Source organism: Ailuropoda melanoleuca, chromosome 1 (assembly GCF_002007445.2).
Source record: "Ailuropoda melanoleuca isolate Jingjing chromosome 1, ASM200744v2, whole genome shotgun sequence".
NCBI lineage: Eukaryota > Metazoa > Chordata > Mammalia > Carnivora > Ursidae > Ailuropoda > Ailuropoda melanoleuca.
In genome coordinates this window covers 140,498,247-140,786,604 of record NC_048218.1, presented here as the reverse complement: position 1 = coordinate 140,786,604, position 288,358 = coordinate 140,498,247, and the positions used below count along the sequence as shown (strand labels likewise).

The 288,358-nt window shown below is 37.0% G+C and overlaps 4 protein-coding genes and 2 long non-coding RNA genes across 14 annotated transcripts; 2 read left to right on the top strand and 4 right to left on the bottom strand.

Moving 5' to 3' along the window:
* Window positions 1–104,818: 104,818 nt before the first annotated feature.
* CLDN12 (claudin 12) lies at window positions 104,819–118,573 on the bottom strand. The gene is made up of 3 exons (XM_011226204.3): window positions 115,325–118,573; window positions 113,977–114,066; window positions 104,819–108,187 (listed from the first exon to the last, which is right to left on the bottom strand). Exon 3 carries the CDS (start codon window positions 108,152–108,154, stop codon window positions 107,420–107,422), a length of 735 nt encoding a protein of 244 aa, XP_011224506.1. The 5' UTR covers window positions 108,155–108,187; window positions 113,977–114,066; window positions 115,325–118,573; the 3' UTR covers window positions 104,819–107,419.
* A 7,089-nt stretch (window positions 118,574–125,662) lies between these two features.
* Window positions 125,663–152,818, bottom strand: GTPBP10 (GTP binding protein 10). Of its 2 annotated transcripts, none has more exons than XM_002920230.4 (10): window positions 152,725–152,818; window positions 149,279–149,472; window positions 140,886–140,977; window positions 139,978–140,122; window positions 135,546–135,619; window positions 133,831–133,883; window positions 131,689–131,796; window positions 131,055–131,132; window positions 128,194–128,317; window positions 125,663–126,151 (listed from the first exon to the last, which is right to left on the bottom strand). In XM_002920230.4, the coding sequence occupies exons 1-10, from the start codon at window positions 152,755–152,757 to the stop codon at window positions 125,901–125,903; spliced, it is 1,152 nt and encodes a 383-aa protein (XP_002920276.1). In that variant the 5' UTR covers window positions 152,758–152,818; the 3' UTR covers window positions 125,663–125,900. The 2 variants fall into 2 exon arrangements, with proteins under 2 accessions (XP_002920276.1, XP_034523482.1); XM_034667591.1 differs by lacking the exon at window positions 152,725–152,818 and adding an exon at window positions 151,693–152,699.
* Window positions 152,819–152,869: 51 nt separating this feature from the next.
* LOC105238063 lies at window positions 152,870–197,974 on the top strand. Of its 5 annotated transcripts, XR_004627484.1 has the most exons (13): window positions 152,870–152,943; window positions 156,097–156,301; window positions 157,607–157,699; window positions 187,289–187,497; window positions 187,581–187,660; window positions 187,926–187,962; window positions 189,455–189,848; window positions 190,273–190,338; window positions 192,861–192,955; window positions 195,204–195,300; window positions 195,447–195,547; window positions 196,640–196,696; window positions 197,648–197,974. It is a non-coding gene; the product is annotated as an uncharacterized LOC105238063 (long non-coding RNA). The 5 variants fall into 5 exon arrangements; XR_004627485.1 differs by lacking the exon at window positions 187,926–187,962 and having other exon boundaries at window positions 195,204–195,547; XR_002142900.2 differs by lacking the exons at window positions 187,289–187,497; window positions 187,581–187,660; window positions 187,926–187,962; ... (5 more) ...; window positions 196,640–196,696; window positions 197,648–197,974 and adding an exon at window positions 164,758–167,111.
* CFAP69 (cilia and flagella associated protein 69) lies at window positions 196,205–246,912 on the bottom strand. Of its 3 annotated transcripts, XM_011226202.3 has the most exons (23): window positions 246,577–246,912; window positions 236,675–236,734; window positions 235,074–235,139; window positions 232,246–232,355; window positions 229,870–229,946; window positions 227,403–227,501; window positions 226,523–226,672; window positions 226,229–226,406; window positions 224,357–224,480; window positions 221,772–221,820; window positions 221,559–221,680; window positions 219,383–219,599; window positions 216,655–216,819; window positions 213,488–213,606; window positions 211,423–211,541; window positions 207,339–207,420; window positions 204,330–204,522; window positions 202,886–203,023; window positions 202,285–202,361; window positions 200,769–200,966; window positions 198,760–198,846; window positions 197,341–197,445; window positions 196,205–197,013 (listed from the first exon to the last, which is right to left on the bottom strand). In XM_011226202.3, exons 1-23 carry the CDS (start codon window positions 246,694–246,696, stop codon window positions 196,843–196,845), a joined length of 2,826 nt encoding a protein of 941 aa, XP_011224504.1. In that variant the 5' UTR covers window positions 246,697–246,912; the 3' UTR covers window positions 196,205–196,842. The 3 variants fall into 3 exon arrangements, with proteins under 3 accessions (XP_011224504.1, XP_034523458.1, XP_034523462.1); XM_034667567.1 differs by lacking the exon at window positions 200,769–200,966; XM_034667571.1 differs by lacking the exons at window positions 229,870–229,946; window positions 232,246–232,355; window positions 235,074–235,139; window positions 246,577–246,912.
* Window positions 200,431–215,834, top strand: LOC117803517. Its single transcript, XR_004627494.1, has 3 exons — window positions 200,431–200,491; window positions 212,043–212,142; window positions 215,444–215,834. It is a non-coding gene; the product is annotated as an uncharacterized LOC117803517 (long non-coding RNA).
* A 9,235-nt stretch (window positions 246,913–256,147) lies between the features above and the next one.
* STEAP2 (STEAP2 metalloreductase) lies at window positions 256,148–273,510 on the bottom strand. Of its 2 annotated transcripts, none has more exons than XM_011226201.3 (5): window positions 273,338–273,510; window positions 266,747–267,271; window positions 263,197–263,724; window positions 260,704–260,868; window positions 256,148–258,563 (listed from the first exon to the last, which is right to left on the bottom strand). In XM_011226201.3, exons 2-5 carry the CDS (start codon window positions 267,236–267,238, stop codon window positions 258,276–258,278), a joined length of 1,473 nt encoding a protein of 490 aa, XP_011224503.1. In that variant the 5' UTR covers window positions 267,239–267,271; window positions 273,338–273,510; the 3' UTR covers window positions 256,148–258,275. The 2 variants fall into 2 exon arrangements, with proteins under 2 accessions (XP_011224503.1, XP_034523451.1); XM_034667560.1 differs by lacking the exon at window positions 273,338–273,510 and adding an exon at window positions 273,057–273,331.
* Between the last annotated feature and the right edge of the window lie 14,848 nt (window positions 273,511–288,358).

Genomic DNA, 288,358 nt, shown 5'->3' with positions numbered 1-288,358 from the left:
AGCTTGGTAATGATGGGGTTGCAGACTTTCTCTAGCTCTTTCTGCTGACGTTCAACTTCTTCCTTCTCTGTGGTCTGGTTCTTATCAAGCCAGTTGATGATTTCATTACACTTGTCAAGAATCTCATGTTTGCCCTCGTTGATTTTGCCCTAAGGTTTTTCATCTTCAGCAGTTGTTTCAAGTTGAATACATAAGATTCAAGCAAGTTTGAACTCACACGCATACCTTCTGCCCCCCCCCCACTCCCACCCCCGTGGCTTTTGATGATGCTAATGGCATCTTCAATGTCTCCGCTCTAGATAAGAGTACAGAAAAAGAGAACAAGATTACCATCACTAGCCACAAGGGCCACTTGAGCGAGTAAGACATTGAGCACATGCTCCAAGAAGCTGAGAACTACAAAGCTGAAGATGAGAAGCAGCAGGACAAGGTGTCTTCCAAGAATTCACTTGAATCTTACAGAGTTCTTTATTGTTCATTATAAATAAATGATGCCTGGACAAATGGTAGGTACTGAATTTTGTTTGTTGAATGAAGTCACGAGTGCTATAACTTAAAACATCTGACAAGATTCCACCTCCAAGGCTCTTAAAAGTCAGAACAACAGCTAAAACAATCCAGTTACTAGGGAGACGTAATTTTTGTGGAGAGAGAGGTGAATAATAACAAGAATCACAGCCACTTGGTAAATGCTCTTATTCTGGCAGAATCAATCATTGTGGTGACTGTCCAGCATGAGTGGATAATACCAACATTATTTAGTATGTCTACTTAAAAAAGAGTGCAAGGTAAAAGTACAACAAAATGCACATAGATTCCATAAAACTCTGTGAGAAGGCAGGACATTTGCAATGTGCAGAAGCATGGAACAGTGAATCCCTAAGGGAGAGACAGAGAAATACCCTCAAGTAATATACTCAAGACCTAGAAAAGGGGTAAAGGAGTCACTATAAATTCAAGATATTGGTAAATGTTGGCCATAATTGATGAAGAAGGTTGAAAGGAACAGATTGGTCCTTTCTTTGAGGTTTTCTTACATCACATTAGCAAAGACTGTCTTCTACCATCTCTCCTCAATATTTGTTTCAACATTGATAGTATTTTTTTCTTTTTTCTTTTCTTAAACAGCTTTGAGATACAACTCTCACATACCACGTAATTCATTAATAGTGTACAGTTCAATGGGTTTTAGTATATTCAGATTGTGCAACCGCTAGCACCATTTAATTCCAGAACATTTTCATCACACCTCAAGAAAGCTCCTAATTGTTAGCAGTTGCTCCTCATTCTTCTCCTCCCTGCAAGACAACCATTAATTTACTTCCTACCTCTATAAATTTGTCTATTCTGGACATTTCACAAAAAAAGACTCATACTATATGTGATCTTTTGTGATTGGCTTCTTTCACTAGCATAACATTTTCAAGATTCCTCCTGCTGTAGCATGTGTCAGTATTTCATTTCTTTTTATCGCTGAGCAATATTCTGTTGTATGGACATACCACATTTTATATATCCTTCTATAAGTTGATATAAGTTGGTAAGTAGACACTTGGGTTATTTTACTATTATAAATGCTGCTGCCATGAACATTTATGTACACGTTTTTGAATGGAGATATGTTTCCATTTCTTTTAGTCATATACCTAGGAGTAGAATGACTGGGTCATATAGTAACTCTATGTCAACTTCTTCTTCCCTTTTTTTTTTTTTTTAAGACTTAAGGGGCTGAAGGAAAGGGAGGGAGAGAGAGTCCTAAGAAGACTCCGAGCTGAGTGCAGAGCCTGACATAGGGCTCCATCTCATGACCCTGAGAGCATGACATGAGTCAAAACCAAAAGTCAGATGCTTAACCAACTGAGCCACCCAGGTGCCCCTCTGTGTCAACTTTTAGAAAAAAACTTTTTAAAAATTGAGATTGTAACTCACATACCATAAAATTCACCATTTAAAGTGTGTACTTTACTGGGTTTTCGTATATTCATAAGGTATGCAAACCATCATCAACATCTAATTCTAGAAAAAATTTCACCACCCAAAATGGAAACCTTGCACCCATTATCCTTGAATTAATGTTGGAGCAATAAGCCTAGAGTCCTCTGCTCTTTCTTCTGCCCTGGAAATGATTTAAAACACACTGTTCTTTTATTTAAATTAAAATATCACTTGCATACTTGAAAAATAAGCACAATGACTTTTAAAAATAATGAATTTATTGAGATAAAAATCACATACCATAAAATTCACTCATTAAAAGTGTACAATTTTGTGGGGTTTAGTACATTCACAAAATTGTGCAATCATTACCACTATCTAATTCCAGAATATTTTCATCATTCCAAAAAGCAGTCCTGTACTGTTTAGTAGTTACCCCCATTTTCTCCTCACCCTAGCTTCTGGCAATCACTAATGTATTCTCTGTCTCTATGGATTTTCCTATTCTGGACTATGTTTAACTTTTTGACGAGGAAAAGAGGATTTTTATACCATGTTCCTTGACCACTTCGTTGAAGCATAAATCGTTTGATTATACACACATGTACATGCACACACATATACATACCTATTGCTTTTGTTATTACCAACATTTTCATACCTTCATGCCACTTTCCTGTACTCACAGATGACATCAATACTTGTGAAAATACCAAAGTGGGGAAAATACTGACAGCATATGGCAAATTATTGGTATCCTCAATAGAGGGATTTATTGCATCATTTCCCTAGTGATCATATAATTACAAACTAAAATAACATAATTTTTTCAATCAAAAATATTTTTTCAAAGGAGAATTTAAACACTGCAACACTCAGCATTGCTGAGGATGTAAGGAAAGAGGCACTCTCATGCACTCTCAGTTGGAATTTAAAGTGTTACATTCCTGAAGGCCAATTTGGCCAAATGTATCAAAAATAAAGTAGCATAATTTTTGATCCAGAAATTCCAGTTTAAGGAATTTATTCTAAAGAAATTTTCTTAGGAATGTTTAAAGATATATGTATAGGATTGCTCGTTATTTTATTGGTATTTAAAATAACAGAAAAGAAGAAACAATCTAAATATTGTTTAAAAGAAAGACGTTAATTAACTTACCAAACTGTCATATGATCAAGTACAATGCTGCTGTTAAAAATTATATTGAGGGCCAGCAATGAACAATGGAATTTAAAATTAAAAGCACAGCACCATTTATGGTAGTATCCCAAAAATGAAATACTTAGATATAAATCTAGCAAAATATGTAGAAGATCTGTATGAGGAAAACTACAAAACTCTGATGAATGAACTCAAAGAACTAAATAAATGGAGGCATATTCTGTGTTCATGGATAGGAAGACTCAATATTGCCAAGACGTCAGGTCTTCCCAATTTGATCTACAGATTTGATGCAATCCCAATCAAAATCCCAAGAAGTTATTTAGTGGATATCAACAAACTGATTCCAAAGATGATATGCAGAGGGAAAAGACCAGAATGGCCAATACAATATTGAAGGAGAAGACAAAGTTGAAGGACTAACATCAGACAACTTCAAGTCTTATTATAAAGCTGTAGCAATTAACACAGTGTGATATTGGCAAAAGAACAAATAGATCAGTGGAACAGAATAGAGAGCTTGGAAATAGACTCACATAAAGGTAATTAAACTGATCTTTGACGAAGGTGCAAAGATAACACAATGGAGCAAAGATAGTTTTTTCAACAAATGATACATGAAAAAACTACACATCCACATGCAAAGTAATGAATGTAGACACACTTTACACCCTTCAGAAAAATTAATGCAAAATAGATCACAGACCTAAAATGCAAAATTATAAAACTCCTAGAAGATCACACAGGCGAAAACCTAGATGATGTTGGGTGTGGTGATGACTTCTTAGATACAACACCAAAGGCACAATTCATGAAAGAAATAATTGATAAGCTGGATTCCACTAACATTAAAAACTTCCATTCTGTGAACAATGACATTAAGAGCATGAGAAGACAAGCCACAAAAAGACACAACTGATAAGAGACTGCTATTCGAAAATATACAAAGAACTCTTAAAACACAATAGAAAAACAAACAACCCAATTTTTAAAAATGGGCCAAAGAATTTAACAGATACCTCATCAAAGAAGATATACAGATGACAAATAAGAATATGAAAAGATGCTTCACATCATATGTTATCAGGAAAATGCAAATTAAAACAACAATGAAATATTACTATATATCTATTAGAATGGCCAAAATTTAGAATACTGACAACACCAAATGCTGACAAACATGTGGAGCAACAAGAAATCTCATTCTTTGCTAGTGGGAATGCAAAATGGTGCAGCCACTTTGGAAGACAGTTTGGCATTTTCTTCCAAAACTAAACCTATTCTGACTATCCTATCCAGCAACCATGCTTTTTGGTATTTACCTAAAGAAGTTGAAAACATACGTCCACACAAAAACCTGCATATGGATGTTTATAGCATCTTTATTCATAATTGCCCAAATTTGGAAGCAATCAAGATGTCCTTCAGTAGGTAAATAGATTAAAAAAAACTGCGGTCCATCCAGACAATAAAATATTACTCAGTGCTAAAAAGTAGTGAGCTACCAAGCCATGAAAAGATGGTGGAGGAACCTTAAATGCATCTTACCACGTTAAAGAAGCCAATGTGAAAAGGCCACATATTGTATAATTCCAACCATGTGACCTGGAAAAGGCAAAACTATGGATACAGTAAGAAGATCAGGGGTTGCCAGGGGTTGAGCTGCAGGGAGAGATGAATAGGTGGAGCACAGGACTTTTAGGGTAGTGAAAATATTCTGTATAGTACTATAGTGACGGATACACGTCATTATACATTTGTCCAAAGCCATAGAATGCACAATATCAAGAGTGAACCCTAAGATAAACTATTGATTTTAGGTGATTATGAGCTGTCAATGTATATCCATCAATTGTAACAAATATGCCGCTCTGGTGGGAGGATGTTGATAACAGGGCTCTGCATGTGTGGGGGAAAGGAGGTTATAGGAAAGCCCCTCCACTCAATTTTGCTGCGAACCTAAAGTTACCCTAAAAAACTAAGTCTTTAAAAAAATTATACGAAGGAAAAATATTTGGTAACTTGAAAAAACATTCACAATTCTTGACTAAGCGAAAAAAAGAACTGGTTACAGTTAAATGTTAACCTAACATTATAAAAATCTAGTGTTATGCATAGCAAAGAAAGAAAAGATAGTAAAAGTAAACATATACTATTCTTCTGCAAGTGAGAGAACTTGGGATAAGTTTTTTGTAGGTGCTATAAAATTCAATTACATCTCCGTTATATAGAAATATTACTTTATTACTTTAGACTGAGTTCAACTTGCTGTGAGATCCCATTTCCAATGACAGTGAAAACACTTAATCTTATCAATTATAGGGAGCTTAGTTACTTTCAGCATAAAATTGAGTGACTTTTGGCAGATATTCAGTCAGAGTTGGCTTACTATTTTATCACTACAAAGTGTGAACTCTTGTCCACATTTCTCAAGATTTCTTCCATTCCCTCCCTTCTCAGGATCTCTGGAGGATGGGGCAGTTTTCAGAATGTAATGGCATTGGGGGCAGGATGCTGGCTCCCACGGACCACAGGTGAGGGGTGTCTTGTTGTCCCACCCTCACTGCAGGTTCTCTTTGAGTACCTGGACAATGGGACTTATGGTCTCCTCTCTGGGCAAACACTGTTAAGGACCCGTGATTGTCCTTTCTCTTCCCCAATCCCTGGCCCTCCTTTCCTACCCCACCACTCCATCATGCCCTTGACTTGCCTCCCTTAAGCCCTCTTGGGGAGGTTGATGTCCTTCTGCCACCTAGCCCCCAGTTCTAGGTGATCCCCTTACAGTGACTTCTGGCAGACCACTGGCTCAATCCTTAGCATCCCCAAGCCTCAGGATATGGAAATTTGTATCTTCTTTCAGCCTCATGTAGGTATTGAAGAACTTGCAGGGGAGGGCGGGTATTTTCTTCAGCCTCTCTTTTTGGCTAAAAACAAGACCCTGACAGTTTACCTTGGCTGCCTCATGCTGTGTTTGGGCTCTCTGAATGGTATCTTCCTCCCAGATATCTAGATGGGAGGAAGAAAAGCCTCTGCTGTTGATGGATGCCAAAAATTTCTAGAAGTCTCTATCCTTTTCACAGTTTTTAAGGAGGAGAGGTAGAAAGTAAACTCTACAAAAATACCCAATCTCTCTATACCCTCTCCCCTCTTCTCCATTTCCTTCCCTTTTCTTCCCTTTCCTTTCCTCCTCACTACAGGTAGAAAGTGGCTGTGGATCATCCAGGTAGATACAAAAGTCCGAAGTTTTGGGTTAACAGCCAGGGCTTAATGTACAAATTTGTAAGGCATCAGCATAGAGATGATGGTTAAGGCTGTGGGGCTTATAAGTGAGAAGAGATCATGGTCCAGGGCAGAGTCTTAAGATTCATATTTTATTATTAAGAAGCCACAAGAGTGACAATGAATTTTCTTCAGAAACTCTGACACATTACAAGATAAATAACATAAATCCTGTAAAAAAAGGAAAGGCTTCATCTTTTACTTTGTCAAAAGGTAGTTCTCAACCAGCAACCAGAGCTTTAGGGAGGGAAACAGCATAATGAGCCCATGTGCACTCTCACCATGGAACTGGCCAACAAGAAGGAAAGCTGTCAGTCTTTTAAAAATGAGGCTGCCATGATTGTAAAGATTCCTCAAGCAATTTTATTGTATTCTAGAAGGAAGATCTTTGAACTGGGAATTCTTCACTGAGAAGGTTTCTTTTTCAATTACCAAGGAGAAAGGAATCCTCTCTGAAGATTCTCTTTGAGGGTTAGATGTCTGTGTGGATGGATGGATAGATGGATGGATGGATGGATGGATAGATGGATGGATGGATGGATGAATAGGTGTGTGGATGGGTAGACAGAGGTATTGTTGTTGGCTGCATGAAAACATGGAATAGTCTCCAGAAATGTTAGTCCCTCAAGAATTTACAGTTAATTAGTTAATTGGAACAACAAATAATTATTGAAAGCCAACCTCCTAGCTACTGTACTTGGCAAGGTCCTTAAAGTACATGTCCTTGACCTGATGGAGTATTCAACAAGAGGTAGAGACAAAAAGCAAACAGCTGCATACATCAATTATTTAAAATTATGAAAAGTACTTAAAAGAGAATCATCATTATCATCTTAATTTTCATCATTGATTCCATTAAATTAGAAAGAAACAAATTAGTGGTGTCAATGACTTCTTTCTTAGGAAAAGCATTGGCTACCATGGGGAGGAAAAACTAAGATCACATTTAAAAAATTTTAATATTGGCCAAGTGGCCTGACCTCCTGGCCAATTTAGCTGCTGCCAAAGAAATGGGGGAAGGGGATTTTAATTCACATTCATGTTTGAAGATCAACTAAAAAGTACACAGAATATAGAATATACAAATATGCTAAATTCATAAACATCTGTTATAATTGAAATTTTAAAATATTTTATTAAATGTGTCTTTTGTTACTTTCTTTCCTCTGTATCTATCATATTTAACTTACTGGAATTACCTTAAAAATACTACCACACTCTTTAAAGTATCCGTCACTTTTGTCTTAAGCTGCCCTCTGGTGGTTTTCAATTTAGTCACTAGCTTTACGTTAGTATCGGACGTGTAGGATATTTGTGTTACTGTACTTTGTTTACTACTATATTAATTCCTACTTTCTTTATGAACTTATTTGACAGGGCCTTTGAAATATTCATGTGATAAGAATGGAGACTGGCTACTGTCCAGAACAGGGAAAAACCATTACCAAATTCATGAAGCCGAGTTTCTACATCCAGTGTAATGAATCATCACTTATTAGCAATATTTCTGTTATTGTTATTATAATACAGGACTGACTGATATGAACCTCAGTCATCAAGTACAGAATGTAACCACTGAAAACCAAAAATACATTTATTTCGCGACAGTCCCTCATACATATTAAAAGCTCTCACATCACATAATACAACTAACTTCTGCAATGGAAGTATAAAACATTCTCATTAATGAATAACTAAATGTTTGTCACTGCCCCAAATAATCTGAAATATAGAGCTATCTTTTAACTTCCTACCAAAGATAAGCAGGACATGCCTATTGTAAACAGATACTTCTAATCAAACCAGTCTCTTCTCTTTTGATAATAAGGAGGAAATTCTCAATCACTTTTGTTTTATTTTGTAGAACTTTCTCTAGTATAATGATTGTAATGTATAAAATAACCTTGGTTATGAAAACAATATATTTTTTTACCATAAGAGTTTAAAAGTTAAAGTATCATTCAAATTTTCCTATAATTATTCTTTTTAGTTAAGGCAAGATCTATTTGGACACGTTTAAATTATTTATCTTCTTATGTGTATACTCTGAGTTCAGGGGAAGGAAATCCACATTATATGAGATTAAACTTTTTTTTAGTTCATGTATTTATTTAGGCACTTGAGTACCTTCTGTGTGGCTAAACCTGTGTGGCCTACATTCTAGAAAAGGAGGTCATGCCAGAAACAAAGCTCCAGGTATATTTTAAGCTGTTTCATCTTCGTGGGAATTAGTACTAGAGAGAAAATGCTTCCCTAGTTTAGGAAAGAACTGAGAGCTATGTTAGCTGTAGGAGGAAAAACAGCTTCACAGAGGAAATGGCACTTGGACTGGGCTGTGATGCATTGGGGGGGGATTTTGGTAGCAAGAGACAACATGTTGAAGACATTTCATATCAGAAGATAAAGATAAATAAAACACATAAGGGGGTCACACATTGGTGAAAAGCATTGAAGAGAGTGAGTTGAAAACCCGTCATTTTCTTTCTTTTTCTTTCTTTCTTTTTCTTTCTTTCTTTCTTTCTTTCTTTCTTTCTTTCTTTCTTTCTTTCTTTCTTTCTTTCTTTTCCTTTCTTTCTTCCTTTCTTTCTTTTTCCTTCTTTAAGATCTTATGTATTTGAGAGAGAGAGAGAGAGAGAGCAGGAGAAGGGCAGAGGGAGAGGGACAAACAGACTCCCCACTGAGCAGGGATCCCAATGCAGGACTTGATCCCAGGATCCTGGGATCATGACCCAAGCGAAGGCAGGCACCTAACAGACTGAGCTACCCAGGCACCCCAAAAACCCGTCATTTTCTAAAACAAATTTACAGTATGTTATAGTTGAATACATAAGTTAAAATAAATCTGCAGCAATGCTTAGCAAAATTTAGACAATTCATAGCAACATAGTTTTACCTGACTAGACAACACATATAAACTGCTATCCATCACCACCATTGAGTAGTTGACCATTGGCAGAATTGTGTGAGACAAAACACACAAGAGATAGAATGTTCTAGCATTGCAGAAAGTTCTCTCAGCCCATTCCCAGTCATTCCCACCCCTCCACCCCCAAGCAACTACTGTTCCAATTTCTGTAACCATAGGTTATTTTTACCTGTCCTTGAACTTCATGTAAGTGAAATCATACAGTATGCACTCTTTTGAGTCTGACTTCTTTTACTAAGGCATAACGCTGTGAGATTGATCCTTGCTGTTGCATCAATTGTTAGTTTTATTACTCAGTTGTATTCTACTCTATGACTATATCCCACTTTGTTTACCCATTCTCCTGTTTATGGATAACTGTGGTGGTTCCAATCTAGCGCTACCAGGAGCAAAGCTGCTATGAACATTTGCATGTACATGTCTGGGCAGTCATCCTTTCATTTCACTGGGGTGTACATTTAGAAATGGGATTGCTAGATGTATGGTAAGGGTATGTTTAACTTTATAAGCAACTGCCAAACGATTTTCCAGAGTGGTTACATCATTTATACTCCCACTAGCAATATACGAGAGTTTAGAGTTTTTATTCTCTTTACTTTTAGCCATTCTAGCTAGTGGGTGTGTAGTATCTCATTGTGCTTTAAAATTGTACGGAACATGATGTCCAGCATCTTTCCAGTGTCTACTGGCCATTTATATATATATTTTTTATGAAGTGTTTGTTCAAATCTTTTGGTCTATTTTTAAGATTGGGGTTTTTTAATACCCATCACCAGCCTATACCATTCCCCCACTCCCCTCCCCATTAAAGCCCTCAATTTGTTTCCCAGATAGGTCGGTGATGGGTATTAAGGAGGGCACGTATTGCATGGTGCACTGGGTGTTATACGCAAGTAATGAATCATGGAACTTTACAACAAGAACTTGGGATGTACTGTATGGTGACTAACATAACATAATAAAAAATTATTATTAAAAAATTGGGGTTTTTAAAAGTTATTATTAAGTTGTAGGTATTCTTTATATATTTTGGGTGCAAGTGTTTGGTCAGATGTATGTGTTGCAAACATATTCTCCCAGTCTGTGGCTTGTCTGTTTATTCTCTCCAACAGTGTCTTTTGAACGTGTTTAACTTTCATGAACTCTGATTTACCAATTCTTCTTTTCTTTTTTGCGGTTAGTGCTTTCTGTGCTTTCCTTGGGAAATCTTTGCCTACCCAAGATTGCAACGATATTTTCCTATGATTTCTTCTAGAAACTTTATAGTTGTCCATTTTATGTGTAGGTTTATAATCCATCTTGAATTAATTTTTGTGTATGGTGTGAGGCATAAGCTGAGCTTCATCTTTCCCCCACTGAATATCTGTTTGTTCCTTCACTGCCTGATGAAAAGACTTTGTTCAAGTTTAATTTCACTGAAATTATGTCAAGAAGCAGGAAACTTTTGAAAGATACTGAAAAAGGGAAATGAGGAGTAAAAAGGGGCATTTGACTCAATGTTGAGTCATTCTTTGTACTCGTACAGCACGCACGCACAAATGACCGCCAATATTGTTTAAAAGTACAGCCATCACACATGTGACTTTCTGACAGCGGGATCTATCACCTGAATGAATGAACAAAACTATTTTATGTGGAAAGAGTGCTCTATCTGCAGCCAGAATTTTAGCGTTTTTGAAACTCTGCAGCATTTTTCCATTTCACTGAGTGCCTCTGAATGCAAGTAAGTTTGTGGGGTGAGGGGAGTGGTGATTAGAAATCTCCCGTGGACCTTTTGACTACGCAAAGATAAAGCCAAAATCTCTTCTAGATTGGAGTGTTTCAAGAACTCCAAGGAGCGAGACTGAAAATGACACCACGGAGTGGGGTAGACTTTGCACCAGGACAAGAGGGGAAAACTAGATTTTTCTCTGTCTTTGTGTTCTGGGTAGGTGGTAATTTGGAGGAGGCATCAACATGGAGCAGAAGGCAGGGGTTGAGGGTGGGGCAGGTGAAGTACATTTTAGCGACATGTCAAGGAATAAAGTCAAAGGTCAGAATATTCCTTGGGAAGAGGTAGCTGTGGACTCCTAAAGCACTTGTATGCAGTGGCTGGTTTTCTGCAAGTGTTTCCATTCCATAGATTCCCCGAGTCTTTGGTAAAGTTGTAGCCAGCTCTTGCTTTGGGAAATTAACAGAGGGGTTAATTCTTGGTTTCAGCTCAGTTTGTGATCTCAGGGTTGTGATTTCAGGGTCATGAAATCGAGTCCCACATTGGTCTCTGTATTCAGCATGGAGTCTGCTTGAGACTCTCTCTCTTTTTAAAAAAATAAATAAATCTTAAAAAAAAAAAAAGCAACCTGTGAAAAACCTAACAAATCGACTGAAAAACTTCGCAAGCAGAGCACAAACCAGAGAGAATACCAAGTGTTTGGTTTATGTGAAGCACTGTGTATTTATTGTTAGGGTTTCTACGTTTTCAAGAAGGAAATTTAGACCCAGAGGAGGATTAATTAATGAGGCAAAGAGTAGGGCCACACACATGATTTGACCCCTTTTTTCTAAAAACAGGTTTGAAGGATGAAAGTTACATGAAGTTATGACAATAATTCTATAGCACAAAGCCAAATTCACAGAGTGAACATGAAATTGTCTGACTTACACAAGACCATCTAAATGAGAGCTTTAATGGTTCTCAACCTTTAATGTTCATCCCAAAAGTAATATAATGTTGTATGCCAATTGTACCTCAATAAAAAAGCTTCAATGTTCATACAAATAACGTGAGGATTTTTTTAAAAACGTAGATTCTGATTTGGTAGTACTAGGATGGGACCTTAGAGTCTGTATTTCAACAAGACCAGAGCAGTAGTTCTCAAAGTGTGGTCCCAAGATTAGCAGCATCAGGACCATTTGGGAACTGGTTAGAATTCAGATTCTCAGGCTCATAGGCTAGAATGCAGATTCTCAGGCCCCACTTCAGAATTACTGTATTGGAAATTCTAGAGGTGAGGCCCCAAAATTTGTGATTTCACAGGCCCTCCAGGTAATTCTGATGTACGTGCAAGTTTGTGGGCCACTGCTCCAGAGCTGCACTGTTGATATCCACTAGTCACAAGTATAAATTTAAAATGTATACAATTAAGGGGCGCCTGGGTGGCTCAGTTGGTTAAGTGGCTGACTCTTGATTTCAGCTCAGGTCATGATCTCGGGGTTGTGAGATCAAGCCTCACGTTGGTGTGGAGCCTGCTTAGGATTCTTTCTCTCCCTCTGCCCCTCCCCCTGCTTGCACACATGCGCTCTCTCTCTCTCTAAATAAAATAAATAAAGTCTTTTAAAAATTAAAGAAAACAATAACATGTATAGAATTAAATAAAAGTAAAAGTGTACGTTCAGTTCTTCAGAAGCACTAGCCACATTTCAAAACTCACTAGCTACATGGGGTTAATGGCTACCCTATTGGACAAAGAAGACAGACAAAGCAGACATTTCCATCATTGCAAGAAGTTCTGTTGGACAGAGCTGCTGTAGAGTACTATTTGCAACCCTGGCTTTACATTAGAATCACACAGTGAGATTTTATTAGGTACCATTGCTTGGACTTTCACCAGAACAATTGAGTCAGAATCTCTGGGGATGAAATAATCCTCAGGTAAGTAATTATAAATAATACAGAGAAGCAAGAGGTATGATATGAAATGTACTGTGAGCTTTAGGAACCTACAGGAGAGGAATCTAGGGGTCAGGTAAAATCTCTCTGGACATTTAAATTGAGAATGATGAATAGGAGTTTTTCAGAAGAATGGGAGGGTTGAGAAGTTTCCCAGGCAAACAGAACAATATGTCCCAAAGCTCATAAGTTAGAGAGATTATGGTGAGTTCAAGGAACTGAATGAAGCTCAGAATGGCTAGTGTGTGGTAGCACAGGAGATAGGTTTCAGAGGTTGTTGGAGACCAGATCTTACAAGGCATTATAAATAAGATAAACTTACATCCCATTCTCCCAGATGTTCTCAGTTTACACACCTGTTCCTTCATAATTATTAACAGTACTCCCTTTCACTCTCCAAAGTGCCCTATTTGGATGATAAATTAAATGGTCACACTACCCATAAGCTCTGACATAAAACTGACTTTATCCTAGGGCAATGGGAAGACATTGAAGAATTTTAAGCAGGGAACGGACATTTTTAAAGTATTTTGAAACAATTCCTTAGACTGCAGAAAGTACAATGAATTGGAAACCAATACAACAGTTAATTATAGTGTCCTGGCCATGGTTGCGGCATTGTGAATGGAGAGAAGTGGACAGAATTGTAAACTATGAAGAAAAGAGAAAGATAACAATTGCATATACAGACAGATGGAAGTCAAGCTGACTACTTTTCTAGTTTAGGCAAGAATGGCCAGATAGTAATATCATCTGCTAGGGTAGAAGAAAAAAAAGGAGGCTGGAGGTAGTACTTAAGGACAAGTTTAGTTCTGTATTTGCTGAGAAAAGCCATTGGATATATGTGTTTCGAGCTCAAAAAAGAGCTGGGGATATCAATTTGGGATTCATTAGGAAATAAGATTGCCCAAATGGTGTGTATAGAGAAGTGCAGACTATCTGGGGCTGAGCCCCCAAAAGCACAAGTTTCAGGGCAGACTAAGAAGGAGCCTGCAAAAGAGGCTGAAATGGAATATTCCGAAAGATAGGAGGAAAAACAGGGAGTCCGGTATAATTGATAGGAAGGAAGGAAAACATTTTTCAGAGGAATGGGTGAACTGAATGTCAAGCAAAATAAGGTCTGAAAATTCTCATTGGATACACTGGAGACATGGGGAAGAGAAGTTTCTGTGGAATTCATGGGGCTAAAGACTACATTGCAGTGGAATGAATAGGGGGTGAATGGAATGGAAAGAAAATGAATGTGGATAACTCAAGAAATTTGGCCCTAAGAGGAAGGGAGAAATATAGCTGTACCAGGAAGGGGAATTGGAATTGATGATTTATTTTAAAAAAATCATTTTAGCATGTGTAATTGCTAATTAGAAGGAGTGGGTAGAGAGGGAAGATTTGAAGATATGGAAAAAAGAAGCAAGTGAGAAGTACCCAGAGCATAGATCAAGGTTGTATTAGGTATCTGTTGCTACATAATAAATTACTCCCAAATTTAGCAGCATAAAACAGCAAATATTTATTATCTCACAGTTCCTGTAGGTCAGAAATCAGGGCATAGCTTAACTGGGTGTACCTTGCTCAAGATCTCTCATGGAGTTGCTATGAGGCTACTTGCTTGGACTGTGGTCTCATCTGATGACTCAACAGTGGGGGGAAGGGAGAGGATCTGTTTCTAAACTTGCTCATGTGGTTATTATGAGCATTCACTTCCTCACAGGCTCTTGGACTAAGAGCCTCTATTCCTTGCTGGCTGTCAGCCAGAGGCCTCGCTAGGCACATGAACTTCTCCACAGGGCAGCTCACAACATAGCAGCTGGCTTCCTTCAGGGTCAGTAAGTGAAAAAGCAAAAGAGAACTAGAGAATACCAAAACAGAAGTTATAACATTTTAAACAAGAAGTAACATTCTATTACTTTCACTGTGTTCTATTTGTTGGAATAAGACCTATTTCCAACCTTCTTTGGAGGGGCAGGGATACCACAAGGGCATGAATATCAATAAGTGGGGATGCTTGGGAGCCATCTTACAGACCCCCTGTCACAGAGTGATGAACTTTAAGCAGAAAAGGGAGACCTCTTCTATGGTAATAGAAAGAAAGGGGGAAGAGTTGGATCTAGATTAGTTTTGTATAACTGTAGTTAGTATGGAGAGAGTGTGTTTCAGATGGCTTTTATTTTCTATGCCAAGTAAGTCATACAGTCTTCTCCTGAGAATAAAGAAAGAATTGGATTGTTGGTAGTAGAGGTTTGAAAAAGTCGTTGTTGAGAATAAGAGAAAGAAGTGAATTCAGAAACAGAAGATTGACAGGGAATGCTGTGAGCCCAGCTGAAGTGGGTATCCACAAATTTATGGAGAAATCAATCTGCACAATATGGTGATTTTTCTCCAGCAGCACTTAGTAATAGGCAAGAGGAAGTTCTCCATGGCTGCTTTCTGATGATTGCCTACTTTCTCTTAGGGGGACATGGAAAGCATGAAAAATTGCTGAGGCAGATAACAAAATTTATATAACCATAAAACTGAACAAAATAGCTGCCAGTTTCAGAGTCTAAAAAAGAAACCTGTCACACAGAGTTTCATTTGCCACAAAATTCAGAGTCAAGTTAGTACAAAACAGGCCAGGCTGGAGAGTTACTTGTCATAAAGTTGTCTATTTATCTGCCTTCAGTGGAATTCATCCTTGCTAAAGATAGTTAAACCCATCAACCACCGGAGAGTGTTAGAAGTTTGTCATTGATTATTTTGGAAAAGACTATCTTATGAAAAATCCCCCAAAATGAATTTTTGAGAAATAGGTGCATCTGTTTACTCTGCCATCTGGATAAAATCTAACTAAAGCTCTACTCGGATGCTTTCATTTCTTACACATAAAATTTAGCCCTATCCCAGGAAGAATGAAACACTTCCCCAGACTAGAGGCCTGGCTGGTGTTACCCTTTTCTGTTGGTTCTCAGCCAAGTGAGTGAATCATATGTCAGCTGCCTGGATGATGTTTGGCCACTGCGGTAGAGGGAAGGCTCCAAAAAAACCTAACATATCAGAGTACTGTCTCCCACCCTTGCGTGTGTGTGTGTGTTGTTGGATTGGGAAGGTGAAAACATTTGGGCTCCAAAGCTTGACGTCACAAAGCCTTGCCTCTCCTCTTCCATTATATTTAAGCTCCTAGTGAACAAGGGACATCCAAAGACTGGAACATAAAAAGGCAATCTAAAGCAAAAGGAGATAAAATTTTGTTCCTCTGAAGACAGCTTAAAGCCAAGACACTAACATGGAGAAGATAAGCAGTTGGATTTCTCTATAGTTGAGATTTTCTCAGAGAGTCTGAAAGATAGAGAAAAAGAAGCTTAGGATTAACCACTCAGGGTGGTTGGCTTCTTGGTCATGTTAGGGTAGCACACAAAGCCAGGAGGGGCTGAGAGTCTTTTTTTTTTTTTTAAGATTTTATTTATTTATTTGACAGAGAGAGAGACAGCCAGTGAGAAAGGGAACACAAGCAGGGCGAGTGGGCGAGGAAGAAGCAGGCTCCCAGCGGAGCAGGGAGCCTGATGCAGGGCTCAATCCCAGAACACTGGGATCACGCCCTGAGCTGAAGGCAGACGTTTAACGACTGAACCACCCAGGTGCCCCTGAGAGTCTTGAACAGAGTAGAATTGTGGCTGGATGGGTGGCGCTCATAAGGCAAAACAGAGGTGCTAAGAGTCACTGAACACTGAGCTAGGAGGAGAGGTGGTTGTAGCCCTAAAACAGGCTTTGAGTTCACAATCTCTGGGAGTTCTAGAGTGTTATCATGGTAAAGCGGGTTTTGGCTACCTAATTGCTACACATGACATGATTTATCCGGGAGAAGGCTTTACAAATTCCTATGCTTTTGCTGACACTGAATTCACAATTTTTTTTTTTTCTGTTGAGTGGAGACTCCTACCTATCATTTAAAGGGAATACAACAGCCAAAATAGTCCTGGATAATCACTAGATACAGCAATTGGGAGAGCTTAAGTTATATAACAGGTGAACTCCCTCCTGACACAAGATTGCCCTTGAAGCAACATATTCTTTCCAAAAGCTTTTCTTTACAATAAAAGGGAAGATGCTCACTGTAGAAAACTCAGAAAATTGATTTGTTCATTTATCCATTAATTCAGTGAAAACACAGTGAGCCTTAGTGGCTTTGTTGGAGTCACAGGGGTACAACAATGAATGTGACAGATAATGTTTCTGCTTTTGTGAGCCCTGCTTTCTAGTGAGGTAGACTGCTAAGTAAAAAGCACAATAATTTTAGTTAAGGAAAAAATGAGCAGGGTAACGAGATGGAGAATGACTGCTGGGTGGGGTGGGGAATGGAGACACAGTAGATGAGGTGCTCAGAGAAAGGCCTTTTAAAGGAGGTGACATCTGATCTGAGATCTGAGTAATGAGAAGTGGTCAGTCAGGATCTGGGAGAAGGGCATGTTAAGCAAAAGTAATAATTGCCAAGCCCTCAAGGTAGGAGAATGTTAGCCTAGCCTAGGAATTGTCCAAAGCCCAGTGAGATTGGAGTTGAATGAGCCAAGCAAAGAGCCATCAGAGATCAAGGCAAAGGCAGGACCATGAAGGACTTTGCAGACTATGGGAAGGGTTTGGATTTTGTTCCAGGTGCATTGGAAAGCCATACTGGGATTTTAAGCAAGGAAGATACATGGTCTGGTCCACATTTTTAAAAGATGATTTCGGTTGCTTTGTGAAGAATGAATAAGGAAGGGTATAAGGATATATAAAAAGAAAGTCAAATCACATATGTTTCCAAAATCATAATTCTAATGCAGATACAATTTTGTGTCTACTTTTTCATTATATATCATGAGGACACAACCATGTCATTAAAGGTCATTTGAAATAAATTTTTAAATGAATGCATGCCAGTTGTGTCTGTGTCTTACCTCAGTCTCTTTCCCCTGGTCCTGGAAATTAACTTATTTCTAATTTTGTCTGTTTTAAATATGACAGCCATTTTATATTTTTATTTAATCTTTGGCTACATTTTCCACTTCATTAGGATCCATTCCTAAATGTAGAATGGGACCACAGGATCAAAAGATATGAGTGCTAGGTTTTTCTATTGTCAACTTGGTTACTCTGGAAACTATATTATCCAGAATTCCCTACCTTGCACACTAAGAGGTAGAATTGGCCAAAAGAGGAACTCATATGAAGTGTGGACAGAAGTGAGCTAGCAGCGTGACTTACCCTTTGAAGATCTTTGTTGTCAGAAACTGAGCTGCTCGGCAGGTTCCTGGTTGTCCCCACTCTTCTCCTGGCACCTTGACACCCAGCCCTTCTTCCTGTCCCTTGGCCCTGCTGATGGATAGTGGCCCACGATCAGTCACCCTGTCTGACTGGGGATCCTCAAAGGCAATGGCCTCCCAGAGATATCGCCACAAACCCCCTTTTGCATGTTTCTCAGATTTACTCTGCCTCGTCCACTCACCCCAGTGCTTGAGTATTGGTTAGTGACTCCTTCTCTGATTCTCAAACCCCCATCTGAGCTTTTCTCACAACTAACAGCTCTATTCATATAATAAATCCCATATTCTGTAACCCTCATAATGGTTCTACCTGCCTGACTCGCACAATTTATGAGCATTTTATGGTTCTTCTTGCATATTGCTACATTGCTTTCCTGAAAACTTATAGCCAGTTATACATCCACCAGAAGTTTATGAAAACGCTTATCTCACCAGCTCTTCAAAGTACTGATGTTTTGAATCACTTTCAATTTTATGAGGAAAAGTTGGTATCTAGTTTTAATTTATTTTTCTTTGAATACTGATGAAGTTGAACTATTTTTTCTATGATACTCTGATACTTCCTCCCCCCTCTTTTTTTTTCTGTTGGGGACAATTACCATGTTTGTAAAGATCTTTGAAAACTTTGAGAAAACTCTGTAACAACTTTATTTACGCTTCCTTTCTTTCTCCATCTTTCCATTTGTTGGTACTTCCTGCCTAAATTCTTTCATAGGTTGTAAGGTTGTCGTTTGGTGGTGGTGGTGGTGGTGTGTGTGTGTGTGTGTGTGTGTGTGTGTGTCTAGTTTTGATATCATAGCTCAATGTGGTCAATTTATAAATCAGTAGATAGAAGATGAATCAGAACCTTTAGATAGAAAACAACAACTGCTGAATATAAGGACAATGAAATTATATGAAAAATCATAGAATTTATGCAAATCTTTGGAGGCCTATGCCTAGGTTCAGTGAGCAAATTGCCAGTGCAGGAATAGGTAAATCCTATCAACGTTAGTTTCATTTTTACTCTATATAAGACTTAAATGCCCAGGCATTAGCTATCAGTTGACCTAGCTTACATTAAGTGCTGGCCCCCAGCTCCAATCTGGTCATAGAATCCAAAGGCCCCTTTCTCACCCATAGTGGCAGGGAAAAGACCTTAATATACTAGTTAAGTATACCAGGAGTATTTTCAAAGCAGAAGGAATAATTTCTCAGAGGAAATTGGGTGCTGCTAAGAAGGGGGTATGAAAGTTGGGTGGCCAAAGTCCAAGAACCCATGAGCAAAATCTAGCTGTCTCAGGAGCATTTTCACTGACATTGATTACAGAGTAAACAAATTTTGGAATCTCAGATTTATTTTTACCCAGAAATATTTATGGACTACTATCTAGAAACCTATCTAGGAAATAAAGTACATCAATTTCCCTTTAAACTTTTATACGATCATCTGAGCTTTGTAGCTTTCAATAACCACTATTAGATCAAAACTTTTGGTTGAAATATTTTGCAAGCATTTACCATACCATAAAAAAACCTTATTTCTAAAAAACTACAATTCTGTGGTAACAATTTCTATTTCTTGTGGCACCTTTTCTAAAAGGACTACTTCTTTATTTTTTTTTAAAGATATTATTTATTTATTTGAGAGAGAAAGAGCACGAGCAAGGGGTATGGTCAGAGGGAGAGGGAAGAAGACTCCTCGCTGAGTAGAGATCCCGACTCGGGGCTCGATCCCAGGACTCCAGGATCATGACCCGAGCCGAAGGCAGGTGCTTAACCAACTGAGCCACTCAGGTGCCCCTGAGGACTATTTCTTTAAAAGGACATTTTACTTAAAATATAGAAGGGTTTAACAGCGTTAGCAAGCCCTGCCAATACTTTCAGCCTCTTTTATACCTTTCTTCTTTTTTAAAAAAAAATACATGCCTTCTTTTGTGGTTACATAGTTAAAATATCAGTGTATATTATCAAACAACTGTGAAGCTTTTTTCCTACTTGTTATTACGGCAATTACTTTTCAGTTAGAATGAATAATAAGACCTAGTTTTCTCAATTGTTGGTTGGAAGCAAGCACTTGTCTGGCAGGTAAGTGGGCATTATTAATAGAAAAGTCACTCTGAAAGGAAACTAAAACTGGAATTTATAATCAACTTAGAATTAAAAAATAAGGGCTAAGAGCTCATGAGGGGTTAGAATTGGGATCTAAAAAGCTCTGGAAACCCAGGCAACTTCCTTCTTATTTGCCCTCTCTCTGGTCTTTGGTCTCTAGTTTATACCTTTCTGTGCATCTCTGTCTTTTTCCATCTCTTTCTTATGCCAGCCTTGGCTGCTTCTGTACCCAGTACCCCTTTCGCACTCACTACATTACATAAAGTCTTTGCCTGTTTATGGCCTCTCTCCCCATTAATTGTCCCCTAATATCCATTTGCTCTTTTATCCACAGGGAATCGTGTTCTAGCTAGGCCCAGTACTACTTAGATACGGACTTTTTTTTTTCAGCCTTCCTTGAAGCCACCAGTGGATTTATGACTGCCTTTTGACCAGAGATAATAAGTATAACTTCCAGGTCATGCCCTTAAAAGGAGTGTGCATTTCCCTTTCCTCCCTCCTGCTGGCTATGATGGGGAGGTGCTGGTGAGAACCAGAGGAGCCACGTGTGCAGAGAGAAAGCCAGTGGTAGGGGAGCACAGCCATCCACATGGCCTGGGCTGCTCAGCTTGGAACTCCAACATGGGAGAGGAATTCCTTAAAATAGTTCATATTAGGTACTCAAAAAAATATTGATTAAGTGTTGCTATGGGCTGCATTGTCCTCCCACCCACACCCCAAATTAGGATGTTGACGTCCTAAGTCTCAAGTACCTTGGAACATGACTGTATTTGGAGACAGAGTATTTTAAAGAGATGATTAAGGTTAAACGAGGTCATTAGGCTGGCCCTCATCCAATATGACTGGTGTCCCTGTAAGAAAAGGAGATTTGGACACAGGCACAGAGCAAAGACCATGTGGAGACACAGGGAGAAACACAGCCATCTATAAGCCAAAGAGAGAGGCCTCAGGAGAAACCAACCCTGCCAACACCTCGATTTTGGACTTCTAGCCTCCAGAACTGTGAGAAAATAAATTCCTCTTGTTTAAGCCACCCAGTCTGTGGTATTTTGTTATGGAGGCCCTACCAAACTAATACAAATGTTTAAATGATAAGGCGGTTTTTATAGAAGTTTGTTTTTGTTTTTTACTTTAAATAAAAGAAGGTGTGGGGAATAAATCAAGGTTAAAAAAAAAGGGCAGATAGAAAAGTTATTTTCTTTTACTCACTTCATTGTGTGCTAGAATCACTGAAATATAGAGTGTGTAGAGACCATTAAAACCAAGAAGTGAAGGTCAATATCCTCAAGTTTGCTGATGATTTGAGTCACTATGGACTTTAAGCAATTGATTAGAGATCTAATTATTGCTGAGAAATTCAGGGGAAAGATCTTTATTTTAAAGTTCCATGAACATTGCAAACTACACTACTCACATTATCCACAGTAAAAATGACTGCTTTAAATTGGGCTTCCTTGTTCTTGCTATTCAAGAGCAAATTCTTGTGTAAGTGACAATAATTGCAGAATTTCGGGATATGCTCAGACCAAAACAAGTCACTCTTGAGATTTTCTTTAAAGTTTAATGAGCTGAAAATCCATGACTGTACACAAATTAGAAGACGAACTTTTTTTTTTTTTAAGATTTTATTTATTTATTTGACAGAGAGACAGCCAGCGAGAGAGGGAACACAAGCAGGGGGAGTGGGAGAGGAAGAAGTAGACTCATAGCGGAGGAGCCTGATGTGGGGCTCGATCGCATAACGCTGGGATCACTCCCTGAGCCGAAGGCAGACGCTTAACAACTGTGCCACCCAGGCGCCCCAGAAGACTAACTTTTATGAAGCATATGTTTGTTAAGAATTTCCGTTTGAAATAGCAAAAACCTACTAGACCTAGCCTAAAAAGGGGAAAAAAGACATTTTCTTGGAAGTCTATGGGGAATTTCTCAGAGCTAATAGGCAGGAATTGAAGGTGGACCTCAGATGAGAGTAGAACCAGGAACTGAAATCTGTCAAGATCCTTGGCCATCACTCTTGCTTTGTGTATGCAAGTCTCTTTGTGGTCTCATCTTGGTCTGTCATCTTTGTTTCTTTGCTCATCAACTTTATTCCTGCTCCCATCCCCTTCTTCTCTATGGCCTAAGGTGAATGCAGTGGTAAGGAGGCATGTGTATGAATAGAGCAGACATACCCTCCATCTATGGGAGCAGAGAACATTGTTTCTTAAATAAGTAGGGATTCCTTGTAGTTGGGTTGATACCCTGAAAATTTATGTTGTGATATTCATTTTTAAAAATATACATGTATGACCCCATCCTCAATATTTTTCTTGGTTAAAAAAATTACACACTTCACTGAGGCATGATTTCAGAGGGAAAATAGTGATGTATCAATTGAAATTGATAAAGTATTTTCATTCATTCATTCATTCATTCATTCATTCATTCATTATCATGTAGTGTTCTATATGACCTCAAGAAGTCAATTTCTAGGGTTTAGAGTCTCTGCTAGGGGGCTAGAATTCTGAGCTGAGCTTTTATTAACTGGGGCTAACATCTGGAGATGTGAACTAGGAAACAAAACTTTGTACACAAATACACATCTTCTTAAACTATGAATGTAACCTTTCAGTAAACAGAAGGACCAGTTTTCAAATTGGGGGAATTAATTTCCTTTCTACATGTTCGGACTGTCCTTACCGAGGATGCTGATAATGAAGAATTGATGCTTTTTCAAGACTATAGTGTTCATTAGGTTGTTTGAGTCTTTTTTTTGTGGTTTATCACACTGAAGCCTATTTTCAGTTGGCTCAACTGTTGGGTGTTATAAATTTAGCAATACTTTAATGAGTGAATTATTGTTTGGCAGTTGAAATCTCCTTCCATTTACAAACTAGGAGAATGTAGGTATGAGGCAGGCTGGTCCCTAGGCAAATAGGCCTGACAAAGAAGAAACTGTCAAGACATTGGCCATGGAACCCCCTCCCCACAAGGGTATATGGGAGGAGGTAGGGGAACTCCCTCATTTGCAGAGATTGGTTAGATCAAGGTTAACCCCAGAGTCTTAGGAAGCAGAGCAGCCCAGACATGAGTCATTCACACACCACCATTAAGAAGCCTATCAGACATGATTCTTTCAGTTGGCAAGTGACAGAAATCTCACCCCAAATTGGCTTAAGCAAAAAAAACAAAACAACAACAACAAAAAACAATAACAAATGAATCAGCTCATAAAATGGATAGACCCAGGATAGGCTAGCTTCAGGTGTGGCTTATATGGAGTCTCATGTGATAAAACCATAACCCAGTTACCTCCATCTCTTGGTTTGGCTCATTCCTCTCTGTTATGTTAGATTTATTCTAAGCTAGGTCCTACCCTCATGATTGTAAGATAGTTTCCTGCATTTAAGTGCTACCCTTAGATCCAGGCAAAAGGATCCCCTCCCCTGGACTTTGCACTATAGAGAGCTCTTCTCTGGCTCTCCTCCAGCCATGCCCCCTCCCCATGCTGCAAAGAGCTCTGGAGTCAAAGGCATGTACTCTCCTAGAATCTTCTCATATCCCTCTAGATTATATTCTGGGTACCACAGACCCAAGAATTCTCTGCCAAAAATTTCCAAGCTAATTCTCAGCCCTGTGTAGGCCTCTTCCTTGAGTTTGTCCACCTAAGGGTGAACTAAATTGCCAGTTTGCCTACCTTTAGGTCCAAGAGTTAGTTGTTTGCAGAAGATGTGTTAGAGTTTGAATAAACAGCCTGAGGTATTCATACATGGCTTATTAGTCTTCTTGTGGTACAGAATTGAGGCAGGAGTGAGAAGAGGAGATGAGCCAAACTATGTGTGACCTTTTCATGTTCCAAATTAGAAATCTAGATCTGAGAATTTGAACCTGAACTTACAGATCATTATGAAAATATATTCATCCAGATAGAAAAGAACAATTCGTACTTAACATTGTGTTTATTTTATAATTTTTACATATTTGGGCATATGTTTCTATGTTTAGAACATAGAACTCTATTTGTTCTATTGTTCTGTGACCTGCAAATATTAAGGTCAAACTTGCTTCAGTTATAACCTTTCAGGTTTAAATTTAACCAAAGAAGAAAAGGCAACTGTCCTAAAACTTCTAGGGGAAGTCGTATCATTTTCTCTGCTTGGGTCATTTTAGGTCACATTCCCACCTCTGAATCAATCACTGTGGGAATAGGCTTTCTTGGGTCCCAAACTTCATCTTCTAGGGCTTATAACAGAGGCTTACCCTGTCTATTTGTCTAAAATGGGGGAAAGGTGGATTAAACAAAAGTTGGGACTGCTTGTGAAAGGAGGAGGAATAGTGTTTAAGCCAGGAGGCCAGCCATAATACTGGAAAATAATATCTGGTGCTCAGTTCTAAGATACCGATGACTTGTTCTGTAGGATGGCCTGGCAGGACCTGTAAGAGAGGCATTACTCTTAGCTAAGGAAGATGAGAAGGCAAACAACAGGGTGACCAAGGCAGATGCTGTATCCATGGACAAGCCAACCAGGGGAAGGGGGAGAGGAGAAAGAACGTTTGTTCTAGTTCAGGAGAGCCCAGGCATCCAAGGCACAGCAGAGACTCCAGGCCTGTTGAAGAGAGATGTCTGAGGGAACAGCTCAGGGATTCAGGTCTGGTGTGATGAGCTAACTCTGAAAAGCTTGCAGAGAGCCTGTGGAATTTATGACTAAACAGAATTATGGGTGGAATTATGCCTGTGATAGAGGGCATCCTTGGAAAAGACAAAGGAGAGGAAATGAGGCAGGGGGATGAAAATGCACTGGCTTTGCCTAACATTACTTCCAAAGAAGACTCTTGTCAGAGAAAAGCTGGGGTTTTGACAGTGCTATTTGCAATGTTAGAACTATTATGATCAAAAGAGAGTTTGAACACTTTTTAAAAAATATTCGGTGAGAATATCATTAGTTTTAAGATTCCCAAGTTTATATTTGCTCTGCAATAATTCATAACATTTTAAGTCCTTTATAAACAGGTAGCTTTTATTAATAGTCAAAAGCATTCAATGTACTATCAATATATAGATAGGGAACTAAGATACAATTTAATTTAAGCCACAAATTGCAGGATTTACTACCTGCCCCTTCCCTCCACTAGCTCTATCACTTGCTTTCTTCGTCCAAGGTTTCTAAGGTGATGTCTACATTTCTATTGGCTTAATTGTCTGGCTATAGCGCTTTAACTTTTGCATAAAATAAAAGCATAGTACCTTGTACATTACAGGTTAACTGCCTTATGCAGGCATTTCAAGCACAGATGCTGGACTAATAAGAACATCCCAAGACACCTGAAAATCACCACTTCTTTGCCTACACATAAGGCAGGCTTTAGATGGATTAAGACTTAAAAACTTCCATTTCTATCAATAACTTGGAAACACTCATAGCTGTTCTTGAAAATAGAAAAAAATTCCATTGGGGAAAATGTTTATTTCTCAGGGATTCCCAAGAGTGGGATAGGCCTTGCATTTCATTTAGCTTAAAACTCCATTGGATGTAAAATCCTCTTTTCTTTTCTTTTCCTTTTATTTATTTACTTTTTGCCTTGAAAATAATAACAGTAAATTCTTGAAAGGTCAGGCAATTCTGAAACATGAACACACCTAGACCAAGAGGAAATGGCTTTGAAACATCGGATATTAGTTAACAGGTAGTAGCAGCAACACCACAGAAAGCAAAAGAGATAGAATAGTCCTTGTGACCTCCTGGTGCAAAAGACAATTCCATTTCATCTCATCTAAGCTGAAATTTCAAAACTGTAAAGTCAGAGTAGCGTGAAAGTCACCAAGTTACAAAAGACCTTAATACGGAGGTCTAATGGCCCAAAGAAAAATGGGTGAGGTGAGATTGCCTGGCTAAACCCAACACTTTTTTTATATTGTGATCAATATAACAACAGGAATGTTGGGAGCTCCAGTCTAGGTTCTGCTACTCAGCACTTACTTGAGCTTCTTACCAATTATTTCTTCCATTATGCCAACACTGAGCATGCACCAGCTTTTGATATTTGAAGTGCCTGGAAATCTTTTAATAGCTTGGCCCTAGGCAACTTTTAAAACTCGTGTTCCTAGAAATTACCCTGAAAAAATCATGTTAGAGTTTACTGTTGTTTGCATTCCCTGGGTTATATGTTTTCACCAGCCAGAAGAGTTCAGTAACTTCAGTGAAATGGTTTATGAGTTGCGAGAACCATGGGATGATAATGGAGCTGAAGGTCCCAGTTGGGTCAAGTCAAAAGTTCATCTTCCTCATTTTATAATTGAGGAAACTGAGGCCCAGATCAATCCTCAAGATCATTTGGCTGGTTAGTAGCAACCCCAGGGCTGGATAATTTAGTGCTCGATGACATCATCAAGGGCCTAGTTTCTTTCCAATTTTCAGTTTTGCTCTTCTCTAGGTATCAACTTTTCTAAACTTGTTTGTCTCATGATAGGAAAGAAGTGGAAGCAGCTCTGGGAATCATATTTAGATATAATATTGCCCAAATAAAGAAGAGGAAGGTGCATCTTTTTTGTGTCTTATCTAAGAGTGAGAAATCCTTTCCTAGAAACTTCCCCAGATTTCTCATTTCTGATTGGTCAGAATTGGGTCATGTGTCCTTTCTGAAACAATTACTGGCAAGGAAAATAAGAATGTCCTAGACTAATTAGGATTTACCCTCTGGGGCTGGGAATGGGACCAGACTCTGAGTAGATGGCCACATGGAGGACAGCTATTTGAACAAAATCAGGGTCATTTTAATATATGTATATAAAGAAGTAGATATTGAATAGGCAACCCATAGAATCGTCTACACTCTGTAAGTAGCTCAGACCCTCAAGTAACAGCTGAAGATCACTAAAAATGATTTATTTTAGAAACCAACAGAACATTTCTCTGCTGTTTCTTGCTCTACTATGCTTATTTTTCCCTTCTTCCCTATCTGCCTTACTACCTTCTCCCTTTCTGCTTCCCCTAAACTAGCTATGAATCTAAATTAGTCTATGCCACTTTGATAGCCTACTGTATGCAAAGCATCATATTAATATAACTTAATCTTTAAGGAGTGTTTATTAAAATGCTATAAGTCATATTACTTAAAAGTCAGTTTATTATTTTATAATATTAATCAATTTCTACACAAAATTGCTACTTAATATCAAAGATTTATTTGTTTGTTTCTTTTTACCCTGGTAATAGAAAAAAAAAAATCTTCCACGGAGAAAAGATTTTCACTGAGTTGCTGGCAGCAAAATACATAAAAATCCATATCAATGCATGGATTTTTTTCTTCTTAAGTGTTCACTGTATCTCAAAATGCTGATAAGTATATTACTACCTTCCACTGGTCATTTCACTCTATCTTCAGTATTATATTCTCCACTAGTGGGAGGTCTTTTGTTTTCTTAAAATCCTTTTCTATTACAGCTTCTTGTCCCAAAGACCATATGGGTACCACTGAATTAATAGATAAGAGTCAGTTGCTTTGTGCCCCAAACCTTGCTGGAATATTGAAATGAATATTATCCTTTGGCTCTGAATGAATCTAATGTGAATGATCATGTATTATGACATAAATATATGAGGGGTGATCATAAATAAGATGATTGTTTGTTAACATAATAATCCTTCATTAAAGAGAGACCAGTTCTTTCACTGGCCTGAAAAGCAAAGGAAAGCACATAGATTTTTCAGGAAAGAAACAACTAGCTGAAGTCTCCATGGAAATATTTACTATTTTTGTGGCATTTTGCAAGCTGTTTGTAAGTCTTAATTTTCTTTTCTCTAGAATTAAAAAAATAAAAATACAAAGGATAGGGTCATCCTTTAATTTACAGTTCAACTGGAACATTTTCTGCGCGTTTCCCTCGGGGAATCTTTCAGGCTTTTTTTTGCGGGGGGCGGTGTTTTGATTGAAATATAACATATATGTAGAAAAGTACACATATTGTAAGGGGATTTTCACAAACTGAATAAATCTATGAAACCAATACCCTACTTAAAAACCTATGAAATCAGCACCCAGATTAAGAAAGAATATTACCAACAATCGAGCTGAAATACCTTTGAGAATGAAAGATGGCATTTTTAAAAATGTGTAATTGAGGTATAATTGATATATAATAAACTTCACCTATTTAAATTTGCACTTTGGTAAGTTTTGGCATATACTTGTGAAACTCTTGCCACAGTCAAGATGATAAACAGATTCACCATCCCAAAAAGTTTCTTTGTGTCACTTGGTAATCTCTCCTTTCATCCCCCCTTTCTATCCCCAGGCAAACACTGATCTCATTTTGGTTACAAGTTCGCTTTTTTAGAATTTTATATAAACAAAACCATATACTATGTCCTCTTTTGTTTGACTTCTTTTACATAGAGATTCTTATATGTTATGTGTATCCATAGTTTTTTTCCCATTTGTTTCTAAATAGTGTTCCTCTGTATGGCTATACTATAATTTGTTTGTCCATTCTCCTATCGATGAAAATTTGGGTTTCCAGTTTAGAGTTATTACAAAGAAAGCTGCTATGAACATTCATGTAACAGTCTTGGTATGGACATATGTATTCATTTTTCACATGTAAATATCTAGGCATAAAATGGCTGGGTGTTACGGTAGGTGTACTTAAGTTTTTAAGAAACTATCAAATAATTTTCCAAAGTGGTTGCACCATTTGACATTCTTTACAGCAATATATTAAAAGTATAGTTTCTCCACATCTTCAACTTCAGCAATAATTGGTATGGTCAGTGTTTATAATGTGAGCCGCTGTAGTGAGTGTGTAGTGGTATCTCATTTTGGCTTTAATTTGCACTCTCCGAATGACTAACCATTGTGAACATGTTTTCATGTGCGTATTTGAGGGGTTTCTATTTTTAATGACCCCAAAACAACAGGTATAAAGCAGGATGGTCCTGGGAAAATTGGGACATATGGTGACTTAAACAAACATAAATGAGGGCCTTATTTGCAAATATTGAAACATCCTTGCATCCCTGGAATAAATCCCACTTGATCATAATGTACATGATATTAACAAAAGGAAGGATAAAAATCATATGATCATTTCAAAAGGGTGCAAAAACAGCATTTGACAAAATTTAATATCCATTCATGATAAAAAAAACTCTTTCAGAAAACTAGGTATAGAAGGAATGTACCTCACCATAATAAAGGCCATACATGTCAAGCCCTCAGCTAACACCATGTTCAACAATGGTAAGCTGGAAGCTTTTCCTTTAAGATCAGGAACACAAGGATGTCCATTTGCCACTTTTATTCACCATATTACTGGAAGTCCTAGGCAGAGCAATCAGGCAAAAAGGAGGGAAGAAGGGGGCACTTGGGTGACTCAGTTGGTTAAGCATCTATCTTTGGTTCAGGATATGATCCCAGGGTCCAGGGATGGAGTCTTGTGTCAGGCTCCCCACTCAGGGGAGTCTGCTTCTCCCTTTCTCTCTGCCCCTCCCCTGCTCATGTTCTCTCTTGCTTGCTCTCTCTCTCTCAAATAAATAAATTTTAAAAATCTTTTAAAAAAGGAGGGAGGAAAGAAAGAAAGAAAGAAAGAAAGAAAGAAAGAAAGAAAGAAAGAAAGAAAGGATAAAGGGCGTCCAAATTAGAAAAGACGAAGTAGACTGTTTCTATCTGTAGATGACATGATATTATATACAGAAAACCCTAAAGATTCCACCAAAAGCTGTTAGAACTAATAAATGAATTCAGTAAAGCTGCAGGACACAAAATCAATATATAAGAATCAGTTGTATTCCTACATACAAATAAACTATCAGAAAGAAAAATTAAGAAAACAATCCCATTGACAACTGTATCATAAAGAATAAAATACCTATGATTTAAACAAGGAGGTGAAAAGACCCACAGAATAAAAACTATAAAACAATGATGAAAGAAATTGAAGATATAAATAAACTGAAAACTACTCCAAGCTCACAGATTGGAAGAATTAATATTGTTAAAATGCTTGTACTACCCAAAGCAATGTACAGATTCAGTGCAATTCCTGTCAAAATTCCAATGACATTTTTTCACCAAAATAGAACAAACAATCCTGAAATGTGTGTGGAACCACAAAGGACTGAATAGCCAAAGCAATGTTGAGAAAGCACAAAGCTGGAGGCATCACACTTCCTGATTTCAACCTATATTACAAGCTGTAGTCATCAAAACACTATGATATTGGCATAAAAACAGAAACACAGAACAATGGAGGCATCTGGGTGGCACAGCAGTTAAGCGTCTGCCTTCGGCTCAGGGCGTGATCCCAGCGTTCTGGGATGGAGCCCCACATCAGGCTCCTCCTCTATGAGCCTGCTTCTTCCTCTCCCACTCCCCCTGCTTGTGTTCCCTCTCTCGCTAGCTGTCTCTAAATAATAAATAAATAAATAAAATCTTTAAAAAAATTAATAAAAATTTTAAAAAAATTAAAAAAATAATAAAAAGAAACACAGATCAATGGAACAGAATAGAGAGCCCCAAAATAAATCCACACATACATGGCCAATTAATTTATGACAGAGTAGCCAAGAATATACAGTCGGGAAAGGACAGTTTCTTCAATAAATGGTGTTGGGAAAACTGGACAGTCACATGCAAAGGATAAAGGTGGACCCCTATCTTATACCATTCATGAAAATCAATTTAAAATGGATTAAAGATTTGAATGTATGACCTGAAACCATAAAACTCCTAGAAGAAAACACAGCTCTTTGATTTTGGTCTTGGTGACGATTTTTTTTTTTTAATTTGACACCAAAAGCAAAGGCAAAAAATAAATTAAAAAGTGGAACCACATTAAACTAAAAAGATTCTGGACAGCAAAAGAAATCATCAACGAAAAGAAAATGCAACCTGCAGAATGGGATAGCATAATTGCAAATCATATATCGAATAAGGGATTAATACCTAAAACTCAGTAGCAAAAGATGAACAATCTAATAATAAATGAGCTGAGGAACTGAATATACTTTTTCCCAAGGAAGACATACAGATGTCCACCAGGTAAATGAAAAGGTGTTCAACATTACAAATTACCAGGGATACACAAACCAAAACCACAGTGAACTATCACCTCACACCTGTTAAAATGGCTATTATCCAAAAGATAGGAAATAACAAGGGTGTGGAGGAAAGGGGAACCGTTATGCACTGTTACTAGGAAAGTAAAAATGCAGCTGCTATGGAAAACAGTATGAAGGTTCCTCAAAAAATTAAAGACAGAAAAAATTGTAACTGTGTGAGGTGGTGGATGCTAACTAAATTTATTGTGGCAATCATTTTGCAATATGTACATATATAAAATCATTACGTTGTATACTAAAACTAAAGGTCATAAGTCAATTATATCTCAATAAAACTGAGGGAAAAACAAGAAAAATGAAGAAGGTAAAGAGAGAAGAATATGGGGAAAGAAGAAAAAAGCCTCTCGTTGGGTTATAAGATTGTGACAATGCTTTGTTATCATAAAGCTATACAAAATTTTACCCTTGTTATTACATAAGTTAATAATAATAATAATTAAATTGATTCATTTTCTTGCAAAGGAGAAGTATGACAAAATTATGTTCTTGATTAAGGGATCTGAGGGTCAGTATTTTTATAAGTTAGCAAAATGCTCTGTTTAAAATGTATATATATACACACATTATTATATACGTTTATATATAAATACGTATATATCAAATGACATATACTGTAACACTTCAAAAAGTATATACTAAACAGTAGAATACGGTAATCATCTCATAACATTGTACTTAATGTGGCTCAGTGTCATAGAACATTGTAAGTGGTTCTAATTCTCCTAAAGCAATCTAGCCTTTCTTTTTCCCTTAGTATAAATCAAATGTGTAAGATTATAGAATGCTGAGGGCTCTTTTGGAGAAACTTTGCCAGGCACCTTTGAGAAGACAATTGGAGAGAATGAGAGACATTTGATTAAGCATTTTGAAACATGGATGTTTTGTTCTTCTGCCCTCTTCTTGTAAAAAAGAAAAAAAGAAAGAAAATCATACTGGCAATTGCAGATGTTTATAAACACTTGATATTTTTTTGGTTGCAATTATCTTTTCAAATGAAATAACCTCCGTGTATAGGGTTGAGCAGTGAGTTTATGCAAGAGGATATGAAAATCTCCTTTAGTTACAATCTGTATCTACAGTGCATGATATCCAGGGCATTATGTAATATTTTTGTACACAGTGTTGCTATTGAAATTATTCTGGACGACCTATAATGCTTTGTGCCTAGTAGGGTCTCAAATGTTGGGATTAAAAACTCTACATAAATTCATTCCTAAATACAGAACTTGATTCCTTATGGCTTTAGTATTTGATTTTCAGATGACTAGAAGACTGCCTTTAATATATTAATCCTATATGCTTTGGGATTTTCACAGTGATGAACAAAGAAAACATTTGAGGTGGAAGTCACTGGAAGTGTTTGAACCAAATAAAAGGGTAATAAAAAGTAAACCTATCCTTAACTTTATAACCAAGCATGGATTTTTCTGGTTTATTATTGTACAGTTGAGAAAGCATTTCCTCCAGAATTGTTCAGTTTCATGGACAGGAAGTTTTTTCTAACACAATAACCTCCTTCTTGTGTGACTTCAGGCAAACTTAAAGGAAATTTTTTAGCTATAACTTCAAAGAGAAGCAGTTTTCTTTTTTTAAAAAATGATTTATTTATTTTTGAGAGAGACAGAGAGAGAGGGAGGAGGGGCAAAGAGAGGAGTTGGAATCTCAAGCATACTCCCTGTTGAGTGCAGAGCCCAATGGGCTCCATCTCGCAACCCCAAGATCATGACCTGAGCCAAACTTAAGAGTCTTGACACTAAACCGACTGACCACTCACATGTGAGAAGCAGCTTCCTATGAGATGAAAGCTATGTCTTTTCAAGCTTAGCTCTACTTCTTAAAGCCAAATTATCTTGGGCAATTCATTCTACTGAGGCGAGCTTGTTTTTCAAATTCCTTATCTATACAATTGCGGCACTAGTACCTGTCTGTCGCAAAGGATTCATTAGAAAATGAGAAAACCACCCTTTCCTTGAAATCTGTCAGGATCACAAATAATTTAGGGTCAGACTTGGTCTCCAAGTCTAAAACTTGGTCTCCTCTCCCAGGCATAACATTCAGTCTCATGAGGTTAAGACAAAGAAGTTTGGATAATGAGTATGAAATTTCAGTTGACAACTGTTAGTAAGTTGATCTTTTTTCTTAAAGATTTTATTTATCTTAGAGTGAGAGAGAGAGAGTGCACATACACTGGGGGTGGGGCAGAAGGGAGAGGGAGAGGATCTCAAGCATACTCCACACTGAGCATAGAGTCCAAAGTGGGCTCAATTTCATGACCCTGAGATCATGTCCTGAGTGGAAACCAAGAATCGGAGGCTTAACCAGCTGAGCCATCCAGGGGCCCCTAACTTGATCTTTTTTTATCTCTCTCCAGATTGTAGCTTCCTAAGTTGAAAACCACCCAAAGTTCTAGTTAGAATAGTGACTCTCTCTGATAGGCACCTTTCCCTCTTTTCTAAAATTTGCTTCACTCTTTTTGTCCAAAGCTGATATTTTCTAGAACCATCTTGATTCAGCATTATCTATGCAAATCAAGAGGTTTCTGAAACTCAACAAAACTGAGAAGATGTCTCCTTAGTAAGAATCACACAGGATGCTACAAAAGGGAGAGTAAGGTTTTTGGTCAGAATAATGCCAGATGGGTGGAAGAGCCTTAGGAAGAACTAATCAGAGGCCATTTTAATTTATAGGCTGTTCACTTTAAATCCCAATGTGGATATAATGAGCTCAGAATTATAAACGAAAATCATTTAAAACCTCAGTGCTTCATGGGCTGCCGGTACTTCCAAATGATTGCATTCTTTCAAAGTAGTCACCATGGAAAATGCAAAGCTTTTTTCAACTGCTGAAACCATTTTGGATTTTTCTTTACAAATGGCTATCATAGTTAGTTCGGGCCCTCCTTTTTCCTCCCTGCTTTTTCATTTTTTCTTTTTCCATGCACACAAGTTCTTTATAGTCTAAACCTGACTGTGACCAAAAATGGGTTTTCTGCAACAGTTACCTGTTCATCACATATGGCTCTGAATGCCTGCCTTTTCAAAAACAAATTCTTTGTTCCCATTCTCAGCCATCCTCAAAGAATGATGACCTGCCACTACTAAAGATATATTTTAAATGTTTTGCAGGTTTTTAAGGACATTTCAAAGGAAGACTGTCCAAAGACATTTTAAGTAATATCAACAGCACTGAAATAAGTGAATAATTTCTAACGGTAAATACTCTTATGGGAGAAAATTAAGTTTGGTACTTAATTTTAGTGTTTGTTAAAAAATGAGTCAAAAAATCAGTCAAATTTAAATTTTTGTTATACTTTATATATGGATATACACTATGCATGTACATGTATATATATAATCTTAAAATCTCTTGCATATTTTTAAAAGAAGAGATAGAATTGAAAGCAGCAGCAGAAAAGCCAGCGTGTAAAATGCCATGGGAGGGCATACCTGCTGAGAAAATATAAATGTAAAATAGATCTGGCAGACTACCTTCATAATTTTACCCAGGAAAGCAGTAATAGGAATAAAAATGTTGTTAAAAAAAAAGCAATAGCACTTCAATATTTTGAACACATTTAAAGGCTCTGGTTCCATAGTCAACCTGTCAGGGATCTAAAAACCTTTAAGAACCCTCCGTTTTTTCAACAATCAATTTCAACATGCATTTTATTCTATGATTTTGCTTGTTTGTTTTAATTAGTAAAGTGTTTGGGATAAGTTTTATCAACTTTAAATTTTATGTCTTTTTGATATACTTGTAAAGACTGCATTTACATATTATCTAGGGGTTTCATTTGTTACGTACTATTGAAAATTCAGTAATCATAAATGCAAAACCTTTCACTCCTATAGCACACACACAGGGTCTTTTTAATAATTCAAAGAGCTTTCTACAATGATGAAGTCATACTGATGAACTCAATAGGAAAATTCTAATACTATTAAATATAACTTAAATAATTCACTGTAGAAGCCAGGTGTAATAGAGCAAGAAAAATAAATTCTAAGTGCTCAAAATATTTTGCTTTTTCTTATGCCAAGGCATATTTCTTTTTTTTTTTTTTTAAAGATTTTATTTATTTATTCATTCGACAGGGATAGAGACAGCCAGCGAGAGAGGGAACACAAGCAGGGGGAGTGGGAGAGGAAGAAGCAGGCTCATAGTGGAGGAGCCTGATGTGGGGCTCGATCCCATAACGCCGGGATCACGCCCTGAGCCGAAGGCAGACGCTTAACTGCTGTGCCACCCAGGCGCCCCTCCAAGGCATATTTCTTAAATCATAGTGACAATTTTTCCTCTCTTTTGTTGGAGTACATGACAGCTACTCATATACTGGAGCAGGTGCCAAAGATAAATGCTTTCCTATTAAAGTCAAGAATGTCAGCATTCTGTGTGCAATGATGGGCAGCCCTCTATCATTTTGCATAAGATATCTCCTGGGAAACCTATCACCAGACCTTATTACCACACTATCAACTTACTCTCATCTCAAATTGTTATTCTTCAAAGACAGCCAGCTGAGTTGCACTTTACTTTTTTAGATTCCCTGATAGGCAATGAAAGAAAAAAGTCAAATAGAGCACAAAAGAATAAGGTTATTCATAATTTCATTTAACACCAAACAAATCCAAAATCACTAATTCTTTAAATATAGTATTTTATGATATATTGATAATTATTTAACCTGATTATGTAAAGTAAGAGAGTAAGAAAAAAATTAAAACATCAGTATATAATTTTTTAAAATATAGAATTATACTAGATTCTAGAATGAATTAATTAGGGCCAGTAATCAAGAAATTAATTAAAAATTCTACCAAAATTACAATAAAATAAATAAAACATGGCTTAATATTTTTTATTTCCTTTGGTGTTTATTTATAGAAGTCTTTTTTCAGGTGATTATAAATCAAGAGCCATACTCAGGTTGTGTGATTAAAGGATGATTTTTTTTCACAATTTACCAAAGGTGACATGACATTCTACAGAAAACAATGGTCCATACTGAATTGTATTGAACTGAGAAATGAAATTGAAATTTGTTATGGTGAAAGAAGAAAAAGATGAAACTCCCCCAAAGACATCAATTAATGAGATTTTGAAAAGTTTGTGAAAACAGCCATATGTAGAGAATTAACACAAAATGGATATATTTTTATTTTTTTTTAATTTTATTTATTTATTTGACAGAGAGAGAGAGACAGCCAGCGAGAGAGGGAACACAAGCAGGGGGAGTGGGAGAGGAAGAAGCAGGCTCCCAGCGGAGGAGCCTGATGTGGGGCTCGATCCCAGAACGCTGGGATCACGCCCTGAGCCGAAGGCAGACGCTTAACGACTGAGCCACCCAGGCGCCCCGGATATATTTTTAACATTCTGAAAGTTAGTATGCTTTTGATATATGAATCTTTCTAATAAAAAATATATATTTAAACCAGNATAGTTTTAACATTCTGAAAGTTAGTATGCTTTTGATATATGAATCTTTCTAATAAAAAATATATATTTAAACCAGGCAAATGGCAATCTTATAAACAGGAAAACAAGGATTCCTGGTTTTTCTTCAAATTTTTTCTACACCTTTACCTAGAATTATAAGAATAAAGCTTCAGTCTGTAACAAGTTTAATAAAACTTGAATTTCCTGGACCCCATCTGTCTGCTCATTATCTTAGTACCAGCACTGCGTTTACAACTGAAGAATGAGGCTGATTGGGTTCGCATTGCATATATAAGCCCCAAGAAAGCTACTGAAAAACATATTACCAAAAAAAAAAAAAAAAAAAAAAAAAAAAACCCCAAAAANAAAAAAAAAAAAAAGCCCCAGAAAGGCAAACTGAGATTTCTATAGGACTATATTCCTTTCACAGTGAGGTTCATTATTCACCCTAAGGTGTGTCTGTGTGTGTGTGTGTCTGTGTGTGTGTGTGATAACGGAGTACTATTCAGCCATAAAGAAGAAAATCTTGCTATTTGCAACAATACGGGTGAACCTGGAAGATACTATGCTAAGTGAAATAAACCTCCCAGAGAAGTACCAAATACTATACTATATCACTTATAAGTGGGATCTGGAAAAAAGAAAGAAAAAAGAAAAGAAAAGAAAAGAAAAAGAAAAAGAAAAAAGAAAGAAAGAAAGAAAGAAAGAAAGAAAGAAAGAAAGAAAGAAAGGCCAAACGCACAGAAACAGAGAATAAAATGGTGGTTACCAGGCTCATGGGTGGGGGAAATGGGGAGAAGATGGTCAAAGGGTGCAAGTTTTCAGGCATAAGATGAATAAATTCTGGAGATGTGATGTACAGCATGGTGAGTATAGTTAATAATATCGTATTTCATACTTGAACTTTGCTAGGAGAGTAGTCTTAAACATTCTTATCACACACACACAAAGGTAACTATGTGAGGTGATGGATGTATTAACTAAACTGTGATAATCATTTCACAATGTATATGTAGGTTAAATTGTCACTTTAAATATATATTATTTTACTTGTCAATTATACCTCAATAAGGCTGAGGAGAAATTAAAATAAGGACAAAGGCCAGGAAATGAACTGAAGTGGAAAGACATTACCTGAGACAGGAGAGAGCCTCGATTAACTAAATGGTCTACCACTTCATGGGGGAGAAAGACAGAGGAAGTTCTTGGGTTTTGGTGGAACAAGACAAATTACTTATTTCTATATTACTGTTTCAGTGCTTCAACCAAAGTCAAATTTTCTGCCAAACATAGAAATCAATCTTTGATCCAGTGCAAGATCTATTTTGCTGGGTGTTACAGCCACATCAACTTAGACAAATTTGGTTTCTCCTAGCTCTAGTAATTCCAGTCTTGATGTCTTGGGGGGGGTGTCTAAATATATAGAATCGAGCTTTATTCACCCCCATTATGACAATGGATCATTTTCTTCACAATTTTTGGTATCAGATGATCCTCCCTCCCCTGTCAAATTTAACTAAAGCCACATTAGTTTTATATCAAAGTACTGCAAATAGCAACAATATCAAATATAAGTTTATGCTTCATCTTCCAAATTTTTCCTAAAAGGCAAAAGTTTAAAAAAAGCTGGTGAAACACACTTATTAATTAATGTATCAAAACATTACTGAATTTTAATGAAGAAACTACCTGGTATTGAAACAAGCCTGGCATAATTTTGCTCTATTAAAAAAATCCTCTAGTATTTTCCTTAAATTGTTTAGTCTTCACCTCTTTTAAGTATCTATAGCATTAAAAGTGTGTTGTCATTAATCTACCCAAAATGTCATCAACACAGATACTAATGATATCAATCATTACCTCAGATTTGCTATTCTAGGGAAGATTTTGAATAGTGGAGCAGGTTTTGTTTTGTTTTGTTTTTGTTTTTTTTTTATTTTTGTTTTGGTAATAAATATAAACAAAATTAGAATTCGAGTGTTTATTGTCTGGTAACACTGATTAGAAAACAAGAATGTCATACATAATCTTGACTGTAGCCTTCAATCCCTACGCCATATTTAAATTTACATTTTAGATGCTTTAACATTCTATATTTATACCACTTTATGTTCCAAGGAAAGAACATTAAGATTGTAAAACTAGCTAGGAAGGAGATTACTCAGAAGTTTTAAAAAGTTTTAAATTAACCATAAAATCTTGTCTCAAGAGCTTTTTCAACCCTTATGATCTCAAATTACTGAACAAGTCATAATGTAAAAGTAATGAAATACTCTACAAAAATGTTCAATAGAATTTAAAATTTTAACTTAAGGGAATTTGAAAGTTCAATCATTTTCAAAGAGGCCGTAAGGATGATTAAAATCCTGAAGGAAGCCTGAAAGAAAAAGGACACAGTCATTATTGAAAATGTAATACAATGTTAACTCTCAGGTTTCGTGTTTAGACTAGAAAGCTTAAATTCAAGGCCTTTACACCAATTTTTACAGAAATGTAATGTTTTCTGACTCATGGTCCGTCCACTGAAAAGCTGTACATGGTTAATAATGACTATCAACTCAAGTTAGTCACACACACAGGGGTAAATTGGAAATGAAAAGCTTCTTCAATTACCAAAACTAACAGAAATGATTTATTTCCTTCTGCTGACATGAAAGGAAAAGAGTTGAATGCTCCTGAAGGATAGCATTTATGCACCCTGCCCAAAGGGCACAGAGCTCACTCAGCACAAATATTCCCAGAAAAGGTTCAACTTCTCAGAAAAGAACCCATCTATTCCAAAAGGTCACCACGTCAGCTTGACTTTTCGTCTGCTATGAGAAAAGTCCTGTCGAAGTTGGTTACCGTAAGGCAGCTGCTGTGCCAGAGCATGATACCCTCCCAGAGAGAACCGGTTCCCATATGCAGCAGTGCAGCTCCTCCACCTCAGACTATTTCTTGCTTTCCCTGACGCCATTCTTAGTCACAATCTCATGACTTTGCTCTTCCATCTCAAATACCCACTCCTCTATATTTAACACAGGCTTATTAAACCCAGCTGAAAATCGCACCCTCTCAGTCAAGTTTAGTGCAACTCAAACTCCTTCTAATGGCGTATAAATGCCCACACTATCTGATCCTTGCTTCTGTCTCGAGCTCAACCCTTTGCTCACTCCAGCCACATGGAATTTCAGTTTCTCTAAAACCCCAGGCTCTGTCTCATCCCAGTCTCCACCTGGAAATGTTCCTTCCCCTACCTTGCTCCTGACTAACTCCCTATCATATTTTGGTCTTTGCTTAAACCCTACTTCCTCAAGGTGGCCCTTCTTATTTATCTCAAGCAGTTTCCTCACCTTCCCCCCCATCCCAATTTCAGTCCCTTCTTTTCTTCCGAGCAGTATAATTATATTCCTTTGCTCCTCACTTTTTTTGTATGTACGCTGGGATGACTGTCTTTCTTTCTTTTTTCTTTTTTTCCAGCGTTACTGAGATATAATTGACATATAACATTGTGTAAATTTAAGGTGGGCAATGTGTTGATTTGGTACTTATATATTGCAAAATGATTACCACGAGAGCCTTAGCTAACACGTCCATCAGCTCACATAGTTACCATTTCTTTTTGTGTGACATTTTAGTTCTATTCTCTTAGCAACTTTCAAGTATACAATACAGTATTATTAGCTATAATCACCATGTCATACATTAGATCCCCAGAACTTATTCATTTATTTTTTTAAAAAAGATTTTATTTATTTATTTATTTGAGAGAGAGAGAGAGATTGAGAAAGAGAGGGCGTGCTTGTGCATGAGAGGGAGGGAGGGGCAGAGAAAGTGGAGGAAGCAGACTCCCGGCTGAGCAGGGAGCCTGATGCTGGGCTCCATCCCACAGCCCTGAGATCACGACCTGAGCAGAAGTTAGATGCTTAACCGCTTACCCAACTGAGCCACCCAGGTGCTCCAGAACGTACTCATTTCTTAACAGAAAGTTTGTACCCTTTGACCAACATCTCCTTTTCTCCCCACAATATTGTCTGTTTTGTACACAACATATCCCCAATGCCTGGCACAAAGCAAAATGCAATAAATACTTATTCAATCAGATCCATCCTACCTCAACCTTTTTTCTAACTCTTTTGTTCTTGTCAGAATTAGAGCAAAATGAACTCATCATTTAGTATTTTTTCTGTCACTCGAGTCACGCCAGGAACTGTAAGGTGCTGCCATACAACTATTATTTACTGAGGGTTTATTAGTGCCAGGCACTGCTAGAAGCACTTTACATATGCTATCTCATGTCATCACAACCATGTAATCAAGTAACTATTTCTATCCCTATTTTAAAGACGAGGAAACTGAACTATAGATAGGTTTTAACGTGCCCACGACATCCTAAACAACAAGTGGCAGAGCTGACATTCTGTACTCTATTGAAAAAGCATAATTTCCATCTAACGATGAGTACCAGGGGAGAGGGGAGAGGAAAGTGATATGAAGATTCAAGGCAGAGAGGTAACATCTGCTGAAGGGAGACCAGGAAAATGTGGTCGAAGGTGACAGTAAGGTGAGATTTGAAAAAAAGTTTTGACATATGAATACCAGGAATTGGTGCAAGAGGCCCTTATCAGAAAGAAAACAGAACAACGATAAAGGGAAAAGGGAAACTAAGTGTGCACAGGAAATAGAGATAGTAGAGTTTTTACATGTTGTCCCATCTCTTGAGCCCAAATAGGAAAAGTCCTCGCCTTATCACTGAGAATTTATCTGTGGTCAAAAAAAGAATGAAACTATAATCAAGATTTTAAAATAATAATTACTTCCGACCTATTCTCTAAGTTTTTGGTAATCTCCCCAGTTCATTATCTATTTCTGGTGGCTATTCTCTCAGCAAGTGGATTTTAAGTTTTTTGAGGGCGGGCACCATGTATTACACTTTTATAGGAGGGGTTGAAAATATCAGTGGACACAAGGAAAGGTCAGAGAAGACTAGAGAGCGGCTAGGCACTACCCACAAGTGATATCAATGGTTTGGTGATAAAATAGCACCCTTGCCTTCAAGGGGTTTATATTCTGACACAGAGATGAAATGATTGGTATAAACTCTTACAACACACTAAATATGTTAGAAGAAATACAAAAGGCTATAGAGCACTAAAATTCTGCAAAGCAAATCTTTTTAAAATTAATTCTAGTAGGTATTTAAATTATAATGATATTTTCCAAGGGTGTTTATGCACAACCTTTTCAAGACTGAGAACAGTAAATTTTAGCGATGATAGGCACAGCACAGGAAATACAACCAACGGTACTGTAATAGCCTCATATGATGACAGAGGGAGGCTACCCTTAGGGTGAGCACAGCACAATGTATGGAGTCATCAAATCACTGTGTGGCACACCCGAAACTAATGTCACATTGTGTGTCAACCATACTTCAATAAAAAATGTTTTAGGGGCGCCTGGGTGGCTCAGTTGGTTGGGGGACTGGCTTCGGCTCAGGTCATGATCTTGGATGGACCCTGCCTGGTGGCGGGGGGGGGGGGGGGGGGGGGGTGCTGTCCCTGCTCAGTAGGGAGTCTGCTTCTCCCTTTCCCTCTGCTGCTCCCCCTGCTTGTGCTCTCTCACTTGTGCTCTCTCTCTCAAATAAATAAAATCTTAAAAAAATAAAGTTTTAATTAAGAAAAAATAAAATGAATTAATCTATTCCATATTTGGGTTATTAAAATAAAGTTAACCTAGTGAGTCATTAAAAAAAGACAGTGAATTTCTTTGATAAGGTGTACTTATAAACTAAAAGTTTCTCTGCATCAGTTATTTACATAGAACAGTAGAGAGTCTCATCTAAAACTTCATTAATGTGGTTACCATAAATTCCCCTCAGTGAATAATTCAACTCAGCATTTGCTCTTTAAGTTCCCTGCCTGTGGCTTTCTATAATCAAAGTTCTTGACTGGATAAATTTAAATAACCTTTTTTTCCCCTCTTACGGTAAAAAGCAATTACTTTCAATTCCCTTTACATGGTGCCACCCTTTTCCCATTAAAACATTTATCTAAAGTCCCAAACAACTGAATACACACAGACACACACCCACGCTTCACACTTGTGTTAGGTAGCTAAAAGCTGAGTCGAAGGTGTGTGGTCATTCTCTTTATATATTCTGTTGAATGCACCTAATTTTTTTTTGTTTGTTTCATTTATTCACTCTAGAAAGCCCAACATCCAGCTTCATTTTACAAGTTCTAGCGCTGGAAAACTGTGCTACAAAATCACGAACAGTCATTTGCCTTTTTTTTTTTTTTTTGAGTTGATGTGTTTGGTAAATGGCATTCTGAAAACCATAGAAATTTAGAGTTTTCACAATACCTTAGAAAGCATCTAATCAGGGGAAGACCAACTTAGACACAGGATTCCTTACCCCTTCCCGAGTGGAGTTGTTGGTAATAGAGCCCTGTTCTTTCCCACTGAGCCTAGGCATTCCTCAGATTCCTTCTCTGCAAGATACTCCAGGCAACCTCTATCCTGTCAGATAAACCATTTATTGTGCATGATCCTTCCTATAAGATAGAAAATGTATCCTGCAATTGAAGGCACTTTAGAAAGCTATCATCTGTTCTCAGCTACCATAGTGCCTAGTACTCAGCAAAGTGCTCTTTAGTATCCTGAAACATCTTAATAGGATAAAAACATGACTGCAATTTACGAAACAAACGATGTGTATGGACAACTCCTGTCTGTGGTATGCGTGTGGTGCTCCTGACCACCCTTATCCTGCCCCTTGGCATTACTACCTCCTGGTTCGCTCACTGTGTGAGTTGCTCCTCCATTTTCTTGCCACATCCTAGATTAAGGCCGTCCTGGAAGAGCCATCCTTGCCCTTCTGTTCTTCCCTTGACACCCTCTACAGTATTTTCACCCATACCTGTGGCTTCATATACACTGTTTCCTCATTTAGGTTTCCAGCTCAAATTTCCCCCATGCCACACCCATGTTCCCAACTCTCTCTCTCTTTTTTTTAAGTTTTATTTAAGTAATCTGTACACCCAACATGGGGCTCGAACTCATGACCCTGACATCAAGAATCACATGCTCCTTCAACTGAGCCAGGCAGGCGCTCCCCCCTGCCCTCCCGACCACGCTCTCAACTCTGGAGTTTCTAGGTGCTGGTCTTGCTGTACTACAAATTCAACAGGAAAACTTTGTCCTTCTCACCAAAACTCACATATAATCTGTGCTTTTTCACTTTCGTGAACTTCATTGCACATTCTGCTTCCTCTTCCAAAAATTCTCTCCTCTAACAGCTCCAATCTCTGCCTGTAGATATGCTGTCCATCCTCAAACTCAGTTGAGATGCTGCAATGGTCACCAGGTAGTACTACTTGATCCTGCAAACACAGGTTCTCTAGACTTTAACTCAACTCTCAGGCTCCTATGGACCCCTATTATGGCACCTACTTTATTTTATACTATGGAAACTTATACTTATCTCAAGGTCCTACATTCCTTAAAAGATTTTAAAGGGTCTCAATTTACCCTCTAAGGCTCCTCTATACGTTCCCAAGTGCCTACACAACTATAGTGACATTATAGGCAATAATAGAACCATTTACTGAGTAGTTATTATGTGCCAGCTACTATAAAATAGCACTTTACATACAGCATTTAAGTTGCTTCTCATACCTCTTATAGTGTTATTATTTCCATGTTATATAGGAACACTTAATATTTAAATAATTTGCTCAGTATTAACTAGCTAACAGGTGATGGGCAGAGTGGAACCCAGGAACTTGCTGATTTGGGGACTGGACTCTTTCTACCTGATGGTGGATCTTGTCTGGCTCTTTCGCCTGCTCTTGAGCTACCATTTGTTGATTATATATTATATTCCAGGAGCTTTTCCTACATATTCCTAAGCTTCCTTGCAAAATGATTATTATTATTCCTGTATGCATGAGGAAATCAAAGCTCAGAGATGTTAAGCTATTTACCTTAGATCTCACAGCTAATAAATTCCAGATGCAACTTTTAAACCTGATTGCCTAACTCCCCTGACCCCCACCCCACCAAAAAAAGACTTGTCATATTTTAGGAGGAGTCCCTTAAGAAAAAAAAATATTACTGCCTTTATAATTAAATAATAATTATTATTACTTTATTAGTCACAGGGTTTCATTTATGTGGTTCTATTTCATTTAGATATCTTTTTGATAGAAACATCCTGTATACATTTATAGAAAAAATGTTATTCCTGCATTTTATTTTGTCAACTTCTTTCTTTACAAATTGACTCCATAATCCTACACAATCTTATAAATAACTTGGGGGGGAAAAAGCTTGTTTTTCCAAGAATTTGATGAAGTTTTACATTAAAATGATCTTGATATCAGAAAGATAAAAGTTATTAATATAAAATGATTGCTTATATGAATAACACTAGGTCAGGAATATGCTGAGGAATGTATATTTAGTACTTGTTTTTATTAATTTCACCAGATCATTATGTTGTGCCTGGTACTTCTATTGCATTCAGCTTGGAAGGTTGAGATAAAATACTACACCTGAAGAAATAAGAAGGTACTGCTATAAATGCCAAAATGAATCTGAACTAAATGCCGTGCACAGAGAGAAAGAGAGGGAAAAGGAAAGATGCAGGATCAGAATCAACCATTAGATTTTAAAGGAATACAACAATATAATTGTGAAAAGGAAAAATTAGGGGATGGTGATTTTACTAGAAATTGCCTGCCTTATTTATGAGAAAACAATACTCAATACTGAATTATCATGCATGCAGTAACTAAGATAATTAAAAGGTACTTAAAATACAGATATTATTTATGTTACATGACTTGAGTGTCATTATTCAATTTTGCCAATGCTGCTATTTGGGAAAATCCTTCTGGTTTTGAGGGGGGAAACTGCAGGTGAACGTTGAAAATTAATAAAAACAAAATCTTCGTAAGCAAAGAAATAACTCCAAAAGAGTATCCCTCCATTATAAAAGTACTAGTTTCTAGAGCTCCTGGAGGATTCTGAGTAAAACTAGACACACTTGCAATGCATTATAAATGTGTAATTACCATTTAAATGGAGGGAGAAAAGCTGGTGAGTGAAAGGAGAAAAAGGTATTTTCTTACAGCCAACCAGATGCTGCCATTTCAGGCAATGATCATCTAATCTACAGAGGCAGGTTAGCAAAGCTATTGTCATTCTGCCACTCACCCTTAGCCTTTTAACTGTCGCTCTCCTCCACCAGAAGGAAACACAGGTAAAGTCTTTCTCCTTGACTATCAGTCACAATTTGCTCATTAGGCTCTGGTATGCCTAATATGTAATTCAACAGCGTATGTTTCCCAAAAGACAGCTAAGAGACATAAAGACTTCTCTTGAGTCTCCCTTTTTAATTACTTGGGCACCCAAATTATGAGAGTGAATGAAATTCTGCAGCAAATCTCTCTACTGGCTGTACAATTGTGACTCTTAGGATCATCTCTTCTCTCCCACAGCCCAACAAAGGCTTTCCTTAATAACATTCCTGTTCGTGGGTTTGGCCAGGTTGGCAACTTAGGTGTGAAAAATACTGCCTTGCTCCAAAAAGGCATTGAACATCCTTTTCAAATGAGTTTAAAATGTGCCACATAGATTTCAAAACTCTGGAAAAGTACCAAATGTGTTTTTATCAGATAGCTGCATAATAAAGTATAGGAGGGTAAAAGATTTGTCAAAAATCACACAAATTAAGTGGAAAGATCCCTTCTCTATCACATGTGATTCCAGAAGTCTAACCTACTCCTTTGGGTTGCTGCTACATTTCTTATCATGAGATTAGCTAGTTCTTATGATGTGTTTGTCAAAACCCATTTGGATTTATCAGGGTGGCACATGTTGGTTGAATTAATCATTGCTTCTATCTCAAAAAACCGATTATTTCCAAAGCAAGCATATAAATGTGAAGCATGAAGAACTTAGGAAATCATGAAGTGAAAGGCTGTGCATAATCAACCATGTGACAGAAGTGATGGGATTATGAGTTACATGTGGCTACTTTACTCTAGCTTTCCCTTTATATCTTCCTTTGGCTATTTTATTTGGTATCATTAACAAAGTTGTCACAGTGGTGCCTGGGTGGTTCAGTCGGTTAAGCATCTGACTCTTGATTTTGGCTCAGGTCATGATCTCATCTCAGGGTCCTGAAATGGAGCATCCCCCGTTGGGCTCCATGTTAAGCGTGGACCCCACTAAAAATTATCTCTCTCCCTCTCCCCCCACTAGTGTGCACACACTCTCTCTCTAAAAAAAAAAAAAAGTCACAATCAGTGTGATTAAGTTAGTCAAACACAGCCATTCAGTGGTCTTTTTTGTCATCTAAACCAGGAGTCCACAAACAATGACTCAGACGAAATCTGGCCCTCTGCATGTTTTTGTAAACAAAATTTTATTGGGACACAGTCATGTACATTCATTTATGTATTGTCTATGGCTGATTTTGCACAATGACAGCAAAACTGAGTGGAAGATAAGGCCCCCAAAGCCTAAAATATTTACTATCTGGCCCTTTATAGAAAATGTTTGCTATTCTGTGATCTAAACTGTTGCATCTCTCAATGTTCTAGAAGGAAATAATACTCTCTGGCCATAGTCTACTCCCCCAGTCTCTATCCCTATAGATCTACTTGTCTCTACTTCGCCAAGACAACCCATTTTTCAATTACCTTCTTTTTTGAGTAAACCTCCCATCATGAGTTTACATATCTCTCCCTTCTCAGTCACTATCACAACTAATTCCATTCCAAAATTTATTTGACCTGAAAATAAAGCTGATCACATTGACCCAGTCTCTGCATTAGGTCAAATCACCATCATCATCATCATCATCATCATAATCATCATCATCATCAATTCAATAACAATGGAAAGATAGAATTAAAAGAAATGTAAATATTACCTAGCTTGTAAAGAAAGCATTAAAGTGGTGAAGGGGGATTGTGCCCTTAATGAGCAGTAGAACATTTTAAAATCCTGTCTTCCAGCATCACTACTCTTAGTATCCCCCAAATCAATGACAGCTGCTACGGTGCACTGCCCAGGCCACCCTTTCAGGATCAAGGCATTCATTCCTCCAGCTGCCAGGCTCTTTTTGGGAATTGCCTTTAAACAGAGTCACCTCACTCAACATCAAGCCTCCTTTTAGAGAGTGTCCCATATCTAATGATGGTTGATATAGGCGTTTGGGCTCCTGTGCCTCAATTAGGGAGGCCATCCAGGTTCCAGAGCTCCCCAAGAGATTGTTTCAGGGCTCTGTAGTGACTGTATGATGATTCAACTGTTTCCCCTCTCTAAGTGTTATTCTTAAAAGCATTCCCCAATAAAGTCCTACAGGCCAATCTCTGTCTTGGAGCCTATTTACCAGGGAACGCAGTTTAAGACAGCTGCTTTCTTCAAATGCTTTCTCATCCCCTTCTCATTACCCAAATTAAAGCTTCCCCAGTCCCAGTTTTACCCTTTATGTCTCTCTCATCACAGGCCTGTGTCCTAACAAGCCTGGTCAATTCCTTTTCTCTCAAAAGAATTCACTATCTTTTCTTTATGTTTAGTAATTAGATATGAAAAAAGAATTTGTAAGTAGTTCTATATTTTGTGCTAGTATGTTTTTAATGTCTTATTCTAAGATTTTAAGGTGTTGCCATATTGAAATTTTGGACTGGAATATCAGGTCTAATTTTTTAAATGTTTCATTGTTTTATTTTTAACAGAATATCTAACCAAAAAGCATTAAAAATTGTGTCTTTTACGTTATACACTTATAAGTTTTTATGTGATTATTATAGGATCAACTGTATAGGGAAAGCTCTTCTGCAATAATTTTCCCCCTGCAATAGCATTTTGATTCAAAGTGAAATGCTCTGCTACAAAAGTTAGACAACTACACAGAATGAGAAGACATAAAACATTTTAAAACAATCCTATTATCATCAAGTTCTTCTTTGATGAGTCTGCTTCTGAAAGGAAGGAAGGAAGGAAGGAAGGAAGGAAGGAAGGAAGGAAAGAGAAAGGAAAGAAAGAAAAAAAGAAAAAGAAGAAAGGGAAAGAGGGAGAAAGACAAAAGAAGGAAGGGGAGGGGCAGGGAGGGAAAGGGAGAGGAGGGGAAAACTAAGTTGAAAGAAAATTAAGAGGAAATCATTGTAAATTCATGAATTACTTTGCATGCCGTACACACACACACACCAAACCAAATTAGTCACTGTTTCCATCCATGTGACAGTCTCAAGCTGTTCATCATCCAACATACTGGAGATGTTGATAAGAGGGTCCTAGCACTGAATGAGGGTTTGGGCAGGATGACCTTTATACACGGAAAGATTCTGTGACTACTCGAGTAACATTGGTGGTAACAGTAGTAACAATGTCGGGGATAATTCTAAAAATTTTACCTGTAAAATCTCATTTTGTCCTCAGAGCCACCCAATGATTTAGTCACTATTATTAGCTAATATTAACAAATGAGTAAACTAAAGGAGAGGCAGATTTAGTTAGTTGTCCAATATGACATTCTTAGTCAACGAAGCCCATATTTCAACTAAGGCAGGCTGACTGAGGAGCTGTTATAGCTCCCTTTTTCTGATGCCTTCTATTACATGTTTTCAGGCAGTGAAAATCATTTACATTTTACAGATTTGGTTTCCGCTTACTCTCTTAATAATTCTGATTACGTTTCTTAAAAGTTGTTTAATAGGAGGAGGGAAAAGGCATGCAGACAATTCATGCAATACAATTGGGAAGCTTACCATTGAAGAAACCCTCTTTCTCTCTGGAAATCTATCTTTTCCAGTTATCTATTCATCATATCCTATGAAAAAAGAAAATCAATTTACCTTTTCAAAGTCTTTCTGGAAAGTCAACGATGACTTACCTAACTTTTAAAACGCTAAACACAAAATATATGTGAATAACAATATGGTCTCTTTTAACTTTAACATTTTGGTATTTTAATTTTAATAATTTAATTTTAATATTACTGTGATTTTAATATTTTAAATTTTAATATTACTGTGATTTTAACATTTAGGGCTCCAAGTGACTTATGGTCTTAACTGACTTGGGTATGAATTTAACAAAGAGGAAAGGGTCAAATATTTTGTGGTGACCACAAGACTAGTTGTCTCCAGTGACAGAAAACCTGTGGATGCTTAATGAATCCATAATCCCAGCATAATCTGAATTCACTTGCTAGAGAAGCACAGACCAAAGACTGAGAGGGGGGATATTACCACCACTCCTGGAACAACTGTGGGTGAGGAGCATCATGGTCAAATAACAGAGTGTATAATGTTTTCAGGTTCCTTATTTTCCTCTTCCATTGTCAGAAGTATACTTATTCTATGTCTCAAATAAGTGATCATTAGACTACCACATGCAAAGAGGTTACCAGTAACTCCCCAATTTGTAAATCCAAAGGACACCCATGAGTCTCTCTCCCTCCATATTCAGACCCTCCTTTTTTGATCTCTATGACATCACTATCTCCCATTTTTCCATCTTCAATTCCTTTTGAAGAATCCTGTCTCCTTTACTCAATCCTTTAATACAAGCATTCCCCCTGGGTTTGCAGTTTATTCATTTGGGTGGAAAATAATCCTGCCTTGTGAATTTGATTACATTGTATTCCCTACAATGAATCTAGTGTAACTAATTGTTCTCAATCTGTGAATAGATAACTGTTTCTACCACAATAAATAAATACACAACCTTGTGCTCTTTTCAAAGCATTTCTCCTAGCCCAGTTTGCTGTGAAGTTTTAAATGGGGGGAGAAAAACTGAAACACAGAACTGTTCTCTGCAGTGCTCCGGTTTGATTTCAACCCCAGGAAACAGCAATCACCCTGCACTTCAGCTCCCCAACTCAAATAGCTTTTTGGAACAGCTCACGATCCTGTTACCACCAAAACACTTTCTACATAAGAAGACCTAGGTGTTGGCAATGGAGTGTGTATGTGTTTGACATTTCATCCTTACCCCTACAAGGTTCACCCCACTTCTTGTTCAAATTTAGTATTATGTCCTAGAGGGCCAGAGCAGCACAATAACCTGGACGCCCCCCAAAGTCTTTTTTAATAGTAATTATAATGCACTTTGTAGTTGTCCTATTTCGATTATAAAGCACTTTCCTCAGTCATATTCTGATCTAAAATTTTTTTATGGTCAAATTATCCAGGTGAAAGGAGGTGGGGAGGGTGGAGTTCTGACTCCAGTTGGGATTCTAGGATCCAGCGCTGGGTAGCAAGGGAGTGGGAGGACCTGCCCAGTGGCTATGCATGATAAGCCGAAGGAAGCCAAGATTTGAATTTTGTAAGTAAGGGAAAATTTAAATAATCAAGTTGAGAAGAGTGGATAGAGGGTCAGCCAACTAGGTAGATGAAGTAAATTAATTCCTTAAGGCAAAGGTCATCTTTTGTTGAATTGCTTTAGTGGAGTGGGAGTTGGGGGAACTGGGAAATCTATTAATATCCCATTTGGATTGGAAATTCTGACCTCTTCTCTATGAACATTGTGGTTTTACCCATCCTAGACTAACTATTGAGGTCATAGGATTGTGTCTTAGAAATTAGAACAAAGAAATCTGCTGTTGTGTTTCCTACCCATACTTTAATTTTGATGCCTGGAAAAAAGTAAGGGCAAGACTTCCATCTGTGGGTTACTGAGGGTCTGGGACATCCAATCAAGTAAATGAATGAAGTAAACACTTGCCAGCAGTAGGCCCACGGTGAATATTAAATGTGTGTGGTCTTCCAGCAATACAGACTTGAGCTCTGTTCAAAATGATGATGAACTTAGAATTAATGAGGTTTATGTTCAGAATAGTTAAGGTTATAATTGAGATTACAGTTGACCCTTGAGCAGCATGGGAATTAGGGGTGTCAACCACCTGGTTGAAAATTCAAGTATAACTTTTGGCTCCCCCAATTATTAATTAATAATAGCCTACTATTGAGCCTCACTGATAACATAAATAGTTGACACATATTTCACATGTTATATGTAATATATTCTGTACTCTAAGAATAAAGTAAGCTAAATAATATGTTATTAAGAAAATAAGGAAGAATACATTTACAGTACTGCACTGTATTGATTGAAAAAAATCTGCATAAAAGTGGATTTACACAATTCAAACCTGTGTTGTTCAAGGTTCAACTGTATTTCATTACGTTAGACTGCATTTATGCAATTTTTTATTATCATTGTTTTATTAAATTAAATTCTCCTTTTATTTATCCACCAGGAAAATTTTAGTGTTTGACTAAGAAAAACATAATTAAAATAAGTGGGATATCAATAAAAATATCAATAAGTTAGCAATAGAATTAACGATCATTTGTTTACTTGTCAGTGACCCCTTAGTAGGGCATAAGCTCCAGGAAGATGAGGAAGTGATCTTTTTTTTAGTGACAACAAAACTGTCTAGGGCATAATAAATACTCAATAAATATTTGCTGAAATAGAGGAGAGTCAAGGAGGCACTAAGTACATTAGCAGTTAAACATTTATATTCTTTAACATTTGGATCTTTAAAAAGTGCTTTACTTTTTAAATCATATCTGCTGAATAGCAAGAATATTAGAGCAAATGTAGTAGTCAATATTTTGATGCTCCATTAGACATTCAAAGGTATTTTAAAATTGAAAGATGGATGTTTCTACAGTGCAACCAGGATTTTTGGATTATGAAGTGCAATGAGTCCTTAATATGACAAATTCCTCTAATAGTATACAGTGTTCATTGAAGATCTAGAAGATCTCTAGCAGAAACTGAAAAGGAAGAGATGGTGGGTGAATAGCAGAGCTAACCAGAACTGAGTATGATTGTTGGACCATATCCGCTGAGAGGCTTCAGAAACTGCATAGAAAAGAAGCTTCGGTGATGTGTATTTGCTCAGGTCCCTACTCTCTTGTGAGCATAATCTGCCACTTTACTCAGCACTATACAAAAAAAGGGATGACACTTTAAAGATGCCAGAATTGTGGGAAGAAAATATTAAAAAAGAAAAGAATAATGTTTTTGCCACAGCCTCTTACCACACATGTAATATATACCCTACTGGTTTTTCCTTCTGGATATATTTTTGTCCTAGAGGTAAAGAATAAGAAATTGTCTTCCATCTTACCTTTCCTATTATTCTTGTTTGTTAATAAGGAAAAGATATAAAGTCTCAAAGCCAAAAAAATATGAAGACCTAGACAAAGTGGAGGTCTCAGGTAAACAAACAGAATATTTGGCTCATCTTTATCTTTTCATAGGCACATTTTCTTACAGATGAGCCTATTAGTATGAACCTACCTTATTTATGGGTCTTTCTATCTTGTCTATGGATCTTTCTCGGAAAAGGTGTATAACATAAGGAAAGAAAATAATGCCATGCTGGCTAAAGGGAAATGGAGAAAAATTTCTCAACATGTATGGACTATGGAAACACTTTACATATCTTCTGTGAACTCCTTTTGAAAAAGTTGCTTGAGGGGCACCTGGGTGGCACAGCGGTTAAGTGTCTGCCTTCGGCTCAGGGCGTGATCCTGGTGTTATGGGATCGAGCCCCACATCAGGCTCCTCCGATGGGAGCCTGCTTCTTCCTCTCCCACTCCCCCTGCTTGTGTTCCCTCTCTCGCTGGCTGTCTCTATCTCTGTCGAATAAATAAATAAAATCTTAAAAGAAAAGAAAAGAAAAAGTTGCTTGAGGATATATTCCAGTAAAAGGGAAAAAAAATTCTAAAAAGAAGAAGATACAGGATCCAAAAAATTCTTTTAGCTCAGTAAAGCCCTGAAAAGAAACTAATTTTTATAAATTAGAACAAAAACTCAGAAGACTTTTAGAAGAATGTCTGTGAGATGAAAATGAGAATATTTTTCCAGATATTAAGATGAATGGTCACAGTAATGGGAATAAATATACATGTCTGTCCTTCTTGACAGGAAATAATGAAGGTAATTTAAAACCCTAGAAAATGCAAAAGCTGTATAAGAAAGTCACAACGTAAACATGAAACGATGAAATGTAGCATGATTTTGAGAAATGGCAAGTAAGGAAAGAGAATCTATTTGATCAGACACTAGATAATTCTCTTTCAAGTAATACAGCTTATGCCATAGAATTATATTTTCTATTTTCAGTTTGGTCTTTACTGAGCAATATTTATACAATCATGATTTTTAAAAATTATTTTTATTATTTTTAACATTTCAGATTCAAACTATAGAGTAAGCATTTTGAGATATAAAGATATAGTTACAGAACAGAATGTAAACATTTCATACTTGATAAGGTCAAATGAGTAAGAAAGCTTACGGAGTATAGGAGATAGAGGGAGGAAAGGATAGATAGAAGTACAGGGTTCCAAAGTTTCTTATTTAAGTAAAGGGAGAAGAATTGATTATATAGAGACAGAGCACTAAATCGTTACTCAAAATAATCAAGTCAATCAATTTGAAACAATAACCAATAGAAGAAATATTAGAAATCTTAAGAGCTAAGAATGAAAAACCAGAGTTAAAATTTAAAAATAACAAAATGATGATACCCACTAAGAGCAAAATAACAGAAGAATATGGATAGTGCAATAAATTTTCAGCTTTCATGCTGGGGACTCAATAGATAGCATCTGAAGTTAATAAATCATGAGAAGGAGTCATAATCATATTGTTCAGATGTAGGAAGTAACCAAAAGAAGAACTACATTGGAATTATACTAGAAGGATTACTTCTGGGGAGAAGGTGTCAGAGGCAGAGTAGGGGGTGGGCAAGTTAAATTTTCCTTTTCATTTTATAACCTTCTGTTTGTTACCTTCTGAAAGTTTTCCCCCTTATCATATCAATATGTTATTTTTATCACATAAAAAGGTAAAACATAACACCCTGATAACTAGCTTAGCATTCTCTTCAGTGATATTATCCCCAAGTGCATTCTAACTAAGGAGAAAATGAACATACTCCTGCAGGTAATAGTGAAAGACGCAGCAATACCAAATGAGTGCTGTAATTAATATTATGACGAGTAGAAGCATCAGGAATCCAAACATGTCAACTGAAATGCATGAAAAGAAATATATTTTAAGTTAATAGAAGAACAATCATTTCTTATATTTTTATCTTTTCTAATATCATGCAGTTTGATTCTTAAATACAAATTAACAAGTTATGGGGAGATGGTATGACATACATCATCATATACTCCAATAAAAATACCATTCATTAATACAACAATCACCAACATTAGAAAAGAATCTAAGCTGCTAAAAGGATGTAGCATTTAATGTCCTTCATCTCCAGATTGGTAAACTATTAGGCCCCTAGCTTATTTTTTTTCCCCCGTATTTTCTCTCTAAACTCATTTTAGGCAGTATCTTTTGTGTGTGTGTGTTCCTATTTTACATTCTTTAAAAAAGTTTTTATTTAAATTCCAGTTAGTTAAGATACATGGTTATATTAGTTTCAGGTGTACAATATAGTGATCCATCACTTCCATACATCACCCTCTGCTCATCACCAAGCACACTCTTTAATCCCCATCACCTACTGCACCCCCTCCCCCCACTCATCTGCCCTCTGGGAACCATCAGTTTGTTCTCTGTGGTATAAAATCAGGTTCTTGGTTTGTCTCTCTTTTTCTCTTTGTTCATTTGTTTTGTTTTTTATATTCCACATATGAGTGAAATCATATGGTATTTGTCCTTCCCTGACTGACTTATTTCACTTAGCATTATACTCTCTAGCCCCATCCATGTTGTCGTAAGTGGTTAATATTTCATTTTTTTAATGGCTGAATAGTACTCCTATACACACACACACACACACACACACACACACACACCATATCTTCTTGATCCATTCATCAATTGATGGACACTTGGGCTGCTTCCATATCTTGGCTATTGTAAATAATGCTGCCAATACAATAGGGGTGCATGTATGTCTTTGGATTAGTGTTCTTGTATTCTTTCGGTAAATCCCCAGTAGTATGATTGCTGGACTGTAGGCTAGTTCTACTTTTAACTTTTGGAGGAACCTCCATGCTGTTTTCCAGAGTGGCTGCATCAGTTTGCATTCCCACCAACAGTGCACAAGGGTTCCTTTTTCTCCACATCCTCATCAACACCTGTTGTTTCTTGTGTTGTTGATCTTTGCTACTCTGAAAGGTGTGGTGTGATATCTCATTGTAGTTTTGATTGTACTTTCCTGACGGTAGGTAATAATGAGCATCTTTTTATGTGTCTATTGGCCTCTGCGTGTCTTTTTTGGAAAACTGTCTGTTCATGTCTTCTGCCATTTTAAAATTGGATTATTTGGGTTTTTTGGGTGTTGAGTTGTCTCAGTTCTTTCTATATATTGGATACTAGCACTTTATTGGATATGTTATTTGCAAATATCTTCTCCATTTCAGGCAGTATCTTAACAAAAAAGAGCAAATCCCTCAGTCTGCTATTTTTGTAAAGATGCATGCAGATAGCAGGGGAAGGTTTGTTGTTTGAGTTCAGGAGCTCCTTATCAAAGAGACATCAAATGCTTGCTGGGAGAGCAGATTTCTAACATTTGCAGATTCCATCGCCCCCACCCCCAGTACATCCTTAAAATGAAACTACAAGGGCAGAACATGAAATGAAAAGCAGGCTTCCCATTCATACTGAATATATGAACCGTTACTTGTTTATAAGCTCTTCATTACGATCAATTATGATTTAAATATACCTGATAATACCTGAGAAAACAGGGAATTGAGGGCAAAATTCATGTTTTTTTTCACTTCAATTAAGAAATAAACATAGATTCTAGATTGAGTTTTCTCATATAGTTAGGGTTTACTAGGAAAGCTTTTCATTTTGCCTGTTTTGGAAACTCCTTATAAGGTTCTAGTGCATTTCCCTGCTTTGGTAAGTACCATATAATATACCAAAAACACAATACAGATATAAAGATGATCAAATTTGTTCAGTCTTAGGGAGTCACTGTTCTGAATGGCAATTGTCAGTATAGAATATATTAGTTGAGAAAATTTAAGTTATAGTATGTTACTGGGCTCAATATGTCCTCACCCCAGGACTAGTGTATAGGAAACTCCTAGAGTTCTTAAAACAACATAAAATACAAACCTCCCTCACTGGGTGATAGTTATCATACATTAGAGTACATTAGAGCTGAAATTTAAAGTATTCAATAACTGGTATGGTTAAGGTACTCACCAATCAGAATGACCGTTGACCTAGCTTGAACCAACACTGGCTGGAAACAACCAGTATCAGCCTGTATCACACCAATGAAAAAATTTGCTATATTTTTAATAAAGAAAATATAATAATTTATAATCCTCCAAATATAGTGAAATGCAGTATTTGCAAGTTAACTAAAAAAAAGTACATAAAAATTCAAATAAGAACAACTCACCTCTACAGTTTGACCAATACAGAGAACTGAACTGACACTCGAAATATGGAAAACACACTTTTTTGCAAGCCCTTTCTTCACTGCACCAAAAACACTATATTTGGAAAGAAAAAAAAAAAGCAATGTCCTCATAACCTGAGCCAAAGGTAGACGCTTAACCGACTGAGCCACCCAGGCATCCTGAGACCATATTTTTTCTTGGCTCTTGTCCCTTCCTTGCCCTTATTCCATAGAATTTTGCTTATTCCATAGAATTTTGCTAAACAGCAATCATTCAAGAAATTACATGTACCTGAATCCCTTTCTTCAGGCTTTATCTTTAGAGAACTAAACCTGAGACATTATTTCATAAAGTAGTAATGACAACTTCAGTAGATAAAGTTTTTCTGTCTCTGTCTCTGTCTCTCTCCCTCTTCAATACTTGTTCCCATTCTCCTTGTCTATGGCACTCACTCCTTCCTCTGGGGATTCCTCCTCTGTTACATGTGGGCTTGGTGGGGCTGTCAATCAGCCATGCCTCATGCCCTTCTCCCTTCTGTGCACTGGTGTTCAGATAATCATATGAAAAACAGGAAAAGTGAATTCTAAGTCCTTTGTTGAAGTAAGCAAAAGGAAGGTACAAAGGTGGAAACTATTGCAGGAGAGAAGACTAGAATCTGGAAGATTAAAAAAAAAAAATGAGGACAGAGAGGTAAAAATGTCACTTAAATAGGGCCTACCATGTGACAATCACCACTCTAAGCCCTTTTATATATTAACTCATTTCATCCTTATGATAACCTTGTGAATTAAGAAAAATTACATCCACTTTATAGATGAGGACAATAAGGCACAGAACAGTCAAATGACTTACAGAAGATCACATACCTAGGGAACAGAGGAACTTGGTTTCTAGCCTAATCAGTCTGGTTCTGTGTTGGTAACTAATCTTATACGACTGATCCCAGACCCCTCCAAATCACTTCTTGCTGAACATCTTGAGAACAGTAGCGACAATGACTCATTGTCTGAGTTACTGCCTGAGAGCAGGAGGTATATCAAAGGCCAGTTATTCTCTCATGTTAACGAAGACCAGAAGTCAAATGGAGTCACTTAGGTTGAATGGGTCCTATCCTTTTGGACTGTTGCTTAAAGACTAGAACTGCAAAGTCAAAGCCTACATTCAGATTATAGCCCAGAGACTTCTAAACTTGGTTAAGAGTTCTCAGAGTTTCTAGGAATCAAGTCCATGTCATCTAGCCAGTTTTTATGGGAGATGAATTGCCAGAAAAACCTGAACCTGTCAGACAGGACCTTGTGGTTACTCAGTGCTAAGCTGATTCCCATGCCCCAGGAACTAAGTCCACATCAGGCGAGCTCCTAAAGCAGTGCAGTCCCCAAAGGAGACATTCTTCCCTGTGCCTGTCTCTGATAGAGGCTCAGAGAACATGGAACAGGGAGTCCTTCACAGGTTGAGTGCAAGGCAACCAGACTGGTGACCAACAACTCACTGCTTGGCCAGGGAAATTAACAGAACATCTGCACATCATGCACACTGCTCTGAGATTCCAGACAGAGCTGGAGGGCATAACTAAGAGTGACTTTGGGTAAGGACAATTCAGTTCAGAGTTATTTGCATTATTTGCCAGGAGCATTTTTTTTAAATGTAGAGATGGGGAAAATAGGATGTTCACATCCTGAGAAGCCGAAAAGTGAAATACAGTAGACAGACTAATGTGGGGGTTTTTTGTTTTTTGTTTTTATTCCTTTGCTCAGCTTGTGTCACCAGCCTTCTCTTTGTGGTAACCGCACCTTCTCTCCTTCGTAACTGTCTTCCTTCAGTTCTATGTGGTTCTGCAGCTGTCGATCAGCTTTGTTCCACCACTTCTATCCTACTGGAATCATCCAACCCAGTCAGTGGTACTCAAGGTAGCCCATCCCTCTGGTCCAATAACTAGTACTGGACGGGACAGAAGCCCCAAATAAAGCCAATTAGAGTTTTCTTTGAAGTTGTATACAGACATTGGAAGGCATCTGTTTGGGAGCCAGGATCTTTCGAGCTATATGGAAAATGTCCACATTTGCCATGGGAGAAAAGGAGGTCAATACACAGAGGGAGGCAGAGCTGAAAGATGAAAAGAGAGGAAATGGGAATAACATCCTTGGAGACTTAGCTGTTCATGATGCCAAGGCCATCCCTGGACTTCCCGCTTTCATGAGTCAATAAAAACCAGTTTGAGTTGGGCTTCTGTAACGTACCACAGGAAGATTTGACTAACACCTCAACTAAGTCTAAAAAGTCTTCAAAGAGCAGAACATCACATTATCCAGAGGAACAGCATAATATATTCAACATCCTTAAATTGGTAATGCATAATTTAAGACAAATTATGCGGATTTTTTTTCTTGTAGCTAAGGAAAATGACCCACATAAATATGAAACAATGCCAACCTGACTCTCAAGAGATTGACAACTGAGAAGTCAGCTAAAAGACTTTAAAATGATGGTTAATATTGCTCCATGGGAAAGCTAGAGTATTTGTTTTAGGGTAGAACTCTGTCCTAATAAGCATAAATGGACATAAAAATTGACATTTTTATAAGCAAGTATCATTAAAATGAAAACAAATGCAGAAAGGGGAAGATATATAATAATGTTTAGTGGTCTGTTAACATTGTATAAACCAAAGAATACTATACTTATAAAAAATATTAAATAGCTGTTATGCAAAGGGAGATTTTAAAGTAGTGGAGATTGGGAAGATCAAAAGAGCATTTACTCATTATTTATGGGCAAATACTAAGTAAAGCGGAGGTTGCACAGTTACATAAAGCACTGTTTTTGCTTTCTAGAGAGTGACAATTTAATGAGCAGGTGCAATATGTACACTTTACAAAAAACAAAATCTCTAAATGAAAGAATATTCTAGTTTCAGAAGGAGTGGAGCAGAAAAGGCCCCGAATCGCCAAGGATCTGTTGAAAAGGAAAAACACAGCTGGGGGCATCACAATGCCAGATTTCGAGCTGTACTACAAAGCTGTGATCACAAAGACAGCATGGTACTGGCACAAAAACAGACACATAGACCAATGGAACAGAATAGAGAACCCAGAAATGGACCCTCGGCTCTTTGGGCAACTAATCTTTGATAAAGCAGGAAAAAACATCCGGTGGAAAAAAGACAGTCTCTTCAATAAATGGTGCTGGGAAAATTGGACAGCTACATGCAAAAGAATGAAACTTGACCACTCTCTCACACCATACACAAAAATAAACTCCAAATGGATGAAAGACCTCAATGTGAGACAGGAATCCATCAAAATTCTAGAGGAGNCTATGAGCCTGCTTCTTCCTCTCCCACTCCCCCTGCTTGTGTTCCCTCTCTCGCTGGCTGTCTGTCTCTATCTCTGTCGAATAAATAAGTTTAAAAAAAAAAAAAAAAAGAAAAGAAAAAGAATGAAACTTGACCACTCTCTCACACCATACACAAAAATAAACTCCAAATGGATGAAAGACCTCAATGTGAGACAGGAATCCATCAAAATTCTAGAGGAGAACATAGGCAACAACTTCTATGACATCGGCCAGAGCAACCTTTTTCACGACACATCTCCAAAGGCAAGAGAAATAAAAGATAAAATGAACTTATGGGACTTTATCAGGATAAAGAGCTTCTGCACAGCCAAGGAAACAGTCAAAAAAACTAAGAGACAGCCCACGGAATGGGAGAATATATTTGCAAAGGACACCACAGATAAAGGACTGGTATCCAAGATCTACAAAGAACTTCTCAAACTCAATACACGAGAAACAAATAAACAAATCATAAAATGGGCAGAAGATATGAACAGACACTTTTCCAATGAAGACATACAAATGGCTAACAGACACATGAAAAAATGTTCAAAATCATTAGCCATCAGGGAAATTCAAATCAAAACCACACTGAGATACCACCTTACGCCAGTTAGAATGGCAAAGATAGACAAGGCAAGAAACAACAATTGTTGGAGAGGATGTGGAGAAAGGGGATCCCTCCTACATTGTTGGTGGGAATGCAAGTTGGTACAGCCACTCTGGAAAACAGTGTGGAGGTCCCTTAANAGGGGGTGGGGGAATGGGATAGACTGGTGATGGGTAGTAAGGAGGGCACGTATTGCATGGTGCGCTGGGTGTTATATGCAACTAATGAATCATCGAACTTTACATTGGAAACCGGGGATGTACTGTATGGTGACTAACATAATATAATAAAAAAATACTAAAAAAATAAAAATGAAAATAAAAAGAAAGAATTAAACAGATTCCTTTAAAAAAAAAAGGAGTGGAGCAGATATAAAATGTAATAGGAGTTCAGAAGAGAAAGTATTCATGTGTAGTCACAATGACTAGATGAGGTTTCTTCCAGGGAAGAAGCGGAAGTTGGTCTGAGCTTTACGGAGAAGGAAACATCTGCACTGGGTCTTAGGCATGGCAGCTGTCACAGCGTGAATGAGCAGGCATCCACGGGGACAAGAGTGACAATCTGTCGTCGTGGAAGTTTGTGGAATTATTTGGAAAGATAAACTTCTCTCAGATTGTGATGGGTTTTGAATGCCAGACTAAGGAGTTTGTGTTTTATCTTAACAGGGATTCAATGGAATTATTTTGAGCTAAAAGTTGACATGATGAAAATAGTAATCGATGATAATGAATAAGTCATCAGAAAGGACTGAGAGGTAGGAAATCTAGGATTTTTCCAGTCAAAGAAAAGAATAGAGGATTGATAGGTCTTTATGAACTGTAGCTAGAGAAAAAGTAAGAGAAAGGAGCCAAAGACTTATAAAATTATGGGTCTGGGAGAATGTCACCAGAAATAAAGAAAGAAGTAAATAAAATTAAGTTCTTTGGGGAAGGTAAGTGATAAATTTAATTTCAGGAAATTTGAGCTTGAGATGATGAAAAATTCCAGGAAGAAATGTCAATCAAGCAATTTTGAATGTGACTCCAAAGCCCAGGAAATCATTAGGTCTAAGAATATGAATTTGGGACTTCTTTATATGCAGGTACCAGCAAAGGCCATAAGATAGCACAAGGGTAAGAACATGATATTTAAAAATGCTTAGGGGTATGAGGACGGACCCGAAAGAGGAGTTGGTAAAGGAAATAGAAAGGTAAGAAATAAAAGAAGGGTTGCTTTCCTTTATTCATTTCGTCTGAACTCAGAAAGGAAGAAACCAATGCAAAGAAATAGACGGAATTTGTCATAGAGGAAACAAGGAAATGAGAAAGGTTCTGAGTTTGTGAATGTGCATGTGTTTCCAAGTACAATGCATGCACAGACTTAAAGACTAAGAAATTAGTCTTGGAACTAAGAATTCACTTTTTAAGGGAGGAAAGAGCATAAGAGAAAAGACACTGAATTAGCTTGGAAAATGAGAGAACTTGAACCTGATAGATGGCCTTAAATTTCTTTAAAAAAAAAAATCAACCTCTAAAAAGTAGGAAGATCGGTAGGAGAAGAAAGGGAAGAAGAATGGTGGGGGGTAAACAGAAGTGGGAATGAACCATGAGAGACTATGGACTCTGGGAAACAAACTGAGGGCATCAGAGGGGAGGGGGATGGGGGGATGGGATAGGCTGGTGATGGGTATTAAGGAGGGCACATATTGCATGGTGCACTGGGTGTTATATGCAAGTAATGAATCATGGAACTTAATATAAAAAACTAGGGATGTACTGTATGGTGACTACCATAATATAATAAAAAATTATTATAAAAAAAATCAACCTCTAGATGGATGGTCATGCCAAGTCCAGGTAAGGGGAATAGTTGCCTTGGAGAATAATCCATGAAACTGGTTTTCTACATTTCATTTTTCAGCTGAGGGACTCACAGGTGATATACATGTGTTCAATGGCATATCCAGATTTGGATCCATGACCCTATCTACCTCCCCTGCCCCAGGCCCTAATACACACACACACACACACACACACACACACACACACACACACCACAATGAAAGACGAAAGTCTGGGAGGGGAGGGGATCTTTTTCCACAGATGACACATTTCCACAACACATTCTGTGTTGACTGTATGAAATTATCCCTTAGTTCACTTTTATAAGGTACTGGGAATGTATTAAAAATGACACTCAAATAATCATACGCCCAGAATTGCCATAATGGCTATGTCTGTACATATTTTAGGATAAAATTCTCTACCTTATATTATAGAGTATATTAAATATAATTTAATGACTTTTAATATCATCTAATGGCTCAAGTGTTAATTCAAATCAGTAGTTATCAAGAACTGTCATGTGCTGGGAAATGTGTGAGGTTGTTAGAGATGCAAAGATGAATAAAACATGCACTCTGTCCTCAGGGAATTGAGAATGGGAGGAAGGTAAATATGCAAACAATCTGTATGATATGAGTTACAATCCAAAAATGTACCTGTTCAAGATGCAAAACAGAAATACAAAGGAATTGAAGGAAGTATTCTTCATCCTTTAAGAGGAAGGGAAGAACGCATGAGGAGGTGGAAGAATGACAGAAATTTTATCAGTATGGGGAGTAAAGTTTGCCCCTGGAGCCTCTGTTTTTGTCTATGAAATTAGAGAAAAACCCATCTGTTGAGAATGACTGAATGTGAAATAACACTGGAACATTAAGGATGGCAACAACGTTTTGGAATTGCTGCTGTGGGAAATTTGAGGAAATGTTGCTAACCAAAGGCAAGAAATGGGTAGTTTTGGGGCTGAGGTGAGAAGAGAAACTATGGATTTGTAGTTGCACTAATGCAGACTTTGATGCAATATGCTCCAGCAGTAATAGGCTAATAATGAGTAGCAAAGGAAAAGACAGACCAAAGGACCAATCAGGTCCAGGGAATGTAGATCCAACATAGCTAAAGATGAGAAGGAAGGACATTAAAGTAGTGTTGATTTTTGCAACCTCCAGTGAAACAAAATAATGTGTATAAGCAAGGATCATCAAGGCTGCTGACATCACAAAATATTCAACAAACTTATTTGCTTTCTAATGAAAGTCCTCAGCATGAGATATTCCTGACAAAAACTTAAACTGAAGCTGATCAAGCCTCCATATCTAATCACCAGTTTATAAGAACAAAAAATAGGGGAAAGAGGAACATGATAGAACACATTATGGAGCACACGATAGGGCCAAATCCAGACTGGAGGAAATGCAATAGAACAAACAATTCAGTTTCTATAACAAATAAGTTACAATAAAGAAAAAAGAGGGAGAAGGAGCATATAGATAAAAAGAGATTTAAGGGATATATCAGCCAATTGCAATGTATGGACTTTGTTCAAAGGAACTTCAAAAAAATATGAAACAACAAGAGAAATGTGATTATTTCCTGGATGCTTGATGATATTAAGAAATTGTTAATCTTTAGATATAATAATGGACTTGTAATATTTTATTTTATTTTTTTTATTTTTATTTTTTTAAATTTTTTATTTATTTATTTGACAGAGATAGAGACAGCCAGTGAGAGAGGGAACACAAGCAGGGGGAGTGGGAGAGGAAGAAGCAGGCTCATAGCAGAGGAGCCTGATGTGGGACTCGATCCCAGGACCCCGGGATCACGCCCTGGGCCGAAGGCAGACGCTTAACCGCTGTGCCACCCAGGCGTCCCTAGACTTGTAATATTTTAAAGCAGAGTATCTATTTTATACACACACACACAGACACACACACACCAGGAATGAGAGCAAGAGGGAGAGGGAGAGAGAGAGAGAAAGAGGGTGATAAACATTTGCAAGTAAAATGATACAGTATCCAAATCCTTATTTGTTTCAAAACAACCATTTTGGCAGGCAGAGGGCATATGTGAAGATCCGCCAAGATGGATTTTGCAGGTATACAGTTCCATTATACCATTTTCTCTGCTTTCATATGTTTGAAAATTTCCATTGTAAGAAACAAAGAAATACGGAAGAATATTTCATTCAAGTGAATAGCCATGAGAATTCACAGGAAGGATACTTGAAGGAGTCCATAGTAGAGGGCCAATAAGCTGAAAGAAAAATGAGAGATTGAAGGACTAGAGGGCAGTCTTAATGATGCCAAAAAGTAAGTACAGTGTAAGGGGAATGAGAATTTAGGAGCCACTGCAGATTGTGCAGGGTTCAGAGTGTGTCCATAGAAGTGACTTCTTAATGCAGAGTTGAGAAAATCAGGAGCCTGAGGGACCAAGTGTGTCTGGGCCTTCGCTGAGTTTGAAAAGCACATAGGTGATGGCATGAATTGGATGGAGAAGTCCATGAGCCAGGAGCCCAGGTCCCCATTAGGTGAAGCAGTGGCCTTGATGAAAATAAGAAGGCGCACAGAATTGGGCATCCAGAGCACTATGACAGATACCAGTTACTAGAGTATACTCTTTTCTAATTAGTGATTCCATGTCTCTCTGTCTTTGGTGTTAATTGTCGGTTCTCCAATACTAGTTACAGTCTAATGGTTTTGTAAGGGTTGCTCTCTGTAACACCATTTCCCTCATTTCTCATGGCATTTCTGCTTTTTTCCAAATCTGAAGTGAAGAAAAATGATGTCAGCTACCTAATCATCAGAGAAAGGAACTTAGCTACATTTCTACTGCCTCTCATAGGGCTTATCTTTTCCTTGTCTTACAAAAAATTCTTCCCAAAGTGTAATTCTTTTCAAGCAAATTTTTGTTTTTGTTTTTGAGGCATAATTTTCTAGAAGGAAGTACATTTACAACTGTAAATTATGTGACTTTATAACATTCCCAAGATAATTTTCTCATATATAAGTTAACTTACTTTCTTATCTTCTGTGCATAATTGACAATTTTTCTTTACAGCACATGCTATAAAAAATTAAGTGCAAAAATGTAAATGCAAAGACCATTTGTTACTTAATTTTATATAAAAGTGCATTTCATTTAGTCATTCCTGTTTAATGGCATACTCATCCATATTCCAGTGTTTTACTTCATTATTTTCATATATCTAGACACTTTCCCCTTTGGTACTATTTAAATCTTAACTCTCTTATTTTCTACTATTGCTGGAAAAAATACAAAATGACATCATCCAACTTCGATTAGCCAAGTTCTAAAAAATTCCTTCCAAAAAACAAATTGGCAATATCACTGTATATTTACAACATCATACATTAAAAACCTCTTTTAGTAATTCCTTTGTTATTCAATATTGTTTTGCCAAAATATTCCTGGCTAATTAGTCCTTAATGGCAGAGGGAGGGGGACAAGCAGGCTCCCCACTGAGTAGGGAGCCTGACATAGGACTCGATCCTGAGACTCCAGGATTATGACCTGAGCCAAAGGCAGATGCTTAACCTACTGAGCCACCCAGGCTCCCCAGTCCTTTAAATATTTAAAAAAATTAATTCTCCAACTTGTTGTGCCACAAGCTTTAAAAACTTCTCCCAGATGAGGATTTCCATTCTTCTTGCTTCATAAAAAAATAAACACTATAATTTATATTTGAAAGTTCTAGAATAAAAACTCTAAGTCTGGAAAAAAAACCATTTTGATGGCCCTTTTTCTTATTTCAACATCTCTGTAAAGTAAGTAGAGTCTGGAATTAATACCCTAGCTTTCATGTGATGCAATAACAATAAAGTCACTCTACTATTTTGGGGACAGAGTTCATAAGCTCTGTGGGAAAGGTCAGACCTTTCTATTTAATTTCAAAGTGTTTGATTGGATACAATCAAACTGGGAAAAGAGTTACAAGAGTTTTTCAAATTAACCCCTATTGAATATTACTTCTCCCTACCCAAAAGTATCCTTTTGGAGCCTCCAAAGGGAAGTTGAGTAAAAGGCAAGGTAAATGGGAAAGATTCTACTGCCTCAGCTATGTTGGGGACAGCTGGCTTCAGGCTTACTTCAGGAAGTAGGAGCCGGGAAACACAAAGCACGTGACTTAGCCATCATTCTCCAAATTGTACTTGTTTCCCACAGGTTTTTTTCCACAGCTAAAGTTTTTACATTGGAATAATGTTAGATTTACAGAAAATTTTCTTAGATTACACAGGAAATTCCTATATACCTCTCACCTGTTTTCCCCATGGCTACCATATTGCATTATCATGGTACATATATCAAAACAAAGGAACTGACACCAATACATTACTTTTAACTAAACTCCAGATTTTGCTAGGATTTCATTGGTTTTTCTACTAATGTACTTTTTCTGTACCAAGATCCAGGATCCCACATTGCATTTGGTCATCATGTCTCCTTTAGCCTGTGACAGTGTCTCAGTCTTTCCTAGTTTTTCATGACCTTGACAGTTTTGAAGAGTATTGGCCAAATGTTTTGTAGGATATCCCTCAATTAGTATTTGTCTGTTTCTCTCATGATTAGACTGAAGATATGGGTTTGGGGGAAGAACACTGCAGAGGTGAAGTTGCCTCATCACATCATACTAGCATGTACATGATATCAACATGGTTTTCATTTACCTTTTTTATATTATATACATTAGAGAAAGTTGAAGGTGTGGAGCTGCTGCCAGCACTAGTTGAAGACAGGGCATCTTTGTGTAAACTAGGAAAAGGTGAATCTCTGAAGGAACCAACTAGAAAAATGCAAACCCTTTCTGAGCAGCCACAGCCAGGAATCAATCCAGCTTCATGGGAAATATAAACTGGCCTTCACTCTCAGGTTATATGGAATCCTTATTAAGCAATTTATAAACATAAATATTTATTTGAAAACAATTATAACCAATCTTCACATTGTGAAAGGTGGTTATTATTATCCCCACTTTATTGATGAAGAAACTGACCTCAGAAAAGTCAAATAACACATTGAAGTTCACCTGCTAATAATGACAGACTGGGGATTTGAGCTGTTTTGACCACCAGCACCTCTCCCTTCTCCTGGGAAATATAACCCATCCTTCCTTGGCAGGACTGCTCCTTCCTCAGCATTAGACACATGGTACAATTGGTAACTGCCCTCTCCTACACAAACTCCCTGGTCCCAGCTAGGCATGTAAGGCTGCACAACCAAACCAAACGGGGCTAATCCCAGACCACACTCACTGGTCCAGGAAGAGGAAATATGACCAAGTGAGGCCAATGAGAGTCTTCCTCTGATGATTTACAAATTAAAACGTGAGGGTTAAGTGGTGGTAGGGAGCTACTTTCTCTTTGTTTGGAAAGTTGAGAAGATGGAGCTGCCAGTGGCCATAGAAGAAGTCCTGAGGTGGAAACTAATAGGAGTGAATGAAGTTGACAAGCAGAGAAAAGGGGAGAAAACAGAAGGAGAAAAATGGAGATGATGGTAATTCACTCATTTCTGAGGTCCCATGCATTTCTCTTGTTTCACTTAAGTGAGACAAATCACATTTCTCTTATATGTAAAATCTTGGTTTCTTACACTGCATCTAAAAACATTCCAGTTTAAAGTCCACAGCTTTCTTTCTTTCCACTAAGTCCTGACATTTTCCTTCTTTTCATTTCTGATACTTATCTTTTTTCCAAAATTAAAACAGGATTATTGTCTTTCTGTAGCTACAGAAGTGATACATGTTCAATATAAGAAATACGTACACATTAAAAATAAACACTGAAATTCCACCATCTGGAAAAACTCTGATTCTTCATCTTAAGCAAATTATTTCCATGATCTCAACTTAGATTTTGGCATCATTCTGGATGGCTATAACCATGAAATCTTAAACTCCAATATTCTATTCTGACTGGACTTTTCTTTCACTTGCATTTTGACCTCACTCAGAACTTCACTTTCCTTGGCCTTTCTACTGTTTTCCAAATATGTTTGCCCCTCATGGCCTCATTTCCCTCTCTTTTAGCCTGACTTTCAAGTCAGTGAATGGTCTGATGTCCGTCTGAGAGGTTTAGATGAAACATTTGTCTAACTAACCAACAATCTTTCCTGTAGTCTTTCCTGCCCTTAGCGGAGAACCAGGGAGAACCAGCTAACCTACATGATCATATTTTACATGAAGCAATAGGTTCTTTCTTTCTTTCACTCTATTTCTGAAGAAAGAGGTACTAGCTATTTACACAGCCAGGTACCAGGTTCTTTACTTACCCTACAGGCCTGATTTTTGTATATCTATCTTCTATCTAGTCACTTCCTCTTAATTACATTTTTTTTTCACAACTTCTGCAGCATCATTCTCTTCTAGTTCTTCTGGAAAATCTCTGGCTATTCTTTTTGAGTTTCCTTGACTGGTTCCACTTCCTCTACCAATGTCTAAATGTTATTCCATAAAGTTCTGTCTTTGATCCTCTTCTTTTCTCCCATGAGGAACACAATTTGAAACACCTAGAGATGCCAGGCATCAAAATATGTTATATTAGATATCAAAACAAGAACTTTCTTTTTGATTGGCATTGCAATGAATTAATAAATTAATAATTTAAAAAAACAGAACAATTTAATCAGACAAGCTGATTCTAATGTTTACCTGGAAGGGGAATTGTTTTAAGAACAGCTAAGAGGGAAAAAAAATGGGGGGCGGATCACAAGGCTTTATATATTATAATTCTCTATACTGTAGTCTTTTATACACTTGATCTGTTGATTTCTGATATATGCATGTAAAGTGATCTCATGTGGATTTAACTTGTCAAATGCTCTTTCTATTTCTATCAACTTTTGCTGCATCTATTTCAAAACTATGCTGTTTGATGAATAAAGCTTCATATGTCATCTTCATGTACTGTGCTATAATATCAGCATGGACTATCACTTCTACTTAAAGACTTTCTTTTACTTAAATTCTGTTTTATCCAATATTAAGATTGCTATACTTGCTTTCCTTTTCAGTGGCATTTTTGAAAGATATATTTTATTCCATCAATTTATTCTTTGTTCCCTTATTTTCTCTAGTGGTTTTGAAGCCACACCTCCTGTTTCTACTTATATATAAGCTATTATTTAAAAATTTTTGAGAGATAAATTTTATATGCCTTTTTTTTTTCAGTAGGCTCCATGTGGGGCTTGAACTCATATTCCTGAGATCAAGACCTAATCTGAGATCAAGAGTCAGATGCTTAAATACTGAGCCACCCAGGCATCCCTTATATGCCTCTTTATAATCTTTGCCTAATCAGGGTCTACATTCTCTATCTATATATGGATCCTAATATGTTTTTGCTTTCTTCCTTTTCCTCTCCATACCACTTCCCAGGTAAATATCATCAGGAATTCTAATTACTATTAAATATTTATGAATCATTATTAAATTATTATTATATTTAAATTGTTGTTGACTTAAAATCATTTAAAATTAACTCTAAATTTTCTTGGTCTCTTTGTTTACTACTCTTTCTTGAATGCTACAGTTCCCTTTGGTTCATTTTCATTTTTCTAAATAATACCTTGGAGTATAAATTTCAGTGACTGATATCAATTACTCTAACTATATATAATACAGGAAACTTAGTATTAGGAATTGGGTGTACAGGTGATGGAAGAAACTGAAGTCTATGAGGGGAAAGACAGTGAAACCCCACTTCCTCCCAGATATCAGCACCTCCTAGACTAGAAGAAGAGGAAGGAGGCAACTATCAGAGCCCAATGTAATATGCATACTTTAGAGTATAAATGACAAATATTCTTGGTGTGTTCAACTATGCCCCTTTGTTGTTTGGTTGCTCCTGGTGAAAGAACATCTCTACATTTTAGTATGGTTTTTTACTCATTCATTAGATATTGGGGGAAAAGATTCTTAACCCAAAGTTCCAAGTGTAACGTCATAGGAAATTGCTTACTGAGCTCTCAGATGTAACTGAATATCAGGTTTAAAAGTGCTGGGATCAAAGCAACCCCCTTTGTGGTAGGTCTCACTTGTTGTGGTATCATTCACAAAGTCCTGTGGGAAAGGCCTATTAATCTGAGTGCTAGGAAGGATGGAGGCAGGGATCATAGTAGGGGTCAGAATCATTTTCTCAGATTTGGAGCTAAAGGAATGATGTCTAAGGAACCATGTCCCTGTTAGATGGGAAGGTTGAATGCAAGCACAAAGGGGAAATGTCTCAGGCTAGGAAGCAAACTTGGGGGATAGGGGGAGGCCCAGGACAGGCTGAACCAGGCTTTTCCTCACAAAGGGAAACTGTTTCCACAGAAACATTGAACAGGGTTGGTCAGCCCTAGAACTGAGCTAACTAGAATCAGAAACTTCAGTCTTTGGAGACCAGACTATGGTACCTATAATTCTTGATTTGTTTTTGTCTTTGTTCACTCCCTTTTAGTTCATCAGCATTTTAATTAAGTCTTTAGAAAAATTCCAGTATGACTCCAATTTCCCAGGGAACAAAAGAAAGGATTTGTTTCTATGCTTGGACTATGTTTTTAGGCACTGTTTGTGTGGAGACCATGGTGGGGATAGTACTAGAATACTGTTCCCTCTTCCAGTATGTATGGGGATAACCAAGGAATCGAAAGAGAAAAATCTATGGGAAAGATGAAACCAAAGTAAACAAGCTAGGCCTTTTGATTCAGCCTCTCCCTCCTCCCCATCGTCTCAAAGGGGAGTCTCATTTCAGGACAAAGCTGAGAACTTTGGGTTTGGTTTTAGTAAGGAAGACCAATTTCCTTACAGATATTAACATTCTTTTAGATGCTAGAAACCAGACAGCAGTAATTCTTACAGTCTTCATACAAATAGCAATCTTGGCTTTACAGGGCATTTTCCAAGTAATTCAAATCCTGTCCTTATTCTATCTATACAATTTCAATTTAGGATACTAAAAGCCTTATTCCAGGTTCATAAATTCAACTCAGCATAAATTTTAATATTCCAAAATTTCTTCAGCTGCGGAGGAAAACTAAGGGAAGTCTCCAGACCAAAGCAATTCTTTCTTAAGACACAACTTAAGCAATTTATTAATTAAAACCTTAAAACATTAGCCATGACTACTGAGCAGAGTATGATTAGCTAAGTTACAGCTTATTCACAGCAAAAACTTTATATGGTACACAGGTCATGCAAAAAGTGAAGGGGGAGGGGGGCACACGCTTTCCCAAATTTTTAAACTGTTTGAAACCACTCTTCACATTTCTGACAAAACAAATTAATTCGAGTCCAATTAAATTGGATTTCACCAAAAACATCAAGAGCCCTTAAAAATATCTTCCCTCCAACACTGAACAGTAACTTTAGAGATGAAAATTTCAGCCCGCCAGAGGGGCACAACCGAAAGGAAATAGGGCAGCAGTGACGTGTGTAGGGCATCAGCCTCTGGGCTTGGAATGGCTCACCATCATCCAAAGACTTTGATCTCTGCTTGCCCCTCTGTCTGGAGATGTGGGAAAAATGATTCTCAGAGAAACTGATAAGCAGCTGAATGAGAAAGAGGGAGAGGAAAACTGGCAAGAGGATTTGGCCCCATGCCCGCAGCCAGCACATCACTCCTCCAGCTTGGGTTCCGCCGGCTCCAGGCCAGTTGGACCGTGGTGGGAACCAGGTACCAGGTTGGACAGGCGGACCCCTGACGGGACTGTGACCGGACCAAATCACAGCACCTTCTGAGGCAGGCCCTTCTGAGCCCTGGACCCCAGCATAATTCGCAGAACCTTAGAACTTGTAGTGTTCCAGCCAGAATGTGGAATGTTGGTAATGCAATCCTGGCCTGCCCTGGAATCAGGCTTCCTAGAGCCCTGACCACTAGGTAAAGTTCATGCACTGGACTTGTTAGATCCCTGCTACCCCATTGTTTTTGGAACAAGGCCTGGATTCTAATGCCCACCACTCAGAAGCATGGAAAGCCATTGTACCCTTCTGTGCTGTTTTCCTCAGATATACACAAAGCTACCATCCACCCCACCCCATGGGAGTTGCTGTGCCGCACAAAGGCAGTGAAACTGACAGCTCTGTAAATCCTTGATCTTCTCTTTGACTGGTCCCTGGGCCTTTGGCACGCTTTGATGTAGTTTCCCAAAGTATGCTATATTTTAAGATGAATATCTTTTACTTTCATAGTTGCAGATTTATTTATCTATTTACTTATTTATTTTTTAAAAGATTTATTTTTTGCCGTAGGCCTGTGGCACGCTTTAATGTAGTTTCCCAAAGTATGGTGTATTTTAAGTGGTATGCAGATGGATATCTTTTACTTTCATAGTTGTGAATTTATTTATTAAAAGATTTATTTATTTTAGACAGAGTGCAAGGGGGCGGGGCAGAGGGAGAGGGAGAGAGAAACTTAAGCAGACTCTGAGCTGAGGTGTGGAGCCAGACATGGGTCTTCATCTTGACCCTGAGATCACTACCTGAGCAGAGGCCTGAGCCCAAACCAATAGTGGGCAACTTAACCCAATGCACTGCTCAGGCACCTGTGAATTTATTTTTAATGTGTATTGGAAAGCTGTAACCAGTGGGTATAGTGATATAATGACAACAACACAAATTTTTAAAATAAATCTATGTTAAAATGTCAAGTTTCGGAAATATAAATAGTAACACAAAATTGAAAGGATACAACAAAACTGCCAAGGTGGTTCCAGAATGACTGAAATTTGAGCAATGTTCTCCCCATGAGGGGGTGGGGAAAAAGTATGGGGCATGAAAACTTGTGCTTCACTGGGCCCTACTTGCTTTGTTTTTCAAAAATGAGTGATGGAGTTGTCCCAAGGCCTGGCATATTGATCTAAATTGCACCCTGAGGACTATGACCTAGTACTGTTTATAAAGATGGAGATGGGCAAGACATGAGCAGAGTTTCAGGCTTTTTCCTTGCCTATCTGCAATGCAGAGGACAGACCAACCGAGGGTTATTAGCTATAATAAGAAAAATACTCTTATAAACTGACAAGAAAAGGACAAAAAAGAAGAAAAACAATGGGAAAATGGGCAAAAGATATAAAGACACTATGTATAGAAAGGCATATCCAAGTAGCCAATGAATGTGTGAAAAAATATTTCAAAATATGCTGGTACTAGGAAATTATAAACTGAAGGAATAATGAGCTAGTACTTTGTATCCATCAGGCTGGCAAAAATATTAAAACAAAGTTAATACATATTGCTGGTGAAGATATGGAGAAAAGTACCATTTTTCCTTTTTGGTGGAACTGTGGATTGTTATAATGTCTATGGAAAGCAACCTGGAAACAGCAATTAAAATTAAAAATACATATATTCTTTATGTGCATGTTTTTGTTTGGCAATCTGCCCTTCACCACTGCTCAATTTTCACAGTATGAATGGGATCCCAAAACCTATCCTACAAGTGGAGCATGAAAACTCGACCTGAAAAAAATCAGAACATGGTATTTCCCAGGCCACCATGAGGTAGATAGGAGGGCACATGACCCATGCTGGTCCAATCCAAGTTAATCTCAGGGCTTTTGCTAGAAATGCTAGGACAAAGATGTTTATCTTTCTCTGGATTCAAACTTGAAAGGATTTAATCCCCGTAGCTGCTAAAAGCCATCTTGAAACCATGTAGTGCGTGGCTGTGAAAATGCCCTGTTTAGAGCCTAAGTGACTGATGGCCTCGGCTATTGTCTCTCAGATGTTCCATCACGTTCATGCCAAAGCCACGCTTCCTATAGGCTGCTCTCAGCCAAGACTAAACGTGGTAAGAACACTAATCCAGAACGCCTCTAATGGAAGATTTGGGCTTGAGAACTCCCCATCAATCCGGTTAACTTTCTTAGAACTAGGCTGAAATTCTTCCAAACAAATCTTCATTCTTTTGCCTTACCTTTAGAGGTGTCATCCCTGTATCACTGTTTGAAGGTTCTCTTCACCTTCACTAGCTCCCTTTCTGTTATCTTTCCCAACTGTTTCCCCAATAAAACTCGTGCACTTTTAATCATATCTTGGCAGCTGATCCTTGAAGGATACAAATTAACACAAATACTACTAGAAGTTTTGGAGAAAACACGTGGTAAGGTAAAGCTTTGAAACTGGTTCAGTTACTATCCAATGGGTAAAAATGATGCCATCTTGAGCAGTATGTGGAGTATGAATAGTCACTGGAAAGTGATGACAGATGAATTGCTAAAAAATTCACTGGTGGTAAAATATTTTCCATCAAGGAAAATGATCTGATGGAGAGGAATGTCCTGGCAGGTGTAATGATTCAATCATTTGAAAGATATAGTGGAGTGGTGCCTACAAGGACAGCAGAATGGGTTGGTTATAGACTTGTACTGATGCCCTACAGAGCGGTAATGAGAAACCAAGGGCTACTGACTAGCAGTTAAAGACTAAGTGTGAAAGCCAGAGGATCTCTTTGGTAGCCTTTATCCCCTACAGTGGGAATGGACACAGCTAAGCAGCAGACTGAGGACCTGATAGTGACAGAGTTTCAGAGACATTTATGTGTTAAGCCAGGCAGGTGTCATGCTAAGGCCAGAGTTCTGGCTGGGAAAGCTTGGCTGAAACATGGCTTCTGTGTTTAAGTACCACCACCTGGCTTCTAATACTTTGGGACCCTCATTAATTCCATGGGTAGTAATGAGCCCAGTTCTACAACTGTCTCTACTGTCAGTTTTGGTTTATGGAGGAGAGATACTGAACTTCTTAGTGATGCAGTTCTCTTTTTACCACCATATTCCTGATGGCCCTGGTAAATAGATGGATCCTCCTAAGGATGTGATGTTGACTCAGCAGGTCCCCCTAAAATGTCAGAGCTTGTGGAGGTGGACTCCCCATATGCTGGGAGTCCCTACTACCCCTTCTCCTGGCTGATAGGCCAATAACTAGAGTTAAACTCAGAATCCAGATGAGGACACACTGTGTCTGATAAGAGAGGAAAAAAATTACATTTCATGAAATAATTCGCTTGTATTGGCAGGAGTCAATGAGTACCACTGATAACTGAATTTTGAAGATGCTTATCAAGGCACTGGAAAGTTAAACTGGGTAAGTAAGATTTCATTGACTTGGGAGTACTTTCATAGGACATGGGATTTAATATCCTAGCAAGACCCCAGGGGATGGGGCAAATTCATTGGTACGGTGACTTTTAGAAGGCTGAAGAAAGTGAAGGCCAACCTGGAGGAAAGTGGTAATGCCTGAGTTGCCTACACAGAAGGAAGAGGAAGGAATAGAAAGGTTGAGAGAATTGGGCTTACTGAACTAGATGCATTATGTGAGGCCAGAAAAACCACCAGATGATTACGTTCCAGGAGAGGGTCCAGAGAAAACATCAAGGCCATTAGGAACATGCTGCTAAGAGGGCATTAGTGTTTAGTGATGGCTCTCCAATGCAGGCCAAGACTGATAGTAGAAGCAGTCATGGAGCTGGGCTTGCTTATAGCCAATGGGAATGATGGAGCTCCCAAAGTAATAACGGTCAAATGGTGGTACTTAAACACAAGAATTCAGAAGGCCACAATAATCAAAACGACAGCCAAAGTCAGAGGGTCAGCGAATGGGGGCTTGAATCATAGGAGACGGTTCAAAGAACATGCCATTCCTTGGGGTAGAATAGAGGGGCATTAAGCAAGGTGATGCTTAACATCCACAATCAGAAAAGGGCAGGAATGGAAGAGCAGGAGGCTGAGGGTATAGCTTCAATAAAAAGTCACAATCCCTTGCTCAGCTTCCAAACTTGAGCCAATTTTCAAATCCAGAACTCACTGACTGAAGAAGTGTCCAGGTTCTAGAAAGGATCCCATGAACAACTGCATCAAAAATACACTATAATGATTCTCCCAGTCCTTCCCCATTCACTACAATTATTTACCAGAGTGGCTGTAAAGTGGAAAAAGAGGAGTACCTGATGTTTTGAGGATTTCATACACAGGACCTGAGTTGACATTGATTCATGGAGACCCAAATCATCACCGTGCCTAATTCTGTCTTGGCATCTGCTTCTCAAAGGACTCTACCTCATAAGGGAACAGCTAGCATGAGAATGGAGTCATTTCAGAACAAACAGGATCCTGCTGATCCATCTGGATACTAGATCAGACGGACCCTGGAGTCAATTTGTTCTATTATCTGAGTCAGTAATTCCCCTTTTGCTTAAGCCAGTTTGACTTATCTTTTTTTATGTCCCTGGAGCATTCCTTCCTTGAAAGCAACATATTAAGGTTCCTCAGAGGAAGGAAAATGATGAATACAGATGTGATTATTGTTCTTAAGCAAGGTCCCTGTCCCTATGCTCTTTCCTAGAGCTGATCTGAATATCTGCAATGAGGAAGGGAAATATGTAAGTCTACAAATACCATGTATAAAGCTCCTTTGTTCATAAATCAAGCTTGCTATCTTGCTCTTTCTATCCACATATGCATTTCCATATAGGTATATATACATATATACACATACTACAAAATGAACAAAAATTATGTTTATCCAAATCAATAAAAGATAAGGGGAAACTTATTTTATTTTTATTTTTTTTATTTTTTATTTTACTTAAAGTCCTGTCATAGTCTTTCTTTTTTTTTTTTAATGATTTAAGGGGAAACTTTTTAAAATATTGTCCCAAATTAAGAAGAGAAGATTGTGATTGTTGTCTGATACAGAAAACCCATAATTTTCAGGGCAGAACAGCATAAGAGATCAGGACACTCTCTCCCTCAGAGTGTCACTCTGCTGTCCCTAACTATAAGCCTCCCCTTGTCCAAGTGTATACCTCACCAGCTCTGAATCCCTGAATCTGTTCAGATAATTGCCACATCCCACCACAGGCAGAGAGTTGAGAAAGTGATGTTACCACCCATCATGCCTGAAAACCTTGCACTGACCTCAGTATCTTGGCACCTTATGAATGAGGTTTCATTGCTTCATCTCACCCAGAGAGTACCATTTGCCCAGAGACATAGCCCCAAGTCTGGCTGACTTGGAATCAACAACCTCACACACTCCTGACATAGCAGTTGCCCTTATTCATCACCCTCCCAAAACAATCTTAGATGATGACTTTGTTTACTATCTCAGACAAAATGGAACCAGTCAAGAGGAAATCTAGACTCTACCTCCACATTTACCCCAGTGCCTCCACTCTCATTCTCTGCTTTTCTGCCTGTTGTTATAGAGGAATTATTCATGCTCCTATTCAAAACCAAACCTGCCCCAAGGGCACTAGATCTCACCTTCCACATCTCTCTAACAACATTGCTCCAACAACTCTGCTCTTCTCCTCTTCATCCATGTGCTGCTGACTGATAAGATTATATCTCCAACTTGGACCTCTTTCCTAAACTCCAGTCAAATATATCAAAATACTATTCAACATCTTAAAACAATGGCAAACATTTCATCTCTACATATTCAAAACTTATGATCTTTCTCCCAACAAAATCAACCTAAGGAGGTCCACATCAAGACACATAGTAGGGGTACCTGGGTAATTCAGTCGGTTGGGTGTCTGCCTTCGGCTCAGGTCATGGTCCTGGGATAGGGCCCCACATTGGGCTCCCTGCTCAGCAGGGTGTCTGCTACTCCTTCTCTTTCTGCCCCTCCCCTGCTCATGTTCTCTCTCACTTGCTCTCTCTCTCTCAAATAAATAAATTTTAAAAATCTTTTAAAAAAGGAGGAAAGAAGGAAAGAGACAAAGAAACAAAGAAAGAAAAAAGGGCATCCAAATTAGAAAGTAAGAAGTAAACTGTTTATATTTGTAGATGACATGATATTATATATAGAAAACCCTAAAGATTCCACCAAAAGCTGTTAGAACTAATAAATGAATTCAGTAAAGTTGCAGGACACAAAATCAATATATAAAAATCAGTTGTATTTCTACATACAAATAAATGGGTTTTGTGGTTACCATTTAGTTTGTGTATAACATCTTCTATATATAGCAGTCTATGTTACATTGATGGTCGCTTAAGTTTTTTTTTTTTTAAAGATTTTATTTATTTATTTGACAGAGAGAGACAGCCAGCGAGAGAGGGAACACAAGCAGGGGGAGTGGGAGAGGAAGAAGCAGGCTCCTAGCGGAGAAGCCTGATGTGGGGCTCGATCCCAGAATGCCGGGATCACACCCTGAGTCGAAGGCAGATGCTTAACGACTGTGCCACCCAGGTGCCCCCCGATGGTCGCTTAAGTTTGAACATTTTCTTTACTCCTCTGCTCCTCACGTTTTAGTTATATGATGTCATACTTTATATCCTTTTATTTTGTGAGTCCCTTGACTGATTTTTACAGATACACTTATTTTTACTACTTTTGTGTTTCCTACTTTTTATTACTCTTGCTTATGGTCTTTGCTTTCCACTCTAAGAGTCATGTAGGGCTGGTTTAGTGGTCATGAATTCCTTCATTTTTTGTTTGTCTGGGAAACTCTTTATCTCTTCATTTCTAAACGACAGACTTGCCAGATAGAGTTTTCTTGGCTGCAGATCTTTTTCCTTTCAGCACTTTGAATATGTCATGCCATTCTCTTCGGGCCTGCAAAATTTCTGCTGAAAAATCAGCAGGTAGCCTTATGGGGTTTCCCTTGTATGCAACTGCTTTATTTTCTATAGCTGCTTTCAAAATTCTTTCTTTATCACTACTTTTGTGTCATCTTAACTACTATGTGTCTTTTTTTAAAAAAGATTTTATCCATTTTTTTGAGAGAGAGCAAGCTAGAGAGAAAGAGATCATGAGCAGGGGGAGGGACAGAGGGAAAAACCAGTAGGGGAAAAAAAAATTGAACAGGTCAATGAAACCAAGAGCTGGTTCTTTGAAAAAAATCAATAAAATAGATAAATTTAGTCAGATTCATTAAAAAAGAAGAAGAAGAAGAAGAGAAAGAAGGAGAAAACTCAGACAAATTCAGAAATGAAAGAGGAGAAAAAACAACTGACACCCCAGAAATATGAGGGATTACAAAAGAATATTATGAAAAATTATATGCCAACAAATTGGACAACTGGAAGAAATGGATAAATTCCTAGAAACATATAACCTCCCAAAATTGAATTAGGAAGAAATAGAAAATATAAACAGACTTTTTCCCAGCAATGAAATTGAATCAGTAATCAAATAACTCCCAACAAACAAAAGTCCAGGGCAAGATGGCTTCATAAGTGAATTCCACCAGACATTTAAAGAAGAGTTAATACCTATTCTTCTCAACTATTTCAAAAAATAGAAAAGGAAGGGAAACTTACAAATTCATTCTGTAAGGCATGCAGACACCAAAGCCAGACAAAGACATAACAAAAAAAGAGAACTACAGCCAATATCTCTGATGAACATAGATGTAAAAAGCCTTGACAAAATATTAGCAAACCGAATCCAACAATATATTTTTAAAAATCATGTACCATGATCAAGTGGAATTGATTCCGAGGATGCAAAAGTGGTTCAGTATTCGCAAATCAATGTGATACATCACATCAACAAGAAAAAGGATAAAAACCATATGATCATTTCAATAGATGCAGAAAAAACACTGGCAAAGTACAACAACCATTTATGATAAAAACCCTCAACAAAGTAGGTTTAGAGGGACTGTACCTCAGTATAATAAAGGCCATATACGAAAAACCCACAGCGAATATCATACTCAATGTGAAAAACTGAGAGCATTCCCTCTAAGATCAGGAACAAGACTAGAATGTCCACTCTCACCACTTTTATTCAACACAGTACTGGAAGTCCTAGCCACAGCAATCAGACAACAAAAAGGAATAAAATGCATCCAAATTGGTAAGCAAGGAATAAATCTTTCACTATTTGCAGATGACATTATACTCTAGACTCCACCAAAACTACTAGACCTGATAAATTCAGTAAAGTTGCAGGATATAAAATCAATGTATAGAAATCCATTGCATTTCTATACACTAATAATAAAACAACAGAAAGAAATTAGGAAAGCAATCCCATTTACAGTTGTACCAAAAAAGAAAAAAATACTTAGGAATAAACTTAACCAGAGAGGTGAAAGACCTGTACTCTGAAAACTATAAAACATTGATGAAAGAAATTGGAAGGTGACACAAACAAATGGAAAGATAGCTCATGCTCATGGATTGGAAGAGCAAATATTGTTAAAATGCCCATAATACCCAAAGCAATCTACAGATTTAATGCAATCCCTACCAAAATACCAATAGCATTTTTCCACAGAAATAGAACAAATAATCCTAAATTTGTATGGAACCACAAAAGACCCAGAGTAGCCAAACAATTTTGAAAAAGAAAAACAAAGCTGGAGGTATCACAATTTCAGATTTCAAGTTATACTACAAAGCTTTAGTGATCAAAACAGTATGATACTGACAAAAATAGACACATAGATCAGTGGAATAGAATAGAAAGCCTAGAAACAAATCCACGATAAATTTTATCTGAGTCACCCATTTGTATGGCAGAGCAAACATCTAATTACCAAACATCTGCTCTTCATCTTATCACTCTGTGAAGTGCATTCCTTTGTTCTGAAGTCCCAGAACCCTACCCACTTCTCCTTAGTTAAGGATGACATATATACTTCATTTTGCCTGATTGTCTTTGGAACGTCCATGTCTGTGTGGATTCTGTGGGCATACACTATTACATTTGATTTTCTCCTGTTAATCTTTCTCAAGTCAATTTGATTCCTAGTCCAGCTAGAACAACCCTTGAAGGGGACAGGAATTCTTGTTCCCTGAAATTCTCTATGAAATTTGTTCTTCCCTCCTGTTTTCTGAATTTGATTCATAGCATTAATATCCATCCAGTCACCCAGGAGAGAAGTCTCAAAGTTATTCTTCATTTTAAGTTTTGGGACAAATTTCTAGCCCTTTCCTAATGTTAACAGACGTTAATTGCATTAATTATGATCCTTTAGTAAACACACACACACATTTTTTTTTCATTGCCTTAGCCTCTTGCATTAGTCTTTTGTGGATTATTGTCTATTTGTCAGTACATAAGAATTTCATTCCTTGTGCACATGTAAAATTTGTTCTTTTCTTTCTCCTTTGCATTTTTTCCAAATCATCTTTACTCTTGCCTTTATCCAAAGCAAATGTGTGCCTATTAAAATAGTTTTTTCAACTCTTTCACAGCTTTTGCATTTATCAGGTAGATAGAATTATTGTTTGTATAACAATTTAAAAATAGAGAAAAATAGCTCTTTTAGGTTTTGGTCACCAATTTCAATGTATAGGTAGTGGAAGGAGGGTAGTCCCCCAACACCAACTAACAATGCTCTGGACATCAGCTAGATTTCTACAATTGAACTCAATTCTGACACTATCTACCCAGAGGTAGCATCAGATTCCACAGGTTAAGGGTTCAGTCCTACAAGACTGTCCCCACAAACTTCACTTACCAATCACAAACCCAGGTTATCACCTGTGCCTCTGACCAACTTGCTATAAATTAGAGGTTCCCATGACCTCCCTCTTAAGTTTGATTAATTTGCTAGAGCAGCTCACAGATCTCAGAGACACACTTTACTTACTAGGCCACTAGGGATGTCACTCAGGAACAGCCAGAAGGAAGAGATGCACAGCGCATGGTATGGAGAAAGAACAAAGAGCTTCCATGTCCTCCCAGGCATGCCTCTCTCCCCAAATCTCCATAGGTTCACCAACCTGGGAGTTCTTTGAACCCAGTCCTTTTGAGTTTTTACAACGGCTTCATGACATAGTCATGAGTGATTAAACTTTGGCCATTACCAATTGTTGCGACCTCCAGCCCATCTTCCTTCCCTAGAGGTGGGGGTGGGGGGAAATGGAAATGACAGTTCCAACCCTCAAATCACAGGGTTGGTTCTCCTGGCTACCACCCCCCATCCCTAGGTGCATTCTAAAAGTCACTTCATTAACATAACAAAAGAACTTTATTGCTCTCTTCACTTAGGAAATTCTAAGGGTTTTAGGGAGCTCTGAGCCAAAAATATGGATGAAGACCAAATATATATTTCTTATTATAAATCACAATATCACAATAGCCAACAGACTCAAAAAAAAAGAATGATGCACAGCCCTAAATGACTGATATGATTGCTAATGCCACCTGCTGGCGGCAACAGAAACATGTTTTTAGCTGGGATAGTAACTTTGTTCAGATTTACCAAAGTATATGTGTGGAACATTTAAAGTTAAAGGAACCTCCATATTATCTTTCTTGACTTTCTGTATTCCTTCTTTCTGTGTCAGTCAAGACTCCAGCAAGAGGGTTAAATGAAGAGAAGTCAACTAGAGGACGGAATAGTGAGGCATGGATAGGAATAACAGGAACAAAGGATGGTGGAGCACCCAGGGATGACCACCAAAGGAAAGCTATTACCAGTCCTGGAACTGAAGGGGGAAAGTGGGGCCAGAGAGGCCATTATCTGGAGAGAACTGGAGAGGGACTGGCTGATAAGAGCTGTGGTCATAAAGTCGGGGAAACAGTTTGGCTGAGGGAGCAGAGGGAATGAATACCCTGATCTCTCTCTTCTACCATCTATCTTCCCAAAGCCAGAGAGACAAAGAAACTCGGGTAAGGCCATCTGTAGTGGTCAGGGCAGGGAAGAGAAGGGTGCAGAATGGATTTGGAAGGTGAGCTGGTAAATACCAGGATAACTTTCCTTCACGAAATGAAATGTCCTCTCCTTTGATTTATAAATCTGTGCGCGCATGTGTACATGTCTGTGTGTGTGTGTGTGTGTGTGTGTGTGTATAATCACCTTGTATTATGGATACTTATTTTATGTATTTGGCTCTCTATATTCATCCCAGATTGAGTTCTTACATATCTCATTCATGGTGGTAAGTTTGCCAGTACCCATATATATATATAGGAGGAACTCATATATAAACATTTTTTAAAAATAAATGAATGAATGAATGAATACTGTCTGCTGGCTTAAAAATCTTGCTGTAGGTAAAAAGGGCAAATGTAGCCTATTTTATCTTATGTCTTTATGCCCAGTGAGTTTCCTGTGGTTCCCGAATACAATAAGGCAAGCACTATAGTTTTTCTTGATCCCCAAGTTTATGTGAGCAATAAATTTAAACAGCAGATTCTAAGAGAGTTTCTCCCATGGATTGGCTTTTAAAAATAAAATGTGCAGCATATTTTAATATAAGACTGGCTCCCTTGTATTTGCTTCTAGATTTAAAAATCCACACTTTTAAATGGAAGTGACGAATTGAGTTTATTTCCACAGGAAGCACTAAAGTCAGTACTTACAGCATTCAAATGGAGTTTCAAAGCTGAACTTTAGTAACTAAACAGCCTTTTTAAGGCCAGCAGATGAAAGGTCTCCAGGATACTATGGATTAATTAGTGAGCACTATGAAAACCAACCCCAACACATAGAAATTATATTTATGGTGATTAATATTCCTTTGTTCTGACCATCATATCTGTCAATCTCTGGGCTGTGGAAGTTGTCCGAAATGACATTTGAGACAAATATGCAAGTGTACTCATCACTTGCTATCCAATTACTACAGTCGGCTTAATGACTGGGTTGCATCAATTTTTCAGTAGTACCACAATAGTTAGAGCAGATAGTTCTCCAAATGTCATATTCCCTTTTACATGGCCAACCGGGGGAAAGACAGCATGGTGGAGACTGTTTTCTTGTATTTTGTTGTTATAGAAAAGGAATGTTTATAATCTATTAGACATTCTTGAGGGCACATATAACATGAAAGGGGCATTTTTAATATTTATTTATTTGACAGCGCGAGAGAGCACAAGCACTGGGAGCAGGAGAGGGAGAAGCAGGCTCCCAGCTGAGCAGGGGGTCAGACGTGGGGCTCAATCCCAGGACCCCAGGATCATGACCTGAGCCAAAGGCAGATGCTTAACCGACTGAGCCACAAAGTTTCCCGAAAGGGACATTTTGAAGGAAAACGTACATTCTGGTTGGTTATTGTTAAGTGCGTTGTTCAGCAAATGTTCTGCTATATTGAGTTTCAGGCATCAGTTGAATTATATTATGGTGAAATTTGTGATTAAGGTAAGCTAACTCAAAATGACAAGCCAAGGGCTTTTAAAACCCACATTTCAATGAAATCTGGCAGCACAAAAACAGCTGCTCTAAGTCTGCTCCTCTAATATTTCAAAGGAAGAATAGCAATGGATTTCTGATACCATATGTGCCAACTGCAGAAATTCTAGAACAGCCTGAGAGACCTGGGTGAAAGGTCACACCGTACCTTATACAGATGGCACGTTTAATTATTAAAAAGCAATTTTAATCATTTAATCATTCAAGACCCTGAAATGAAAGGTCTTCTTGGATATCTTGAAGCTTGTTGCAACCTAAACTCTGCTGTCAAACTCTACAGAGCCAGTAAATAGCATATGTGATTTCATATCCTAACTTGATTTACATTTTCATGTGAGTTAATTTTGTTTTGCAGGCTCTGAAAGGCATTTTGTGGGGGAAAAAAATTGAAGGTCACATCTTTGGCAGAGAATTTGTCTACCCCTTGCAGGAAAATTAAATCTAAATCCTTGCTTCAGACTTAAATCAGACTCAAACTCCTCAGGAGGATGGCTAAGTGGCCCCTTTTTCCAGCAGAACTGTTTGCAGCTCTGCTGGAAAATTGTGCATCTAGCTTCAAAAAGTTTTTCATGAAAATCCCCTTGGCTTTTGTTCATTACAAAAAATAAACAATCCCAGCAAAGTGTCTGGTATGTAATGTTTAGTAAGTGTTAGGCCCTCCTTTTATCCTTTCAGCAAATGCATGCATGCACACATTCACCCACATACACTGGAATTCAAATTTATATGATTTGGCAAGAATCATGGAATAAAATCAAGGATAATTCCACCAATCAAAGAACAAAATCAAATGCAAATCAAAGGACCAAAGCAAATGCAAATCTTGGAATTAGTATGTCTGTTAAAATAAGAAAATTCTACTATTGCTTAGCCAATAATAATAGCAAATACTTATTGATAACTTATTATGTCAGGTACTGTGCTAAGCTCTTTGCATGTTAATACTTGTAACAGTTCAGATGGAAAAGTGCTATTATTAACTCCATTTTACAGATGCAGAGACTGAGGTACAGAGAGGTTAAGAGACCTGTGAGTTTATACAGCTGGTTAATGGAGCCAGAATGCTAAACCAGGTCACTGAAATTTCAAAACCCATGATTGTGTCAATACCCTCCAGCTAAAGACCACCAGGAACACACCTGAAGTTGAACACACTGGGTGTATTTCTTAGAACAGAGCAGGAAGATGCACAACATGGGAAAATGTGGGTATCTCAGTAAGAGGGTGTTTGAAAGGAGACGTTAAAGGATTTGGCCTTGTGTTTGGGGAAGGGCTTAAGGAAGTGAGACTTTCCTCTGGATTGGATGCTCTCAGGAAAAGTGAGTAATACTGTGATTGGGTATCTTAATAAATCTTACAAAGAAGGAGGAAATACTAGAGAGCTATAAGTGATTAGCTATTAGCAACAATGGTCACTCACATTAGCCAGGATAGACGGTCACCAGAAAGTAGGTAGAAGGTTTAGGATTTGAACTGACACAGTTCACTTTGGAGTCTGCACACTTACCTGCTTTATAGGCAAAGGCAAGGGGAGCAGCAACAGAAGCAAACAAAGACAATGGGAGAGATGTATTCAGGAGAAACCTCCGTGGCTATGTAAAGGAGCCGAGGCATCAAAGCTAACTGCTCTAACAATAGTCTTTTTTTTTTTTTTTTAGATTTTATTTATTTATTTGACAGAGAGAGACAGCCAGCGAGAGAGGGAGCACAAGCATGGGGAGTGGAAGAGGAAGAAGCAGGCTCCCAGCGGAGGAGCCTGATGTGGGGCTTGATCCCAGAACACTAGGATCATGCCCTGAGCTGAAGGCAGACGCTTAATGACTGCGCCACCCAGGCGCCCCTCTAACAATAGTCTTAAGTTAAAAAAAAATTCCCTTTAGGGGACCTTTTTGCTTTCCTGGAAGCCATCTAAGTCAGCCTACCCACAAGTGTCCACCAAGCAGACTCTTCTCAGTTTTAAAAGCCTTAGCCCCGGGGCCCCGGGGTGGCTCAGTTGGTTAAGCATCTGACTCTTGATTTTGGCTCAGGTCATGATCTCGGGGATGGAGCCCCTGGGTTGGGCTCTGTACTCAGCGCAGAGTCTGCCTGTCCCTCTCCCTCTGCTCCTCCACCTGTTGGCACCTGCTATCTCTTTATTTTTTTTATTTTTTTATTTTTTTTTAAAGATTTTATTTATTTATTTGACAGAGAGAGAGACAGCCAGGGAGAGAGAGAACACTAGCAGGGGGAGTGGGAGAGGAAGAAGCAGGCTTCCCACTGAGCAGGGAGCCTGACGTGGGGCTGATCCCAGAACCCTGGGATCACGCCCTGAGCCAAAAGCAGATGCTTAACGACTGAGCCACCCAGGCGCCCCACCTGCTCTCTCTTTAAAATAAATACATAAAAATATTTAAAAGGCTTAGGCCCATTTTTCATGTGTGTGATAAGGCTACTTTCTTCAAGAGGACTCAGGTCCATGCTGGCAGCCTGCTGTCCTCAGTGGACTTGATGGAGGCTCCCTGCCACATTCTCAGGACCACTTTCAGAGGCGTTATCTCCTTCTGGGGTCAGAGACCTCTTTAGTGCCACTAGCAAGAGACTCTGGCAGTTAACTATTGCACTGGGCTTTGATAAAAGCATACCGAAGAGGAATGAAGTGAATATCTATTGTGTCCTCCTGTACAGCAATTCTCCCCTTTACTTGGGTAAGAAAACCTTGATTTCCTGGAAAGACATGGAAATGAAGGTTCCCTCCCTGCCACTCTTCTTCAGTCCACCAATAACACACACCAAGGAGGGGCCACACAGCATGAGTCAGGCAAATCAGTCTCTCTCTTCCAGGAGTCTGAATCTTGAGTGGGGTAACACAGACAGGAGTATGTGTAGAGCTGACAAGTGGCAGTTCTCTGCAGAGACTATCCACTCATTCCTAGTTGCCTAGATTCCCAGAACTGCCTTCATCCCTTTCCCTTCATCAACATTCCCTTTGACTTTCTGAGCTACCTAGAATATTTCCAATAACTTTTTGCTTAAGTTAGTCAATTCCTATTGTTTGCATCCAAAGAGGCCTAATTGACACATAGAGTTTATTTGATAATGTCTTCTATTGAAAAGAGTTTTGGAAAAATGTCCTTTAATGATGTCTGTTCAAAATAATGAGAAAAGACATACAGTTAAAGCTCTGGCTCCCAGTTCACATGGAAACGAGAGTATGCTTTCCCAGGAGACTTGCTTTATTAAGACTACTGGTCATTTTGCCCCGTACTAATAGGTGGTCAGAATAAATGGCCACAAAGATAATGGGCCTTTGACCTTGATTTTCATTATCTGACTCTTTAACTTTTCTTCTCAATGGGAACAGATGATGTTGAATTCACATCTCATCTCCAACTTGTTTTATTAAAAAACAAAAAGAGAACACCTTTGTTTAATTTACAGAGAAATCTGATTAGGAACTTCTTAAATCTAAAGACTATTTCTCCAAAAGTCCACTGTTCCATAAAATCACAGATAATGTTAAGTGGGATAATATGCTATTCTTGAAATAAAAGAGACCTATTTGCTTCCAGTTCTTGAGCATGCTGGTGCTCCATTTGAAGTCACACCGAGCAATCCTCTGAGAATAAGGTCTTAGGGTAACACAGCAAGAAAAGAGGTTGTAACTACATCTTTTGAAAAACATGCAGGATGGGGGAAAGAAGTCATTTCCTGAATATCTGCATTTGAACATATGCTTGTAGACACTGGAGAATGATTTTATTTTAGAAATCCAGTATCCTGGGAGCTCTTTATTCTGTAAAGTAGCAGGTCACAGTGAAAAATAAGATCATTTAAAAATGCTTGCCTGTGCTTATTTTCAGAAGATTGTCCACATGGAAAATCCAAGAGAATCTACAAGCTATTAAAACTAATAAACGAGTTCACAAAGTTACCTTGATCCCAAACCAACAGTGTTCTCATTTACCAGTTATGACCAATTAGAAACATAATTGAAATGAAGATCCCATCCCCAATATTACAAAAACTAAAGGCATAAATGTGTTCGCTTTCAAATCAACATAAATCCCAAAACAACACTGAGTGTAAAAAAACAAATTGCAGAATGGTAGATACAAGATATTTATATAAATGATACAATTTACCTTTTTATATAAATACCAAAAAAATCTTGTATTTAAAACATGTAAATGCAAAAGCACTATATAAATATTCATGGATTAATATACAAAATTTAGTTTTCTGGTTTTACCTCTGGGTAGTGCAAGAAAAGAATGGGATTCTGAAAACACTGGGACTTTATTGCTTGAGAAAATATCTGAAGCAAACATGGCAAATTGTTAAGGCGTATCGTAGGTGGGTTATTATTATCCTCTTTAAAAGATCATCATTATTCTCTATAACTTTATATTTCATAACAAAAAGTTTAAAATACTATTGTAACTGTGACAACATTTTCCTTATTGTTCGCTTATGCCAAGTGGAAAATTTGAGAATGAAATAAAAATCAGTCTGAATGTGTGGGGTTTGTTGTTCTTAGAAACGTGAAGTTAGCAATTAGCCAGCAGATGAAGTTATGCATGAGACAACTCGGAACCTATATGACCAGAGTCAACGTTCTTTAAATAAACATCCTTCTACAATTCCCCTTATGGAGAAACTTCTCCCTCAAGCTTTTATAAGACAGAGGTGGTAATACTGGCCCTGGACAAGGGGGAGGAGAAATGTCCTGAGTCTTGGTGCCAATTTTACCACTACTTTGTGAACTTGGAGAAGTTATTTCCTCTTGTCTTCATTTGTAAAATGTGGGTATTCAGTTTCCCTTTCTCCCTGGCTTGTTATGCACAGAAATGAGGTCATATATATACAAAACTGTTTACTGTTATAGAAATGTTAGAGGATTCTGCGTACACAGTTTTCACTAATTTCTGTATTGAATTTCATGAAAAGCCAAATATAGTTGTTGGGAAGTGCAAATACAATCACATTTTGGAGAAAAGGAGTAGACTCTGCCTAACATTAAAGGCTCACTATCAGGAAAACGATAATTTGCAGACAGGACATAATCCTGTGGATTATCTTTGGAAGAAAATATACTGAAGTGTTTGTTATTGTAGTGTTTTTTCCTAAGTTACTAGAGAACTTCATTTGAAGAATTTCATTTTTCTCTTATCAGACTAAGACATTTAATAGAAATTAAGATGCCTGAGGTTATTTTTGTTGGGATAAAGGCTAACCTCTGAAATTTATTTGGGAAAAGAATGTCAGCTATTTTCTTATTTTTGTCCACAGATGTAGAAAGGCAATGGTTAAAAACAATAACTCAGTAGTTATTGGGTTTGAATCCAGATTTTGCCATTTACAATTGGATGCCAAATAATTTAACCTCTCCGCTTCAGTCTCTTTCTTAGTAAAATGGGGATGTTAATGGTACCTACCTTTAGACTACTGGGTTTTTAGGGAAGACAATCATACCTCTCTCCATAGTTGAACCTAGGTTTTGTGGGGCCTGAAGCTTATATTTTTGAAGAACCTCTTTAAGCACAAGAATTTGACATTTTAAATACAAAGTAAGTATGAGGTCACAGAAGGAGTCTGGAAACTTTACTAACTTCCAGGTATATCTACCTCTGCTGTCCTCCAGGCCAAGAACCAACTGAGAAAGTAGACACAAAAGTCACAGTTGGAGACCAAAACACAGCCAAGCAATCTCTTATTTACAATTCAAAATCCAAACAGTTCTAAAAGCCAAGAGTGTTTTCATAACTCATTTGGCAGAAAAATCCAGTGTCATCTGAACTCATTTGACAGAAAAATCTGATCTGAATTGATGTGATATGGTCTTAATTTATCCCAGTCTGTGTGAATATTCATATCTTTTAGTGCAGAAATAATGTTTGATAATGGAGAGTTGTCCCAGAAACTGTAAATGAACCATATAACCTTTCTAAAATCTGAAAATTTCTAAGTTTGAAACTCACCCACCTGGTCCCAGGAGTTTCAGATAAGGGGTTGTGGACAGTGTCACATTTGTTACTGACAAAGCTGAACCCCAGAAGTACAGGGGCAGAGCTCTCCAGAGCAAGTTTAGCATGCAGGGGGCCAGAGAAACTCCCCACCTTCCCAATCAGGAGAACAAGCCTTCCCTGGGCAAGGAGCTGCAGCTGCCGTTCCTTCTCTCAAACTCGCCTATTCTCCCAAACTTGTCGAGAGGAGGAAGTTACTAAGGGGGCAGATTTGAGAAGCCCAAAGAACTACTCCCACGTGTTTCCCTCCAAGGGAGTCAAGTGGAAACATGGGAAGCAGGAATAAATGTTCCCCACTAACAATGGCGTTATTGTGAATATTAAACAGAACCAGGATTTAAAGAGTTTAGCTTTGTTCCTGACCCACCGGAAGCCCCAGTATATGCTATTGTCACAGGTAAACCTCCTGCACCTGAGTAATTTCTCTCTGGCCTCAATGAGGACAATGTGACCTTTTCAAACTCTGGTCTCTTTTGTGGGAGGTGGGGGGTGGTGAGGGAGTTGTCTAGAAAAGTTAATTGCACCCTCAGGAAGAGCGCTGATCCTTAAGGGTTAGATTTCATCTTATCACTCTTTATCTCTTATTTTCTTTGTTCTGATTTCATTTTCGTTATCTTTAAACTTTGTGAGTTATTAACTACTTTAAATTATTTCTGGAACCGGGTGAGTATAATTATATAAATCATTTTTAAGTAATTCAAAGAACAACAGAAGTATTCCCTATTTATTCCATATAAGATGTAGATGAAATTGGTCAAGAACGGAGGAAAAATCCAAGGATTCAGGGACTTGCATGACTGATATTTGGTGGGAGAAATAACCTTCATGTCAGATATTTTTGTATCCAATTATCTTCTGGCTCCATGAACCAGAAATTTCTCCTTTTAAAGGTATTAATGGAGTATATCATCTTATTTTATAAGGAATGTCTGATGAATCAAACTTTTTAAGAATGAAATAGGTCAGCAGAGTGGGGAATAGAGAGAAGGGCAGCACTAGGCCTTTGGATGAATAAAACATAAGCTATATGAAATCATACTTACAGTACTGTACAGGGATGCCTGGGTGGCACAGCGGTTAAGCGTCTGCCTTCGGCTCAGGGCGTGATCCCAGCATTATGGGATGGAGTCCCACATCAGGCTCCTCCGCTATGAGCCTGCTTCTTCCTCTCCCACTCCCCCTGCTTGTGTTCCCTCTCTCGCTGGCTGTCTCTATCTCTGTCAAATAAATAAATAAAATCTTAAAAAAAAAAAAAGTACTGTACAGAGGTCAATATACAGTAATTCTGATTTTTTTACTTTTTATAATTATAAAGTAATATATGTGCATTGTAGAGTGATTAAAAAATAAAAATTAATACAAAAGAAAACAATAAAAGTTACCCAAATCCTTCAACTCCAAGATCATTAACATTTAGGTGCATTTCCATCCATCTTTTTTGTTTGCATAAACATTCTTTTATTTTCTGAAGTGGGATCATATTTTACTTATTATTTTACAATTTGTTTTTTCAACTAACTATACATCCTAATTATCTTCCCATGGTATTAAATATTCCCTTAAAATAATTTTTATAACATAATTCACATTCATAGTAATATGTCCAAGTAGTAGAGAATTGTATAGAAACAAAAGCAAAATTCTGCTTAACTTGCCAATATCCCATTTTAAATATGACATAAAATTAAAATTATAAAAGGAAAAATTGTTACATCTGACTACATAAAAATTTAAAATGTTGCAAAGTAGAAAACAATCAAAGTATAAACAATAAATGACGTAACAGAAAAATGTTTTCAATGCAAATGACAGATAAATTACTAACTTCCTCAATACACAAAAACCTTTTACACACACGGATACACACACACACACGCGTGCGCGCGCGCACACACAGAAAACATGCTGAAGAATCAGTAAATTTCTAAAAATGGGATAAAGATGTGGATTGGCACCTCACTGATAAAGAAATGCAAGTGGCCAAACCAAAAAAAAAAAAAAAAAAACCAAACCAGAAGAAAGAAAAAGAAAAAAAAAAGCCATAAGAGGATGAACTGCCCCATTTATATAGAAGTTAAAAATAAAACAAAAATGAACATGTTTGGTAATATACATTGTTGGGATGATGTGAAGAACTTTGGAAGTATAAATTGGTGCATACTTCTTTGAACGGTAAATTAACAGTATTAACATTCTAAATACACACATCCTTTCACTCAGGAATTCCACTACTTGGTCTTTGTCACTTATGGTTAAGAGTGCAAAAATATTTGTTACAGTATTGTATGAATGGCAAGATCCCATATTAAATGGATTTAACTAAGGAAAATAATAGCATGTGAAACCATTCAGTGGAATTACTTGGTTTAACCACTAGATGTCACAATTGTTGCACAAAAATTAAACTGTAGCCAGGTAGCTCAAGAGAATTTGAAGGTTGGGAAAAATTTTCCATATAGAGCCTTTCACTTTAAAATAATTGGTACTTATACATGCCTCCCAGTGCAGTTCTAAAACAAGAACTATTTTGCATATCACAAAGTACTTCGCAAAACAGAACATCTCATAAAGTGATCTTCAAATTATCTTTTAAAAAATATTTTTCCATAAAGAAGTCTCAACAAATTTTCATATGCTTTGACTAGGCTTTAACCTAAAATGCACTAAAATTGGACAGGTTCACATGTTCTGATTTGCGAGTTTCCAGGAGAAACTCAGGCTTCAAAGAATCTTTCTTCTAACACAAATAATACCTAAAACTCCCCTGTTGCAGATTAATTTTGAGGAATTTAAGAGTTTCCAATCTTGGGATGCCTGGATGGCTCAGTCAGTTAAGTGGTCTGCCTCCAGCTTGGGGCCTGATCCCAGGGCCCTGGAATCGAGCCCCGAATTGGTTTCCCTGCTCAGAGGGGAGCCTGCTTCTCCCTCTCCCACTCCTCCTGCCTGTGCTCTCTCTCTCTGTCGAATACATAAATAAATAAATAACATCTTAAAACAAAAAAGAGTTGCCACTAATGAAGCATCGAACTTTACATCGGAATCCGGGGATGTACTGTATGGTGATTAACATAATATAATAAAAAAAATCATTAAAAAAAACAAAAAAAAAACAAAAAAGAGTTGCCAATCTTTAGGAGTGGCATGTTAACTGTAAAATATCTCTGGATGGAGTGACCCTTCAAGGACTTACCGCTAAAGAGTTTTAAAAGTTCATTGGGTTCGCCTAGAAAAAGATGGGTGGGATGACAGCACACTAGGAAGAGGTGCCTCTTAATCTGGGGCTTATCTCCTGAGTTGTCCTTTAAGATAACAATGACACAATTCGGTGCGATCTTACTACTGAGAAGGATGATTGCATGGGGAAACCTAAGACCTTGGAAAACATTCAGCTTATCAAAATCCATGTTGCCACAAGTATTTCCTAATGCTCTTCTATCAAGTTGCATATTTTATGTTGATCTAAAATAAATAAGCACAAACATATTAGGAAATAGATGTCACTTATTTGTTTATGTACTCATAAAGTAATTACTAAGGCAAATATTGAAACCAAATCCATATTTAGTTTCTAATTAAGGAGCTCCAAATATAAAAATTGCACGTAGACACAGGGCTGTATAAATGTTTGAGAATTTCTTCATCAAAGAAAGAAGCAGGAGATGCAAACTGAACAGGAAAGTGAATCAACAGTATTAGGTGATAACTTTCAGAAATAGCTGTTCATTTATTTAGGTTTATATCAAGTATAAAATAAAATCATAATAATGAAAAGGGCTGAGAAGATCTCATCTTGGCAAACTATAATGTGTTTGGCATTACCAGGCATACCAAACCTGAAGATGCAACTACTTTTTAAACATCTTTCATTTGAAAGGAATTATGTTAACAAAGTGATATTTGTAAGCATATTTAGCTATAGGTCTCAGTCCATTCCTAATGCTTTCTGGTCATGGCACATTCTATAATTTTCAAAGCAGGTTTACATACCTTATTTGATTTTCTCCTGAAGGATTACTTTTTTTTTTTTTTTGGAGTTCATATAAAAGATACTAATAGCTTATTATCGACTTTCTCTAGCCTATCTATAATTTTAACTAAATTAAGTATCTTTAACTGTAGGTACTTCAAAAAATAAGAAAATAAATCTACCTATTAAGTTTGTGGGAAAACTGTAAAAGCTAGAAATTACATCAGAAAGCTAGAAATTACATTGCCTGTCCCCCTCCCCCTGGCCTCAGAGTGGAAGCCACCCACAGCTCTGGCACACATCTCCTTCAGATAGACAGGGCTTACAGCTCATAAAATAGGAATGCCTCTTCATGGACCATGGCATGTTCCATATGCCCTGCCCTAGAACTCAAGGGTTAGGACTGCATCTTTTCTCCTAATGTGATGGAAGAATAGTGCAGTGGCTCTGGGCTGGGTCCTTTTCTTTTTCAAAAATTTTCTTCTATGTCACATTATTGGAGAACTGTGCAAATACAGACCCTTCTCTCTTATAAACCAGGAATCTCTTAAATGGAATGCGCCCATGATGATCTACTAGGGCAGAGGCTAGCAAATTCCAGCCCCGCCAAGTTCAGCCCACCACTGGTTTTTCACTTTTTATTTTTTCTAATTTTTTATTATAGTAAAATACACACAATATAAAACGTATCACTTTAGCCATTTTTAAGTGGTTCAGTGGTACTGAATATATTCTTAATGTGGTGCAACCATCATCAAGGGTTCTCCTTTGTAATGTCTCCTTTAACCACCCCAACTCCTGCACATCAGAGCACAGTCAACTTTTCACATCCCCCATCCCAACACTGTTACATCACAAGTATTCTCATTCCCATATTTGCCCCTAAAATCCTAGATATAGGGGTAGATCTTAAAACTCTTGGCTCAGTTACTTTATCTTACTGAGGAAGGATAGTTTAACCAGATATAGTTATATTGTGTCCCCTTGGATTCATAATGCACTTTGAATGGAAACATACTTATTATCCAAATCCAAACATTAGCATAGACTTGGCTCTTTTTTTTCTGGGAAGATAAACCACCTACAAAGGAAGATTCTGATACATAATATGACACCTTATGGTTTATGATAATAGTAAGCCAGAACTTAAAGAAAAATCCATTGGACCCTGTCAACCACCTTTTGAAGGAAGACAGATGTTATTGGTCTCAACATACAAATGTGGAAACTGAGAAATAAGAACATGGAGTTTCAGATGCCTACCCAAGTTTGTCCAGCTGTTAAGAAAAAGATGCAGAATTGTAGAGATCTCAATTCTCCTGACTCCATGTCCAGGGTGCTCTCTGCTGCATCTTACTGGAAAAGGAGATGAGAGAGAGACAGCTGGATCTTCTCTCTGTGTGCATCTCTTAACCAACCTACTGGATTTTTTTTTTTTAAGATTTTTTTTTTTTTATTCGACAGAGATAGAGACAGCCAGCGAGAGAGGGAACACAAGCAGGGGGAGTGGGAGAGGAAGAAGCAGGCTCCCAGCGGAGGAGCCCGACGTGGGGCTCGATCCCACAACGCCAGGATCACGCCCTGAGCCGAAGGCAGACGCTTAACCGCTGTGCCACCCAGGCGCCCCTGGATTTTTTTTCTCTTCAAGTCCACTCAGGTAGTGAAGTCACACCCTCTCAATTTCCATATACACATGGATTCCATATGGATTCCATATTTGTAAATTTGCCTACTCACTAAAATTTATTTGTAACCCCAAATCAATACTCATAAACTTTCATGGTTATTCCTGGACACAAGTAGGGCAGCAAAAAATTCAAATGACCCATCTTGCATGCTCCTAGCTGAGGTCAAAAAGCGTAACACTGCCTTCTTGTTACAGCTCTCACAAACAAGTGTCCTTTTTGCGATCTATTTAGTGCCAAGTCTTTCACATTTTTGGGTTTTTATTTGGTGATTTTACTGCTTAAAAGCGCCCGCAAACATAGTGCTCAAGTGCTGTCTAGTATTCCAAAGTGCAAGAAAGCTGTTCTATGCTCTGTGGCAAAAACACATGTGTTAGATAAGCTTTGCTCAGGCATGAGTTATTGCTATTTGTCTTGGGTTCAATGTTAATGAATCAATGATATATATTAAATAAGGTGTTTTTAAACAGACATATATCTAAAACAAGGCTATATAGTCACTGACTGATGAAAATGTTATGGCCAGAAGTTTCCAGGAACCTAAGTCTATATTTCTCCCAGGAGCAATGGATCAGAACTAATTCAGTGTTCACAGTGATCTGATAGAATATAACTACCATGAATAATGGTAATTTACTATATTTAGACACAATCTCAAGATGTGTTGGTTTGAGGTACACTATCTCAGTCCTGTGTAATGTCAGGACCTATCTTGGCTCCCTGTCCTCTCCCCAGGGTAAGGACAACTTGAGCTGTTCAATGTAGTACTTAAGGTTTGATTGGTGCTCCAAAATCTCTCTTTTCTCTAAAGTAAAGAATAAGTTAGTATGTTTCCCTGATTGCAGTTATTTGGGGGCTGGTTTAAAAGATGAGCAATTTGTCTGATCACTTTATACTTTTTCAAATTTATATTCCCTTCAACCAGAGAGGGGGCCTGCTGCTTTGATAGTGGAAAGAGTAGAAAAATCCTTTGTCCCAGACCATCAGAAAGGACACCATAATAATATGGCATATATAGTCACCTTCATGTTTTCTTAGAGAATCAGGAATCACTGAATTCCTTGTTTCTTAGTAGAATCATGAAAAACATAACTACCCTACATGAAGTAGCTAATACTTAAGAAAGTTATTAATTTTCTTAGTCTCTACTAAAAGAATAAGAAGGCATGAGGATTCCAGCAAAAGTGACAGCAGTGGCAATGTAAATCCATAACCATCTGTAAAATGTAAAGCGAAAATAGAATTCTGTTCTTATACTTATTTTTATGGCCAGCACTAACATCAGTTAGGATCTGATATCTAGACTTGCCTTTCACGAATAATATTCATAGTAAAGCCAGGCATACTGTACTAGGTGCTTGGTCTGCATTCTTTCACAATGATGTCTAATCTTCACAGTAATAACCCTAGTGGGTAGATGGCATTGTGTTTGTTGTAGATTGAAATTTGAGGTTCAGAGGATAAGTAATTTTCCCATTGCATAGCAAGGAAGAGGCAGTTCGGAGAGAGTCTCAAATCTGCGTGCCCTCAAACTGGTGTATTGCCTTTCCCGCAGTGACCTCAGGGAGGACTGCCTAGATAATTTTTGGGGCCCAGCACAAAGTAAAACTAGAGTGCCCCTTGTTCAAAAATTAAGAATTTCAAGACAGTGACCACAGAATATTAAACCAGGGACAGGGCCCTTCTGAGCACAGGGCCTTATGTGCTGCACAGGTCTCAAGCCCATGAAGCCTGTCCTGCCCTTATGTCACAATGCTTTCCAAAAGCACAGATCTAGTGGGAATTGGGGAAAGGGGTGCTTTTATTTGTCCTTATTGGTATGATTCATGTCTGTGTCACCATGGAAGCATTGCTAATTTCTCTTGGCAGCCTTAGTGACTTTGCTTCTAACAAAAATTTCAGAGGCATCTGTAGAAACAAAAGCAAATACATAAATACAGAAAGACAGGCTGCCAGTTGCTTGATATGCGACTGACAATAGCTGGGTTTTTTTAAGTAAAATATAAGAGTGAGATGATTTTCTTTTAATTTGCCATTTTTCTCTCTGGAGAATCTTAAAAGTTTGATTCCTTTACTTCCTTAACAGTCATATACTTTTGTTCTCTGAACAAACTGAATTTTTGTTCATTATTCTTTTACAGTATCATTTCTAAGGACACAGAAATTTCACTTGACTTGAACGGAAATACAGATAAGGGAGTTAGGACTCCCTTAATTCCTCCTCTGTTCTCTGTCAAAGCTCTCTGAAGTCCGCAGGCATTGTGGTTCTACCTGCGGTAAATTTATTAGTTTCCCCAAACCTACTTTAGCACTTATGACTTTCTCCACTTTAGTGCCTGACAAGCTCAGTGGGGAGAGAAGCAACCCAAAAAGAGTAGGAAAGTTATCTTTTGATGATTTGCATTGCTGAGCCATCCCTCCACTTGGGTCACATTTTCTCCTTTGAATCTCTTTTATTCCCCAACCAAGGAGCTCAGTGTCCTTAGGCTGATCGCCCTTTTCAGGGCAAATGTTAAGAGAGCAATCAGATTAAATTCACTGTAATGAAATGTCTTTACAATTCAGTTCCCCTCCCAATCCTTCTCTCAGGACTCCTGCCATAGGCTTTTTGTCCTGCTATTTGCTTTTACTAGAAGGAGGTATTACTTGTCACCTCAACTGCCTGATGAGTCTTAGAGTCAGTTATTTCCTCTTTTATATGGGAAACCATCCGTTTTATTTTCTTCCTGTAGGGTTGGATGTAATCGGATGGCTAGATAAAAACAAGTTATATATTTGTCAGGAGTATGGCTTATTTATTTCTGGTAACCACAAAACAACATAACCACTACGTGCATCAGATTAATTTGACTGTAAATGTATTTAACTTCTATTCCAAACTCTGTGCACGTTTATTCTTCAGTTTATTTCTCCGGTAACAAATGTAGCCACTCACAACCTAACCAAAATTAGAAGGAACTCTGCTCCCCTTCTTTTTTTTTTTTTTTTTAAGATTTTATTTTTTCGACAGAGATAGAGACAGCCAGAGAGAGAGGGAACACAAGCAGGGGGAGTAGGAGAGGAAGAAGCAGGCTCATAGCAGAGGAGCCTAATGTGGGGTTCGATCCCGTAACGCCAGGATCACGCCCTGAGCCGAAGGCAGACGCTTAACTGCTGTGCCACCCAGGTGCCCCCTCTGCTCCCCTTCTAAGCTTAGATCTTTCTCCCCTCCCACTCCCAATATACGCACTTCAGATTAGACTGTTTTACCACACTTGGGCAATATTCAGCACTTTTCAAGGGACTCTGGGGTCATGACAGAGATTTTTTTTTCTAATATGGAGCAAAGTTCAAAATGTCTTTCATATCACAAAAACAAATATTCTTGAAGATTGGTCCTCTGCGTTTGCTCTGTGCTTTTTGTATTAGTCACCTATTGCTGTATAACAGGCCCAAAACTTAGCATCTTAAAAATAACAGTAAGCATTATTTCAGTTTGTGTGGGTCAGGAAGTTGGGGGCAGCTTAGCTGGGTGATTCTGGCTTGGGGTCTCTCCATCAGGTTGCAATCAAGATGTTGGCCAGGAATGCAGTCATCTGAAGGCTTGACTGGGGTTGAGGAAATTTGCTTTCAACATGGCTCTCTTACATGGCTGTCAAGTTGGTACTGGTATCCTCCTATATTAACCATCGGGCTGTCCATGTCTTCATAACATGGCAGCTGTCTTCCCCTAGAGAAAGTGATCCAAGAGGGACAACCAGAAGCTACAATGTCTTTTATGACTTTAACCTCAGAAATCACACACTATCATTTCTGCAAAATGTTACTGGAAACACAGGTCAGCTCTGCTCAGTGGGATGGGACCACAACAAGGTAGGAATACTGAGAGACAAGGATCATTAGGGGCCATCTTACAGGCTAACTACCATCATGCTACTCTTTCTATCACGTACAAAATATAAATTCCTTGAATAAAGCATGTGACCAATTAGGTCACTGAAAACGGGTATTTCCTATTATTTATTATTGAGTTTGCATTCTTTGTTACACATTCGACTTGGGAGATATTGTTAGTGTCAATAATCACTATAAGTCTGATGAGCTTTGGGTGTGGGGACAAAATCCCCTTCTAGATAACTCTTGTGTCATTGTGCTATGCCAGGAAGTTCACTTTGGCTGGCTCTGTATTCTTTGATGTACCCTGTATCACTGTATAAGACCTTCCATTCGGACTTAAGGTAAGAGCTTAGATTCTGTTCTGAAGGGTAGCTGCTGAATTGTTTTAAGTAGGGGAGCGGCTAGGTCATATTTGCATTTTATTAGGTTCACTGTTACCTGTGTACAGCATGGATTGGTGATGCAAACGAAGACAGAGCAATAATGGAGACAAGCCTGTTAAGAGTCTATTTCAGAGAGTCCTTTTATCACAGATGAAGTTTTACAGCTCTCAGCATTCGCTATCATTACAAATTTCCTCATCAATGAGATTGAAGTTCAACGAATTGAAAGAAAGGGGGAAAAAGAAAATCCCTAACTTATAGCATTTGCTAATTTCTGTGGCATATATACTTCCAACATGGCCCATGTCAAGCCACCAACATGATGTCATGGGACAGAGAGCTGGGAAGAGATGTGCACAACTGGCTGGTACCACCTGGCTCCAGCATCCGCTGCGACCTTCGAGTTCTTAAAACAGAAGTAGTCAGGAGCAGGTTAGCAGCTCTAGAACCTGAGGGACCAGTTAAGCCAAAGCCCTTGTCCACATGGCCAGCAAGGTGGGCTTCCTAGGCACCTACTTTTCCTAGAGGATCCTGGCGGCGGGGGCGGGGGGTCCCCACTACCTGCAGCAGCCTTCTGTTGCTAAAATTGCCACCTGGACCTTCCAGATCACAGGATTAGGTTCTGAGAGTGAAGGCAAGAAAAGGAACATGGGAGTAGAGGCAAAAATTATTTTTAAATTTAAGTGAATTATCTTGATTTATTTACTGTAAGTATCCTTTCAAACTGTTGAGAGTGAATCTTGGAGTGAGGCCACTAAGTGTAACACAGTTAAAGTATCAATATCGCCTTTTCTCTTAATGAGCAGTAGCTGTTACCTTTTTCCATAAAGTAAAACTCTGGAGACATGAATGTGTATTTTTTCTACAGAGGATTTTAATGAAAAAGGACCACTGAAAATTCCAATTACCAGATTCCTGCTAACAGAACCCAGTTACGTTAGGTTTTTCATACAAAATAAGGAAATTTTTTTCTTTTTCTCATCTACTATCCCATGTTCTTCCTCAATATTTGCTTAAGAATTTGTTTTATAGAACGGTCCAAAAGTTGGCATATTTCCAAACAAAATACAACAAACCAACCCAAATTCCCCATTAATAGCAGATTTGGATATGAATACTAGGCAGGCTACAGTTGTGCTTTTTCTACCCAATTTCCACAGCCCTTCGGATTTAGAACCTTCCTGAACTAGAGAGTGAAGAGACATCCAGCAGGTATAGGGGAAATGCCCTTCTCCTAGAAAGGTTCCTCCAACGTGGGGGAAGGGGAGCAAGGAGAAGAGAGCCTTTAGGCTAACAGGTAAGCATGTTTTAGGACTGAAGATATTTTCCTAATCGATGGAAATGGGACAGCTAATTAAGACCTGAGTCCTGTGTTCCTGTGACTTTGATTTATATCTCTTCTGCAAGGGATCTTTCTTTACTTTTTAGTTTTTCAGAAGACTTAACAGAAACTCTTTCAAATCCATCCTAAAGAGTTACTGTATACAATATTTTGGAGACAACTTAGACTGTAAGTTTTTATGCTTTTTTATAAAATTGAAGAGTGAGAACAGAAAGAGAAGAAAGCAAAAAGCAAAAAGGGAGCTGGCAAGCTGTATATCTTTCCTCAAGATTAATCTCAAGCTATGTATTTTTAAGATTTTACTTATTTGACAGAGAGCAAGGGGGGAGGGGCAGAGGAAGAGGGACAGATTCTCTGCTAGGCAGGGAGCCTGATGTGGGGCTGGATCCCAGAACCCTGAGATCATGACCTGAGCCAAAGTCAGATGCTCAACTGACTGAGCCATCCAGGCGCCCCTCAAGCGATTTTTTTTTTTTTTTTACGTAAACACCACAAAAGCAATGGTATGGCCTTAATGTGTCATTATCAGGAGATGCATGGTGTTGGTCTTATTATCGGTGATAAATTTGAGCACTTGCTTAAGGCCGTGTCTGGCAAGTTTACCCACTATTAAGTTATTCTTCCCTTTGAAATTAATTAAGTCATTTGTGGAGAATTTTGAGACTAAGTATTTACAGGATACTTATCCTGTTTTTCATCCAACTTTCACCAACTAGCTTTAGTTCTATTAATGTTTTCCTAACTCCATCTTTTTTTCTATATTTATTTCTTGGTATTTTACTATAACAGCTCTTCTTTCTTTCCACTTCTATCAGTGTAGACGCAGAAAGCTTTGGTTTATTCAATAGCTTATAACCCATTACCGTTTCTTTTGATGCTCAGATTGTCAGATTTGGTCAGTGGGAACCTCAAGCTGGTTCCTATGTATTTGATAACTCCCTATCATTCTTTGAGTGTTTCCTTACTTTCTGGAAGGACAAGATATATTGGGCTTGTCTTGTACTTTCCCTATCCCAGGACTGGAATCAGTTTTTTCTCGAAGGAGATCTGTTTTACAGTGTATTTTTATTTTTTTTATTTTTATTTTTTTTAAAGATTTTATTTATTTATTCGACAGAGATAGAGACAGCCAGCGAGAGAGGGAACACAAGCAGGGGCAGTGGGAGAGGAAGAAGCAGGCTCATAGCAGAGGAGCCTGATGTGGGGCTCGATCCCATAACGCCGGGATCACGCCCTGAGCCGAAGGCAGATGCTTAACCGCTGTGCCACCCAGGCGCCCCTACAGTGTATTTTTAAAAACAGGTCTTGGGTAGTGGTTGTGAGTAATCTGTACTTATCATTTCTGGTTGGAAAATCAGTCTCTTGTGAATTTGATTAGCATGAAGGGATTCTCTAGCACATGTCACCCTCAGTGAACCTGTCCAGCCAAGAGGCAGACTGAAATGTGTGTTAGCGTATTCGGCTGGGGATGCCCGACCTGAAGCAGCTTCAGATTTCTAGTGCAATGGATGGCTCTTCCATCGAAGCTGCTACCACAGAGCAGGGGCTCAGTGAGAAATGCATGTGAGAACTATCCCAGAAGGCCGCAATCCAGTAAACTAAAAGCTCATTCCAGGCTTCAGAAATTTTAGGGTGACTTACCTATCAGGACCATTTCTCCTGGAAACCTCATGTTCTGAAGAGTAAGGAAAGGTCCTCCTACCTAACCATTTGAGAACTCTCAATTTTCAAGAACACAGACCATCAGAAAACTACCATTGATGAGGCAAATCTGGCACACTAACTTCACTCTGTTTTTGTGTGTGTGTGTGTGTGTAATGTTGAAACAGTCCAGTGAATTCCTAGGACTACTCTTAGAAATGGATGAAGGGTCTTGATGCTTCTGAAAAAATAAATCCATGCTTTGTAATTCCTTTCCAATTGGTATGCTACAGGGCTTTAAATGGGGCTGTATCTTTTTCAATTTACATATATTTGAGAAACATTTCTCAAAGTATTTATTGAAGTATTTATTTATTTTGAGAGAGAGTGCACGTGCGAGTGGGGCAAGGGGGAGAGGGGAGCAAATCTGCCTTTTTTTTTTTTTTTTAAGATTTTATTTATTTATTTGACAGAGATGCAGCGAGAGAGGGAACACAAGCAGGGGGAGTGGGAGAGGAAGAAGCAGGCTCCCACCAGGGAGCACGATGTGGGGCTCGACCCCAGGACCCTGGATCATGCCCTAAGCAGAAGGCAGACGCTTAACGACTGAGCCACGCAGGCGCCCCAAGGGGAGAGAATCTTAAGCAGGCTCGACGCTCAGCACAGAGCCTGACATGTGGCTCAATCTCATGACCGGAGCCAAAATCAAGAGTCAGACACTGAACCAACTAAGCCACCCAGGCACCCCTCAAAATATTTTACGTTAAAGCATTGAGGAAAAGGATAGAAACAAAAATTTGTAAAAATACATCTTTTAATAAACACCAAGAAGTACAGTGCAGTTTCACTGAGGTTTTACATTGCAGTTTACAACAAACATTATCCATTATAGTGTATAATTACAAGTAAAGTAAACTCAGAGGTTTTTTTTGTTTTTTGTTTTTTTCTCCCATGGCTGGATAAACCAGATCTGGTGCATAATACCACATTTAAGGTTGTTTCAAGCTGGCTTCTGTAAAAGGCCCTTAATATTAATAACTTGCAGCAACAAAAACAACAACAAAAAATATCCCCCATCACAATGATAGCCTGATGAGTGCTCAAAAATTACTAAAAAGAAATGTAAATACTTGCTTTCCTTTGATGGCTTTGAAGAAAAGCTGTTGAGAGCAAATCCGAAATACTAAAGACAATAAGGGAAACAGCTGTTTCTTTTGCCTAGTATAACCATAGTAAATACTAATTTGAGGCTACAGATTATGAAAAGACTGCAAAAGATGCTTACAGAAAAAGCTTCACATTTATACTTATGATCTCAGGGACTAAAATCTGTCTAGTGTATTAATGGCTGAGTCTACTTTTCTTTAACATTGTTGATACTAAGAACAGGAAGATGGTAGAATTCTTGACACTTCTGGACAAATTAAGTAAGAGAGAGGACTGATATTAATTAGCAAAGGAGGAAATTAATATTAATCTTAAACTTCTACCTGCCACTGTCTTGGAGTGATCAAGATTCAGCTATGTCTGAGAAGAGTAAATAGGAATAGAACTGAAGGTAACCAGAAGCCAAAACTAAAAAAACCGTAGTTTTGCATGCTTTATACTGATGGCATTTAAAAATTATACAACTGGATTTATTTGCTATATACATAAATTAGTGTTGTAATTAGGAAAAAAAGAAAAGTAGCACTTACAACCACAGAAGTACCAGAATCATATCCAAATTTGCAAAGAGGCATAACAATCTGTTTACCATGCAACTAGTGGTTTGTGAAATTTGTAATGGTTAATAAAACAAAATCCTTAGGAACATAATACTAATGTATAGCAAATTATACCAATTAAGTCAGCAGCTCAAATTCGTAAGGGTAAAGACCCAATATCCCTGAATTTCTAAGCATCCATCTCAGTGTTAACGCAGGTGCATCTAAATGTTACCCTGTTAGAAGAGAGACTTTAAATACTCCTCCCTCTTCAATACATCATCATACTTTCAGAGGTGAAAAGTGAACTTCCAATTTAATTTCTTTACCACTTTTGCCCATTCTTGTGAATCTGATATAGCGTTATTATAGTGTCTAGGCAAAGGGAGGGTGCTCTAAAGGATCCAATGAATTGAATTTCTAAGTTCCAGAATACTGCTGGTATTGTACAATAAGCCTGTCTGCCAGAAAGCCATGTCTCCGGTTGAAATATATTCCTGGATCAGCGACTAAGAAATTAAGACCAGCTGCCAATAAAGTCAGACTGTTTCCTAATTGTTAGGTAACAGTTTGATCTTCTTTGTTATATTAAAATTTCTTAGTGGATGGGACTGGATCTCATACTTTTCATGTATCCTCTATAGCACCCACTAAAGTGTGGAGCAAAGAAATATGCTCAAGGAAATAATCAGTGACAAGGGCAGGAACTGAATCAAGAGTGAATGTGGTCATGGTGAGGCCACAACTTACTTCACTCATCATTCAAAAGGCAGTCCACAAGAATGAATCTCTGATGCTGTCAATGAAGAAGAGATGCTTGTCTCCCACCATTGTCTAAAGAGAACAAACCACTTGGGCCTCTTTCTTTCTTTCTCTTCATCACTAAGAGATTATACAGTGCCATGAGTACTACTCGAGTACTACTCGGAGGCTATCTGAAAAAAAAATAGGCTTTTCTGCCTCAGAGGGGAAGCACCGATCCATCACGTGGCCCATTTTAACTCTAATAATACAATTTATAGAACCATTAACTTTTAAAATTATGTTAAATGTTATCCACCCTAGTAGATATTTAAAATGTTAGGCTATTCTCTCTGACATCACTTAAAATGCATTTTATTTTTAAACACTGCCATGAGGTAGAAGATAAGGAATGCACAAAAGAAAGTATCTTCAAAATATGAAACTCTGTTTTATATAATTAGCCCCGAGAGAGAAGTAAGAAAAGTTACAGCCTTAGGCTGGTAGACTGACTACTGTTAAAATATTACCCTTACCTGAAAGAAATTTCTTATATTTGAAATTGCCATTTTTTCCCAGTTTAAGGTATTACAGAGAAAGGACAATACACATTCTAAAATACTCATAAAGAGCATGTACAATAGTCTCTCTTAGTCTTCATTTTTTACTTTACCATGTTGCTCTAAATTACCTCAACTGAGACACAGGTCCTTTCCACTTGAATAACTGATTAGATATCAATATAGAGGTTAAAAATCTTTCTAGCATAAGAAGCAAGATAAAAGGCATGATTCACATTTAAAATAATGTACTTTTCATAAAACTAGCAGCACTTCATTCTACCAGGACATACAAATTTGGGTTTATTGACTGGTCAGAAACAAAGGAAAATGTATATGGGTCCTTGTACAAGGGAAATGTGAGGCTACAATATTTTCTCTGAGAACTAACTATTTCCCCATTAGGTGGTGTGTGAAACTACTGGAATGTCAATTTCGATGGCAGAGAGGCGGGAGCGTGCTGAATAGGGCTGTGAGTAGGTATGCATACTGGGAGGATGGGAGTACAGTGGCTGCCAGAAAGGAGAAGGCAAAGATTTGCATGCACAGTACCAAATAAACAGTAGAAGGGAAGTCATATACAGGCCCCCAGCACTAGCCATAGTGACATACACTGCGTAGTCAAACGTAAAGACTGGCTCAAACTTCTTGTTCAGATGAATGTTATAAAAGATGACCCAGATGGAAGGGGAGAGGCTCACGGTACCTGCCAGGAAAAACAGCAGCCCGGCCACCAGATGGCAGCCTGCACTATTGACCAGACACTTGGCCAGTTTGATGTTGGGCACTGAGGACCTGAAGGCCGTGTTGCACATTCCAATCAGGCACAGCAGCAGGGCACCCATCGCAATCAGGATGCTGAGAGGCAGGGCAAACTGGAGGACCCGCAAGTCCAGCTGGTCAACTGATGAGTACCAAGTAGTGTCATACATCAGGCAGTCACTGCTCCCATCATATCGGGCACACTTCACCCACAGGCCAGTGTAAACAGTCAGATTCTTCTCGTTTCTGTTGAAGGTGATCAGTCGTAATTTCCTCCAGTTGGGAAGCAGAGTCCCCGCAAAGAGGCCTGCTACCGAGGCGATTCCACACAGGAAGGAGAGGACTGTGGCTGCATGGACATCCCGACAGCCCATGGCAGGCAGGCTTGTGCAGTACTGTCAGTCAGACTGGGGGGTGACACACAAGAGGACATATCATGAGGGGACAATAGAAGAGCAGAGCAGGAAGGGTGGTGCTGATTGGCAGCACAACTAATGATGTCAACGCAAAGAGAGAAAGTCTGTCCCTTTTTCCTGTGTATAATATGAAGGCATATAAACACATGTGCATGTGACCCCAGAGCACAGGAGCACTCACGTATGCTTGGTTACCAGTGGCTGGGTCAGGGAGCAACCAAAGAACTAGTCGTTGGACAGGAGTATTTTACTTCCCAGCAAATCAGAGAAATAATCAAAATAATTTCAAATCCTTTTAACATCACGTATGAAAGTTTCTCAAATGTCAATAATCACTCATTCGACACACATCTACCAAATACTTTCATATGTCAGCCACTCAAATATACAGGGTCAGAGCACTCACCAACCATCAACAAACAACACAAATTCGGCCTCCAACGCTCATGCAAATGTAAAATGAAACTAGCATGCAGCTGAGGTGAAGGCGGCTCATAAAAGACAAAGACGTAGGGAAAGAAGGATCACAGGACAGAGACTGGCTGAGGGAGGACCCTGAGCCAGACCGCTAGGGTTCTAATCCCCACTTCCTTACTTACTAGCCAAGTGACCTTGGGTCAGCTCTAGAAGTCTGTGATTTCTTTCCCTCATCTGTAACATGGGGAAAATAACAGTACCTACCTCACAGAGTTAAGTATTCAGTGAGTTAATATACTGTCCAGTGCTTAAAACATGTCTGCATGTTGTAAGAGCAATTCAAGTGTTAACTACTTCTTAGCACTCAGTGACCAGCTCAGTGCCTGGCACACTGGAGCAGTTTAAAGAACATTTGCTGAATAAATATTAAATAAGAAAAAGCAACACCTCATTCCTATATACTAGGCACACTGGATAGTCACAAAATGTAAATGAACTCCTCTCCAGTGAGTTAGCAAATGAAAAGAAGAGAACAAAGATCCCTAAAATGATTCTGCTCAACTACTTCCTGGCTGATTTAAGATGACTTGCATGCTTTTCAGGTGATTGCTCTTGTGGTTATTGGTTATTATACCATTACTGCTCATATAAGACAAAAGCACAAATTCCTGAAGTAATGACTACCTATCTCTATTAACGCTATTCTAAGTAAAAGAAAAGAAGTAGCCACGTCTTTCTCTCATTCCAAATTAAAAGGCTGTGTTCTTTTTCTGCATATGACAAAGTATAAAGACCATTATCTTATTCAGCTTTCATTTAAGTTTGAAACTCACTCTCCAAACACCACTCAAGTGTATTTTCTCTGCCTTCTATCACACCCCCCAATGAGGCACACAACAGACTAATGAAGTAGCATATTTACTTCTTTTAATCAGATCATGAGGAAGGGGCAAGGTTGAGAATATTATGGTTTCTGAATGCAGTATGTGTTCAGAGTCCCCATGATCCTCTGCAGAGTCAAGTATTAACTGCTGCGATGGTGGAACAGCATTTCCATGAGTTCAGGGGCCAGAAAGAAGATCAAAATGCTAAACTAGGTTAGGACTTGATCAAATGTGTCTGAATGGGAAGGCACTTTTTTTTTTCCTTTAGAAAACAACACATTTGCATATTTAATCTGATCATGTAAATTAGGAATAATTTTACTAGCAGAAAATATATAGGTATGCATATATACCTATATAACTGTATAATATAAAATCAGTTTAAGCACAAGTGAACCATTTTTCAAAGTCCTCAAGTTAAGCATAATTAGTTCTAAGTTTCTCCATTAATACTAGTTTACTACTTGTTTATCATGTTGCCTTCTGTCAATATTACCAGAAGCAGCAATGACTTAGAAATATATTGTTTACTCAGAAAACAAAACAAAGGAATTATAGTCTTAATTTATATTTTTCATGCAAAATGGAGAGAAAAACTGTCTTGCTTAATTTTAGCAACCAACCACCTTGTTCCAGCAATGGAAACTGTGGTGCAGGTTTCAGAATGTTTACACTAGAAAAGGCTACTAACGATGTCAAGCTCCAAAATGCAGCTTACTGGTTTTTGCTCATTTACTTGTCTGTCTCCCCCATATGCTGTTAGCAACTTGCACAGTGCCCAGCACATAGTCATTTGAGGAATATTTGAATAAAATACTGGGCACTGTTCCAAGACCACAGTAACTCACGAAAGTAGGCTACTGATAATGTAGAGAATTGGACAAGGAAGTAGCTATTACCAACTAATAATTCATTCAATGAACCAATTCATTCAACTCAGGTATTTACTGAGTATCTAGCACACGCAAAACACTGTTAGGCCCTGGAGGAACACTGAAGCCACTAAGGTCTGGACCTTGCTCTAATGTATTAACTAACAATCAGACTGAGTGAGAGAATATGCTCTTCTATGAGAAGTCAATATGCTGACAGTGAATCAACTGTATGATTACTACATGTCAAAGGATAATTGTTAGATGCCAAGCAAAGTGAACCAATAAAATACCTGTTCATAAAAAATGTGTCATCCAGGGTTAGAGAAAGACTGAGCAATGAAAGAGAATGATGATTTGATTGAAGTCATGAAGACATAAGAAAAAGGTTCCCTTTGTTTCTCTCAAAGCTTCAGAACTCCTTCAGGCAATATACTCAGAGTCCTAACCCAATCATAAATTCCCTCTTGCTTTCACATATAGGGGTCAAAAACTTGGGAGTATCAATAAAATTGAGACTTCTCCAATCAAGCTGCCTTGTACCACTAATTCCTACAATGCAAAGAGAATGAGAAACAAGATCAGAATGAATGACTTTATTATTATAAATATATTCCTCTAGTTCTTAGATTATAGACTATCAAATGACACTAATGAGCAGAGGTGGGTCAATATTTACTTCAGGATCAAGTGTGTTCAAATTTATCCTGCATCAAATCAACACAAATGTTGTATCAGTCCTCTGAACTTGCTTTTACTGAAGCATTCTTAGCTCAGATCCCAGAGACTGACTAAAAGTTTTATCCTAATTTACACAGCCACCAAGGATACCATGGCATTTTTTCAGAAGGGAAATACTATTAACCTCAATTCTTTAGTTAATTTCAACCTCAGTGCTAGAATTAATGTCCTTGCTCTTTATAATCTTCTTTGGCTACTTTCCTTTTTATGACCTGTTCTTAACTCCACCTCTGCATGATTTGATAAGTCATATATCTCACTAGAGGGATGAAGTATCATTTTATAGGGACAGTTGGGAGATGGAATATGTTTAGTGATTTAAAACTGAAAATAATGCTGACTCTCAGGTTAGGATTTGGTCATATTAAGAGGGTGAAAGATCTCGGGGCGCCTGGGTGGCACAGCGGTTAAGCGTCTGCCTTCGGCTCAGGGCGTGATCCCGGTGTTATGGGATCGAGCCCCACATCAGGCTCCTCCGCTATGAGCCTGCTTCTTCCTCTCCCCCCTGCTTGTGTTCCCTCTCTCGCTGGCTGTCTCTATCTCTGTCAAATAAATAAATAAAATCTTAAAAAAAAAAAAAGGGTGAAAGATCTCTACTCTTGTCCTATGCCAATTAATTTTTAATCCAAAATAACGGTTTCAAATGCAAATTTGATTATTTCACTATTTCTTTTTTTTTTAAGATTTTATTTTTAAATAATTTCTATACCCAATGTGGGGCTCAAGCCCATAATCCCAAGATCAAGAATTGCATGCTACACCAGCTGAGCCAGCCAGGTGCCCCTCACTACATTTCTTACACTCAGTGCCTTCCTATTTCCCTCAGAATACAGTTTCTAAATTTCAAAACTTTCCCATGGTTTTCCAAAGTTTCAAATCCCACCATCAGTTCCTGTCAAATTCCCAATCTCTTTATGTGTCACTCTCCCATCTAACATGTTATAGACTATGTAGCCATATTGCTTTTAACTCTTCAAATTCTGCACTTTTAAATTTGGCTAAGGGCTTTACTTCATACTATTCTTCCTTCTAGAACTTTCTTAATTCCACTCTATTCTTTGCTTACCTAACAGGTATTCATTTTTTCTAATTTTCAGGGAGGCTGGCCCTAAACCAATTCTCTCTTCCCTTATCCTTAACCTTCCCCCAGCCCTAGTTATACGCTCTGAAATCACTTTTGTACCTTTCCTTTGGGAGCAGTGATTATGCTTATAATTCCTTGTTCAGTATTTATCTTTCTCACTAGACTGAATTCCAGGAGGACAGAGAGCTTTCTATTTTATTCACTGTGTCCCACACTGATACAAAGAAGGCGCTTGATTATTTGTTAAATAACCGAACAAACAAACAAACAAACAAATGTAAGGTTCATATGGGTATGGTCAGGATCCAGAGAGAAAGTTACAAATCTGCTCTGTTATCAGTTTTATTCATTCATTCATTCATTCATTCATTCATTCATTCATTCATATCCTGCGTTTTGAAGCCTCCAAGTTGCTTCTAGACCATGCCCTCTACTTTCCACTCTTTATTGACCAGTCTCTCCCATTTTTTAAAACAAAGTTCATTTTCTTCCCCTATAAAATTCGCCTAAAAATGAAGCCATTCCCAAGTATATACATAAAGACCATTCTTCCAAAAGCATACAACTAAGTTTGGCAACACTAGTTAACTTTCACAATGGCCAAGGAGTCAATCAATTATACCTGTGTTGAGTCTCATGCTTTCAACTCAATAGGTTTGTTACTACTGGATATATCCCCTTTTTATTAACAGGTTAATATACCAAATTAATGTCTTTATCAAAGTAAAACTAGTTTTTAAACAATTTATCATATTTGTATTTATATTTTCTTTTTAATATAGCAATGGAGAAAAAAGATAAACATCTTTTTGCCATATGAAAATCCCTTATTAGGGACTGTAGAAAATACGCCAAGTTGAGAACACACTAACAAATCTAAGTAGCACTCTTGAACACTAACTAGGGAACAGTCTTAAGCTTGGTCAAATACATAAATGTCTGGGCTTGTTGTTTCTATGTGAGAGGCAACTTGGTATTATAGTCCAGGCAACCAAAGACCCAAATGACAGTCACAACCTACCATTTACAAATTGGGCAAGTCATCTGTGTCCTCTGAACCTCAAATACCTCATCTGTAAAATGTTTCCCAAGGTATCTTAAGATCATGAATAGTAAAGCCCTTTGTAAAACAAAGTATGGTCAGAAATTTAAGTTTATAATTATTATTAGTAGGCTTATTTATTTTCTTTAGCTAGGAACATGCTTTTTCTTCTGGATCTCAGCAATCCATCACAGATGATTACAGCCATATAACAATAATAACAGAGCATTCTCTATGTAGCAGTTACTGATCAAATAAGGACTCTGTTTCAAAACAAATACTTCACATTTGTCATCTATCTGTTCCACGGTGACTCTCGGAAGCAGATGGATCAAATCTGGTACACAGTTAATGGTTATCAAATATATCATCTTCAAATAAAAATATTTTCAAAAAGATACCTGTTCTGTGGTTTTGAATAGCATTCCAAGAAGTCTGAGGCAGGAATAATGGCTAACAGCTTTAGGAATTCACAGACCCATGACTAAGTAATTTTTTGAGGGACAATCCCAGGAATAGCTATATGAGAAGTCATGGGTAACAGCAGCTACATACTTCTTGATGGTGAATAGCAGTCCTTTCTACAGTAATTGGAGTTTTCTTAGAAACTACAGGTTATCAATCATTGCTCTCAAAAGGGAGGTCTATCTTTTAACTTTATTTTGTTGAACAAGAGAAAAACATGACATCTGATATACGGTGGAAAAAGGAAAAGGAGTAAAATCAAAGGATGTACTTACTCTTTGAGGTACTTGACAGGTGTAAAAAAACTTTAATCAACTTAGAAGAAATATATGCACATCTGAATAGAGAGTAGAGATGATCCAGGCCTAAAGAAATAGGAAAAACACCCTAATTGAATATAATACTTTTTAAAATTATATACGTGTGTGTATGTACACACACACGCATACATACACACACACACATATATAATGGATTTTTTAGATGCTACTCACGACTAAGAATAAGGAGGTGCAAGGAAACACTGTGCATTTAGTTGTCTTGGAAATAAAAGAAATTCATTGTTTCTTTTGTACCTTTTAAAAGGATACCAAACAAAACTAGGCTAAGTTGATCTGCACTGTTTATCCCAAAGTTTGCAACAAGAATGCTTTTTTGAGTTTACAATTCCACCAACGGCTCAACCTGTCATTTAAATATGTTTCCATAGATCTACTCTAAGCATCAACTTCCTTCTCAAATACTATTTATCACAAGAGGTAGGATGAGGATGCAAACTTATAAACGCCAGAGAACTTCCTGGATTAAGGCATTTATCACTAGCCCCATTATTATTATTATGTAGAATGTTGTCCTCAACATTCTGCACATAAAGAGATTTCAAATTATGATTTTTCTTTTCTAAATGTATGTTTAAGTTGGTATCAAGCATAACTGCTCACTCCAAATTAAGGGAAAACTGTTTTACAATTAATAACGCATACTAGTATCCCTGATCTTTCATTTTAAGTGCGGTCACCAAGTCTAGCCTTCCTCTAACGTGGTAACCGGCCCCTTACAAGGCCTGTTACACACAACTTGGGCCTCGGAGTAAAGCAAACCAAGCTTCCAGAGCAGACCGCACTCCCCCTCCTCTCCCCTCTTTCCCTTCGAGACCAGTCCTTAAGAGCACCAGAGCTAGCCGAAAGAAAGAAGAAAAAGGAGGCGGGGGGGGGAGGGGGGAGCTTTCCCGGTTAGAGCCAATGGAAAAGGACCTCAACGGTGACTGTAAACGTTCTCAGAACAAGCCCATCCCTGCAACACTGAGTGGGCTTGAACCGCGAGCAGGTCATCATTACACAACCAGCCGGTGCTTCAAAAATAGCAACTTGCAGCTCCACACCGCACACCCCGCTGGCCAAGCCCAAGCCCTCGGCTGCTCCGGCAAGACACCTCGACATTTCCATACTCCTGCGTACACAATTTTTTAAAGCCTTATCAAATATCTCCTCATTCAATTTTCACGTCCACAGATGTGGTCAACAGTTTTCAGTGTCCCTGATTTCCTTCGATTTACCTATTTTACACAAAATCCTCAACGACTTATGCAAAAGACCCCAAAATCAGATTCCTGACCACACCTACCTGTTTCTTAGATCCAAGACATTTTAGTCTCCCACACTGAAGAGCTTCTTAGAGCGTCTACCTCGCAGCGTCCCAGGAAGTGCGTTCCCAGCGAGTCGCACCGGGGGCTTCTGGGAGCGTAGCGAGGTTTTCCCGAGGCCCTAATCAGGAATGCCCTGGATGACTGAGAGACTACAATGCCCAGAATCCACTGGGCAGCCGGCCGCAGGCAACATCCTGCGATCACCTCCTGCCTTTCTCCCCGGCCTCCAGCCCTCTTAGACCTCTTGCACCTTCAGTTCCGTCCAGATTAGAAAAAAAAAAAAAAAAAGGTTAAACGAAACAAACCTAAAAATAGTTTCTAGTTGGGTACCCAACTAAATATTTCCTACTAAATGTGATTTCCCCTTAAGGTTTGCTAGCAAAAATCCTTAAATACTTTCTTCCACGAAGCATTTACCAAGGCACAAAGTAGAAAAGCTCAAACTCTAGAACTGATTTTGAAGATGTTCAAAGATACAGAGAACTTGAATAGTACAACGAACACATATGCTTACTCTCTAGGTTCAACAATTATCAACATTTGCCATATTTATCTTATCTCCACTTTCCTGTGTGATCACTTAAGGTAATAGGCATCATGACACTTCAGCATCCTTTGTTTTATATATTTAAAAATATACTTAACTGCTCAGTTTAATATGGGGTTTTGCTACATACTAGCTGGGTGGCTTTGGGCAAGTTACTTCTCTCTGAGGGTATCTGTAATGAGGGTAATAAGATTACCTATATCATAGAATTATCTTGAAAATTAAGGGACTAATTACAGACAAAGCGCTGAGCACATAAGTAGCTATTAGATATTTAAAGTTACTTTACTCTTCTACACAATTTCAACTATCCTGTCCCTTTCCTTGTGGCTTCCCCAAAATATGAAATACTGCATTAGTCAATATCTGAATTAAAATAAAGTTTTCAGAAGTCTTGTACAGGACTGATCTATTTTGTAAAGGTGTTGAAGTGTCATGATATGCACTAATTTCAAATGATCACACACACAAATGGAGATAAAGTAAATGTGGCAAATGTTCATAATTGTTGAATCTAGAGAGAGGAAGTATATGGGTGTTCATTTGCTGTTCCAACTCTCTGTATCTTTAAAATTTTTCAAGATAAAAAGTTTGAGGAAAAGCATCACAGTTTTAAACAAAAGTAAAGGGTTGCATCCATCCCCATCCCACTTTTCCCCGGTACTTAACTTGGGCAAGTTAAGTAACCTCCTTGTGGCTCACCATCTTACCTATAGTAATAAAGTATCTATATATAAAAAAAATAATGGTAAGGATTAAGTGAGTTACTATACATACAGGAGTTTATAACAGTGTCTGACATTGTTTTTTTACCAATTTTCATTTTGTGTTTCTCACGAAACTTTTTGTTAGTGATGGAAAAGGGGGAAAGGCTACTATTTTTCCATTATTACCACGTTCTCATCTTCCATACTGCTTCAGAGGATGCATAGAGTTATCTAAGGCCTGAGGCAATCCAGTCCCAAAGCTAGACCTAGAAATGTAATTATGAGAAAGAAAGATTGGAGGTAAAAGGATCTCTGAGCTCAGGCCAGCCAGATGTATGATGGCAATATGACACAGCCTATCTCACTTCTTTGCTTGGAATTTCAGTTCTCTCATCTATAAAACTGAATTGAGTCCAATAACTGTGTACAAAAGCATTTTATAATTTAGTTCCCAATCACTGATGAATTAACCTGGTTAGCTGACTTTAGCTGGGATGTATATGTACTTGATTATAATGATAAAAAAAAATAACAGCACCAAAAGGAAGGGGTGGACTATTTCTAAACTTATTGATAAATTCACATCTATGGTTAGCCTGGCCTTTGGTATAGCAAAGATGGAACAAAATACTTACGTACGCAAGTCGGACTAGATTTTGGAGTACCATTCTCAGAAGTACTTTAGGTAAGACTTAGATCAGCAATTAACAATCCTGGCTTTCCATTTTTTTCTCAACAAAGACTCATTAAGGAGTAAGTCAAATCTTAAAGCAAATTCACTGCAATATACCACCACCAAAATTCTACAAATACCTACTTACTGTATTAGTTTTCTATTGCTGCTGTACCATATTACCACAAAATTCAGTGGCTTAAAATAGCCACAAATTTATTGTTTTACAGTTCTGGAGGTCAGAAACCTGACACAGATCTTACTGGGCTAAACTAAATGTGCTGGTAGGGCTGTATTTTTTCTGGAGGCTTCAGGGGAGGCTGTTACCTTGCCTTCTCCAGCTTCCTGAGGACACCTGCATTCCTTGGCTTATGCCCCCCTTCCATTTTCAAACAGCAATAGATGGTTGAATCTTTCAACATCTAAATCACATTTCTCTGATAGTCTTCTGCATTTCTCTTTCATCTTTTAAGAACACTTGTGATAACATTTGACCCATTCAGACCACCCCAGATAATTTCTCTATTTTTTGGTCATCTGACGAGCAACTGTAATACTCCCTTGCCATGTAACAGAGTATATTCACAGATTCTCAAGATGAGGATGAGGACATCTTTACAGGACCATTATTCTGCCTGCCACAGTCACTAATCACTTCCTTCTAGTTGAATCCAAGGGTCTCTTTTTGGTCCTCATTCTCTTCCACCTCCTTCAGGTCCACATTGCCCATTTCTGATTGCCCCTTTTTTCCTAAACTCTGCTTTCTCAAAAGTTTTGGAAACACCAACATTTCTACTTCTCTTCTAGTTTACCTGATTTGTTCCCTGTCCACCTGTTGCTTTCACTTTCTCCTCCTCACCCCCCAATTATCAAAAGGCTCTGTCCTGGGGCCCTATCAATAAAAACTTCTTTAGAGGACAACCTGTTTTTTTTTTTATCTCCCCAAATCCACATCTGGCTAAGACTTTCCATAATTTCAGTACTATTTCTAATTACCAGCTTATATGATTAACTGCTATCACTTTAATTTCCACATTCTCCAAATACAAATTAATAATTGTAACTCCTTATGTCTTCCATCATTCCTTATTTTGTCAGTGGTTTCCCCTTTATCTTTTTTTTTTGGTATCTTCTTCATAACTTTCACTCAAATTAGGAACCACGTCCTGATTCTTTCTTTGAAATATCCATTTGCCCCTTATTCACTACAAAGAATTGTCACAGTCCCATTTAAAGCCCTCACCTTGGGGCGACTGGGTGGCTCAGTCAATCATTGGACTCTTGCTTTAGGAGATTCTTTCCCTCTTCCTCTCCCTCCCTCTCTGCTCCCCCACTCACATGCATGTGAATGCTTTCTCAAATAAATAAACCTTTAAAAAAATTTAAGCCCTCACCTCTTCACATCAAGATAGTGCAACAATTTCCTTACATATATATTGTTAATTAAAAAATAATAGAGAACATTCAATATTTATTACATTCCAAGGATGTTTTCTATGAATTATCAAATTAATCACAATAAATCCATATTAATGACAAAGAAATTGAGATGCAGAGAGATTAAACAATGTGCTCAAAATCAAGAAGCAGTAGGTGGAGGACATTCCCAAATGTTGCTGTCACCATTCAGAACTCTTCAGATTCAGGGCAGTCTCCTTATTTTGGATTTCTGCAGCTGAAACTTTACATACTCTAAATGCTATTGAAGCTGTTCCTGACGTTGGAATGTCTTACTACTCTCTCTGCCCCTGAAATCCTACCTACCTTCCCCCTTGTCTGAGTAATTTAATCTTCTGTGTAAATTACACACATCAACTCCAAATGGAAACTAACTGGCACATAATATTCCCTTTTATGTATTAGTCATATCTCACCACAGTATTTCCAAGTCCATGACTGAAACTCAACAAATACAGAGTCATTTAAAAACCTCTGGGGGCGCGTCGGTTCCTCAGTTGGTTGAGTGTCTGACTCTTGGACGTTGGCTCAGGTCATGATCTTGGGGTCTTGAGATCAAGACTTGCATGGCGCTCCATGCTCAGCAGGGAGTCTGGTTGGGATTCTCTCTCTCCCTCTCTCTCTGGCCATCCTTCCCATGCATGCTCTCTCTCTGAAATAAATAAATACATCTTTAAAAAAACAAAAAACAAAAACCCCCTTCCCCATATACTCTTTTTTAGAGGAGCCTATCAAATAAAAAATAAAAAATATCTATTAATCGGAAAGTTGGGAAGTACAGAGAGAAAAGTAGGGAAATATTATGGGTAGAATGTGTTCCTCAAAAATTCCAATGTTGGAGTCCTAACTCTCTCAACATACCTCAGGATGTAACCTTATTTGGAGACAGGGTTTTTATAGAGGTAATCAAGTTAAAAAGACATCATTAGGGTTAGCCTTAATCCAACATGACTTGTTTCCTTATAAAAAGGAAAAATTTGGAGACAACCACACACACAGGGAGAATGCCATGTGAAGATGAAGGCAGAAACTGAGGTGTTATTTCTACAAGCCAAGGAACACTGAAGATGACCAGCAAACCACTAGACGCTAGGCAGGTGACACAGAATAGAATCTCCCTCAACAGCCGTCAGAAAGAACCATCTCTGTCAGCACCTTCATCTCCTACTTCTAGTTTCCAGAATTGTGACACAATATATTTCTGTTGTTCAAGTCCCTCTGTCTATGGTACTTTGTTACAGTAGCCCTAGCAAACTAATGCAGGAAATAAGGGACGAAGTTTCTGGATATCAAGCAGTGGGCTGCCACTTAAAAAATAATTAGGACTTGGGGCACCTGGATGGCTCAGTCCATTAAGCATCTGCCTTCGGCTCAGGTCATGATCTCAGGGTTCTGGGATCGAGTCCCATGTTGGGCTCCCTGCTCAGCAGGGAACCTGCTTCTCCCTCTGCCTGCCACTACCCCTGCTTGTGCTCTCTTCTCTCTGTCAAATAAATAAATAAACTTTTTTAAAAAAAATGGTTAGGACTTTGTTGTCTACTATAAAAGAGGTAGGATGACTGCACATGTTTCCAATTTTCTTTAATAAATTTACTGGTGAATAGGGGAGGGAGGGAAGGAAATTGTACAAAAGAATTGGCTTAGTAGGATAACTGAAGGCTTTTGCCTGTAATTGCATTCAGGTGTTGTAAATCTTTGTTATTTACCATGCCTATTACCCTCTCCTTCCACCACCATTTTTAACCTAGTTTTTACAGATAAACCTGTATGTTAAACTTTTGACGAACATGTTCCAAATTTGGAATTACGGCATTAGTGACTTTTTAAAGCAGGTGATTTTTTCTGGTTTCTATTTCTTATAGGAAAGGCCATGCCTGCACATTATACTGTTCTTATAATTTCTCTTGACCTCAAGGTAGTACCAGTTCATGCTAAGATTTGTTCTTGAAACTGAGGCTCAATTATTTTATAGTACTTATTTTTGCCCTTTAGGATTTGGTTAACCAGAGGCTTTTATCTACTGTCATTTAATCATGTTGCAAATCCACTGAAAGCCAAAAGCTTCTACTCAATGCCTGCTCTTGATTTAAAGTATTTTCAATCTCCCTCAATTTGTAGCAAACCATATACAAATAAAACTGAAGGCATATTTTAGATTTATAATCATATTCTTTCTCTTTTTTTTTTTTTAAAGATTTTTATTTATTTATTTATTTGACAGAGATAGAGACAGCCAGCGAGAGAGGGAACACAAGCAGGGGGAGTGGGAGAAGAAGAAGCAGGCTCACAGCAGAGGAGCCCGATGTGGGGCTCGATCCCATAGCGCCGGGATCACGCCCTGAGCCAAAGGCAGACGCCTAACCGCTGTGCCACCCAGGCGCCCCCATATCCTTTCTCTTAAGAAAATCACACCATGGTCTTCTTAAAGGCTTTCATACTGGAATAATACCAGTAATAGTGTTTGATAACAAATAAGAAAATGAAGATATTGGCAGTTTCAGAAAAATATATTGAAATATTTGTCATGAACAAAGGAAGCTTTGTCCTTCACTTTCAACTTTCAATCACTTAAAGTTTACAAAATAAATAGAAAAAATCCCAACTTTGCCATATATTGCTCCAAAATTAATTATAATATAAACTGCATATGCTGTTCTTCAAATTCTAAGTATTTCAGAGGACAGGATTCAATTAATAGCTGTGCTTCACACAGCTTAGTATTTGGGGAACCCAACGAATTTAATTTCTCTTACAAACACAATAATATATACAAAGGTGACTGCTTCCTCTGAAGTCTTCTAAGTACCCAATAACTATTCATTAAGCAACAGTTATATAATGACAAACAGTAAAAGTACAAAAATTAGAACTGCCTAAAATTAATGATTGGTTATGGTCAGAAATGGTAGTTGAAATCGTGCCTGGCTTTTTCATCCTTCTGACAGACAACTGAGGCAATAACCCACAGTACTCCTGAATTATCCACAGGGAAATACTACAACTTTCCAACATACATGCTTTTCTTCTTTTTCTCTCTCCTTTTCTCATTTTTTTTTGAAGATTTTTTTAAAAAATTTATTTATTTGACAGAGACAGCTAGCGAGAGAGGGAACACAAGCAGGGGGAGTGGGAGAGGAAGAAGTAGGCTCCCAGCAGAGGAGCCTGATGTGGGGCTCGATCCCATAACGCCGGGATCACGCCCTGAGCCGAAGGCAGACACGCTTAATGACTGCGCTACCTAGGCGCCCCTCCTTTTCTCATTTCTATTACCTACTTGATTTTGCTTTTCCTTCAGCTGGCTTGTGACACCCACTTAAAGCTAAAGATATTCCTCTGATACTTTCCCTCTACTTGCCAAGCTCCAATCACAAAACAAAACAAACACAATGCTTCTCTGACATAGCTGTTCAAGAAAAAAAATAAATGTTTCGTTATTGTTTAACTTTGCAGTAAATATTACAGCATGTTGTCTGCCAACATTTGTTAACTATGTTTATCTAAATGGCTTAATTCCCAAGGTATAAACTCTTGTAAGGTGAAGACATTTTTAAAATTATAAATACATTAGACTCCCCAAAAGGTTAAACACCCAAAATTGGGGCACCTGAGTGGCTCAGTCCATTAAGCATCTGCCTTCCACTCAGGTCAGGATCCTGAGGTCCTGGGATCCAAGTGTCCTGCTCAGCGGGTAGCCTGCTTTTCCCTCTCCCTCTGCCCCTCCCCTCTCCACTCATTCTCATTCTCTCTCACTTGCTCGAATAAAAAACCCAAAAAACCCCAAAACATTCATGTACCCACCACCCAACTTAGTAAATGACCAAAAGGCAATATAGTGAAGTGTTTAAAATAGGTAATATTTGTGAACAACTCAGTACATTGCCCAGCATATGGAAACATTACTGTGTGACATATTATGATTACCAGCACAGACCATGTACTCAGTTTCTCGATTTGTTTCACTTGTCTATTCCATAAGGAGAGACAGATTTAAACTAAATTTGAGATACTCAAAGGTTTAAAAATATACATTAAATTCGATTCACAACTTGGTCTTCAAACATGTTACCATGTTTTTGAAATAAGATGTCTTCTGTGTGAGGTTTACAATTTAAACTGTTGCTAATTTTCATTTCATTTTTAAGCTATAGTTTGTGAGCTAACTTATGAGCTGCTTTGAAACATTTTTTAAAAAATTGTATTACATATGCTTTTTAAAAAATAGCTGTCAGTTATTGTTTATCTATTTATTTATTTATTTAAAGTAAGCTCTGCGACTAATGTGGGTCTTTGACTCATGACCCTGAGATCAAGAATCGCATGCTCTACTGACTGAGCCAGTCAGGCGCCAGAAACATTATTTTTAATGTAATTTAATGATATTGCAAATTTCTAGAGGGAGTTTACCTTTGTTAACTGGATTTTTTATCTGAACTTTGCAAACCCTATGAAACTACTTAGAAAATACTCCATTTGTTTATGTACATTTTGTCAAGAAAAAAAATCTTTAGCTTTCATTAACTTTCTCAAAGGAATCTCTATACTCCATCCTCCCAAAGCAAACAAACAATGAGCTAAGACATACAACTTTACAAGAAAACTGACTAGATAAAACCTGAAATAAAATACTCTTGACCTGATTTTTCCCATTATGAAGACTTCTTGCCCCTGATTACATAAAACATGTTCACCACTTAAAAGAAAACATTAGGGGTTCTGGGGTGGCTCAGTCGGGTTAAGCGGCTGACTCTTGATTCTAAATCAGGTCATGATCTCAGGGTTTTGAGATAGAGCCCGGCATAGGGCTTCGCACTCAGCGCAGCATCTGCTTGTCCTTCTTTCCCCCTCTGCCCCTCCCCCCACTCATGCTCACTCTCTCTAATAAAAATCTAAAAAAAATATTAATTTTCCACAAAGTTCATTTTGCTATAATAATAATAATATGGATATGTGTTGTGAAAACAATATATTTCTAGAACATTTTTATTCACAGGTGAAATCTTTGAAGCACAAATCCAAATTTGCAGTATGATATACTTAATACTTGACAGTGTCTGGTGGCATAAACTTGGAATTCATGATGGTAAATGAATCTGACACAGCAAGCTCTTCAAGAACTACTAGGACCTGGTAAAAATTTACTATACATAGCACATTGATACGCTGGCTAGTCAGTAATATAAAAATTAAGTCTTCCAGAAAGTACATAAATTTTGAAAGGTGAAAATGAAAAAAATCTTGCTTAAGGACAGAATAAATGGCACCTGAGACATTAGTATATTTCAAAATAAGTCTTTAAGTTTTTAAAATGTACTTTTTGTAAAATAAAAAGGGATCCAGATTTTCTCCTTCTTTTTAGAATAAAAATCAACTATCAACTTTCAGTAACTAGAAAACACAAATCATGGAACATTTTAGTGAGTTACATAATACAGTGCTTCAGTTAGTTGTAGAATAGTAACCTGGTCATTACTGGCAGAGCAAATAAGATATAATTCCTCTTAATTCTCAGCATATACCTACTAACCTTTGCCACAGCAGAAAGTAAGATTATGGTATCAGAACGTCAGAAATTCATCTGATGAAACTATCCTCACATTGCTACTTCTTTATATTTAGGAAATAATAAAAGTAAAAGAGAAAAAGGATACTGAAGTTGTAAATGTAAAACACCCAAAATCAAACATGGTTAGCAGTACAGATGTTCAAATTTCAAATGCTCTCCTCATTCTTACTTCTTTGTTGTAAAGCAGAACCAGGCTATTCTAATCCCCTGCAGTTTCTGCTTTTGAATGTGAGATCCATACAGGCAGCAGGTCCTGTCTTCAATATTGTACATGCTGTGTCTTGCACAGTGCCTGACACATGGGAGACACTCAGTAAATACTTGTGCAATGAAGGAAAAAGAAATACAAAAAAGCCACTGATCTGGGGCCTCGAATAGGAGGTGGGAGTGGAGAAGAGAAAACAGAACAAATGAAAGTGAAATCATGCTTGTAAAAACTCATTCACATTGTCACATCAGAAGAAATGTAAGTAGAACAATACTGACATCATTTTTATGTAATACTTATAACCCTATGTAAAGGCTTCACTGAGGCTTAAATTCCAAAATAAATTCTAATAATTTAAAAGCAGCTTTGAAGAACAATTTTTAGAAGCTCATTAACTTGCTACTATTTACAAAAACAAAAAACAAAAACAAAACCCAACAGAGAAAAGGTTTATATAATGAACTCATTTGAGTAAAAAGATAAATGAATAAAAAAATTCTGCAGGAATATAAGAATTATTAACAGTGGTTTTCTCTGGGAAGGACCAGAGCGCTCAATGCAGGAAGATGGGAACTTTTTTTCCTTCATATGCTTTTGTGTGGTTTAAATTTTATTTCTTACAATGAACATATATATTTTATAATAGAATTTATGAAGAGAAAATGTCCGATTTGTATTTTTGAAACTCAGAAATTTAGAAATTTTAATCTCTTAATATACTGATGACTGATAATATTGTTTTAACTTTGCATTTCTTATTACTTCTCTTTACTAAAATATGAAAATAGATGAGACAGATTTGAGTGCAAGAAAATGAGACATATATCACTCTGCTCTAAAGCAGGAAAAAAAAATGCATATACTTAAGAAAGAAAATTTTCCAAAGGGTGAAACTGCAAACGTTTACCTGCTGGTTTCTGTTAAATATTATCAGTGATCTTTATTATCATTGAAAATATGTTGAAATTAAGGGTTTTGAGGTTTTCCAAAAAAGGTCACTATTATATATTTAGTAGAATCAAGGACATGACAGACAGACTCAAAAACAAACAAAACCTGGTTGCTCATTTTAATAATATTCTAGAGAATGCTCTTCTGTGTGTGTGTGTATACATATATATATGTATATATATAAATGATCTCACTACAGACATCATAAATACAGGAATATCAGAGGAATTTATTAAAGTGGATTGGCCATAAAATTATAAATTGTCATTTTTAGGTCTCAGTTTTTACTATCTATACACTTAACTACAAAATAAGGTACGGCTCTTGAATGACGGCATTTATAGCAGAAGGTTAATAGTAACTAACCTTCTAAAAAATACATGTCCATGGAAAAACTTTCAAAATGCACATAATTTCGGTGTCATTTTTAATAGATTTAAATTACATCTATCTGGGGCTAGTAACAGAATTCTTTGGTGGTGGCTCACTATAAGGTATTGTATTGGAAATCTGTAAATTAAGCAACTGTTTCTTATGATATGTGTCATCATCCTGATTGGCATGTTCATCCAGAGATGTTTTTATATAGTTCTTTAATTCATCAATTCCTTCTCCTGTAATTGCAGAGATGGGGATGATATGTTGGAACTCCATGGTCCTCTCTGGAATCATGTTTTTTTCAAATAAATGCAGAAAATCTGAAACAAGGAACACAAAACTAAGCTGATTTTCATTGTCTTTGAAAATATGTTAAAACTATGTTAGAGGTCTGATTTATGAATCAAGGTACCATAGTAGTTTTAATTCTTTTCTTCCTTCCCTCATTAATAAGCTCTCAGAAACTTCTATTTTTACAAATGAGAATGGTAAGATTTAGCACATGATAGGTGCTTAGCAAATATTTGCTGGCTGAATATATTTTAAACCAAATTAAGTATATATAAAAGATAAATCATACATGATTTATTTACAGAAGCAATAAATTTGCTTTTTTGGAGGAGTTCAATGAAGTCAGGCAACACAGATTTTCTAAGAGACGTATGTATAAAAATAACATCATTCATGATTTGGGATATTGTAGCTTGCCTCAGTACACAAGTAGCCTTTAGCTGCCCTAAACTACAGGCTTATTATCACTAGTGTTAGGAGCCATACTAAAATTGAAAAGAGTGTGGGGACAGTTCAATGGCAGATCATTTCAGATAAGTCCAATCTAACACACCACAGGGGCTGACAGCTATTATATTACTTTTTCCTCTTCCCTGCCTTCAAGACAATGGGAAGGGAGATGGCACACTGATGGGAGGAGTTAACAAGGATATGAACTGAAAGGCTGGACTGAGAGAGGCTGGACAAGTCAACATGGAGCTTCATTTCTGAGATTCATACGTCCCCAAGGAAGTCCAAAGAATCTAACTCAGGAATTATCACTGAGGGCACTAGATTTTGTTTTATGACAGTCCAAAATAGGCACAAACTCTTGAGTTACCCTCCCTTCTGATACCTCCTCTGAAAGCTCCCTTTTCTGCAAGACCAACTAGCAAATAGATCTAATGACCTCATAAAGCAAGTGACATTAAGGAATAAAGAGTACGCAGTAGTTCCAGGAGTATGTATATCCTGAAAGTAATTTATTAACTAAAGGACAGTGCCAATACGTAAATTATTCAGGGGAAAGATTTTTGCAAGGGAAAAAGGATCTTCTGGTGCTGTTTGCTAGTCCTAGTACACTATAGCTTATTTTCCCCATTTTTATCAGAAAGATAAAAACAGAGAAGTTAGTACCATTTAAAAACATATTAGCGGGGTGCCTGGGTGGTGCAGTCATTAAGCGTCTGCCTTTGGCCCAGGACATGATCCCAGAGTTCTGGAATTGAGCCCCACATCAGGCTTCTCCACTAGGAGCCTGCTTCTTCCTCTCCCACTCCCCCTGCTTGTGTTTCCTCTCTCGCTGGCTGTCTCTCTTTGTCAAATAAATAAATAAAATCTTAAAAAAAAATAAAATAAAATAAACACATTAGCCACCTTCCATCCACCTGACTTTCCCTCATTTGTGAAGAGGTCCTCTACTAGACTCAGAAAAATGAAAGCATCACTACTGTATGATAGGAAGTGTTCTGCAAAGGTCAATATTCAAAACTGTGGAGAGTCCCTTTAAGTTCCTTTACACAAAGTGGTCCATTTAGGAACAAACTTCAAACAAATAAATCCTTTTGCAATAACAGCATCTATTAATCTATGTCACACACACATAGATACTCAAGTTCTTTTTAGAATATTAGCACTCTTCAGAGTACTTTGCTGGCACTGCAAAGATACATATCTCTTTAGAACTATTCGCTCTGGTTTTAAATTTACGGCGTATTAGGGGAATGAAGGTCTAGAACTTGTGATTATTGTGTATATTAAAGTAAAAGAATTTATAGGTAGATGTTGACTTTCTCCTCTTCTGATCCAAATCCCATTAACTCTTTAAGGGCCCAGTTTAAATTTTACTTCTTCACAAAGCCTGACTTTTCCTTTTGTCTCTTCTAACTTACTGTCCATATCATGCTTCTGAAACTTGATAAGTATTGTTACGATGTTATTTAAAGTTTCATATTAATGTGTCCTTTCTTCAAACACAATATTTTTAAGAGTAGCAACTGTCAGTTTTCTTTTCCATTGGTTATACCACTTAGCACTCCCTGCACGCAATAGGTAATCATTAAATTGGCATTAAATGAACAAATGGGTTTACCTTTAGGATTCTGGAGTTGATGCATCAGTTCCTGGAATTTATCCTGAGCACCTGGCAAGTCCATTTTATTAACTGCCAGGAGTGCAGGTTTTGTCTGAAGTTCCTCTTTGTACAACTCCAATTCCTTCAAATCAAAAAAGAAAAACCAAGTAATTTTATTAAAGTATCTATATAGATTACTTATTTTGTAATACCTTTCTTTACTTTGTAGGCCTGGGTAATCTAGAGCCCACTCACATTTCTCAAATGCAATGAACTTCATAACCACAAAATTAAGTGACAAAGAAAATTCATAAAATGCTCACTGGCTGGGTCACATGTTAATATCTTATAACTCAAATGACATCCTAGAGACATTGTGATTTGTGCCTAGGGCCAAATACAGGTATTTAGACTTCTGTTAAGCACAATGACAAAATTCAGAAGTAAATAATGACAATCTAATGTTATACTATATATTACTCTTGGAAAAAGTAACTGTGCTTAGGAGTAAAATCTTCGTGACTATGGATTAGCAATGGTTTCTTAGCTATGACACCAATGCACAAGCAAAAGAAAAAACAGACAAACAGAACTTCATTAAAATGTAAAATTTTGCGCTTCAAAAAATATCATAAAGAAAGTGAAAACAAGGGCACCTGGGTGGCTCAGTTGGTTAAGCATCTGCCTTTGGCTCAGGTCACGATCTCAGTGTCCTGGGGTGGAGCCCTGCATTGGGCTCCCTGCTCAGTGGGGCATCTGCTTCTCCCTCTCCCTCACCCCTCCCCCTGCTCATGCACTCACTCTCTCTCTCTGAAATAAATAAATAAAATCTTAAAAAAAAAAAAAAAGAAAGTGAAGATAAGTGAAATGGGAGAAATATTTGCAAGTCATGTACCTGATAAGGGACTTGTATCCAAAATATACAGAACTCTTAAAACTCAACAATAAAAAGACAAGTAACCCAATTTAAAAAATGGGCAAAGAATCTGAACAGACATTTCTCCAAAGACATACAAATGGCTGATAAGCACATGAGAGGATGTTCAACATCCTCTAGAGAAATGCAGGTCAAAACCCTAATGAAATACCACGTCACCTACCACGATAACTAAAAATAAAAGACACAGACAAAAAACTAGAACCCTGGGGCACCTGGGTGGCTCAGTTGTTAAGCGTCTGCCTTCAGCCAAGGGCATGATCCCAGCGTTCTGGGATCGAGCCCCGCATCAGGTTCCTCCACTGGGAGCCTGCTTCTTCCTCTCCCACTCCCCCTGCTTGTGTTCCCTCTCTCTCTGGCTGTCTCTCTCTCTCTCTGTGTCAAATAAATAAATAAAATCTTTAAAAAAAAACCAAAACAAACAAAAAAACTGGAACCCTCACATACCTTGCTAGTGCGATTATAAAATAGTACAGTAGTGCAGCCATTCTGTAAAAGTCTGGCAGTTCCTCAAAATGTTAAACATTGACCATATTATCTAGCAATTCTACTCCTAGGTATATATGCCCAAGAGAAATGAACACATGTCCATACAAAAACCTGTACTCAAATGCTCACAGGAGCATTATTCATAATAGACAAAAAGTGACAGGATATAAGATATACAAAGTCCTGGAGGTAAGCAACATCATGCTGTGTTAGAATTCATGTGGCTAAGTATAGAAAGTAAGGCAAGATGCGCAGAGATGAACTGCTAGGTAGGAGCCAACCCCTGCCAGACCTCAGAAACCATGTTCAGGGTAAGACTTTAACCTAACAACAGTGGGGGACCAGTGAAGTGTTTTAAGTAGAGAACAAGCATCAGCTTGGTTCCTTCGCAAACATCACTCTAGCTGCCATATAAAAAAATGGACTAGAGAATGGTATTGTAATAGCATTGTATGGTGACAGATGGTAGCTACACTTGCAGTAAGCATAGCTTGATGCATTGAGCTGTTGAATCACTACATTGTACACACCTGAAAATATTGGAACTTTATGTATCAACTAGATTTCAATTAAAAAAAATGGACTGGAAAGAAGTGAGACTGGAAGCAAGGAGATGATATAGGAATACTCAGAGCATTCTAGTGAGGGGGACTGATGATTATAACACTGTGGGAAGACAAGTGGTTAAATTTCTGAGAGATTTAGAATATAGGACTGACAGGGCTTAATACAGGTGGTGAGAAAGATAGAACTGAGACCAACACCCAGGATTCTGGTTTATAAAACCAGTAAATTTCAGTTGTATACATATTAAGTTTGAGAACGTAATGGGACATCCAATGAAAGATACCCATTAGGCAGGTGGTCTAAAGCACGACCAAGAGATGTAGGTATTGATAACAGATCTGGCAGTCATCAGCATATTAACTCTAACTGAATACTACTTAAAGAATGAACAGAAAAGAGCATAAAAAACAGCCTGGGTGGCTCACTTGGTTAAACGTCTGCTTTTGGCTCAGGTCATGAGCCCAGAGTCCCGGGATCAAGCTCCACATCTGGCTCCCTACTTATCGAAGAGCCTGCTTCTCCCTTTGCCCCTCACCCCACTCATGCTCTTTCTCCCTCTCACTCTCTCTCCCTCAAATAAACAAAATCTTAAAAAAAAAAAAAGACTGAGAAATAGTCTAAAAAGTAGGAATAAAAGTTCAAGCAAGATAAAATCTGAGAAGTATGTAATAGGGAATTAGAATAAAGGAGGATTTCACTGGTCATAATAGTTTGAAGAGTGGGTTAATATAGAACTGGAGAAAGCAAGTTTAGGTGATTCTTTGACATCAAAGCTTCAAAAAGTAGAGGTGGAATATGCACTTATTCTAATTATCTGTTATTTAATACAGCTCTATATGCCTACATATTAGACCAAATATAAAACACAGTAAAATAGAAAACCTACTTTTGTAAGCAATATTACGGTTTCAAAGGCAGTTCTATATTGAGTTTGAGAAGAAAGCTGAAATCCAGAAATATCGACCTAAAAAAAAGATGGAGGCAGTCTTTAACAAAGAAACAACAGTTATAAATTTCTATGTCTTAAAATGTTTTACTTTCTCAAGCTAAAAATAATTTCCCAATCTATACACTATTGGTAACTCAGTAATTAAAAATAAGTAAGACAAACTGTGGTGTCAAGACAGCCATAATTATTCTGATAAAATTACAATCATTAATTAAATGAGAAATTAGTATAGACAAAACAATTTGTATGTACTATATAGACAATCTCATATATAGCTCTAGCACCATCAATGAAGTAGGAAAGAGATACTATATAACATAGCAGTATGTTGACAATCTTAAGGAATTAAACCTTGACAAGTATGGTTAAACTTACATCTGATATAGTAATCCCATTTCCACTCTGTATTATAAACAAAGATTACTTACTATATTTGACCCCATTTAAACACTTAGTGGAGTAACATATTACACTACCTTATCTTTAAATATTATTATAAAATATTTCTAGGAAAACTAAACATTGATTTTCACATTCATTTCAACATTACATTGGTACACATATGACTTACAACAAACAGTAGTTGTCTAGTTCTTTCTACATGCTTGAGGAATTTGTGGCCCATCCCTTTGTTCATATGTGCTCCTTCTATTAAACCAGGAAGATCAGCTACTGATATCTAATACAAAGTCAAATGGTTTGATAAAAAAGAAAACAATTACATCCCCAAATTTTCATATTTCAAATACAGTTACTAGTTTGTGATTACCATTTCATCTTTATAAAGCCAAGATATTAAGAGTCAAAACCCTTTGTTATCAGAAATTAAAAGTCCCATTTTTACTTACTAATCCAACAATTTAAGAATTCTAGGGATTAATTTAACATTTATTAATCACATAAATTCTCTTTAGAATTCCATCAATTATATTGTTCAATATGAACCTGTCACAGAATTTCAACTTTCTGAATTCTTAAAAGTATAGAAGGATATTAATTCAGCAGTGACTTAGAATAGCTCTGTAGTTTCAAATTTCTAAATTCCATATATAACTCATTATGTGGTACCAATGTTCCTTTTCTGTTTATGTTCTACCAGAAGGACTACTGACCATTTTTGAAAAGTAAAGGATATAAGGTTCTTATAACTCCCTTTTGAAGTTATTAACTGTTAGTCTACATTTGTGGTTTTCAAACCTGACTGCACATTATAAACACCCAGGGATTTTTTACACAGTAGAGATACCCAGGCCCTCCCCCAAGGAATTGGTTTCAAATCTCTGGGGCCCAGGCTTCATTTTTCATTGCTGTTCTGAAGCCACCCAGTTAATTCTGATGTGCAGTAAGGGATGAGAAGCACTGCTCTTCACGCACTGCCCCTGTACAGGATTTCAGAATTTTAAAGGAAATTGTGGCTATGTGACAAAGCAGTCACACAGACAAAATAAAACAGAGGTCTCATGTCCTGAAAATATTTTTTTTCATGGCCTGAAATTTTGTTTGCAGGTTCTCCACTGAGATTTTTGCTATTGAAAATTAAGTTTCCCTTAAATTTTACAAAGTTCTCTTTTCCTCTAAATATTGTTCTCCATATTCACATTATCCTGTATTTATTATTTTACTTATTATTCTATATAATAGAATATTATATATTGCTTAAGTTTTTTAGCTTTTTACTGTTATATAAGTATTATAAATGAATATAAATCTTTTATGTCTCATTGATATATCATCACCTTGTAAATGTAATGTCCCTGTAAATGTAAAACCAAAGTCCATACTTTACTTTAGGGTTCACTCTTGGTGTTGTCCATTCTATGGATTTTGACAAATGTATTACCATCCTGTACCCACCATTATCATATGAATAATGAATAATAACTGAATGTCACACAGTTAGAACCATACTGTATGTAGCCTTTTCAGATTGGCTTCTTTCAGTTAGTAATATGCATTTAAGGCTTTTCCATGTCTTTTCATGCCTTCACAGCTCAATTCCTCTTAGTGTTAGATAATATTCCATTATTACTATAGTTTATTCATCCATTCACCTACTGAAGGACATCTTGATTGCTTCCAAGTTTTGGCACTTATGAACAAGACTGCTACAAACATCCATGGGCAGGTTTTTGTGTGTATATAAGTTTTTAATTCATCTGGGTAAATACCAAGGAGCATAAATGCTTATCATACATTACACATTTAAAAAAATTTTGTTACTTTCTTTGTTATTTGTTTTTACTCTAATTATTCAAGAGATCTATAGTTATTCCTTATGAATGAAAAACAAATTTTAATAGCTAGACCAGAATCCCATTCAATTAAAGAAATTTTTTTAGAAAGAGAAAGCTGGAATAAAGTCAATTCCATGAACTTTAGAAAATGTTTTTAGGAAACAAAAATCAATAACCAAATATAGCAGTAAAATATGGACTTACAACGAGAACAGAGATCAAAGAGATAAAGATGATTCTATGCTGTAATGATAAACCGAGTCTAAACTTTGGAAGGACAAAAAGTTATATTTTTATGCAATATTTTACAATGATTGTGCTCAGCAAAATTGATTCAATCATGGTCTCATTTACCAAAAACAAAATTCTGCTACTTTCCCCCCCTCAACACCACAGAAACAATCAAATATTACAAAGTCCAAGTACCAAAAGCAAGTACTTTCACTTCTAAGCAAATGTCTTACTTTAAAAATACTCACCTGTCTGAAATCATTATACATAATCTTTCCAAGTTGAGGCTTTAATGTTGTAACTGAAAGAATAAAAAAAATAAATTAAAGCTAGAATAAAGGCTGGTACTCTCAAAACTGTCTTAGCATTATATATAAAATAAATAAGACTTCTTTTTTTTTTTTTTTTAAAGATTTATTTATTTGACAGAGAGAGACAGCCAGTGAGAGAGGGAACACAAGCGGGGGGTGGGAGAGGAAGAAGCAGGCTCCCAGCAGAGCAGGGAGCCTGATGCAGGGCTCGATCCCAGGAACCTGGGATCACACCCCTGGGCCGAAGGCAGACGCTTAACAACTGAGCCACCCAGGTGCCCCAGTAATACTTCTTTTTTGTAAACAATTTAATTCAGATCATGCTCTCATTTGTTGGAATGGAAAATACAATTATAATCTGCGTAGGCATAGATCTAATCTAATTAGTGGGTTTCAAAGTTCTTTGGTTATAGTTTAAGGAGCATGATAAAGGTGCTGGTGGGTAGAACAGAATTTAGGTTTCTATCACTGGGTCTGAGAGTGAAATTTGTTTAGTCCTTTCTCATTCATTTATCCTCAAGCCTCATCAATCCTGCACTAGCCTCCCTATGACTCTGAGCTTTTGTTCCTCTTTCCTTCTCAAGAGTCCCTGTATTATAACAATAAATAACTGGCCATGTAATTTATAGCAATTAGCCTCAAATTAACTCTACGTCATCAAAGTTTAATTTTAGAATGGCTTAATTGTATTTTCCAGGTTAATGGATGTTTCTATATCTTTTTGTTTAAAGATGGCAGAGATTCTATCATATTTATTCATTACTTGGTCTAAGCATCCATTATATTTCATCTAGCTACTGCAATAGCCTAACTATTCTTCCCAGACCCATTTATGTCCCACACCGATCCATTTTCTACATTATATGCAGAGATCTTTTTGAAAAGCAAATCTAATCATTTATCATTTTAAAGGCTATCAGCTGCTTTTTAGATAAAAGAGCAAATAAAGCCTACCTGGTCTATATGATATGGTCTCTACTTAATCTCCTGCCTCATCAATTCCCTCTTTCCCTTACTACATGTTCTCTAGACACACAGATCTCCCTGCCACCACAGAGCCTTTGTGTACAATGCTAATTCCTCTGACTGAAGCATCTTTCACATCCACTGTCACTGATTAACACATGTATTCTTCACACCTCAGCCCTAGCATCACACTTTCCCAAAGAAGTTTAAAGCAGCTACCTACACTCTTTCATAGAATCATAATATATTCCCCCCATGGTCAGGTGTGATATATGTGCCTTCCCCTACTAGTCTGTAAGCTCAGTAAGAGTCAGAACAGTATCTGTTTCTGCTTACCAGTCTTTGTTTCTCCAGAACCCACTGCAGTTCACAGAAATAAATACTTGCTAAATGAATGAAAGAACAGTGCTTGATAAAGCGTAGGTGCTCATAAAATCACAACTAAATCAAATAAATGATTATGCAAAGGAGAAATAAATGCAAAAAAGCAAGTATCTAACAAGGACTAAGAACTTTGTTGAAGGCTAAAGAGATTTCAAGGATTAATGGGAAATGCATGTATTCTATCGGCCAAGAGTTTTCAAACTAAGGCTACCTCAGAGTTGTCACTTTATTCATACTCAAAGAAAGATTAGTCTTTAAAAATTTACCTCCACACATTAAAATACACAACAAATGATACTTACATGCATAATCTGCAATTGCAGGTTTTGCATGAGAAACCTGACTTAGCAAAGAGGATTTTCCAGCATTCGGGAATCTGAAATGAAAAAATAATGTATTAAAACAAATATTAGTTATTATTAATAATACTTGCTTATCTCTGAATTTCTAACATTTCAGGAAGCATATTTCTTGAATATTTCTGGGAATAAAAGTAGACTATAAATTAAAAATAATCCTGAAAAACTTGAATGAAATACACATATGAAAAACATCAAGATAAATTCATGCGGACATTAGAGATGTTTTAGTATTGGGAGTAAATAATTCAATTATCTTTAAAAAGCCTACAAATCATAGAAAAACAAAAAGACTAATAACAATACCAGCAATCCACTAATTCTAGCCAAACAATGACAAAATATTACTTATATTGCTTTGTAGATTTTTCTTTAATATGTTTTATATGGACTTTTTCAAATACATACAAAAGTAGAGAGAAGTAATGAATCTCACTTAACAATTTCCTAGCTTCAACAAATAATACATTCCCAACACTTTTTTTTAAAGCTGGTTTGTACAGGACTCACCTAAGGTCCATGTATTACAATTGGTTAATGTATCCCTTAAATTTCTTTTGGTAAAGGTCTCCCCCCCATTTTGTTTCCCCTTTGCAATTTTATTTCATTTATTTTTTTAAAAAGATTTATTTATTTGAGAAAGAGAGAGCATGCGTGTGCTGCAAGTGCAAGCAGGTGGAGGGGCACAGGGAGAGAGAGAATCCTCAAGCAGACTCCCTGCTTGCTGAGTGTGGAGCCCCACACGGGGCTCGACCCCAGGACCCTGAGACCATGACCCTAGTCGAAATCAAGAGTAGGCCACTTAACTGACTGAGCCACCTAGGCACCCCTGCAATTTTATTTTTAAGGAAACTGGGTCATTTGTCCCATAGCGTTTCTTTACCATAGTCTGGATTTTCTTTTGCTGACATCCCCATGATGTCCTTTAGCATGCTCCTTTGACCCAGTTTTTCTATAAATTGTTAGTTTGAGATAAAGCCTTGATCAGGTTCAGTTTTGATTTTTTTTTTTCTGAAAGATTACTTCATAGTTGGTTGGTCTGCTTTTTAAACTGAGTAATATAAGGTGAACACCTTTCAAGGGCACAGTGTAATTTACTTGTTAGGCATTTAGGTTATCTCTAATTTTTTACTATTATAAATAACATTGCAAAAAAAATGTATGCAGCTAGAAGGACATATACCAACATTAACAGTCACCCCTAAGTGGTGGAATTAATAGTTAACTACTTTTTTCTTTCAGCAAATTTTCTTTCAGCATTATTTATCTAGCTTTCAAAACTTTAAACACTACAGTGATTATCCTTGAACATTTTTTTTAAAAGACTACTTATTTGAGAGAGAGAGAGAGAGAGAGAGAGAGAGTGAGCGCACATGAGCAGGGGGGAGGGGCAGAGGGAGAGGGAGAAGCAAACTCCGTGCTGAGCAGGGAGATGGATCCAGGGCTCAATCTTAGGACTCTGAGGTCGTGACCTGAGCCAAAGGCAGAGAGGCTTAACCCACTGAGCCACACACACGCCCCTATCCTTGAACTTTTACATATACCTTTAATCTCTTTCTTGAGATACATTTTTTGATGAGAAAATACTGAATTACAATATAATTAAAATATATATTGTTTTAAAGGCTTTGATTTTATTGCCAAATTTACCTTAGGAAAAGCCCACCATATATGAAAGAAAGTACTAGGAATGAGAGTCACTTAAGAGATGATTTCCTCAATTCCATTCAGATATTTTCATTACGCTTATCCAAACAATATTTATTAATCATTAACTTGTACCAGGCAATATACTAGGTATCAGAAATGCAGCAATCAATGAGACAAATGTGATCCCTGTCTTCACAGCTTTCATTCAAATTAGAGAAAGCTCTTCTTACAAAACATGCCAAACTTTCACTTGGAATAATGGTGTAGTATTTTGGGAATATTAACCTGAAGTTCTATAAAAGTTTATAAGCTCTTTTAACATTCAAAAGAAACCTAATTAAAATATCTCATTAAATATATCTTCCTATAATGAATTCAAAATAAAATTAGGTGAGTTTTTTTTTTTTTAAAGATTTTATTTATTTATTTGACAGAGATAGAGACAGCCAGCAAGAGAGGGAACACAAGCAGGGGGAGTGGGAGAGGAAGAAGCAGGCTCACAGCGGAGGAGCCGGATGTGGGGCTCGATCCCATAACGCCAGGATCATGCCCTGAGCCGAAGGCAGACGCTTAACTGCTATGCCACCCAGGCGCCCCTAGGTGAGATTTTTTTAATGACTCCTTTTCCTGTGGAAATACAGTATTGTCTTAGATCTTATTATACCCAAGCCCTTGTAACTTTTTGAAATTCAAACTGCAATAATTTTTATTCATGATTATCCCTAACTAGACTTGCTTATTTCTTTCCATTATCCTCATAGTTTCATAATAGCCTTAAATGCAGAAAAACCTGCCAGCAACTAATTCCAAAGAGATCAAAATATAAGAAGGAAAAAGATGCTAATGGTTGATGAAATGATAATTGAGATTTTTCCTGAGAAGTACTTAATAAAAATGTTAGAGGCTGAAATCCAACCCATGCAAAGATCAGATTGGACAAGAGCAGTACAAATACGTTAGTTATAGGCACCTTTCCTCTAAGGGTTCAGTTCAATCCTGAAACGAACAAGCAGGTATCTGTTTATGCTGGTACTCACAGGAGTAACTTGTTAAGAATAGTTGCCTAATTTAAAAGCACCAAAATACATACATTAAGCATTGTACTTAAGAAACTTGATGCTTAAAAAAAAAAAAAAAGGAACTTGATGCTTTAATTATTGACTGTAATATCAAACCCACTTCTAAAGAGCTTAGTATTTCACTATATGTACTCTCCAGTAAGTTGGCAATGTAATGATGATGATGATGATGATGACAGCAGCCACCATTTACTAAGCATTCATAAATCCAAGGCATGTGTTGTGCTGCAAATGTGTTATCTTATATTTTAGCAACATCTCCAACCACTATTAAAAATGAGAAAACAAAGGCTTAGAGACATTCTAAAACTTATCCAAGACCTTCCAGGTGGTCTGCAGAGGGTATGAGATTCTAACCCAAATAGCCTCTCACTTGAGTCCCCCATTCTCACCCCACCTTTACTACTCAGCCTTGTCAGGCTCTTCTTAGTCTGCAGAGGTGTTTCCATGGAACATGAAATACATTTTTGTAACAAATGAGACTGTGAATGGCTAGATTCTCAGTCTTGTCCACAAAACCCTACTAAGCCTACAACATTGTGAAAAATATACATTATTACAGAAACTATGACTGATAACTATGTTTTATGGAAAAGACTAACTGCAAATGACAAGCTTGAACACCAGGATCACATCTTTATAATGTCAGCAGGAATAGGACCTTTATGAATTCGAAGCCCCTGATGTTAAGCCCTAGTGCCTAGACAGGCATGGCAAGAGGTGAGGGATTCAGACTGATGACTCTGGTAAAGAAACAGTGAGATGGCTGACATGGTAGATAAAGAGAGTTAGAAAGAAGCTATGTAAAGCGAGGAATGGAACTGGAAGTTTGAAGTAGAGCCAGCAATAAGGCAGTGTTCCCTGCCTTTTTCTTAGGTGTTCCATGTGACTACCATGTAATGCTGCAGTGGGGCCGGGCAGAGAGGGAGAGAAGAAATGCAAAGTTGAAGTCCTCCCTTCCTTTACCTACTTTCTATCTTGCTATCTATCCCCTTAGTCAGGTGCCAGCACTGCAACCCCAACAGCTAAACAGCATTGTTTGATGAAACAATGGAAGCCTGTGAAAGAGGACAACGTTGAGGGGTCTACAATACTGAGAATGGACAGACCCTAGGCAGAGCATGAAGGACAGGGAAACAGTCATAGTGAGATCCAACTTGGTGCTCAGTAGTGTCTAAATCTGATGGTTGAGACTCTCTGTATTGGCTGTTAACCACCTGATCAGCAATATAGTGATACCTCTATTAAGACTTATAAGAATATCTCAAACATTTTTTCTCTTTTTATTTCCTCCTATACACTTGATAAAATGTGGTTTGGAATTTTAATTTTATTCCTTACTATCTGGTAACATTCTTTCACCTTCCTATACTACTGCATTTGATTGATTTTTCTTTTTTGATTCATTCTCTACCATTCCCACTAGCCTACTCAATTGTTATGATTTTCCTTTCTTTTTATAAATAAATATTAATTGTGAAGCTCTGTTTGCAATGGTACAATAACTATATTTAGCAGCATCCTCAAAGTATACAAACACACAAATTCTATAAATAACACTGGTCCCAAATTACCATTTGTATTTGTCTCCTACTCATGAACTATCTCTCTGAAATTATAAAAATAAAAATACAAATGATACTTACCCCACTAGGCCTATATCAGCTATAAGTTTTAGATCAAGGTGAATGATTCGTTTCTGGCCTTTCAGTGGTAAGAAATTAGTGAGTAATTTTCCTCCAAGACCTCCTTCAGCTACCAAAATTCTGTCTTTCTCTTTATTGAGTTCTCCTTAAAAAGACAGAGAAAGATACTTAGAACAAAGATTACTGAGTGAAGCTAATCACTAATGACATTTTTGTTTAGAAACAGATGCCAGGGGCGCCTGGGTGGCTCAGTCGTTAGGCATCTGCCTTTGGCTCAGGGTGTGATCCCAACATTCTGGGATCGAGCCCCACATCAGGCTCCTCCACTGGGAGCCTGCTTCTTCCTCTCCCACTCCCCCTGCTTGTGTTCCTTCTCTCGCTGGCTGTCTCTCTCTCTCTGTCAAATAAATAAATAAAAACTTTAAAAAAAATAAGCAGATGCCAAAAAATTACAATTTATAAATCTCAAGAGCTGTATCTTTACAATAATCTTAAATCTAGCAGTTAAGTTTGAACAACTTTTTAAAAAAAGAATTATTATTTGAGAAAGAGGGAGCTTGAGTGAGCACATGCACGCTAGTGGGGGAGGGGCAGGGAGAGGGAGAATCTCAAGCAGACTCCCTGCTGAGCAAGGATCTTGACACAGGGCTTGATCCCAGGACCCCAAGATCATGACCTCAGCTGAAATCAAGAGTCAGACACACAACCAACTGAGCCACCCAGGTGCCCCTTGAACAACTTTTTTCCCCCCTTGAACAACTTTTTACATAAAGTTTTCAAAATCTCTTATAAATTAGCAGTTGAAATAGTTTTTAAAAAATTTAAAGAGGAGTTATTCTCCACAATTCCCAAACAATTTTAGAAAATATGTACATTTTTCACAACCTTAGAAACTACAATACACTTACCTATAATTTTACCATTTTCATCAGTTACTGAAATACCCACAGGTACAGGAATTTCACAATCTTTTCCTTTAGACCCTTTCAGCGCACTAACTCTACAAAAAAATAAAGCTAAAATTAAAACAGGGAAAACCCACTATATTACCTGGACTGTATTCAAGCAAATATAATGGTTTACAAAGACCAGCAACCAACTTTTCTTGTTAATGCAGATGTTAAATGGCCAAATAGAGGAAGAGAAAATTATCCCTATTTATTTACATTTTAGACTACCATATAATAAAAATAAAATAAGCAATAAAAACAAATAATAATAATAATAAGTAATGATTTAAGTTACCAAGCTAACCGCCAAGTCATTTTAACTCATAATGAACTAAAGTATTATATGCCTAAAATGGAGAGATTATTTATTTATTTATTTATTTGACAGAGAAAGAGACAGACAGCAAGAGAGGGAACACAAGCAGGGGGAGTGGGAGAGGAAGAAGCAGGCTCCCAGCAGAGGAGCCTGATGTGGGGCTCGATCCCAGAATGCTGGGATCACGCCCTGAGCCAAAGGCAGACGCTTAACGACTGCGCCACCCAGGCGCCCCGAGAGATCATTTCTATAACACAAATAAGCTAGAAAAAAATGGAAAATCCATTAAATAACAAACTTTTAACAAACTGACCTCAAATAAGAGTACTTTAATTATAAGAGACTCATCTAGTTACTCTCATACTGCTCATGATAGAATTAATTGGTATAAACTTTGAACTAGCAATTCTACTTCTGGAAATTAATCCTAAAAAAATTAACTGAACAATCATGTAAAACACTATATACACAAGGATATATATTACATTGTGACTATAACAGTGAAAAAAGTCTATAATTACCTAAATAAATGAATGCCAAAAAAGTTGTTATTTCCAGTAGTATATTAGTATGAAGCCATTCTGAACAATTCTCTGGCATGAAAAAAAATGCTAAGAGAAAAGAAAAGGTTGGAAAATATTGTGCTCTCATTTTTGTACCCCCAAGTTTTACATACACACACATAATTACAAGCTAACTGCCACAAGTCACTTTGCATAAACATATAGAAAAAACTTAGAAAAGTCAAGAAAAGGTGAATAGTGGTTATCTATGGGTAGAAGAATCACAGGTGATTGACTTCCTTTTTCCAAATTTTTAAATTTTATCTGGTATTTTTAAAATGAGGTTGAATAACCTTTATATAGAGATAAAATGAAGAAAAATATACAAAAAGATTATACAATTATATAATGATAACCATATTAAGGCTATTACATAATTATCCACCACTTACTCAGCCAGTATGTACCAGGCACTATTAAAAGCTTTATTTAGATTAGCTTAAGATTCATGACAATCCTATGAAATAGGTAGTTATTTAAGTTTTTAAATTCCAGTTAATTAACATACAGTATAATATTGGTTTCAGGTGTTCAGAATCAACACCTACATATAATGCCTGGTGCTCCTCACAAGTGCACTCCTTAAACCCTATCACCTATTTCACCCATTCCCCCCCAACCTACCTATCCTCTAGTAACCATCAGTTTGCTCACTATAGTTAGGAGTCTATTTCTTGGTTTGCCTCTCTCTCTCTTTTCCCCTGTGCTCATTTGTTTTATTTCTTAAATTCTACATATGAGTAAAATCATATGGTATATATTTGTCTTTCTCTGACTGACTTATTTCACTTAGTATTATCCTCTCTAGCTCATCCACATCCTTGCAAATGGCAAGATCTCATTCTTTTTTATGGCCAAATAATATTCCATTGTATATGTAAACTGTATCTCCTTTATACATTCATCAGTTAATGGACATTTGGGCTCTTTCCGTAATTTGGATATTGTTGATAATGCTGTTATAAACATCAGGGTGCGTGTATCCCTTCGAATTAGTATTTTTGTATTTTGGGGGTAAATACCCAATAGTGTGATCACTGGGTCATTGGGTACTTCTTTTTTTATATTTTTGAGGAACCTCCATATTGTTTTCCAGAGTGGCTGCATCAGTTTGCATTCCCACCAATAGTGTAAGTTCCCCTTTCTGTGCATCCTCGCCAAAACCGGTTGTTTCCTGTGTTGTTAATTTTTGCCATTCTGATTGGTGTGAGGTGATATCTCATTGTAGTTCTTATTTGTAATTCCCTGATGATGAGTGATATTGAGTATCTTTTCATATGTCTGTTGGTCATCTTATGTATTCTTTGGAAAAGACATGTCTTCTGCCCATTTTTTAACTGGGTTATTTGTTTTTTGGGTGTTGAGTTTTTGTAAGTTCTTTATATATTTTGGATCCTAACCCTTTATCAGATATGCCATTTGCAAATATCTTCTCATTCCATAAGTTGCCTTTTAGTTTTGTGGACTGTGTGCTTCACTGTGCTTTTTATTTTTATGAAGTCCCAATAGTTTATTTTTGCTTTTGTTTCCCTTGCCTCAGGAGACAATCTAGTAAGAAGTTGCTATGGCCAAGGTCAGAGAGGTTACTGCCCATGTTCTTCTCTAGGATTTTAATGGTTCCTGTCTCACATTTAGATCTTTTTTTTTTTTTTAAAGATTTTATTTATTTATTCAACAGAGATAGAGACAGCCAGCGAGAGAGGGAACACAAGCAGGGGGAGTGGGAGAGGAAGAAGCAGGCTCATAGCAGAAGAGCCCGATGTGGGGCTCGATCCCATAATGCCGGGATCACGCCCTGAGCCGAAGGCAGACGCTTAACCGCTGTGCCACCCAGGCGCCCCCATTTAGATCTTTAATCCATTTTGAATTTGTTGTTGTGTATGGTCTAAGAAAGTAGTCCAGTTTCATTCTTTTACATGTTGCTGTCCAGTTTTCCTTACATCAACTGTTGAAGAAACTGTCTTTCTTCCATTGGATACTCTTTCCTGCTTTTTCCAAGATGAACTGACCTATAGTTGTAGGTTCATTTCTGGATTTTTTATTCTGTTCCACTGATCTATGTGTCTGTTTTTGTGCCAGTACCATACTGATCACTTGATCACTACAGCTTTGTAATATAACTTGAAGTCCAGAATTGTGATGCCTCCAGCTTTGCTTTCCTTTCTCCAAGATTGCTTTGGCTATTTGGGATCTTTGGTGGTTCCAAACAAATTCTAGGATTATTTGTTCCACTCTGTGAAAAATACTGTTACTATGTTGATAGGGATTGCATTAAACGTGTAGATTATTTGGGGTAATATAGACATTTCAACATTATTTGTTCTTCCAATCCATAAACATAGAATGTTTTTCCATTTCTTTGTGTCCTCTTCAATTTCTTTCATCAGTATTTTATAGTTTTCAGAATACAGATCTTTTACCTCTTTAGTTAGGTTTATCCACAGGTATCTTATGTTTTTTGGTACAACTGTAAATGGAACTGTTTCCTTGATTTCTCTTTCTGCTGTTTCATTATTGGTATATAGAAATGCAACAGATTTCTGTACATTGATTTTGTATCCTGCGACTTTACTGAATTCGTGTATCATTTCTAGAAGTTTTTTGGTAGAGTTTTACAGGTTTTCTACATAGAGTATCAGGTCATCTGCAAATAGTAAAAGTTTGACTTCTTCCTTGCTGATTTGAATGCCTTTTATTTCTTATTGTTTGATTGCTGTGACTAGGACTTCCAGTACTGTATTAACTAACCGTGGTGAGAGGGGACATCCCGGTCTTGTTCCTGATTGTAGAGGAAAGGCCCATTAAGGACAGTATTGGCTGTGGTTTTTTTGTATATGGCCTTTATGATGTTGAGGTATATTCTCTCTAACCCTCCTTCGGTGAGGGTTTTTATCATAAATGGATGTTGTACTTTGTCAAATTGCTTTTTCTGCATCTTTTGGAAGGATCATACGGTTCTTATCCTTTCATTTATTAATGTGGAATTTCACGTTGATTGATTTGCGAATATTGAGCCACCCTTGCAGCCCAGGAATAAATCCCACTTGGTCGTGGTGAATGATTCCTTTAATGTACTGTTGGATTTGACTTGCTAGTATTTTGTTGAGAATTTGCATGCATGTTCACGAGGGATATTGATTTATAGTTCTTTTTTAGTGCAGTCTTTGGCTTTGGTATCAGGATAATGCTGGCCTTATAGAATGAATTTGAAAGTTTTCCCCCCATTTCTATTTTTTGGAAAAGTTCGAGAAGAATAGGTATTAACTCTTCTTCAAATGTTTGTAGAATTCACCTGGAAAACCATCTGTCCCCAGACTTTCATTTGTTGGGAGTTTCTTCATTACTGATTCAACTTTTCTGCTGGTTATCAGTCTGTTCAAGTTTTGTTTCTTCCTGTTTCAGTTTTGGTAGTTTATATGTCTCTAGGACTTTATCCATTTCTTCCAGGTTGTCCAATTTGTTGGCATATGGTTTTTCATAATATTCTTTAAGAATTACTTATATTTCTGTGATATTGGTTGTTATTTCTCCTCTCATTTGTGATTTTATTTATTTGGGTCCTTTCTCTCTTCTTTTTCATAAGTCTGGCTACGGGTTTATCAATTTTATTAATTTTTTCAAAGAGAAATAGGTACTATTATTATCCCTATTTTATAGCTGAAAAACAGAAACTTTTATACAGATCTTGAACACTTTAAAGGTATTTACATGTTGAAGGCATGGCTTCTTCAGAGGAGTAGTTTTCTCAGTGCAACTCAATAAGAAATAATAGTCACTGATACATATGTATATGTATACACATATATATGTACACACACAAATTCATATATATGACTTTAAAGTTTTGTGAGACCGTACTTACTATGTGGTATGTGCTGATGTTTCCTATTCTACTTTGTATATGAAATCTAATAAATTGATTCTATACCCCTAAGGCAATGTTTTTCAAAATGCAGTCATAACTAGCATTTAAAACAAGATAGGTGATTCCTGTACAGCAATATGAATGTAGTACAATGCCACAGAGCTGTACACATTAAAATGGTAAATTTTGTGTTATGTATATTTTCCTCAAGTAAAGGAAAACAACAACGTATGATATACCACACAACAGAAAATAGAGATAACATACATGTTTGGGTAAAAACGTAAAATGTTTCTCAGTATGGGTGGCAACAAAAATGGTATGAAAGTACCATATTAAAGAATTGAAACACACAGTCTAAAAACACTAGTTTAGAATACTTAAAAGGAAGTCTAATAGTTGAGCTCTTTTTCCCATGATTAACTTCTTCATATCCCAAAAACTAAAGCACATGAACAAATCTTTCAAGGAAAAGAAGAGAAGGGAGTGAAGATTTATACTCAACAGGGAACAAATCTCTTTAGATGGAATTAAGTGAGCTTTGTTTGAAAAACAGAAAATGAGGAGGTGGGGGTAGGTGCAGGTACGAAGGGGGAGACTGTACTGATAAAGGTTGGTTGTTTGGGGTAAAGACACAGACTGGTTAGAAAGCACATTCTTGAGGTAAAATGGGGGATAAATGAGGCAATGTGTAGATACCAGTATATAAAAAAACTCCCCTGTATTAAATATTAAACTCCAAATACATATTTCAAAAAGTTAAAATATCAATCTATTTTCAAATCATTTATGATTTTAACTTATACAAAGACTTTGCACTGAAATTTACAAAGCAATACTTAAAATCACAGCATGATATCCCATACCCCACTGTATGAGTTCATCTTTGAGTCTACTACATGTAAGATATTGTTTTGGTATCTTGTTTATACTTGATCCTCAAAAAATGTGTGAATTAAACAAAAGAGACACTATCTCTGTTACCATTGCAAAATGAAAATAAAGGACAGCTCAATTTCATCAACCCAAGAGTCTCATCCTTTGGTTCTACAGCCAGAAACAAAACGTTATCTAAGGTAACTTGCAAAGTGCTTGTAGATTTCTGAATATTGATAAAAAACAACATTGAACAACTGATTATAAAAATAACATTGAACACTGTATGCCATAGTGGGCCACAAAAATGCATCTCTTTGACCTGACTGCAGGGAACATAAATGACCTATGGCCCCAGCTGGTGTGCTCTGAAATCTTAAAGAGCTAATGTTTCCCACAGTCTACTTCCAGCCAACAACTGGGTACAGCAGGGTTACTAAGGCAGCCCCTTTGTAGGAGACAAGGATTCCTCCGATGGGCAACTTCCGTTTAAGAAATCCATTAGCTTTGCCTAAACTTTCTTAGAACTGCACAATGGACTAAAACTTTGCCCTTCCCTCTCTCCTTTGTAAGGCTTAGACTTGCACAGTGGTCAGACAACTTTCCCAATATCCTTAAGGTACCTCCCCAGTTTGCCTTTATAGGTGTTTTCCCAATAAATCTCTTGCTCATCACATCCTACTTTGGTACCTGCTTCTTGTAGGACCCAAATAGAGACATATGACAGCATGATTCATAAAACTAAAATAATTCATTCAAATTCTGGCATTCAGTAAGTTTATTCAACTTCTTGGCTTAATTTACTTCCTGAACTGCACAAGATAAATAAGACTGTTATCTCCTCCTCCTCTAAATTCTTCCCCAGCTTCCATGACACTAAGTCTCTCCTATCTCTCTATGTTAGATCACACCTTCTGTTTCTTTTCCTTAAATGTTGGTGAAAAACAGAATTTGATCCTCAATCCTTTTCTCTTCTGTAATGCACTTACCCTAGTCCATGCTTACAATCAACAAATTTATCTCTAGGCCTGACCATATTGCTGAATCACAGCCCTGTATTTCAAGTGCTTGCTGACATCTCCAAGGGCCCTTCAAACTCCCTTTTTCTACATCTCAGTTGCCACTTTTTACCATAATCCTTCTCAAAGAATGATACTATCATCTACCCACTCCTCAAGTCAAAACCAGGAAGTCATCCTTGATTTATCATTCTCTTTCAATACTTCATCAATCATGAAGTCTTATTTATTTATTTCTTTAATATAGTTCTAATCCATCTATTTCGGTCAATCTAATTCATCATTCAACTAATGTTAACTGAGCATCTACTATGTACCAATCACTGTACTACATATCTGGGAAGAAATGATGATCTAAATTGTTATGTTCCCTGCCCTCATGGACCTCAATGGTAGTCTGTAAGAGAACAGACATTAATCAAATACATGAGAAAATGGAAAATTGTATCTGTGACAAGTCTTATGAATTAGAACTTACACATGTGAGTTCATATGGGAATTCTGACCTAATCAGGGAGATCAGGAAAAACTTGAGTTATATCTAAAGGATTCATAGGAGGCAGATGGACGAAGGGGAGGAAAAAGCATTACAGAAAAGATAACACAAACAAAGGCCCAGTGATAGAAGACAAATACCAATATAAGATAGCAAAAGAAAGCCAACATGGCTGGAATGCAGAAAACACAGAATGTAGAGGGAGATGAAACTAGAATGATGGGTAGAGACCAGACACTCTGAACATCATCATTTCTGAAATGTTGCAATATTCTCCAAATTGATCTCCTGTCTCTAGTCTCAATCAACACCTCCAATCCATTCTTTAACCAATTATCCCTACAGTGATTTTTCTAAGACACTAATTTATTAATGTCACTTGCCCATTTAAAATCCTTCAATGGCTCCCCATCACTCTAAGATAATCTTCAAATTCTGTAACACGGCATAACAGGCTCTCCATGATCTAGACTATAATGTCTTTACTTTAAAATGAGCCACTCCATTTGTACCACAGTTATGCTAGAAATAAGTATTATTTCACCAAGCAGTTCATTCCCTCCTAACGCACTGCCTTTATAAATGTTGTACACTTGCCAACACACATTTTCCTGCCTTGATCGTCTGGCAAAGTTCTATTCCCCTTTCAAGACTGGGTTCAAGCACCACTTCCAAAATATAGGTAAGTAAGATTTTTCTTCAATTTCTTTGTAACAAAAGTAAAAGTTCTTTTCATATTTTGAGGGCAGCATAATAGCGTTTTGATGTCACAGAGAGAAGACCAAAACAAGCCAAAGGAAAACACACAAGGGATTTATCAGGAAACGGGCTCTAAATCTTAAGATCCCAGCAGAACTATTGGTGATGGTGGAGTGGGTAGAACAGTTGAGATTTAAAAAAGGTTCCCTAAAGATTGCTAAAAATTTAATTTTAGAAGAAAACAGTGGAGATTCAGATCATTTTCTGTTTTCACAAGTGCAAAACAATACAGACACTGAGAGAAGAAAAGGATAAAAATGTTAAAAAACTCCAAAACACTCCTTAGTATCTACCTTTTATCTTTACTAGAGTTGAGACAATTATTGTAGACTTTTGCTCATTTACAAACATAGAATATAATTTACTTCAAATTGCCAATTCAATTTTGATCTTCTAACTTTTTTTCCTCTGGGAGGGATTAATTTTCTAAAATCAAAGTCATTCAGTAAATACTTACCGACTATTTGCTCCTTCTCCAGCCACAAACCGTTTCTGAGGATATTTGTCTTTAAGTTGTTTTAAAGTCATTTTGTTATGGGCTACAACCCAGACGTCACCACCTTTTCCACCTTCTCCACCTAAACGAGGGTAACCCATTCCACCACTTCCTCCTCTGGTGAAGAGTCTTAGGTTATCAATGAAGTTTCCATACTTAAAAAAGAGAGAGAAAGAGATTATTTGTATACCAAACATGCTTACCAACCTAGAACTCCTAATCCTTTGTTACCAAAGCTCCTAAAAAACTCAATATTGGCTTTCTGAATGTCAAATCCATAATCTTTTCTTAGTTCACCTCTGGTCTGACCTCCCTTTCCCATTTGATTAACTCTCTTAAGATCTCTTTTTTCAATTATCAATTGGTTGGGTTTTTTTTTAAAAGATTTTATTTATTTATTTGACAGAGACACACCCAGCGAGAGGGGGAACACAAGCAGGGGCAGTGGGAGAGGAAGAAGCAGGCTCCCAGCAGAGGAGCCTGATGTGGGGCTCGATCCCAGAACGCCGGGATCATGCCCTGAGCTGAAGGCAGACGCTTAACGACTGAGCCACCCAGGCGCCCCTCAATTATCAATTGTTGTCCCACTTTGTCTCAAGGTTTCTGACACTGTCCCACTTTTCTTTTTAAAGATTTTATTTACTTACTCACTTACTTAATTTATTTAGAGAGTGCATGCACATGCAAACAGGGGGAGGGGCAGAGGGAGAGAGAGAATCTCAAGCTGACTCCAAATTCAGTGGAGAGCCCAATGCAGGGCTTGATCTCACGACCCTAAGACCATGAGTTGAGGCGAAATCAAGAGTCAGACACTTAACCAACTGAGCCACCCAGGTGCCCCTGTCCCACTTTTCAATCTAGACTTTCTCCTCTGGGTGATCTCAGACTGTACCAGTTAACTATCACCTAGGTGAGATATTCTCTATGTCTAGTCTGTTTGACATCTCCATCAGGAGTTAAGCTTAATAGTTTAAAGCAACCAAGAGCAAGATCTGACTTTAATTTATATTTGAAACCTCTCAAATGTGCAACTTTTTCTTAGATATTAGTTGAAAGGATAATAGTCACCTTAGATACATGATAACACGGCAAAACCAAACTTTTCCTCAGGTAAATTCTGTTCCTCCAATAGTCTCCCAAATAATGGAACCACAGTTTATTTAGTCATTGAGTCTACATTGGGGAATCTCTGACTATACCTGCTTCTTTTCTCAAAGCTCTATTACCTATTTCTCCTTTCTGGTACAACTGTCTTAGTATGCTGACCATTACATTGGCTCCTAAAATGCTCTTGCAGTGTCTAATCATTCCTTCAACTCAGCCTTTGTCCTGCTGCTTAAGCTATTTTTCTGAAAACGAATCTGATCTCTAATTATATTTCTCCCTACTCAAAAACCATTTTTTTGTTTTTTGCTGCTTATGAAATACAGTCTAAAATTCTCAGTAGTAAAAGTTCTTAACTTACTCTTCCAGTTTCATTTTCATTTATTCAACCTCTATCTCTCCTTCCTCTCTTTGCTCTGTACTACATAATCTACGATCACATTTCCATGCCACTCTGCTCATGCTTTTCCTCCAATGTCATTTGTTCTTTTCTATCAGAAACCCACCCAAATGTCACATTTTTTAATGTCTTTCTTTATTCCTCTAGTCAACACTTAACACTGACTTTGCTGGATTCTCTCAGCAACTAGATCATATCTTTATTATTACACCTTTTGATATCTTATACTGCATTTAGTATTTACTTGTTTCCTCACTAAACTTCTGCAAGTAAAGATCCTATGTACTAACCTCTCAAACTATCAAAACTCCTTACAGAGTAGTATCTTAAATCCATGGTCTTTAGTCACTTAGCATAGGTTAAGTATCAAAAACATCTGGGAACTTTTTCCAAAATATGTATATTTTTCCAAAATATGACCATTCTGCTATACTCTGGAGGAGGAGATAAGGATAGGTCTAACCAGCACATTTAGCAAAAGCTCCCTTGGTGATTCTGATGTAGTCTAGATCTCAGATTGCAATGGATGGGAGCACAACAAAGATTCAAAGTTTAGGTATGAGTATGCAAATATACTCATGAAATAGAATGTTGTAAGGGAACAGGGTAGAAGGAATATATAAAAGATGAACTTGAGGCTAGCCAGAGTATTTTTCTTCGAGGTGAAGAACTTATACTTTGATTCTGCCAGGCTAGACAAGAAATGAGTCACATATAAGTGAAGAGATTCCCCTTGCAAACAACATTTAGTGGAGGTGACTGGTCATGGCAGTAAGGCTACACAACCAGCTTTCATAACTGACCCACAAACACACAAAAAAGAAGCAATTTCTTTTTAGTTGAAGAATTACCTCATACACTCAAATACTACCTTTCACAAGTCTCTTCTATTGACTGCCTATGTTCTGGAAAATAGAGAACTGGATGAAGTATGATTTCATTTCAGGTGCCTAGCTGGCTCAGTCAGTAGAGCATGCAACTCCTGATCTCAGGGTCCTGAGTTCAAGCCCCACATTGGGCATAGAGCTTACTGAAAAAACAAAAACTTCCAAACACACACACACACACACACACACACACACACACAGTTACAAATCAGAAAAAAGTTACAATTCGGAAATATTACTAACCACGCCTCTCTCTCCAATAAAAAGAAAGTTCCTGTTTTTAAAGTTCAGTTCAATGTGTGACACATTTCTTACTACCATAGATTCATCATATTCAGAGGTTTAGAAACCAAACTTAAAATGAGTATCTGACTCTCGTCATTTTTAATGATGCCAGCAAGCTTCAGACATTACTAGTGAGGATCCTTAAGATTTCTTTAATTTTGAAGCAACTGTAAATTTTTACAGAAACGATGTCTAAAATGAGCACTGCATAAAATCTGACGTAAATTTCCTGCAAGAAGGCAAGCCAATTACATTATTTCCGTTTCCTGATGAAAAGCAGTTTTTAGAAAGCTCTGAAAGAGTGCACTTGAGGAAAACATATATAGGAACAGGCTATGGATATTATTACCTAAAATTAGAAAAACAGACTATTTGAGCCCAAAGATAAACGTCAACCCTACCCACTATGTATACCATATTGCATATCTAAAAGGAAAGCAGGTTTCTCCAGCTCCCCATCCCACGTGCACACAATTCCCCTGAAGAACCTCAAACCTTATCCCCCCAAACAACCGTCCTAAACCGTACCAGGTAGATAAACTCTTCTCACCCCTCACGGGCCAAGCCTGACCTCTGGAAGGGCTAAGAAGAGACGACTACAGTAGAACCAAACAGGAAAGAGGCCCCAAAAAAGAAAAAGGGGAGGAAAGCAGGGAGGAAGAGGAACCAGAGCTCTCAGGGCTACAGGCACCAAGCTCTGGATAACAGGATGAGAAACACGAGTCACGGACCTTTCTGAACCACACGCAACTGCAGTGCACCATCACTGCGACGTGCCAGGATTCACTCCCGCAGAAAGCATACGCATCGAGGTAACGCGCGGAATTTTTGCGTCACCACCGACTGCCAATACTATTTTAGCTCCGGCAGGGACGGCGCAGGCGCTCTATGGCGAACTCCCGCGGACAGGCACAGGCGCAGGTGCAGGCGCTGAGCGGCGTGCCTTACTGGTAGGTGAGAAACACTAACCTCTCTGTGGGCATATAGCAGCAAAAAACACGGAGAAAAGGTTGAGGCGCACTGAGGCACGGGACAATCAGGTGCAGAGTGGATACCTGAGGAATTAACATTTTGTATGGGAAGGCACTGGACACTGAACTGCCTTGCAGGAATTTTTCCCTTAATTGAGGAAACCAAAGGTACCACTGTCTCTTCACTGGGGGAAGCGGAGTGGGAAAAAACAAACAAAAAAACCACCAACAGGCAATAAAACCAAACGCGTAAAAGTCACAAATTAAGTTGCGAAAAAAGAGCCCGAAAAGGGGTTCGTTCATTGACTGGTTGAGTGATCTCTAGGAAATGCTTGGAGACAATGCATTTAAAACTTGGGACACAAATGTCAGGACCTGGGGGCTGTAACAGTTTTATTGTGTCTAGTGGGGAAGGAAATTTGTCTTCAACAGTTTGTGAGACATTAGCTTCTTGGAGGTGGGTATACAAGGGTCTCTCTCTACCTCACATTTAAAGCGCGGCTTTGTGAGAATTAAAAATCATACTTTCCTCAGCCAGAGCAGGACCAGCAGAGAGTGGCCGCACCGCAGCCCGCTCCACCCACCTCTTCTCTCTAAGGCCTCCTGCAATTAAAAAAAAAAAAAAAAGTCCACAGCCAAGTTTTGCGGCCCCGCCCCACACTGCCACCAGTCTTACAGTAATCTTTCTTAACCACTCAGACTTCATTTCTAGAATCCTTTTCATATTTCTGCCCCTCTTCTATGAAAAATAATTATTTGTAAATACAAAATGTGAAAAATATCCCTCTGTCTTGATTCCTTTGTTGCTACTGAACCTCACTCTTCCCCCACACTTCAATATAAGTTGTGATTGTCGTTTAACCTATGATTAATTAATCAGGACGTTAGGCTGTTAGTATGTAGATGCTTAGTTTAATCTTGCTAATATTTGCTGCCATTTAGAATACTATCTTTAGGGGCGCCTGGGTGGCACAGTGGTTAAGCGTCTGCCTTCGGCTCAGGGCGTGATCCCGGCGTTATGGGATCGAGCCCCCTGGGTGGCACAGTGGTTAAGCGTCTGCCTTCGGCTCAGGGCGTGATCCTGCTTGTGTCCCCTCTCTCACTGGCTGTCTCTATCTCTGTCAAATAAATAAATAAAATCTTTAAAAAAAAAAAAAGAATACTATCTTTACTAGGTCTTTCTCTTCTGTCAAAATAGTGTTAAGCCCAATCTATTTATTTATTTAGTTTTTGTTTTTTTCTTATTAGTGGACATAGGCCAAAATTGTTTTTTTTTTCCCATAATACATACACAGGAAAATGATACTAAAACATCCTAAAATACAGAGGAACATTATGTACTGTAAACAAAGGAGAAAGTATGTTTTCCTTGTACAAAACATGGTCAGAGCCTGAGATATTTATTAAAGCTCTGGTTATCAGATAGTAAAAGAAACATGAAACTGGAAACTGTTGCCTTTAAAATATGCAGCTAAAATGAACATAAGATGAAATGACCCAAGGTATTATCTAGACCTGATGCAGAGGTCATTATTGGATAAAAATATCACTATCTCTGCCACTGAGAAAATACCACTCTCTTCTACGTGGTTGCTCAGAAGTTAAAAGTATAGGCAAACCATTAAACTCAGTGCACTAGAGAATTTTGCATAACAGGCATGGTAGTCCCAAATGAGCTGTTGGCATAACTCACAATTTGATTTAAAAAAATGTTTAATATAAACTAGAGTTATTCTAACACAAAACTTTTAATAAGCACTTTATTTTGGAATAAATTTAAGTTTACAGAGAAGTTCCAAAGATAGCCCAAAGAATTATCATGTACCCTTTAGTCAGCTTGTCCTAATATTAACATACAACTATTTGTCAAAACTAGGGAATTTATGTTGGTACAAAACTGTAAACTAGGGACTTTATTTGATCTCATTACTTTTGAACTACAACCTTTTTCTATTCCAGGATATAATCTTGGATACCACATTACATTTAATCTGATAAATATTTTAGTGTAGTTATTAAGTATAAAATGGACAAATATATAATTGACAAATCTAACATTTTATGATTTTGTACTGTGTAATTTTGTCAGCATACTAAAATGAAAATTGTCTAAATTGATTATCTCCTTTGTGGATGATCTGAATTGATCTTCTGTCTTCTCACCTTTTATTAATTAGATTCCTGCGTTTTGTCTATCATGCTTTTGGTTCTGCTGTCCAAGAGAAGTCAATGTAACTAAGTTAAAGTGTCTGTATTGAAACTGTCATCAATTTTACACCACTCACTTGGGTATTCACTAACTTCCTTGGAATGCCCACCCCTTTTCCTCTACACGAAAAACTAATTTCCCAGGACCCATAAATGAACTACTAATATGGCCTTTTCTCCTGCAGCAGGCCTCTTTAGTTCCCTCTTTCTTTCTCTCATACCAAAACTTAGCCAGCCTATAGCTTATTTCCTGAGGACACTTCCAAGGACTATCCAGACATTCCGACAAATTAATTGTGTCAAGATGTTTCTAGGTGGAATTGGCATAAAGTTACTCCTGGTAAAAATAATTGCCTACTAAATGGCTTCTGGTTACTTCATTGAAGAGAAATAACTCTACTGCTGGAATTTATAGGTACCATGGCAAGTCAGTGGAAGGGATTTTTGGTGGATGGGCAGGTCTTTCAGATCTGCTTAAGGCAGATGCTTCCTGTGATATCAACCATAGGCCTAAACCATGATGAACTTGGAACTAGGTGGGAAAGGAAGTTAAACATGGAAATAAATAAGCCTGTTTCTTTTTATGAGATAATATCTGTACTCAAATTTGCAGGAAATTTCATCTACAATACATAAGTGAAAGTATGGTGCTATATAATACTACAGTACTATAAAAAACATGTTTATTATTTTATATTATTCTTCTCATTTCTCTCTATTAATATAGTTACTCAGGAGGTAAATAGTTTACCTCAAAATTTGCTAGGACATTAACTTTCTGATACTTTTCAGCATCTAAAGGTCTTTTTTTTGTATCTACTGTTTTTGTTATGAATATTATAGGTTAGCAAGAAGTAATCATTAGGTTGGATTTACTAGTATTTACTAACAAAACGTTTTCTCTCTCTGCATTTCCTCTTCTAGAACCACCCCAGTGACAAAATGTTGAAATAATAGTTTTTTAGTATTCTTAAGCATCATTTTCTGCATCTGCACCCCACACATCTCTATTTGTGAAATGAACAAAAGGCCCTAACTTCTGCTAAAAGAATTTCTACTAAAACAGATCCTTCAGTGGGGGAATATGTGGAAAGAGGAAGGTTTCTTGGTGTCCTCAGTATAACAGAAGGTGGGAGCTTACAATTCTTTTCTAAGATTCATTCTAACCTTAATTATTTTGTTGATTCTATAATGCATTGTTATCAGGCTTCACTAGTATTCATATACAGAGAAAATAATGTAACCCAAAGGTCTTCTTCACTGTAACCTTTATCCATATGATCTCCAGAGGTGTTTTTTTTTCCTCTTAAACTTATGCATTTGATCAAATCACTGTATTCAAGATCCCCTTATGGTCTCAGAATGACTGCCGTAGTTCCAGCCATCATATCCATGTTCCAGGTGGGAACATTTACAAAGCTGCTTTCTTGGAAGTTTCATTCCTATGTCTCAATCTTGAAGTGATTTTTTTTTTTTAAATAAGCTGGCTACATTGTCATCTCCAACTGTTGAGATATCTACATCTTATACTTTTTAATATTTCCTAACAGGGTCCATCTGGCTCAGGCCTTGGACTCAATATATACTCCCTGAATATTTGTTAACTTTTTATTCTTAAGAAAGACACTGGCTAGATTGCTAACTCCTATGACATATGAATCACCTAAAGTGGGGCCAGAGTTATTCTCACTCGTTAGCCTTATAATCTCCAAAAATAATGTAAATTCTTTTAGTTTCATGCCATTAAAAATATTGTTACTCTGAAAATTATTATTAATTGGGATCTTACACTCTGTGATTAAATCAAGTTCTCCTAGATAATAAAGGTAAATAGATTGAACAAATTAGGGCCATATACCCGCTAAACTTTATCTCTCTAGATTAAAATGTAGCATTGTCAAAGTGAGGGCCTCAGGCCATATAATGATTGCCCTGAAACAAAACCTGTGTGAAGAAAAAGAGTAGATTTATTGCCTTTCTTCCTAGGGATTTATGGTTTGTTCATTCCTTCATTCATATGACAATTACTGAGTTCCTAATTTATCCCACATACTCAGATATGGGCTGAGACACTGCTATAGTTACTGGAATAACTAATTAAGAATAAGTAAGCAGAGTAGTTGTGTTAATGAAAGCAAGAAATAAATTCTATTATTTCTGATACCTGAACTCATAGTGAGTGGAGAAACTTATTCCTGTTGAACATGGTTTTGCTTTGCTCTTCATGCACCCTGTTTTTAATTTGAAGAATGTCATCAAAAGGTTATTTTCTTAGAAATATTTATAGAAATCCTAAGAATTGGTTGAATCATGTTTTTAAGACCCCCATTGTCAACCACTTGTACTAGAGGGACAAAAGTATTTTAAGGGGCTTCTACTATACTGTGAGTCATTGACTGCTCTCTTTTTAATACTTTCTTGTGATCATCTACAGGTATAAGAATGGCAGTGGAATTATCAGAAGGACCTTTGATAATGCTGCTTCCTGCCTGTTCAAAACAAGAGTGCTCATACAGCAGGAAATTCAGTAATGTATTCAGGATTCTCATTTACCTAACCCATTTTCTTTGCTGCTTGTTACTGATACTTCATAAAGCAATATCCACCCACAGTAAAATAGAATTCTTAGATAATTTGAATAATAATTCCAGATAAGGAAATGAATGGTTATATTAACATATTCATGTATTCTTTTTAAGTCTTTATTACTACCTCATCATAAATTAATCATCTAGAATATTCTCTCCTAGAAGGAGGTATTGTAAGAACTTGTAAGTCAGTGTCCTATTATTGCTGAAACCCAAGTTTGGTCACCTGTCACTTGAAAGGCCACTACTCAAGAGATGAGTTTTGATTGGAAAGGAATATGAATTTTATTCAGGAGGCCAGCCACATGGTGAGAAGGTGGACTCTTGTCCAAAGGCCAACTCTGAGGTTTCTGCCTGGCCCAGAGATTTTTAAATGGTTTTAATTAGTTAAAGGAGTACAGCAGTCTGTGACATTCAGACTCAATGATGCCAGCTACAGAGTTATCTTGGTAATCAGAAATTGTGCAAGAAGTCCTGGTTCCTTGGTACCAGGGAGTGGTTTTGCAAGAGTCCTCTGTTCTTTCTGCAAAGGAGGGTAAGCTCTATAGATGTGCAGAGGTCAGTAAAGTCATTGTGTGGCCTTAAAAAGAAAAACATTTTGCTAAAAGATTGCTGGGCTAATCACAAAGCCATGGCGGGTTCAAACAGACTTGCTGGCTTCTGTGGCCTGGAAAAGTTTTGGTCCCTTATTGCCCAAAGCCAGTGGTCTGCACATCTCAAAGAAGGCAAATTAGTTCCGCTACAGATCAAGGGCTTTAAGTAGGCAGGCAAGGAGTGTGTTAACTTGAAGCAAGCTAACCCTTAAGACCAGCTGGAGTGCTGTCACACTATGCTTCTGTGTTAGACTATCACACCACACGTGGTAAGCCACAGCTTTAGAATGGAAAAGCATTCGTGTACATTGCACCCATTATGTAGCCTGCATAGGACACATGGCAGAGGTTATACTCTGAGAAGGTGGAGAACACATAACTGACTAGAGGACATGGTTGTGTGAACAGAAGTGTAGTTTATTAAGAACTTATTTTGTTCAAGAGTTGTAGAGAACATAAAGAATGTAAAGTGTTTTGAATCTTTCCTAGGGGCCATATACACTTAAAAGAGTTAATTTTTAAAAATTGGATTTGTAATAATTCTGGTTGGACTTTAAATTCATTTATTCATTCAGTCTAACTCTTCCAACAGCACTAAATTTCTCATTTAGTTACTGTAGAGCTCCCAGAAATTTTGGTATTCATTTCTGGTATCTATTTCCCTATCTCCCTTTGACTCTTCAACCTACTAGAGCTTTATTTCTGTTGTTAGTATTTCATTAAATTACACTCATTAGGTCCTTTTCCAAGTACATGTTTTATTTGATCTGGAAATGACTATTAGCAATTACAGTTATGGGATATTCTCCCATTTTTGTTGACCAAACTGAATGCTAACAGACAGAAGAGAAAAAAAATGAAGCTACCAAAAGCTAATATGGAACTTCTGATTTTATGTAATGCTTTTATATAATTATTAATAAGAAAAAGTAGGCTCAAACCCCAGTATGTAACAAAACTAAGTGGAAAAAAAACTCCACAAAGTTTGGCAATTATAAATTGTCTCCCCTGACCTACCAGAATGCTAAGAAAGTTTCTGTGAGTCAAAATGAGGTGGCAATAATTGAACAATGGAAAGGATAAGTCTATATCTAGGGCAAGTAAAGAATAAGTTGTTTACTCAGGAGCCTTATAGGATGGAATTGGTATAAGGCTTATGTGTGAGTGATTTTTTTAAATTACTTTTACAGTGAACAAGCCTTAAGCGTAAGACCTAATAAAACACATTTTTTTGCTTTCCATTATCTCTTTAAATCTTCCCAATGGTGGGAGTTTTCCCCCCACTATTGAATTAGAATTCCAAGGTTTTCTTTTCTTTTCTTTTTAAAGATGTATTTATTTGAGAGAGAGAGAGAGAGAGCAAGCACAAGCCAGGGGAGGGACAGAGGGAGAGAGAGAGGGGAAGCAGACTCCCACTAAGCAGGGAACCCTATGCAGGGCTTGATATCAAAACCCTGAGATCATGACCTGAGCTAAAACTAAGAGTCAAAGGCTTAACCAACTGAGCCACCCAGACGCCCTCTGCCCCAAGGTTTTCTATTCACTTTTAGATAATAACCATTCCTTAAAAACATTTTAAGGCCCCAAAAAGTCTGGATTCGGAAAATAAGAGTGTTGGTTCTTGTATAATAACTGCATTTAACTGAAAGTTACATCTTTTCCCCCTTCTTTCAGGTTGTGCTGATTTTAGGTGCCATTTTGCTAACCTTGACTTCAGGCCATTCTAGATTTGGAGCATGAGAAGCAGGAAGAAAAAGATGATAAGAGTATTTTTACTTGAACTTGACTTTGGTGGGCTAGATTTGAGTTCCTGGGATTGGCAGATATTTAGGGCTAACTCTTTCATGGATGCTTTTGTGGGTACTTGAAAGAGTCCCACCATTGGGGTCTCTCACCTCTGGTTCCCTAAAAGATAAATCTGTGTTTGAATGCTGCCTTGATCTTTCCACCCTTGCTACCTCGAGACATGGGATTCACTTAGATCCTATCCTAATAGATGGACCCCTTGATCCCTTTCAGTAGCTCTATTGAACTGAATCCAAGGTGAGCTCTTCTTCATATATGACCCACCTCCAGCTATAGGAAACCCTCAGGTAGACTCTAGCTGGGCAAATTTGAGAGTGCAGGCCAATCTCCAAACAATAGAAACTCTTCTTCTTTAGCACGACAGCAATTGGTAAGCTGGTCTCTTGACTTCTTGATTTCTCTGGGCAGGAATCAGACTAGTCATTAAGTCTCAGCACTGCAGGTATAAGACAGTGTGCTTTCTCAGTAGGCTTCTTGGAGGCCCCTGTATATCCAAATGAAAGTGCAGAGAGGGAACAGGCATCCCCTATTCCCTACCCTTTGGGGATGGAGGACTTGAGAGGTCCAAGAGTTTTGTTATCATTTCCCTTAAAATCTGAATTTGTTCACTGTACTGTGCACCTAAAACTAATATGACACTGAATGTTAATTATACTGGAATTAAAAATAATAACAAAAAATCTGAATTTGGGTCTGGCACCTTACTTTAGTATGAAGCTTCAACTTCATCTTGATGTGTCAGCTATAACTTGTCAATGTCCCAAGATATTCCTTTTTTGGGAAATATGAAATTTGGGGCTAGAATTGAATTTGACTAAAACATGAATACATTATTTTAGATTCTTCTCTGCATGAACTTCTGTCATTTCTCAATTCATTAATAATTTAGCTATGGGGAACTGAAGACTGTGTTAATATGAATTTTTCCTCTTTATAACTTTTCTGTTATAATAACTGCTATTTATTTGGGTATGGTATTTCCCACCTCTTTTATCATTTTTCCCCTTCTGAAATGTAAAAGAATTAATAATCCTTCAAATAAACCTCTATGGGCTGATCTTGGACTGTAAGAACTGTTCTCTCATATGCCATTAATTTCAAATTTGGACTTCTCTTTGCCTACTGTGTAAATTGTCTCTCCAACAGTTAGAAGTGATTGCATCTCTTCATTAAGGAAATCATCTTTCATATGAAAAGTCATCTTAGATAAAAATGTTAATATTGTCATTTGTTTTGTCACATAAGACTTCTGACAGAAAATTCTCTCATAGATGAAAGGTACTTTATTTTTTTATCAAAGAAAAATGATGTCTTATGACTGATAAATATATTTTTAAAGATTTTATTTATTTATTTATTTATTTATTTATTTATTTATTTGAGAGAGGAAGAGTGTGAGGGTGAGGCAGACACCCCAGTGAGCAGAGAGCCCGATGTGGGCCTCAATCCGAGGACCCCGAGATCACGATCTGAGCCAAAGGCAGATGCTTAAACGACTGAGCCACCCAGTCACTCAAACACATTTTTTAAAATTTATTTATTTTTGAGAGAGAGGGAGAGAACACGCATGCACACACGTGTGAGCACATGAGCAGGGGGAGGGGCAGAGGGAGAAACCGACTTCCTGCTGAGCAGGGAGCCTGATGTGGGACTTGATCTCAGGACCCTGAGATTATAATGTGAGTTGAAGGCAGAGCTTAAACGACTGAGCCACCCAGGCTCCCCAAACACATTTTGTTAAAAGAAGATGAGATCTGTCATGTATGGAAATTATGGCTCAAAGGGGAAAGAAAACAAGTACATCAATTTCATATTACTTCCTCTAAGATATTAAAGTGTTGCAACAAGAAAGCAAAGATTACTATTTATAAAACATTACTGTGAAGTTAGATATAAAAGGCAATAGCTATAGCAGAATTAGAGAGGACATAAAATAGAATAATCTTGACCCATTTTATTTACATAGGCACATAGGATTTATGACTGAGTCAAAGCTATGATCCACCCAGGCCAACATTTTTCTAACAACAGTAGCCCAAGTTTATAAAAACTCTTTTGCAAGTGCTAGTCATAATGTCTGAGAATCTCAGATGAAATTGTAGGGTGGTTGGAACCAGAAGGTTGAGTTCATTGAATTATTTTGTTCCATTACATTTTGTAAGTCTTTAATACATCCAGCCTCACTTCATGTCTTTTTAATTAAGGCCATGATTTTGGGTTGAGGTGAATCACTGTCTTTTTTCTCATGGTATTTTGGTGAACAGCCTGACTGGTAATTTCATACTGTGTCAATTCAGCTGTAACTATGGTTTCTAGAATTTCTTTCCTGTTAGTAGTTTCAGTTTAGAGTTGGCCGTTAGAGAAATTTGCATGAGATTTGGAAGGGAGAAACAGCAGCCATTATGCTCAGAAGGTCAATTGAGGGCCTCAGGCAGCATTGCTCATTACATGCTTGTGTACTTGCACATGCATGAGCCTGTGTGTGTGTGTGTGTGTCTGAGTGTGGTTACTGATGTTCTTGCTCACCTTGTTCACACGGGTTAGCACCCAGGCCCACAGCTTCTCTAGCTCCCATAAGATCTCCTCCTTTAGCTTTTCTGTTTCCTGGGCCTGTAGCATGTATAGCAAGATGATCAAAGGCAGCAACTTTTTCTGCAGGTCCAAGGCCTGCTTCCTTGAGGTTTGACATAATGAGTGACCAGCATAGGTTCCAGTTTGTGCATGTGGAAGAAAAACATGTTTTTGCTTTCCCCTACTGTCTGTCCAGCTTCTCTTCCTGACCTCTAACCTGCTGATTTACAATGACTTCAGGCCCCTCACCAGACACAAAGGCAACAGCCTTCCACAGAGTTTTTCACACCTTTTGTGGTCCATTGTAAGTGATTTTTCTCTAATCCTCCAACTATTCACATTCAGATCTTTCTTTCCACAGCCTCTCTCACAATTGTGTTATTTCTTTCTTCTTCTTCTTTTTTTTTTTAAAAGATTTTATTTATCTATTTGACAGAGAGAGAGTGAGCACAAGCAGGGGGAGCAGCAGGCAGAGGGAGAGGGAGAAGCAGGCTTCCCGCTGATCAGGGAGCCCAATACAGGGCTTGATTCCAGTACCCTGAGATCATGACCTGAGCTGAAGGCTTAACCAACTGAGCAACCCAGGTGCCCCAATTATGTTAATTCTAATGCCTATAATAAGTCCCTTATTCCATACTATTCATAGTGTTCTGTTTTCCTGATTTAACCCTAACTAATGTAATGCCTATTTACAGAAAGGATTACAAGAGATATTCTTAGTTATACCTCAGTGGAAGAGCTCAAAAAACCTGAGGTAAAAATGTCCCTTGGACATGGCAAAGAAGATGTCTATTTAAGGGGAGACCAGGAAGGCCACAGCATAGCCTATACCAAGGAATGCCAAAGGATCTTGAATATAACAAGGAAATTAAAAAGGAATTCAGAAGTATTCTTGGATCTACCCTGTATATATATTCTCAATGAAGTAAAATTAAAAAGACCAACTCTCAAAATGTGTCCTTTTCTTTACCAATATTTTAAATTCTCTAATAACAACTTTATCTTTCTTCTCTGCTTTCACAAAATTGTAAACACAAAGGAAAGGAAAAAGAAAAAGAAAAGCCAGAAGGCAAGATATCTTTGATTTGATTAACTTTGATTTCCAAAGTTAACTTTTCACATTTTTTTAAGAGTGTAACAAAACTTTTGCATATTCCTACTTAAAGTCCATGTGAACGTACCCACAAAATTTTCATTCCATTTAAGGGCATTCAAGGATCTTTCTGCAAAGCCCAACCATGTAAATATAGGGGGTTTTTGTACCCCCTTCCCACCACTTCTGTAACATCATCTTTATTCAGTCAACCCATCTTGATTATTAGCATCATCATTCACATAACTGACAAATCCAAAAAACCTCAGTCAATCTTGTTTCCACTCTTCCTGGCTTCTTATATTCAATCCATCAGTGAATCTGTTTGACCAAACTTCCTAAATATTTCCCAATTTCAGTAACCTCTCACCACCTTCACTCTTACCCTTATTTACCTTCTTGGACTATAGTAAAAGCCTCCTAATTGATAACCCTGCTTCTACCCTTGACCAACCCTTTGGTCCATGCTCCACAAAGCTCTATGGGAGCCTTTGAAAATGTAAATCAGATCATTTTCTTTTGTAGCTTAAAATTCACCAGTATCTGCCAATTGCAATGAGAGTAAAATTCAAAGTTTTGAGGTCCCGCATAACTTGGCCCCTAACAATTTGTTTATGATACTCTCTTGAACACACTCAACATGTACCCAAATTAAGGCCATTTTGCTAGCTGTTTCCTCTGTTTGGCATGTTTTAACACAGCCAGCTCTTCTTATCTTCTTGGCCAACTCTTATCATTTTAATCCCAGCATAAAATGTCATCTTTTCAGAGATTATCTTCTGTAATCACCATATCCAAGATAGCACCCACCTTTCAGCACTTTCTGTTTTATTATCTTTATAACACTTTTTGCAACAATCCCTTTTATTTATATTTGAAACAATCCCTTTTATTTATATATTTGTTTACTTTGTTGTCTGTCTTCCTCCTCTAGGGCCTTGTCTACTTGTTTACCACTGCAACTCTAAAACCTAGCTCAGCATCTGACAAGAAGTGCTCATCAAATACTTGTGGAATGAAGAGTGTGGTGATTTTCCTTTATTAAAAATTATCAAATGTATTGATATTGTCACAGTTATATTCCTAGTTTTTGTAACATATACTTATAGAAACCTATACATATTTACTGTGAAGAGTTATATTGCCTGTCTAGATTGTAATGTGAATCTGGATTGTTTAGAATCACAGTGATTAGAAAAGAAAATAATCTAATTCTCTTTTCCAACTGCTCTCTCAGTGTCTCTTACACCAGCATTCATTCTTTCTGTAATTGTCCCCTTCAGGAAGCTGGTCCATCATTATGGTAAACCTCTAAACCCCTGAACCCAAAACTATCCTTTGGCTTTTCTACCCTTAAATTCACCATGGTGTTGCCTGGCCCATAGTAATTCCTAATTAGCCATGCTTTATTTTTTACTGGTTGTGTTCTTGATGATGTCCAATCCACTTTAGGTCTTTTAAATGGTAACTCTGCCAAACAACTAGATGTAGGGGGTTGAATGTGCTATGTTACTCAGGGATTCTAGCTAAAAATTAACATAAGATATGGGTTTTAAAACATATTTCCTCTAATCTAAAAAGGACTAAGCATCAAGTTGTTCTCTATCTCCACCCAGCAGAGTTTAGAGGAACTCAATAGTTGTAGTCTATAAAACAGTTCCAGAAAGCTTCTGTGTATCTATTATTTCAGAATTCACAAGTGGATCTAGATCCCAATCACCCCTAACAAAATCTGCCTCATCTAATAGGGAAACTCCAAAATACAGTGCATTCTTCTTATTAGCATAATAGAGATAAAATTATTAATTGTATGGGGTAGTCCTAATTACTGATTTGTGAACATTCGTGGTCTCTCTCTTCTTGAACATACACCTACACATAAGAGAAAGATTTTTTTTTTTTTTGGTCCCTTGGGGCTATCATTTGGTCTCCTAAATTCAAGTGTGGGTCTAAACAGATACACAAGGTAAAACAAATGAAACCAGAAAAGCTATGTGAAGCTACATAATAAAAAGCTACAGAAGAAAGAAAGAGAGAAGGTGGGAAGAAAGGCATATGAGGAAGCTGTCAGGGGGTTTTGGGGGGCAGGGAGCTCAGAGGGGAGAAGAATTAGAGTATCTGGGAATAGCTACTGTGTTAGAGAATATTAAGAGGAATGATGATGGGCTAAGAAGGTTGTTTATTGAGATGTGTTGTTTATTAAGAAAGCACTCCCTCCCTTTGGCATTTCCTGTCAGAAGACCTGCAGTACTGGCCACTGAATGTGTATCTTGTCTGGGTCGGCCGGAGTGCCAGATGACCCAGTCTAACCCGAATAAAGGTTGTATTCATGTTATGTTAGTTTGCCTTTTGACTTTGTAGAGGAGTTCTTCTTTAAGCCGGGCATCTTTTTCTGTTCTGGATCTTGTTCTTTAGTACTTTGCATTCTTCTTCCTTCTCTCTCTGGCTCCTGGTGTACAGCCTTCTCTTGCTTCTGTACTGTGGACCTATGCAGAGTGTGCACAAAGGGAATTGTAACCCTCAGAGTACAGAAGCTTCACATCCTAGAGTACTGGTTGATGCTCTCTATTTTCAACTCTTAGAATTCTAAAGAGATTTAGCAGCAAAGTGTGACTCCTAAAGATTATTTTATTCTTGTACAGTATTTGTACTTTCTTAGACACTTTGCCAGATAATCCCATCTACTTCTTATCATGTCTCTTGTTTTTAGTTAAAATAATTATGTTTCAACTACATTTCATAAATGAGCCCTTTACTGCCCAGAATTCTATACCCATCATGTTGGTAGATAATCCAAATTTCTGATTTTCCTTAAATATGGGCATACATTTACTTGTTTCATACTGAACCTAGCACTGAGTTGAATTTTCCAGTAGAAATGAAATTTCATAATTGTGATAAATGTGGAGATGTAGCACCAGGAGCCCTTCAAGGAACAACATGTTGCCTCACCTGCTGACAATGATGTCCACAAATGGCCTGTGGCTGTAGGCTTCTTCAAGGATTGTCTCAGCTGCAAAAGCCATTTTGCCCAAATGGTATCCATCCAGGCATGTTCTTCTAGTGACTAACAGAGGAGAGGATAAAAAGGCTGACCAATTTTACTCAACATGGTTAACTCTGATGGGCCTGATTTCAGCTTCAGCACTTCCCATGGAGTTCACTGAGAACTTCATTGGAAATGCATTACAGCCCAGCTTCTCCCTTTGCTCAATCCTGTTTCCTTTCCCATCAGCCTACAGGTGTTGATCCTAAAAGCACTCCCTAACAAACATCCTGCCCCCAAAATGCTGTCACAGAACCTGCTTCCTGGAGAAGCCAACCTGTGACAGTAATTCTTTTTTTTTTTAAGATTTATTTTTATTTTTAAGTAATCTCTACATCCAATGTGGGGCTCGAACTTACATGTGACAGTTATTCTTAAAGCTCAAAGAACATTCTCCTCATCGGGGAGAAATGTAAAGCCTAAATTTTTCTTCAAAACCTAGAAATCATCGCTAACTTTTAAGTACATGTAGAAGTTTAAAAGGTTACTACTAATCCAGATCTTTGCTTTCAAAACATCTGCCTATGTTTACATTATTATGAATATTTTTCTTACATACAACATTTTTTCCTTTAAAAATTAAGCACTTTAATCCTTTCATTGCTTAAAGATTTTATGGTATAAGGACATATGTTTATGAGGAAATTAATTGCAAATAGTTCAGATATTTGCTTTTATCTCGGTATTATTTTCAATGGAGCCCATATTAATTTAGAATTTCTAGTGATATGGATGGAACATTAATTGCACCGTCCATGAGAACAGCATGGATAGAATTTTAAAATGCTTTAGGGACATTTTGTTGGCTCAGTCAGTAGAGCATGCAACTAACTCTTCTTGATTTTGAGGTTGTGAGTTCAAGCCCCACGTTGGGCAAGGAGCCTACTTAAAAAAAGTAAGAATTTTAAAATGCTTTAATATGAATAAAATGTCTTTAGAATTTATTCCATTTTAAAGTCACTCTTTTTCTGATTACAAAGCAATATAGCTTGAAATATTACAAACAAAAGGAAAAAAATACTCTAAATTCTATGATCCAGAAAAGTAATAATTGTTTATTTTTGTATATGTTATTTTTTTAAAAGATTTTATTTATTTAAGAGAGAGAGAGCATGAACAGGGGAGGGGCAGGGGGGAGAGGGAGAAGCAGACTCCCCGCTGAGCAGGGAGCCCAATCCGGGGCTCAATCCCAGGACTCTGGGATCATGACCCAAGCCAAAGGCAGGTGCTTAACCAACCGAACCACCCAGGTGCCCCTGTATATGTTATTTTAACTTTCAAAATAGACGTTCATAGATGATCTGTTTGCATATATGTGTGTATGCTAATTTCAGTTTTAAGATACTTAAAAAAACATATCTTTTAGGAACCTCCATTTTTAGTACTTTGCTAGCAGACTCCTTAAATTGTAATGAAAAGTTGTAAGATTTTTTTACATTATTTTAGAATATAAAATTTTGACTAACACTGGGTGTCACTCCAATGAATTCAAACTAGTGATAGTTATTACACTTAAAGAAATTGCCCTATAACCTCTATCTTACTACAGTTCCATTTTCATGGTGACAAACCCCAATCCAGTGAACAAGGAAACACTCTGTTTCTGTTTTAACCTACAAAGTAGGGGCCATAGAGGAATGCTGGCTTGAGTTGTTCTTGTCAGACTGATCCTCCTAAATATAACAAAGATAAACTCTAAGTGAAAGATAAAGAACAAATAACCTGAAGACATTGGCATTGGAGAATGATGAAAGTAAGCAGATTCTAGAGGGCAATTGACATTTGTAAGAAGAGAGGTACTCAGAATTATATAGTCACAGTTTCTGGCATAAGGGCAGGCCTCAATTTGCTCCCTGCAAGTTGGCAAAAAATCATACAAAACATGTTTTTTGGCTTCAAGTTTTTCTGGCTTGAAGAGTAAGAGAACGGAGTTTGGGATAAGTACTATTGCTAGAAAGTAAAAGGGAAGTCAAAGGAAAGAGGGAGCCAGAGAAGGGAGTCTTTTAAATTCTTTTTATAAATCTCTTGTTGACTCCTTAACAGTGCCTGAATGGGACAAACTTCAGGAAGTCAAGCCCTGTCTGAAAGAACTAACCTGATATTTGAGCCCAATCAATTCAGTTGCATGCAAACCAAACAAAACAAAACAAAAAACCCCTAACATTCTTTAGGCATTGAAAGTATGAAAATGCGGGGCGCCTGGGTGGCGCAGTCGTTAAGCGTCTGCCTTCGGCTCAGGGCATGATCCCAGCGTTCTGGGATTGAGCCCCACATCAGGCTCCTCCGCTAGGAGCCTGCTTCTTCCTCTCCCACTCCCCCTGCTTGTGTTCCTTCTCTCGCTGGCTGTCTCTCTCTGTCAAATTAAGAAATAAAATCTTTAAAAAAAAAAGTAAGTATGAAAATGTAACTCATTTTTGAGAGAAAAAACAATCAACAGAGATCAACTCAGAAATGCCCCGATGTTGGAATTAGCAGACAAAGACTGAAAGTGATTATTATCTATGTATTCAAGGACGTAAAAGAAAATATATGCATCATGAATTAAAAACATGAAATGTAGCAGAGAAATAGAACTATAAAAAAGAAACAAAGGGAAATTCCAGAACTAAAAATAAAATAAAAATTCACCAGATGAACTTAACAGCAGAATGCAGATGACAAAACAGAGTCATCAATCTTGAAGATAAGTCAAGAGAACCTGAATCTAATCTTAAGGACACAAAGAATGTTGAAATGAAAATAAAGAAGACCTCAAGGACCATATCAAAAAGTCTAAGATAGGGTACCTGGGTGGCTCAGTCAGTAAAGCGTCTGCCTTCAGCTGAGGTCATGATTGAGTCCCATGAGCATTTCCTTGCTCAGTGGGGAGCCTCCTTCTCCCTCTGCCTGCTGCTCCCCCTGCTTGTTCTCTTACTCTCTCTCTCATAAATAAATAAAATCTTAAAAAAAAAAAGTCCAAGATATATGTAATTAGAGTCCCAGAAGAAGATGAGAGAGAGGAAGAATGGGCAGAAACAGTATCTAAGGAAAACATGGCTGAATATTTACCAAATTTGGTGAAAAATATAAATTTACACATTCAAGAAGCACAACCAACACAAATAGTAGGATAAATACAAAGAAAACTACACTGTTGTAAAGAATTGACTGGCCTTTGTCCCTAGTTCCTAGGAGATAAGCTCTAAATCTTTGGAATTTCTTGGAGTGACAGGAATATCTTTGTTATTTATGATGGGAGCCTGGGACCATACCTGAGTTTACACTAATGAGATGACTCAGAATGGGGGCTGGCCACACTAGAATGACTAACCATGTAATTTACAGAGCTGGGACTTTGAGTTAGGTGATGTGAGCCCAACATCTGGAGAGGGCAGGGTAGATTGGAAATTGAATATAATCATGTGGCCAATGATTCAATCACTCATGCTTATGTAATGAAACTCCAGTAAAAACTCTGGGGACTAAGGTGAGATTCCCTGATTGGTAATTAGAAATAGTGTACCTGGGAGGTGAGGTATTCAGAGGACACAAAAACTTTGCTTTGGGGATCCTCTGAGACCTTACTCTTTGGGTCTCTTCACCTGGTTAGTCCTGATTTATATCCTTTCTAATAAAACTGCAATTATATAGTGCTTTCCTGAGTTCTATGAGTCATTCTAGTGAATTATAGAATTTTAGGGGGTAGTGGGAACCCTTGAATTTATAGCTAGTTATTCAGAAGCATTGGTGGCTAGGAAACCTGTAATTGTAGCTAATTTCTGAAGTGAGGGGAGGATTGTGCCCTTAACTTGTGAAATTTGACCTAAGTCTGGCTAGTTACCATCAGAGTTGCATTACACACACCTAGGTACATTATCATCAAATTTCAGAAAAGCAAAAATATTTTGAAAGCTGTTAGAAAAAAATGATGCATTGCATACAAGGGAACTATGATTTGAATGATTATCAACTTCTCACCATAAGAACAATAGAGACCAGAAGACAGTGGAACATCATTAAAGTACTGGAGGGGAGAGGGGAACAAAATCATATCAACTCAGAATTTCTACATCCAGTGAAAGTGATCTTACAAGAATAAAGGTGAAATAAAATACATCTTCAGTTAGAGAAAACTAAAAGGATATGTTGACAGTGGGCATGCTCTACAAGAAATATTAAGGAAGGGGGTGCCTGGATGGCACAGCAGTTGAGCGTCTGCCTTTGGCTCAGGGCGTGATCCCGGCATTATGGGATCTAGCCCCATGTCAGGCTCCTCCACTATGATCTGCTTCTTCCTTTCCCACTCCCCCTGCTTGTGTTCCCTCTCTCGCTGGCTGTCTCTATCTCTGTCGAATAAATAAATAAAATCTTAAAAAAAAAAAGAAATATTAAGGAAAGAATAGTCCAAGATGGTGGAGGAGTAGGAGACCTTAGTTCTGTCTGGTCCCAGAAATTCAGCTAGATGGTTATCAAATCTGAACACACAGATAGTTATCAAATTCTGAACACCTGAAAACTCACCTGGAGACCTAAGAAAAGAATTGCCACAATCCTACAAATACTAAAGCAACCACTTCCTGCAAGAACCACAATATGGGAAAACTCACCTCAAAAAAGAGAACAAGAGGTAGTACTGACTGTCAGGTACCTAATCAGTATGGACATAAGTAAGATGTCAGAGCTCGAGTTCAGAGTAATGATTATAAACATACTAGCTGGGCTTGAAAATGCATGGAAGACACTAGTGAATCCATTTCTAGAGAAATAAAAGAATTAAAACCTAATAAAGTTGAAATTAAAAAGGCTATTAATGAGATGCAATAAAAAAGGGGAGGCTCTAACTGCTGGGATAAATGAGGCAAAAGAGAAAATTAATGATATAGAAGACAAAATGACTACTAGATCACGAGAGGAGAATTGGAGAGATAAGTGATACCATAAAGCGAAAGAATATTAAAATAATTGGGATCCCAGACAAGAGGAAAGAACAAGAGAGGCAGAAGGTATACTGGAGCAAATTATAGCTGAGATCTTCCCTAATCTGGGAAAGGAAATAGACATTCAAGTCCAGGAGGCACAGAGAACCCCTCCCTTAATATCAATAAAAATAGGTTAATACCTTGACATACAATAGTGAAGCTTGCAAATCTCAGAGACAAAGAGAAAATCCTGAAAGCAGCTCAGGACAAGAGGTCCATAACCTAGAAGGGTGGAAACATTAGAATGGCAGCAGACCTATCCACAGAGACTTGGCAGGCCAGAAAAGACTGGCATGATATATTCAGGTGCTAAATGAGAAAAATATGCAGCTAAGAATACTTTATCCAGCAAGGCTGCCATTCAAAATAGAAGGAGAGATAGAGAACTTCCAGGACAAAGAGAAACTAAAAGAATTTGTGATCATTACACCAGCCCTGCAAGAAATATTAAAGGGGTTCCTTTAAGTGAAGAGAGACCCTAAAGTAACATAGACCAGAAAGGAACAGAGACAATATAAAGTAACAGTGACTTTAGGTAATAAAATGGCACTAAATTCATATCTTTCAGTAATTACTCTGAATGTAAGCAGTCTAAATGTCCCAATCAAAAGACACAGAGTATCAGATTGGATAAAAAAGCAAGACCCATTGATATGCTGTCTGCAAAAGACTCATTTGAGACCCAAAGACATCTCCAGATTGAAAATGAGAGGATGGAGAACTATTTATCATGCTAATGGACACCAAAAGAAAGCTGGGGTGGCAATCCTTTTATTAGACTAATTAGATTTTAAACCAAAGACTGAATTTAGAGATGAGGAAAGACACTATGTCATAATTAAAGGGTCTGTCCAACAAGAAGATCTAACAATTGTAAATATTTATGTCCCTAACATGGGAGCAGCCAATTATATAAACTAATTAATAACAATTAAAAAACAGATCAATAATAATACAATAATAGTAGGGGACTTTAACTCCCCATTCACTGCAATGGACAGATCATCTAAGCAAAAGATCAACAAGAAAGCAAGGGTTTTGAATAACACACTGGACCAGATGGACCTCACAGATATATTCAGAGCATTCCATCCTAAAGAAGCAGAATACTCATTCTTATCCAGTGCACATGGAACATTCTCCAGAGCAGATCACAACCTGGGTCACAAATTAGGTCTCAACCGGTACCAAAAATTAGGATCATTTCCTGCATATTTTCAGATCACAATGCTTTGAAACTTGAACTAAATCACAAGAGGGAATTTGGAAAGAACTCAAATACATGGAGGTTAAAGAGCATCTTACTGAAGAATGAATGGGTCAACCAGGAAATTAAAGAAGAATTTAAAAAATTAATGGAAACAAATGAAAATGAAAACAGAACTGTTCAAAACCTTTGGGATGCAGCGAAGGCAGTCCTAAGAGGGAAGTATATAATAATAGAAGCCTTTCTCATGAAACAAGAAAGTTCTCAAATATACAGCCTAACCTTACATCTAAAGGAGCTGGAGAAAAAACAGCAAATAAAGCCTAAATCCAACAGGAGAAGAGAATTAATAAAGATTAGAGCAGAAATCAATGAAATAGAAACCAAAAGAACAATAGAACAGATGAATGAAACTAGGAGCTGGTTCTTTGAAAGAATTAATATGATTGATAAACCTCTGGCTGGATTTATCCAGAGGAAAAGAGGAAAGGACCCAAATTAATAAAATAATGAATGAAAACAACACCAAAGAAATACAAACAATTGAACATATTATGAACAACTATATGCCAACAAATTAGGCAATCTGGAAGAAATAGATGCATTCCTAGAGACCTATAAACTACCAAAACTGAGCCAGGAAGAAATAGAAAACCTGAACAGACCCATAGCCAGCAAGGAAATTGAAGCAGTAACCAAAAATCTCCCGACAAACAAGAGCTCAGGGCCAGATGGCTTCCCGGGAGAATGCTACCAAACATTTAAAGATGAATACCTATTCTTCTGAAGCTGTTTCAAAAAACAGAAATGGAAGGAAAACTTCTAGACTCTTCCTGAGGCCAATATTACCTTGATCCCCAAATCAAAGACCCCACCAAAAAGGGGAATTACAGATCAATATCCCTGATGAGCATGCATACCAAATTCTCACCAAGATACTAGCTAATAGGATCCAACAGTACATTAGAAGGATTATTCACCACAACCAAGTGGGATTTATTCCTGGGCTGCAAGGGTGGTTCAACATCTGCAAATCAATCAATGTGATATATTACATGAATAAAAGAAAGGACAAGAACCATATGATCCTCTCACTAGATGCAGAAAAAGCATTTGACAAAGTACAGCATCCTTTCTTGATTAAAACACTTTACAGTATAGGGATAGAGGGAACATACCTCAATATCATAATAGCCATTTATGAAAAGCCCACAGTGAATATCGTTCTCAATGGGGAAAAACTGAGAGCTTTTCCCCTAAGGTCAGGAACATGGCAGGGATGTCCACTTTCACCACTGTTGTTCAACATAGTACTAGAAGTTCTAGCCTCAGCAATCAGACAACAAAAAGTAATAAAAGGCATCTGAATTGACAAGAAGTCAAACTCTCACTCTTTGCAGATAATATGATACTTTATGTGGAAAACCCAAAAGACTCCACCCCAAAAGTAAAACTCATACAGAAATTCAGCAAAGTGGCAGGACATAAAATCAGTGCACAGAAATCAGCTGCATTTCTATACACTAACAATGAGAGAGAAGAAAGAGAAATGAAGAAGTCAATCCCATTTACAATTGCACCCAAAACCATAAGATACCTAAGAATAAACCTAACCAAAGAGGCAAAGGATCTGTACTCAGAAAACTGTAGAACACTCATGAAAGAAATTGAGGAAGACACAAAGAAATGGAAAAGCATTCCATGCTCATGGATTAGCATTAACAAATATTGTTAAAATGTCTATGCTTCCTAAGCAATCTATACATTCAATGTAATCCCTATTAAAATACCATCAACTTTTTCACAGAGCTGGAACAAATAATCCTAAAATTTGTATGGAAACAGAAAAGACCCTGAACAGCCCGAGGAATGCTGGAAAAGAAAACCAAAGCTGGTGGCATCACAATTCTGGATTTCAAGCTCAATTACAAAGCTGTAATCATCAAAGACAGTATGGTACTGGCACAAACACAGACACATAGATCAATGGAACAGAATAGAGAATCCAGAAATGGACCTTCAACTCTGTGGCCAATGAATCTTTGACAAAGCAGGAAAGAATATCCAGTGGAGAAAAGATAGTCTCCTCAACAAATGGTGTTGGAAAATTGGACAGCCACATGTAGAAGAATGAAACTGGACCATTTCCTTACACCATACACAAAAATAGACTCAAAATGGATGAAAGACTTAAATGTGAAACAGGAATTTATGAAAATCCTAGAGGAGAACACAGGCAGCCACCTCTGTGACCTCAGCCACAGCAACTTCTTACTGGACATGTCTCCAAAGGCAAGGAAATAAAGACAAAAATGAACTATTGGGACTTCATCCAGATAATAAGCTTTTGCACAGCAAAGAAAACAGTTGACAAAACCAAAACACAACTGACAGAATTGGAGAAGATATTTGCAAATGTCTTATCAGATAAAGGGCTAGTATCCAAAATCTATAAAGAACTTACCAAACTCAATACCCAAAGAATGAATAATCCAGTCAAGAAATGGGCAGAAGACATGAACAGGTATTTCTACAAAGAAGACATACAAATGGCCAACAGACACATGAAAAAGTGCTGAATATAACTCGGCATCAGGGAAATACAAATCAAAACCACAATGAGATACCACCTCATACCGGTCAGAATGGCTAAAATTAACAAGTAAGGAAATGTCAGATGTTGGAAAGGATGCAGAGAAAGGGGAACCCTCTTACACTGATGGTGGGAATGCAAGCTGGTGCAGCCACTCTGGAAATCATTATGGAGTTTCCTCAAAAAGTTGAAAATAGAGCTTCCCTCTGACCCAGCAATCGCACTACTAGGTATTTACCCCAAAGATACAAATGTAGTGATATGAAGGGGCACCTGCACCCAGTGTTTATAGCAGCAATGACCACAATAGCCAAACTATGGAAAGAGCCCAGATGTCCATAGACAGATGAATGGATAAAGAAGATGTGGTGTATATATATACAGTGCAATATTACTCTGCCATCAAAAAAATGTGAAATCTTGTCATTTACAATGATGTGGATGGAACTAGAAGATATGCTAAGCGAAATAAGATGATCAGAGAAACACAATTATCATATGATCTCACTTATATGTGGAAATTAAAAAAAAAAACAGAGGATCATAGGGGAAGGGAGGGAAAAATAAAATGAGACAAAATCAGAGAGGGAGACAAACCATAAGAGACTCTTAATTGGAGGAAACAAACTGAGGGTTGCTGGAGGAGAGAGGGGTGGGGGGATGGGGTAACTGGGTGATGGACATTAAGGAGATCACGTGATATAATGAGTACTGGGTATTATATAAAACCGATAAATCCCTGAACTCTACCTCTGAAACTAACATGACACTATATGTTAATTGATTAAATTTAAATTTAAAAATTTGAAAAAATAAATATTAAGGAAGTCCTTCAGGGTAAAGAGAAATAAAAACAGATGGAAATTCAGATCTTGGAGAGGGAGGGGGAATAAAGAGCATTGGAAATTAAAACAATGTATCATCTAATGTGTGTAGATGTAATACCTTTGACGACTTGAGCAAAAAGATGCAAAAGTGAGTAAATGAACTCATAGTTTGCAAGATATCTACATTTTACATGAATAAATTCAACATTAACCCAACTTTCCTGTGAAACTTTAAGAACATATCTTGTGATCCTTAAAGCAACCACTATAAAATAATGCAAAGGTAAAATTAGGATCCTGGAATACATGATATTTATACACTTTCTATGTTTCAGCTAAACTAAAGACAAACCTAAGATACACTTTTATTTCTTATTCTTCTTAAACAATGTCAACAAAATATTTTCTACTAATTTTTTGACAGGCGTAAGGATTAATGATCTTTTTTCAACTTCACTCTTGAGCTTTTTCTTTTTCTCTTGTCTCCAGAGACAACATTTTGTTCATCTTTGTCTCTGTGTTCCTGAAAAAATTATGCCTCTCTCCCTTCAATTAGTCACAGTCAAGGAGTGCTTGTTTTCTCTTCAGGGTGCTTATTTGTTTCAACTTCATTTCCTGCTCTTTCTCCCCAAGGTCATTGAATCACTTTTGATAAATACATTGTTATTAAGGTTTACTAGAAGCAATTGCAATTGTAGATGTTTTAAATTAATGTCTTTCATTATAATGAGTCAGAAAATCAATGAATTGAAAAATTATTCTTTTTGTAGGTATTCAGCATTAGTCAGTCACCATGTCCCTGCTGTGTGTGGTGTGTTCTTCTAAATTCTGTTTGGTGTGATGATGGCAGTGTTTCTTGGAGAAGCATGCTATATAAAGGAGAAATGGGATAAACACAAGTGTGACAGAACTGCAACTAAGTGATTGGAAGGTAGGAAGAAGCACAGTGGGGTGAGGGGAATGAATAGGCTACTGGCCTGACTCAACCAGGCAATCTTCCCAGGCAGCGCTGGAGTTCTGAAAGACTTAGGTGTGCCTTGTGGAAGGCTGACAAATCTTCCTACATGGATGGAATATTATGGTTATGAAGGAGAGATCAGCTAAAAATACTTGAGTGCCCATTGTATTATAAGCCAGTCACTAGAGAAACATGAAATAAAGATAGTATTTTTATAAACTAGTAGGGAAGATTACACATTTTCATAGAAAAAAAGAAGACATAGGTAATACAGGTGCCAAATACAAATATGAATAGATGCCAAGTAATGTAGGGAAAATGATCACCTAATTGCAGAAGTAAGACTGAACTAAGTAGAAGGGACTTTGAAGTAGGTTAAGACCCAAAGTGACAGAAAGGGAGAGATGCTTTCAATCCAGATCAGAGATGGAGTCTCTGGATGATGGGCATATGCTAGCAAAAGGATGATCATGATAGGATGGTGATGAATATACTGCTGGTAGTAACGGTGATTTTAATTACAATAATACATGGCTGGGAAAACATATCTGCTTAGTTAGAGGTTTTATTTTAGACATAATGATAAATTAGATGGATTAGTTAACTTGACATTACAGATACTGACTGTTTAAACTTCTGCATGAATTTATCATAACTATTTTAAAATGTGTGTTTTTGAGTTTCACCACTGCACCTTCTTTTTGCCAGATGAAAAATAATATTTCAAGACCCAATTCTCCTAGCCTTCTCTAAAGTGTTTGACTGACTGTAGTCTTCTGGTTCTTGAATTATATCCTCTGTTTTAGTCTGTTTGGGCTGCTATAACAAAATACAAAAGACTAGGTAATTTATAAACAACAGAAGCTTATTTCTTACAGTTCTGAAGACTGGAAATCCAAGATCAGGGTGCCAACATAGTTGGGTTCTAGTGAACGCTCTCTTCTGGGTTGCAGACTGCCTGATTCTTAACTGTGTCCTCACGTGGCGGAGGGCCCTGGGATCTCTCTGGATCCTGTTTTTTAAAACACTAATCCCATTCATAAGGGTTCCACCCTCATGATTTAAGTACTCCTCCAAAGCCGTAGTTCCTAATGCCATCACCTTTAGGGGGTTAGGTCTTCAACATATGAATTTTGGGAGGGACACAGACATTTAGACCATAGCATCCTCCCTTTGGTTCTGTGACATTATGCTACCCTTCCTTCATTGATTCCATTTGCAGTTCATGGACCCCTAAATTTAGGCACAGTTCTCCATCTGCATCCCAGCTGTATTTTATCATTGTATATTCTCAAAGCAGTAATTAATTTTCTGTCAAAATAGAGACCTCTCAACTTCGTTGTATTTCTACCTAAATGTTAGATACTCCAGAAAATTCAAAATCAATTCTAATGCAATAAATACTAAATCAAATCTATCCTCCCCACTAATCATTTTCCTTTCCATCTTTCATATTTGTTATTGTCACCCCCATAAGCAGGTAAGCTAAAAACATAAGTTCTCTTTTATTTCCATTTCAAATTATTGTGACCAGTCAGCCAGCTTTGCCTTTCTGTATTTGAAATATATCATTCTGTACTATCCTAACACTTATTATGCATTATTCCATAGTAGAAAACAATATACCTAACATATATATGTTAGAAACCGTAATCATAAATGACTAGTGAATCCACCATTCATTGAAGCTCTTTATACATTCTTTCTAGATCTCATTCCTTTGTATACCCAAAACTAACCATTCTTCTGAATTTCATACTAACCACTTTCTTACTATTAAAATTATTTTATCATATATATGTATTTGTAAAGAACATATGGTTTCATTTTGCTTGTCTTTGAAATTTATAAAAATGGTATTTTCTGGAAATTGCTTTTTTTCATCTATAAAGAGTATGGCTGTAGTCTATTCATTTTCTTTCTTTTTTTTTTAAAGATTTTATTTATTTATTTGAAAGAGCATGACAGAGAGAGGAAGAGAGGGGCAGAGGAAGAGAGAGAAATAGACTACCCCCTGAGCAGGGTATCCAATGTGGGGCTCGATCCCAGGACCCTGGGATCATGCCCTGAGTGGAAGGCAGATGCTTAACCAACTGAGCCACCCAGGCACCCCTGGAGTCCATCCATTTTCGCTACTGAATAACATCCCAGGATGAGAACATATAACAGTTAATTTATCTATTCTCCTGTTAATGGTCATTTTGATTGTTTCCACATTTTCTGCTTTTATGAACGGTGCTAAGAACGTTCCATTCTAGGGCATGTCTCCTAGTGCCCACGTGTAAGACTTTCTTCAAGATATACTCCTGGAGTGAAAAGACATTGCAAGTTTTGTGCTTGTTCAAACTTAGAAGATAGTACCAATTTGTGTTCTAGACTAATTGAACAAATTTATGTTCCTCTTAGCTGTGTAAGAGTTCTTGTTGCTACATGTGATAGTTAACTATATGAGTAAACTTGATTGGGACATTGGGTACCCAGATATTTGGTCAAATGGAATTTCTGGGTGAGTCTGTTAGGGTGTTCTTAGATGAGATAAGCATTTGAATTGGTAAACTGACCAGAGAAGGTTGCCTTCTCCACAGTGGGTGGAGATCCCTTGGGAGCCTAAATAGAACAAAAAGGCCCAGTGAGGGAGAATTTGCTCTCTCTGCTTGACTTATTGAGATGACACATCGGTTTTTTTCTTTCCCTTGGACTGGGACTTACCCACATTGGCTCTTCTGGTTCTCAGGCTTTTGGACTTGGACTGAAACTACGTCACCAGATTTCCTGGGTCACCAGCTTGTAGACAGAAGGTCATGAGACTTCCCAGCCTCAATAATCACATGAGCTAATTCCTTATAATAAATCTCTTTAAATATGTAAAGTTATACACACACATACATATTTCTTTTTTCCCATGTTTTGCTAGAGGACCCTGACTAAGGTACTTTATATGCTTACCAGTACTTGATGTTGCTAGACTACTTTAGGTTCTATAGGTATTAGTTCATATCTGATTATGGTCTTAATTTGCACTTTCCTGCTTGTGTTGAGGTTATGAATATATTTATGCATTCATTCATTATGCTTTCTTATTGATGAAATGCCTCTTTAAGCCTTTTGCTTAGTTTTCTATTATGGTATTTGTGCTTTTCTTGTTGATTTCATGGAAGACTCTTAGATCTTGGATCTTATTTCTAATCTATTTGTGGTTATATGTACTGTAATTATCTTCTCCCAGATTATAGTTATCTTTTATTTTTTCTTATGATGTCTTGTGATTAACAGAACAGAAATTTTAATGTAGTTAAATGTATTATTTTTTTATGGTTAGCACTACTTGTATTTTGTGTAAGAAATCCTTGCTAACCTCAAGATCAGAAAGATATTCTTCTGAATTTCTCTTAAGTTAGAATGCTTTGCTTTTCACATTTAAGTTCTTAATTTACCTGGGATTGATTTTTGTGATAGAATGAAGTAGGGCTCCACTTTTATTTTTTTCCATATGGATAACCAATGGTCCTAGCCTTTTTTATTGAAAAAGCCACTGTTTTCCTACAGATCTACAAAACTGATTTTGTTACATACACAGTCTCCATAAATGTGTAGGATCTGTTTTGAGGCTCTCTAATCTACTTCACTGGTTGATTTATTTATTCCTGAGCCAATAACACCCTGTTTAATTACTAGTGAATTTCTCTCCTTCTTGTGGTTCTTTAGGAAAATCTTCGTTATCTTGGATCTTTACATTATCATACAACTTTCAGAATAACTTTTCATTAACCCTGTTAATTTTGATTGAAATTTTATATATTACTCTGGGAAGATGGATATCTTTATACATCATATATTAGCATCATTTTAATTTAGATTTGTTAATGTCTTTCAGTCAAATTTTTAAAAATTTCCATAAGTGATTTATATGCCCTTGTTAAATTTATTTCTAAATACCTTATATTTTTGTTGCTATTGTAAATAACACCTGTTTTCTAATTTATGTTTTCTGTGCGTTGCTCATATATTGAGATGCATTGGATTTTTGTAGATTGATCCTATATTTAGCAACCTTATAAAACCTTACAAAGCTCTCTTGTTAATTTGTCTGTGGATATAATTTATTTTATTATTTTTTAAACAAACACTTACATACAGCATGCTTACTATGTGCTAAGCACTGTTCCAAATGCTTTATAAATATTTATTTAATTACCTAAATAACCCTATGAAGCAGGTTTGTTTTTCATTCCCATTTTACAAATAAGGAAACAGTGTTACAAAAACATTAAGTCACTTGCCCAAAGTCACAAATTGTCATTTTAACCTGGAAGGCAGGATTTAAAACTAGGCAGTTGGTGTCTAAGCTTCATGTTCAACGAATAGCTTTACTGCTTCTCTACTAGGCTAAACAATTCTGAGTCTTTCTTTGCAGCCCTTTTACTTCCCTACCTTTTTTTTTTTTTTAACCTTTCTATGTAGGTATTATTTTGAATGTGAGCAGAGGTAATAGGCATCTTTGTCTAGTTCCTAATTGTTTTAAAAGATTTATTTATTTCAGTGAGAGAGAAAGGGGTGGAGGTAGGGGCAGAGGAAGAGGGAGAAAGAAACCCAAGCAGACTCCACACTGATTGAGGAACCCCATGGGCGTGAACTTACAACCCTGAGATTAGACTTTAGCCAAAACTAGACCCTTAACCAGCTATACCCCCAGGTGCCCCTGACTAATTCCTAATTTAAAAGAGAATGCTTTTAATGTCTTACCATAAGAAAGATGCTTGTTTTAGGGTTTTGGTGGATATGAGGTTAAGAAAATTTCCTTCTATTTTAGTTTGCTAAGAGTTATTTCATTTTGTTTTGTGTTGTTTTTTAATCTTGAATGTGTATTGAATTTTATCAAGTGGTTTCTTCCTTTAATTTGTTTATGTGATGAATACAGTAATTGATTTTCATATGTGGAACTACTTTTGCATCCCTAGGGTAATCCTAGCATGATACTGATATGTGTTTTTAGAAATCCTGCTGAATTTGGTTTGCTAATATTTTGTTTAGGATATTTTCTTTTTAAGATTTTTGAGTAATTATACCCAACGTGGGGCTCGAACTTACAGCCTGGGATATCAAGATTCCCATGCTCCACCAACTGAGGCAACGAGGTGCTTCTGGGATTTTTTTTATCTGTACTTATTTGTGAGATGGGCTTGTGCCTTTACTCTTGTTCACACTGTGTTCTCACTTTGGTATAGTAAAATGAGTTTAGGGGCTTTATCATTTTTTTAATTTTCAGGAAATATTTGGTCCTTGAAAGTTGACTGTAAAATCATATGGGCTTGATTTTTTTTTCCAGTGGGAAGATTCAAGGTCTGTAAATGTCATTGACTATTCAGGTTTTGCATTCTTACATGAATTTTACAAGTATATTTTTCTAAGAATTTATTAATTTCATTTATGTTTTCAAATTTATGGTATATCATGGTTCTTCATGGTCACATATCTTTTTAATCCTTTTTTATATGTATAGATAAGATATATACCCTTTTTCTCCTAATATTATTTCTACCTTCTTTCATTTTCTTGATCAGTCTCAACAGAGGTTGTGTATTTTATTATTCTTTCTAAAAAGAATCAACTGTTTTTTTCCCTAGCTCATTAATGTGTACTTTTATAAAATCTCTTATCCTTTGGGGGCCTTTATTCTGTTATTTCTCTTCGAACTGTTAAATTTGGTTCCTTGTATCATCAATTCACAGCTTGTCTTCCTTTTTGCCACAATAATTTAAAGATGTTAATATCCTTCTAAGGATGATTTTAATGACTTCTCACAGGTTTTGATATGCCATATTTGTATTATTATACAGTTCTAAATATTTTATAGTTGCCATTATAATTTATTTTATATATATATTTTTAAAGATTTATTTATTTATTTTAGAGAGAAAGAGAGTGTGAGAGCAGGGGCAGGGGGAGAGGGAGAGGGAGAGAATCTTCAAGCAGACTCCCTGCTGAGTGTGGAGCCCTGTGCAGGGCTTGATCCCAGGACCCTGAGATCATGACCTGAGCTGAAATCAAGAGTTGAACACTTAACTGACTGAGCCACCTAGGTGACCCTATAATTTACTTTAAAATTTATTATTAAATAAAATTATTGTATAAGTAAAAACATTTGTTGTCTAAATTTCCAAACATATGGAAATTTGTTTTTATTTGTAAACTTTCTATATCATGGTCAGGTAACAAAATTTGAATGATAACAGTTTTTGAAATCTGTTGAGACTTGCATTATGTCCATGAGACTTACTTTATTCTCTTTTGAGAGGAATGTGTTCTCTAACTGTATGTTTCAAGATTCTATATAAACTTGTTAACTTGTTGTTCAAATCATCTATACTTTTTGTAATGATTTGTTTTCTTAACCTAAAGTTTGTTGAATCTTTTATTATGATGGTGAGTTTGTCCAATTTTCCCTCTACTTCTGTCCATTTTTGCATTATGTATTTTGTGGTTATGTTATGAACTGTATGTGAATTTAGACTATTTGTATCTTCTTCCTGAATTGCATCTTCTATCATTATACAGTGTTCCTCTTTCTCTTATCATTTCTCTTTTATTTTGTATTAATAAAACTGTATCATTTAAAAAAACAATTAACATTTGCATGGTATATCTATTTCTGTTCTTTTCAAATTTCCCAGTCCTAATTTTTTTGTGTGTGTATCTTATGTATCATAATTTAAAATATAACCATATTGTCCATCTTTTAACTGACAAGTTCAGACCATGTTTATTTATTGTGGTTATTGATTTAGTTCTTCCATCTTAAATGTGCTTTCTACTTGTCATTTTTCTCTATGCTTTTCCCCCCTCTATTCTTGCCTTCTTAATTGAACTCCTGTTTGTTAATCCCTTTTTCTTTCTTTTAAAAAATATATATATTCAATTTTGTTTCCTTAGAAAAATTCATTTAAGCCACATGGTGGCCAAAATTCCATGTCTTAAGCAGGCTTTGACATTCTGTTGCCCCCTTCAGATCAATATATGCACATACACACTATGGTGAAGAAAGGACTTTGATATGTGAAACAATGAGAATTGGATACTACTACTCCACCATCCCCCTTCCTACAGCCAACTCACACATTGCTTCAACTGTTATCTGCACACAGACAAGTTCTCATGGAAGAGAGGCTGAACACCAGATTAAGTGACCATAAGACACCCAAGTCAGAAGGAACTCTTGGCAGATGTTGAGGAAGCAAGGATGAAAATGACACCATCTTCCAGCAGCTAAACATGAAGCACAAACCCCCATCTAAGAGCCAAGATGTCAGAGCCGTGTTGCCAAGGACAGCAAAGCATTTAGCAGAACCCAGGGAGAAGAGTGATAACACTATATCCCACGGTTATAGGCAACCCACTCACACATGTGTATTAAATAGGCTCTTTATCCAGGACAAGGAGCATCCTGATGGAGAGGCTCTTTAAGGGCCTGTTAACAGTTCTGATAACACTTGTGCTCTGAACTTGCCTGCCCAGGAATTTGACACCTGGCTGGACATGCTTAGGGCTGTGTTCCAAGGTTATAGCTGGTGGAGGGAGATCACCCTTCTAGATGGATGGTCTGGAAGGTACATGGGGGCTCTGTGCTAGCCAGTTGACCTCTGGTGGTCCAGGAGCTCCTCAGCAATGGGCTCTCCACTAAGCCCCCAGGGACTCCATCAGTCTAATAAAGACAGAGAGCAGAGTCAGTACCACACCTAAGAGATAGAGGTTCAACAATAGGCTTCATGGCTGAAAAGATCCCACTCCTTTGTAGAATAGTAGAGCTACCTTAAGCTTCTGGAAGTTCTCTGGATTCCTCCAGGAGGAAGGGCCTGGAGTGTCCTGGTCACTGTAACAGTGGGTTGTGTTGGAATCAGGAGAAAAGTCAGCCAACTCCACATGACTCAGAGGACAAAAATGCAGCCTGCAGCAAAGCACAGAGCAAGACCACCTACACTGTTCACATATCAATCTTGTTTTTTTAATTCAGTTTTTATTTTCTACCTGTTCAAAAGTTGTGTTTTTTATTTCTGTCATTTAGAAGCTACCCAAGAAATTTTACCATACATATTTTGTGACTTTACGAAGTGTAAATTCAATATCTATATCTAACCTTATACCATATGTATTTATCAATTAACAAATTCCAAATTTACTATCCATATCTCACTTTTTTAGCCTCCTTTTTTTTTCCTCCACTTCCTCCTTTTCCTTACTCTTTGATTGTTCTTCTTTCTCCTCTATTCCCTTTTTCTTTCCTTGGAGGTTTCACTTTCTGGATTACCCAACAATGATTTAAAAAATACATTTGTCATCATTTAGACACGTTCTATTTATAATGTAGCAGTGGACCTGGGAAAGAAATCTCTATAGTGGATATAGTGGATATTTTCTGTCATTGACTTGACAGTAGACACTAAGAGTAGAATTTCTGGATCATTTTCAGATTGAAAAAATTATGCCAGTTTTCTTCCATGGTGATTATACTTACTAGCTGACACTCTTCTCAAAAGCATATGAAAGTGTTCATTTTCTCAAAAATTTGCTAATGTTGTATAATATCAAATGCTTCGATTTTTGTTAAACTTTAGAGAAAACGATGTATTATTTCCTTGAAGGTGAGCATCTTTTCTCATATTTACTGGATTTTGGTTATGACTCTTCTATGAATTCCTAGTTTGTATCCTTTGCTTATTTTATAGGAGTGTAATACCCAACCAAGGTCAAGTCAAATTGGACAACAGCTTTGGTGGGTGGGGAATTCTTTGGGAGAGTGAGGGGTTCAAGCTTCAGATGGGATGTTGGATGTTGGATTAGGTAACTTTAAATGTCTCTGCTAATTTTAAGAGTCCATGATTAATAGTGGACTGAAATGCCCGGAAACCTAGAGCGAATAAAATCTGGTGTGAGATGGATTTGTGTGCATTCTACCTAATCAGAGTAAATGAGTCACTTCTCTGTTCTGTTTTGCACAGGAGCTGGTCCTAGAGTTGGGAGGGACATGAAAAGACATTGTCAGGGCAGGACTAATGATGGCTATACTGATATGATGAGAAGAGCAGAGTGGAGCTTTGAATAGTGGTAGGGCTGGGAGAAGTGGACTTTAAGGAGGACAACGGCTGGGAAATTGGGCTGTTAGGTTTGGCCCATAGTCTCCCAGCTCAAGAACCCATGAGGAAAGGGTGACTAAGGGTAAGTGGGAATAAGGCAACTAGCTTTGGGTTGATTTCCCATACAGCTCCATATGATGATTGCTATTGGGATTTTGGTATAGAAGACAGACTTAAACACAAAGATCGTCCAAATGATGTGTCAAGGCTGAGATTGGTGCACTATATATGGATAGATATTTAAGGGACTTGAGCCGAGTCTTCTTTCTCCCAAAGGTTAAGGAAAATTCTCTTCTCAGCGTTAAACAGTGTCTGTTTAGGTAGCAGGTAAGATGCATGGCAAGTGTGTATGTGTTAGTATTAATAATTTAAATGCTACTTAGCTAGAGGTTAGAACTCATCAAGGAGGTTCATTTTAATAGGGTCCATAGTCTTAGGAAAGTTTTCCTCCGGATAGCAGAATAGGGCGGAAGGCTGGGTGGGTGGAGGGAGGAGATACGTTTGGTATATAGTAAATTCACTGCTGTGATGGATTTTCTCAGAGAAAGGCGGAAAGTAAGAGGAAAGGACAGAGCGAGGAATACCTGAGCCTGTGTAATTTCGAGAAATTGGGAGGAGGGCAGGACAGGAGCAGCGACCCAGTGCGGGGCAGGGCGGGTCCAGTGGGTCTCCAGTCAGGGAAGGTGGGCGAGAGGAGGGCTGGGCATCGGGAGCGTGGCCACCCACTCTCTGCCTCCTTTTTCTCTAGAAAAGGAGCGTGGCTCGGGCAGCGGGGCTGACCGCGGCGCCACCTCCGAGACCGCAGCAGAGCCTGAAGCGCCGCCCTCGGCGAGGCAGAGCCTCCGAGCTCCGGAGCGCCGCGGGGCCGACACACTCGCAGGGCGAGTTTGAGGCGCTCTGGGCGCCCGTGGAGGACAGCGCGGAGCACGGCTTCCCGCCTTTTGCCTGCTTCTGGGGGTAGGTCCGGCTGGGCAGGGGGTGAGAGCCGGGGGGTCCGGGAGTCGTCCGGTTCCCGCGCTGAGACCTCTTGCTCTTCCCAGGTAGGAGCCGCCTGAGACCCCAAGCGAGCTGAGCACACGCGGAATACTGTGCTGGATGCGCGCCTCGGCGCGGAAAAGAGGTACTCCATTCTCGCTCGGGTTCCCCCTTACGAGTCCAGATGACCGACCCGGAGGAGGGCACTGGTCAGGAGTGTAACCTGAAATTCTTGTAGAAGGAAATTCTCAGGCCCCACCGAGTGCTTTTCTTTTAGAACTCTAACATAAATTGGCACTCTCAGCTCATTTGGGGGGATCTGCACAGTTTTCGACAATATGAAATGACCCGAATAACCGAAGTTTAAATTTGTTTCTTTTGATTTGGTTCTTTATCCTAATTTATTTTAGGGGAGGTGTCAGACAACGATATATCAGTAAGGAAGTGGTGAGTCTTCTGGATCTGCCCCCCACTCCCACCCCCACTCCTCTGCCCTGGCTGTCAAGGTTGTGTCAGGGACACTTCCAGGGTCAGCCTGGAATAGTAGCTCCGTGGCAATTCACTTGACATCCACTCATGTAACCAATTTATTGAGTGATCAGTTGGCAGGGAAACTTGTGCAAACAAGCATTAGAAAATGCCAAGATTTTGCCGAGTGTCGAGTGTCGTTGGCCCTGCGCTATATCGTGTAAGCTCATATTACCTTTATTGTCTTCGTGCTCCTTCAGGTATGTATGTTAATCTTCTCCAAACAAATACTGAACAACCTGAGAGAAGCCAGAGATCTACCAGGCATCAGTAAATAACAAATATTTTTCAATGAACAAATGTAAGGAGCATCAGTAACTTTGAAACTTGGTGCTTGAGCATCCAACACCATTTGGGTTAATAGATTGGTAACATCTAAATTTAAAAAATAAACACCTTTTTCTCATGGCTACACATAGAATGGACTGTATTCTGATCCTCTTAGTTGTAATGTGTGGTGGTAGGAGTCTTGGATAGGGAGATGGCAGACCTGAGAACTTGCTGAGCCGTATCATGAGAACTTTTCTAATTTGTAAAAGGAGCAGGTTGGAGCATATGCTTTTAAAGATTTCTTTCAGCTCTAAAAGTCTGTGATGAAATGAATCCATCACATCTTCATAAACATGTTTTAGATTTCAGTGGCTCCTGAAGACTTTATCAGAAGGTTGGTAAACAAATTGTGACTGTATTTTTTCAAAGGAAGGTCTGAGAGCCAGCAACTTAGAGGAAAACCAACAAATATATAGTAGGCTAATTTGGCTTCATCAAAACCAAATACATATATATTTTCAAATTTTTAGGTTTAAACAGATCATTAAGTAATTGAATGATTTTCTTTTTCTTTTTTAAAAATTTTTAAAAAAGATTTTATTTATTTATTTGTCAGAGAGAGAGTGCACAAACAGGGGGAGCGGCAGGCAGAGAGAGAAGCAGGCTCCCCACTGAGCAGGGAGCCCGATGGGGGACTCGATCTCAGGACCCTGGGATCATGACCTGAGCCCAAGGCAGATGCTTAACCAACCGAGCCACCCAGGTGTCCTGATTAATTTTCTTTTTAACTTAAAAACATATCCCCCCTCCCTTTTTTTAAAACAATGAAACAGATGGACATTGGGGAGGGAAAGGAAAAATAAAATCAGGTAAAAACAGGGAGGCAAACTCTAAGAGACTCTTAAATACAGAGAACAAACTGAGGGTTGGTGGAGGGGAGGTGGGTAGAAGGATGGGCTAAATGGGTGATGGGCATTAAGGAGGGCACTTGCTGGAACGAGCACTGGGCATTGTATGTGGGTGATGAATCACTGGATTCTGTTCCTGAAACCAGTGCAGCATTGTATGTTAACTAACTTGAATTTAAATTAAAAAAAACTTAAAAAAATATATTCCTTGTTGTTGTTGTTTTTCTATATAGAATATGGGTTTTGCCTCAAGAAGATGGTTCTACCTACCACTGGGCTGTATGATGTTGATCAATCTGATTAATGCTGATTTTGAATTTCAAAAGGGGGTGCTTGCCAGCATCAGCCCAGGCATCACAGAAGATATTGATTTCCAGTGCTGGAATGCTTGCTCTTTGACATTGATAGATCTCAAGGAACTCAAGATACAGCACAATGTTGATGCTTTCTGGAATTTCATGTTGTTCTTGCAAAAATCCCAGCGGCCTAGACATTATAATGTCTTCTTAAGCATAGCTCAGGATTTCTGGGACATGTATGTAGACTGCTTGATTTCACGATCTCATGGAATGGGCAGAAGACAGGTGATGCCTCCCAAGTATAATTTTCCACAGAAGATAATAGGAGGTAATTTAAATGTGTACTTAAAAGAAGTTTAGTGTTCTTAAAAATTCTATATTTAATCCTTATTTGCCAACAAGCTAGCAAATTTGCCCTATTTTTTCCTAATATGATTGACTTTGATTTTCATTTTTACTGATTTTCTATTATTTAGAAACTGTAGGAGCTCTGATATGCAGAGATCTAAATTATTTTGAGATATAATACATTTGGTAGACCCTTAAAATTATTACCTTATTTTCACCTGAATAGTTCATAAGAAAGCTATTTTAACACTATAATTATTCCTATTACATTTATTGAAGAAATTTTAAACATAGGATATATAGTTAGGTTTTTAAATTTTTTTCAATAGGGTTACTTAAAAGGAAGAAATCTTAAAGGTCACATTAGAGTGACAATTAACAATTTCTCCTCTCTAATATTATAGGACTGGATTTTACAAGACATGAGTTTTACGTATAAGAGAGAGAACATGGAAAAGACCTCAAGCAAGGTGACATCAACCTGAAAGTTTAATTCTGTCAGTTTTTCTTAGGTCAAATATTTCCTGTAGTATTTATCAAAATTGTTATTTCTAATTCTTTAATATTTATGAAAGTTGTATTTTTGTTGATGTGTAAATGCTTTACGGTTATCGAATTAACATTTCCGTCTTTGCTGGTAATTTGTCAATTTTTTATTTGGAAGGCTTCTTTGTAAAGCATCTTTATTTTAAACAAAACACTTAAAATGCATATGCAATATATTTTTAAATACAGTAGTCAATGAAGTAATGCTGTAACTAATTTTATAAGGTATCTTATACATAATGTTGACTTTAAAACTGTGCCAAAATTAATGCCAGTATTGTCCTAAAAAGTAATATTTAATCTTGATGTAGTGTACTGAGTGGCTTCTGAAATGTGCATTTCATTACCAAGCCATCCTACATATTAAAGTGTTCTTTTGTGCATTAAGGACCAACATTTTATGTTCTCACTTTCATTGTTTTCATTTTTAAAAAAGAATAACAGAAAGGTAACAAGAAATTTTGTTTTAGTGAAGTGCAGTCTGATAGAATTTTGTCTTTAGTTATTAGCTCAGTTTTCTTCTTTTAAAAATATATTTATTTCCATCTCACATCTTATTCCAAAAAGGATATGAAACTTTAAAAATATATACCAAACAATAGGATAACATGAAGTAGATGAGGAAATTGAGATGATGGGAAATGAAGACAGGAAACTAATAATATGTAGTTGTAGTTTAGATTAATACTTTCAAACGCATGTTGTAAAAAGCCTATACCTTTGATAAAAGGAGTAGCTGTAAATTGGTTTGAGTTTCTTACTTCTCCAGGTGAAGAAGGACTCTTAAGCAGTTTCAAGATTCACACTATTGATAAGAAAACCAAACAACATGTTTAGGAGAAGCCCAGCCTTTGCTATGACTAAGAACCAATAAAAATCATAGGTTTTTATAATGGCTACCATGGTATACAGCCCTGTGTTTTCAAGTTCTTGGCAATGTCAGATTCCCTTCAATGCAAGCTGATGCCTGCATACCCAAACTCAATTACATATAAATAATTTTAAAAGCTCCCCAAATAATACTGAGCAAATGTGCAACTGTCTGATGGTTCAACTTGATTAAAGAATAAACTTTAAAGAGTGGAGTGGGGGCTGATGTTCTTTGAGTTATGGACCACTCTGAAATTCTGATGAAGCTGTAGACACTTTACTAGGGGTTGTGTGAACACAGTGTCCATCATTTGTGTTTGATTTTTGGGGGGAGGGGTCATGAACCCCAGGTTAAGAATCTCCAAAATTAAAGAATAAATGGATTGCATAGCTTTCAAGTATTTTACAAATATTTCATATAACTGAGTTTTATATAATAACTGGTTGCAGATAATATGAGGTTGTAAGTCTAATGAATTTCCACACTGAAAATATTTTATCTTGCCAATTAATGACAGATCCCTAAGCCCATAAAATCAACTGGTTGTAGGGTCGGTCTTATGTTCTCTTATTCAAATTGACCAGAAAGATACACAAGAAGTTGCCTAATTCATTTCCTACAGATGGAGGCATAGGGTCATGATTTTTCTTAGAGAAGCTCTCTCTTTTACAACCTGTGGGCAAATGATCAAAGCTCATAAGTTCAATGGCATAAAGCAAAACCAGATAATTTTAACCTAAAAATATGGTTCAACCAGTTGTCATCACCATAGTTGTCATAAAAAATTTCTATTGCAACGATGAACTTTTTGGTGTTAGTCAGTTAAACTTAATTGTTAGCCTTCCAAAATAGGCTAATTGGAAATGGGTTTCTAGTTCTCCTAATTGAATTTACAGGCTACGCTGGATTTTTAAACATAGTAAAAATAAGGACATTTGCCAAATGGGCATTCTGGTTTTAGAGCAATTCATCTTAAGCCTTTTTGCTGGTACTTAGATACCATGTTCTGTTAAAAATCCCCTCCCCACCCCATAATTTTTGGCACAAATCATGTCATTTGTATATAGAAAAGTTTATTCTTTTTTTCATCATTCATTCAACAAAAACTCATTGAGCTTAGAGGTACACTGCTAAATAATCCTTGACTCACAGAGCTGCCATTGCAGTGGGACAAAGGTACAGTAGGAAATAATAAAATAATTCAAAAGTAGTTTTATGATATCAAAATATAAGTTTAAAAAGAGAAATGGTGGTCAAAATGTGATTGAGTGGGGAACAGTGTGTATTTCTCTTTTGCCATATTCAAAATCATCTGACTAGATGAGTCAAAGTTCATTTTTTAAACTTTAAATAAAATTTTTATTTTAGAATAGTTTTAAGTTTGCAGAAAAGTTGCAAGGATGGTGCAGAGATATCTTGTATACTCCTCACCTATTTTTTCCTATTGTTTACATCTTACATTAGTATGGTATGTTTGTCATAACTAATGATCTAATAGCAATAAATTATTAACCAAACTTCATCTTTTATTGGGATTTCACTAGTTTTTCCCTGATGTCCTCTTTTCTGTTCCAGGATCCCATCCAGGACAGCATCGTACATTGAGTTATCTTGTTTCCTTAGGCTCTAAGATGTTTTCAGTGACCTTGACAATTTTGAGTACTGGTCAGGTATGTTGCAGAATATCCAGTTTGGGTTTGCCTGATTGTTTTTCTCATGGTTAGACTGATTTTTTAGGCTTTTTAGATGAAGACCACAGAAGTAAAGTACTATTCTCAATATTTCAGATCACGGGTATATGCCACCAACATGAGTTATCACTGATGATGTTTAACCTTGGCTAAAGTAGTGTATACCAGGTTTCTCCACTGTAATGTTGTTTTCTCTTCCCTTTCTATACTGTATTCTTTGGAAGCAAGTCACTAAGCATTACCCACTCTTAAGGGAATGGGCAGTTATGTCCCACCTACTGGAGGAGGGAATATCTACATAAATTATCTGGAATTCTTTGTATTGGAGATTTGTCTACCCTCACTCCCTCCCCCCTTCTGCTTTCTTCTTTCCTTTTCTTTCATTATTTACTTATGTCAGTAGGGATTTACAGATTTTTATTTATACTTTGGGTTATAATCCAGTACTACTACATTATTTATTTTGTTGCTGAAATTGTTCCAGCTTTGGTCATTGGGAACTCTATAGGATGCTCCAGACTCATCGAGTGCATTTCCACCCATCCCTGGAATCAGCCATTTCTTCAAGGAGCCCTGGTTTCTTTCATTGGAGAATATTATTAGAAATCAAGATCTGGGCAGTAGGTGTTTTTGTACTCAATGATAGTACCAGGCCAATTCCTGAATGTCAGGGGCTGCTTTTTTCTTTCTCAAAAAATATCCTTGACTGGAAATTTAATAAAAGCAATTATGAGACATAATTGCTAATGAAACTAACATAAGCTTAGGCTGTGTTGGCAGAAAGTGTGCAAAAATGAGGAAGACTACTTTCATTATATCCTTCATGGGTCCTACTACACCTGGAAATCTTTGTTCAGTTTGGTCACAGTTTAGAGGAATAGTTAACAAATTGTGGCACCTCAGGAGGGGCTGGCCAGATATAGTGTCTGGAATCATTAAATAAAAATGATTACAGAAAAGACTTAGGCTGACCATGATAGTTTTTTTTCTATGATATGAAACATAACTTGTGCTCCAGAAGACAGACTGAGGATGAGATGAATGAATTATTCACCTGATTATTCACTGATTTTCATCCAATCTAAGCAAAAACTGGCTAACAGTTTAACCAAGGAATGAGCTCCCTCATGTGGTAAACATCTCATTACTGAAGTGTCTCGAAACCATTTCATCTGTATTCATTAAACTCCACTTTTATTCTTTTGACTCTCTTTTCATTTAGTTTATTAGCAGAAGTTTTAGTGTGAGAGCTTGAAATTTTGTCTCAACTGACTCATGAGGGAAGTAGATTATCTGCCTTTCAGTCAGGCTGGGTAGGCTAAATGGGCTCAGGAGTGGTGTGGAAGCACCAGATCTGAGAAACAGAGACCGTTATAGTGACAGTGTCAGACCGATTCACTTGCTCACTGCAAGGGTGGCTGGAACTGTAATATGCAAACTCGATGCACATCTTTCTACCAAGGGCAGGTGTCTGGATTAAGCCACACTACACTTCATCCACCTACATTTCTTCAGCTCCTAAATCTCTGCTAGGTAACAACCTGCCCTATCTTACCTTTCCTCTTCCTGATGGGTATGATCTACACAGCAGGAGGGAAAGGTCCACAGATATCACAGATTATTTTGATTGTAGTCAGTCCTAATGAGTTTGGATATACCAAGTTGAATCTCACACAAAAATTATATTCAACCAAGTTATATCAATTCTATTTCTACACATTAGTTATGTAATAGTATCGGTTAATGTAATAGTATTTATGTCTCATCATTTTAGAGAAAGTCTATCACTATTATGGAGTAAATACATTTGAACTACTTTAATATGTCTGTGTTTAGCATTACCTGTTTAGTATTTTAGTGGATAAATCTTCCTTTTGAGCTCAGGACTTTGCTGCATTTGCAAAGCTCAAGGGAAAGGCTGCCAGGAGCTGAGGCCACCATCATACTTATTTAATAATTTATTTACCAATATCTTGGTTTCAACGATGAATGAAATGTGGTTTCTACCTTGTCCTTAGGGAGTTCAGCATCTGAGAAAGGAGCTTATAGCCTACAAAATGAGGCAGGGATTTATTGTTCTTAGCCATGGACACTTCATCTTGGTTCTGTATCTGATATACTTGAGGTATATCTGGTGCTTTTTGTATGGTCATCTCATCATTGCATGTTCCTATTTATGCCACTTCTTGCCCCAGTAACTGCTCTTTGTTGGAATCTTTGTGTTTAGGGCTTCCTGTGAAGAGGAGGAGCAAATCATGCCTTCTAATATCTTGTTGTTGGTGGTAATAATAGGGAGAAGGATTCAGGAGAGGCAAAGTTCCCTGGTAAGCTGATGTCCATTATCAACTCATAGGGGCCACAATGAAAATGGGCAGCTGGGCCGGGATGAGAATCTGCTGGCTAATGGTGTACTGTCAACTCATTCCAATTAGAACATTAACAACAGTTGCAGTTTCTCCCTTCATTGCAGATTCTACTAACTTCACAGATGGGGATAATGGAAAATTCCTGGAGGAATTTCCCCTGTGAGTTGGAGGAAGAAGAGGAGGATGAAGGAGGAAGTAGGAGAAGGTGGGCCCTGTGGGGGTGATGGAGCCCTCTCTTATTTGATAAAGTAGATTTTATGCATATCTTCTCAGCTTTGCATTCAGTAGCATCATGTTGGTAGCTTGTAATTGGTCACAGTGGGAGTATTTACACCATCCAATTTGGCAAACACTACAAATGAGGGCCTTTTCCCCCTTGAAGAGCCGAGTGTTACACATTTACCATTACACTGCTGAGTGTGCAGATGGGCCTAGAATCCAGACTCAAATTCCAGTATATTTCCCTATTTAAGAAAACAGTTTCTTGTCTCTCCCAGTCTTGGACATGAACTCAACTTTGTGGCTTCCTGGGTGGGGTTGATGGGAATGGAGACAGGCTATGGAAATCTCTTAATGGCATATGGGGACACTTTGCTCTACACCCAGCATTAAGACATCTATCTCCTATTTTTTTGCAAAATACCTTCACCACCAAAGGAGGGAAAGCATTTCCTCAGTCTCCCCTTCCCTTCCCCCATTAAAGAAGAAAAGCAGCATTAGAGTTTGCTTTGCATATTTTATATAAGAGTAAAACTGTATTTTTATTTTTGTTTACCTCATGACTAACATTTACTTTTTATAACAGAGATAACTTATTTTACTTTGACCAACAAATTTATTGAAAATGTTTTTGCTGCCCAGCATTTATATAAACATATGAAAACAATATCCTGATTCCCCACTGCATCCACATGTTTTGGTTGGGGTTGGCCTACTTCTGCCTCTGGGAGTAGGCAGTACTCAGATCTGGCCAAAGTCATGGTGAATGGCTCAGGAGTGGGCATGTGGCCAATCAAGGGTCCCAAGATGCAGAGGCAGTTGCAGAGACTGTTGGGAAACAGGCATGTGTTCTCTACTGGGTGTCAACTTGGGAGAATATAATCCAGGAACTGCTAGGGAAGGAGAAGATCCTACTCACAGAGTTTCAGTCCCTAGATCCAACAATGCCTGTGGTCTTAATTACTCTTAGATTTGATAGCTACAGAGACTGTAAAAGTTCTTATTGGCTTAAACTAGATGGAGTAATTCACATGCAACCAAAGGAGTTTAACTGATACAGTATGTTTTATAATTTCAGTGAAGAGAATTAGTAATCTTTCCAAAGAAATTGATGACAACTCTTCTGATGCTATATGTAGGTATTTTCAATACAAATAAATTATATGTGCTTACTTTTCTTTTTTCATAGTATTTTACTAAAATATTTGCTTTATGTTTATAAAGATACATTTAACTAAAAAATTATAAGCAAACTTTATTTCAAAATGTCTGTAGATTATTTTATGTAGGAACACTCTTCTTTGACTCATTCACAGTTTTCATTGCTTTCACCTTTTGTAGGGCTCCTCCTCGAATAGGCAGTTTTTTAAGAGCAATATCTGTATCAGCCAGAGGTCCTCCCAGTAATCGGGAAGGAGTGCTTTCTACTGTTACTACCCGACCAGAAGGCACCTGACAAAGCAAAAGAAATATATATATATGAGTTCATTTACAAAATTTTTCAATGAGAAATCCATTCATCCTTCAGCTGACTTTAGAAAGGATACAAAATTATAGCCGTTTCTTGGGAATCCTGGAGGGCTGATTGCGTCTAAACCAGTACTGGGTGAGAGTGAAGGTATCTTGGAAATAAATATGCCTTAACTATGTGAAATTTGACCAAAGAAAAAGAAAAGAAATATGAGGAAAAAAACCCATGGAAATAACATTCTATGGAGACTAAATTCAGTATCTACTAAGAAAAATTATGAAGCAAAACGAACAAACAAAAAAACTTACCGTTGTGTTAAGGCCTTTAATATCTGTCCTGTGAAATATTGCATTTGGTGGATGCTCACTGTATCTAGAGGATTCTATAGCTTTTTCCTGAAGTCTTTTTGCTTTCTGAAGATTTTTAAATTAGAAAGAAAGTAATATTAATTGCTATTAAAGCATTAACTATCATACTTGCAATGATGTATGTGAAGTACATTTAATTGTGCCTGATTTCTACTTGAACTGTTTATTAAGTAGCACTGTAACTTGTACTTACTCCCTTAGGCTAAAAAGATAGTTATTAGTAAGTTACATCTTTTATATATTGCAGAAGACACCAGTCACCTGAGAACATTATTGAAATTTCCAGAGGTATGAGTCTATATGACCGAGGAATAAAGCAGGTCCTGTGGAAATCACATTTTAGCACATGATTTAATAAGCTACTAAATTTACCTCAGGTGATACATGTTTTCAAAATATTTTGCATAAATACTAATTCAGAACATTTAACTATCTCAGAGTAAAATAAATTGTATAATTTCTTGCACTTTTGTTCAAACTCAATAGTTGAGGCACTAGAACAGGTGAAATTTGAGGTAACAAATGATCTGCATGGAATGGTTGATTTTCATTAATTATTCCTTAAAAGTACAGACAGTTGTGAGGATATTTTATAAGTAAAGTTGGGAAGAATTTTTAGGGAGAAGGGGAGACACAGTACCTCGAGTGAGCTTTTGTTCTTAACTTTGGTTTCACTACCTTAATGTGGTTTCACTATTTTCATGAACTAATTTAACATTGAACAATTTCAGATCTAGCCAAAGAGCTGTAACATTACATAAAAACATATCCAAAGAATTAGTGAAAAAAGTGGGAAAAGCAATGAGATTTTGGAAATACATGGTGCTTCTCCCATATTTCAAGTGAACAATCAACATTATAAAATTTTTAGATTAGTTTCTAGTTTATTCCTGAAGTAGCTTATCACCTTTTCCCAAAGGGATGCCTATCCCCAGTTCTCATTTAAGCATTAATATAATGTTTCTTTTGGTGGTCATGGAGGGGAAATACCCTTGGGGGAGAGAGTAACAGTTGTTTTTTCTGTTCTTCACTCTGCTTCTTACAGAAATGATCAATGACACAAAGTGGAAAGTAGGAGCACATTTCTCCTGCTTATTCCTGGCTACCGATCATCTTGTTTATGCAAGCCAGGAACATCACCCTTGCTTCCCACTGCTAGAGTAAAAAAACCCTCAAAGTAGCTCTTCTGTAACTACAAAAATGCACAGTTATCATCCTACATTGCATATGAGGATCTAACAGTATTGGTATTCTATAGAAAGGTCAGCAGAAAAAGTGAAGGAATATTTATTCCTCAAAAAGTCTGCCTGTCAGAATTGGCTATTTGTTGTGGATATCACAATATTTTAAAAATCCTACCTTTAAAGTTTTAGCATTTGATGTTCTGGCCAAGAAATTTTCCCATGATTTATTAGCCAATTCTCTTTGCTTGTGTGTGGCTTGTATCTGAAATGAGAAAGATAATTAAGAGTTCTAGTTTCTATGAAAGGATACCAAAGGGATTTTAAAGCCCTTATTTTGAAGGAAGACCTAGATTTTGCCAATGTAAATTTTAGGGCTGACTAGCTAAAGGATTAGAGTAAAATCCTTCCTTCATTATGTGGCTAAGATTTGAACTGCTTTCCATGGAATGTAATGTAAAACTGTTATAAAAAATACAAAATATAAAAATAACAATAATCATTCTTAGCAAGACTGATTGCTTTATGTGATTATCACTTGTAAAGACAGATTATAATCCAGAACAATCTATATAAATGACCCAAAAGCAAATTCACAGGCGAAAACAGAGAGATTCCTGCTGCCACTGATAATAGTTTACAGAAGGTTATATTGGTAAAACTACTAATTTATGACTGTAGCATTTTTAAGACAAGCAGTTTTGTGAGAGTGCTGAGTTGATGGTGGTGATGCAGTCTACAGAGGTAACCACTAACAAACTGCAAAGACTATAGTTCTCAACAGGCTGTTCACTAAATATATACTTAGAGAACACATGCCCTTGGTTAGTATATAACAGGTTATTAAATATGGATTATGAACCTAAAGGTATTTAATTAAACAACTGCTTAAAAGTAAGTGGGGTCAAAGCCATGATAACAAATCAACAATAACCAACAAATCAACAATAGCTCGTCCACAGAGCAGACATTCTGCTATTCAACAGAACTAATGAGGCAGTAGAACTTCCAACAGGGCTGTCGTACTTGAGAGCAAATAAATTCCTTAAATGGAAGCATCTATGCAATAAAAACTCTTAAATAAAACTTTCAAGCAAATTGGTGTCTAAGATGGATCGAAATTTGCAGATGGAAGCAGACCGAATTCCTACTAGGCTGTAGATATAAACATTTAATAGACTATGTGAAAGATCAGGCAATAGAAAACACTTTGGAAACCACCTTAAAGAGTTTTAAACATTTAATTGTAATAATAAAAGGTCATCTAGCAGAAGGGGATATCTGCATTCTCTTTGTATTTGGGGGACAAGCTAGACCCACTTAAAGACCCATTTGCTCAAAAACTTCTGTTGCGTTCAGTTTTCAACTGAACACAAAGCTTTAGGAAAATGGCTTATATTTTCCTGGCAGGCTTTTAATGATTAGTTAAAGTGAGAGACCATCTTACCTCTGGATCTACAGATATAACATTCATTGTTAAGTTTTATGGTACTGAAGTGAGGATGAAGCTTTTATCAATATGCCTCTGGTTGGCGTACCAGTAAGGACCTATCTATCACACAGTGAGGGATGAAGGCCAACTTTCTCAGTGAGGTTATACGTATAGTCACAGAGATACACTGTCAGTCAGACAGAATTTACTAAATGTATACACTTAAATAGACCACAATTTTTGGAACTCTGACATTTCAAAAAATGTGTATCAGGTATCTGTTTACTTTTCTTAAAAAAGATTTTATTTATTTATTTGAGAGAGAGAGAGCATGAGCAGAGGGAAAGGCAGAAGGAGTGGGAGAAGCAGGCTCCCCACAGAGCAAGGAGCCCAACAGGAGACTCAGTCCCAGGATCCCAAGATCATGACCTCAGATGAAGGCAGACGCTTAACCGACTGAGCCAACCAGGCGCCCCAGGTATCTGTTTACTTTTTAAAATGTAAGCCTATAGAAATAAAATTACATTAAAAAAAAAAAGAAATCAAATTACAATGCCATAAACCTAGTAATTGAATCTCAGGCTGTTAATTCCATGGTTTCTTTAAAAATTGCACAAAGACACTGAAAATAACTGTAAGAAAAACTACAAAATAATTCTAAGTGCTAAAACACTCACAGATAAGGCAAATATAACCTATGGTCAGCTAGTTTATTGAAATTATAATTTCCTGCCTTAATGGTATATGTGACTTACTTTTGTATATACTTTCTGTTCATTTTGCACATCTTGGTGTGCCTGGCTTTCAATCATCTCGCTTTGAAGAGAAGCAACCATCTTTCCAATATTTTCTGATGCTGTTGTAATAGTTTCCAAAATTTTTTTATCTGTATTGACTGGTCTTAACTTTTCTAATTTTATTTCTTCATATATTTCATTCCATATTTCTCCAATCTGTTATAACAAAGTTTAAATTTAAAAAGTTAAATTAACCAAAAATAAATGATATAATTTTGGGTAATCCTTTATTTGGGTGGTTGTTCCAAAGTTAACACTTACTAACCATCTTCCTATTTGGGAATAAGTGCATTGGGAATGATTTGGGGCACCGATTATAGTTGAGTATTCAGGAGTAATTTCTCAAATGTTTTATAATGATAAGGTATTCGTGGATGAGGCTCCACTGTCTAAGTCTAGTTCACTACCATTGTCACCGCCCTCTGGTTTATAGTCACACTGTTTTCACTGCTGCAGAAACTGCTGCTTTAGTCTTATCCTTTTGAACTACTGATGTATTCCTCCCAAAAGCCCTGTATTAATAGCTAGGTCAAGGGGTGCCTGGCTGGCTCAGCTTGTAGAGCACGCAACTCTTGATCTTGGGGTCGTGAGTTCGAGCCCCATGTTGGGTGTGAGCCTACTTAAAAAAATAAAAATAAATAAAAAAAGAATAGGAATACTTTTTAAAAAATAAATAAATCAAAGCTAGGTCAAGCTGAACTTGTAGGGCAATTAACGTGGGGATAACTGGGGCTCCAGAGCCCTGTCCCCTCCCCTTACCTTCTAGCTCAGACAGTAACTGAATCTCATGCTCTTAACGCCATGGATTCATCATACTGACAGCTCCATCTCATATTCTAGATTGTCTGTAAATTAATGTGCTTGAGTATGCTTATATTTATGGAAAAATTTATATATCCAGGATTGGGATGAAATTGAGCTTTGTTTTCATTTGAAAATAGAGACTTACTCATTTATAACATTCAAATACATAGTACTAATATTAGTAGAAGAGAATGTACTTAAAAAGACTTTGCTGAAACTTGAAAAGTATTTATTTGCCAATAAAAATATAACCAACAGGGTGAAAAACCTAATATCCTTTAGCTGATATTTGATCATCATATAAACTAATGATAAAATAATCTTTAATAAATATTAATAATTTATGTTAATAAGCAATAATTCATTTAACTCTACTGCCTAATACTCTCTAAAGAGAAGAAATTATATTTTAAAAATTCTGTTAAGTTTCTGAATAGCTCTGTCAGTAACATCCATCTTCTTTTATGAACTAATAGTTGGATGAAATCATATCCTATGGAAAATAGCCAATCAGTTGTAGGTTTCTTGAACAGTACCAGATGCAAAATGGAAAATAAAAACTATACAGTACATGGATAATTTCTTACAACTATGAATAGATCTTTTATTTCCCAATTGATTTTTTTGTCATATTAGAGTTTAATAATAAGATTATTAAGGAGGTACTCACTTTAAAATCAAGGTATCTATGTATGATACAAAGAGTGACAAAATCTTCAGCAGATAGGCCAGGTAAATTTTCAAAATCTAAACAAAATTTATAAAGAAAGAAAGAATGTAACAAAGCAAGTGATTCCAAAATGCATGTATCAATCATAAAAACTAATGCCAACAGTTACTTTTTATTTCATCTTGATTATGAAAAAGTTAGTTCTGTGAGCTTCTGGCTTGCTGAAGAGTGTTTGGCAACTTTTTTCCTTAATAGGAAGCAAGAACCAAAAAAAAAAAAAAAAAAAAGAGGAAGCAAGGACTTTAAAAACTCAGGTATTTCAGAATTCTAATGTTTAAGCCTAATCATCTAAACTAACCACCTTTAATTCTGGAACTGCCTGGGGAGCTCTGAAAGATGCTGATGCCTGGGCCCCACACCCGGAGATTCTGATTTTAACTGATCAAGGGCGTAGCTTGGGCATGGGGGTAACAATGGAACATGCACTTATCTGTATAAAGGGACTTTTGATCATCATGTTTGAAAATAGACTCCAAAGCAAAATCACCTTGCAAACTCAGCAAAACAGAGGCTCTTGAGAATCTGACAATGAGCTTCTTACCCAGTTTGCCCAGCACAGCATAAATTTTTGCTCTGATATTCTCAGCAACATCCATGACTGCAAGAGTTGGGCAATTTGCAGGCAATGGCATGATTTTTTGCTCTTCTTGGAAACTGGTAAATAGAGGTTTCTTTGTATCTAATCATTGCATATCATGAAAACAGAAAGGACAGATAAAAACATTAGTAAATTAATATCTAATTTTGAAATTTTAGTCCAGACATAGAATATATAAAAATAATTGTAACAGAATAAAATAGTGCATTGTTTATGGTTATTCTTTTGAAAGCATTAGTAATCAGTTATTCCTCATTCTGTGGCAAAACTTAAAGCTTTCATTTTAATTATATAAAATATGGAAATTTCACAAAATAACTTTTTAAAAAATGAAACTTATGTAAATAACTTCTCTAATTTTGAGATCTAGAAATTGAATAATGTCAGTTTAACAAAGATGTGGTCTCCTTTGCTTTTGGGTTCTATATTATGCTATAAATATAAAAATATTTTTATGATGTTACAGATCAAAACTCAGAAATAATAAAAATTGGTTGAAATAGAAATCATCAGAAGTTAAAGGGGAAGTATTTTCATTTAAAAATTAACAATATTAACAGTTTAGATGAAAAGAAACATAAGAGGCTTAGAAAATGTACTCTAGCGTTGTAGATTGCTGGTTATTAAAATATTATGAACATTTATTTTTATTTAGAAAACAATTTCTTCTTTTATATAAAAGGTGAACTTGCTTCATAAATATGAATCAACAGAAATGTACAAAATCTATAAAAATTGTTTTCAGGCATTCTATTTACATTCCAAATTTAATTGATGAAATGAATTGTTACTGAATTTTAATGATGAAATGAAATGTTACTGAATCTATTTGTAAAAGCAAGTAACTCAAAGGAACTTCTTTAGGACATGATGTTAGGTTTTGTTGGGTTTTTTTTAGTTAAACAATAAAATAAAATATCACTTCCTGAAAATACTCTATAAAAATATGAACCTGCTACTAATTTACTTAGTTTTCTTCCATTCATTCAGAATTTGATAGCAAGTTCTACAAACTCTTGTGAAAAGAACTTTAAACAAAGGGGTGGAAGTCCTCATACTTCCCTAATACCTTTTAAAGATCTCTTTTTAAAAATATGGGTGAACAATGAATAAGTCCTGGAGATGTAATGAACAGGGTGGTCACTGTAGTTAACAATACTTTATTGTATATTTGAAAGATTTTAAAAGTTCGATCACAAGAAAAAAATTTTAACTATGTGTGGTGATGGATGCTAACTAAACTTACTGTGGTAATCATTATGTAATATATACACATATCAAATCATATTGTTGTACACCTAAAATGAGTGCAATGTTATATGTCAATTACATCTCAATTAAAAATATGCATCTAATTGCTACTACTAAGAGTTATACATACACTTACCAATGATCATCCCATGTTTATCACGTTTTACTCCCAGTTCTTTTTCTTCCTTTCTCCACAATTTAATTAAAAGACTAGCAGCTGTCTGGTCCTTCTTCCCACGCCAAGCATTGACATGAGCCGTAGTTTTGGGATTATCACAAAATTCAACCATTATTCCAAGTATTAGATTACAGAATTTTTTCTGGTTCAGCTTTTGCAAGGAAACAGAAAAGAGTTGCAATAAATTTTAAGAATTATTACCTTCAACCCCCCCCAAAAAAAACCAAAAAACCCCAAGAAAAACTTGTATTAATCAGTAACTTTTTTCTATATGACTGTCTTATAAATTCACACTCTACTTAAGTATGACTTGGGACAATCTCCTGTTAAAGTCTGTTTTCAGACATTAATTAGAAAGAATAAAGAGAAAGAGATTCAATATAATTCTGATGTAGTCAGAAATATATGTCATGACCAAAAATGTAATCAATTTGGTTCAGTCCAGAAAAAGAAAGATTGTAAAAGTAAGTGAAGATGTTCCTTGTAAGTGGAGCAAGATAAACAGTACTACATATAGTTCACTATAATTATAGGACCTTTTCAATTTACATGCTTTATTAAGGTTTGTAAAGACTCATATTAACTACAACCTTGTGACTAAGAAAATAACTGATGGTAACTGCAAGTGGCAGTCACATATGAAAGTAAATCAAAATGAGATATAATTTTGTATTTTGCAACGTAAGCATTTAAGAAAAATTATCAAGCATATTTCCTTTGTTTTGCTACTAGCTTTCAGCAAACCAAAATTTAGGTATAGAAAAGTCCATCCAGAGTCACAGTCTCCACACAGTAATAATTTGTGTCTGAAATATTTATTGTTGATTAACTCATAGTATACTACTAATAGAATATAGCACAGGAAACATGTAACCTGTTGTTTAAAATGCAAACATTATCAGTTTCCTATCTTATAAAATGAAGGATAATATTATCTGCTTTAGAGAGTTTGATGATGAATTGTAGAAGTCGGCCTGGCACATAGAAAGCTCTAAATAATAGTTAACATTATTAGCAATTATTATCATTGCATACTGAATAAATATTTTACCAGATTTTATTAAACAGAGCCTTCAATTGGGTTTTTTATTCCTATACTTCACTTTCAGGAGAAAGAGAAAATTTCAAGGTTTGGACTTAATAAAAAAACTTCATTAAAGAATATTTGTCATTAACTTGATTTGTTTAATCCACATTAAGCACAATCTAATAATCATATTCATAAAAATAGAAAACACTTACATGGCGAAAATATGTGTCAGGAACTATTCCAAATACTGTATGTAAGTGTATGTGTTATATATATATGCATATGTGCACATGATCACTCATATAATTCTCCCAACAGTGCATGGGATAGATACTGTTGTACAGTATCTCTGTTTTACAGATGAAGAAACATATAACAGAGACGTTAAATACTTGTCCAAGTTACACAGCTAACAAGTATTGGAGGCCTCAGTCAGACTGATTGCAGCCTATGCTCATAACCACTGTGCTATATGGCTTCTCCTACCAGTCTTCTTCATGCCTTTCCATCAGAGAAACCCTAGTGGTGAAGGAGAGTGAACACAAGTGAGAAATATCTTTGAAGTCTTTTATATAACCTTAAATATTCACATAGAATTTTATTATTGAGTATATACCTGTTTAATATAACTCCCCATTTCCTAGTCTTTAACGAAAAACAAGATTCTAGGAAGATGTGCCAAATTAATTCTATGACTTTGAGAATCCCCTGACACATTACCATGTGCCTCTGGGCATACTTGTTCTCTCATCAGAGAAACATGGTGAGCTATAGATCATTTAGTAAAGCCACACATATATCTTTCTGTATTATGTCCAATTTTCTGAACCTTCCAAGGGCTTCTGGTTATGACTCACTCCTGTTTATCAAAATGGGTTATTATTATTATTTATTGTTTGTTTGTAATGTTTTATATCTAATGAGTTTGCTCTCCTATATCAATGCCAACTAATTTTCTTTCAGAGAGATGAAGGACACAAAAAACTTTAGTACCTTTGTCAAATCCAAGTAGGTTATTGTTTTTTTTTTTTTTAAGATTTTATTTATTTGAGAAAGAACACGAGAAAGGGGAGAGGCAGAGGAAGATAGAGAAGCAGACTCCTGCTGAGCAAGGAGCCTGATGCAGGGCTTGATTCCAGGACCCTGGGATCATGACCTGAGCCAAAGGCAGATGCTTAACTGACTGAGCCACCCAGGCATCCCATGGTTTGTTATTCTGTTAATAAAATCATGAGTGGTGGCAATCAAGGCAGTGACATAGGTAGAACTCTACATGAGAATATCTCTCAAAGTTTTATTGAAACCAAATTATACTTTTCCTCCCACATCATCCAGACATGGACCTACTTAGAATTGAGGCCAGTAGGGAATTACTTTGAGGATAATTGAAGATCTTTTCCATTCTTTGTTGGTGTTAGATGGCAGCTATCTTTTCTGGCAAACTTAATATACTCATTCCTGCTCATTCTGTAAAATGGTCTTAGACACACTCAATTCTTCATATTACCTACAAACTATTCAGTTCTTTATAAATGCTGATCTTTACTCCTTTGTCTAATGTGGCCCTTAACTTTTAATACTAAGAGAAGAAGCTAGAAGTTATTAATAATGATTATGGGTTTTGATATTGTCTAGCATTTCACAACTATTTCTTTAAAGGTGCTTGGGGAAAATCCCATAAAACAATTATCTGTTGTTACGTGTTTGGGAGTGCTGACCTAATAAACAGGTTTCTTCACAGGAGGAATTTTCAGAGCCTTTATTACGCCGATGCAAATTATGGATCTCCAAGTGAGATTTTGTTTAAAACAATCATTTAGACATGATTTGGGGGCACATTTAATTACAGAATAGTGCTCTGTGGCACTTAGTTTTGTAAAGAGTTAATAAAAACATGTTTATTTCTTTATTTGTTTACAATTAACAATCATACTTACTGCTAGTAAGTCCAAAAGGAGAAAAATGCCTTCCTTTTCAAGAAAGTAATCCTCTGAGGGATAACACCCCAAAATACAGCACCTTAAATAAAAAGGAAGTTATTCACTTAATAAGGATTCTACTGTCTATATACTATTGTCTACTTCTATATTTTTTGACTGTTTTAGATGCCTCATATAACAGAAATCATGTATAAGAAATAGTCTGTGACTGACTTATTTCCCTTAGCATAGTATCCTCCAGGTCCAACCATGTTATAAATGGTAGGATTTTCTTCTTTTGTAAGGCTGAGTAATATTCCATTACATGTATATACCATATTTTCTTTCTTTATCCATTCACCTATTGATGGACATTTGGGTTGTTCCCATATCTTGACTATTATGAATAATGCTGCAATGAACATGGGAGTGCAGCTATTTCTTCAAGATCCTGATTTTAATTCTTTTGGATCTACACACAGAAATGGGATTGTTGGATCATATAGTGGTTCTGTTTTTAATTTTTTTGAGGAACCTCCATGCTGTTTTCCATAGCAGCTGCACCATTTGCATTCCCACCAATGTCAAGAGTTCTCTTTTCTCCACATCCTCACCAACACGTATCTTTTTTTTTTTTTTTGATAATAACTCTCCCATCAGGTATTAGGTGTTAATTCATTGTGGTTTTGGTTTGCATTTCCCTGATGATGAGTTGTTCCATGTGAATCTTAGGATTATATTTTCTATTTCTGTAAAAAAAAAAAATCTTTCGGATTTAATAGGGATTGCATGAAGCTATACACCACTTTGGCTAGTATGACATTTAAACAATATTAATTATTACAGTCTCTGAACACAGGATGTCCTTCCATTTATTTGTGTCTCCTTTAATTTCTTTTATCAGTGTTGGTTATGTTTATTCCTAAGTACTTTATTCTTTTTGGTTCTATTACAGGTGTGATTGTTTTCTTAATTTTCTTTTTGCATAGTTCATTATAGTGTGAATAAAACTGTGTATAGAAATGCAACTGATTTTTGTATTTAACTTTGTCCCTTGCAACTTTATTGAATTCATTTATTGGTTCTAACAGTTTTTTGGTGGAGTCTTTAGGGATTTCTATTATATGATCACATCATCTGCAAACAGAGGTAATTTTACTTCTTTTCTGATTTGGATGCCTTTTATTTCTTTTTCTTGCCTAACTGCTCTGGCTAGGACTTACAGTACTGAGTAGAAATGGTGAGAGTGGACACCTTTGCCTTGTTATAGATCTTAGAGGAAAAATCTTTTAGCTTTTCACCATTGAGTGTGATGTTAGATGTGGATTTTTCATCTATGACCTTTATTGTGTTAGTTCCTTCTCTACTTAATTTGAGAGTTTTTATCATGAAAGGGTGTTGAATTTTGTCAAATGCATTTTTCTGCAACTACTGAGATGATTATGCGATTTTTGTCCTTCGTTCTGTTAATGTGGTATATCACATTGATTTGCTTATATTGAATAATTCTTGCATCCCAGAGATAAATCCCATTTGGTCATGGTGTATGATCTTTTTAATTTGTTGTTGAATTTGGTTTGCTAATATTTCCTATAGGATTTTTTCTTCCATGTTCCTCAGGACTGGCCTCATAAAGTGAATTTGGAAGTGTTCCCTCTTCTATATTTTGGAAGAGTTTAAGAAGTATTGGTATTAATTGTTTAAATGTTTGGTGAAATTCACCTGTGAAGCTATTGGGTCATGGGCTTTTTTGTTGGGAGGTTTTTAATTACTGATTCAATCTCCCTATGTTATTGATCTGTTCGGGCTTTCTATTTTTTCTTGATTCAGTCTTGATTGTATGTTTCTAGGAATTTATCTATTTCTTCTATATTGTCCAATTTGTTGGCATGTAGCTGTTCATAATAATCCGTTATGATCTTTTTTATTTCTGTAGCATCTGTTATGATGTGCTCTATTTCATTTATTTCATTTATCTTAATTTTGAGTCTTCTCCCTTCTTTCTCTTAGTCTAGCTAATGGCTTGTAGACTTTGATATCTTTTTAAAACAAACCTTTTTTTTTTTCTATTCTTTCATTTATTTCTGTTCTAATCTTTATTATTTCCTTTATTTTGCTAACTTTGGGCTTAGTTTGTTCTTCATTTATTAGTTACTTTAGGTTTAAGGTTAGGTTGTTTATTTGAGTCTTTTTTTTTTTTTTAGATTTATTTATTTATTTTGAGAGAGGGACAAGGGGAGGAGGGAGAGCAAACTCCCCACTGAGCATGGAGCCCTACATGGGGCTTGATCTCAGGAACCATGAGATCATGACCTGAGCTGAAACCAAGAGTCTAACACTTAATCCTAATGAGCCACCCAGGGACCCCCATTCTTCTTTTTTATGTAGGTATTTATACCTATAAACTTTCCTCTTAGTGCTGCTGTTGCATATCACATAAGTTTTGGTATGTTGTGCTTTCATTTTAGTTTGTCTTGAGAAATTTCTAATTTTCATTTTGCTTTTGCCTTTATCCAGTGGTAGTTAAAGAGTGTGTTAATTCCCCGGCATTTGTGAGTTTTCCTAATTTCCATTTGTTATTGATTTTTGGTTTTCTTCATGTGTGGTCAGAAAAGATATTTGGAATGATTTAAATCTTAAATTTGTTGAGACTGGTTTATGACCTTGCATGCAGAACTAGTCCCCCATCCTGTGGTTATCTAGGTGCTCTCCAAAAATTACCTTATTAGGGGTACCTGGGTGGCTCAGTTGGTTAAGTGTCTGACTTTGGCTCAGATCATGATCTCAGGGTTCTGGGATGGAGCCCCATGTTGGGCTCCCCACTCAGCAGGGAGTCTGCTCATCCCTCTCACTCTGCCGTTCCCCCAACTCATCCTCTCTCTCTGTCTCTCTCTCTAATAAATAAATAAAATTTTTTAAAAAATTACCTCATTAACATAAACTCAGATGTGGTTGAAAGGGGCTTGTTATGAATAACAAAAGACACTACCTTCACAGTTATTACTCTGAAGCTATTTTAGGAACTGAGAATAAAAGACCAAATACCATAACAAAAGATGTTCTCATCGCTCTTATTAATTAGGAAATGACAAAAGTTTTAGGAGCTGTGTACTAGAAATGGACCAAATATATATTTCTTAATCTAAATCACAATAACACAGAACTTAAAAAGAAGTTATATTCTGCTGCTATTGAATGGAATATTCTGTATATGCCTGTTAGTCCCATTTAGATCTGTAGTCGGTTAGGTCTATAGTCATTATTTACCCCCCAAATATGTTGCAGTGTGGCTTTCATGAATCTCACCCAAATAGGACAAAAGAAATGTGTTAAATGTTAATGATATATGAAACTATACTATATGAAAGTAATTTTGTCCAAGACAAAACTTTATAAATTAATGTTAAGAAAAGCAGTATGTATGTATGATTTATTTTTTGCTCTTTAGAAATGCTAAAAAGTTTGAGAAAAAAATATTGCTTAGGAAATACCTAATCAATTGGTTTTCAACTCTTTGAAGAGGAGATGAATGAGGAATTCAGTAGTCTTCAAGTATAAGAATACTGTGTGAGTAAGAGTAGCTGCTTGTGTTTTCCCAGACCAGGCCAAAATGGATTGGAGTCAAATAATAAAAACAAGGATTTAAGTTTAGATACAAGAATGGTTTTATAAATTAGCTATGGATAAGATTACTTTCCAAAAGATATTGTTAAATGTCATTTCTGGACTATTGAAAAAAGTATTGGAAGAGTTATCTTTCTGGTGTGGTTTTGAGGGAAGAAATTTTTTTATGAATTAAGCAAACTTTTACTGAAGCTTAAATTATGTACAGAAATGCATTTCAACTTATTTAAGTCCAACACCATGACAAAATTATAGCACCAACATTTTCCCTCCTCTATCACGCATACTAGGATTAATTTTTATTATGATTCAATCTATAGTTTTAATTTTTCTAGGCTTTATTTCATACAAATTTGTGTAGTTTTTCAAAATTAGAAATCTTAACTCTATCTGAAAAAAAATCAGACCTCAAGCCAACAAATATCATAGAAGTAATTTTCTTGTATTGTGGTTCTAACTTGGGTACAGTAATACTCACCAAATGCTGTCCAATGTACTAAAAAGAAGTACATTATAGCCTAATCCAGTCTGTAACTTTGTGGGGTCTATTTTCATTACACGAAGAATTATATCCACTCCTTCAGTTCCAAAAATTTCCTAAGAGATTTATTTAAAATTATTTTTTGAAATAATCTAATCCTTTTCTGTTTCATCCTACCCCTTAAAACTTTTTATACCAGAAAAACAGAACAATATTGTTAGTTTTATACAAATATTTTTTTTTCAAATTTGCACTCACTCTCAGGAATTTAAGACAAATTATTATTAGAAATGGCATCAATCAATATGCTAGCTTAATGTCCCTTTCCATTTTTTTGTTTTTTCCCTTTCTTTCTTTTTTTTTTAAATAAACCATAAGCTTGCCCCATGATTTTCTTCCACATTATAATGAATGTACTCTAATATCCTGTCAGATGAATACTAGATAGCAAAAACTAATTTAAGAGGCCAAAATTCTATCACGAAAGACTTTTTAATACTCCCAAGAGAGAAATAAATATATAAATGGTAGTTAAAACCTTTAATAATTTATACTAAGTTATTACCAGCTATTATTTGTTGCTTACCAATAACATTTCTCATTGTTTTCTTGTTCAGTTCTGGTACCCAGTAAGCAAGACTATGAGTATTTTTCCAGAAGAACACATGCACAGGGTGGCAGAATATAAGAAAAAGTTGCATCAAAGCTCAGAGCTAGGTATGCATTTACTGTTCTTGTTGCCTCTCCCTAAAATCCCTCTATTGGAAACTTCATAATTTAAAATTTTTATCTTTCCAGTTCTGTCTTTTGCTATTTAAGTTATCACTCTTAGAAATTCAGAGTTTGTTACAAAATTTAAAAAGATCAAAGGGAATTAAGTTCTTTTGTTATAACTTTTAGTTCTAGGTATGAACCTGATTTTTTTTCTTTAAGTTTTTATTCAAATTCCAGTTAGTTAACATACAGTGTAATATTAGTTTCAGGTGTAGAATATAGTGATTCATCCCTTACATACAACACTCAGTGCTCATCACCTACCCATCACCCTGAACTCAATTTAAACTCAAAACAGCATTTATAAGGTGATAGCCACTTTGGAAGAACTGTTTGCCAGTTTCTTAAAAACATATACCTACTTTATGAACATTAATTGCACTCTCAGGTATTTATCTAGGAGAAAAGAAAGCATTATGTCCACAGCAAGACTACTACAAAAATGTTCACTGAAGGTTTATACATAATAGTCCCAAATGGGGGCGCCTGGTGGCGCAGTCATTAAGTGTCTGCCTTCGGCTCAGGGCGTGATCCCAGCATTCTGGGATCGAGCCCCACATCAGGCTTCTCCACTAGGAGCCTGCTTCTTCCTCTCCCACTCCCCCTGCTTGTGTTCCCTTTCTCGCTGGCTGTCTCTCTCTGTCAAATAAATAAATAAAATCTTAAAAAAAAAAAGTCCCAAATGTATACAACCTAAGTGTTTATCAATAGGGGAATGGAGAAAAAAAATTGGGTATATTCAAACAACGAAATACTATTCAGCAATAAAAAGGAATGAACCACTGATACCTGCAATCACATGAATATATTTCAGAAATACGATGATGACAGGACCAGATATAAAAGAGTAAATCACATTTATATGTGATTCATATAAATCACATTTATATGAATGTGATTCCATTCATATAAAGTAAAAGAATAGGCAATACTAATATGGGGATAGAAATCAGAATAGTGGTCACCTGAAGGTAAATAGGGGGATCGCTACTAAGGGGCATAAAAGAATTTCATAGGGAATAACAATCGTCTCTGTTTTAATTGAACTATTGGTTAAATGGGTGTATACATTCATCAAAACCTATCGAAATATACACAAGATATATATATAAATATATATAATATATATACTTTATTGTATATAATTCTACTCTCCTTATAAAAAAGAATATTAAATTAAATCCTCACAAGATTAAAAAACAGCAATATTTATGGACACCAAGAAACAGTTCATAGTGCTAGGTGATTGGAAGATCTGAACAAAACTTTGATTCACAGGCATACATACCTTCCTAGGAATATGATGTTCACAAAGACCAGATAAGATAAGTAATATATCAGATTGAATTTCCAAAATAATGGCTTCTTCTTTATCATTAGACTTGCTTATTGTATTTTTAAAAACTCCTGGTGTGAAAAAATTAAAAGAAGATTGTATTTTTATTTTGATCAATTAATGTTTTGAAATCCCTTCCTATAAAATTTCAGTTAGAGAAACTATTTTAAAAAGAGCTATTTTAATTGCACAGTTATGTAGAAGCTGTAGACAGAAGATGATAAATGGATTCTTTGAGCTCTGAGTACAATCAGTGGCCCCATATATTTAATATTTCTAGTACAGAATTAATGAGGTGTTCTTAAAAGATGTCCTAACAACCTGATACTTTGTGTAGCAAACAAAACTGTTATAGAAATATGCACATTGTCATGAGGCAGAGATGAGTGCCTTTGCAAATATGTAACTAAAATGCCCGATCACAGCTTGCTCATCTCCTCATGGTTAAAAGGATCAATTTTAGGCAAAGGCAGAAGACCTCTCTAAGTATGTTTTCTCTTCCTGTTACTTCTTTCTGCATCCTCTCCTTATGTCTACCTGGCGGAGTCTTCAGTAACTTTAAGTAGCAGTATTCCCATGTCCTGAGAAATCTCTCCCCTGCTTCTAATCAAAATTTAGAAAGACTGGAAAAATAGCTACTTGCACTGATGGAATGACAGTCACAATAAAATTTTGCCTCAAAAAGGAATTTTCCTTTAAGCTTTAAATGAGAAACAAAAATGACTGCTTCTCTATTAAAGGGGTCACTGGCATTACTAGGAAGAGGTGGACTTATGTTCCAAGAGGATCCAGTAAGAGGGCCAGGGAAATCATAACTTATTTCCATAGCTGGCCCTGAAGGGACGATTCTTGGTCTTGTTAGGATGAATGACAGGTACAGGATCAGTCCCTAGCGGGGCTAGTTGAGCACGCTGGAGGTTCAGTTCAGGAGGATGCCAGGAACAGGTGAGCCTATGCTCCTTTATTAGGAACATCTAGGAATCCAACCTGGTTGGCCATAGGTCTGCTTCTCCTTTCTAGATGATCTCATTTTCCTTCCTATTTGAGTGCAGACATGCCACTTCCTCTGTTGTCTGTAACACATTATGTTTTGAATTATTTCCTTCATATTTCAGTATCCTTTAGCTCCCTGCCTTTACCCTCTTCTTGTTCTATTCTAAGTCATCTGATATATTTCTTCCAGACTCCTTTTCCTAAAATAGCACTATACATGTAATTTCCCTGATCAAAAGCACTAATGGCTCCCCATGTCTAACGAAGATGCTATTCAAAACTCTTTCTAGCTTGGCTCCTGACTAGACATATTATATCTCATATTACTTGTTTTCATAAAACATTTTTCCAATTTGTTTTTTATTATTTTTAAATTGAAGTACAGTTGATAGATGTCTTCATAAACCTGACTTCACTTAAGCTAGCTCTGAACACATTGTCATACATATTTTAACACCATGTCTCCACTTATGCTATTCCCTTGCTTTAAAGACCATCTCCTGGGGTGCCTGGGTGGCTCAGTCGTTAAGCGTTGGGCTCAGGGCGTGATCCCGGCATTCAGGGATCGAGCCCCACATGGGGCTCCTCCGCTGGGAGCCTGGTTCTTCCTCTCCCACTCCCCCTGCTTGTGTTCCCTCTCTCTCTGCCTGTCTCTCTGTCAAATAAATAAATAAAATCTTTAAAAAAAAAATAAAGACCATCTCCTCTTTTCCTGCTCAAAACCAGCTTTACCCTCACACCCAAGCTCAATAAAGGTATTTGTCAAGATTACCTAGCCTTAAAAACTACTGAAATCTCTTGGTTTCTGTGGTATTTACTCTATTACTCATTAGGGGCCTTACTGATGGTGTAGGGTAAAACATATGCTATCTTTCTAAGATATACATCTTTTTTTTTTTTTTTGTTCTCCTTAAGGGCAAGGTCCACAGTATCCTGTTCTATACAAGCTTGTGATACCAGTGCCTGCACAAAGGGTATTGTAAACACTTGCAATTACAATGCAATTACTATTTGTCAAGCAACCTATTTGTTAAGTTTCTGTTAGACAGTTTAAGTGAAGGAAGTCGGCTGCCTCTAAGAACTCACACGATAAAGATCAGCTTCTTTCAAGTTAAAAGATCCTAAGAAGAAAAGAACCCTTCTGTATCTGTTCTCCCTTTTCTCTACCCCACACCTCCTACCCAGGTAAGATTACGACTCTTACCTGGACATACAAAATATAGTATTTTCTGGACTCCATCCAGTTAGGTTGGAACCTTAACACTGAGTTCTGTACAATGGAAGTGATAAAATCTACTTTCAGGTTTAGTCATCATCAGTAAACTCATCAAGAAAGTGTTTTTGCTTAGCACCCTTTTCAATATCCTTATTTTAAAGGGCACCACTGTTAAAGGGCACTACTCCACTCCAGGAATGATGGAAGAGTAGGCACTTTAACTTAACATGTAGAAGAATTTTTGGGTAGGCGTTTGTAGTTAATTGACATCCAGCAAATCATCTCTTACTCATGAGGCAATCACTGAATTTGAAAATGACCAAAATAGATCTTTTCAAAGTCAGGAAAGGTTAGGGCCAGAGGACTATTTATTTTTTAATCAACAAAGGTAAAAAGCTTTTGTTTGGGGTTCTGAATTATATTCTGAGCTCACATGTATGTATTTGATTCATTATAGTCAATTCTAAGTTGACAATCAAGGATATCCTGCTATATCATAATGGAAAAGAATCCCCTGTGTACATTTCTGTATATCCCAGCATACTAGTATTCTGGTATGTCAGATGCACAGGAAAATGTAATGTTATCCTCTTTTAAGCGACTTCAAAAGCCTGGCCAGAAAGTGGTCATCTTATCACTAAAAAAATGAAGATAATAGTAGCTCATTAAAAAAAAAAGATAATCCTAAATGAAATAGTATCGGAAGTGAGTTAACCGATGTTTACAGAATGAGTGATCACGTTGTTTTAGTAAAAACAAACTGATTTATAGCAACAGTATGAAACAAAAATGAAGAGAACGTTCAGGAATTTCTTAGCTAAAATGACAAAATAAATTTATAAAAAGCACTTTAAACAAAACCTCTACTTTATAAGTATTCTACTTTTCTAAGTACACAAACATGTTTTACCTATCAGTTGCTGAATTGTTCCCTTTTCACAAAGATCACTGTTTATAGTCTCATCCTCAAGGTAGACCATGGCTCTCAAGAGTCTTAAACTGTAACGCATCTGGGCAAACTTGTTGCCACGGCCACCTGTACCATGAAAACTATTACCATGGCTAAAGAAGGAATCTGTGGAGAAATATTAGTAATTTAATACTTTACATCAAGAAATTTAAAGCATAAAACATTTCAAATAAAACAATATATCAGATACCTTATATATCTACCCTTAAGTTTAAACAGATGTTAAAATTTTGTCATACTTGCTTTAGTTTTTTTTTTTAGAGGAATAGATGTTATCTTTCCCCCTTCTCCTCCTATTCCCAGAATAGAAATATGCTTTAAAATTTTACTCAGATGTGTCATATTGTGTGTCTCTCTTGTAACTTGCTACTATTACTCAACATTGTTTTTTAAAGTATTTACATTGTCACAAGCAGATCTAAATCATTTAATTGCTTTTACCATTCATTTTATCTGTTTTAGAGAGAGAGAGTGGGGGATGTGCAAAGGGAGAGGAAGAGAGAATCTTAAGCAGGTTTCACACCCAGCATGGAGCCTGATGTGGGGGCATAGTCTCACAACCCTGAGATCATGACCTGAGCCAAAATCAAAAATCTAATGCTTAACTGACTGAGCCACCCAGGTGCCCCTTGGCAATCATTTTATAAATAAATCACAGTTTATCCATTCACTAGTACAAACTCCTATAATGAACATTCTGGTACAATGAACTTTCTGGTTCATGTCCTCTTATTCCCACTGAGAAAGGTTTTGCCATGTGACACCAGAATCATATAGGGTTTACCCACCTTGAATTTTACTAAAGTTCGTAAACTGCTTCCCAAAGTGGTTATATAGATACAATATACAAGACTAATAGATTTTCCCAGTCTGTTAAATGGGAAATGACAGTTCATTATTATCTTAATTTGTGTTTCTCTGATTACCAATAAGGTTGAACATCTTTTAATGTTATTTTTATATTTGAAATTTTGTGACTTGGCAGTTTCTATTCTTTGTCTACTTCTTTACAGAGTTATTTTCTTTCTGAGTTCATGAGCCTGGATTCTAATCCTTTATTAGTCACAGGGGTGGAAAATGTATTCTCTCAATTTGTGGATTGTTATTTTATTCAGATTTAGTCATACAGCTTTTCTGAATTTTACATTATTAAATGCATTAATCTTCTGTATAGTTTAAGTTCTTCTGGTTTTAAAGTCTTTTCTTAACCTGTTATCATAAAGATATTTTCCCATGTTTTCTTCTAAGATTTTTACAGTTTAACTTTTCATATTTAGGGATTTAATTCATTTTGCACTTCATTTTTTTTTTAACAAGGTGAAAGAACCTAATTTTTATTTTCACTGAAGGCAGTATCATCTTTGTTAATGCCAACCTTCCATATAGTCTATTCCATTGGTCTATTTCTTGTCTAGTACCATACAGTTTAAATTATTATAGCTTTATGGTAGGTCTTGATAAACAGCAAGGCAAGTTCTCCTTTCTTGTTTACAATAATATGCATTCTTTAAAAGGTTCTTTATGTTTAAAGCTAAAAAAAATTTCAAAAGTATTGTTCTGAGTATTGTGAATGGGTTAAAAATGTAGGTTCTGGAGCTAGACTGCCTATACTAAATCTTGGATCTGACACTTCCTGTGTGACCAAGAACGTGTTATTTAACTTTTCTGATTGAGTTCTACCCATCTGACCAACAGGGAAATAGTACCTTCAACCCCTGGATTTGTTGTGAGGACTAAATGAGTTAATACTTGGAAGGTGTTTAAGGCCTACCACACAGTAGGTACTCGATAACTGTTAGCTATCAGTCTTCCCCATGTTAGGCAGCATTTCCGCTTTTGCTTTATAGTCTTTTGTAAACACAAATGATATAAAGGATAGACAGAATAATTGTTTTATTTAATGCATAGAAATTTAACAAGAAGTATTTCTTATTTCCTTCCTAAGAATGATGAGCATTGAAATAAAATATTTGTACAAATTGGTACATTTGGTAGACTACCTATGGAATCATTACTTATGGCTGGGGATTTTAAGCTCCATGAAGATAGGGATTTTATTTATTCATTTTTTTTTAAAGATTTTTATTTATGTATTCGACAGAGAAAGAGACAGACAGCAAGAGAGGGAACACAAGCAGGGGGAGCGGGAGAGGAAGAAGCAGGCTCACAGTGGAGGAGCCCGATGTGGGGCTCGATCCCATGACGCTGGGATCACGCCCTGAGCCGAAGGCAGACGCTTAACCGCTGTGCCACCCAGGTGCCGCGGGATTTTATTTATTTTGAATATAAATGTATCTTTAGCAGCTAAAACAATATCTAGTACCTAGTAGGCATTTGACAAATATTTGTTGAATGAATAATTAAAATATTTCCAGGACTTAGTATAATTGTTGGATTAGCCTAATGATACAAAAATTTAAATCAGGTTATATGAATGATTTCTTTTACTGAGAGGTATGTATCAATTATAGTTATGATATTTACTAATGTGTCTGACTTTAAGTGAAATCTCAGATTTTTTTCTTTAAAACAACATGTAAATACATGAAAATCACAGGAAACCAGATCTATATTTTTATTTCTCCTTTAATTAATTTTATTTTTTCTGTGCATATATTGAGCATTTAATTGAAATATGTAAATTAGAATTTTGACAGGTATAACTCACCTTCAGTCTCACACCATTCTAGAAATGCAAGGACTCGAGAATTTCCCTGACACAACATATACTCTTCTGTTAATAAAGGAGCCACTGATGACAAAGTGGCAATTGCATGCAGTTGTAATTCTTCATACTGTGCTGCAGACCATTCAATTATTTTGTTTTTCTCAGGCTTTTTAACATAGGTAAACAAAGCCAAGGTAACTTTGCCGTCAATTAATAGCTATGAGGAAGGGCAAAAAGTACTTTGTTAGAAACATAAGTAAAACGATTTTATTTAATCTAAGAAAATTAAAGATTTCCAATGTGATGTTTTATTCAGATCATTTTTAAAAAATTTCCTTCCTAAAGATCCCAACCTACATTAAGTACCAAAACCAAAACAAAACCAAAACAAAACCAAAAAACAAGCAGTTGGCTATGATCCCCTTATCGCGGATATGCATTCTCTAGCTAACAATAATATAAATAAGTGTTAATTTTTTTTGTCTATGCTTATATATGTAATTTAACTCCTGCTTATGATCAACCACAAAAGCAGAAAATTTGGGGCAAATAAACTGCTGGCATTTCTCTCTTCCCTTCATTTTTTTGAAAAAGAAACATTTCACAGACTCAACTGTATACTATAAAAATATCAATTTTTCCAAAATGACGACTATGGCTAATTTTTAAGTACTTGCAACAGAAATTATACAAATATTCTAATCAACCAATGCCACTCAGATCACAAGCCATATTTATAACTACATGCCTAGAATTTTAAAATTGTACTGAATCCATGATTTCAATAAAATAGAAAAATGCATAGCTATTATGACAATGTAGTTAATATTATGGCTGATTCTGAATGATGCTTATATATGGTTCATGAGATAGCAACACATGGGCTATATTCTAGTAAATTTTCTTTTTCATTTGGCATTATTTTATAAAGACTTTTCACAATAACATCTATAAACTTTTCTAAATTTTCTACCAGTCCACAGGGAATGAACACAAGATTTAGAATTGAGAAAGCAGGAATAAGAACAGCAGCTGGTTCTAGCACTACTATAAATGTTAAGTGGATAACGTTTTCAAAATACTCCATGAACTACAAATAAGAGTACACATATTCATTATCACTACAATTACTGGGCCACAAACATATGACATAAAAAAAATTAGTTGATTCCACCGCTTACGTAGTGCTTTAAGAAGCTCACCATAGTCTTTACGCCCTTTGACTCTATTGTCAACTAAACGTGGTTTATAAACTGTAGTGTACATTTTGTCTCCATAGAGATTTTAATAGTTATATAATACTTTACTAATAAAACCATATTTTATGGAATGATATTCTATTTGGCATTTCAGAAAATACATTTAGATTCTATAGAGTATATATTTTTGATGTAAATAATAAAGTTACAACTGTAAAGACAATTTTTTCCTTCTCTGAGCATATTTTAGTGTGTATATAGGTGTGTGTTCCTCAGAGTGGTATTACCAAAAAAATTCTGAGCTCTTTTAATCCTCACAATAACTCGATGAGATAGGTGTTATCCCAATTTTGAAATTAAGATATCTGGGATTGGGGTGCCTGGGTGGCTCAGTTGGTTAAGCATTTGCCTTCAGCTCAGGTCATGATCCCAGGATCCTGGGATGGAGCCCGGCCTCGGGCTCGTTGCTCAGTGGGGAGCCTACTTCTCCCTCTCCCTCTGCCTGCTGGTACCCCTGCTTGTGCTTTCTCAAATAAATAAATAAAATCTTAAAAAAAAAAGATATCTGGGATTTACAGAAACTAAACAGCTTATTCAGGATCGCAGTGCTGAAAAATGACAGCACTGCATTCCGCCCCACTAAAGCCTTAACCACAATATGGTCAGAGGTAGACTATTAGGCTGGATGGGCCTATATGGATTTTCTTTCATTTTATGTTTTCTTATTCAGTAGATCTAAATACATAAATAAATCTCTAAGGTTCTCCTGCCTTTTTTGGTTTATGTGATTTAAGTTTGGTAAATTCACTGTTTATTAATAGATAAGCAAAAGAAATTTTGAGAAGATGAAATTCTGGCCAATAAGAGTTACTTTCTATGATAAACATATGGGTTGATGAAAGATTTGCAGTCATGACTTTAAAAAAAATTATACTACAAAGTAAGACACTTTAGCTTTTATTTTGGTTATTTTTTACCTGTATAGTAGGTAAATCTTTACATAAGATCACAATTATATTGAATAGCAATTTCTTCAATTCAAAATCTTCATAGGAATTAGAAAGCTTAAGACCTTTTACCAAAGGATTTTGACTTTTAACTGTGAGGGGAAAAAAAAAGAAAGTAAAAGCTAAAATAATATATAAGACTCATCAAGATTTATTATAGGTTAAAAGTTTTATGGTTTTTACCTTCATTAAAGGTTGCAAATAGTATCAAATCCTTGGTAAAGCCACATTCCTAATATAAATACACAGAAAATGATTTAATTAGATGGAAATTACAGATGCCTATATTTACCTAATATTTAATTATCTTTATCAGATTCTCCTTGTCATTCATTTGAATTCATGAAGTACTAATAATAGAAAGGGATGAAAGCAAGAAACGTATAGCCAGATAAACTTGTAATTTATTTAATATAAATTTAACTTCTGTTGGTTCTAAGAAATATTTTTACATTATTCTATGAATATTTTATAAAATGATGTTTAAAATTTGGTAATTATCCAAATGTATTAAAACTACAAATTACTTATCTAATTCATTATCTATAACTTTAAATGACAAAATAAGGGTGAAAGAGTTATTTTTGACAGCTTCTCTTCTTAAAAAACCCCCTTCCCACCTCAACCCCAACCACTCTCATTAAGCGACAGGTTTTGTCAAGAGATAACAGTTCCTACTTAATGTGAAAAGCCCTGAAGAATAACCAGAATCGCAAACATTCCAGCATGAGAGAACCCATTCCTGCCAGAGACATCTTAGTTGGACTTTGTAATTAGGGGAGGTTTACAGCAGCAAATCCCTTAGGCTTTTGAGCTCGCAGTGTTACAGTGCTACTGCTTTAGGATCCATACGGCTTCTTTAAATATGGAGATGTTATTGGACTCATAAAAATTCACCTGAATGTTTGCAAGGATGCTAATGAGAATTTATTAACTAAGCAGGGGGCTTCCAAAGAAACATATGGGTTAACCCACACATTGCAGCCTTGACTAGAAAGCTAGGCAGGATTATTGCCCCCATTTACATATTATAAATTCTGTGATTGTTCTTTGTTGGGATCATTTGATAACCACTGATATGGGGTTGAGGGCTTCATTCCCAAATTTCCTTTCAATACAACTTAGTAAGTTTGTGGCTATGTGAATATCTTTGCCAAAGATCTCTACTCCGGGATGTCAATCATTCAGTGATTTTTACATTATAAGATGTGGGGAGACTCAGCTTCTGGGATGGCAGAGTAGCTCCTATAAGAAAACTTCCTGCAGGTAACAATTACAAACTCTGAACAAAATATAAAAAGTTACTGGAGGGGAGTCAGAACTTTGAAGAAAGAGATGATACTGCATGAGTTTCCCTTTTTTAAACAATGGCTTTTAGACTGAGGCCAGGCCCTAGTCCACACCTTGTGTGGATGCTACAACTCAGGGTAAAGCTGTTATCTCCATGGTTTGAACACTCAGAGGGTAGAGGTAATCTCAGGGCAACTATTGCTACTGGAAAGTGAAGGGAGAAATCCCATAAAGGAGAGAGCCACAGAAAAGGAACTTCAACTTCTGTGTATAAACTCCCAAATCTCTGGCTAATGCCTGAATCATAATACAGCAGGGAATACTCAAGCATCCTAGGTAAGGTTAAAAGAAATGAACTGAGATTTGACCTGTCATTCACCATAGGGATGAGTAGCCAAACTAAATGCCTATTAATACAAAAGAATAAATACTTTGCAGAGGAGTACACCAGAGTCCATGGTAAAGATGCTCATAATAAACAGGAAGACAGGAACTCTCAGGAGAGAAATAGGAACTATAAAAAGGAAACAAAAATCTGAAAACTAAAAAAGACAACATCTGAAATAAAAATTCACTGGATCGGATTAACAAGAGAATGAAGATAACAGGGGGAAAAAGTCAGTGAATTTAGATATATAGACCAATACAAATTATTGAATCTAAAGAATAGAGAGAAAAATGATCGACAAAAGTGAACAGAGCCTCACGACAAACATACATGTAATCTGCATTACAGAAGAGGAGAGAGAGAATGGGGCTGATAAAATACTTGAAGAATAATGAACAGAAATGATCCAAATTTAGTCAATTTACATACTCAGGAAGCTCTATGAGTGACTCTCAAGCAGTATAAATACAAAGAAAATCATATCTTGGCACATAATAGTAAAACTGCTGAAAACCAAAGGTAGAATGAAATTCTTGAAAAACACCCAGAAAGCAAAGTGTTACATTGTCCATGGGGAAACAACTTGAAATAGCAAATACTTCTCATCAGAAACACTGGAGCCCAGGAGACAGTGGAATGATATCTTCAAAGTGCTAAAAGATAAAAATGTTCAACTTAGAATTCTATATTCTATGAACACAGACCTCAATTAAGCTGAATTAAAGATATTTTCAGATAAATGAAATTAAGAGAATTTGTTGCCAGCAGCCAGCAGATCTGCATCATAAGAAATGGGAAAGGAAATTCTTTAGGTGAAAGAGAAATAATGCCAGATATAAACTCATATCATCAGCAAGGAAAGAAATGCATCATAAATGGTAAATATGTAAGGAAATTATAAACTATGAAGAGAATCTCAAGTTTCCAAAAGGTTGCAAAGAACTGGCAGAACTACTGGTGACCATAATGACATTACAACATAATTTGCTATCTCAACAAAGTTCATAAATATTACAACATTGTTTAGGACTCCTTCCCCCATACCAACTACTTCCACCATTGAAATTAATGCAATTTGACTCATACTTACAATCATTGGTGCTCCAGGATTTTGAGCTATAATTGTAGTGATTACTAATATATCGTTTCTAAGCTGACGATCGTAATGACTAAAACCTCTCATAAACAGGGTTTTAAATACTTCCTTCAAAGCCCTAGAAAGTAAAATCAGATCTTTAAAACCGTATTTCCATGCAAATGCTACTGAAGTGTCTATCAACAAAATCCCCCTTTTTATATTATACTATTCATTTCAAAGTATTTCTGATCTTTTCTACATTTCCAAATCTGCATCTACATTGGATTCAAAGCTGTATCAGATAAGAATCCATCAATCCAAATCTATACCTACGGGCAAAATGACTGCTCTAAAATAAAGATTCATTCATATCATTTTCCTTTTTAAACTACTTAAAGGCTTTTCTTTGTTCTTAAGATTAAAAAGTCCTACCTCCTTACCAAGGCTGATCAAGCCTTTCATATTATGGTCCTAGCTAACACTGCTAGCTTCATCTCTCACTATTCTATTTTCTCCTCTCAATATATTGAGTATCTTCCAGTTTTTTTATTTAGCTAAGTTCTATTTTCACTCCTGTTCCCCTGTCTAGGTTGCTCTCTGAATGTAAAACTCTTCTGTGTCGCCAGTTTGTACTTACCATTCAGATACCAAATTAGGGTTCATCAGAAAGTATCTATTAACTCTCCAAGTCTGGGTCAGGTTCCACGGGCATTTGTTTTGGTTTGGGCATTTGTTGCTTTGTTTCCTAGCACTCACTTGCCCTTCTTTTTTTTTTAAGATTTTATTTTTTTTTAAGTAATCTCTACACCCAGTGTGGGGCTTTAACTCACAACCCCGAGATCAAGAGTCACATGCTCTACTGACTGAGCCAGCCAAGCACCCCTTACTTGCCCTTCTTATGATAACAGTATCCTTATTTTTATTTAGGCATTTACTCTTTTGGTCTTGCAAAGGTGCCTTCAGCTTCCTTTTAACCAGAGCATTTCTCTGTCACTAGTAATTCATTCTGGAATGGCATATGGCCAACCCAGACCACTCAGGACCAACAGGGACTCAATTCAAAGAATTTTCTTTGGACTTTCAGAAGAGCAAGTCTTCTCTTCTGCTTGATTTGGGGTTGTGATTATGTGAACCTAAGCTTCTTATGTCTCACCATGTGGAGCTTTAGAATAAAGCCAACACCGTGGAAAACTGTATAGGGATGATGAAGGCCCACGTCCTGTTATTTACTGAGCACATGAAACCAGTTTTATCCTTGACCTTGTTTATATAAGCCCATAAGTATCCTCTGTGGTTTAAATCAGTTGGGTTGGGTGTGCTGAATCACACTCTTCTAGAGAACATGTAGCACCTGTCATATCTCTTTCATAGCATTTAGTTGCCTGTTTACTTGTCCATCTCCCAACATAATGCAAATTCCATGAAAGCAGAGATCATGTCTGCATTGTCTTCATTTGTATTTCTACGGCCTATTACTGAAGTTGGCACAGAGCAGACAATAATTATTTGATGAATAAGTAACTTAAAGGCTCACTTATATTTTATTGCTAATGCTTACTGCAATATCCAGAAGAGGGTATTTAAAAATAGGTTTATTGAATGAACAAATGAAGTACTGCTTTTAAATGTCTAATTTATTTTATACTTATTCAAAGACATAATTTAGTTTTGTTAACAAGCTACTTTAAAAGCTCTCCAATAGAAAAAAAAATGGCTTGCTATTGCACAGATGCATTTATACCACAACATAAAAATGATGTCCTGAAACATAGTCATTACATGACTCAAAAGCCTAATTGAACACAAATTCAAACAAAGATGTTAGTTATGTTACTGGCTATCATTTTAAGGTTAAAAAACATTCCTATTTAATCCCTTACTTACAGCAAACATTCCAAGTTACTAAGCTGTTGTATGATTTCTTCTTTCGGAGATTTTTCCAATAAATTCCAAAGTATTTCTGATGAACGAAACAGAAGCTGTCCAGAGGGATCCGGGTCATTGAGGTGAGCGCAGATTCCACTGGCTGCTTGTGCTTTCATCATTAAAGTGCAATTAACTTCTGAAAATAAATTTAAAAATTATTTATGTTGTACAGTCTTTACACCATTGGATAGAAACAAAAATCACTGACAATGAAGTATTTAAATTTAATAATATTTTTAATAATATACAAACCAGAAGTTGAGAGATGTTGCAGAGCTTTAAGTACCCAAAGTTTCTCAACAAGTTGATTTTCAAGTAAGGCCAATGACTGGACCATTGTTTTTGCCAATCCTCCAACCTCAGCCATCTTAATCTTGTATGATGAACTTGCTTGCTGGTAACCTAACAACAATTAGTTAATAAATTTATACAGTTAACACACATAGTAATCTATGTTCAGACAACGGAATGAGTAATATTATTAAACAACAGCAATAACAACTTTAAAAAAAAGTGTATGGCATTTTTAAATGGTACAGCACAGGGATAGGAACAATTTTTCTATAAAAGGCCAGGTAATGAGTCAACTTTTAAATTTATTATTATATCATATTTAGTAATATATTTATTAATAATTATTATTATATACTCTTAATATATATTAAATCATCAAATTTAATATAGAGGAGTCATCATAAACATTTTCCAAGAAGCGTGACTCATCAAGACCCCTGACTCAAAAGCGTAAGTGACTTAATGGAGACACCTATTGATTCTGGAAGCCTGAGAAGACAGGTGCACCTGACGACAATCCTCATTAAAAACCACAGGCCCCAAGCAAAGACAAGCCTCACTCTTCTTTCCTTTCTGAGGCTTCTGGATGCTCTGTCCATATCTGCATTCTCTCTATGTCTTCAGTAAATTCTGCTATCACTTTCACTTGGCTTGTGTTTGATTCCTATCCTGCACAGAGCCAAGGACCCTTTTGGTTGGTCCTGTGGGAACCCTTCTGGGTCCTCGGACCTAGCCAGCTTGCATCAATCCCACTGTGTCTTTCCAAGTTCAAAGAGAATGAGAAAGAATATTATTTTACAGACATAAGTTATTACTAAAAGACCACTGAAAACTTCACCTGTAATATGCTTCTTTGGTGGTTCTGCATGATAAAAGTCAACAATACACTTACAAATTTGTATCCTCAATTCAGAATTTGGTATTTTCATTAATTCACCTGCCAGAAAGAGAAATGAATGCTATTTAATAACACTGTCATGTTTAGTTGCAAGTTTAAATGTGTTAATAATACTATTAAAAATATCCTCACTAGAAGTTCATACTGGACCATGTAATTTTCTACATGCACACATGCATATCTGAAATATCTTGGATCTATCCCTACAACATTTGGCCCCTCAATCAACTCAGCCTCTCCTTCCCAGGAAGAAAAGAATGGTGGTTAATAACAAATGCTGGAACCAGACTGTTTAAGATTAAATACTGGCTCTGCCACTTACTACCTATGTAAACTTGTGTCTTACAATAAAATGTATAACAATAGTTACTACTTTAAAAATTGCTGCGGGAATTAATATGAAAAAAAGCTGAGAATAGTGTCTGGCATATAGTAAGTTACTATTGTTATTCTGGCAAGATATGGGTTAGCATTTTTCTCTTTACCTAGAGAATCAGTAATTTGTTGCCTCTAATAATGCATACTTTGCGTAGAGAAGTTCCAAGTGAGCTCTGCTTTTCAATTTGCTGACTGGAAAACAGCAAGTTTCTAGGCAATCTTTGCCCTACATATAATAGTTTCATGTTCAAGTTATCTTGGTGGAGATGAAGGATTGGAAGGTTCCTTTTCAGGCATATCTAAATCACTTCTGAACTGGCTTCAGCCTATACTTCAAACTGGATTATTCTTGCTCTGATGAATTACAAGTTATGATCCCTAAGAGAATCTGAAAATGATCTGTGGGATTCTGGAAATGTCCCATGTCCTCTGCATGCCTGGGACAACTGGAGTTGGGAGAATCAGCTTCAGGGTTGAACCAGATGTGGGTGGATTCTGTGAGGGAAACATAATGAAGTGTTCCTGAAACTCCTGTTTTGCATTAGGACTTGCATAATGTTCACCTCTGGAAATGATCAGTGAGTGGGGATCCAAATGGACAGAAGGAGGAAGCAAACAGAAAATCCTCACCCCTGTTTTAGGAGAATCTATCTGCAAAAGATACCACTAAAAAAAAGAAGACTGTTTCAACATGATTCCCTTAATTTTTTTTTTTTTCCGAACACTTCCTTTGATGTTGAAAATCACTATGTTTTGGAAAAATTTAGTCAACAGGAACAACTAAAGTTTTCCAACAAAACAAATGTTCAAGTTTATGGGAAGTTCTAAGGTTTCTCATCTCTACACGTTTAATTTGTGTAAGTTTAGATCATTTTCAGTTTCCTGTTTTATAACCCAGGACATAGTACCAACTTTTTCCCTCATACATTTCCAAAATCCTACTCTTGAATCAGAAATAGCTATCACTTAAGAGAAAAAGTAATATGATTTACTACTACATAGTACAAACTGGAAGTTATTAGTAAAAATGAGCAGCTTTTGTTCAACCCTTTATAATCTATACAATTATTTTAGTTTAAATTAATGTTTCCAGCAATTAAAAAACAAGGGACAGAACAGTAGCACTTGCAGTCAATAATCAGTGAAGAGAGCTCATTTTAAGCTAAGAGTTCATACTTACTTCAAGTGTTCTAAGGCAGGCAAGCAGTTATTCAGCAAAGAGCAGACTGACACAGTAAAAGGAGCCATGTATTTATCATACAAATGCCTACCGACACTCTTAGAGACAACATTTAAAAATACTAAGCAGAGGCATTTTTAATGTAATCAACCAAACCTACAACTTTTATCTGTTAATATTATCATGTCCTCTTTAGGGTTGGCTTCCCCATGTAAATTTTGATGCTAGAGATTCACAGAATTAAAGCTTCCCGTTAGTTTCCAGCCCACTTGTTCCTTGCTGTCATCTTATCTAACTCCCTATGATTATTCAAATTTCCTTGACACCTTTATCCACTCTAGGCCATAATAATTTCCCCCAGAATATCTACTATTCAAGACTATGAAACTTATTTAGATATAAAAGGATTAATGTCTCACCATTTTATGATTTTTAAAATTTTAGATTATTGGATGAATAATTTGGATCTCACTGATTCTAGCAATTAATTAGATTCTAGGAATTATTAGAGTTTAATGTTGAAAACATTTTTGTGATTATTGAGAGGTACATATACTTCTCATTTATAAAAAAGTTAAATATTTCAACAAACTAAATAACATCAAAACAAATAAGCATCTGCCTGTCCTTCAATTAAGGAACACAGAATCTTGTTGGTATTAAAACGCCTCAGTGGAAAGCAATACAAAAATTATCATCAAGCACACTATGATTAATTCCCAACCAGAAACAAGAAAAGAACCTACATTTGGAGGGGAACTCTAAAACTCAGTGACTGAAACATTTCTTTCTTGTCAGTAGGGCCTGTCGTATGCTACACCCCTCTATCTTGAAGAAATCTTAACTTACCCAGAAGTGCGACTGAATTAGCAGTATCTTCGGCATATGTTATTTCATCTGATACTTTCTTTTTCAAAAATGGCAAGCTTCAGTAAAAATGAAGAATGCAGGAGTTATGTTTAATGAAGTCCTTAATTGAACCATCATTTGCAAAGTAGGGGAAAATCCTTTCTAAAGAATAAAATGAGGATAATATCCTATTCTGTAGCCCTGGGAGAATTGGCAACTACCAAAAAATTTTGTGTTTCTAACTAACTGATCAAATAGAAGATAGAATAGGTTTATGAAAATGAGGAGAGATGAACATAAAAGGCAAGGGTTAAGAAAGCCATCTTGCAACACTGTGTAAGTAAAAAAGTTAAGCATTTATATTAATTCTATAAAAATGTTAATAACAAATATTAATGATATTAGATTATATTTCACAGCTACTATAATCAAAGTTACTTGAAAATAATTTATATAAAAATCATAAAAGACAGGGCATTCAAACTTAGATCATTAGTCTAAATGTCAAAGGAGAAATAAAAGTTATTTCTTAAATAAAAAATATGAACTATTTTGGTATTTCATGAGTTCAAAATTTGAACCTCCTGTGCTTTATAAAAGTATAATATATCCTCTCTATAGGACTTTTAATTCATGTTTTTCAAGAAAAAAATTCAAGATATTTCAAGGGCAAGCTATGAAGAAAAGGACAATTTTATAAATGTCACAGAGGTTCATTTTTTAGTGTTCCTTAGAATTTTTCTTTTGAAACCAATAACTTATTACTTGTTATCCAGCTCATTGTTGGATCTCTAAAGTGAAGAAACTCTAAAATTACTTCTTCTTGTCCTCAAACTTTTTCCTTTTCTACCAAAGGAAACAATCTAAAAGATAAAGCACTAGGAGAGTTTCCCCCTCAAAACCTTATGAAAATAATATGCTTCTGATGTAGTGAGAAAACATACTACATAGAAGCCAAAACATAAAGGCTAGGTTTTATTTTTTATTTTCAATGTTTTTATCCCCCAAAAATGTCTTGAGATGGGGATCAAGTTGGGGTGAGGTGTGGAGAAATACAGGATGAAAGTAGAAATTAGGAAAGGAGAAAAAAATTAAATAATGTGAATAATTATTCAATATGAGGGAAAGTAAAGAGGGCAATTCAAAAGTCTGTCACTTTATGTAAGGAAACATTCAATCAGAGCTTTCACAGAAAACCAGTTCTTGGTGGAGCTCTTTACTGGCATTGCTCAAAGTAATGCATATAGACCTGGTTTTCTAGTACTTGCAGAGCCTTGAAATTTTGAATGATAACAATATAATCTCACATCAATATAATAATAATTTCCAATAGTACATAAAAGTTCCTTGAAAGCACCAGAGCAATAATTTATTTCTTTATTTTTCATAGTCTATATTAAAAATTAAGGCATGGTAAAGGCATTCAATAAATTATTTTTTATTTTGTTTAGATATCAAAAAAATTAAGGGTATATAGTTATAAAATTTTTAAATATTATTGCTACTGAGTCTAAAAGTAAGAGTTAAAACTACCATGTATACATAGTCCTAGTAATATTTTTGTATACTAAAAGAAACATGCTATTTAAAAAGTTAAATTGGTAGAAAGATTTAGAAGGTTAAATTAATGGAAAGGTTTATTCCTACTTTAAGAAATCTCCTCTACTGTGTTACATTGAAAGCTAAAAATTGATATTTTAATGTATATCTGGATTAGCTACTATGTGGCAGCAAAAAAGCTGAAGATATTACTAGTTCCCCCAAATGGTTGGAGAAACAATAATATGGAGGATAGGATATATTAATTTTATAATGCTGACCTCTAATTTATATTTTAAAAATTAAATTAATGTAATTTACATTTATATTAAAAAGTTTAAAATTAATTTTATAATGCTGACCTCTAATTTACATAAAACATATATACGAGAAATGATTGGTGACATTTTATTCTTCATTCAAAATTTAAAAAATCAATAAAACTTGACTCAGAACTTAATATATCTTGGAGAGTCAAATTTTCTAAAGAGAGAAAAAAAAACTAGACTGAAACTATTTAGCAGTGTTCATAAATTTTCTCAAAAATTCTCAAAAAAAATTCACAATTTCTTGCTTTCACCTCACATTTATTGTTCACTTGAGAACAACTTATTATGACAAAACATTTTAATATACTTACAGTTTAATCTCTTATGGCTAGCTACAGACTACAATAAAATTGACTACATTTGAAATATCAATTGGAATCAAGTGATCAAGTGAAATTTTCTGAGTTATCACTCTGCTATACCATACTGCATATCTTTGTAATACAAAATAAAACATAATAAAATACTGCATGTTAATGTAAAATAAAGTTAAAGAAAAACAACTTACCCACATAATTTTAGGATATTAAATGCAGATTCTATAAAGTGGGGCTGGTTTTCAATTTTTTCTGCACACAGATTCAAAATTTTAAATATTTGTGCTAAATCCCTTAGGGGCTTTAGTATTTTTAGTTAAGAAATAAAATTAAGATTAATATTTTATTAGCATATTCTTTATAGACGTCAGTCAAGAAAGTCTATAGAATTCCATCTATTTTTTTAAATGTGGTTGACAATGTTTTAATTGTACTAATTTTGAACTCTAAATAGGAAAACTTAGAACCATATTTTTTTCAGGAACATTATTTAATTTTTGTCTCAGTAACCTCTTATTCAAAATATTGTTTTCTCTTCTCACCATATCTTTAGAATTTGATTACTATTATACTGTGGATTCAGTTGATCAATAACTATTGGCAATAATAACACATTGAAAACGGTTAATGACTCACCTTTATCCTTCATCTTTCCCCCACTCACAAGCAAAACATACACTGGTTCAGAATAAACAACCCAAACCACCTTACTTTTCTTTATTTTATTAATGTTATTCAGATGTATTTTCTTGCTTTTAAGGTATAAGTTGAAATTTTATTTCATTTAAAACTAGTATAAAAAGCAAATTTTACCTCTTCTAAATCTTGAAGTAACAGCAAACTTTTATCTATTTAAAAAACCTAACTGGTNTGCTTTTAAGGTATAAGTTGAAATTTTATTTCATTTAAAACTAGTATAAAAAGCAAATTTTACCTCTTCTAATCTTGAAGTAACAGCAAACTTTTATCTATTTAAAAAACCTAACTGGTACAGGGGCGCCTGGGTGGCACGGCGGTTAAGCGTCTGCCTTCGGCTCAGGGCGTGATCCCGGCGTTATGGGATCGAGCCCCATATCAGGCTCCTCCGATATGAGCCTGCTTCTTCCTCTCCCACTCCCCCTGCTTGTGTTCCCTCTCTCGCTGGCTGTCTCTATCTCTGTCCCATAAATAAATAAAATCTTTTAAAAAAAAAAAACCTAACTGGTACAAAACAAATTTCACAGGTTTTCTTTTACAGCCAAGGAAACATGATACTTAAGACATACTTCTGTGGTTAAATCCTATCACTTCTAGTCTCTTTCTAGGAGCTTCTTAGGAAAAGATGGGAAAGCTAGCTATATTGGAAGTACAAACCTCTAACTACCTACAGAAGTGACCACGATACATCTCTAACTTATTTTTGCTTTATGTTTTTTCATATATAAAGCCAGCCTACGAAAGGTCTTCAGAAATAGAGCCATTTGGGGGCAACTGGGCGGCTCAGTCAGTTAACCAAGTCCAACTCTTCATCTCTATCTCAGGGTTGTGAGTTCAAGCCCTGGTGTGGAGCCTACTTAAAAAAAAAAAAAAGCCATTTGCCACCAACTCTCTAACATGAAGAAGAAAAAAATGATGGAGGTGTTGAGGTATCAGGGTCAGACAGGGAAAGAAATCACTTGCTAGTAGACTTTTTTGGCTGCCAGTAAATAATGCTCCATGTCCACAAGCCCTCAGATAACTGACGGACTCAACAAATCCATATAAAAGGAGGCTAAAATAAGGCAAGAAAATAATTAAAATGAAATTTTAAGGCACATTTCCCTGAATGATAGCCTTAAGATGTTTCAAATACTGAAACAAGCTAATAGAGACTTACATCTGTAGACAATTTTTGGAGGTTGTGGAGATCAATACTACTGAAGTGCTCTATGGACCATTGCTAGTTCTGAAATTCTGTTACCAGTCTGGGATAAGACGACTATAGAAAGTGAGAGTTTCCTGTGACAACTGTATTGCCTTCTGTAATAGCTAAGTTATATGCAAAGCTTATAACAATAACAACAACAACAACCCATAAACTGGTTCTTAAGCACAGACAGTTTTGAGTTGCACTGGTTTCCATATATTCTGATCAGGTGGTATATACAGTGGGGATAACATATTTATATAATATTTTACTGGTTATAAAGCACTTGCCTATATGTCATCTCATCTAGTCTTCCTAACAACCTCATGGGGTGCTGTTATCCCCATTTTATGAGGATGAAGAAGAAATTTATCAATATTACAACTAATCAAGTAAATTGGTAGAAACAAGACTTTGACTTGGCCCTCCTAACTATATCCAGTGTCTCTCTCAGTCTATAAAAACTGCCATTATCTGCACAGGATTAAGTACATTAATCTGTTTCTTCAATTTTATATTCTGAAAAACAAAAAGTATAAATCTGTGAAAAATACAAAATGTTAGGTATTTTCTGTGGTAGACAGAATAATGGCCTGCCCAAAGATGTCCACATCCTAATTCCCAGAATTTGTGAATATATTACCTTACATGGCAAAGGGACATTTCAGATGTGATTAAATTAAAAATCTTGAGATGGGAAAGTTATCCCAGATTATCCAGATAGGCCCACAGTAATCAGAGGGATCCTACCTGGGAAAGAGAGAGGCAGGAGAGGATCAGAGAAGACATGACCACAGAAGCAGGGATGAAAGTGGTGCCACTTCAAGGAAGGAAGGGGGCATGAGCAAGGAATGCCAGCCTCCTTAGAAGCTGGGAAAAGCAAGGATGGAGATTATTCACCTCGAGAACTTTCAGAAGGAAGCAGTCATGCCAACATCTTGACTTTAGCCCAGTGATGTTGATTTTGGACTTCTGACAACCAGAACCGTAAGACAAAAGCTTTAAGCTGTTTTGTGACACTAAGTTTGTGGCAATTTGTTATAGCAGCAAGAGGAAAATAATACATTTTCTAGTAAAAATTCTCTCATTTCAGGATAAATGAAACAAACATACATATATATATGTAAAGGATACAAGTCCATTCTGATAACATTGTACCAGTTTCTTGACAGATTTAAGTTGTTTTTCATCCAAATCATCCTAAAACAAGTTATCTATTTTAGTTCTTTTGTGCTATTAAATCTGTTGAGATTTTTAAAATTTTCTTTAATATAAAAAGTAGACATTAAAATTATCAAGTAATTCTTAAATTACTATAATGTAAGCATTATAAAGTGTTTCCTGAAACAGTGAAGGTAAAAATAAGCACACCATTTAAATTTGATTAGGAAACTGAGAATCAAAACTAAATTGATATAAAAGTAGCATTTGTTTCCAGAAATAATATTAAGAATACTTGAATTTACTGAGCAGTTTTCTATGCCATGCACAATATATGCACTATAGATACATGTTATTTCATTAATTTTTAAAACAACCCTATTAGGAAGTACCATTACTATATCTCTTTTCCAGAATAGGAAACTCAAGCTGAAACCCTAATTTGTCCAAAATCCCCCAGCTAATAAGTGGTGGTGTTAGGAGTCAAATTTGGCAGTCTGACTGCAGAAATTATATTTCTAACCTCTAAATTATTCCCAGCATACTGGCACAAACATCTTCAGCCAATTAAAACAAAACACTGTTTTTGTTTACATAACTGAATCACTCTGTCCTTTTAAAGTCCTTAGATCCTTCGTGAGAAGCTGTGGCATTTTTATGCATTTTTTTGGTCTACCCCTATTTAACAACTAGTAGGAGTTCTATGTGGTTTTCTTTCTTTTTTTTCTTTTTTTAAAATGCAGATATATTCAAAATTAAAAATAACTTTCACAACAAACACAGCCAGCAAGAGATACATTATTTTTATTGTGATTTTTCTCTGTTAAAATGTAGAACTAAAAAATGTTAAAACAATACCTAATTTTTGTGCTTACTAATTACTAGACATTGTTTGGTTTTGATGGGCTCTACCATGATCAACCCATTTTCCACATATTAAAAGTATGCAACCTTCATCCTGTAGTAATTTTATACTTTGTGTTGGCTTTTAGGTACTGTGTTGATTCTTGGGTAATGTCAGGAGAGTGTGGTGTATAAGCAAGCATTAAATGCATTTATTATCTTTTCTCCCAATGCCTCTCCACTTTGAACCTTATATCTGAAATAATTTCATCTCCATTCCATTCTGTGTAAGATTCCTCTCGAAATAGATTACTTAGGAGTATGTATGAGTATGTATGTATATGTAAATAGATATCCAGATTTCATATTAGAAAATTTTAAGTAGTACATCATGATATACTTTTTCTACCCTTGCTCCCCACATCCTACTTTGTAACAAGCAATTAATAAAGACTAGAAGAGTCTTCCTCTACTCTTATGATTCTCTTTTATATCCACCATTGATTTGTCCATTCCACAAAACCAAATCTTATCTCTTCTAGCCTCCCTACCAGGTTAAATACATTCATACTAACTTATTTAAACAGTCCTTGAATATAAGACACTTACTATTTGAAATGTTTTCAACAAAAAGAAAGAAATGAGACTTATTTGGGGGGAATACTTGTTACTGTTCAGGGAAATCATAGTTTATAAGTGATACAGTAGAGAAATTTTCTCTCAAAGCTTACTTTATCAGTCTCTTCAAGGAGGCTGATGACACGATTTAGGTCCATGGTCTTGAAAGCACCCTAAAAAAACACACAACTCTTAGAATTCTGTCATGAGAATCAAGAAATCACATCAAACACATTATTTTTATATGATATCGCTTGGCAACTTAAAAATATCTTATGACAAAAAGATAGTGAGGGGAAGGGGATGATGGAGGGATGGGCAAAATGGATGAAGAGAAGTGAGAGATCATAGGGATGAAGGTACAGACAGCATAGGAAATATAGTCAATGGCATGTAATAGTGTCTGGTAACATATGGGAGTTACATTTCTGGTGAGCACAGCTTAACAATAGATTTGTGGAATGACTATGTTGTACATCTGAAACTAATGTAAAATTACGTGCCCACTATACTTCAATTTTAAAAAAAGGGGAGAATGAAAAGCTTATAAGAGTTAAAAAAAATCCTCTTGAATTCTAGTATTATCCTATAATCTTACTGTCTTTAAATTTTATTAGTCCTGAAAGGCCCAAGAAAGCATCTGGAATAAAAGCACTTCCATGCTTTGGAAAGTGAAATGATGTGGTACACGGATATTACACATCCCAAGCATGCAAATTACATCGAATTTGCCTATGCAGATATACATAAGACTTGCTTCTAAACTACAGGTAGGAGATCACCTTCCTGAACAAGGTATCCCCTCTCTCAGTTAGTATCAGCATTTTTACAGTCATCCACGTTAGAAAACAGAATGTCCAGGTGCCTGGGTGGCTCAGTCAGTTAAGCTTTGCTTTTGACTCAGACTCAGGTAAACAGGGAATCTGTTACTCCCTCCCTCCCCACCCCCTGAGCTTCCCCCACCGGCTTGAGGTGCACCCTCTCTCTCAAATAAATAAATAAAATCTTCAAAAAAAGAAAACAGAATGTCCAAGGTCAATAGATTTTATATCTTAAATATTTCTTGAGGCCATACCATCTTACTGATTTATTCAGTTCTCATCTCTCACTCAGTTGGGAAGGTTCCCTGCTGTTCTCCCCGCCTCTACTCTTGTACCCTTCAACATGGTCTTCTACTCTACAGTCTTGATAATAAAACTCAAATCTGAACATAACCCATCTAAACCATTCAATGACTCTCCATTAATGCCCCTCACCCCTCCTCTATTTTCATTTGTTGTGATAATCCTATTCCTCTCCTTGGTTAACCCCCACATGTGCTTCAAAACTCAGCTCAAGTGTTGCCTCCCCAAGGGATAAAAAAGTATAGAACAAATGTCCTTCCTTTGTACTCTCAAAGCACCCTAAGAGCATATCCATTACAATTCCCATCATAGTTCTAAAATGATTTACATGTTTATTCCCCCCCCACACACACACCCTGCCCAAAGCTCACTTGAAGACAAAGACTTGTTCTCTGGCATCCTCAGCATCAAAACCTGGCCCTGGCATATAATGTTATTTGTAGGTAAGTGGAGAAGGAAACAGAAGGTGCTATCAAATTTAAGTACTTACACAAAAATATTTTGTATACCATTTTCTTTTTTTGTTCATGTATAAATACATGTATTTATATAGTTTTTTCCTTTTTTGTTTACATGTGTAATACATAATTTCACTTAGTGTTAACACCATTTTATTTTCTGATTTTTTAAATCTACAATACATACCTTTCCGTATTTCTACATAGATATTATTTCAGTGACTCTTAAATCTAGAATTTCCTTTCCTTTCACAATTACGAACTCATATTCTGATCTCAGGCAATGTCTTTCAAAAACAATTTTCAGCTAGGTATTCTAATTTTAAGTCTGTAGAATAAGTAACTGTGTGAGTTTATTTACGAAAAATGATTTTTACTTAAAAAGTTAACAATCAAAAGGATTTGCTAAATACTGATTTATACCTGGTATTATGGTTATCCTTAAACACTGTTACATTTTACTGTTAACTTGTTTAAAAAACTTGTTTACTGTTATCAAAAAATTTGATGAATAGAATTTTGCCTTCTAAGATTTGGGGATTTAACAGTGCCATGTGCCACTACCTTGTCTTCTTTTTTCCCCTTGTATTCTCTGAGAAATATATATAGTGAGTTTTTATTTTCAGATTTTCTGCAAAATTGGCTTTGAGGGCTGGAAAGCATATTGAAATGAAAAGTCAATGCAAAAAAATTTTTTTAAAGATTTTATTTATTTATTGTGAGAGAGAGAGAGAGAGCATGAGCAGGGGGAAGGGCAGAGGGAGAAGCAAACTCCCCACTGAGCAGGAAGCCCAATGTGGGGCTCGATCCTGGGACTCTGGGATCATGACTCAAGTCGAAGGCAGACACCTAACCGACTGAGCCCCCAAATTTTCTCTTTAATACCTGAACGTATTATCAGAATTGTTCTCTCCAAATGAGCAGGTATAACTTTTATTAAGAAACAGAGAAAAGGAAAGGTTAAAGCATAGATTCCTCTTAGATTTCTGTTGCATTATTACTTCATGCTACTCTGTGTTTTACTTGCTTGGCATATATTATATTTTTAAGATTTCTCCTTCCCTCTCTCATTTAGCCTTTTTCTCCTTCCACAAATATTTATAAGCAGCTTCTATGTTTCAGAAACTGTGCTAGGTATGGGGACCAACATTGCTCACCTCAAGTAGCTATTGGTCTGGCATGGAATACAAGTAATACAGATAACATGCTACAAAATGCTCCACGAATGCTGAAAAGTGTACTCTGGAAGCACACAGACTGGAGGCACAGAAAGGGACTGGACAGCTTTTGGAAGAAGTAATCTGCAGGCAGAGGTGAGACGGAGTAGGATTTGTGAGATGAACTGAAGGTTTGAGAGATGGAGATGGGGGAGTAGCATGTGTGAGGGCCTGGAGGCAAGAGAAAATAAGGCATTGAGAGGATGGAGAGGAGCTCACTAGGTTGGAGAAGACAGTGCAGGGAATAGTAGCTACAGATGATGCTAATTAGGTAAGGAGAGGTCAGACTGATGTGGGAAACAAAGGCAAAAGAAAACTTAAATTTCCTTACTACTTACAGCCCATTCACAAGCCCTTGAATCAGGCAGAGTGACATTCCTTTAGGGACTCAACTGCCTCAATGTCAATACTTTGCTAAGGGCAAAAGGCAATCTTAGCCCTTCCACCAGGATTCTGTAAGTCTACTTTAACACATAAAAATTCTTTTGGAAACTTCCTTTCTCTCACACCCTCTCCCCCCGCAAGATACACGTTGGCAATCATCCTCCAAGCATATGACCCACTGATAAACATCTGAAGAGTCTCATGACTGAGTTTTTACTAAATAGTAATAAATGACCTTTTCCTAACAAGAGCTAGCCCCCTGAGGATCCTGGAAACCTTGTTTCCAAAAATACCTGGGAGGCTTACACTATCCCTAACCCCCTCCCAATTTGAAAGTCTATAATGGGCCACTCCTCATGACCCCAGAGCAGCTCTTTCTGCCCATGGGTCTGGTCCCCCTGCTTTAATAAAACCCTTCTAGCTCCAAAGACGTCTCAAGAATTCTTACTTGGCCGTTGGCTTTACCCTAACGTCTTTCCTACATCAAAATCATGAATAACACTAATGATCATAACATGATGGTGATGTCTCTTTCCAGGTACAGTTGTAAGCACTTTACATGTATTTACTAATTGCATTCTATGAGGTAGGTACTATTATCAACTCCATTTTACAGAAGGCCTTGTATGTTATGCTAAGGATCTTCAGAGACTGTTGAATGGTTTGAGAGACTGTATATAAACAGACTATCTATGGCAACAGAACTCTTACCTACAATATTTGCAGCAACCAAACTGGGGAGCAATTTGCTCAAGAAAGTCAGGATTTGGCCAATGACTACCAGATTCCCTATTTTTTGCCCCTCATATGCTATGTAGGACCAACCAGAAAAAGCCAAATATGTTTCCCAAATCAATCACATAGAATGCCGTTTGTAGTTAGCCCAACTCCAACTTCCCCATGGCAACAACCTCCAACCAGAGCATATTAGAAGCATTCCTTTTTTTCACTACAAAGCTTCCCTGCCTGCCTTGGAGTCTCTGCCAGATTAGGTAATGCTAGCTGACTGTCTTTCTATAGTAAGCTCTGAATATTAAATAGTCTCCGCTTATTTTCATGAAGGTGGTCTTTGTTTATTTCCACAGGCTTTAACCAGAGGAGTGTAACAAAAAAAATTAGTTTGCTGAGTATAGACTGAACTGGAAAGGTCTAGGATGAACTGGAAAGGAGATGGGAGACATCTGTAAAAGGCCTTGACTAAGGTACTGGCAACTGGATAGACAAAAGGGAATGGAATGAAAAACATCAAGGAAGTAGAATCAGTGGGACCTAAGGAGTGACTTGATTTGTTGGAAGAGAGAAGAAAGGTGATGATGACTCCTGGGCTTGAGGAATTATAGAAGTACTGACACCCTTTGCTGAGACAGGAAAAGCTGGAGGAAGAGACTTATGTTGAGGCTGGAGATAAGTTAAACTGGGGGCCAGAGATCTCCAAATCAGAGGCTTAAAGTAATAATTGGAAGAGCTTGGGTAAATGAGAACACACAACAGAGTGAATCAAAAGAGGACATACAGAGGAAAGTATCAAAATAATTGCTGCTAACATCATAAGATATTTATGGAGAATTGTAAAAACATTTAACAAAACCTTTTAAGATCAAAAGTTTAATAAGTTGTTTTGAAGAAAATTAGACCTTCACTTACAGTTATAGGATGAACATATTTTACCAAGAGACATGTCAAAAGGGAGAAATACTGCTCATTTGATACATAGTTACAGGGAAAAGAATTAACATTTACTGTGGTCCTTTTATATGTCTGGCACTTTACATTTCTTTCTTTCTCTCTCTCTCCCTTTCTTTCCTTCTTTTCTTTTCTTTCTTTCTCCCTTTCTTTCCTTCTTTTCTTTCTTTCTATCTTTCTTTCTTACTTTCTTTCTTTCTTTTTCTTTCTTTCTGTAGGTAGGCTCCATGCTCAACGTGGAGCTTGAACTCATGATCCTGAGATCAAGAGTTGCATCCTCTACCAATGCAGCCAGCCAGGTGCCACCTCCCTTTTTAAAAAAACTTTATATCTTAATTAGTCCTCAACTTTACCATATAAACTTAATATTATTATCCTGTTGATGAAACTGGGGCCTTACTTGTTAAGGTCACAAAGCTAGTAACTGGGCTAGCAGGTCTGTCTCATGCAGGAGTGCTGGTTCTTTGCACCCTACTTCTCTGCCTTACTTCTCAACTGAACACAGAGGTTATTTCTAGCAATTATTCCAAAACTAGGGTAGGCAATTTTAATGATACAGTCCATGGCAGTATTACAGACAATGGTAGGATAGGACATCAACTAGAAGATTGTGGAGATTTTTAGAGGAAGAGCAAATTTGGGCAAGGAAGCTCAGCCATGATACCTATGCAAGTCAAGTAATCACAGTTTATTGATTCTACAAAGATTTTTTGAGTGCCTACACCGTGTCAGACATAGTTCTAGATGCTAAAGATATGGTATTGAATAAAACATACAAAATCTCCTGCTTTCATATAGAATCAATATATTTTGTTTTGTACAGTGAAGAAAACCACCAAAAAAAACAAAAAGACAACCCACTGAATGGGAAAAGATATTTACAAATTATACATCGGATAAGGGGTTAATATCCAAATATATAAAAAACTTATATAACTCAAGACCAAAAAACCCCCCAAAACAATCCAATTAAAAAGTGTGCAGAGGACCTAAGTTGATATTTAGGAAAAGGAATCCTCGTACACTGTTGGTGGAATGTAAATTCGTAGAGCCACTATGGAAAACAGTATGGAGGTTCCTGAAAAAGTTAAAAAGTAGAACTATCATATGATCCAATAATACCACCCCTGGGTATTTACCCAAAAGAAAACAAAAACACTAATTCTAAATATATGCACCCCTATGCTTATTGAAGCATTATTTACAATAGCCAAGATATGGAAGCAGCCGAAGTGTTCAATGATAGACGAATGGGTATGGAAGATGTAGTATATACAAACAATGGGATGTTACACAGCCATGAAAAAGGATGAGATTGTGCCATTTGTGACAAAATGTATGGACCTAGATGGTTTTAAGCTAAGTGAAATAAATCAAACTGAGAAAGACAAATACCATATGATTTCACTCATATGTGGAATCTAACAAGAAACAAATGAATACACAAAAAGCAGAAACAGACCTATAAATACAGAGAACAAACTGATGGTTGCCAGAGGGGAGAGCGTGGTGGGGATGGGCAAAATGGGCAGTAGGAGGTACAGGCCTCCAGTTATGGAATGCATAAATCACAGGGATGAAAGGTACAGCATAGAGAATATACAATGATATTGTAATAGCATTGCATGGTAACGGATGGTAGCTATGCCTGTGGTGAGCACAGCATCATGTACAAACCTATGAAATCACTGTGTTGTACAGATGGACCTGCTAGCCCAGTTACTAGTTTTGTGATCTTAACAAGTAAGGCCCCAGTTTCAGCAACAGGATAATAATACTAAGTTTATATGGTAAAGTTGAGGACTAATTAAGATATAAAGTTTAAAAAAAAATTCTACTCTGAGATCAGAGTCATGGGGGAGAAGCACACATAAGCATTAAGATCAATATCCTACACTTAAGGAACCCATATTCTAGGGGCAGAGACAAAATTTAGACAAATGAAACAGCTGTCAACATAACACAAGTGATAACTGGGAAGAAATGGTGTGACTCAGACCTAGGACTATACTCATTTATGAGAGGATCTGTGAAGGTGAAGATAAATGGGATGTGCTTCCTATTGGGAAAGTACTTTATGTTGGAGAGGCAGGATCTGGAGGTAGGGTAAGGTTTAAATTCAGAAGAAAGGAGAAAGCATTCATTCAGTAAATATTTAATATCACCTCTTGAATATCAGGTATTGTGGTGGGTGTTACTGGGGAATCCTTGGAGATTATGGGGGACGCTACAGGAAAAAACAACAAGCAAGAATTCTGCCCTTATGGTACTAAGCAGAGCATCCAGTACAGATGAGTTCAGATTATGCATTGGGAAACCCTGAAAACACAACAGAGTAGACCTGAGGCACTTTAGGGATGGCAGAAACCTTGGATATCGTCTCTTCAGTGGTCCTGAGGCTAAAAACCACTTGAGAGAGCTTTTTAAAAAGTCCCAGACTCCACATTGGGGATTATGATTCAGTAGATGTGTTTAGGGCCCAGCTACGTACGATTCTTTTGAACTCCTCAGACGACTGTGGTGGTCACCCAGGTTTGGGCAACACTCCTCTAACACAGGCTTGTTTTATAGAAAAGGGAACAAAGCCTAGAGAATTAAGTGATTTGGTCAGTGTAATTATATTTGGTAAGGTAAGCAATAAGAAGCTACTGTGGAACCCTAAAGAGGGATGGGGCTCAGAGGGAAGAAAGAGGACAATAAAGTGGTATTGTCTGGGAAGAGAGGGAGAGGTGCTGCCTAGGATGTGACGTTAATCCAAGATTGACTGAAACCTTGTGGTGACAGGAAAATAGATCAAAATAGTTATTTTAAACTCCACTTGGTGTCCCTTGTCTTTTACGACATAGTTTGACCTGGGGGGGAGGGTTGGAATTTTGTTTTATTATTGTTCTTATTTTGTTTTATAATGTGAATCCATATGAAACTACCTCGTACATCTTTCCAGGTGTTAACTGTGAAATTCTGTAGCACTATTCATACCCTCCTGCAGCTATAATACACTAAGCATTGCTACTTAGAGTGGGAAATGCGGTCCTTCAACCAGTAGCAATGGCATCATCACCTGGAAACCTGTTAGACAGAATCTGGGGCTCCTCCCTAGCCCTACAGAATCATAATCTGCATTTTAATAAGATCCCCAGGCATTCCAAATGCACATTAAAGTTTGAGAAGCACTGCTCTAAAGGGCTCTAAAGGGCTCTAAAGAGCAACATTAAAATGAATAGAAAATAGATAAACAATTCGTGATTTCAAGCATAGGATGGAGCTGGCTTAATAAACTGAGGTAGATTCTCCAAAGACACTTGTAGCTACCAGGATATACTGTCTCTCAAGCGTTCCAAGAGTTCCAAGAGTCTATCCTCTACTGGTCTGAGGCAAAAGTCTAAAAGGTTATCATTTTAATAATGGCAAAGACTGCTAGACCCCACTCTGAGTAAAGAAACTGAGTAACTCTGTTAACAACTTCTCAGGGCCTTAGGGTCCTCATTTGTAAAAATAACCACAAACAAAACCTAAAAAGGCTGAATGATCATTTCTCCCAGCTCTAAAAAAATTTTAATTTATTTCATTTCTTTTGAGAGAAACTGCCGCCTTCTTTTCCAATAATTTAAAAAATGTTAATGCTTCTACAAGTAGTTATTAACAAGCTAGGAACTCTAATAGAAATTGATTTCTTCCTGGAAGACAATCCAAGTCTCTGTGAGGAGGGGTAATAATGAAAGAAGAAAAAAGAAAGGGAAGGAAGAAAATACACACACATACACAAATTTACTTGTTTTGCTTTACGATATGTTGTAGGTTATTTTGGCCAATGGCCTAATAAAAGTATTTCCCATTTTTTTTAAACCCAAACTAGCCTACCTCATATAACCTTGCCACCACCCCCGCCCTTCCGCCCTCGCCCCACCCCCACCCCGCCAACTTTTTTTACACCGAGTGAAGGAATTAGGAGAGCCATTAGATACCAAATTCACATACTTCTCAGTTGTGCTGTGCCTGGGAGAATGGCGGTAGAGTTGAGACCCCCTGCAGCCTTGCGAGCGGAGAGCCGCTGTTCCGGAGTCTCCCCACCGGATTGGAATACTTCCACAAAACTGATTAGGTAAATTCCCCTAGCACGCGCTCCTCTTCATCAAAAGCGCTGTTGCTCTGCAGGTCACTGCAGTGTAAATGTCAGGCAGTACTCAGCTCAACCTTACTCCCAAAGAAGAGGTCCCCAGTCAACTGGCCACTCCCAAGGAACTCTCCCAGGATCCAGGATGTGGACGTAGGAGACAGGGTTCCTGACGCAGCTTGAGACTAGCAAAACCTCAACAGGAATTCCCACAGTGACCCCACGCCAAAAAGTGTGAGGAGGCAGGGCAGGATTCCTCCATAGTATTCACATTTTAAGGATTGATCAGTACTCTCCAGGGAGAAGCAATGGAACCCTAGTACGCTAACGACTTGGGAGTTTCTAAACACCTCGGCCACCAGTGGAGATCCAGCCGAGGGTTCCGAAGTGAAATACCTTAACAGACCAACTTGTAAGAATTAATCTTGTATTCATAATAAAAGTAAACTCAAAACCTAATACAAATACAGTAAAACACATAGATTCTGCTCTTTCTCGATTCATTCCGACTCCATAACCAGCTTCCAATTTCATATGAAAGCGAGGCTAATTTCTAATTTTAACAGCGTTTTGCTCCCCTCTAGGTGCAGGTTTTAAAGTAGCAAATTTAAACACGAGAGAATTTACCCCTATATCAAGAACATTACTTGATAACAGGTGTCTACATATAAGCCCAGTGCAAACAAAATGGTCTTCAAATCCATTTTTGCACTGAAAACGTTTCCTTGCCTCCCAGGCCCTTCCTGGTCACACTTTCCGAAGAAGAGCGGCAAAACCTCGCTGACTCTGTTTAGACGCTCCGGGAGAAGCTCGCGCCACAAGTCCCCAGACAGGTTGGTTGACGACAGCCAACCCCTCCCTCAGGCGGCGCAGTTCTCGAAGGCATCAGCTCAGCGCTTGGTACCTCAGTCCCGCGGGCTCAGATAGTTTCCACTCCGGCTCCCATTTCCGCTCTTGCTGCCCCGAGGCCTCGTCCCCGCCCCCCAGATCTCCACCTCCCCTCCACACTTCCCAAAGCACAGACACCGCCCATACCTGCGCTTCCTCGTCTTCCGTCACCACTCCGACCACCGGGATGTGGCGAGGGCTGCTGGACCTGAGCTTGCCGCCGGGTTCCTGGACCTCTGCGGTAGCCGCGGCCTCCGCTACCGACATGGCTGCAGCGGCGGAGGGAGGGATGGGAAGGAGGGTCCTTCTGTCCTACACTGTTCCCTTTAGCTGCAGGACCCAAAGAGGTCCGCCACCGAAGAGGGAAAGCCGCCTGAGAGCCGCTAGAGTCGCAAAAAGCCCCGGGGGTCCGGCAGTGGACCCGGCCACCGCGACGCTACCGCATCACCCCGCCGCAGCCCACCGGCGGACTTTGGCTCTAGCCGGCTGGCTGGTTGTTAACAAGCCAGTGCGTTGCTAGGGGCGGGGCCGGGGCTGCAGAAGTGCCGGCTCTTACGGAAGCCCGGGAAGCCAAACTACCCCAAACTCTAATATGTGTCTCCTCGCTCGCAGAAGCTGGGTTTGCTCGCGCGCGGGAAGCAGGAGGCAGTAGAAAACCTCGGTACGTAACAGTGAAGTGTTACCTTGGCGTTAGTGTCTCAGTCTTGATAGTTTGCGCTGGGCCTTCTTAAATCAGTAATGAGTGGGTGGAGAGAGGAGAGGTGGATGTTGGACACGGGAGTGGTGGGTGATGGATACATAGTGTTAGAAGCGGAGCAGTTTATCTCATCGCAGAGAAGCGACCAGTGACACCGACATTCCCTGCCTTCTACCTCTTGTACTTTAGTGGTTCCACCAGACAGTTAAATAACAAACAAAGCTTTGTACACAGTGTTATAGGCTTTTGAGTCAAATCCTGGACTCTAGAGCAAGTTAACCCCTGGACGCCCCACTTTTCCCATCTTTTCTCAACAGTTTTTCATTTTTCTCACCAATAGGATTGCTGTGAGAGGATCGAATGAGATGGTGGTTTTGTAAAGTGGTGCTTGGCACATAATAAGCACCTAGATAAATGGTCAGGATTATCATTATCTTTATTTACTGTGTTGTCATCTATCCGTTGTATCCTGAGTAATGACACAAGAGGGTCAAGACTTTAATGGAAAGCTGCTCATGATAATGATCAGTATAACTTAATCATCCCAAAAACCGTGGCTATGAAAACCTCTCTTAAAATCCTTTAAACCTTTCAGTCTTTTTTTAGCCTTCAGAAACTTGACGTGAGTTTGTATATTGTCTATAAAGTTCATGGCCTTAAAAATTATACATAACAAACTTTGTGAAAATAAATTTCACTTCGCCTCCCAGCATTTTTCTCCTCATTTGTAGAATGAGCTGGTTGATCAGTGATTTCTAAGGTTTCTTAACTGGTTCAAACATTTGACATTTGACTGAATGACATTTCTAGCGATACAAGTAAAAGGAAACAGAAAAGCTAGATTGGGCATGGCAGCACTTGATGTAAATCATAGCCAAAGAAACCAAGCTTTTTTGAAAGAGAATTGAGTATTTCTAGTAACTATTTCCTCACTTATGTTCATTCTTCCACATTCCTCAACCCAGGTTCCCTGAAACTGCCCTGAGGTCGCCAACGCTTGTGGTCAAAGTCTGTGGTCACTTTTCTGTTCTCATCTTGCTGTACTTATCTCTAGTATTTTACCCTGTTGACCACTCTCCCCATCTTGTAACTCCCTTCCCTCAGCTTCAGCATTCTTTTTTTACTTTTATCTTTACAGCTACTCATTGGTATTTTTAGAGCTCCTCTCAGACCTTACACCTAGAGGTGGGTTCAGTAGGTCTAAGGTTGCTATTACTCCAGGAGAGTGTAAAAGGTGTGTCAAGTGTATTAGCATCAGCTAAATTGCTGTTGCACATTCCGAGTATACCACATCAATAGGAGACTGAAATCACTTGAATAAACACAATGGAATTCTGTGAGAATGGCACCCAAAACCAAGATAGTAGTGAAGAACTGACAACTGGATGATTTGTTTATCCTTTGTGTGTTGAGCCTGGCATCTCAGGAGGAGGAAAGATGAAGAGGAGGGACTGTGGAGAAAAATTTTCCACTTAAAGCAGAGCTTATCTGGGGGTTATCAACTGACTATTGTGTTTCAGCACAATAGGCTGAATCTGACAGGGGTCCATAATCCTCAGTGACTGGAAAATCACACTCTCCTCGTTGGACTTAATTGCAGACACTTTCCTGACATACGAACACAAGGATTTTTATTTTACTTCAATTGTTTACAAACCTATGTATTTATTCTGTCCTATATCCTGAGCATCAGTTTCCAGTGCTTAATTAGCATAACTCCCATGAGCTTCCCCTTTCTAGCACTTAAAAACTCTTCTCCTTCTCAGTGAAATCAGTGAAATTCTTCATAGAAATGGGTTCCCTTATCTGGGAAGTTAAAATTCCCAACTTTATAATTTTTTATTTTATTTTATTTTATTTTTATTTTTTTAGCTCTAGTGGTATTTGTTTTACTCTTTGACAGGTGAGAAGCAACCAGGATGAAAGTCCCAACACTACATATTCAAGCCATCTTGAATGAATTATTTGTTGTTTTACAAAACTACCAAGCTTCTTCCTGCCTTACCTTTGCATATGTTGTATGTGGGACTGTCTACAGATGTCTAGCTCCCTATGAAACTCAACTCATGTACTTTTGGGGGGAAACTTCTTTACATCCTCTGTTAGATGCCACTTTGTCATTCAGTTTTGTACTTGGCACATACTTAGTGGTATTTATTAACTCACCTGCCCAACCCCTTCCTACTAGAGACTTTTGAAAGCAAGGAGAACCTCTTATTCAGATTTGCACACCAGATCCTCAGCATAGTATCTAAAGTAGTGTTTCTCAAAATTTAGCATGCATCAGATTCATCTGGAAAGCTAGTTTAAACCGACTCCTGAGCCCCACTTCCAGACTCAGCTTCAGTTAAGTCAAGGGTTCGCATGTGTAACAAGTTACTAGGTGATGTTATGCTCCTGGTCTGGCAAATGGTACTCAATAAATGTTCATTAAAGATTTTGATTATAAATTAGTTTTAAAATTTGATTTAAAGCCAAACTAAAGCATTTCATAAGTTACCCAGAGTAAGGTAAACACTAAGTCCTTGCTACTCAAAATGGGGTCCTTGAACTACCTACATAGGCATTACCTAGGTGCTTGCTAGGAATTCAGAAGTTCTGGCCCCAGGAGGGACCCAGTGAATCAGAATCTCCATTTTAACCAGATTGTTAGGTGATTAGTATGCACATTAAAATTGAGAAACACTGGTCTAGTGTGTATGTGCATGTATTTTCATTAGTATTATTTTGGAGCAGTTTTAACACTCTCCGTATAACTGGCTTTCACAGAGTATTCCATCTGTGTATTTTCCACATCCTTTGTTTTCTTGTTGATGATAATATTGGGTGCATTTGTTTTTCTTTTGGTTAAGTGCACCAATTAAACTTTTCAAAAGCTTTAAGTTGGGGCACCTGGGTGGCTCAGTCAGGTCATGATCTCATGGTTGTGGGATTGACCCCCACGTTGGACTTTCTGCTACCGTGGAGTCAGCTTCAAATTCTCTCTCCCTCTCCCTCACTCTCCCTCTCTCAAATAAGCAAATAAAATCTTAAAAAAAAAAAAAGCCTTAAGTGTTTAAATTAGGTAGTGGATTTAAGTTTAATCATTATTCATTGAAACTTCTTTAATATAGATTTTTTTAAGGCTGTACGTTAAGAACACAGACGTTTTCCTGACACCAAAACACAAAAGGATGTAAAGGTAAAATGACTAACTATTGAGGTGGTAAATTATTTCAGCAAAAAGATAATAGTAAAGAAACCTATGAGAAATAAATTAGAGAAGAGAAATGCTTCACTCTGATAACAATTTTGCAGACTTTAAGATTTCTGTTAGGTTACAAATTGCAATTTCTTAAAAGCAGCTGTAGACTGAAGATTAACTAGATGTTTTAATGATATGTTGACCTATGTACATTTTTTACTTTTTATTTTATTTAAATTCAATTTGCCAACATATAGTACATCATTAGTTCCAGATTTTTTACTTTTAAAATAAAGTATATTTTTAACATAAATGTAATATTAAGAAATAACATTGTCCTTCTGATATTTCTTCTGATTACTTGTTTGCACACTGCCTAATTAGCAATGTTTAGTAAAGTTATAATTTTTCATTAGTACAACTTAAGAATGTTTCTATTAAGTATTTTAGGTTACATATGAATTTGGTAGTCTCTAAACTAATGCCAGATGTTCCAAATGTTCAAGCAAATGTTATTCCTTTGTGAGTCAGAGTAATCTATTTTAAACAGAATTTTTATAGCACATAAGAAAATGTAATTAGAGTATAGTCTTAGTAGGTTAGCTTTAGGGGAATTATATAATAGAAAGAAAACATATAAAGCTGGAATTTCATCTACTTTAGTGTTTTAAAAAATCTTTCAGGTTGATTTTTATAGAAACAAAGCCTAAGAGAGAAACAGAAGTGATTACTTCTTTCCAACAGAATCATTAGTTCAAATTTGGGAGCAAGAAGTACATGGAACAGAAAACAAAAGTAAAAGAACAGCCACCTCTGAAGTCAACCATTCTAATAAAAAATGTGCTAATAATCCAATATGCAAGTGATTTTAAAATAGGAATGTGGAGGAGCTATTCATGCTTAATGGAGAAACTAAATCAATGGTATTATGTAAATGAAATGAATTTATGGAGCACTTCTTATCTGATGAAAGCTTCAGTCCCATGACATAGGAATATTACATGAAATGAAAATGCTCTCAAACTTTTAAAACTAAAAACTATTGTATTTACATAGAGGGGGGTTATAGGTAGTCCCCCTCCGGGATAGAACTCCTTATTGCAGAGCAGGATTAATCGACAAGTTTATTCCAATGACATAATTATTCAAGGTCTATAACTGACTTGACTTGCTCTGATTCCATGAGCTCTATATTAATTTGCTAGGGCTGCCAAAATAAATCCCACAGACTAGGTGGCTTACACAACAGAAATTTATTTCCTCACAATCCAGAGGCTAGAAGTCCATGATTAAGGTGTCAAGATTGGTTTCATTCTTGAGGCCTCTGTCCTTGGCTTGTTGATGGCCATTTTCTCCTTTTGTCATAACATGGTCTTCCCTCTGTGTTTGTCTCCTTTTCTTCTACTAAGGACACCAGTCATCCTTGGATTAGGGCCCAACCATATGACCTCATTTTAACTTAATTACCTCTTTAAAGGCCCTATGAATTAGTATGAATTTTAGGGAGCTATAATTCAGTCCATAACAGATCACAACATACTTTGGGTTATAATATAAGTTCTCATAAAGACAAATTAAAGAACAGAATGTGTTCAGTTAAGGCAATACTGGTATTCTTACCTATAGGACATTGATTATTTCTCACAGTAGTGATAAATGGCTATTCTGATTTAACGATCACTGTACATTTGATCAACATGAATCTTCCCTTGGGAGATGTATCCATTCTGAACTCTGAACTGATCTGAATTTTGAGCCTGCAGTGTCTGACTTGGTCAAAATCATCATTTATGTCATGTTTCATTTTTTATTTGAAGAATCCACTACCAAAGTTAATTTGCCAGCCTGGGTTCCCTAGAGCCTACCATAAACAAACAACAAACATTTACTTGCTGCCACTTTATTGGGTGGCACTCTCTCTGGGAAGCAGGTTAGGACAAGACAGAAGTTGAGGCAGGCAAATATAGGTGTTACCGAGCTGGCCATAGCTTTGGAATAAATGCGGTTTAATTAACTGCTCAGTCTTTTCTGATATTGTCATGGAGGCCTTAATAATTATTTCACTAAGGAACAACTTCTCTGGGGGAGAGGAAGGGAGAATTTATCCACCAGCTCCCTCTTGTGCTACGTGTCTTTGGTCAAAGATCACCCTCAGGTTGGGTTACCAGATTTAGCAAAAACAAACAGAAAAAGTCCCATGCACTATTTGTGAGAGAATTACATAAAAAATTATTCATTGTTTGTCTGCATTTCAAATTAACTGCGTGTCCTGTATTTTACCTGGCAACCCTGCTCTCAGGACATTAACACCCATGCATTTCCTGGCAGCTGCAGGGAAAGCCAGAGCTTCCCCAGATCCTGTGCACAGACACTAATGTCAGTTTCTCCTCACAACAGCAGTGTGGCGGCGGTGGTGATGGTGGCCAGGAGGCAAGGCAAGAGGTAGAGACAATGATGGGGAGGGGTGTGAGCAGGAGGATGCAGGCACAGCTGGATGAATATAGGGTGATAAATAACATAATTTTCTCTAAAGATGAGTCAGCATTCATTATCTCGTTAGTATCTGTAGAACCATACTGCTTTAGACACTGAGAATATACTAGTGAATAAGATACAGTTTTTGCTATCAAGGAGCTTACAAAATAAAGCTTGACTATTATGTTGACCCCTGGTTTAAAGATACTTAATGAATGCTAGTAAAATGAAATAAATTTTTTAAAAGATTTTAGTTTTAAGTAATCTCTGCACCCAGCGTGGGACTCAAGCTCACCATCCCGAGATCAAAATTGCACGCTCCACGGACTAAGCCAGCCAGGTGCCCCTGAAATAATTTTTAAAATACCACCTCATTAGATGGATATTTTCCTAAATGACTACCTTGGCAAAAACAAACAAATAAAACCTCCAAAACCCCAAAACTATTACATGTATTGCTTTCTAAATCCTTCTACAAAGAAATAGATGGCCTCCATCAAATATTGGAATTATTTTTCAGTAAGAAAGAAAGATCCATTTGTATATAACATTTCAAAAAAGAAGTCAAAACACATTAAATAATACTTTTTATTTAGATGTTCATAAGGCATATATCTATGAGAATGATATAAAAACATGGCATGTAATTTGATAGCGATATTTTAGAGATTACAGAGTTTCAGCAAATACCTATTACACAGTTATAAAGAAGACGGTATTTTCCAAGCAGATACAAAATAGCTAATGAAAGATCAAGGGAAGAAAATGAGTATAACTAATTAACAATGGAAAATCAATTCTAATGTGAATTGCACATTATCCTTTAAAAACTTTTAAAGGTAAGATTTACTGCAATCTAGTTCATTCAAACAGTGTTAAACAGTATCACGACAAAGAACTGAAGGCCAGAATGGGTTCATTTTGACTTCATATAAAGAAACCCAAATATACAATGGGTCCAATATGGGAAAAGGGAGTTGAATAGTGAAGGAGTCAAGATCTTTTTAGTTTCTAACTGGCATTCCTTATGGTGTGGCCTTGGTCCTCTTGGACATTTGCCAGGCCTCCTGTTTTATCTACAATTCCGGCAGCAAGAGGGAGGAGCTGCTTTTCTTTGAAGAGACTTCTAGGTCACCCATACGTCCCCCTACATCTCACTGGCCAACACTCAGCCCCATTGGGACACCGAGCTGCACGGGCAGTGGAGTAATGTCATGGGCAGCAGCTTTTAACGATGTAGGGTAACCAGACAGTGGGAGACAACTTCCAGTTCCTGTGCAGGCTGGATATATGCAAAGCTATGAAAGACCTTCAAGGAAAATCTTAAGAGGATATACTTCCTTGAAGTTGGCAATTTGAAAATCATACAAAAGCACCTGTTTTGGTAATTTAATTTATCCTATCCAGACACTGGGAGAATCCTATATGTATAGCCTGCCCTAATTTTGGATGGCAGCATGATGGAAAGCCAATGATTTGGAAAACTAAAAAAAAAAAAAAAAAAAAAAAAAAAAAAAAATCTCAGGATGAATGTGTGTTAGGCTGAACTAAATATTGTTTGGTATTACATGGACAGAATCTCTGAATATTAACACTTGATAACTTTCTTGCATTAAAAAAAATGGAAGAACCCATTCATCCCTGTAAAATTCACTGTTCAAAGGTAAGAAGAGATTGTGTTCCCACTAAAATCAGTATAGGTTCATTTAGAGCAATTACATATACTGAAAATTTACCAGAATTTGTTTTACCGCCTTATGAACAGTTGAGGGTAGAGCATCTCATTTTCATGACAACACATCACAGGTAGAAATCTGAACACTGGACTGAGGCATGTTATACCATGTGTAGCAATGCTTTAAGTCAGGAATTCACAAAACAATTTTGACACCAAATTTTAGGCTGTTTGAATACTTATTTCAAAACAGATTCCATAGAGTGACACAGGTTCAATGTTTATAGTATTCCTAAAGAAATAGTTATGAGTTACATTTATGGGTATTTTATTTAAAATATCACATAAGAAATCTTACATTTCACAAATAAACCTCTATTTGGGGGCAAAACTCTTTGTATAGAATTTATTATGAAATAGTTTAATGGCAAAAGGCAATTAAAAAGAATTAAAACTTTATATTATATAAGAGATAAACAATACAAAAATTGGATATGATATATTGAAGCCCTTTTACACAAATGATTTTCATAATTTGTAAGTATGAATATATCTTAAATACTATCAAATTAATTTTGAAAGTAAAATTCCTTAAGTCAATGTTAGGCTAATTTATAAGAAATTAATCAGGTAGTTTAATACTGGAGCTTACTAGCCAATCCTGTATGTAGCACAAAATAATTATCTCCAATAAATACCTATAAATATAATTTCTTCATACTTTAAAATATTTTAAAATTTAAATAAAAATCTCTACATGTAGACAATCTGGGCTAAATTTCCATATAGGCTTTGAAAAATATATGTCAGCATGAATATAATCTTATTTAAACATGATTTTAAATATTCTTAATAGAGGAGACATATGAAATCTGCACACAAAAGCTAAATAACATGATTCAGCCCATGATTATTTTCCTCTTAGGAAAAAATTACTTAGTTTTTTTTGCATAGGATTAAGACTGGGTATATTTTCTGTATTCTTATAATTTTCTCTGGGGGCACTTTTCAAAATACACATTTAGGAAGCAAACCCTACTACTTGAAATTTCCCACCACTTTCTCACACCTAGCAAAAGCAGAATTCAGTCCTACTTCTGAGGCCAGAGTAATGACAAAAAAGAGTGATTATGAGAAATAATGACTAAGAAAAATAATCTGGTAGAAATTGGTAAAATAAAGCAATTAAAAGTCAAGTAAATAAAAATATTTCTGTATTTTTAGAAAGACTTTGAAACATTTAGAATTAAAATGAATATATTACATTTATTCTAAAACTTCAAAATTATTTCATCTTTGTAGTACTAAAAAGGAGATATTATCATTTGAAACAAAAGTTACATCTTATATACATTTTCGTAAATTTTGGGGTTTTTTTTTCACATTTTCAAAGGCCCCATTTATCTGTTGTAGTGATAATGTCATCTAACTTTTAAGAATATTTCATTGTATTTTCACATTAAATGGTCAAAGCATGGTCTTGGGAGTGAAACTTGAGGAACAAATATTGAAAATATGCTGTGTGTGAATTTCAGTAGTGTGCTACAGCAGTTTATGGGTGTTTCCCTTTAAAAGTTATCACCCAACTGAATTCCTACTAAGAACTAGCAAGTAAGTGATTATCAAGAGGGAAAGAACAGAAATAAAATAAAGAAAATGGAGAGCTCAACTAAGAAGTACAAGATACTTAAATTTACCAAGAAGAGAACACCAGAGAATCATGAATGATTTACCAAATTGACAGGGTGCAGCAGTAGGGAAAGAGCCAATTGTGGGAAAGGTAGCTTCCATTAAATAAAAGTCCTTCTAGGGATGCCTGGGTGGCTCAGTTGGTTAAGCATCCGACCCTTGATCTTGGCTCAGGTCATGCATGATCAGGGTCGTGAGATCAAGCCCCACATTGGGCCCCTGGGTGTGCAGTCTGCTTAAGATTCTCTCTCTCTCCCTCTGCCCACCAAACCGAAACTCTGTTTTGGCAGCTGCATTCAGTAGTACCTCAGTAGGTAAGTTTAGAAATGTTATAATTTCAGGATGTATAATTACATAATGCATGTACTTGTATCTTATCTGCAACTTTCTAGTTTAATAAGGAAAGAACAAATGGGAAAAAAATGTCGGGCATTCTAATCAAGGTTTGAACAAAATGCAATTTTAATGTGGAATGTCAGCACTGAAAAATTTTATGAATAATTTGTATGATTATATGTCTCTAGAGTAGATGTATAATTAACCACTTTTCTTAATATCCTTCATGCTTGCAAACTGCTCCCTAATGAATGGTTGAACAGGCAGGAGGACTTCTCAGGAAGAGAAAAAGAGATGACCAACTCTACAGGGATTTTTAAGGATTGTGTAGGACCTCAGCCATTCATTAAAACTGCCACGGTCCTGTCTCTGCTGGAGTCCCTCACTATACAGGGAATCGTATGGACGGCCATGGGTCTCCAGGGTCATGTCCCAGGCAAGATCCTTTTGCAAGGTAAGGAACTGCAGATTATCCCACAAGCAATCATCAATTTATGACTGTAATATTTTCATAAATTTTTTATACCCACAACACACTGTAAAGAATATCAATGCCTTTACTGACAAAAGAGGAAGCATCTTGATTGGCATCACGGTGGTAACGCATGGGGACAGAGCAGGGGCCATCAGCCTGACGGTTAAAAGCGGAGCCTCTGAAATCGGGCTGCCTAGGCTTGAATGCTGGCTCTGCTCTTACTAACTGCATGACCTTGGGCAAATTACTTTTCTATCCTTCTGAGTAACTGAAGAGTATCCTTCTGTTTTCTCATATGTAAAATGAGGATAATAACTACTTCTGTCACGGGGCTGTAAATATTAACGCGGGATAATACAAGTAAAGTGCTTAGAGTACTGCCTGGAATATTACTATCCCTCAGTGAGTGTCAGTAAAATCTTATAGCAGAGAGAGTGGGGACTGGCCAACATGCAACAATGTAGATCAGCTGACAACAACTACTGGTGGGTAAACCTCACACCTTCCCTTTAACTGGAAATAGCTGTAAGATTCTCAGGCTTGGTACCATATTAGAAAAATCACTTTTGGAAGCCAAATAGTATGGTCTTCTCCCTCCCCAACATAATAGCATGCAAATGAAACTGCTCTATAACAAGATAAGAAAAAAACCTTTCATGAGGTACATATTATCAGTATGCATTTCATGTCTCCATTGTATTTCAAATATAATTTCAGAATCAGTTTTCAATTTGTGTTTGTTCACAGATCACACTGGTTCATACAATTAATTACGTTCTTCAAAATCGATCTTATGAGAAAAATATAGGAATGTTATCATTTACCCTTACCTAAATGCTAATGTAATGTGACCTTTCTTAAAGTTAATGTATGATTATGCATTTCTATTTCTTGAGCTGAATAACAAAACCTTAGGTAAGCTTCAGAAAAAAATACATATCCATTAAATTATATTAAAACTTAAAATTCTGCTGGTTTGCAAGTTGTTGGTTTTTTTTAACATTATGTTGTATCTATATTATTAACCAGAAATATCTTTGCCTGATTATGGAATACAGTTTGTTAAAAATAACAGGAGTGTTATGGTTGTGTAAAACAAAATAGACAAGTTGACAACAAAAATTCATATTGCCAAAATAAGACATCTGTGAAAATTAATTTCAAGAAAATCCTACCACTAATTTGGTTGAGATCTTACTGGACAGATTTCAGCCCACATCAATGTGACAGTGCACTTGCAAATGAACATAAAGGAAGTCATAAAAACAATGGGATGAGTGGAACTCTATATGACATCAATGAGCACCATTTATCATCACATTACTGTAACCCTCTCTGGTGAGAGATGAGGAACTGTTCCTCCAATACCTTCTTCTAGAAATTGGCTCTTTTCCCAGCCTTTTTTAATTCTCTTTAGCTTTCGGCTTATACATGGAAGAAGTAAAATGACCTTACCCAGAATTACAATTGAGGGCAAAACAAGAGCAAGAACGAAGTTTGGTGGGGTGTAAAACCTGTAGTATTCTTCTTCAAAAGCTCGTTTCCATCCATAAATTAAAACATGGAAAGTACTTATGAGCAGAGCGACATATCCAAGTGTAGACTTGGGTAGAGGAGGAAGAAAAAGAAACAGAGAATAAGGAACAAATTATTCAAACTGATAAATTAACCTGTCCAGCCTCATCATATTTATACTGTGCTAAAAGTATTTTATCTTAAATTATTGAGCTTCTACTGAATTAAACAATTTTAATATTTTCATATACATTTATGTGTTTGCACATCTTATTTTATACAAGTAAAGCCATATTGCATATAGTTTAATACTCTGATTATTTTATGATATCAAGAACCTTATCCTCATGTCATTAAATATGAAAACATGACTCAAATTCTATATAATATTCTATTGATTGGATGTTTTCTAATTTGCTTAATCAGTCCTTTTTTGTTGATCATTTACTCTGTTTCCAACTTTTCTCCACTACAAGCCCTTTTCTATATTTTGGTTTATTTCCTTAGAACTTATTTCTAATGGGGGGGTTACTGGTCAAAACATCTGGGTTTTCCTAAGGGTACTGATGAAAACTGCAAAACTTCTTATACACATTTCCACCAGTTGTGTGCATTAAAAATTTTATATACATACATATATAATAAAATTAAGTGCTGAAGAGCATTCTCATGGGTATACACTCCCCCCACACCCTGCCCCACATAAATATACTAGCTGAAGGTAACTATGAAGAATCCTACAGTATTAGTATGTAATATGAATAGCATTTCAAACGTGTGGTTTTATTGACCACATTAAGTGAAATTATTAAGAGTACTTCCATTAAGCGGTTCCTAAGTGAAAATCTAAAAGGTCAGCATTCTGGGCTCCCTAAATTACAACGTTTGATTGCTTACTTTGAGAAATGGTCTCTGTAACATTATATCAGTATAATGATGTAATGTCTAACTTCACTGAGAAAGGACTGACTCTGTAGCAGAAAGTTGTTCTGTTTTGCAGTTACTCATTTCAATTTAATGATCACTTGCACCCATCTAACACCTTTTATCAGAGGGGCCTTCTATCTCTTTTTAGGTGTGATTAAACAGACAGTCGGAAAAGTATTTATGTTTTCTTTCCTTCAAGAAGAAAAATGAATTTAGACAAGGAGATGCCCTTAACTTGAATGAGCTCCTTAGATGACTCGAAAAAAAAAAAAAAAGCTCAAGCAAATAGGCAAACACAAAACAAAACAGAATTGAGTGTACCACCAAATGACAGTCACCCACAAATTGTGCTATAAACTATTTGGATACGACCAATACTGACTTTGTGATAATATTGTTGGGGTCTAAGTTTGAGTTACATATTTAAAAAATATGTATATTTATTAAATAACTCTTACTGGAGGAGGTGAATGTTTATTAAAGAACACAGTGCTGTTTTGAAATTGCTTTGTATGTACTCATAGACACATACACACACTAATACACGAAATTACATACACGAACAAGACTCATAAGGCTAGTTGCTTGTCATAATCCATCAGCCCAGTCACCTAATTTGCCACTGTTTCTGTTTACACACACATTTCTTTTACAATATTCAGACTGATCTTCCCACTTGAATTCAAATTAATGAGATTTTTCTGGATGGATCAAAGTGACTCAAAATATAAAGTAATTCTTTACTCAATTGGTCAAGTAACAAATTGACTTTTGGCACTGAACTTGATCAAAGCTTACCCATTGCCACCTTCATTTTTTTTCTTTTTAAAATAAACTAAATTTATACAGGGGCGCCTGGGTGGCACAGCGGTTAAGCGTCTGCCTTCGGCTCAGGGCATGGTCCCGGCGTTATGGGATCGAGCCCCGCGTCAGGCTCCTCTGCTATGAGCCTGCTTCTTCCTCTCCCACTCCCCCTGCTTGTGTTCCCTCTCTCGCTGGCTCTCTCTATCTCTGTCAAATAAACAAATAAAATCTTAAAAAATAAAAAAATAAAAAAAAATAAACTTTATCCATAACTAGTAGGCAGTGCTATCAAAGTCGCCTAGTAGAATCCTGTACTGGTCTTTTGCTTACTAAACCAGAATGATCCTAGGCTGTAGTTCCAGCAATTTTTGTTCCCTGAGCTAGATACATAAATGCAGCCCCAAAGGCACTCTTTTATAAGAAGCATATTTAAAATTAAACTGTACTTAACACTTGAATTCTATGCCGCCCAATCTCTCACCAAAAAACCCACGTACCTGAATAAAACTGAATTCCCTCCAGTTTAAAGCATTGCTCACTGACGGGATAGAGGTGACTGCCAGGAGGGACAGTAAGCCAAGGCTCATTATGCCAAAGGAGATATACATTTCAATTCTCCAAACTTCTTCCTCGTTCCAAGAGTTTTCAATATTTGCATGAACCTAACGAGAGCAAATGTGAATTTCCTTTATTTGGCAGAATATTCACAGATTCAGCACAGTTCACTCTTGGCATAAGATTACATCATATATGGACATATTTAAGCTGTATTTTTTCAATTTAACAGACTGTGATGGAGAACCTATTACTGGATGGTATTGTGCCAGGTGTGGGGAAAAGAGAAGGGAGAGTTAAATAAAAGGAGGACTAAGAGTCTCTTCCTTGCATAAGTGTGAGGGGGTGGGTAAATCTGCCAACTACACTGTCATATATCACAGTTACAGGGAGTCTAGAGTCCCAAGACCAGGAATGCCAAGTGGTCGGTTCCAAGGTGACATAAAAAAAAAAAAAAGTACTGGCAGTTAAACGTTATTTTGAGGTACTTTTCTAAGTTGGTTTAAACTTGGTTGAATATTTTGGGTACATCCTGGTTTTAGATCAACTTAAAATCCAGGAAGAGAATTTCTAAATTGTGTGTGTATCTTCTTCTCTTACTTGAAGAATATTTGTGTGTAATTTATCTCTTTTTTCTTACTTTCTTTTCCTCAGGAAGCTGAGAATTTCCTATAGATAAAGTCATACTGAACGCAAATATTTATTCTTTTGAATTGCCTCATTGATACACTTTTCCAACTGTCCAATTGCCCCTTTCCTATATAGTACATTTCCAAATGTCTTTTCCTTACGTTGATAATACATATATAATCAAGTCAGACTTGATTAACTCTGAAGTGTGGTATTCTGCATAGGGACTACTTTTAGAATTATTTACATGTAAACAATATAATTAGAGTATAAATCAAAGGTTGGACTCCTTGGGCTAAAGCTTTGACTTAAATAAGTATCCATTCATGGATAACAGATTCTAACTTAACACAGTTTAACTCTGTTCAGTTCCAGTTAACCAAACAAACTTGAAATTTAAAAAAAGAAAAGCTAGTTCTGAGCATTGGGTCTCCAGAACCATCATACCAACATCCTGAAAAAAGCCACAGAGCTCCTCTGTGGAAAAAGCCTCCTTTTACCTTGATATCTATACAACAATACAGAACCACCACATACCTCGGTAGACCCAGAGCTTACAACCTGCATTCATTCATCCCACAAATACACTTTGCGAGTGCCTTACTACGCACCAGCCACAGTTCGAGGCATTAGGCATCTATCAGTGGACAAAGCAGACAAAGGTCCCTCCTCTCTTGCATTCTGATGAGAGGCAGACAACAGTATATACAATAAACAAGGAAAACAAAGTGTATGAGGAGGTGGTAAATTCTATTGAAAAGAGTGAAAGTAGATTAGAGTAGGAGGGACTGGGGGAGTGGGGGAGGGGAGGGGTTGAGGCGGAAGCAGGTGGCAGAATTTAAAATGGCCTCTAGTCTCGGCTTCCGTGAGGAGGTGAAAGCTGTGCAAACAACTTCACGGCCAGTGAGGGAGCTGGTGGCGCAGATATCAAAGCCTTAGTATTCAGTTAAGAGAAGAGGTGTTTTTAGAGAGACAATGGCTTAAAGAACATCCATTTACTAATTTTTTCCACATTATTTTAGGTTGAAACTGTTAAAACAGGCGTAAGTGCCCAGCGCTACATACTTGGATCATGATGCCTTGGTTCCTTATGAAATGCAAAAGCTCCCATTTGTTTTGGTGCAGTGTCCTCGGCTGTCACTGGTAAATGCTACATCAAACAGCATCAGTGAAGCCCCTTGTATTACATTTGCTGAATGGGAATTATTGAGGAAAATCATACTCAGCTCCATCATCGCGCTCCTTGCATGAAGCTTTTTGTGAGATTTCCTTGCAGAGCTAAGTGCTATAAAGGTTCATGTGAGGAACTAAAGCTTCACCTGAGTATTTTTCCTCCTCTTTTTGATAACAAAAGCCATGTAAATGTGTGTCTCCTGATCTTGGCTTTCTATTCTGTTTTGTATTTTCAGTGGTTCTAATTTTATCGCATATGTTTACTGAGAGTTGCCTTATCATTTCACAGAATGCAGCCAAATTAAACATTGAAATAACTGTTTAATGCTAAAAGCACTCATTGCATTCATAATATTAAAAAAAGAATGAAAAAACCCACTAACCCTTTATTTCTGTTCTTATTCTTCAGAGAAAGGTATAGTAGCAGCTTTTATCCTAAATGATTGTGAATCGGCCACATAATTCTTATACAGAAATACTGTATAAAGAACAATTCTTTCACCTCCCTAAATATGCCAAAATTTCTATTACAAGGTTTGTAAAATTTGACACTATTTTAAATCTCACATTTTATGGATTATACTGATAAGATATTTTACTGGTATCCGATGAATAACAAGCATGTTCCATACCTGCTGATAAGCCATGTTGAGAAACAAGTATCTCTCTGACCTTCTCATTGGTAAGCAGAGGCTATAGGCAACATGGACCGAAGCGAAGAAAAAACTTAGTAATCCAAGCTGTTTTCTGCACTGTAACCAGGTCTCCAACCATGGCGGAAATTTCCTATACTTGGTGCCGTAATAAAGCTGATAAGCAGCTGCCAGGAGACCTGCTAGGTATACCAGGGACAGCAAAGTAATGGCAACTATGGGCAAGGTTTTATTCACAATCTCAATAGGAATCTTGTAAAAATCACTCTGCTGGTTTCTAGCATATGGATGTATCACATCTCTGACAAAGGAATAAAGAAAGAAAAAGGTGGCTAGGCTTATGGCAACCACCACTGGCCCTCTCCAGAGAGTAAAGAGTCGCAGGGGTAAATTTTCAATCTCCCTGGCTGATGATAACGATCCCAAATCAACAGGAATGAAATTCAGCTGACGGGCAAGTTCAATAACTTGTTGTCGAGCTTGAATATTGTTGCTGCATATATAGACCTGTGGCAAAAACAAAAGACTCATCATTACTATTGTTAATAAAAACGGTGACGTTTGCATGCTCCAATTCACCTATGGAGCACCACTTGTGATGACCTTGAGTGATGCAAAAAGTTAAGGAGACAAAGCATTTATTAACATATTAATCTATTTATTAATAGGTTAAAACAGTGTCATAGAACCAACAAAGCCCTTGCTACCTGTGATGACATGAAAATAAAATGCAGAAAAAACCTGCTGGAACCTGGGATCGGGAAGTCCTCAGGGGAAGGAACGAGGAGGAAAGACATGTTTCTAGAACATGTGGTTCAGTAGCAGTGGCAAGGTAAGGTCTAGGTGGAGTTTGGGTTGCTGGCCATCCACTGACCACTCCTGGTCTCACTCCCACAGGGCTCAGGGTGCGGTTGGCTTCTGGGGCTTCTGAGGACACTATCTAGTTCTAGGACTGCAGTGATTCTGTCTAGTAGAGGGATTACAAGCACTGTCCTTTATAGACACTCAGCAAGAGAGAAGATGCGCATGGACCCTGGATGTTGAATTTGCAATTAAAAATCTCTAACTTATAATATTTATAAAATTTATTTTTGGCTTAGAAACTGATTCACCAAGTTATCTTTGAAAAACCATGAATAATCTCAAGTTATTATTATATTACTTCATCAGTCAGAATATGAAATTCTTTCATCTGTAAATAAGGATACTATACCTGTGTGGAGGAAAAATGGTATTATAAGGCTTAGTTAACTTAAATGGTAAAGCAACTACTATTATCTAAGGTGTTACATCTATATAATGAAGTGATGGGTGGGGGTGAGGGTAGACATTCAAACTCCCCAGACTTCTTAGATACATTACTGTAGTTGAGAATTCAACAAATATTTGTTGAGCACAAATTCATTGCTGAAGTGAGCCATTATTACTTATGGGCAAGTCATCTCACTCAGGCCTAGAAAAATATTGCCATAAAGTTGCTGGGTAATGTTTGGGGAAAACAAATTCCTAAATATATCCCTGAAGATGTTTATATAAGGTCTCTGGAACAGACCACACTGAACTATTTGCATGCTAAAATCTGCATTATGCTGACAATGTAGAGCCCTCTGGATTATTAATCTTACCTAACATTAGCCAGATGAATAACAAAGTCTGTATTATTACACACATGTTCATGAACTTCTAAAGTGGAGTGGGGAAGAATACCTATATTCCAAAGAAATAAAGAAAAGCATTCTAAATGAATTTATTACAGCTGTGACAATGCTGGCCTTTTTAAATTTCTTATAAAAAAAACCCTGTAATAAAATTTAACTTTAAATATAACCTATAAACTATAACATTTAAATTTAAGTAAATTTAAAATTCATTTAATTTATAAACCTAAACGTATAAATCAAACATTCATAACAAAGGAGGAAGGACTATGGAATACAAATGAAACTATTTCTGTAGCTCACTTTGAATTCAATTCCATATTTTTTGTAGTTTGTATTTTTTGTAGTTGTCAAAGAATTAAAATTACCACAATCATGGGCCAAGGATTAAATTTAGGTTTATCCGTAGTTTGTTTGGTGTGCATCCACTCCTAAACTTTGATGGATATCCAAAAGAAAAAAGGATTTAGAAATAGCGTCTGGGAAAGCTGGGAAGTATGTAATTTCTTACTAGTCTTCCAAGTTAAAGACTTGAAAGTGAATGGTTATCACGACCTAATATGCCATGTACAGTGAGTGATACAATATGTGACTTCATTTTCTAAGGCTTTTAATCGAAGGCATAACCTGCCTTTATGAACAAAAATAATGAAAGTATTTTATCATCATGCTTACCTATAATGCATAACTACACCTTTAAAAGATTCTTAAGGTGCACTATTTTATGTGTTTACTTATAAAAACTCTCCTTCCATAAAGACATTGAGGGAGCTCCCCATCTGCTTTATTCTCAAGTTGCACTACATAGAACCCATACACTAAAAAAGAACCTAAGAAATCCAATCTGCCTCCCCAAACAGATTAAGATCTACACTTTAAATAAAATGAACTGCACTATTTTAAATCCTACGAATAATGTTCATAAAATAAAAAGGCACTTCTGGGGCGCCTGGGTGGCACAGCGGTTGGGCGTTTGCCTTCGGCTCAGGCCGTGATTCCAGCGTTATGGGATCGAGCCCCACATCAGGCTCCTCTGCTGTGAGCCTGCTTCTTCCTCTCCCACTCCCCCTGCTGTGTTCCCTCTCTTGCTGGCTGTCTCTATCTCTGTCAAATAAATAAATAAAATCTTTTAAAAAAAAAAAAGGCACTTCTATAGCATTCTTCTTGAGGATCATACTAGTGTTTCATACACAAATGGAATACTGTTATCAAACAGCTGCCAGGAAAGAGAAGGGAGGCGGGTGGGAGGGAGGGAAGAGGTGAGTTGGGGAGATAGAGGTAGAAAAAAGATATGTTATTGTTTCTATTTTTGAGGAAGCCAGGAGAGAGTCAATGCAATGTGTCTCATTATTTGTCAGCCAACTTTGCCCTTTCCTGAATTAGCTGGTTATGACTGGAAAGTCCAAGTAATTTTCTCAGCATTCCACATTATTTTATAGGGGTAGAAATGTACCCTTACAAGGTCAGGACATGAATTTTCAGGTGTGCATACACAGTTTTCAAAATGATAATCATTGGAGAGTGTCAGAATTTGGCTTTTAAATGTATGACATTTGTTTCACTACTTAAGTACAAAATACCAGATAAATACCCGTAAGATTGGGGATTAAGAAGTACAAACTTCCAGTTTTAAAATAAGTAAGTCACGGAGATGAAAAGTACGGCATAGGGAACATAGTCAATAGTACTGTAATAATGTTGTGTGGTGACAGATGGTGACTACACTTCTCGTGGTGAGCACTGAGTGATGCACAGAACTGTCGAACCATGATCTTACATACCTGAAACCAGTATAACACTGTATGTCAACTATCCTTCAATATTTAAAAAGAAGAAATCAAAATTTTAAAAAATTGAAAAAAAACACATACCTGCCGGCTGGCATCCTTAGGTCCTAACTGAAGTGCCCAAGCCGAGACAACATTAAAGCCTTTGACAATCAGGGAATCCGGGAATAATGAAGCCAAATATTCAGCATTGGATTCTGGGTATTGGTTTATCCTCATGTTATTGCTCACATCAATCAGGATTTTACCCACAAGCAGATGTCTCAGGTCCCAAAGGGAGGTGTAATGTTCTCTATGTATGGCAACAAATATTATATTTGTTTTTGTGAGAGCATCTTCATGATGAGTGACATCTACCACATGAGGGAAAAATTCGGAAGCAAACTTGGGATTTCTACTTCCTATAACCACATGATAGCCACATCTAATAAGTCGAATCGTCAGCGACTTGGCAAAATCCCCACTTCCAATTACACCCACAGTGACCTTCCTTGCATCTTTGATACCGTTTATGCCATTCGGCAAAAAAGTTTCGCTAAGGTTCTTAGGGCTTCCCATCATAGAGATTGATTCCATGATACAGGCTCTTTCACGATCACCAGAGATATCCTAGGGGAGAGAACATAAAATCTTCATCAATTACCTATTACCAAGCATTCATCCTCTTCCAGACATTCTAATAATACCCCTCATGTCTAGAGGTAAAATATTTTGGCAAGCTATAAAAACGAGAACCCAGCAAGACACGATCTGTAAGCTAAAGAAGGATGTCAGAGTAGAAAAATGAACTGTCACAAAGTTGATATGCTAAAGTGGGGCTTCTAAACTTTTAATGTACACACGAATCACCCGAGAATCTTGCTAAAATGCAGATTCTGATTCAGTAGGTCTGGAGTGAGGCCCAAGAGTCTCCCTTTCCAACAAGGTGATGCCAGTGCTGCTGGTCTCCTGACCTCTCTTTTAGCAGCAAGGCACAAAAGGCAAGAGACTGAAGTTTTCACCTCGAATTTTTTTAAAAATGCAGCTCTACCAAGTCTGATTACCCAGTTTTGCAGCAGATCAGAGGCGGCTGATCAGAAACGCCACTAGACGTGAAGGGGACTGTGCTGGCACGTGAGGGTATATGTGACAACAGAAGACAGAGAAGCCACACACACACAAAAAAACTATTTAAAACTGGCTAGAATCATTCGGGGTGGAGTCTAAAATTATCCTAAATACCTCAACAGCTAATGAGTGACTTTATTATTAAAGGAGCATAAGATAAATTGGTTAATAAAAAATGAAACCCCCTGGCATTTAAATAATATTTTAAGAAAAACAGTCTTCAAAGTATAACAAGGATTAAATACCACTGACTTCTATCATTCACTCTATATTCTATAATTTATTAAGAGAGTTTTCCAGTGAAAATGGGGTTAGTAATGTTTCTATGATCTTAAATTACACAATACTTATGAAATATTTTTCTTCCCCTTTTATTTCTTGGCTTCATAGAATATGATGTAGTTATTTTCCCTGAAAAATTCTGTCAAATTCTCTTTTACTTAAGTGACTAACATCTGAAATGTTGATATTTGTAATAACTTGCTCAGGAAGACACGTCAGATGGCCATGAATCAGTGTCGCTGTTGGATCTGAACAAAAAATACTCTTCCGTTCCATCCCCATTGCACAATTCCTTTTATGCTTACAGCAGATGTGGATCACCACAGAGGATTTAATGGATTTTACAGGAACAGGTAGAATGCTTCAAAAAACATGTTTTGGGGGTTTTTACTAAAAGAAATGTAAAATTTAGACTAGAGACAGAAAAACTCAACTTTTTACCCTACAAATGGATCACAAGGACTCCAAAAAACCTGTAAGTTCATCTTTATAAAAAAAAATAATATTCCCTAATACTCATATAGCATATTCTATGTGCCAGCAGATAGTGCTTTTTGTGTTAATGGACTGAACCCCACAACAGCTCTGTGAGATAGATGCTATTATTGTCATGCCCATTTAGAAGATGAGGAAACTGAAACATGCAGAAGATGATTAATTACTTCGTCCTAGGTGATGAGTGCAAAAATCAGGGAGTCAGGATTAGAATCGAGGCAGTCCAGCTAAGGCATGTGTCACTTTGGTGCAGGTATGGAATTTAAGAAAGGGCTTTTTCTTTGGTGGGGGGACAAGCTGGAACAGTGATGGTTGTGCTCAGATTAGTATATTCTTCTCTGGCCATGGTTCACTCCTCAGCATTTACCCAGTGATCTTAATGTCTAACTCAGATGCTAGGAAAGGAGAAAATGCACTATTTTTGAATCTATTACACGTTTCATTTCACACTTTTCAAGATAGACAGGGTGGTAATTATCTTCTTCCCATGCACTCAGAAGGCCAGGCAGAGGTCACAGGCACCAGAGTAATACAAAACATCAACATCCTCTTGGAGATATCATGGGCTATCTTGGAAATCAAGAGCAGTTAAAGGAACTAGAAGTCATTAAATCAATGCTCATTTCATTCAACGATCCAAGGTGAACTGGCCAACTTACCCCTAATCATATATGTAGCCTAAGGGGGAAAAGAGTTATTAGACTAACACACAGGAACCCAAGTGTCCTACCTATATCCCAGGCCCGAGTTCTTCTGGGTAGAGATTGTGGCATCTCTCAAATAGAAGAATTGCCCCACTGGCTTTCAAACACACAGCAAGAGCACAAGGTGTGCTGACCCTGCATGGTGCTCTGGGAGTCACCAGGGATCCCACCACTTGAGTGAGTGGAGAGGCAGAATTGTAATCCCAGAATTGCTTCTGCCCACAGCGGAGAATGGCCTGCTAAGGCAGCGGTTCTCAGCTCCAGCTGCACGCTGAAATGACCCGAGGAGCTTTAAAACACATTGATACCTAGTCACCTCCACCCAGATTTTTGTTTAATTGGTCTGGGGTCCAGCTTGGGCATCAGAATTTTTTTTTTTTTTTCTTAAGATCATCGGGTGTTTTAATGCAGCTGCGTTTGAAAACAACTCTACTAAAAGGTTCAGGATTCAAGCCAATATGTAGTTTGGTATTTGGAAATAACAAATGTGGCTTTTTGATCGTCAATTATGCTCATTTTTGCATTGTTGCTTGTACTAATGAAAAATAACACTAGCTAGAGAGTAACAGTTGCCTGGAATGCAGGGAGCTGAGGAACAAGCATGCTGCCCCTCCCCCTCTCTTCCTCTGGCAGGAGCAGTATCAGAAGGACCACTCACTATTTTGCAATTTCCCTCTATCCACTTTCTGGAAAGGTCAGTACCACTCCTTAAAATGTGTCATCCCCACTGCACAGCATACTCTGTTCCTGTTGTTTCATAACATTCAGAATGGTCATAACATCATCGAATGGTCCAGTGATGGTATCTTTTTCTGTCGGACATGGGACTCCAGCTCTCCAGGCGTCAGAGGCTCTGGTGACTGGAGTGGATGGGTGTTTCCAAGTGGACTGACTTGCTCTGGAATACTGCCTACCAAACTTTCATGTGAATATGGTCACCTGAGATTTTGTTAAAATGCACATTCTGATTCTCTACGTCTGGCGTGAAGCTCAAGATTCTGTTTCTCCCAAGCTCCCAGATGATGCCCCTGGTCCCAGTTGTTCGTGGGCCACACTTCGACGAGTAAGCCCCTAGAGTCTCTCTGCCTTTTCATCTGATGTTAGTCCCAGGTAATATAGACGAAAGAACTGAGAAGACTATGACATTTACAAAAAGTTCTGTGTATGTGGTATTGAGGAGGAAGGACAGTGCGAGGCTTCTGAAACCTCCTTGTTTTCTGAGTCTGTTTCCTTTGTTACATGGCAAACAGGTTGTACTTGACTCCCTCAGTCCAATACTAAAATCCTTTTGTTTCCAAATCTTAAAGCCATATAATAATAGTAATATCACTTTATATTTAACACTGACACTTCAACTTTATGAGCTTGATTTAAAGTGTGATTTAAGTAGCACACGGGTTCCTTGAAATTTCCAAGGTCACAGTTTTCTCGAATGGCCATTTGACCTACTGTTTGCATTTAATACTTCAAGTATATCATCAGGGTCAAAGAATTGAATTATACTCAGCTACACAGCCTCCTAAGATTTTGTTTAGAAGGGTTTCCTTGACATTCTTCTGACTGAATGGCAGCTGTTATGTTATATAAATAGAACCTAATTTGCTTCACATATAAACATCTAGGGCATTAATTTTTAGATGATAGTAACTCTGAAAGGGGCTGTCCTCTGAGATCTGGATGACATCCACAACCTGATGATTTAGATAGGTTATCAAGAAAATGTAATCCCCCAGGGCCACAAGATGGGGTAGGTGTATTTTTGACTTTGCAAGGCCACATCTGAACCTTTCTTCTTCTCTGCTGCAAACACTCAGTTCCTTTGAGGCTCATGGCACCTCAGAAAACCTCCCTGTAAGCACCGCTGTCATCTACTGACTTCTAGCTTAGCCTTTATCACTAGTGACTTTGACATACATAGTCTTACATAGATAGTCTTCCTCTCTGTGCCAACGGTTGTCATCCTTCTCCAGGATGTCTTCTTCAAATGGATAAGGCATTCAACCTCATGGCCTCTTGTTCCCAAAAGGCATTCATCAAATCAATGAATCTCTGCCTCCACCCTACTCATTCAGTTTCTGACATCTCCAAACACTATCTCTAAGCCTTCTGATAATCTTAGTCAAATAGTTGCAGTGATAATTCAAGTCAGCAGAAGAAAGCTGATGCATCGACCCACTATTTTCTCACTCTCCATCGACCTCCTCCTGGTTTCTCTTTACCCACCCTAGATTCCATAGCATATAGTTATGGTCACTTGCTTTAAAAGATCAACTCTTCTTAAGGACTAAATGCTTGTGTTCCCCCCACCCACCGCCTTGAATTCTTATATTGAAATCCTCTCAATGGTAAGGTATTAGAAGGTGTGGACTTTGGAAGGCGATTAGGTCATGAGGGTAGAGCCCTCTTGAATGGAATTAGTGCCTGTATAAAATAGACCTCAGAGAGCTCTTTCTCTCTTTCTGCCAGGTGAGGACAGCAAGATGATAGTCTATGAACCAGGAAGTGGGTCCCCCCAGACACTGAATCTGCCCTGTAAATAAGAATGCAGTAAGTATTCTTTGTTGTTGAATGTATCAAAAAAAATGTGAGGACCAAAAGAGAAGTAATAGGACTATAGGTAAGGTCCCGCTCTTTGCTGATCAAGACATGGCAGCCCAAAGTGAGTGATAGGTCAATGTCATGGTTACTGGCTGAGCACAGAATAAACGCCTCTCCTGATGTCCTGATTGTGTCCTTTTTTGAAACTGCAGTCCTAGTCTTTCCAACTTCTGAGGCACTCTCTTTCTCACCTTTCTTACTCATTTACGATCCTTTCTTTAAAAATGTATTGCCTTCATCTGTGCTACTTTTTCAATATTAAAATATAATTACGTTCATTCACTACAAGTATATTTCCCATGTCATCAGAAAGACAAAAGGTGACTTGAATACAGCTTTTCATTTCTTTTTTGTACAATTAGCTCAATTTATTATTGTTTATATTGTCTCAACTCCTCCCCCCAAATAGACTGACTAGCTAAGTGAGAGAAACTGCAAACCATTTCTAAATAGCCTGCAAAATATCTAGGATGGGTATCGTTCTTCTGTAAATAGCTTTAAGGTTTGGAAACAACAGAGGGAGAGATGCAAGGTAAAAAAACAATACAGACTCACTGAAAGAAAAAATAAACGGAGGAGATCAACAAGATATAATAAAGGTGGAAAGACTGTGTGGCGGGGTGGGCTCAGGCAGGGCGGCACGGAGGAGGTGATTTGGAGAGACTTTTAAGGGTTCCCAGGAGTGGGGCCGTTCCTAGGACTCAATCTCAATCTTGAGGGTGGGGGAAGGGGCAGGAGTTCAAATTCTGCTTCTCCCAGTTTCACCCACAGTGTTGAGTGATAATTAATCATGGCCCGGAATAAGTTTTTCCATCTAAAAAATGAACTGTCTGAGGAGTAGAAACTGACACCAATCCTTCTTCAAGGGGTGGGGAAGATAATAAACGGAAATCTCTGGACAAAATTTTATCTCTCTGCTCTATTTTAAGAGCAAGATTTTTAGGGCATAATTTTCAACAAGTTTTGGCTGAGGCTGAACACAGGGCTCTAAGATAATTTAGGACACTCGAAGAGGAGGCCAATTACCTCCTAACACATAATGGCCTAAGCACACCAGGGTCGCATAATTGGCCAACAGAACGACTACTAGAAATACTTCCTCGCAAAGCAGCGCTACATGATATTCTGTGAGAAGCGCTGTTATGAACCCAGAGTGGCAGCTAGCCGAAGGTAAGCTGCCCGTCCTTTTCCTGTGGGGCACATCCTACCTGGGACGTTGTCTCTCCTGGCCTCTTTTTTCCTGGGCCCAGCCTCGCGACTTTCTGGGGAGCTCGTGGAAGGCCAAGGGGAGCAGAAGGCGCAAACGGTGGGACAGACACCTTTCCCCACCCTTCCCACTCCCCACCTCCAGGTGCCAGGAGATCAGGACGGACGCCCGCAGAGGGCGCGGAATCCCGGGAGCACCGATGCAGCGCGTGGCGACGACTGCATCTTGCCCCTCAACTCCGCCGCCGCCACCTGGTCTCGCGCTCCTACCCGACCCGCTCACCTCTGCGCCCCCCACGCCGGGCTGCGTCGAGCCCGGGGGCTCTCCAGGCGCGGCGCCGGCTCCCCAGGGGCCCGCCCCGGCACCAGGGCCTAGGGACCGCGCCTCCGACCGGCGGCTGCAGGGTGGCTGCCGCGGCGGTCGCGCTCCTGCTGCTTCCCCGCCTCCCCAAGCTGGATCGCTTATTGCCGGAGAGGAGGAGGAGGAGGAGGGAGGCGCGCGGAGGCCGGCCTCGCAGTGACGCGCCGCTAGGGGCTGCGCGCGGGGAGGGCGCCGAGCGCGGAGCGGGCCCGGGAACGCCGACTGGGGGGCCGGTCGGGCGGAGGTGGAGACCCGTGCGGCGCCGGGAGCTCGAGGGGTCCAGGGAGGGCGCGGAGAGACTGGGGAGGACCGGGAGGGCCGACCCGGGCAAGCAGTGCTGCGCGGAGCCCGGCTGCTTCGCTCCAGCTTTAAGTAACCCCCAGACTGGCAGCTGCGGGGTATCCGCGGCTCGCCTGCGCCCCCCACCCCGCCCTCAAGTCTCCGCAAGGCTCCCCCATGATTCCTTTTCAAGCAGATCTAGAAAAATGAAGCCCACTTCTCTACTCCACTGCTTTTGTGCTGCGTAGTCGCCTTTCCACTCTACACTTTGCTTTTCATTACGCCGTGCACCACCCCCTTCCCGTTCCCTCTTCCATACTCTCAGTTCCTGACAAGTCTCCAAGAAACTGCGCTTTTTTTCCTCTATGTGTTCTTTCCCTCACCTCTACCCACCCAAACCATCTTTTGTCTGGATTGTGTCCTTGTAATAAAATGTTCAGAAATGCCTTTCATGAGCCATATTTTAAAATTCCCTCAGACAGAAGGATCCTCACAGCCTGCGGACTGCAGATTAGTCTGTTGACTTTGACCTTCACTGTAGCCGGTGCCAAGCTAGCTCTGGAGTTGGGGAACAGAGGGCTAGACCAGGAGTCAGGACAACTGTGTTCCTGGGAAAGCCACTTAACTCTCAGGGCCGCAATGGCCTTGAATGCCCAGGGGATCTCTGAGCAAGGGCTCTGGCTTTGGGATTCTGTAAATTTTCTCCCTGCAGATTACCAAGCAGTCATGACTCCTTTCTCTTTTGCAACAGATCTTCAGTCTCACAATGAAAATCAATTCAGGAAAATTCTCATATTTGGGTAAAATTTTTATATGTTAGTAAATTCTCATTTCAGCAAATTAAGTTTAAAAATTGTCTCTCCCGGGTGGTTTATTAACCAGGAAAAAAAGCCGAGAAGGGGGTCTTGAATCGATCATTGGACAACTGCACTTTCCCCTCTGTGGTCCACTCAGATTAACCTTTGCAAATGCTGCTTTGGAAATGCATTCTTTGTTTGACTTGACATTTGCCCCCTCCCCCACCGCCAAGTATTATTAAGGTTTAAAGTTTAGGCATAAGCTAAGTTTTTAGTGATGTTGAGGTATTGACAGCTGGTGAAATTCTTTCCATTTCGGTAACTGGAAAAAATAGTTACATTTTATAACAATTTTTATTTTTTTACTTCAATACTACTCTCAAATAATGAAATTTGCATTTTTTAGCACTTCTGGAGGACAAGTAGAGGAAATTCATGAATCTTAGTAGTTAAGGAAAAGTATGCAGCTTTCTCATATTTTTAAAAAACAATACCATTATATAACTTTCACAAAGGGTTATTAAAAAAATAGCATTTTCTACTATCCTAAAACTTAAAAATGTAGGTAAATCATATATTTTATTTTAAATAATAATAATTATTGTTATCATTTTATTATTTATTTTTAAAGATTTTGTTTTAAGTAATCTCTACCCATAACTTGAGCGTTCAACTCACGACCCAGAGATAAAGAGTCGCGTGCTTTACTGAGTAAGCCAGGCAGGTGCCCCTAAACTGTATATTTTAAATATTTTTAAAAGCTATCTTAACAGTGGACTATCCCCTTCCACCAAAAAAAAAAACCCAAAAAACCAAAAAACCAAGTTCTATGCAACGCACTTAAAAGAGAATCAGTCAATAATTTGCAATTTCCTGAAGGGATATCTGCTTTTCATATTTGAACTATTAAACACATATCCTTGATGGAAAATCTCATGTTGCCAAACGTGTCCCCCAAAATTGCTGGCATTGATGCAAACATGATTCCTTTCAGCTTATTCCATGGTAACTGAAATTTTTACTACTGTTTTTGAGTTGGAGTTTTAGAGCATAAAAATGATTTTTGCAAGATTTTTCCAGGTCATGATGTGCTCTCGGAGAAATCTCTACAGTTCCCCGAAGTAGTAATTGATTCCAGCAGTAATTTCATTAAATGGATCTCTAGTGGCCTAGAGGTGTTAACACAATTTTTTGTTTGAAGTTATACAATTGAGTAACTAGAATGGTAGTTCCCAGAGTGTGTAGCTTCAAACACTAGTCCCTCAAGTTGCTCCTCCAGTAATTCACTCACTACAAACATATTTATTGAGCTCCTACTATATCCCCTGGATGGGGCATTAGAAACAATGGTGAAGAACACCAGTATATATCCATCCTGTTAGAATTTATAGTTTGGTGGGGAAGATAATTACTAAACAAGTGCAAATAAGATTTATACAAATTTGTTTATGCAAGTAAAATAAGTGTAAATCATGATGAAAACAACAGACTTTGAGATAAATAAGAACTTTTTCATTTTTTAGAGATGCATGATGAATATTAATGGATTAGAGCTTCAGAACTTCTGCCATAAAGACATTTACCTAAACTATTCCCCAAAATTTTGAAATTTGTTTTGAGCACTGAAATTTTGTGAGGAATGCTTATTCATAAAACAGAACCATTTTTTGTGAAACTGCTTTTTTGAAACTAAGGGATCCAATGAACATATATTTGTCAATACAGATTCATATATTTTAATAGATTAATAAATATACATATAATCTGCTCGAAATAGGTTTTGTTCGAAGGCAGATGATAGAGAAACATAAGTACATTCATATATTTTAATAGATTTATAAGACTAAATAAATTTTTATGGATATCGTCTGAAGAAAAAATGATGGAAATACTTATAAATCCATTAAAGTATATGAATGTGCATCTGTAGAAAACAGGCATTTTGTAGTTAACATTGTTTCATGAACATATTTCCATGTATCAACATGGTCTAGATACTTATAATTCTTAATCACTACACGGTCCATAATACTGATATACAAACATTTTCTATCCTAAGCTTTAGGAAAATACATTTTCTGATGCTTTTACTAGTATGACTAACACTGCTTTAGTTTCTTTGAACAATTTACTTTTTGGGGTAATAAGTGGAGGGAATATTTCTTTATTAAACATTTAAAATGTGTGTTTAAGACTTCAGAGGGGAGGGGGTGGGGGAAGGGGATAGACTGGTGATGGGTAGTAAGGAGGGCACGTATTGCATGGTGCACTGGGTGTTATACGCAACTAATGAAGCATCAAACTTTACATCGGAATCTGGGGATGTACTGTATGGTGATTAACATAATATAATAAAATTAAATTAAAAAAAATAAAATAAAATGTGTGTTTTTAAAAAAAGATTTTAAGTAATCTCTGCACCCAACGTGGGGCTTGAACTTACAACCCTGAGATCAAGGGTCGCATGCTCTACTGACTGAGCCAGCCAGGCGCCCCTAAAAATGCGTACTTTTAAAAAAATGATAAAAACTTCAGTGTAAGCAGATTTGATTTTGGATGTCATGGATCACCACCTTCTGATTGAGTGTAACTGTGCAATTTCAGAGCCCCTGTTTTCTGTATTTATTATCGCATTGGTGTCCAGCAGTATCACCCTGTCAGACCTCACTGAGAGAACTCTTACAGCTGGAAAAAGCAAGGACACAAAACCCACTTATAAAATGGATGAAGGATTGCAATACATATTTCTCCAAAGAAGATATGCAAATGGCCAATAAGATCATTGAAGCTACTCCACATCATTATTTCTTAGAGAAATGCAAATCAAAACCATATGAAATATCATTTCACATCCACTAAGATGGGTTTAATCAGAAAGTCAGTATCACAAGCATTGGTGAGGAAGTGGAGAATTTAGAACCCTCTTACATTGCTGGTGGAAATGTAAAATGATGCAGTTACTTCTTCACTTCTTGGTCTTGAAAAGATGTCTATAGAAATACTTGCATGAGAAGTACCTGGGTGGCTCAGTCAGTTAAGTGTCTGCCTTTGGCTCAGGTCCTCATCCCAGGGTCCTAGGATCGAGTCCCACATGGGGCTCCCCATTCAGCAGGGAGCTTGCTTCTCCCTCTGCCTGCTGTTCCACCTGCTTGTGCTCTCTCTCTCTCTGTCAAGTAAGTGAATAAAACCTTTTTTAAAAAACAAAAAAAAAAAAAAGAAAGAAAAGGAACACATGCATGGAAATATTTATTGCAGCATTATTTATAATAGCTCAAAAGTAGAAACAACCCAGTGTCTATCAGTTCTGTAAACTAAGGAATGCATAAATGAAAGGTAGTATATATATAAGGGATTTGATTCACATGTTATTATAAAAAGGAATGAAGTACTGATACAGACGACATGGATGAATCTTGAGAAAGTATGCTAAATGAAAGCTGCCAGACACAAAAGCCCATGTATTTTATGATTCTATTATATAAGATGTCCAGGATAGGCAAATCCATAGAGATAGAAAATAAATTAGGAGTTGCTAAACTACTGCCTGATGGGGAGGGGGATGGGGAATTACTGCTTAATGAGTGGGGGTTTCTTTTTGATATGATGAAAATATTCTGGAATTGGATAGTAGTGATGGTTGTACAACTTTGTGAATATACTAAAAACCACTGCATTATACACTTTAAAAGAGTGGACTTTAAGTTATGTGAATTAAATCTCAATAATAAAGAAAAAAGAATAATCAGGTATTGTCTCAAAAAAAGAAAAAACCCAAATCTTAATGAGTGAGCAGATGTAGACAATTTCTAACAAGCATTCCCTTCAAGTGAAGACGAAATAGCATTAATCTGTGCTCTACCATGGTATATTTCGCAGTTGACAGAAGAGGAAAACGTGATGGGGGAAATCCGTCACTCTCCAGCTTATTTTCAGGCAGATGTGTTAAAACCCTGGGATTCTACACAGATACAGTCAGTACCATGCCCACATACAAGCAATAATTTAATTCCCATCAAACAATATCGTTCTTCACATTCACTTAATTATCTTAAAAATTTTGTGAAATCCAGTTCTCCCACTTATCAGCCGTGGAACACTGGACGAGTTGCTCAGTCTGCTACTGTTATCTCAGTCTCAGTTTGCTCATCTAGTAAATGGGTATAATAATAGTGTGCACCTTATATTAGTTGTGGTGGATGTTAAATGAGTCAGTATATGTAAAGAGCCTAGTACTTATTAACTAGTATAAGTGCTGGATATTATTGAACAACTTGCAAATTTGTTTTGGTTTTATAGTTGTGTACATGCTCTAAGCATAAGAAATTTATACAAGTTTTACATTTGAATATATTCTTGTAATTTTTAATAAAAAGTTTAAGTCAACAATGTGGCTATTGAGGGCTTTTCCCCCCTTCTTTTTTCTTTAAAAATATTCATACTTCAAATTTGGAGAACACTAGTCTAGAACAAACTTGGGCTTTTTTTCTCTCCAGACTTCACGGTCTCACAGTTATCACTTTTTATTTATTTTTATTTTTTAAAAAGATTCTATTTGTTTATTTAGAGAGAGCACACAAGTGGGGGAAGGGACAGAGGGAGAGAGAGAATCTCAAGCAGAGATTATGTATTGAACACAGAGCCCAACATGGGGCTTAATCTCATGACCCTGAGATCTTGACCTGAGCCAAAATCAAGAGTTGTCGCTTAACTGACTGAACCACCCAGGTGCCCCACAGCTTTCACTTTTTAAGTCTTAAAATTTAAAAAGGATCAACCATACCCAAGTCCAGTTGCCTTATTCATAACTTAGCGTTTTGGTTGAAATATTACCAGGTAAATGAAAAAGGCAACATGTTGCAGTGCAAATTTATGGACCAGAAGTTAAAATGTCTTCAATGATTTATGGGAACATTTAGTAAGCTACTTAACCACTCTGGGTCTTAGGTAGAGTGTCTTGAAAATGAAGACTGATCTTCAAATCCCTTCAAGATCTAAAATTCTATGACATTTTCTAGATACCAACTGTTGTTCTGTGATAAGTTCTAATGCATACCTAGTACTTGAGATGTGCCTTTCTTTTCTTCTCTTTTTTTAAAAAAGATTTTATTTATTTATTTGACAGAGAGAGATAGCGAGAGAGGGAACACAAGCAAGGGGAGTGTAATAGGAAGAAGCAGGCTTCCCGCGGAGCAGGGAGCCCAATGCAGGGCTCAATCCCAGGACCCTGGGATCATGACCTGAGCCAAAGACAGACGCTTAACGGCTGAGCCACCCAGGCACCCTGAGACATGTCCCTTTCAAGGTGCCTGACTTTCTTGTGGTATCACCCAGTTGGGAATTGATGGGTGGTTGGCCCTTTTCTCATTCTTTAGTATCAGTTTGAATACACAGGTAAATTCTCCAAAGTGGCAGAAGGGAAAATGGTCACAAGTAGGGACTATACGGATTAGCTAAAATTGAAAAATTAACTGGAAAATTTACTCTTGGCTACATAGTAAGTAAAGAATTATTCCTGATTTTTTTCCATCTTTTTTAACCCATCATATTCTTTTGATGTCATTTTGGGCACCATCTTTACCAGCCACCGTGTAAAATGTTATAGAAAGCCCTTGTGGTAGCCAGTCTCCAAAGATGGCCTCCCAGTGAATTACACCTGCCAGTATTCATGCCTTTGTGTAGTCTTTCCCCACACTGAATCTGGACTGGCTCCATACAACAAATAGACTGCAGCAGTGGCAATGCTTTGTGACTTCAAAGAATAGAACACAAGAAGCCTTGTAACTTCTGCCTTGGTCTCTTAGAACTCTTGTCCTGGGGGAAGGAAGTAGCCATTTGAAATTTACCTTGAGACCACCATGCTGTGAGGAAGCCCATCCTAGACTCAAAGAGAGCCTGCATGCAGAGAAAGATGCCTGCCCAGGCCACCCAGTTGAGGTGTAAATCATGAGTGAAGAAGCTATCTTGGATATCCAACATGAACCTTCGGACGATGTCAGCCCCAGCTACCATGTGATGGCAAAAGCATGAAAGACTCCAAATGAGAATCACCAAGATGAGGTCAGTCAACTCACAGAACTGTCAATAGTTGTTTTAAGCTGTCAGTATTGGGGCAATGTGTTATGCATTGGTGGATAAACTTGTTTATGGGCCAAAAAATGTTCACTCTATTTTTTTATCAGTAATACCTATTTCCCATAATCTCTCATAAGAACTTTAAAAATACAGCTATGAACATTTTTTTAGGAGACTATTTCCTTCTTTGTTTCATTATTTAAAAATAAAATCACAAAGACATTATTTCATGGTTTCATGTCATTTCATCATTTTTTTAAATGCCTGGCTTAAGATGTAGGTTCCAGGAATAATTGAGTCATCTCCAACATTACAAATCCTGTTGTTAATACCCATGAAAGAAATCAGCTTTAAGAAACAAAACCCAAGGGGCGCCTGGGTGGCTCAGTCCGTTAAGCGGTTAAGCGGTTAAGCTTCTGCCTTTGGCTCAGGTCATGATCTCAGGGTCCTGAGATAGAACTCCCTGCTCAGCGGGGAGCCTGCTTCTTCCTCTCCCTCTGCCTCTCCCCTCTGCTCACTCGTGCTCTCTCTCTCTCTCAAATAAATAAATAAGATTAAAAAAAAATAAAGAAGGAAACAAAACCCAAGTGCTAGTTCTATAAACATAAATGTTTGACGCTGTGACTGTAAAGGGATCAGAGAAGATTAGGAAAGGAAGAGATATTAAACAGGAGTCTGTTTTAATCAGTTTTATTTTTTCTAAAGTTATATTTAACCTTGATTTATTTTAGAACACATTTAAGTAAAATTGAAATGTTCTTCAAAATGGTGGAACGTTATGACTTTAAATCCAACTATCTCTAAAAAAGATATTACCACTGAATTTTCTACAAATATTATAAAAACTGATCACAGCATTTATAAATAACAATTGTTTTACACTTAATTTCCTGCAATACTCCAAAATAAATTCTATTTAGGTCAAAGGGTTAAAATTTAAGTCAGATAATAAAGACTAAGATAAAAAATCAGATAAAACCAAAGTGAATATTAGTCATATTTCTAGTGCAGAAAGGACTTTTTAAGTTTGAATAAATGGAAGCAATCCCAAAGATAAAGAATTATAGTTTTAAGTAAATAAAAGTTAAAGCTCTATGTTTTTTAAAAACATAAAACGAGGGGAAATGTTTCCTGTAAACTTAACAAAAGATTAATGTCAAATATTTAAATAGCTCACACAAATTCAGAAGAGAAGCAAAACTTTAGGCTCCAATAAATGTGCAAAAGAATTAAAAGAATATTTAATAAAGAATATATAAAATTGTTTAATAAACAGAGACACTGAGAAAGATACCATCTATAAGCTTTCTATAATCTCTTTATTCTTTTCCTGTGGGTTAATTTTGAGTAGTATTTAAGTATTTAAGCAAATCGCCAAAGGTTTTACCACTTAAAAGAGCTGTTTAAAATTTGCAGGGAATCTTTGTGAAGGCAAAAAGTAAGAAGTAGGCCATTGGCTTAAAAATGCCAGGGACAACATTTCTTTTGTTCTTATCTTTATTATACAATTATATAATAAAGGAATTCCCAGACTTTCCAATCTTCTATGTATATATTGGGCCTTTTTATCTTCCTAGGTTATTTCACTGCAGTAAATATACTGTAGTAAATTCTCTGTAGGAAATACACCCATTTTTGGGTGTCATTACTGTTTTGAGGCTATATTTTCCAGGATTATGTCATTTAGTTAAGACATAAGTTATATAAGTTAATCCTATATTTTTTAGGAGTATGTCACTTAAGAGGGTCCATGTTTTATTTTATTTATTTATTTATTTTTTAAAGATTTTATTCATTTATTCAACAGAGATAGAGACAACCAGCGAGAGAGGGAACACAAGCAGGGGGAGTGGGAGAGGAAGAAGCAGGCTCATAGCAGAGGAGCCTGATGTGGGGCTCGATCCCACAACGCCGGGATCACGCCCTGAGCCGAAGGCAGACGCCCAACCACTGTGCCACCCAGGCACCCCCATGTTTTATTTTAAAACAGTAGCCAATAACTTTTACTCTGTGCGTTTTTTTTTTAACTGTTAATTTATTCTACAGATATCTGTTGAGTGTTCTGTGTGTGCCACTCTAAGGGGCTGGGACATGATAAGCATGATAACACCTGGCTGCCCTGTTGAACTGACGAAAGGGCAGGGGGAGGGGATTGATTAAAATTCTCATTTGCCCCAACGTGCTAAAAGTGAGGCCCTAATTCTACTGGGAGAAGACAGAAAATAAATAAGCTACATAAAGTCATGTCTGATGATAGTTAAGTACTATAGGAAAAACAAAGTAAGAAAGGGGAATATGGATTAGGGTCAAGAAGGTCTCCAAGGCAGTGTTTTAAAAGTGAAAGAGATGAGAAAGAAAGCCATGCAGTCAGCAAGGGAAAAGTGTCCCAACAAGGGGGAATCAAGTGGAAAGACCCTGAGGACTGACAGGAGCCATGTCCAGGGAGTGGGCCTGCTTGGCTAGAGCAGATTGAATGAAATCAGCTATGCGAGGTGAGGTCAGAGATCTCCAGCACAGAGCGGGGTGTGGGAATGTGGGTGGGCCTAGATTGTGTAGGTCTTTAAAGGTGAATGTAAGAAATTTAATTTTTATGAACAGTGAGATGAGAAACCTTGGAAGATTTTAACATACTACCTGTGGCTACCATGTTGAAAATTGACTGAAGGGAGACAAGGATGGAAGTTGGGAAACCAGTTAGAATCCAGGCTATTGTAATGATCCAGGTGAGAGGTGTTGGTGGTACAGACAAGGGTGGTAGGAGAGGAGCTGGGACAATTGTAGGATTCTTGATATATCCTAAAGGTAAAGCCAAAGAATTTGTGGATTGGATGTGGATTGGATGTGGGGTCTGAATGAAGAAAGGTATCTAGGATAACGCCAAGGATCTAGGCCTCACCAACTGGATCAACAGAGCTGTCATTCAATGAGAGGAAGGAGATTGTATCTAGATCACATTAGGAAGGGAGCCAGATCAGGAGTTCAGTCTGGGAGTGTTACATTACAGACAGCAAGTGTAGAATTGCCTGTGAGTCTGATCTTGAGGAGGGAGATCTGGCCTAGAGATAGGAACTTGGTCGTCATTGGCAGACACAATATTTAAACCATGAAGTCACCAATGGAGTAAGAGTTGTTAAAAAAGAAAAAGAATTCCAAGGATTGATCTTTGACACATTCCAATGTTTGGTGGTGAGAAAGATAAGGAGTAAAGGATAAAGGAATTAAGATGCCACTGACTAGGTAAGTGGACAGCTGAATGTCTGGGAAGCCAAGTGGACAGAATAGTTCAAGGAGGGGGGAATAATCCGCTGTATCAAATGCTTTTGTATGATCAAGTAGGATGAGACATGAGAACAAGATTTAAAACGTGAAGGACATTGGTAACTCGGCTTATGTTCATCGGTTAGGAGAATGGGAGAACAGGAAGCCAGAGGCAGCAAGTATACAACTCTTCCTAAGAGTTTTGCTGTAAAATGAAGAAGAGAAGCAGAGTGGGGTCTAGAGGAACTAACGTCCAGAGACAGGAATATCTTAAGATGGAAAAAGAAGTCATACCTATGATTATGGGAAGATCCCAGAAAGAGCAGAAGACAGATGATATAGAACAAAGAATGTAGACTTGCTGGAGCAAAGTCACTGGGAAGGCGAGCAGTGAGGGGATTTAGTGCATAAATGGTCGGGCTGGTCTTGGCTGGGAGAATGAACAGTTTATACCCAGCAGAAGAAAATGCACATAGATGGGTTCAGGTGCATGGACGTGACTAGATGCCACGGATGGGCTTGTGGAGGTTCTCCTCTGATGGCTCATTTTTCTCAGTGAAATAGGAAGCAAGATTATCTGCTGAGAATGAGGATGAGGGAGAAGAGAAATTTGAGGGAAGAGGAAAAGGCATGAAAAATGGACAAGTAGAAAGCACATGATAAGAAGGAGTATCAGTTATCACCACAGCTATGAATGGGAGAAGCTTTGTAGTCAAAAAGCAAAACTTTCAGACTGTATTGGAACAAATATGTATGCTACTTGTAAGCGTCAGGTATAAAACACAAGGACATAGAAAAATTAAAAATCAAGGATCCAAAAGGTGTACCAGGCAAATATCAAACAAGGAAGACATGATCTAAGTATATTACACCAGACAAAATGACTTTAAAGAAGGTTATCGCACAATGATTAAAAATTCAGTTCACCCAGAAGATAATTCTAAATTTGTGTGCCACCAATAACAGTTTCCAAGCATAATACCACAGAACTGTGAGTGTATTTTTAAAAACCTACCACCACAGTAAGAGATTTTAACATTTTTTTTTGAGAAATTGAATCTTCAATTGAAATCTTTCCATAAAGTAAAAACATAAGCAACAAACATATAAAAGCAGGCCTAGGAGGCTTTAATGGTCAGTTAGTCGAACATTCAAAGAACAGACCAAACCAGTATAACACAAACTCGTCCAGAAAACAGAATGAGAAAGAACGTTCCTCAATTCATTTTATAAGGTATGCATAACCTTGGAACCAAAATTAGACAATTAATAGTACAATTTTGTTTTTGAACATCAACGTAAAAATAAAAATTTAACGAGCTGAATCTAACAAATTAAAAAAATATAATACATTATGGTTAAGTTCATTACAAGAATATTAGATGATTTAATATTAGCAAATATATTAATGTAATTCACTATAGTAACAATTCAAGGAAGACAACCTGCATCTCAACGGATGCAAAAAAACATTTTGCATGTCTCTGTCTCTATTCATGAAAAAACTTGTAGTAAAAAGAGAATACAAGGGAACTTTCTTAACCTGCTATCAAGCCTGCATAAAAACTCTATAGCATTTCCCAATGTAATGGGAAAGCGTGTCCTTAAATGAGGAACAAGACAAAGATGTCTTCTGTCACCATCACTGTTCAACCCCGTTGAACGTGCAGTCCTAGATCCTGTAGTGAGGAAAGAAAAAGCAATAAAAGGTATAATGATTAAAAAGGAGGAAACAAAATTGTCATTATTCACAGAAGAGCTGACTTCATATAGAAAGCCCAAGAGTTCACAGATAAATTATGAGATTTAAAAAGAGAGTTTGGCAAGGTTGTTAAATAAAAACATTGCTGTACAAGAGTCTACCGTATATCTCTACAGCAGCAGCGAGCAGGTAAATAATGCGATTAGGGCAGATACTATCCCTCATAGCCACACTTACCACCGAGTACCTACCTAAAAAAAGATATGCAAAGTCATTATAGAGAAAAGCATAAACCACATTGAAAAAGTATTAAAGAATATTCAAGTGAATGTGAGGTTCTTCCATAATCTTGGGTAGAAAGAGTATCATGAAAATGAAAATGTCCCCAAATATATTTATAGAGTCAATATGATTCCAGTAGGTGTCCTGTCATGGTTTTTTCATGGAACTGGACACATTAATTTTAAAATTGATATGGAAGAGCAAAAGGTCAAGAATAGTCATGAAATTCCCAGAAAAGAATATAAGATGGTTTGCCCTTCCAGATACAGGGCTAATATAAAGCTATAAAAATTGTATAACACAGGGTTAAATAAACAGGTCAAGGGAATAGAACAGGCAACGTTAAAACTGGCCCAAGCACAGAGGAAAAAGAAACATGACTTATGACAGAGCAGGTCTTGTTTGTCAGTGGGAAGGAAGCGCTATTGTTTATATTAACTTATAAAAAATTCATTTTATGAAAAAACCCCACAAAAATCAGTTCTAGGAAAACAAAAGACTTACTATGAAAGGAAAACTTGGAAACGTAGGAAAATATCTTTACAGAAGAACACACAGGAAAATATCTTTGTGACCTTTGAGTAGGATAGATCTATTAAATAAAATGCACATACAAGGATGTGAACCAAAAGAGGAAAATATCTATCCTTTTGAGGCAAAAATTGAAACTTGTTATGATCAAAAGAAACCATGAAGGGACTGAAAATTACTAGTCGCATTGTAAAAAAAAAACACATGCTATACATATAAGCAAATCATTAGTGTCCAAAAATAAAGACTGTACAAATTTAAGAGCAAGAACAATCCAAAAGAAAAACTCTCAAAAACATATGCATAGTATTCACCCTAGCAGTACTATTCCTGTTATCTGCCTCAAATACTTTTGTCTTGGAACCTATTTACACTCTTAAAAACTATTGAAGAACCCAAAGAGTTTTTATTTCTGTGGGTTATATCTATCAATATTTACCAAATTAAAATTGAGAAATTAAAAAAATACATTATTTCATTTCTCTTTTTTCAATTTTTAATTTAAATTCTAGTTAGTTAACATATAGTGTAATATTGGCTTCAGGAGTAGAATTTAGTGATTCATCACCTACATACAATATCCAGTGCTCATCACAAGTGCCTTCCTTAATCCCCATCACTCATTTAGCCCATCCCCCCCCACCTCCCTCTGTCAACCCTCAGTTTGTTCTTTATATACAGTTAAGTCTGTTTTCTGGTTTGCCTCTCTTTTTTCTCCCTCTATGTTCATCTGTTTTGTTTGTTAAGTTCCACATGTGAGAAATCATATGGTTATTTTTCTTTCTCTGACTGACTTATTTCACTCAGTGTAATACCCTCTAGCCCCATCCATGTTGTTGCGAAATAACAATACTAGACCAATGACATGTTAACATAAAAGTTTTTGAAAAATAACTATATTTTCCAAAACAAAGAGTGAGAAAAGTGGCATCGTTTTATATTTTTTGAAAATTTCTTTAATGCCTGGCTTAATAGACACCTGGATTGTCTTACTTGTTTCTGTATTCAGTCTGCTGTAATATCACAGGTCACGTAGCCTCTGGAAAACTCCACTGTTCACTTGTGAGAGAATGAAAGTAAAAAAGTCAAATAATATCTTAGTATAATTTTGAAAGTGGTTTTGTATAGGAGTATATACAAAGGAGCTAAAATGAGAAAGGAAAGCAAGGGAATGATTAACCAAAAATTCGGGTTGGTGTCTATCTCTCAGGGTGGGAGTGGTTAGCCAGCTACAATAAGAAAGGGTACTCAGGGGGCTTCTGAGACACTAATATTTTATTTCTTAAGCTGGATGTCTGTCACATGAAAACAGGTGTGATAAATATTTCAGTTAGCATTTCTCTCTTATACCAACTTTTAAAATCCTTGTTTTTCCTGTTTGACTTTTGCTAACCTGAATTTCTAGCTGTAATGAACCTATTAAGAGGCATAATGATTCTGTTAAATACCTCAATTATTTCGTATTCGTAACATCCCAACTTATGCTTTAAGTTACTGTTAGAAAGAGATTAGGATTCAGTAAAAAGCACTCCTTTTAAGTGTGGTGGCATTCTGACTGAAAAATAGTGTTAAAAACTTCTTCAAATAGTGACTTCTATACCTGTGTCCTTGTATTCCAGATGTTTCCATAGGTCATTCTTAGAATCATGTTGACTTTTAATATAAATGCAACTTCCATGTTATCATTTACTTTAATATTTTATATTTTTCTAATTGTTAAAATGTTGTAATAGGCAAATTTCCCAAGCTATTATTATCACAGCTTATCATTTTGAATAATTATGAAATAATTTAGATAATGGAAAATTTCTTTTAAGTCCTAAAGCTTAAAAAAAAATTATGCTTGATAGTCATCTCTCAAACCATAATAAACATATTAAGTGCTATGTAATTTTATGTTTTCTTCATGATGCAAGGTCATTAGGAATGTAAATTACTTTGTTATAATTACAATAATTTTAGATGTGAGTAGCTGTTTGTTTTATACTTAAGGGGACTAAGCTAACTAGTGAGTGTAAATTT

What these genes read in the sequence shown, in the direction of transcription:
- CFAP69 (XM_011226202.3), bottom strand. Translation starts at nt 246,696, where the DNA reads ATGTCGGTAGCGGAGGCCGCGGCTACCGCAGAGGTCCAGGAACCCGGC. An exon ending in CGGAAGACGAGGAAGCGCAG is followed by an intron (nt 236,735 to 246,576) that starts GTATGGGCGGTG and finishes GTGTTTTTTTAG; the next exon opens with GGTGCTTTCAAGACCATGGA. An exon ending in AATATCCTAAAATTATGTGG is followed by an intron (nt 229,947 to 232,245) that starts GTAAGTTGTTTT and finishes TTTTTACTGAAG; the next exon opens with CTTGCCATTTTTGAAAAAGA.
- STEAP2 (XM_011226201.3), bottom strand. Translation starts at nt 267,238, where the DNA reads ATGGAATCAATCTCTATGATGGGAAGCCCTAAGAACCTTAGCGAAACT. An exon ending in CTAAGGATGCCAGCCGGCAG is followed by an intron (nt 263,725 to 266,746) that starts GTATGTGTTTTT and finishes TTTTTGCCACAG; the next exon opens with GTCTATATATGCAGCAACAA. An exon ending in GGGAATTCAGTTTTATTCAG is followed by an intron (nt 258,564 to 260,703) that starts GTACGTGGGTTT and finishes CCTCTACCCAAG; the next exon opens with TCTACACTTGGATATGTCGC.
- GTPBP10 (XM_002920230.4), bottom strand. Translation starts at nt 152,757, where the DNA reads ATGGTGCACTGCAGTTGCGTGTGGTTCAGAAAG. An exon ending in GCTGATATAGGCCTAGTGGG is followed by an intron (nt 135,620 to 139,977) that starts GTAAGTATCATT and finishes TTTTCATTTCAG; the next exon opens with ATTCCCGAATGCTGGAAAAT. An exon ending in CTAGACAACTACTGTTTGTT is followed by an intron (nt 131,133 to 131,688) that starts GTAAGTCATATG and finishes TCTTTTTTTTAG; the next exon opens with GTCGATATTTCTGGATTTCA.
- CLDN12 (XM_011226204.3), bottom strand. Translation starts at nt 108,154, where the DNA reads ATGGGCTGTCGGGATGTCCATGCAGCCACAGTCCTCTCCTTCCTGTGT.